Source organism: Bacillus rossius, chromosome 1, assembly GCF_032445375.1.
Source record: "Bacillus rossius redtenbacheri isolate Brsri chromosome 1, Brsri_v3, whole genome shotgun sequence".
Lineage (NCBI taxonomy): Eukaryota > Metazoa > Arthropoda > Insecta > Phasmatodea > Bacillidae > Bacillus > Bacillus rossius.
Genome location: NC_086330.1, coordinates 8831568 through 9114298, shown reverse-complemented (window position 1 = coordinate 9114298; position 282731 = coordinate 8831568). Strand labels below are relative to the sequence as shown.

Sequence of the window (282731 nt, the reverse complement as noted above, 5' to 3'; positions counted from 1 at the left end):
GCGCGATTCCTAAATTCCTACGCGAGCCCTTACTGGTACACTAATTTGAAGCACAAAATTTGAAAAATTTGAGAAAAAATTTGAAAAATTTGAAAAAAAAATTTGAAAGTTAATTTTTAGAATATGAAAGCCCCACGTTGGGCGCCAATTTGACGCCGTCCCCACTACCTCCGATTATTTAGACGTGATTTTTGTTCAGTTCGAGATCTCAGGGAAGGTTCGGCCTTGTGGCTAGAGGTAGGGGTCAACGCAGTAGGGCCCCCCGAGCTGTTATGGCCGCTCGGGACGCCTGAATAATAACACAAAGCTTCTGAAGATAATTGGTGAATTTAATACAGCACAGCCCAATACATGGTGCTGCCCGTTCTGGCCATAACTGTTTGCCCGACGCGACTAGTCACACGCGCAGCTCACTTCCTCAGTGGCGGCTCACGATTGTTATGCGCGTGAGGGGCGGACTTGTACACGTGATGCGATAGTTACAAAAAATACACTCTGATATGGCACATGATTTCTGACGCACAATACACTACACTATGACCTAACTCTAATTAAACTGGGCTAGCAACACGTAGGCCCGTGTCTCCGGTGACTCTACGTGGTGCCTAGGTGTGTCCCAGGGACTGACTCGTTATAAAGTTTGATGGCACGCGTCGCCTGCTGGCTGCCCCGTGCGGGCCAAAACTAGGTAGCCGGTAGGCTAGGTTGGGCGTGAAGCGCCGACGTAAATCCACATTATCTCCCCACAGTACTTACGTATGACGTAGAACACTCATCTCGGAGCACTGATGAATTAAGTTAAGTACCTCATGGTAAATGTAGGCCGACCGTGGAACTGTACGTAAAAGGTTTAAGAGAAACTACACTTTTGAAAAACTACATGTCGGTGAATACAAAGGTTGAAGGTTCCGCGTTGCGCGCAGGCTGCCGGCCTCTCGAGCTCCCGGAAGGACACTGACGGTGTCGCCGCGCACGACCCCCCTCCCCCGCCAGCCCTCCCGCGGAAACGTGTGAATTTCGCGGGAAACTGAACCGGCCAGGTTCGGGACAAATCGCACAGAGAAACATGATTTTGCAAAGACTTAATTAATAATTAATGGAAAATAATGTTTAATATAACCTGTGGAAAACATAATTAAAATAATTTGTTGTAGGGCGGCGGAGGGACATGCCACACCCGGCCGGATCCTTCTGCCGGCGCAGCACTCGTTGCATGGTGTTCGCCTCGTCGCACGCACTGCACTTTGCTGCGCGCACGAGCGCGTTCGATGCACACGTTTTTACGAGACGTTGATGAGGCATAGCGGTCTATGCGACAGAGGAGCATTGGCGGTCGGCGTCAATATATTAATATTTTTAACTTAAAAAGTAATAAAATATAAATAATCTTGTTTCATATACGCAACTGTGATTCACTGGCTACGGAAAGCAATGTTCAAATTCAAATACACGTACGTAATACTCTAAAGGATGAACGAGTTACGACACCTGATAAAAGAGCCAGATCCCATACACAGAAAAGAACGAATTGACCGAGATGGACGAATCGTTCTGAACGAATCATCTCACGGTACTGATCCAAAAGAACCGATTCGGTCAAAAGATCCGTTCTGCCCATCACTACGTTGTTGCGCCTTGTTGCTTCCTGGGACCGCTACTGCTGCAGCTGATACAGAAGTATCAGTTACTTGTAACCAGGATTTTACTGAATCAGTAGCGCTGGATGGAACAGATACCGGTAAATATGTAGTTGGGTGGTATTTGCGAAAAAAAAAAAAATGTTATAAATCCGAAAATACTTTTATTAAAAGCTCTTTAACTTCCTCTTTCCATTAAACCCGACGGAGATAAGAAATTCCAAACACTTTAGGAGATATCAAATTTTTTAATTTCCATCACAATACCAGTGCATTCATGCGGCATTCAATTTTGTTTCTTGTTTACGAGTATGATTTTTTTTTTCATGACGTAGGTGAACGACTACATCATTTTCTACTAATGGCAAAGGAATTGTACCCGCCTCTAACTTAGGTGAGTTTTTAACGTTTCAAATTTTAATGTTTTATTTAATATTTGAATATTGTTGCGCAAGTAATAAGTAAAAAAAATACGTGAGTTCCTACTCTTCATCCTTTGTTCTGGTTTGTTTGGTAAGGTCAGTTACATTATAAATACTTTATTTTTTTTATTTTTTTTTTATTTTCTTAGCACCCAATACTCAGTTGATGAGCAGTGGCTCTCTGAATATAGGCAGGGCTTGTCAACATGGTTACAAAATTTATGATATACATGAAGGTTATGATTACATACACTATTTCTAATATATGTACAATATATACATTACCTAGCATTAAACTTATATTACAAATTTCTAATAATGGATATTATGTTCAACAATTAAAATATGTATTAATGAGCAGAGTTTGTTAAACATTAGAATTAGGTAGATCAATCTGTCTATTTCTAGTCCTATTCACATTAATCACCGTAGTTCATATCATAGTTAACATTCACTAGAGCTGTAGCAAACCGTATGTATTCGTTACTGAGTAACGGGTGTGCCGTCTATATACGAGTAACGAAACGTTACACACGGCTGCATTTCGTTACTCGCATTTTTCGTATGTTTCACGCATGCGCGCGCATATTCGATGAATTTACGTTACAAAGAACGATGTTTGTTTATTAGGTAAAGTATAATTTGGAAATTCGTCGTCCAAGTTTTTTACTGTTGATTAAAGGTATTGTGTGTGTAGACAAAGTTTGAGATTGGAACACAAACAACGTAAGAAAGTATTTTTTACAAATTAGAAATATGTATGTTTTTGTTTTTTATTATCGCGAATTTTCACGTTTTTTTTATTATCTTAAAAGAGATAATATAATAAAGCCGCTCTAATGAGATTTAATTGTTTCTTGGTTAACAAAAACTGTTAATTATCAAATATTGTTATTTGTATATATTATATTTATTATTATTTACGGGACGTCATACTATACGCGTACGCAATACGACTCGATTCGTTGCATGTTATGCGGTATCAGAAGTAACGAGTAACGATACGATAGTAACGAGTACTGATTGTTATAGAAACGAATACATACGGGTACGCTTTTTTTCATTACTTTTACACCTCTAACATTCACTCACTTGCATTATTTTATACACTATGAATTATCTATACAGTCACAATTATTGAACTTTACATTCATGCAATTATTGTTCACATGACACTTCATATAGCAGACTAGAGTAATGGTTACGAGCTAAACACATTAATTTAAGTAGAAAATTTAATGTTGTACTTGCAAAGGCTTCAATTTCTTGTACACTATATAGATACTGGTTTTCAAAAATGTATTTAAAACTAAACAACCATTAAAATTAATTCACATTATTTTTAATGTCCGCTTAGTTTGAAATCATTTATAATGTAACTGACCTGACCTAATCGACCATTTTAATTAATTAGGCATTCACGAACACACGGCAAAATAAAAAAAAAATTTGACGGTCGAATGATACCACAGGTATTTTCTTGCAAAATAAGAACAGCGATATCTATCTCCTAAAGTATTTTGTAATTTCTTATCTCTGCCGGGTTTAATGAAAAGAGGAAGTTAAGGCTGGGGACACACTATCCATTTTCCCGGGATCCGTTTTCCTTCTAAGCGGGAAGCTCATGTACTGTTGCTTTTAATGGGGGAGGCCACACTGTCCTTGAAAACAGGTATTACCGGGAAGCGCCGGGAACATGCTGTCGGTCGTCTCGTCACCGTGATGAAGGGACGGGAGACAACAACACACGCATTCCAGTGGGTGAGGCTACACTGTCCAGTCGTGCGGGTCCCGTTTCGCTTGTAGTCCGTAGCTCCAGGAGACCATGTTTGATACTGATCGTTTTATACAGCTAATCGAAGACCATACCGGTGTCTGGGACATGGCATCCAAAAATTATATGGACCGAAATGAGCGAGAAAAAAGTTGGGAAGAGATCGGAAAAGGAATGTGTGCAACGTGGGATGAATTGGGACCACAAGAAAAGCAACAACAAGGCACGTGCGTATATTTATTATTTGTTAATGAAATATTCGTTTGAAAGAACGAGATGGCACAACTGTAAAATTTTTCTTTGCATTATGGAGGATGCTGGTTCGAATCCCATTTTGTGAATTCTCATTTTCGTTTTCAATACATTTTAGAGATCACGCCACATCATTTTGAGAATTACCTCGATGTATCGAGACGTGAAGCCCGCTAAGTATGCTATAAATTGTTTTTAGGGTAAATATGTAGTTGAGCGGTATTTGCGAAAAAAAATGTTAAAAATCCGAAAATACCTTTATTAGACGCTCTTCAAAGTTGGGCGCAGGTCATCCCGGCCAACAGGATGCAGACATGCGGGTCTCGGGAAAACGGATAGTGTGTCCCCAGCCTAAAGAGCAAAGTATAAACGTATATTCGGATTTAGAACCTTTTTTTTCTTTCAAAAATACCTCTAAACTACAGATTTACTCACCTCCAATTTCACATTTGAAAGGTTCACAAGTCTCTCCCTACGTAAGAGGTAAGACTACAGAAAAACTGAATTAAGTAGAGGTTAGAGGTGGGTCGCAAAGTATCACCCTGCTACTTTGTAACTGATACAAGCCTGTATCAGGTACTGAATACGAGTACACTATTCAAGTATCAAGTACTTTAGTATCAGTTTAGATTTCGCCTGGTACAACACCGCGGCCAATGTGCGCAGAACCCGATCGCAGATGACGGTCACTTGGGCGGAGCTTGTGAAAGGGGAGGGAGCGGCACGATATATAAGGGGTAAAGAAGGGAAAGAATGTAGGGGAGGAAGCGCAGGGAAAGGCGTTGAAGGAGAGGCACAAAGCGAAATGCCTCCATTTCAATTCGTCTTTTATAGCTTTCTGTATGTTCGCTGCATTGTCAGAAACACAGAGTAAAATTTTGTTTTCTAACCTCCATTCTTTTGCTACACAACTCAGTTCTTGGGCTAAGTGAGCACTGGTGTGGGACTCCGAAAATGAACAACAATCTAACACCAAAGAAATCAATCTGAAATTGCAGTCTATGAAATGACATGTCACTGCCATGAAACTTTCAGTATTAACAGAAGTCCAACAATCTGTTGTTAGTGTGACAGAACTAATGTTAGTGGTTGTTAATATCTCTTGAATGCTATTGTACACAGTTTCATAAGCAGCTATGGTAACAATGTGATTGTTATAGTGACGCCAACTGCCAATGCTCCTCTATGTCGCATAGACCGCTATGCCTCATCAACGTCTCGCAAAGGCATGTGCACCGAACATGCTCGTGCGCGCAACTATGTGTAGTTCGTGCAACGAGGTGAACGCCAGGCAACGAGTGCTACGTCGGCGGAATGATCCGGCCGGGTGTGGCATATCCCTCCGCCGAACTACAACAAATGCAATTATGTATATTTTTCCACAGGTTTTTTAGACATTATTTCAATCATTTAATATTTCAGTCCTCGCAAAAATTATGTTTCACTGTGCGATTTGTCTCGAACCTGGCCGGTTCCGTTTCCCGCGAAAATCACACGTTTCCGCGGGAGGGCAGGCGGGGGAGGGGGGTCGCGCGCGGCGAGAGCGCCAGTGTCCTTCAGGAGCTCGGATAGGCCGGCAGCCTTCGCGCAACGCGGAACCATCAACTCTTGCTTTCACCGATATGTAGTTTCAATAGTTATAATCTTTTCTTAATCTTTTACATACAGTTCCGCGGTCGGCCTCAATTTACCATAAGGTATTTCACTTAAATAAATCAGTGCTCCAAGATGAGTGTTCCGCATATTACGTAAGTACTGTGGGGGGTCTAAGAGATGTTACGTCGGCACTTCACGCAACAACCTAGCTGACCGGCTAAATAGTTTCAGCCCGCACGGGGCAGCCAGTAGGCGACACGTGCCACCAAACTTATTAACGAGTCGATATCTGGGACAAGGCTAAGAGCCATGTAGAGTCACCGGAGTTACGAGCCTACGTGTCATTAGCCCAGTGTAATACGTAATATGAAGTAGTGAAGTGTTTTATTCGTCAAGGTATAATTTGTAATGTTAGAGTTTATTTTGTAACCGCCACGTCGTGTGTAAGAGTACGTCCTTCACGCGTAGTAAAATCGTGAGCCGCCACTGAGTAAGTGGGCTGCGCGTGTGGCTATTCGATTTGGGACGACCGTTACGGCCAGAACGGGCAGCACTATGTATAGGGCTGTGCCGTAATAAATTCATCAGGCATCAACCAGTAACTTTGTGTTCTTCTTCAGGCATCCCGAGTGGCCATAACAGCTCGGGGGCCCTACTGCGCTAACCCCTACCTCTAGCCACAAGGCCGAACCTACCCTGAGATCACGAACCACATAAGAATCAAGTAAAAATCAATGGAAGTAGAGGGGACGGCGTCAATAGTTTTCCTACTTGGCACTGTATACGGCGGATTTAGTGCATAAACAAATCCTCGAAACCCTTCGTCCTCAACAACTGAGAATGGTTGAAAATCTACAGTAAATAAATTTAACAGTTGGTCATCAATTTTCTTCTTAGCAGAAATAGAAAGTTTTCTTACAACAAAATCACTTACTTTACAGTCATGCACATTGGTTCTTTCCAACACAGCTTGTTTGGGAACCTACGAACTGCTTGTAGAAAGAATTCCTATATCTTGTCGAACCTTTTTTGGCTAAGGTACGGTGTCGTATTTGCGATGTCTGGATCGTCGCTCCTACTTCTGGACAGTGATAGTGATGTTAAACTATCTTGATTCTGATCAGGTAACTGCACAGTTGGATGTTTACGTTTCAAATGTTTCTTCAGATTAATCGATGATGATTTATAACTCAGTTTTTGTTTACACAAATTACATTTGACATCGTACCTCCGTGCCTTGGCGTTAAAGCCCGGATCACAGCCCTGTCCACAGTGCACCGCGGCTTTGGGAATGACGTCACTTCCGCTCCGTGCGCGTGAGAGCAGTGCACCGGCGTCCGGGTCTCCAGTCCTGTGCGAGCCACCTTCGAGGCTAGACGCGGCCGCGAGACGCTCCATAAACTCGCCGCTATTATCGCTTTTGTTTTCTGTACTATAGTGTGTTATAATCTCTTATATCGTTTTCTTTACCGTGTGCGTGAGTGTTGTTTTGTATCTGGCGTGTCCGCGGGCCAAAACACGTGAACTAACACAACTAGCCTGCACCGCACATTTCTCCAGCGCGCGAGACGTCCCTCGGCAGCTACACGGGCCGGACGGTCCACCCCTGCCTCCCCGCAGCAGGCTGCTCTACGCGAGAGATCTGGCGCCAGGCAATACAAGAAAACGGCCGGGAGACGTCCGCCACGTCTCCACGTATTCTACGGAGACGGGTACGTGACACATTTAGCAAACTATATTATTTTCTGTGAAAAAATTCCACACAAATGAAGTCTTTTTCCTGCACTTATCCATTCCTTATTTCACTATAAAGATACTAACTACAAAGCATGATAGCCCGCAACAATGTACGTGGTAATTAATACACGGCCAGGACGAACTGCAGTGAATGTTGAACTGATTGATACTGGCTGTATTAAGGCCCGTCTACAATTGTCCGAACCTGTGCATGGTCCGTGTCCTTATCCAAATGTGAGTGACGTCACATTGTCTCACAGAAAACTGCCCTGTCCACAATTGCGATGTCCGATGTCCGAATGTATTGATTTCTAAAGTTGTCACCAGAGCGCAGTAAATGTGCCAAACCAAATATTTTTTGTTTATTGTTTTGATGCTTTGTAGTTTGAGATTGAACTTATGGAAGTTATGTAAGTTATAAGTGACTTACAACACCTTCCATTTCCTTCAATAACAAAAACAAACACCACGTTTTCAAACGGGAACCGGAAATTCAAATATCGTGTGTTCTGTTCTTTTTCTGTGTCCGAAGTACACAGGTTGGGACAAAAAGTTCAAATCGACGAATGTCTTCGGACCAGGTAGGTTCGGACCTTCGCCCACTTGACGCATGATGTCAGAGGGTCACGTGGACCAATCAGCGACGAGTGTCTTTCGGACACAGTTTAGGACATTGCTATTGTAGACGGGCCTTTAGGCGGGTATGAGCGTAACAGAGGTAGAGAATTACCGGGCGTGATAAATAATGTATCAGAAACACCGATACCTTTTTACACTGGTAATGACGGCACGGAGGATGTGTAACTTGTAACGAGAATTCTGATACCTTGTTGCTTCCTGGGACCCCTACTGCTCTAGCGGATACAGAAGTATCAGCTACTTGTAACTAGAATTGACGTGTCCCGGCAACAGCGTCGGGTGATGGAGTGGCATGAGGTGGGGCGACAGGTCCACTGGTAGGTTGGCAGCTGCTCCTTTACGCACAGATATTAGTCTACCCTGGCCTTATGCTGGATCAGGGGTACAGTGCGGGGAGGGGGCATTAGGTGGAACCTTAGAGCGAGCGCCCGAAGCCGCTCCAAGGATAGGGGAACAGGAGCCTAGAACGAAATTCCCGAAGGGCCACTTCAAGGGGGGAAGGGAGTCTACAGCATAATCCCGAAGGACGCTCCAGGGAATGAAGGCCGCTTTAGCAAGGGATTCCAGAATGTAATCCCGAAGGCCACTCCAGAGAAGGTGAAGAGAGAGAGGGAGAAGAAGGCATTACACTAATCCAATATTACTGCTGTATTTACTCAGATTTCTCTGGGATTACGATCTCTGGCTAGGCACATTTCGACCTAGCTTAAATACAGCTCCTTCAGACATGGTCACTGACAAAGCGACAATCTTTCCCCAATACAGAAAAACAGGCCATCCTGTGCCCTCCCCAGTAATTCACACACTAGGATATTATTTACTTATAACATATATAGCACTGACACACATTTTATATTATACAGTCATTAATAAATCGATATGCACTGCTATAACCGTTCAAAAGATGCGTGCTGCCATCTATGATATGTTCGCGGCACCACTCGTAGCCTATATCCCACGGCTGGTGTAGAGAAGCCTGTTGGGATACGACTTTCTTGGCGAAGCGGCCATGTTGGTTGCAGAGAGAGAGGCCGAGGACAAATATAGGACACAAAAGTACATTACTGTATCTTTTTTTTTATCAGCTCTTTATTAACAGACATAGTACGCCCGAACAGCCGGGGGGACAGCGTGTCCCAGCGGCACTACACTTTAACACGCTCACAGACTAAAGAATAAACATAAACACAGCACTCATAATATTACAATACATCAAATGAATTAAGATAGGAAAAGTTATTATATAAAAAACCTAGCGCACAGCAGAAGGCTTGTGGGCAGCAAACAGTAATAAGAACAACATAAACATTAAGCATACATGGGATTAAATAACATGGTAAGCAGCATTACAAATTATTACAAGAACAGATTACATACTATATACAGAAAAACTTAATACACAGAGAAACAAGAAGGGGGCTGATGTGCCAGCCGTCAAGGGCATGAGATCAGCCTGGTGAGCCGCCCCCTCATCAAGGAGGCTCATGAAGGACGTAGTCTCGTATACGCCGGTGAGGGTGGGCAGCCAATGGGTCGTAATCTGCGAGGGCGCAGGCGACAGGGTTCCTGTGCTGGCCGGCCCGACGGAAGAAGGAGTCGGCGATCCGCAGCGTGATGGAGGCGGGCGAGTCAACACCGGCCATCTCGTACAGGCGGGCAATGGCCGTGCGGTGGGGGCAGCGAACCAAGGGACGCAGGCACCAGTTGTATGTAGATCTGGCCGGATGAGAGGTGAAGTGCGGCACGTAGGCCCAGACGGCGATCGTGTACCAGAGAATAGGCAGGACCAGTGCCTGCCAGAGGTGGACCTGCATGTCACGCGGCAGCGGGCAACAGTGTGACAAGACGGGCTGCAAAGCGCGCATCGCGGTGCGGGCCCGCTGCGACATGTGCGACATGTGCGCCACGTGACCGGTCCACCGCAGGGCGGGATCCAGATGGACACCCAGGTACTTGGCCGAGGCAGCCCAGGGTAGCACGGTGCCCAGCAGAGACAGCAGAGCGGGCGGGCGGCAGCGGCACTTCATGAAGAAGATGGTGACCATCTTCCTGGGGTTGGGCAGCATACCCCATGCGTGGGGCGGGTTTTGACTCAATCAGGTCCGGGTGCTTAGGCAGGGGCCGGCAACCCTCGGCATCCACTATGTACCCCAAGTACTCCAGCTCGGCCGCACCCACGTGGCACTTCTGTGGGGCGCACGTGAGGCCGTGTCTGGCCAGCCGCTCAAGGAGCAGGCCTAGGTGCCGGGCGTGGTCCTCCCACGACCGTGACCAAATGATGACATCATCCTAGTACACGGCGGTGAACTCGCCTGCGTACCCGTCTAACATACGTATCATCATGGCCTGGGAGGTAGCGGGGGCGTCCATCAGCCCGAACGGCATGGCATAGAACTGAAAACATCGGCCGTCAGGTGCAGTAAATGCGGTCTTCGGAAAGTCCTCCGGACGTCCGGGCACCTGCCAGTACCTGGACTTGAGGTCTATGAATGTGAAAATAAAGGCGTCGCCCAGCCCTGCCAAAGTGTCTGTAATATTGATAAGCGGTGGTGGGGCAGGTATGGTTACGGAATTTACAGGTTTGAAATTAACGCAGATGCGCATGGAGCCATCTGTTTTGTTCGCCATGACAATCTGACAGTTGTAAGGTGATTCACTGGGTTCGATGACTCCATCGTGTAGCATTTCTGTAATTTGGGTCTGGATGACGTGCCTCTCAGTTGGTCCGAACCCGTACTGCTTCACAAACTGGGGTTGGTGAGGTCGGGTGGGAATGGCATGTTCTGTGGTTGTGGTACGGCGGAGCATGTATGTGGCTGCAAATACCTGAGGCTGTTGGGACAGGACACTATTTATGAGCACTACATGGGCAGCTGGTACACCATTTCTCAGGTCCGCGAGCATGATAGGGGTTCCCTGTTCGACAGGTGGCCGATAGCCCAGGCTGTAAACCTTACGCCGCTCGTGATGGCCAACGTGCAGTCTCCCTTCCCTGACCTCCACAGTGGTGTCCTCCTGTGCTAGCCAAGGCAGTCCAGGATTAGAGTCTCCCGTAGCTCCTCTACACTAATGCTGCTGTGTGGCTGTCATGATCCCTGATGGAGAGGGTGATGTTCGCACGACCGACAATACGAGCTGTTGCCCCTTTCGTCGCTAAATGTACCTCCTCCGCACCTGAGTCAATGTCCCGTAAGCTCGTGCACTGGGCTGACACGTATGGCTAGCGGCCGTGTCGACAAGGACATGCACTGGCTGTCCATTCATCCTGATGGGAATCCTGAATAACTGGCCAGCCCCAGGTCCCAACTGCCCTAATTGGTACGACTCACCGCACTGCTCCAGGGGCGCTGTCGCTGCCGTCGGGCGGTCCGCAGGTGCTGCCGGTGTCGCCGGGGCCACCTGGTGTCCGGTGCGGCTCGCCGACGACCCGGTGCGGGCCGCTGACGGGTCGGGTGAGCGGCGCCAGTCCGTCCTGACGGGGTGCGCCGGTGTGTCAGTGGGCACCGCAGGTGCTGCCGGTGTCGCCGGTGCCAACTGGTGTTCGGTGCGGCTCGCCGACGGTCCGGTGCGGGCCGCTGATGGGTCAGGTGAGCGGCGTCCGTCCGTCCTGATGGGGCATGCCGGTGTGTCAGTGGGCACCGCAGGTGCTGCCGGTGTCACCGGGGCCACCTGGCCCGGGCACTGGCGTTGAAACTTTCCTCCAGTCTATCAGCGAAGTCACCCCACTCCATCCCGTATTCACTGGCTGTGGCCCACCAGTCCAGGGCACACCCTCTCAGCTGGTCGCATGCCTTCTCCGTCCACTCATCTGTAGGAACCGAGTATCGGGCCAGCCGGTCCCGGCATGCCCATAGGAATTTTACGGGGTCTGAACTCCGGTAGCTTGAGAGTGCCGCCGGGGCGAGGTGTAATAGGGGGCACCGGTACTACTGGCGGTCTGTCTAGCGCGAGCTCGCACGCGCGGCACATAAATAGCCCATCTCGAAAGTTGAGAAATTCGCGTGCCTCTGTGCACGAGCGGTGCCTCACGGTACCGCATTGGTGACAGAAAGCCACCTCATCGGGCCGCCTATAGCACCCTACCATGCCGCATTTGAGTGCCGACGTCGGCCCGGATTTTCCGTCGTCGAAGTGTATATTGGGCTTCCTCTCCGTATCGCAGGTACAGATTGCGAATGTCCCCGCCGCGGCATGATTTACCGGCAAGCCTGGCAGTAGGCATGCATGGCATACCCCTTCCATGTCTATGCTCTCGGCTAAGTCACGGCTCATGTCGATGCGCGCGGTAGCGGCACAATTGCGCCACCCGATCCCTGTGTGAGGCGCGCGGACTTCTGCTCCCACAGCCGTTATCGCGCCTGGCGCGTAACTTAATGCGCGCCTTTATCGCGCCTTGCACATAACTTGACGCGCGCCTATCGCCTGGTGTCCGCTCCTTCGGCCGTCTGCGCGTCGTGTCTGTTCCCGCGCAATTCCGTTGTCCCTACATGAGCCCTTGATGCTACACTAATTTTGATGCATTATGAATTTTAATAAAAATTGAGTTATTAACAAATGAAAAGCCACACTATTTGAACGCCATTTTGGCGCCGTCCCCACTACCTCTATTGACCTCTACATGCTTTTTATATGATTTGTGATCTCAGTGTAGGTTCGGCCTTGTGGCTAGAGGGAGGGGTTAACGCAGTAGGGCCCCCCGAGCTGTTATGGCCACTCGGGACGCCTGAAGAAGAACACAAAGTTACTGATTGATGCCTGATGAATTTATTACGGCACAGCCCTATACATAGTGCTGCCGGTCGGCTAGGTTGTTGCGTGAAGCGCCGACGTAACTTCTCGTAGATTCCCCATAGTACTTACGTAGGATGCTGAACACTCGTCTTGGAGCACTGAATAATTTAAGTGAAATACCTCGTGGTAAATTTGAGGCCGACCACGGAACTGTACGAAAGGATTAAGAAAGATTACGGCTATTGAAACTACATGTCGGTGAGAACAAAAGTTGCTGGTTCCGTGTTGCGCGGAGGCTGCCGGCCTCGCCGAGATCCAGAAGGACACTCTCGCTATCACCGCGCGCGACCCCCCTACCCCGCCAGCCCTCCCACGGAAAAGTGTGATTTTCGTGGGAAACTGAACCGGCCAGGTTCGGGACAAGGCGCACAGTGAAACATAAATTTTGAGAGGACTGAAATATTAAATGATGAAAATAATGTCTAATAAAACCTGTGGAAAATAAACATAATTACATTTGTCGTAGTTCGGCGGAGGGATATGCCACACCCGGCCTGATCCTTTCGCCGATGTACACTTTGGTGCGCGCACGAGCACGTTCGGCGCACACGCCTTTGCGAGACATTGATGAGGCATTGCGGTCTATGCGACACAGGAGCATTGGCGGTCGGCGTCAACCTTTCATCGATTAGTAAACGAGATTTATTAATTCAATCAGCAATATTTTCACGACCACTCATGAATATAATGCTGATTGAATTAATAACTCTCGTTTACTAATCGATGAAAGGTGAACCACTCTTACGTTGTACTGTCGTCTCGGGCGCGAAGCTGAATTATCATTTTAAAACAGCCAGTCATTTCTTGGGTAGGCTTCTTACAGTTAACCCGTTTTAACTCCTGCTCCAACTCTTCTCTCCAGTAGGTACGACATTACTCCCCGAGGCGACTCACATCAACTCTCCCGACCAGCTGTCTCATACCAACAGCCTAATGCATGGCCACTACTACCAATTCCTTCTCCCCAGCGTTAAATTCCCTCGCGTGCCAACTGCACTAACACTAGCGCTCGCACATCAAACACACACCAGATCGCAGTGCCGCATGACAAAAACAGCAACTAACTAAACCGCCGCACGCGCTCGCACACAGATAGCGTGCACGACTGCGCCCGCACCTCGATTATACACAAAACCTAAGCAAACAAAACATGGCACTCAAAAGAGTGTCGCACTGTAAATTTATTAACATATTGTCTCCCTGTGAGCTGTATTAGTGGGATTTCTCCTAATCCGACTTGATCATTGTCACAGGCAATTTAATTAAGGCCAGTGACCGTGGAGACTGTTAATGAGGTTCGTTGTCTGTTCCGTGTGTGTGGTGCTCGCACGGAGTGGCTACGACACACTTGTTTAATGCCTGTGAATTAATAATCGTGTTCTAGTGTCTTGTCCCTTTACTGTTTTAATGGGGTTGAGCCCCTGGGGTTTCGTGCCCTTAAGTTTATTTGAGTCTAGTGGGGTCACGCCCGAGGTGCTCGCCTGAATTATTCCCGCTGGGCTAGGGGTGCGCTCCGAAAACGGGATCTGGTACTAACGGTGCGGAACACGGTCTTAGAGGCCCTGGTCGGGACGACGTGTGTGTGTGTGTGTGTGTGTGTATATATATATATATATATATATATATATATATATATATATATATATATATATATATATATATATATATATATATATATGCAACACTCGTTAATGATCCCTATGCTCGCACAAGCCATTATGGCCAGTGATTAAATTAATAAAATTATAATTCGTGTCAAATTATCCATGTCAAACTAAAGCACAATAAGCATATGCTTATCGTGCTTTATACTAGCAAAAATATTTAGTTACAAATCAAAAACAATAATACATTCATGAAAGAACAATATTTTTCTAGTGATTATGGCAAGTATCGCGGTGCACAACAATCATATCAAACCCCATTGTGTTGCACTCTGCCCAAATACTCAGTTAACTAGATGCTAGCAAGTCGGCATGGCGTCAGGTGCAGGAGGGTCCCTACTGCCGTGACCCACCTTTCCCTACAGTCTGTGTATAATTAAACTTGAGATGGATGTCACCACGTGGAGCCCACTCAAGACTGTTCTATTGATCACCGACCATGCCACAGGCCCTAAAGTAAGATAGAATGACATTCCACGCCCAAGAAACCACTGCGCATATGCGAGTGCACAATATAGCAAGCGTGCAAGTGTCCAAAAGTGCGCGAGTGAGCAAATGCCAATATAGAGTACAAGAGTGTAAGTGTTTAAGTATACTGCCGTCGCCCGGGTTCTCGTGTTCGAGACTCGGCGGGGTTCCTAGCGGGAAGGCTGTTTTCTTGCGGGGAAACGTGTCCGGGAGGGCGCCAGGCTAACTCGGTGGTTAGCCACGAGGTGGGTCGTGAGTTACGAAGGCCCCTGCATGGCCCACTAGGAATGGCGGCGGTGGTCGTGATGTTAGGGGTCTCTAATGCCTGCTGTACCACTGGCCCTACACAGTATAGGACACTGATCTCTAACTGGATTGGGGGGGTTCACAAATAACGTACACGGTTTTACACTGTCGTTTACACGTCGCGCACGGAGTGTGCGGAGTGGACGTTTAATTAAGTTGGTAGTTACTCTTGCAATTACAGTCACACGATTTCTCTACATAAAGTACACTGCAACGTGCACTTCGGCATTCAGACACCCGCCGGCTCCTCCCCTTCCCTCGTTCCCCTTAAATCCCCCTCCCGCCATCCCTTCTGACGCCCGCGAGACGTAGGCGCCTCCTTCCAGGCCTACTGAATGCGACATTAGCGCCATCTGGATTTTTTATATAGGGCTGTAATTATTTTGCTCGTTCTGTTCTGTTCCGGGAGCGATCGCCGTGAGGGGTGCTTCGGTGTCGCGCCATGTTAAGCATGGCTACGAGGTGTTCTCTGGTCGGTGTCTTACATTTTTTTTTCCTGATAATTATGTAGTTTGCCTTCTGCGTCATGTTTGGCATGCATCCTTATGGCTTCATAAAGTAATGTTTGCTGGACACCGAATTTGTTTCTTAATTTTCTGGTTTGCATTGCCAGTGTGTTTCACCTTGTGCATTTCTTTGCTCTTGTTTTTTTTGCTTTCGACCCATTTTCCGTTAGGGCGTTTGCCGTTTTTCTCCGCCGCACTTCTCACATCCGGACAGACAGCATTCTATTTGCAATTGCTTGATTTAAATAACGTTAGCACATAACATTTGTATATTGGCTATTTGTATTGCTCATCAGTACCTGTTTACGTAATTATTTCTTTCGTAATTCTTGTTACCTATGTGTTGCCCCTCTACATTGATATGGGGCTTGACTTAAAGAATAATAAAGTTGTGTATTTTTGTATTTCTGCTATTTACGCTTATTTCTTTAGGGGTTGCTCAACATGTCTGGCACTCTGCCTGTCCCTTTACAAGGGCCATTTTTTTTATGTTTCTAATTGTTAACGTCATTGAGGTAAAATGAGGTGGATTTCCCCTTCCCCTTCACGATACTTCAAATTCTGCGCAACTCTGCTCGCAGAGTGTTTTTGCTGTTGTGTTTACTGTTTCAGAGCCATGTCTTCGCCGGGGGTTGACTGGTTATATAAGCTGCACAAGGAGGAACTCATCCAACATTGCGAAGAAAATCAATTACAGACTTCAGCGAGGGACAACGTGGCGGTGCTTCGATCGCGCCTCGCTCTGTTCTTGCGTGACTCGAGTGCAGCCATTCCTGAGCCCCGGATACGGCAGTCCGCTCCTGTCATGAGTCCGCCACTTTCTTTAATCAGAAGCTCTTCTTTGTAGCCTTAAAGCCGTTCCCCGTGTTGGGCGGAAGCGAGCCATGTGCCGCTTTGGATTTTGTAATCGCCGCGGAGCGATTGTTTAAATTAAGTTTGGTTCCTGCTGAGGCTTTCATGAAAGCCCTACTGAGTAAGTGCACTGGCACTTACGTGCAACTTCTTACGCAGGCTATTTTACATGGCGACGATTTCGCGGCGTTTAAAAAACAGTTGGTTCACACTGTTTTCCGCTCCGTGTTCTCGACGTGTGTAAACGAGAGCTGGTTTTTCGCTTTCAAAAGCCCGATGAATCTGTCACTCAGTTTGTAAATTCTGTTAGTGATTATGCCGATGTTTTGAGTTTGGGAATTCCTAAAGGGGTATTTGTGCAGTTGATACTAGGTAATCTTGCGCCGGTGGTGCTTCAGAACTGCGCTATGTTGACACCTCCATCCACCCTGAATGCCTTACGTGAGTGGGGCGGCGAGGTAGAAAGCCGGATCGCTGCGGCATGCAAATACAGCTCTGAATTTCCAGTGTCTACGCGTGGCACTGACTCTAAGTCGTCACCTTTCAGTAGAGAATATTTTCCCCCCAGGCATGTCGGCATGACTGACTGTCGGCCTGCAACTTATGCGCGACCACCTGACGGAAGTGCATGTTACGGCGACGCCGCGCCGGTTTTCGAGGGACGCGCCCCAGTGAGTGACGTGTTACATCATTCGTTCGACGAGCTGCTCCCGCATGTCGCCACGCGCGCCGGGGTGCGCGCTCATGTGAACGAGTCTCCCAGCGGGCCGGCCCGTCCGCGTGGCAGCCCGACCGGCGGTATCCATGCTTGTGTAAGCGAGCCGCCTGTTGTGCTTGCTACCCCCCGCGGTGTGTCGAGCGGCGCAGCACTTGCTCGTGTAAGCGAGCCGCCCCTTGCCGCGACCTTGAACTTGGCCGTGAATAACGCAGCCGTGCTCCTCGCTAGGATTGATACTCGTGGAAGTGGCCGATGTGCTAATTGTTGTGTTTTCGGACACGTTACGGCCGAGTGCACTAGTTCTCGAGTTAATGCTGGCGATAGGCGGTGTTTCCGCTGCGGTCAGGCGGGCCATTACCGAGTTCAACGTCCTGGAAACCGGCATTGACGACACGCAGGAAGGGTCGTAGTCGTCGTGTTATGCGCAAATCCTTTCCTCAAGCGTTTTTGCATTTTCTTCCCTTGCTTGTACTGGGTAATTTTTACCCCGCCCTCATCGATACAGGAGCCACTTGTTCGTGCATCAGTGAGGCATGTTTTGACAGTTTGCTTAGCCAGCATCGTCATTTGAAGCATTTCGTTGTCAATGAGCCTGATGTAATCATTTCCGTGGCCAATGGCGACATCGTGCGCGCCCGTCGCTCGGTGATTTTACATTTTAAGGTTCACAGATTTTCTTGGAGTTGGAAGTTTATTGTGGTTTCTGGACTTGCGTCTAATTTTGTTTTGGGTCTCGATTTCCTTAGTAACACGCGTTGCGTGTTGGATTTGCATAGACATGAGTTGTCTTTTGGTTTTGCGCCATATATAACAATTCAGCTGCGGCACGAAAGACGCTTGCCCATTGTCATGTCCTGTAAGGAACTGACGAGTCACGAATCTGATCAGGCTATTGCTGACTTAGTAAGCGAGTTTCCGGATGTGATAACCCGCAAGATTTACAGGTGTGATGTACTGCCTTATCGCTTCTATGTGAGGGATGAGGTACCCGTCCGTAGCAGATATATAAAGGTGTCACCCCTGAAACTTCAGTTCATGAGAGAAATTATTCAAAAATTGTTGGCTGCCGATGTTATTACCCCATCTACATCCGATTTCAGTACCCCAACCTTCTTGGTACCCAAGAAGGACAGTACGGAATGGCGTTTAGTTCACAATTTCCAGGATTTGAATCAGAAGTTTATTGATGACAGATGGCCATTACCTACAGTGGAGAGTGCTCTACAGCACTTGGACAAGGCTCGTATATTTTCAGTTATCGACCTTAATCATAGTTTTCACCAATGTCTGTTGGACCCGAGTTGCCGTAAATATACTGCCTTTTCAACCCCTTTCGGTCATTACCAGTTTAACAGAATTCCTATGGGCGTCAGTTTTGGCAGCCAGGCCTTGAGCCGCGTGCTTGATCACGTGCTAAGTGATTTCAAATTTCGTTTTGTTTTCAACTACATCGACGACATTATTGTATATAGCAATTCTTTTGAGGAGCACCTTGACCACCTTAGGGAGGTCTTTCTCCGCCTTTGTGCTGCCAAACTTACGGTCAATCCTAAGAAAATTTCCCTTGGCCAAAAGTTCGTGAAGTTCCTGGGCTATGTTATTTCCGAGGGCTCCTTGCTCATGGACCCGGATAAGGTTGCCCCCATTGTCGCCTTCCCCAGACCTAAGAATATCAAGGGTGTGCAACATTTCTTGGGCATGCTTGGGTATTATTCCCGATTCATCAAGAATTTTGCTGCCCTTTGTGCCCCCTTAAATGCCCTTCATAAAAAGGACGTTCCTTTTGTTTGGGGCCCGGAACAGGAAAAGGCGTTCGCTACCCTGAAGTCTCAATTGGGCTCTCCTCCCGTTCTGGTCCTGCCTGATTTCAGCAAGCGTTTTGCCCTATTTGTTGATGCCTCGTCCATTGCTCTAGGAGCATTTCTCGGCCACCTGGAAGAGGGCAAACTCCGGCCAATAGCCTTCGCCAGCCGCTCGTTACTGGAGTCTGAACGAAAGTTGGGTACTTACGAGAAGGAGGCTCTTGCCTGCCTGTTCGGCTTGGAAAAGTTCGAATGTTATCTCGACTGTAGGGAATTCGATCTTTTTACAGATAATCAGGCTTTGAGCTGGCTCTGTAACCATCCTCAACAACTGGGCAAGCTGGGACGTTAGATACTTCGTCTTTCTCGTTTTAACTTTGTTATCCATCATGTTCGAGGAGCCGAAAATGTAGTGGCCGACACACTTTCGCGGATGTTTTTTCCCGGGGAGTTTTTGGTTGAAGAGAACGAGTCACCTAGTCCCGATGAACTCCTGTGTGTGTGTGCAAGGTTTTCCCGGAGTCCTACCTTAATGTTCGTGAGCGTCAGCTTGACGACGTCGTTTGTCAGAAAATCCAAAAGGACTTGCGAGACAAGAAAGTGGTCCCATTTGTGGAGGAACAGGGCCTGATTTATTTTACTGGCAGCTCGGGTCGAGCTCGTAAGGCAGTTGTGCCATTAATATTAAGGCCTATGGTACTTAAATACTACCATATGTCCCTGATCGGAGGCTATCTTGGTATGGATAAAACCTTCCGCCGCATTTCTGCGCATTTATACTGGCCGGATCTTCGCAACGACGTTCGTGCCTTTGTCAGATCCTGTCATGATTGCCAGATTTCGAAGCCACCCCAAAACACTAGGGTGGGCCTGTTCTGTGCAGACCCGCCAGTGGCACCCTGGCATGTTGTCCATCTAGATATCTTTGGACCATTGACGCGCTCGCGTAAGGGTAATATGTGTCTGCTTGTCTTGGTCGATATTTTCACTAAATTTCTACCTCTAAAAAACATGAAAGCAGTTTCGATTGTCAAAGCCCTTCGGGAACAAGTGTGGAATCTCTTTGGAGCCCCTGCCATGCTCGTGTCTGATAATGCCAGATACTTCCAGTCTAACATCTACAAGGATATGTGCTTTGAATGGGCAATTAAACCCAACTATAGCTCGGCATATTTCCCTCAGGGCAACCAGTCAGAGTGTGTCAACAAGGTGCTCAAGGGGGTTCTCACTTCTTTTTATCGTTCAGATCAGACACTTTGGGATTCCGATCTGGACTACATTAACATGGGTCTTAACTTTGCAGTGCACTCCACCACGGGTTTTCCTCCTTCCATTCCTTTTTTGGGCCGTGAGATCACTCACCCTCTCCTGAATCTCTGGGGACTGCCGTCTCTAAGTTCCGCCCTAACTGAGGCTGACCTCGAGAAAATTCTTGATCTTGTTCCTTGTAATCTCCAGAAGGCCCGCCACATTGTCGAGACGCAGTACAACAAAACTAGGCAGCCCCATGGTTTTAAGGTTGGCGATATTGTACTGGTGCGTTCATATGTTCACCCTTCTTTAGCGGCACAGATCAATGTTAAGTTGTTCCCCCATATGAGGGCCTGTTCACTACTGTGCGTTTTTTGGGCAGTAATACTGTACTTCTCCAGGATTGTAAGAAAAAATCCAGGTATAAAAAGTGCCATGTAAGCCAGCTGTAAGTTTATGTGTCTTAACGTGTAAGATGTCTTGTTAGTAAGTATTTAGCAGGTCTTCTCTCCCGTTGTATTTTTATTGATTTTACCCGCTTGTTATTTATGAATATTCATCTGGAGCTGTTTGCTCTGGCCTAGCCTTATTGACAAAATTTTCCATAGAAGTTTGTAATTATTTTCTAGAGATAGTTTAAGACTTGTATTTTAACAGTAATAGCCTTATTCTGATTTATTATTTATGTCCTATTAATCTTTGAATAAGTGTTTACAGTATGCAACTAGTATGGCAGCCCAGCTCTATAAAAAGGTTGTTGGCTGAGTGGGCTGCTATTTTTTTACAATATCTTTTATGTTTTATTGTATATTTATTCCCTACTAAATTATGTGAATCTTTCCAGTGCACTGGAAAGTAAGTTGTGTGATTGGGAAGGTATCTTTTTAGTATTTGTGGATGGCGCAGTTTTTGTATGTTTTTTTTTGTAATTTCCTCTCCACCACTCCATTATCCTGTTGCTGGCGAGCCGTCATCGCCGCTCTTTTTCAGTTATCACCCAGCGAAGAGAGGAGACGTCCACTCTTCACTGCCTGCGCCACGCTCTTCTGGTGGCTCCTGCTTCCTACGTGTTATGGACGTAAGCCTCGACAGAGACTGCGCCATCTCTTCTCGTCGGTGTGCCCGCCGCTCCTGCTGGTTGTCTCCTACGAGGTGGGCCCTCTCGTAGTGATAGAGACTTCCGTGTACTGTTTGCGCAGCCCCTGCCTAACCCAGAAATCGTCGAGCAGTGATACCTGCTGTGGCGCTCTTCGTCGGAGTGTTTATGATGTGGCAGCATGCTGGCGCCCCTTTTCGAGTGCCGCTGCGAGCCGCCTCTCCTCCGTGCACTGCTGCGCCCGGCGGTGATGCCCTGTGAGACTTGCAGTTTCGGGCTGGATCGGAAGCTGCGCTACCTACCTGCTCTTATTCTCCGATACCGCCCCCCCCCCCTTCTCGTTCGCCTGCCACCAGCTCTTGTGGTGTTTTGGGGGCGGGCGCTTGTGCTGTGTGTCGTGTGGCAGCTTCTTCATGGATTGTGCTTTAGCTTCTTCATGCTTATCGCCGTTCCGCGCTGCTGGGATGCTCCGGGCGCTGCAGTCCTGTTCGAAGCTTCCCCCGTCTGCGGACTGGACTTGGTGCGCGCAAGCCATCTGTAATCCAGCTGCCTACTGAAGTCGCTGAGTTTTCACTCTACTTCGAAGCAACCACATACAAGATACTCTACTCGTCGCTCCTCGTATCGTCGCATTCATCTGCTTCATCGTCCTGCGGAAGGCTTCGCCAGGGGGCGGGAATTTGCAATGTGTGGTTCGGTATTCAGACGCCCGCCGGCTCCTCCCCTTACCTCGTTCCCCTTAAATCCCCCTCCCGCCATCCCTTCTGACGTCCACGTGACATAGGCGCCTCCTTCCAGGCCTACTGAATGCGACATTAGCGCCATCTGGATTTTTTATATAGGGCTGTAATTATTTTGCTCGTTCTGTTCTGTTCCGGGAGCGATCGCCGTGAGGGGTGCTTCGGTGTCGCGCCATGTTAAGCATGGCTACGAGGTGTTCTCTGGTCGGTGTCTTACATTTTTTTTTCCTGATAATTATGTAGTTTGCCTTCTGCGTCATGTTTGGCATGCATCCTTATGGCTTCATAAAGTAATGTTTGCTGGACACCGAATTTGTTTCTTAATTTTCTGGTTTGCATTGCCAGTGTGTTTCACCTTGTGCATTTCTTTGCTCTTGTTTTTTTTTTGCTTTCGACCCATTTTCCGTTAGGGCGTTTGCCGTTTTTCTCCGCCGCACTTCTCACGTCCGGACAGACAGCATTCTATTTGCAATTGCTTGATTTAAATAACGTTAGCACATAACATTTGTATATTGGCTATTTGTATTGCTCATCAGTACCTGTTTACGTAATTCTTTCTTTCGTAATTCTTGTTACCTATGTGTTGCCCCTCTACATTGATATGGGGCTTGACTTAAAGAATAATAAAGTTGTGTATTTTTGTATTTCTGCTATTTACGCTTATTTCTTTAGGGGTTGCACAACATGTCTGGCACTCTGCCTGTCCCTTTACAAGCGCCATTTTTTTTATGTTTCTAATTGTTAACGTCATTGAGGTAAAGTGAGGTGGATTTCCCCTTCCCCTTCACGATACTTCAACACTATCATTATACACTGGGCACTCTGACACGCCGTCACTAAAGTAACGTCCTCAAGCCAGTCGAGGTTGAGGGAGAGAGTCTGATTGGAGTGGGCCAATCCCGTAATTTGTGAACGGCGACGCGCGGGCCCACCTGTGTGGACCGCGGCTCACTGTTAAATTAATTAAAGTCTTCGATTAGATGTGGCCAGTGCCTGTGCACTCGGCAGTTAATTGATAGTCAGGTATGGCGGGAGTCGGCCCGTGCCGTATATTGCACTGCCCCGCATAATGCTTTGTGCGGGGTGTGTTATTTTTACGCGGCTGGGATAGGCCCTACACCGGAAAAGGACCGAGCGCACACGGGGAGTAATTAAAAAAAAGGTTTCGAAGTTTGACTATAGTTACCAGAAGGAAGTTCAGTGAAGATAGAGGATGATGTCTCCCCGTGGGACGTGCGTCCGTCCCTGTCCACGAGTCGCTCGGTACTGGCGTCTGGCCCTGGCGCGAGGGGAGGGGTGAGCATCCTCTCGCGCCAAGGTTTCTAAAGTTCCGTTACTCGTAAGATATTATATTAATAAAATATTGTAAGTGGCTCTAAATTTACACATTAAAAATTAACAATTAAGCTAATACATATATACATTTTGGAAATTGGATTTAACAAGTTTACGTTAATTAAGTTAAAATAATCTGAGTCACACTGGAGACTGTTCGTCACTTAAATGACTGCTCCAGTGGCGAATAATACATGAAAATTTGGGGCGGTTTTAATTAAGTTACATACTACGTTACTGAAATCAGGCTGAAGGCCGCAAGGGGAGCACTCACAACTGTATTATTAAAAAACCACACGTGAGTGACCCGGGCACTCCTACGTCGCTATTTATTGCACTGGGTGGGCCATGTCTAGGGGTGCATACCGTTAGCGGGGTCGTATACTGGCGGTTGCAGGTCGGGCTTTAGGGTGGCCTTCGGTCGGACGACGTTAATACAAATTTCCAAGCATGCAAGTGTACAAGTCTGCAAGCATGCAATTGTGTAAGTGTGCACAAGCATGCAATTGTGTAAGTGTGCACAAGCATGCAATTGTGTAAGTGTGTACAAGCGTGTAAATGTATAAGTGTGAACAAGCATGCAATTGTGCAGTAATGCTGCGGCGTCATTTATACCTTTCCCTGCTCTCATCAATCGGTTTACCCACCATGTACTTAACTATTCCTATTAACACCCGGTTACCCCACTTCAGACCTAGCAATTTTTCCTCATGCGGTCAGAATTTAAGTGATGCTCGATAATTGTTACCTCCTAAGAAAAGAAGTCTCTCTTCAAAAGTCGATAAATTTAAATATATATAAAAAAAGTGAATCGGAACTTTTTTTCGTAAATATTAATGTTTTTGTAGGAGCAAAAGTATGTACTTGTTTACAAATAAATAAAGTTCACTTTTTTTATTGAAAATATTACGGGCTACTTGCAGAGTCAGGTAAGTAAAATCTAAGCAAAAATTTTACGGGTTAGTTAAATAGAGAAAAAGTTTACTTTTCAACAAGCCATGACTGTGTAAGTTGACCTAAAGGGGTGCGAGATAGATTATTTCATAGAAACCTACATGCCTACTGCCATGGAGTATTAGCTAGCGGTTTTTGTAAACTTCCATCCTGTGTTACAGTGTGACGCCACTCCCGTTGCCTAAGTTTTTTAAGTAATTATTAATTTGGAAAGTGATTTCAGGGGTTTTAACGGGGGTTCGGCCTCGTGGCTGCAGGTAGGAGCGCGTCACGGTTCGAAACCTACCCGGGCTGTTCAGGCCACCCAGGACGCCTTATAAATAAATGGTAAACTGATTGACACAACACTGCACTTTATTCAGAACCGTTACATTCACTGGTCCCAGTACTGGCTGCGTCTGTTGTCTGACCGCTGCGGCACGCGAGTCTCTATGCGTAAACGGTGCGCGCGACCAGGATAGGTTGCAAAGTGGTATGTACGGACTTATACAGAGGCCGATTATCAACGTGAAAGATACGGTGGATAGTCGCAGAGCTACTGTGCTCCAACAGCTTATGCAGGCAATTACGATAACATGGAAAACGGCACATACAAACGAATGTTATAAAGTTATTTGCAATCTAACCTGTGGCAAAATATTAAAGTCCCGAAAAGTACGTAGACCCGGTAAGATGGTAACATACACGTTACAGTCACTTATTAATCGGTTATATTGCACGGTACAAGTTACACATGTACATACGATGAAAGTTAAGAGACGTAAATTAACGAGTAAGAACTCGACACACGTTGTTAAGAGTCTTCGACGATAACGATTACTTGGCTTTGAGCCGAAAACTGCGTAACTCAATTACGCTGTCCTTTAGAGGCCACTCCAGTGTTTCAGGGGCACTACGCAACCCGCGTTAACGTCATAAGATTCAATTCTATTTTCATTTTGCTTATAACTAATTAACTAATATAGATTTCTAACTGAGGCTTGCTTGATAAGTAAGACAACGATGCTCTAATCAAAGCCCCTTTCTTCAAAAACGTGTATAAATTATGGTGTTATACTTGTCTTTACTAATATGCATAAGTGTATTGTCTATGTTTGAACCATAATTTATGCACGTTTTTGAAGAAAGGGGCTTTGATAAGAACATCGTTGTCTTACATATCAAGCAAGCATCATTTATAAATCAATATTAGTTAATTAGTTAAAGGAAAATGAAAATAACATTGAATCTTATGAGGTTAACGCGGGTTGCGTAGTGCCCCTGAAACACTGGAGTGGCCTCTTAAACTCTGGACATGAAATTATGTAATATGTGCAAAGCTCCCTGTTGGAATAAAATAATTAGTTAACGAGTCGCACTAAATATCGTGCGACTGAGTGGGGTCGGCGCAGAGCTGGTAAAAGGATTTGAAGAATTTACACTATTGCTGAGACTTGGATGTAGCGCGAAAGTTGAGGGCTCTGTGTTCGCGGAGCGACCGACCCCTGCGAGCTCCCGACGGTAACAGAGCGCGAGACCGCCCTGCGGCCTCGCGCCTCGACACGTGAAGCGCGGGAAAACAGCTACGACCAGTTTTGGACTTAAATGACATATTTCACAATATATGAATATAGAACAATTGAACATAATTTCCCTTGAATTAATTCTCTTTTAATTGTTATTAATATAATTGTTTTTGTTTTAACAGAATAATTACATATTTAATTAGGCGCATTGCCACACCCGGTCGGGTGCTGTCGTCGCTTTGGTGTTCGTCGCGGCGCACTTTTACACACTCGGCGGACATCACGCTCGGGCGTGTTCGAGGCACTTAAGAGTAAGTGTTGTGACATAACGACCTTTGCGGACCAGAGGGAGCACCGGCGGTTGGCGTCAAATGCCCCCCCCCCCACAAAGAGGCCGTTATGCTCAACAATACTACTCACACGCATGGGAGTGGTGCACTGGTTCGTCGCACTAAGGAGGTTAGAGCGAGGTGGGGCCTCTGGGTGTGGCATACCTAGTAAATATGTTTATAATTGAATTAATGGTGGTTCTGGCATGACCCATCTGAAGGGCGCAAATAGTGAGTCCTGAGGAATTCTATTTGTACTCGACTTCGAGCCTATTAGTGGATCGAAAAATGTGTGTGTTCTCCCTTGCCGGAGTTGGAGACAGCCCCGTCATCCCTCGGGACTCCGCCGTCATGATTTGGCCCAGGAAGTAGTCCCTTAAATGTGTTGGCACCTGTGGAACGCGGTGTGATACTCTAATAGGATGTAATATTGGTGCTGCCTGCTCATGTCGCCCTCCCTGGTGTGCACTGTTCACCCCCTGGACGCTCGCACTTCCCTGATTCTGTATGTTTCCGGTGACGTAATCCTGCAGATGGACCGGAGGGCGCCGTGCCCGCCTGGAAAGGATGGTGTTAGCACTAGCATTGATATCTAGAATGGTTTGGTTATCCCCCTCACCCTTGTCCCCGGTATTATCAGCTGCGCGCCCTTCCCCAGGGCCTGTCGAGCCGTCTGCTTGCGGCCGTGGCTGCGAGCAGCACGTGCGGGTCATTCGCCGCCGCCGCCTCTGCGGATACTGCCTCTGCGCTTTTCCCCCTCCCCCTCTGATGTAGGCTCCTCAATGGACATGGTGAAAGTGGACTCGCTCAAGCTGACATCCAGCGGCCACCAGGGCTCGTTGACATCGTCCTCTACATTGTTCGGATCCCCATCGTCCGGCTGCCAGACAAGGTGAGTCGTCTCCTCCTCAGCCAGAGAGGTCGGTGCTAAGTTGGTCATTGGAAAGATAGTGTCCGCTGCAAGAGGAAGGATGTTGGTTGAGGGGCAGTCGGGAACTGGGGAGTCCATGATATTTGTGGACTCGGGTGGAGTCCCTGGTACGGAACAAACAGTATCTGACATTTGTGTAAGTGATGGGGCAGTTGCGTGGCCATCGTGGTGTCTGTGCGGGCCAGCCATGCCTGGTTCGGGTGAGCCCGGAGTTGGGAGCGGAGGTGTGCCTGGTGGTCTATCACCCGGGGGTCCCACTGCTGTTGGGGTCAGGTCGTTGACTGCGAGGCGCAAGTCGTCCCGCTGGGAGTGCGAATGGTGTATGTGGATGGACCGGTTCGCCACAGAATTTGGCGTGGTTCAGACCACTTGGGGGCCAGCCCCGCGCAGAAGTTGTGTTTTCCAGAAGATAAGTGGTGCTGCCGCACATACACCCACTGGCCGGGTTCAAGTTGTGCAGGAGGACGTGTGGACTGTGGTGTTTTTTGAGCCAGGAATTGTTCTGGTTGAGCGCGTGCCTGCTCCCTCATGGCTGCAATTTCCTCCCCCCATAGGTCCTCGGTAGCTGGCGTGGCTACCCGACATTCCCCAGGGAGGGCCAGGTTCTGTCCCAGGAGCAGTTCGGCCGGAGAGTGGCCCTTGACTACATTGGTGCGTCGGCGCAGACAATACAATAATTTGGGCAGGTGTATGTCCCACTTGGAATGGACCTCCCCAAGACAAAGGCGGAGCTGAACCTTTATCTCCTGGTTCCTCTGTTCCGTGGGATTCGCCCGAGGATGGTATGTAGGTGTGGTGTGATGGGAAATTCCGGCCAAATCGTGGGTAGACCTCAGTTTCTAGGAGGGACAAGATGGTGCCTGACCTGACATTGGAGACTGGGAAGGCTTCAACCCAGCAGGTAAAAAGGTCGGTTATGACGACTAAAAACCTCTTCCTGCATGATGTGCGGGGATACGGCCCCATGATGTCTAAATCTAGTGTGTGAAAAGGTTCGTTTGGTCTGCGGGGGCTCTACCGCGTCGGCCCGCCGCGACTTGTGCTGCTGACACAGCTGGCACATCCGCACATAGTCGCGGACGTCCCTGGCAACACCGGGCCAATGGAACTCCAGACGCAGCGTCCCTTGAGTCTACTCCGCGCCCGGGTGGCCGGCCAGGACGTGGTCGTGGTAAAAGCTCTGGACAGCTGAACGGGCAGCTGCGGATACGTACGTCCTCCAAGTTTCCACGTTCCCCGGTACCCGTGTCTGCAGCTCCCCGTCAACACATCTGTGGTACAGCTGCACCTGTTTCCCGCATCTGGCCACCCACCCCCCTACCGACTCATCGTCGTGCTGCGCCTCCAGCACAACACGATGTAGGGCCGTGAGCGTGTCCGGGAGAGTCGTGTTTGGACTTGCGTTGGAAACAGTGGCGTATAGGACCGGGGGTTCGCCTGTCCCCGGCATGTACGCGGTGCGTCCCACTGGCGGTAGCAGTTCCTCCCAGCTGCCCTCGTCGTGGTATTCGGTGTTAGGATCGGGGTGTCGTGATAGTTCGTCAGCCAGCTGGTTCTCGCGCCCTGGAACGTGCTCGACGTGGAAGTCATAGCTTTGGAGTGTCAGGTCCCACCGTGTGAATTTCGACTTGCGGTCCTGTACCGAGTCGAGCCACTTGAGACACTGGCTATCGGTACGAAGTGTAAAGGGCCTACCCTCCAGGTGGAGTCTGTAGCGCCCTACCGCCCACACAACCGCGAGGCACTCCTGTTCATTGACGTGATAGCGGCGCGCTGCTGGACTGAACTTGGCGCTCGCATATTACACTACGCGCCGTTCCCCCTCTGGACCTACTTGGTACAACATCGCCCCCATCCCCTCCTGACTGGCGTCAGTTTGCAAGAACACGTGCTCCTCGGGGCGGAGGCGGGCGAGCGTGTGGCACTCCTGGAACAAGCGCTTCACATCAGCCAGCGCGCAGACCGCCTCATCTGTCCTCCTGAACCTGTTCTTGGGGGAGAGAAGGGCTGTCATCGGTGCCATGACTGTGGCGAAGTGGGGGATGAAGCCAGTTAGCCAATTGAGTAGGCCTATGAGCTGCTGTAGTTGTTTGCGGGTACGCGGTGTTGTCTTAGATTCAATCAGGTCAAGTTGCGCTGGCAGGGGTCTGCATCCGTCCGCACTCACAATGTGACCCAGGTATTCTAGCTCCGTGGCACCGACGTGGCATTTGTGGGGCGCGCAGGTCTGCCCATGTCTGGCCAGCCGCACGAGGACCATGGAAAGGTGCTGCGCATGCTCCTCCCACGTCCGCGACCAGACGATCACGTCGTCCAGGTATGCCGCGGCAAACTTGCCCACGAACCAATCCAGGACGCAGATCATCATGATCTGGAAGGTCGCAGGGGCGTCCATCAGCCCGAACGGCATGGCACAGAACTGAAACCTGCGGCCATCGGGAGCGGTGAATGCTGTCTTGTGTCTGTCCTCCAGGCATACTGGGACCTGCCAATACCCTGACTTAAGGTTTAATGATGTGAAGGTGCGGGCATCCCCTAGTCCTGCCAGAGCATCCGATATATTAATGAGAGGTGGTGTTGCTGGAATGGTGATGGAGTGTATGGGTTTGAAGTTGACGCAAAACCTGAGTGAGCCATCCTTTTTCTTCGCCATCACCACTAGGCAGTTGTAGGGCGACTCGCTCGGCTCAATGACCCCGTCACGTAACATTTCTGATATTTGTACCTGGATGGCCTCACGTTCTTTGGGTCCGAAACTAAAAGGTTTTACAAACTTAGGTTCATGAGGGCGAGTAGGAATCGTGTGTTGTGTCACCGTGGTGCGACGTAACATGTCCGCGGCCGCGAACACCTGGGAATGTCGTGCCAGAACCTCGTTGAGCCTGTCCACGTGTTCTGCAGGTACCTCATTGCACAATTACCCTACAGTGATGGCTGGTGTGGTCACGAGTGGCCTGTCCCCGCCGATGCTGTACATAGTCCTGCGACTCTCACATCCCACATGCACCTTACCGTCTTTGACATCGATGTACGCGTCCTCCTGGACAAGCCATGGCAGCCCCAGGATGAGATTGTCCCTCAACTCCCGCAGTACCAGGGTGGTGGTCTGACTGAACATGTCTCTTATGATGATTGTTACCTGGGCGCGCCCAGACGTGAACGCGCGTGTCCCACGAGTGGCCAGAAGGACGTCCTCCTCCCCCGGCTCCAGCTCCATCTCAGGTACCAGGTGTGCGGCGATGTAGGAGTGGCTCCCCGTGTTGTCACCCGCACGTCCCAGCCGGTTTGGTGCTGCCGTCTGCGCTGCCGGGGTCGCGGTGTGCGCTGCCATGTCAGTGCGGTGCATTGGCGACCCAGAGTGGGGCGGCGACACATGGTGCGTGGCACCACCGCCTGACGTGACAGGTGGCTGTGGTGCGTGGTCATGCCCCGCCGGTAGTGCCAGGGTCGCCGTGTGCGCCGATGGCTCGGCGAGGTGCGTCGGCGACCCGGGGCAGGACGTCGACACATGGTGCGTGGCACCACCGCCTGACGTGATAGGTGGCGGTGGTGCGTGGTCGTTCCCCGCTGATGGTGCCGGGGTTGCCGTTGGTGCTGATGTGTCAGCGCGGTGCATCGACACGTGGTGCGTGGCACCACCGCCTGACGTGACAGGTGGCGGTGGTGCATGGTCGTGCCCCGCAGGTGGTGCCGGGGTCGCTGTGTGCGCTGACATCTAAGCACGGTGCGTCGAAATGTGGTGCGTGGCACCACTGCCTGCCGTGACTGGTGGCGGTGGTGAGCGGTGTCCTACTACGTGCCAGTTCTGTGACACCACACGTTCAGGCAGGCGTGCTGGTGCTGTCGGTGGAGTGCATCCCCGCACCTCGTCCGCCAGTGTAGCGTTCTGAGGTGCCGGGACTCTATAAGGAACCACCATCCGCCTGTCTTCAGGTGCTATGTGCTGTTGTCGCGCCGTCCCCTGTTGCCGAGCTCTTGTGGTGAGCGGCTGCGGTAGCGGCTGCACATCCCGCTCAATTTCCTTGGCCAGTTTCACGAAGTCCTCCAGTTCACGTCCGGTGGCACCCCTCAGATGTGGGTGCAGCTTCCACCTCATCAATTCGACCACCAGTGGTAAGACGGCTATGAAGTCGAACTTTGGCTCGTATGAACGACTCAACATCCTCATCGTCTTCTTGCGGGGTACACCAGAGGGAGCGCTGGCACTGCGCCCGTGGCCGTGCATCGTCGAACCGGCTCTCCAGCCGAGAGATGAAGTCGTCCCATGCCATTTCCCCCTCCCCGAACATGGTCCACCAGTCACGGGCGGCTCCTCTGAGCTGGTCACTCACTCGCTTCGTCCACTCGTTGAGTGGAACGCCGTAACGGGCCAAAAGGTCGCGGCAGTGGCGGCCGAATGTTCGTTGGTCCTCGTGTTCCTGTCCGGCGAACTCGGGGAGCCTAATTCCGGCGCCTGCGTGGGCTGGACCGGCCATAATTACTAAGTGCGTCGGCGCGGTCGCCTTACTCTCACACGCCTGGCACATAAAGAGTCCGTCACGAAAAACCAGAAAGCACGTCTCCCATAGGTCGTCCCCATCCATGCTGACGTGCGATCTGTCACGCGGTCGTGGAAGACTGATCCGGGCGACGGACCAGGACATCAATGACAGGGCGCGAGCAGGTAGGGAGGACCGCCTCCCCTCACCCCCGAGTCAGTGTCCCGTGCTCGCACGCCTCCTGTCCTGCGGAAGCCCGGTGATGCGTGCGCGGCCGTGTGCAGCTGTATGTGCCTGCTGTGATGTCACTCTGCGCTGATCAGCTCTCCCGCGTTTGCGGCGCGCCGTTTTCGCGGTGCCGAGTCGTAACTGATTGCAGTCAGACGCCATGTAACCGATCCCGGTTGTATCTCGCGGTGCCGACGTTATCACGTCGCGGCGAAACCGATCCTTGTGTCTCCCGTCGCTATCTACGCGTCGTATCCCGTGAACTGACACGCCGGCTTCCGCTGCCGCCTTGGCGTGAGACTGTCGCGTTGGAGTTATGAAAATAAAATTAAAATTTTTTGAAATACACATGTTCCTTAGTGAATAGTCCCGAATTGTTATAAATGTCACAAAAACTTAATGCCACACGCCGGCCTTAGAATTCACTCGTGCTAAATTAGTTTGATGTACTTTGGAGTTTGAAAGACATTTTTCAAAAGCCACACTAGTTGCGCGCCACTTGACCCCACTCCCGCTGCCTGTCTAAGTTTTTTAAGTAATTATTAATTTGTAAAGTGATCTCAGGGGTTTTAACGGGGGTTCGGCCTCGTGGCTGCAGGCAGGAGCGTATCGCGGTTCGAAACCTACCCGGGCTGTTCAGGCCACCCAGGACGCCTTATAAATATGTGGTAAACTGATTGACACGACACTGCACTTTATTCAGAACCGTTACACTCACTGGTCCCAGTACTGGCCACGTCTGTTGTCTGACCGCTGCGGCACGCGAGTCTCTATGCGTAAACGGTGCGCGCGACCAGAATAGGTTGCACAGTGGTATGTACGGACTTATAAAGACGCCGATTATCAACGTGAAAGATGCGGTGGATAGTCGCGGAGCTACTGTGCTGCAACAGCTTATGCAGGCAATTACGTTAACATGGAAAATGGCACATACAAACGAATGTTCTAAAGTTATTTGCAATCTAACCTGTGGCAAAATATTAAAGTCCCGAAAAGTACGTAGACCCGGTAAGATGGAAACATACACGTTACAGTCACTTATTAATCGGTTAGATTGCACGGTACAAGTTACACATTTACATACGATGAAAGTTAAGAGACGTAAATTAACGAGTAAGAACTCGACACACGTTGTTAAGAGTCTTCGACGATAAGGATTACTTGGCTTTGAGCCGAAAACTGCGTAACTGAATTACGCTGTCCTTAAACTCTGGACATGAAATTACGTAATATGTGCAAAGCTCCCTTTTGGGATAAAATAATAAGTTAACGAGTCGCACGAAATATCTTGCGACTGAGTGGGGTCGGAGCAGAGCTGGTAAAAGGATTTGAAGAACTTACACTATTGCTTAGACTTGGATGTAGCACGAAAGTTGAGGGCTCTGCGTTCGCGGAGCGACCGACCCCTGTGAGCTCCCTACGGTAACAGAGCGCGAGACCGCCCTGCGGCCTCTCGCCTCGACACGTGAAGTGCGGGAAAACAGCTACGACCAGTTTTGGACTTAAATGACATATTTCACAATATATGATTATAGAACAATTGAACATAATTTCCCTTGAATTAATTCTCTTTTAATTGTTATTAATATGATTGTTTTTGTTTTGACAGAATAATTACATATTTAATTAGGCGCATTGCTACACCCGGCCGGGCGCTGTCGTCGCTTTGGTGTTCGTCGTGGCGCACTTTTACACACTCGGCGGACATCACGCTCGGGAGTGTTCGAGGCACTTAAGAGTAAGTGTTGTGACATAACGACCTTTGCGGACCAGAGGGAGCACCGGCGGTTGGCGTCAAGTGTTTATTCGTAATCCTGTCAGGGTTTTTAAACTACGATTTAAGATTTTTCTTACATTTGGAAACTTTGTATGAGTTTGATGTATAATGAATTGTAATTTTGCCACATTGGTCAGTTTAATTTGACTTAGAATGGCATAATCCAAACAAACACATATCTCCCATTATAAAGCTGAATTAATTATAAACTGCATAATTAAAATAGAAAATTCTTTGGTTTTGATCTTCAAGCAAGCTAGTCATTTTTTAAACTTGTTTTAAATATGACTCAAAAGGTAAAATGGTTTTTTCAAGAACAATAGTGAAAAATAGACTATTTCTATTAATACACATGCTAGTATACAAGTAAAAAAAAAGTAGTTTAAAAAAGCGAACTAATGCAGGATAATGGATTCAATCCCAAATATTTGCTTTCCTTTTGTGTGAAAGCTGAAATTAAATAAATTACAAATAACAAACAAATATTGAATGTGAAGGGAAAATATAGTTACATCTATAGCGTAACAAATTTGTATAACATAAAACAATTAAGTTGATCTACATATGTCTGTTTTGATTTGTAATTGTGGTTTACAAAAAAATTCAATAGATAGCGCGCAACATATTAATAAATACTTTGTAATTTGTGGTGTAATATTTCTTTTTATTATCTTTGTGTTAATATAAGTGTACAGAAATGATAATAACGTACGTTTATTACAAATACGAAATCAATGTTTAAATTATTTTGTTTTGAAAAGGTGTTACATTATTTTACACCCAGACTTAATCTATAAATAGAGTAATAAATTTACAACACCAAATGTTAACTTTTAAAATCGTACATGGCATTTACTTGTCTCCAGTATTTTAGCATCGATGGCCTAAACATCGATCTGATAACCAGATTATAAGAATAAATGTAACGAAAAAAAGCATACCTGCAAGTATTCGTTACTTCTGATACTGCATAACATGCAATGAATCGAGTCGTATTGCGTACGCGTTGAGTATGACGTCGCGTAAATAATAATTAGAATATAATATACAATTAACAATATTTGATAATTAACAGTTTTTGTTAACCAAGAAACAATTAAATCTCATTAGAGCGGCCTTATTATATTATCTCTTTTAAGATAATAAAAAAACGTGAAAATTCGTGATAATAAAAAAACAAAAACATACATATTTCTAATTTGTAAAAAATACTTTCTTACGTTGTTTCTGTTCCAATCTCAAACTTTGTCTACACACACAATACCTTTAATAAACAGTAAAAAAACTTGGACGACGAATTTCCAAATTATACTTTACTTAATAAACAAACATCGTTCTTTGTAACGTAAATTCATCGAATATGCGCGCGCCAACGACCTAGGTCTAGGTCGTTGGCGCGCGCATACGTGAAACATACGAAACATGCGAGTAACGAAATGCAGCCGTGTGTAACGTTTCGTTACTCGTATATAGACGGGGCACCCGTTACTCAGTAACGAATACATACGGTTCGCTACAGCTCTAAACCGGATACGTCCATATTTATCGATTGTGAAATTTTAGCACAAAATAAACAGTAACAGAAGCGTCAAAGTGGGTTTACCCGCGCACTCGCTCATCGTTTGTTTACCTTTCGGTCGCCATCTTTTCGGGGCGCGCTTAGCCAATGCTGGGATAGCAGTTTAGTCGGATTTGAATTAAGTACTGTATTAGTTAGTGATTGCGAGTGAATTCTGGCATTGTAAATGATTTAATTATGTAGGCTTCACATTTGCGTACATTGATAAACATTATGCAAGGTTTTTTTTGTTTTGTATTGATGTCTAATATCGTTGTACAAACGGGTACACACAGAAGATCTAACAAGATGGACAAAATAAACTAAACAAAATGACAATGATATGTCGTCCTCCCATTAAGAGCTAAAATTTACAGACAAGAAAGTTTCTTCAGTTAGTGTCAATAAGAAAATGGTTAAGTAAACTTAAATGTTAAATTAATTTGTGTTATGAGATTCTACTTATTTAACAAGCAAAAAAAAGTAGGTAGCTATTCAGGCCTACATTATAAGTACCTAAATATGATGTGCATTTACAAAGTTTATTATAAGTATGTAAATACATATTTTATACGTGTTAACTACATAACGTAGGGGCCAATTAAAAGCAACTACTTAAAGAAATTCACTCTCAACAATATTACATTAGACCTACAGGAAAATAAAACACACGTATGTTAAGTGTGGCATTTGTAATATAAGTGGCATATTAAATTATAGACAAAAATCACTCTACATTTGGATTACTGTAGTCTTAGGTGCTGACGTCGTACCGACCATGGCCTTTAAGCCCGTGCTCCGCACCGCCAGTACCGTATCCCGTTTTCGGAGCGCGCCCCTTGCCCAGCCGGATTGAGTCAGGCGAGCGCCTCGGGCGTGACCCCAATAGACAACAAACCAAATTAACAGTCACCGCGGCCACTGGCCTTAATTAAAATGCCCGTGAATGTCGGAATAGGAGAAGTCCCTCTAAAACAATTCACAGTGGGACAACATGGTAGTAAATTTACAGTCGCCAACTTGATGTCACATTTTAAATAATTAAATACATTAAAACTATTGTTAAGCCTTAAGCACCAATTACCAGGTGCTACATTTTAATTGGGCACCTGGAACATGTTTTAACTGGTAATATAGTAAATTAAATTAATATAAGTTTTTTGACGCCGACTCACAAAGAAGAGAAGGTTTCTCTTCTTTGCGAGGCGGCCATGTCCGGGAGTCTCGAACCACTCCGCGCCGGGAACAGACGTGTGTCCGTGGGCAGCACCCAAGTTTCTTTCATTTTATTACTTTTTATTCTGTACTAAATCTTTAAATTTAAAACCTTTTGTTAATTCACCGCTGCCCACGTCGACTCGGCGCGTATTTTGCGGAGCCGGGCCTATCCCGACCGTCTTCAGTGTGATACCGCGATACATATCGTAGCACAAAACGTACGGTACTGGCCGACTCCAGCGAAAGTGTTTTTACTTAAGGACGCCGTGCATATGCCTGCCGGCTGCACACACGTAAGTGTTTCGCCGAATTTAGGAGCCCGCTCATAGAGCACCCCCTGCACCCATTAATGTTCGGCGCTGGCCGTCTCCAGCGAGCATCGACCCGCGTCCCGCGAGACTGCCGCGGTAACCATTAATGTCGCGTAGCATTATGTTTTTTCTGTATTAATCGTGTAACGGCTAGACGTCGCCAAGTGTTGGTGAGAGTGTTTTGTAGCGGGACTAGATTAAAGGTAATTCTCACCAACTCGTGTATACTAATTTTCCGGAGTCTCCCGTCCTCCACACGGCCGAGCGGCCTTCACAGTCAAGAGAGAACCATTCAGGGTAGATTCAAGCCGTGTACCTGGCGGGGCACGCGGGGGCAGAGTACCCACGACCCAACATCAACGGCCTAGCAGTCCGCTAGCCTGGCGCCCCTCCGGACAACAAGAGCACCGCGACGCCCGTAGCGCCCGTCAGGTACCCCCTGGGCCTTTCACATAGATCGGGTGACGGCAAATGGCGCCCTTGCGTTGGGCATAACTACAGCCGAAAATCAGACAAAGGGGACAGAAGACGGCCATTTTGGACGCGCGCAGTGGAATTTGGCGCACAGAGGAGCAGCGACAAAGGGACCACCCGGAAGCGCGCGTCAACGCCCGCGCCGACCCTCACCAACTTTCACTTTCACCCCCACCCCTCCCCTTTGGGCCTTCAGCGAACATCCTCGCCCGCACACCACCCCCCCGATCCACCTTCACATCCTCGCGCTCTCCACTTTTTGCGGCTGTCCGGGCGCTCTCGGCCGCCTCTACACACGGCTATCCGCATCCCCCCTTCGCAGTGGCCAGTCTCGGCTCTCCCTTTTGTGCGGCTGTCCTGGCGCCTCTCGGCCAGCGGCCCGAATCAGCGCGCGCGCCAACCCCCCTCACCCCTCTTCATTCATCGGGAGTCTGTTTGTAAACAGAGCCACATGCGCGCACGAAGCGACTGTCAACACCGAAGCGCCGCGCGACGCAATGGCAGACAGACTCAAGATGAACACCTGTCGAGTCTGCTACTGGCCACAGGGCAGGGACCTGGTAACGGGGAAAGCGAACCCTCTACAGACATGTAAATGCGCACCGGATTACAACTTTCCGGCAATCAAGGTCGAAGCGCTCATAGAACCGTGGCACAACAGCACGGAGACGGAATTACAGGCGCGAACACCACCGGTGGACCACACACCCCTACCGAGCTGTACCACCCCGGCCATCACCGCCCCCCCAACCACCCACGCCAGCGACTGGAGCTCGCACCCTGGCCACGCGACGCGCGCGCTGGACATCACCGAGGCCAAGTGCGTGTGGCCCGGCCTGGAAGACCTGGCACGAGCCCTGCCGCCCCGCAGAGCGACTCTTCCAGAGTTCGCCGGAGCCCCGCACGAGGACCCAGGGGAATTCCTGACGCAGTGCGAGGCGCGCCTGACCGGGTGCCGGACGCACCAATCGGAGTGGGTAGAGCGGGTCAGCGAGCAGCTGCGAGGGACCGCGCGGAGCTGGTGGAGCATGTGGGGTCGGTTTGCCATGCCATGGGGCGAGTTCACGGACACGTTCCGACACCGGTTCGACACAGGATCGCCCCTCGTCGAGTGTTCCACCTCATTCTATGAGGCTCGGCAGAAGGACAGCGAGGCAGTGGAGGCGTTCATCGCCACTAAACTCCAATTGTTTCGCCGCATCTCGCCCGGCACCCACCTGTCCAGGACACTGCCCATCATCACGGGCTTAGTGAGGGACGAACTGCAGCCCTTCCTGCGTCGCTGCCACACCGGCAGTGTAGCGGAGTACGTGCAGGAAGCACGCGAGACGGAACACAACTTCCAGAGAGCCTGCAAGCGTGGCCCGACCACGAGCACCCGAGGGGGTGACAGCCCACCAGAAGCCCGGCGGAACACCGCACTACGGGACTCACCCTCACACCAACACCGAAAACCACGAGCCATCGAGGCGCCGCCAACTTGGCGAGCGGAGCGACCGCGGGACGCCGGAGCACGAGAGCAAGTCCCCCTGTGTCGCTTGGGATGCCCGCGTGGCGAACGTCACTGGCACAGTGAGTGCCCGCGGGGATTCCGGGCGGCGCGACCCGCCACACCGCCGCGCCAGGAGATGCACGTGGTACCACCTCCGCCACAGGGCACCAGCCCGGCCCAGTCGGGAAACGGCCCCCGGGGGGACCGGGATTAAAGCTCCCTCCCCCCGCACAGACCACCAACCCCGCGCCTGGCGGGGTGCGTGCCCTCCCGACCTTGGGACAGCTGGGCCGCCCGTGGGACAACCTGTTCCGCATCCCCGTGGAGGTGAACGGCCGGCCAGCTGCCGCGCTCGTCGACACCGGAGCGAGCGACGTGTTTGTAGGCCCCGTGTTCATGCCCGCAGGCGCGTTGCGTCCGGGTAGCGGCGAGCTGCGCCTGGCTACCACCACACACACCGGGCGGATGCTGGGGCATGCTGAGATCGTGGTGAGTACGCAGGAATTGAACAGTAGTGTGTCCGCAGTAGTCGTGCCAGACTTGTGTGAGGAGGTGGTGCTAGGACTCCCCTGGTTGGTCCAGCAAGATGCGCTCTTGGAGCTAGGACCCCCCCGCCTCAACCTGGGAAGAGCCGAGAGGTACGTGGTGTACGCGCTAGGACAGACGCCCCCCCGACAGGACGCGGTGCTGACCCTGGCGGACGTGTGCCACGACGTCTCCCCCTCCTACCAGGCTGAGGTAAACAAGGTCCTCGCCGCCCGACCCGAAGTGTTTGCCGTGGACGGAACCTTGAGGCGGACCACCGTCACCGAACACTGCATCCCCACCCTGACTGATGACCCAGTGTTCGACCCGCCCTGCGGCTATGGGTTTCGCGAGCAGCGAATCATCCGGGAGCAGGTGTACGAGATGCTGCACGACGGAGTCATCGAGCCATCCCACAGCCGGTACAATGCGTGCATTGTGCTGGCCAACAAGAAAGACGGGACAAGCCGATTCTGTGTGGACTTCCGGCCGTTAAATGCCGTGACCGTCAGCGCCCCGCCCCGCCAGATTAGCGTCGAGGCCGCCGTAGCCGGCTCGGGGAGGGCCCAGGTCTTCAGCACCTTGGACCTGAAGTCCGGGTACTGGCAAGTGCCCATACGACGCGGGGACAGGGAGAAGACGGCGTTCACTGTGCCAGACGGACGGAGGTTCCAGTTCAGAGCCATGCCGTTTGGCCTAAAGTGCGCCCCGTTCACCTTCCAGTGCATGATGACCCGTGTGCTGGAGGGCTACATCGGGCAGTTCTCCCTAGCATACCTGGACGACGTCATAGTGTACTCAGACACCTGGGAGAACCACTGCCGCCATCTGGCCTTGGTGATGGAGCGGTTGGCCACAAACCACCTGACGGCCAACCCAGCCAAATGCCATCTCGGAGCTGCCGAGGTCGACTTCCTGGGCCACGTGGTCAACGCGGTGGGGAATCGCCCCCAACTAGGTCACCTCCAGCAGATCGCGATGGCAGAAGTCCCACGCACCCGGAAGCAACTGCAGCGCTTCATCGGGCTGCTGAACTGGCTCCAGAACTATATTCCGAATTTTTCACAAGTCATCGCGCCTCTGACGGACCTGTTGTCGCCCCAAGTCCGCTACCAATGGGGCTCGCCCGCCCAGACGGCATTCAAGGCCGTCAAGAGCGCGTTCACCCGGTGCCACACACTGGCCCGCATCGACCCCGAGCGCCCACTCGTCCTCCAGAAGGACGCAAGCGCCCTGGGAACCGGAGCCGTGCTGTACCAGGTGAACGACCACGGAGAACGGCAAGTGGTGGACTACGCCAGCGCGAAGTTCGGCGCGGCGGAGAGGCGGTACCACAGCAACGAACAGGATTGCTTGGCGGTGGTGTGGGCCGTGAAGAAATACTGTCCACACCTGGAGGGCAGGCATTTCACACTCCGCACCGACAACCACTGCCTCACCTGGCTCCACACCATGCAGGGGAGGAAGGGGAAGCTGATTCGCTGGGCGCTGCTCCTACAGTCGTTCGACTTTACGGTCGAGCACGTGCCAGGCGCGGAAAATCAGCTCCCCGACCTGCTCTCGCGCGAGCCAGACGGCAGACGGGAGGTGCTGGACGAGGAGGAGTTGGACGAAATCCTGCCTCCATCCCACACCAGCACGTCTGCAGACGGACACCCTACCTGCTCCCGCCTCACGCTCGGCGTAGAAGGGACCGAAGACCCTCCCAGTACCGAGGCCGACCTGGAGCGGCACGTCCTCACGGCCCAGTGCCGCTCGCCGGACGCCGACCGGCGCCGCGAGACAGCGCGCGGAGGAGACCACCCCGCCTGGCAGCTTCGGGGCGACCGGTTCATGACCAGACCGCCGGGGGAAGAGGACGAGTGGAAGACCTACGTCCCACCCGAAGCGCGCGAGGCAACACTGCGATTCTACCACGATCATGACCTCGCCGGACACCCGGGCTCGGACCAGACCCGGAGAGCCGTCTGCCGGTACTACCACTGGCCGGGGGTGAACCGGGATGTCCGGGTCTACGTCCGGGAGTGTGAGACCTGCCAGAGCCGCAAGGCCCGCCGAGGAGACGGTACACAACAACAGCAGCCTCGCCAGCCGTCAACACCCTTCCAGACGCTCGCGCTGGATGTGATGGGGCCGTACCCCCGCTCGCCGCGGGGTAAGCGCTTCCTAGTGGTCGTGACCGACATGTTCACCCGCTGGACAGAAGCCTACCCCTGCGGCAACGCACGGGCGGCCACCATCATCGAAGTCCTGATGCGCGAGTTCTTCACTCGGTTCGGCTACCCGGAGTCCATCTTGACGGACAACGGCAGCCAGTTCCTGGGGGCCCGGTGGAGAGGGTGGTGCCAAGAGGCACACATCATCCACCACACCACACCCTCATACCACCCCAGGGCCAATCCGACCGAGCGCAGGAATCAGGATCTGAAAACTCAACTGCGGCTGCGCCTAGGGGAGGACCACACCCAGTGGGACTGCCACGTAGCCGATGCACTGTTCTGCGTTCGGCGGCGAGTGAACGCGGCCACTGGGATGACCCCCGCCGAGATGATCCAGGGGCGTAACCTGCCGCTGCCCGGCGAGCTGGCAACACACGGCGTACCGCACCCAGGAGAGCAACCGGAGGAGCGCGACGAGCAACGAACCCAGGAGCACGACGCGGCACGCGCAAGACAAGCCTGCTACAGTCAGGGAATCACGCCCCAGACAGCGCGACCCCCGGCACAACTGTGGGCCGGCGATCGGGTGTACGCCCGAGCGTACCCCCTGTCGGCAGCGCCGCGCAATTACTGCGCCGGACTCGCTCCCCGCTGGGAGGGGCCCTACACCGTGACGCGGCGCCTGGGGGCGACGTCCTACATGGTGGACTTGGGCGGCCGCCGCGTGCAGAAGATCCACCGGGACCACCTGCGAGTGGCGGCGACCCCCGGGGAACCACTCCCGACCGAACCCGAACATGGAGACACGGCAGACGGACCAGACATCCCCCTTGATGCACTCCCTCCTGTTCGCTTCGGCTATGTCCGCTACAGTTCGGCAGGGCAGGTGGCGAGGTGGCGTTTCAGTCGGTGGTCGTCTCTCGGGGCGCGCGCATCTCTCTCGCGGGCTGTCGGCTGGGAGTTCTTTGCGCCCTATTGGGTAACCAAAGGCTGGCAGTGCGTGGGGGATTTGTGGGCGTACGGGAGGCGGCCTAGCAGCGCCAACTGCTACCGACCGCGTCCCGCGGGTGGCGGATACGGGAGCCCAGCTTGTGAGTTGCAATCTCGCTGGAGTGACTGTGAATAACCACGTACCATTTAACAGAGTTTCTGATCACGTATGAAGATAGTTTCTTTTGTGTTAGTACAAAAAGTACCAACATTTAATTTTTACTATTCTAGTACATTTTTATGAGCTTCTTCTCTTTATTTTAAGTACTTACTTTGCCATGTGTTGTCTGTTTATATATTTTGTACCAGATATCGATGATACTACACTCCCACTTAGTATATAAATAATGTAGAGTAGGTATTTTATTATCAGAATAGTGTATGCCAAACAATATTATTTTTAAAAAATAGTTTATAATTTTAAAAAAATGTCAATTTTTCTACCTGTGGAATAGTCAATTTTCAGTTAAGAAAAATACTTAAATAGCACCTTTTTGTACCTTGAAATCAATATTTTCCCGGGGGAGGGCCCCCGGAACCCCTCTCCCCTCCGCCGTGTTTTGGGGTGAACGGAGTTGTTGCTTTCCCTCATGTAAACCTCACGCCTCACCACTGCTCGCAACACTGCCTCACCAGTGCCTGCCACATTCTACGTGGAATTCCCTCACAAAGTGGTTTGGCCACAGGTAACTCAGGATTCCCCAAACTCGCTGTGAACGATGAGATGTCTGGGCTCAGGTCCAATAGCTACCGTGGTTGGTTCCAGCCTGGCCAGCTGGACCAGGAGTTATCTGTCTCATCAGAGAACGTGATCTGAGCGCCCGACTTGGTACAAGAGACGTAATGGGATCATCCCCCATTGTATAGTTCCACTGACGCCTCCTCTGGGGCCAGCCTGTCCACCAGGCTCTTGAGCTCATGCAGCATCGCGCTGCCCAGACGAGACATGAAACGAGTGGTGGCTGGGTGATGGTCGGACTGGGATTTGGGACAAATGGTGGAGGACTGATGATCATGGGCACTGCGCTCTGCCAGGGCGACCTGGGTGTCTGTGGGTGGCATGAGACGTAGGTCGTCCAGGTGGTTTTTTGACGACCTACCATTTGGGAGCTTGATCAAGTATGACATGGGTCCTAGCCATACCTGCCGGGGAGCAGCCCAATTGGAGCTCAGGCCCTAGCATTACCTATTGTTCTTGGATGACAGATGGTGGCACCAGGCATACACCATTTGCCTAGGTTCCAGTGGTGCCGGGGATTTGGTGACTGGAGAGTACGAATGTCCAGGAATTGGGCCTGGTGTTTCTTTGCCTCCTTCCTAGGTTCAATGATATGGGGCCCGGGTGACAGGTCCTGCCCCCCTTGCTTCCCAGGCAGGACGAGGTTCTGGACATGGAGCAACTCCAAAGGGGTACGGCCCGAGACCATGTTGGTCCATCACTGCAGGCAATATAGCAGCTTGGGGGAGATGGGAGGTCCCACTTTGAGTGATCGTCTCCTAGACAGAGACGCAACTGGATCTTTATGCCCTGGTTGCTACGCTCAGTCGGGTTTGCCTGAGGGTGATAGGTTGGTGTGGTGTAGTGCTCCACGTCCTACCTACGGCATTAACATTCCACTGTCGTCCCGTGAACTGCGTCTTGTTGTCCGTTAATAGTATCCTCGGGTACAATTACTGGGGGAAGGCCTCAATGTCAAGGAGGGCGGCCACTGTGCCTGCTCGTACGTTGGAGTCGGTGAAGGCCTCTTACCACCTCATGAACATTTCGGTAATCATGGTGAGGAACCACTCACCGCGGGACACGAGGGGGTAGGGACCCATGATGACTAGGGCACTGCTGCTCGACCCTGTTCTGGTCCTCTCGCCTTGTATTTTGCAGGGCTGGCAATTGTATACATAGCCGCGGACCAGTAAAACTGTTTCCAGAAGCCCCTCTGGGTCTGATCCGCCCCTGGTTCGTGATCGTGGAAATACCACAACACTGTTGGACGCTGCAGGGAACGCGGATTTCCCATGTGTCCATATCCCCAGGTATTCTGGTCCGGAGCACCCCATCCAGGCTGTGTTGGTGTGGCAAGGCACGTACACCGCAGGCAGAGAGGTCCATCTGAATGTCGGGATCATCTCGCTGGATCAACTGCACATGGGCTACCACGGCAGCCAAATTGAGCGGGGTCTCTACCAGGGCCGCGGTACCTGTATGCTGGGTGACACAGAAGGCTGCCAGAGGTGGTCGGTTTAAGGGCGAGGGGCAGGAGGTCCTCCCAGCTATTGGTGTCCTGGAACGTGACGGCTAGGTCGGAGTGACTGGACAACTCGTCTGCCAGCTGGTTCTCCCACCCAAAGACATGCTCCATGCTGAAAGTATAGCTTAGCACCTGATATTTTGCAGAAAAACTATATAATTCTGTTAATAAAGCCCTAATTTCATAAAATTATTCCTGAAGTACTCACATCGTCCGGGCCTGTGGCCCCTTTTAAGTCCGATATGCCACCGCCAAAACACCACCCACACTCCATTTAAACCTCCTGCCTACACGTGCGTATGTGTGCGTGCGTGTGTGTTCGCCCAGCAAGAGGGCGCTGTCGAGTCAGTGCGCCGCACCCCTAAAACATAATTAAATATAATTTTGTTATTTGTTTTAATGTTTCCCAAGTGCAATGTGACAGCAGATCGGCCGGGAGGGTTTTATGTACTTTTAATTAAAATAATGTATTAAAATATAATAGCGTTTCTGGACATTCCCGAGGAAAGCCGAAACCAGACATTATTTAAATGTAATTCTTAATAATTGTAATTTGAAGTATTCCTTTTCATTATTCAGAAAATGTCACATAATTTTTAAATCATCCTTGTCATGTTACTTTAGTTTCCCGTGGCACGAATTCACAAATATCTTTAACGGCAATTGTTTCGGCGGGAGGACGCCATGTTAGTCGAGCCGAGCCATGAGCTCAGCCTAGTCTTCTGCCATCAACGACCGAGAGCAGACGCTTCAGCACTCCGGGGACCTCACCGCTTGTTTTTCACTGCCAAGTAATTCTGTTTAACTTTAATTATTTCTAAACCGTTTTCTTTTAGTCCTCGGAGCTACTCTCGGTCGGGGGACTGTTTAATTAATTATATTTCGACCAGTAACTGTCTTTTTCTATGTGTAACGTAAATTGAGATGTGACCACGTGGCGGGTCATAACACCTAAACCGATTCGTGCCGCGGGCGTTTTATACAGTTTTAATCGTGTACGTGTGAGAGTAGAGCTGGACGAATAAATCAAGTGTGTAAATCCAACGTATTATTTTATTATTTTAAAACTGTATGACCATGTGGAGTGAGACGGCGTGTGGGGCGCCTCAGAGCCCACTGCGTAAATAATAGCGTGCCCGACGCTGAGAGCGGGTAGGAATTAGTGCTAGGTGTTTTCAAGGGGGTAAAATCACGCCTCACATGGGCGACGTCACGACCCTGGGAAAGAGTCAAACATAGGTCCGTGCACGTGGCACGGTGGCGCCCAAATACCCGAGCACGCATTAAAACTTAGTTATTAAAGATCAGAGACTACGGCCCCCGTAACAGTACATTACCATGCAATGCTCTGTTTGTATAACTGTATGCTACATAAGAAATAGGAATTTTCTTAGAGTTTTTAACTTATCCTGAAAAAAAACTTCAACTTACACAAATCATCAGTCACTTCCAAACATCATTTGTTTATTTATTCTGTCAACTTCCTACAATTCTTTTTTTTTACAAGTGTAATCTGCTCGCAGCTGCCTCTTTTATGCTGGCAAGGATTGCTATTAAACCATTGTTTCGCCCACCAAGATGGCAAACTGTGTTATCAACATGGCTGCTGGTGATTAGAATCAAAGATGGCCTCCAACTAGCAGTCTATATCATTGCATCTATGTCATTGGCATTGCACTACACAAAGTCTTCACTTGTACAGTAGAATCCCGCTGATGCGACCCCTCACGGTTTCCGGAAAAACGGACTTATAAACAGAATGGTCACAATAGAGAATTCGGGCCAATTTTAACACCCCCCCCAAAAAAAAATATCCAAATACATAAAAAAAATCGCCTTTGTTCGCATAGATTTCATATTCAAATAGTCTATGGTGTAAAAAAGACAACTTTTTAAATTCATATCATACCTCGGACTCGATAACCCAAACAATGGGTTCCAATAAATAATAACGCTAAGTGAATTCACATCACGCGAGTTCGGCTATGCTAGCCGGCTGGTTGTTATTTTCGTTCAAAACGTGGCGAAGGAACATGTGTGGATTAGGTAGAAAACATTTGGCTATAAACGAAAGATATAAGAACAATGCTATCCTGAAATGCTGTGACATGTTTTTGGAGTAGATAATCACAGGGACAGACCGACAGGATGCGCTTCCGCCCTTGCCATCAGCGATGTTTATTTTGACAGCTCAAGCAATTATCTTTTCCAAGACCCTTCACAGCGTAAAAAAAAGAAAAAAAACTCGTTCGAATGCAAATGGAAAAGTAACTATGCAGTAAAATAAATATATTTACGGGCCTGCTAAATTTTTCTATTCAAAAATTCGAGGTATTAGTGATTTTTCAGCAGAAACTGCTGTGTGACTAATAAAAAAATTGTATCATAATAACTTAAACATATAAAGTATTTATTAACGGCAAAAGACAGTCGTATAAGCCCATAAAAATATTTATTTTACCGAGAATGGACTATACAACCTGGTGTGGGAGGGGAGGAGGATGCTGACAGTTTCTCACGCAGAAGGTTGAAATAAGGGAGGGAATGTGTTGAAATGTTAGTTGGAAAAGGGGGGGGGGAGGGAGTTTTTACATGGTTTGTGGCTCTGGGAGGAATGAGCCTTGAAGAATTAGCAGGGGATGGGAGAGGTAAGCGTCACGTCACGTATGATGTAAAGCCGCCGCTACCGCCTGCCTGGCCGGACGAGTTTCTTATGCTCTCGCAGAAGCTTCCACAGTGGCTTTTCGTAAATAGGCGAGTAAGATAACATGACAGCTGAGACGGCTTTTCGTGCGATAGTGGATACGCCGAGCTTGGCTAGACACTGCCGCGTGGACAGTCTAAGAGGGGTGGTATCTATTTTTAGCCGTCTTTTGTATGCCTGCCTGCTTACAGTACAGCTCCCGCCAAGATAAACGTGAACACATAGCGACCAACAAAGTGTAACAGACTTGTTTTTCAGCCGATTTTACTCAAATTTTCGACTTTCTCTGCTCAAATTTTTCACGGTTTCTCAAAAAACGGTCGTATAAACGGAATGGACGCATCAGAGGGGGGTCGCATCGGCGGGATTCTACTGTATGTATAAAATTCTACTGATACAAACACATGGAATGGCCCATATTCGAGGGCTATTTTTGCTATGAAAATATAAAATTTTTGTACCAGAATTATAGAGATAACCGATATGGGGGTAAATACCATAGGTAAAACTTAAAAACTATACCGTTGTAAATAATTAACCACAAGTAACCGAAAATAGAGAAGTTTACATAAGAAATAAGTAGAACAATATATATTTCAATATTTTGACGACAGTCGTCGTACCCTCCCAGATGCAGAGGCCGTACCTGTCCACCGACATGGACCTAAGGGAGATATGTTTCCCCCCAGTGCACCGACTGTGAAGTGCGGCGAACAGGGACGCACCCGCGTGCGCCCTGATACGTCAGGAGTGTTGTAAATAATTATGTTCTATTAATAGATTTAAATATCCACGAGCCTCCGCAAATATATAACTTACGTCTGGATTAGTGTATATGAATGTCATGTAAATACTTCGTCCTTATTCTGTAATTTATTAACTGAGCCATGTGTTTGTATTTTATTAACTGACTATTTTTATATTGTTATAATAATTCTGTAATTCATTCCAGTGTTATGTCAGCCATGTAACTGCAGCCTGGCGCATCGCGGGGCGGGCCTCTCCCACGCCGGCCGATTTCCCTCCCATCCTCAGCGGTCCGCGGGCCTCGGCTTGCCAGCGGGCGGAGGAGTGGAGTGGTGAACCCGACGCGAGAGCGAGTGGACGTGCGCTCCGTTCCGCTCCACTCGAGAGACGCGTTTTCTTAGCTCAGAGTCAGTAGTCAGTGAAACGTCACGGGACTGTCTGCAGCCGAGTTGCTCTTCTTTAGCATTCGTCATTCCGCTGGACTTTCTCAGCTTTACATGTCTATCGGGACTTTAACTGCATACGTCGCAGGCCATGTAAGTGTCTCTTCAAACCGCCCAACCTCTCAGTCAGTACGAGTAATTACTGGACCCTGTCCGCTCACGTGACGGGCCGTGTACGCGCTGTGTATATATACGGAACTTTCGTAACCGGTACGTTTAGCTACGGGGCTACCTTCTCTGTTCGTTTCGGGTCGCATCCTAAGGACGAGACTTGTTTCCGGGAGTCCGGGTCGCGGCGGGGAGGACGCTCGTTCCGCGACGTGCCGGCCAGGCTGCGGCTGGATTGCTATACGGAAATAAAACGGGGCTCGTGAAAACGGACATCATCGCATTATCCTTTGAACTACCTACAGTTCCTCCTACCCACGTAAAATTCCCTCCAGGTCCCGTATTTTCTGGTACCGGCCACGTTGGCCTGAACTCACTCCTCTTCGACGAGAGCTACATGGGCAAAACAGGACATTTTCGCAAACAGCAAATTAGGAACCTTAGGCCGAGGGACGTAAATGTATGTTTTGAATATTAGGATTACAGGATTAGAAATAAAATAATGACATTCACAAACAGTTTTTACAAAAATTTATTTAAATTATTTATTTACATATGATTGCTAGTAATTTAAAAAGTTGGAGATTAGTGGTAGTATCGGTGGTGGTATCTGCTGATTGGTGAGGGTGTTTGGGTTTCTGGTGGTGATATCGGGGTTTCTGGTGGTGATATCGGGGTTTCTGGTGGTGATATCGGGGTTTCTGGTGGTGATATCGGGGTTTCTGGTGGTGATATCGGGGTTTCTGGTGGTGATATCGGGGTTTCTAGTGGTGATATCGGCGTATCTGGAATTTGTATCGGAGATGGTGGTACCGGATCAGTGCTTGTAATTTGAGATGGTGGTATTACTGTTGTCTGAGGGCGTTCCTGCATTGGTGACCCCTGCTGTTTCGAGAATATCAGGAAGACCTGCAACACACAAAAATTTATTTGTGATTCTTCTAATATTAAGATTTCAGATCAATATAAGTACATAATAACTTCTTAAAATTAAGATTGAACTCTTATTCATCTTTCTGGGTGAACATCTATAAAACGTGAGTTTTGGCGGGCATGTAGACCTGTGGTATGATCAAACCACTATTTGATTGTGTTGTAGGTCACATAATAAAATTATGTGTGCAGAGAGTTTGCAAAGAACAATATCTAGATGGCACAGATTAACTCGGAAGACGTGAAACCAAATACATATGTAAGAGAAAAGAGAAAATACCAGACAGCTATTTGCCATCAACACAGGTGAATATGTGCGAAAAATAACCTAGTTGCAAGGTGTGACACTGCAATACTTTTTTTAAAAATAAATTACGTAAATTTAAATTATATTATTTGTAAAAAAAATTATTCATTTTTGGAAGTTTAAAGCACTAGATGTTAATTTTTTCCCCATGGATTTGTGTGATAAAAAAACTGTTTTTTTTATTATATAAAGCTGCATGCAACACTTGTCTGTTATTACAAAACAGTGAGCCCCTTCTTTCCCGAACACGCGTGCAAGTGAGGCAAACATACGGAATGACCTGCGCTGCGTAGTACCTATCAGCAGCAAAATAAAAGACACCGTGGTATCTTTAGTTTGAACAATACGCGAAACGTTCTTCTTCTGTTGTTACTGTTTGCTACACACATGCATTTGTGTTTTTATCTTATGGTGCAAAGTGGTGTTACTTTTAGCTTTTAAGTGGTATTATTTATTAACTGAAAGTGGTGTAAGTTTACACAGTTATTTTGCACATTTACTTCCATTTTGACATAAAAATGTCTTTCTTTTCTAAATACCAATAGAATTTATCATTTATACACCATCACAGCTTATCTCTAGTACTAGCAGTATAAAGTATGTAATTCACTGCTCAGAAAAAATGATATTTACATTTATAATACAAAAAAAATTACATAACTGCTTGATGGTTAAATTCTAGAGTTGCAGCTTTTCCATAAAAAAATAAAAAAAAAGTCATTAAATTACAAAAATTGTGTTTTTCCAACACTACTGTCTTTTGTTCTATTTACCCTAAAGACAGTGTTTGAAACTTCCTACTAGATTTGAGAAACTCACGTTTGTTGGCCAAGTGGTGTATTAATGTCAGTACATAACATTACAGCCATATTAAAACTATGTGTGTGTGTGTGTGTGTGTGTGCTGTGTGTGTATCAGGGGCATAGCCAGGACTTTATTTTGGGGGGGGGGGATTAAACATTTGTTTATTAACTCACCCCCTTTGTGAAGCGGGGGGGGGGGGGGGGCCGGGGGTCCTCCCCCGGAAAAATTTGGATTTTTACGTGCAAAATGGTGCTATTTTAGCAGTTTTCATAATATAACATTGAATATTGTTCTGCTGTAAAAATTATTGATTTTGAATATTAAAATAACACAAATTACAAACACAACTCAGGTAAAAAAAACCTTCCAAGCATTTCGAGGGGGGGGGGGATGGGATGGATCCCTATGATCCCCCTCCTTCCCTACGCCCCTGGTGTGTATCTGTTTTGGTACAACTTGTGTCAAGTGGGAATTAGTATTAAAAAAAGAAAAAAAATGTCATTAAGTATTGTTTTTTTTGGTATTATTTGCGTCAAATGTTTTCTAGTAGTAAAGAAAATAGTCTGTACGTAATCTAACAAGCGTTTACGTGACAGCAACTATAAAGACAAATTAGTTACGGTTGTCTGTGCAGTGGAGCGGCTGTTGTCTGAACTTAACTATAGTGGCGTAAATTTATGTTGTAATTTCATAGTGCAGCAGATACTGTTTTTAAAGAGAGATATCAATACCTCATAGAGAAATTAAAACATTTACTGAACTATCAATTGTATAGCTTTCTGCATCTGGATGCTTTGTCGTAAGCACCTAAGTAGTTATTTTAGTTATTTTGGGTTAGTATTAGAAATATAAAAATACTTTAACTATAATTCTGGTATTAAATTGTATTATAAGCATAAGGTGAATAATGAGTAATGTTTCAATAGAGTGTTTCATGTCTTGTGTATCGAACGATGAGTATGACTGTCGAAGGTTTACAAGCCTTCTACGTCAGTTTGCTAACCAAATGTTAGTTATGTGTGGTGGTTGAAACAGACTGTTTACTGCAGAGGAAACTACGCATCACAAGGTTAAACAATGACTGAATCCTTGGACTGAACATGAAACGAGTGTGTAAATGAAAACGACGAATCACGAGAAAGGGTGGGGGGAGAGTGCGCTCTGCCCCGGCAGAAGGAAGCGGACGGGAAGGAGAGTGTGTCGGGAGACTCCCGAGGAGGAGGTCCTAGGATGGGGACTGAGAGCTTTGTCAGAAGGAACAGATTTGTAGAATCTTAAGTTGCACTTGTAATTTCTATGTATCAAGAAGTGGATGTAAAAGCTTTGTAGAGTTTGATACTTGTAACGAGCCAAGAATGAAGAATAATAATAAGAGTTGTCCTGTCTGCAGTAGTAAGTTATTGCTTTTGATCGCTCCGCTGCCCCACATAGCCTCACCTATAAGGAACCAGCCGCTCGGTCACGACATTATGGTGTCAGATGTGGGGTTTTTGTGAGTGAATACTGCGTAAGGACAGCCGAATACAAATCTACGAGAGAATAAGAGAGAAGGGAAAATCGTCCGTCACTGGTATCAGAGCACCGCATCCCAGGAGCGAAGGCGAGTCAGAGTGTTTGAAGAAGATATCAACTTCCGCGAGGCAGCGACTGGACTACTGATAATCAGCGAGGAAAAGCCAACAACGTATCCAAACAACATCAACAACGAAGACGACGTAAAGCCCCACTCGTCATACTCCAAGAGTCCAAGAGGATGTTGACATAGAAGATAGGAACAGCCGACGCCGCCAGCCGAAGATAGCCCCGCAGTAGGGAAGAGGCGACAGCTGCAGACGGCAGCGCGAGGGACGACCAACCGGAGCTACGTGTGAAGAGCTGAGGGCCATGGGTACCCTCACGAAATTTATTATAATAAGGTCAGTACGGCTAATACGTTAAGCATGATACCTACAGTTTGGTATAAATAGGAGGGTTACGTTTACTCCACAATTATGGCTGACAGTAACGAGGAAAGTGAAACTGGGGAAGTTTTTATTTCCGTAACAGAGGCGTTAAAGTTGATAAATCAACCATTTGATGGTACAAAAAACAAACTCAAAGAATTTTGCGATAATGTTGACACGGCTTTTGAACTAGTGAACCCAGAACGACATAGAGTGCTGTTAAAGTTCGTAAAATCAAAAATAGTTGGGGACGCGAAAGCCAAAATTTTAGTCCGCGAAAACACTGATACTTGGGAAGAGATAAAAGAAATTTTAGAGGAGAATTATGCGGTTCGCAGAACTTTAGATTTCTACGCTTGTCGGTTATTTAATGCTCGACAGGGATCACATGAGCCTGTTGTAAACTGGGGTAGCCGAGTCGATACAATGGTAACTGAACTTAAAGAGGCGGCCTTAAAGGTATGCACCCGCCCGCAAGAAAACGGGGCAATGGCCTTAATACAACATTTGGCTAGAGCCTGCTTCGTACAAGGGTTATCTGATGAAAGAATTCAAACAGTTATTCGGAGCAAGGGCGCTCAAATTGAGACTCTAGGGTTAGCTGTAGAATCAGCACTAGAGGAGGAGTCGAATCTTTTGTCTCTTAAGGAGAGAATTAGACCCCCAATGTTAAAAGTAGGAGATACGGTAACAAGAAGGCCCAGTTGCTCGAATTGCGGAAAAGGCGGACACACACTAGAAAAATGTTTATTACGAAAACCCGATAAAAATAAAGGATGGAAAAAATATGTACACGTAGGAGAGCTATTTTGTAAAAATTGTAACACTACAGGACACACAGACGCGAATTGTCGACGTAAACAAAGAGATGAGAGAAAGACTTTTCAGCCCCACAAAGAGGAGAGAAACAGGGGAAACTCCACATGCTTTGAGTGCGGTAAACCGGGACATTATGCCCGAAACTGCTTTAACAAACACGGAAAATACAATACCAATTTTGCCAAAGGAAATGATTATCCAAATCAGTACAGGTATGACCAAAGAAATCACAAGGAATTAGGATATATTAACAAAGGAGGGCGAGAGGATAGACCTTCCTATACCGAATCGCGATTATGGAAACATGGGGAAAACGCGGGAAACTAAAAGGGGGGCATTACGAGCAGCGGTATATGCACCCTAAGGAGCCGAACACAGACAGCTGCAATAGAAAATCTAGAATAGAGTATGAACAAAGTAACGACGATGCTATCTGTACCAAGAGTAGTATAGTTTCTTTAAAGCTAGACGAAATACGTGAAGCAGTAGACTGCCTTATAGACACAGGGTCCGACATAACACTAATCAGAGAGAATGTTCTAAATATAAGAGTATCCTATCGGCCAGTGATAAAAAGGAGAAGACTAAGATTCGCGGTTTAGCCACCAATGTAATGGCTACAAAAGGGACTGTTAATTTTAACTTTTGTTTACCATCTTCCACAGTAAGATATAAATGTCACATTATAGAATCCTGTCCTCATGCATGTATTTTGGGCAAAGATTTTCTAAGTTTTACTAAATCTGTTGTTGATTTCGAATATAATATACTGATAATCAAAAAGGAGAAAATCCCCTTTTGTGAAGAAGATCATGCTGTCAAAAATATGAGAATTCATGTAATAGCTAGGTGCGAAAAAATAGTGCAATTAAATGCTAGCAACGAAGGATTAGGACTAGTAGAAAAACGAGAAATAGAAAAGGGAGTTTATCTAGGAGATGGATTGACGGAAGTGATAAATGGCAAATGTTTATGTTCTATATTAAATACTAACGAACACAAAGTATAAGTAGATATGCCCGTCGATGAATTAGAGGAAATACCCTCTACAGCGAAATTGTTGAGTATTCAAAATTCCGATAGGGAAAGGAAAGAGAAATTGGCATCGATGTTAAGGGTAGACCATCTACACGACACAGAAAAAAAGCAATTGCTAAAATTATGCAAAGAGTTTGTAGACATTTTTCACTTGCCCGGTGATACACTCACATGTACTCCGACCATTGAACATAGTATCCCTACAGGTGCTGAGACGAGGCCCATTAATGTAAAACCATATTGTATTCCGGAAATTCACAAGGAGGAAATTAAAAAACAAGAGACACAGATGTTAGAACAGGGTATTATCAAACCCAGTCTGAGCCCTTGGACGCGCCTATATTAGTGATTTCAAAAAAAACGAGACGCTTCCAATCAACAGAAATGGAGGGTCGTTGTAGATTTTAGAAAACTGAATCTTGTGTCAGTGGACTCGTTGTATCAGATGCCGAATATTACAGAAATATTAGATCAATTAGGACAAGCAAAATATTTCTCGACTCTAGATTTGGCTAGTGGTTATTTGCAGGTAAGGATGAAACAGGAAGATCAACCCAAAACCGCATTTAGTACCCCGACGGGTCACTATGAGATGTGCAGAATGATGTTTGGGTTAAAGGGAGCTCCTGCGACCTTTACGAGATTAATGAACACTGTTTTGTCAGGACTAAATGGAATTAAATGTCTTGTTTACTTAGATGATATCATAATACATGGCCAATCAGTAGAGATACATAACGACCGGTTAAGAGAGGTTTTCACTAGAATGAGAGAGCATAACCTTAAGCTACAACCTGATAAATGCGAGTTTTTACGCACGGAGGTAACGTTTTTAGGACACATGATTAGCGACGATGGCGTGAAACCAGATCCGGAGAAAGTGATCAAAGTACAGGGATACCCTAGACCAAAGAACGCTAAAGACATCAAAATCTTTTGCGGATTAGCCTCGTATTACTGAAGATTTATACCGAACTTCAGCAAATTGCAAAACCCCTCTACAACCTTGTAAAAAGTGACGTTCCCTTTATCTGGGGAGACGAACAGGAAACTGCATTTAACACCCTAAAAGAAATCCTGACCTCAGAACCAATTTTACAGTATCCGGATTTTAATAAACCGTTTATCGTGACGACAGACGCTAGCAAACTAGCTATAGGAGCCATTTTGTCCCAAGGAGATGTAGGTAAGGAAAAGCCCGTCGCCTATGCCAGCCGTACGTTGAATAAGGCGGAGGTCAATTTCTCGACGACTGAGCGCGAAATGTTAGCGATAGTGTGGGCTGTAAAATATTTCAGGTCCTATCTATTAGGTCGCCATTTCATGGTGATAACCGACCATAAACCTCTACAATATGTTTTTAACGTAAAAGACCCTAGTTCCAGGTTGTTAAGATGGCGGTTAAAATTGGAAGAATATTCATATGAGATTGAACACAGAGCCGGTAAAACTATCATGCATGCCGATGCGCTGAGTAGGCTTTGCGAAGTAAAAGAAATGGAGGAATTGATAACAGACGAATCTCACTCTGTAGAGGATAACACTGAGAAGCGAGAGGGTGAATTATCCACGGAAAAGAAACGGGAAATTATTAAGGAATTTCAAAACACACCGATAGGAGGCCATCAAGGGATCGCCCGAACATACGACCGAATAAAACAATATTATAAGTGGAACGGGATGAAAACAGACATAGAAACCTATATTAGAAGGTGCGACTCTTGCCAAAGGAATAAATTAACACGACCTTACATAAAAATGCCGCTTGAAATTACGGACACGCCTAATGTAGTATGGGAAAAATGTGCTCTCGTCATTTTGGGACCACTAGTTGAGACTGCCAATAATCATAAATATTTACTAACGTTTCAAGATCTATTATCCAAGTATACGGTAGCCATACCCCTTTTCGACCAAACAGCCGAATCGGTGGCGCGAGCTTTTGTGAACGAAATAATACTAAGATTTGGTATACCACAAGTGATAATCTCAGATCAAGGAAGCAATTTTACAAGTGATCTGTTTAAGAAGGTGTGTAAATTGTTAAAAATTGCCAAAATCAAAACAACTGCCTATCACCCTCAATCTAATGGGAGTCTAGAGAGATGGCACCGTTCCCTCACTGAATTTTTAAGACACTTCGTCGCCACCAACCAACTCGATTGGGACGAATGGATAAATTATGCCACTTTTGTCCATAACACTACGCCTCATAGGTCCACGGGATTTACATTCCATGAATTATTATTTGGTACATTACCTAATATTCCTGGCATCCTACAGAAGGACTTTATAGAAAAGAATTATAATTATGAGGATTATGTAAAAACCTTAAAAACAAAATTGCAAGAGACTTTCAAATTAGCAAAAAAACATTTAATCATCTCTAAAGAAATTAATAAAAGGAATTATGATCAACATGTGAACCAGCACATTTTTCATATTGGTGATCAAGTCCTGTATGACGAGACTGTCAGAAGAGGTAGGTCCAAGAAACTGTCCAGCCAATATGTAGGCCCCTATAATGTTGTAAAAGTAGAAGGAGTAAATATAACCATCCTTACCAAACGTAAGAAGCTTGTAAAGGTACATGCAAACAGGTTAAAGCCGTACTTTTAATTGGTATGTTACAGTCAACTCATTTTTACCCTGTTGTTGAACCCTGAACATGTGAGTGGAGTGTCATCAAGACTAGACATTCAAATCACTAAAATTGAAGAAACTTCGGGACTGTACTACGAACATAACGGCAATGGACGATTGTATAATACTGAATGGAGATTAATCTCCTATTTAAATTTAAGTCAGCCTGAAAATAATTATAATACGATAAGACGATATGTAAGTGTTGTAAATGAATTATGTAATAAGGAAATTCCGGTGTATAAGGGTAAAACTCTATGTTCTAATACTATAACAAAATTATCAAACAGGTTAGACGCCACTGCGCGCACCATAGAAATTATAGGAGGTATAACCAAAGACCATGTTAGTCCTAGAGTAAAAAGAAGTTTCTTTCCATTTAACCTAATAGGGCAATTGAGTAAAGTGATTTTTGGTACGCTAGACGAAGAAGATGCAGAATTTTATAATAATAAAATTACGAAACTTTAGAGAGAACAATTAGACTTTCTTAAGCTGAGTAAGGAACAAATTTTTATTGTAAAATCGACCTTGCAAACCATGAACCGAACTGTTAAAGACTTAAATGAGAATCAGCAAATGTTAGCTGACCAACTAGTAAAACTTACAGATGAGATAAACCGCATAAACTCGAATGTAACCGACGCTTTATCTCATCATAACCTACGAATACGAGTAAACGAGCATTTGACTCTATTAAATCAAGAAATTGAAACCCTTTCATTTCAATGTGAATCTATTTTGAATTCCATAATAAATGCATTTAAAGGGATTTTAAACCCCCATATTATAACACCACAAAAAATCGTTGAATATTTCAATGCATTTCAATCTACTCATTCTCGAGAATTTAATCTACCATTACCAGAAGGAACAATCAAAGATAGTTCCCTTCTTAACCTGATGGAGCTGGAAGTGTTTAGCAAAAGGAACATTTTATGTTATGTAATTAGACTACCAGTAACTGATCATTTAATTTTTGATATATATAGAATCATTCCATTGCCTGTAAAAATGAAAACTGCCACAAACAAATATGTTTTCATAGATCCGGAAACGGATTATATTATGATGGAACACTCAAAACAGTACTACGCAAAAATAAGCAAGTATGAATTGAGTAAGTGTAAAGTAATAACTAAAACTCTTAGAGTGTGTAGACAAACCTTTCCATTGATCAATACTTATGCACGGGAAGATTGTGCAGCCAAATTATTGTATACTACAGGTCCTATACCTAGCAATTGTGTTAAGAAAATAGTAGAGCTAAAGCAGACCCTTTGGATTCAGCTAGAGCACAATGAATGGATATATATTGCGCCAGATAAAGAAAAAATTACTATAGTTTGCGATCAAACTGGACCTTTTGACGCAACAGTGGAAGACACTGGCAAACTTAAGTTTATAAGTGCATGTAAAGGTTACGGTACCAACATCTTTATATCCTCCCAACTGGAGTTAACTACTAACACTAGCACAAAAGATGTTATTCCCAAAATAAATATTGACATAGATTGTTGTGATGAAACAAACTATAAAGTAACACTTGAGAAATTAAAAACAAAGTTACATTTGAAACCTACAATAACTCGGTTAGACGATTTGAAGATTGCCGGTCACAAAATAGAGGAAGTATAGCATATGATAAATGAAGAGGAATGGAAAATAAAACACACAAACGTGATTTCACGAGTATCTGTAATGTCCTATATCATTATCATATCATTAAGTTGTATTTTATGTATATATTGTTGTATAAAATGTGGGTGTTGTAAAACTATTGTCGGTAATTGCTACAAGAGGTGTAAGGCCGGTGATTGCTGTAATTGTAAAACCATATGTTTTAAACCAACAATTGTAAACACATACAGACCTAGGGAAAGCAATGAGCTGGTCCATTCCGTTAACGAAAGCCAGATAGAGGAAAGGATCGAATTGAGAGGAAACAGTTTACGGAGAACTCAGACTAGTCGTTGATGGCTAAGTCCCATTTCAAACTAAGAGAGGTGTAAAGAAACAATTGTATTTTCTTTAATTGTTTCTTTTTCCCCCGCAAGGGAGGTGTCGTAAGCACCTAGTTATTTTAGTTATTTTGGGTTAGAATTAGAAATATAAAAATACTATAACTATAATTCTGGTATTAAATTGTATTATAAGCATAAGGTGAATAATGAGTAATGTTTCAATAGAGTGTTTCATGTCTTGTGTATCGAACAATGAGTATGCCTGTCGAAGGTTTACAAGCCTTATACGTCAGTTTGCTAAACAAATGTTAGTTATGTGTGGTGGTTGAAACAGACTGTTTACTGCAGAGGAAACTACGCATCACAAGGTTAAACAATGACTGAATCCTTGGACTGAACATGAAACGAGTGTGTAAATGAAAACGACGAATCACGAGAAAGGGTGGGGGGAGAGTGCGCTCTGCCCCGGCAGAAGGAAGCGGACGGGAAGGAGAGTGTGTCGGGAGACTCCCGAGGAGGAGGTCCTAGGATGGGGACTGAGAGCTTTGTCAGAAGGAACAGATTTGTAGAATCTTAAGTTGCACTTGTAATTTCTATGTATCAAGAAGTGGATGTAAAAGCTTTGTAGAGTTTAATACTTGTAACGAGCCAAGAATGAAGAATAATAATAAGAGTTGTCCTGTCTGCAGTAGTAAGTTATTGCTTTTGATCGCTCCGCTGCCCCACATAGCCTCACCTATAAGGAACCAGCCGCTCGGTCACGACAGCTTGCATTTACATACGTAGTTTGGTATTGAAGCCTATTATCTTTGATGACTATGCCACATTTTCGAACAACAGATGAAACAGACTGATATAAACCATACAATTGTCAGAAAAATAATGTATTCAAATGTATTTCATGGTTTTTATACAACTTATGGACACAATTACTCATTTTAATTGATGTTTATTTTTAAACATCAAATTCGCAGTATTCGAGGTTTTTGGAAGTGAATTCTCAGTAAATACTTTAAAAAAATAAAACAATTACTGAAATTTGCCTAAATAATTGTGTTATTGCAAATGATACAAATGCATAGCCCCACTGATTGTCGATTTAGATTACAATTTTTTTTAGGTCTCACAATTCACATATTTTAATCTGCTTCCCTGTTAAGGTAGGGTACGCATTGGTTCAGTGGTGATGCCACCTGCCTTCTGCCAAGGCGAGCAGGGTTTGATGCGCTGTGGGGCCGCAACAGGTTATTTCTCAAGTGGGGATTGTGGCGAACATTGCAGTTTCCCCCACCCCCATCAATTCCATCGATGCTCCATCAGCACCTCATCCCCTTTCATCATCATCTGACGACGTTGATGTCGACGAGACTTTTCCCTCTGACCTGCTCGAGGCTGGTCTGCCCCAGCGAGTAGCCGCTGATGTGCAGCGAGGCCTTGGCCCGCTCCATGACCCCAAACATTCGCGACCACTTCAGGCCGCTGTTCGGAGGGATGTAGAACGTGAGGAGATTACCTTGCTCTTCCCTCAGTGATGCGCCTGGAAACATAGGTAATTACTTGATGTAGGCTTTTGGACATACGCCATTGCTTAGCACATGTATGTCTGCAGAAGAAAACTACAAAAAAACACAAATTAAGCAAAAATTGCTGTTGTCAAGATTTAGCGCCACACAATATTCCACAACAGGAATATGGTCAACAAACAAGGAAAAAACAAAGAAAAATGGACTAACAGAACGAAAAAAACCCCACAAATGATGACAACACAAAAATTCCGAACCCAAAAAAATTCAACACAACAGTTGAAACGAGACAAAAAACACAGCAAAACGAAAAGACGAAACAAACACAATAGTTTTCCAAAAAAACAAAAAACAAAAAGAGAAACGAAAAAAAACGTAAAAACCCCCACAAATGATGACAACACAAAAAATATTGAACCCAAAAAATTCAGCACAACAGTCAAAACGAGACAAAAACACGACCAAACGAAAAGACGAAACAAACACAACAGTTTTCAGTTTTCTTGTTTCGTCTTTTCGTTTGGTCGTGTTTTTGTCTCGTTTTGACTGTTGTGCTGAATTTTTTGGGTTCAATATTTTTTGTGCTGTCATCATTTGTGGGGGTTTTTACGTTTTTTTCGTTTCTCTTTTTTTTTTGTTTTGGAAAACTATTGTGTTTGTTTCGTCTTTTCGTTTTGCTGTGTTTTTTGTCTCGTTTCAACTGTTGTGTTGAATTTTTTTGGGTTCGGAATTTTTGTGCTGTCATCATTTGTGGGGGTTTTTTCGTTCTGTTAGTCCATTTTTCTTTGTTTTTTCCTTGTTTGTTGACCATATTCCTGTTGTGGAATATTGTGTGGCGCTAAATCTTGACAACAGCAATTTTTGCTTAATTTGTGTTTTTTGTCATTTGTGTTTTTTTGTAGTTTTCTTCTGCAGACATACATGTGCTAAGCAATGGCGTATGTCCAAAAGCCTACATCAAGTCATGCACTCCCATTCCACAAATCTTTCAAAGATAATAGGTAATGACTGTACTGTTTGACTTCCAATTGTAGTACATCATTCAAAAAACAATCTGATATTCCTGCTAAAAAAAAACCTAATTTGGACTTACAAACTGAGCTTGTATTTTTATAAGCATTATCACTGTTCAAAATTATGCATAAGGCAAATATACAAGCATATTTAATTCAACTGTCACAAATTAATAATAACAGCCAGTGGTGTAAAAAATTGTTTGAAATTATAAATAAATAAAAATATACATTTCTTACAAGAATAGTTTTATGCTTTGCAGGATAGCTTTTGTGAACCTTACATTATCAAAGTTTTGAGAGGAATTAAAACCTCAAATATAAGTTATTACAGCATGGCAGTAATTCAAATATAATTAATTTGCCATTTAGAGGCATATTATTATGAATAATCCAACAGAATAAGTACTTCAAGACACTAGAGAAAATATTTTGGTTGGAAAGCCTGCATTTACTGCTACAAAAGGGTGCTATCTTTTTAATATGTAAAACAATTTTTTTTGAAAGGATGGTATTACCATAGTTTACGTAATCAATACTTATGTTCATGCCACACACAGCTTAAGTACATGTAGACAGTTAAATATGGTAATAGGCCTCACAGAATCTATTCAGAAAGGTCCAAGATTAATTATTGTGCATTCAGATGGGGAAAAGCTTTAAAGTCAACACAGAAGTCTGAAGACCACCAAGATGATACGGATATTGTATTGAAAAAGTTAATATTGTCCATGAAATGGCAATACAGTAAAACCTTTTTGTTACTACCCCATTTATTGCGACCACCTCTCTATTACAACCCGATTTCGAGGAATCGTGAAAAAATTTCCAATAACCGACGAAAATCGCCGAAAATCCGAAGGAAATCGGACAGAAAATAAGTTTTTTGTGGTGAGCAGCGTGTTACTGCGTTTCTCTTGCCGAGTGCTGTACTGCCGTAGGCAGCGCATATCTAAAAATAGATACCACTTCCTGTCGACCGCTGTCAGCGCTTGACAACCCCCATTCCACGTCCCTTTGCGGGCAGGGTGCAGATAAAGGTTTTTGTGGCAACGTGTTTATAGTCGGCCGCTCGCTCGCCCTTGCTCGCCCACTCCCCGTACTGTGCGTTGCGGCAAATCTCGGATGCTGCTTGTACTTGTTAACAATCACGTTATCTGCTTCATTTTAACGAGAGTAAAAATATATTAAAACTGTCAGCAAATTGATAAAAGCTTATTGTGTCCGCAAAACAGGGCACAACACTGGCCCGCCAGTTGTTTTCATTCAAAACGTGGCTAAAGAACTTGCATGGATCAGGCTGAAAACATCCGGCAATATGTGTAGATTATAAGGAATCTTGTTATGAATTGAGATGTTATGTTTTTCAAGTAGATATACACAGCGACCGACTGGATGCACGCCTGCCTTGACTTGTTTTAACAGCCGCAGCGATGTTTATTTTGACAGCTCAAGCAATTATCTTTTCCCGTGGGTTGACAGAAAAAGGTCGCTTCTCCCAGCAAAAAAAAAAGCTACGCCACTTATTCCCCACGCAGGAAACACACTGGCTGCCCTCTGTCTCCCCCGCATTTATCTTTCTTCTAACATTCCACGTCTCGCCTCTCGCGCGAGCAATAACGCAGCGACCTTGCATTGGGCCGTTTTATGCTTTGTTTGGTGACAGCAGCTTAATTTTATTCGGTACCTATATTCCTTTTCATAGGACCCTTGCTATTAAAATACATTTATATTTAAGTTTGAAAGCTTGTAAATTCCTTGCCAGAGATGACTGAACTCGAACTTGGTGTAAAAAATGACATATTTTGACATACTTTTTTTTTAGGGTGTTTTGATGGCGAGGGAGGGGTCCGAAATAATTTACAACGATCTTACCCCTCCCTCATAATAGCCCAATTTTACGGGAGAAGGGAGGGTGAAATGAGCATTTTCTCACTGAAGGTTTTTCAAAGGAGAGCGAAGTTGGGGTGTTATAGGGAGAACACTACAGTAGAATCCTGCTGATGCGACCCCTCACGGTTCCCGGAAAAACGGGCTTATAAACGGAATGGTCGCAATAAAGAATTCGGACCAATTTTTACCCCCCCCCCCCCTAATAAAAAATATCCAAATACATAAAATACTCGCGCTAAATGAATTCGTGTCATGCGAGTTCTGCTATGCTAGCCGGCTGGTTATTTTCGTTCAAAACGTGGCGAAGGAACTTCTGTGGATCAGGTAGAAAACATTCGGCTATAAACGAAAGATATAAGAACAATGCTATACTGAAATGCTGTGACATGTTTTTGGAGTAGATAATCAGCGACAGACCGACAGGATGCGCTCCCGCCCTTGCCCAGCGATGATTATTTTGACAGCTCAAGCAATTATCTTTTCCACTCCCTTCACAGTGTAAAAAAAAAAAAAGAAAAGAAAAAATGTTGGAATGCAGATGTAAAAGTAACTATGCAGTAAAATAAATATATTTACGGCCCTGCTTAATTTTTCTATTCAATAAATTTCGAGGTATTAGTGATTTTTCAGCAGAAACTGTTGAGTGACTAATAAACAAATTGTATCATAATAAATTAAACAGTATTTATTAACGGCAAAGGACAGTCGTATAAGCCCATAAAAATATTTATTTTACCGAGAATGGACTATACAACCTGGCTTTTGTCGCACGCGGTGTGGGAGGGTAGGAGAATGCTGACAGTTTCTCACACAGAAGGTTTAAATAAGGGAGGGAATGTGTTGAAATGTTAGTTGATAAAGGAGGGGGGCAGGGTTGTTTTTACAATGTTTGTGGCTCTGGGAGGGATGAGCCTTGAATAATTAGCAGGGGATGGGAGAGGTAAGCGTCACGTCACGTATGACGTCAAGCCGCCGGGTGGGTAAGATAACGTGACAGCTGAGACGGCTTTTCGTGCGATAGTGGACATGCCGAGCTCGGCTAGACACTGCCGCGTGGACAGTCTAGAGGGGTGGTATATATTTTAGAACCGCCTTTTGTATGCCTGCCTGCTTACAGTACAGCTCCCGCCAAGATAAACGTGAACATATAGCGCCCAACAAAGTGTGACAAGACTTGTTTTTCAGCCGATTTTACGATTTTACTCAAATTTTCGACTTTCTCTGCTTAAATTTTCCACGGTTTCTCAAAAAACTGACGTATAAACGGAATGGACGCATCAGAGGGGGTCGCATCGGCGGGATTCTACTGTAGATGGTTTGTGTGTCTGGGAGGGATGAGCTAGCCTTGAAGAATGTTAACAAGGGGAGGGAGGGGTGAGCTTATGCGTCATGAAGCCGCTGCCACCAGCCAGCCAGGCGAGCTTCGTGTGCGCCCACTCGCGTTGCAGAACCTACCGCTGCCATTTTTTTAAAGGAAATGTCCCATTAATTTTTTGTTATTCTTAGATGAACATTATTGGAAGTATTAAAACCGACACAAAAATAAGCTGTGTGTTAAAATTAACAGATTTTAATGATCTTTCATTTCGTTTGGTTTTTTTTTAGTTTTTTTTTTCTGATCTTCACATTTGGGTCAAAATGTCCAATTTTTTGACGGTTCCCGAGAATGTATTCGTAAAATCACTGCTTCGTTAAATCCGGGGCTCGTGACATCGGGGTTCTAGTGTATTTAACTACGGCAAGCAGAAAACGTACATGTAAACTAACCAGTAAAAATAAACTGTCTTTTGACATATTTTCTTTAGAGGTGGCCTGTAGGGCGACGGACTTGTCATGAAGGTTGAAGTGGGTTTAAAGCAAAGCCGTCTAGCATTGTGAGTGACAGCATCCTGCCATTGACGGCTGGTTTCTTAGCGAGTAGCGGTTTGGGAAGGGGGAGGGGGGTTGAAATCAACTGAAACTTTCGGAAAACATCTATTACGACCCCCCTCTATTATGACCATATTCCTGGGAACCGTGAGGGGTCGTTTTAGAGAAGTTTGACTGTATGTCTTAACTCTAATAGCTTGGGTAGATATCCTGTCACTGGCGTAAGACATCACTGGGATACGGGCGGTCGTGCATTTTTTTGTTCTTCTTATAGAAACATAAATGAGAGTATTAAAGCATACACAAAATATACACTGTGCTTTAAAAAATAATTTTTTTAAAAAAACTTTCAAAGTGGTTTTTTCCAATTTTTTTATTATTAACATTTTGGTATCAAAATTTCCAATTTTTTCAACGGTTCCTGAGAATGTTTTTGTGAAATTACTGATTCGTTAAATCAGGGGTTCGTAAAATCGGGGTTATAGTGTAGATGTAAATGCCCTATTAAGGGCAATCTTGTGTAATAAGCTTTCCAGTTTTGATGTGCAAGTACTCCTTCAACGTTATTTAATATGACTAAACTTTTTTTATAAATTTAAAATTTTGCCTGATTGATACTACTTACAGTATATTTTATTTATTGATAGAAATCTTTTTATTTATTAAATTATAAACCTATTGGTTTTAATTCTAAGTGTTCAGTTTTTAAACAATGGTGTTGTTGTGTGTGGCAACAATGGCAATCGCTGACCTTCAAATGAGCTAGCGACAAACTCCTTGACGGGTCGGGTGTCGAGGCCTGAGTCGGAGGTCTTCACGGTGAGAGTGTACCCTTCAGCGAACTTGTTCTTGAGGTGCTGGGTCGGTCCGATGCAGCGGAACTGCCCGTTCACCATGATGGCTATCCTCGTGCACAGCGCCTCGCACTCCTCCATGCTGGGGCACACGGAGACACTTGCGACCAGCGGCACAACCACCTTGGTGTGAGTGCTCGCGCACAGTAGTGGCCAGTGTTGTACCAGTTTCCACAAGATTTATCTCATGTAGGTCTCAAATCACTATATTAATACAGTCAAATCTCATTAATACAAGCCTGACACAATTTATCGTACTTTTTATAATGCAGGTTGTAATAAGCAAACTTCCCGCTTTTATCGCGTAATTGTCACACTCGCATAATCGTCGCACCTATATTTTGCAGTCAAAATTTGGATTAAAAAAATTTCGCGTTAACGTCGCATGTTGTTTTTGGTCCCGCTATTAGATGCCGAGAGCTTTATGAAGGTATCTTTTCCGTATAAAACAATGTATTTTAAAGTAGAAATCTAATATTTATTCGGAAATTACCACTTACTTATTTAATTAACGAAAATACGAAATTGTCTGACGTGTAAATTTTCTTCTAAAAACGTTTTTAAACATTATTATCTTTATCTGATCTTCTATGTCGCCGTGGTGTACCATTGTAGATATTTTTTCCGTATAAAACTAAGTGTTTTAAAGTATAAATCTAATGTATATTCGGACATTACCTCTCACTTATTTAATTAACGGAAATACGAAGTTGTCAGACCTGTAAATTTTCTTTTAAAGATGTTTTTAAAAGTTATTGCCTTTTTCTGATTGTCTGCGTCGCCGCGGTGTACCACTTTGTAAACATGTAACCAGCGCTAGTTGCAGTGGCGTAGCCAGGATTTGTGTATGGGGGGTGTTAAGAAGCATGGCCCCCCCGTATTAAAGTGGGGGGTCCGGGGGTCCTTCCCCGGGAAAATTTGGATTTTAAGGTGTAAAATAGTGCTATTTTAGCAGTTTTCAGTACTTAAATTTAAATATTGTAATGGTAAAAATTTTATTAATTTTAATATGAAATTTGTTTGAGTGATGAATAAGAAATTAATTAAAGATTTGTTGCTAAGGGGGGGGGGGGGTTTGAACCCCTAAACCCCCCCCCCCTGGCTATGCCCCTGGCTAGTTGGCATAATTCGTGTTTGGTTATGTTGTTTCCCGTATAGAGCGTACGCACGTAGTCGAATATCGATATCTCGCCTCTTGCAAGCATCGCGCGCTCTCTGTCAGGTGCCGAGTTAACTACATTTGACGGCCCGCACTCTTTCGTGACAAGTTACACGTTATTTCACGTCACAGATTGAAGTGGCTTGCGTTCACATCACAGTTTTGTTTTTCTATTTAAAGTTGTGGAAAGGTTATTGTTTAATGAATTATTAATATAAATTGTTTCATGTGCTCTTGTATGCTCCACCTTTTTTTAAACAAATGTACTTTCCATGAACGGGTTTTGTTTTTATGAATAAACAATTTTTTTTTTCCGCATAATCGTCGCACCCCTACTTTTCAAACTCGATTTCAGAATAAAATGTGCGACGATTATACGAGAAAACATGGTACTGCAAAATAAGTTAGCTAAGTTACAAAATGGATACAAAATGAGTGTGCCCCTTCACCCCTGGGCATCGCCAACGACGACACGGGGACTGCTCACCTGTGGGACGTGAGCACGACGCACTTGCCGCTGTCGCGCGCCCGGCAGATCACGTCCCAGAAGTGTCGCTTGGCCACCACATCCATGCCCGTCGTGGGCTCGTCCAGGATCAGCACGGGCGGGTCTCCCAACAGGGCCACCGCCGTGCTCAGCTTCCTCTTGTTCCCGCCGCTGGGGACACACTTCGCTCTGCCCCCCGCTCTCCCTCGCGGCCCGGCTCGACACAGCACTTGTTTGGGAGATATATGACCAAACTTTACAATGTGTATGCTATACATTTAAAAGTATTAACAATCATTATCTTAAACAAATCTAACATTCAAACTTTCATAATGCAAAAAGAGAAAAATGAAGATACACATAATATTGTTACAATAAAAAGAATTTATTAAATATGTCCATTTGATGGCTGACTTTTAAAAAAATACTATTTTGAAGATTTTTTTTTAATTAATTGAAAACTGCACTGAAAAAAATCATTATTGTATGAATGACTGAGGGCTTAGTGCCAAGTCAATATTGGGGTAATTAGAAACAATGAGGGGTGATGAGAGAACAATGGAGCTTGGGCGGTACGAATTGTGGTAGAAATTTAAGTGCCCCAAAAATACACACCGACCCACTGCAACATCCTCCGTGAAATTCCACTTGCAAATAATCTGGGTGTGGTCCCACCGGGAATCAAATCCAGATCGCCTTGTTGAGATGTGAGTGGTCTGAACACACATCAGAGATGGGTTGTTACAGCAATTTTCGGTATCAGTTCCAACTAGTTACTGATACAGTAATGAACTGGTTACAAGTAGCTGATACTTCTGTATCAGCTAGAGCAGTAGCGGTCCCAGGAAGCAACAAGGTATCAGCATTCTCATTACAGGTTACATACCAGAATAAAAAGGTATCAGTTTTCTCATTTTACATTCTTCGTAGTTGTAAACAGGTATCAGTTTACTCATTCTACATTCTTTGTAGTCGAAAAAAGCTATCGGTGTTCTCTTTCCACGCCTTTCGTAATCGGAGTCTTCAATCTTTGCAAGGAGCACGCACTGCGCACTGAGCGTACTTTGATGAGAAGCCTAAGATGTACATCAAGCTCTGTACCTGCCCGAACACGCCCGAATATTCACCTTCGGCCAACCTTGGGATTTGTTTTGTTTGTGCGCAAGAAAAATGAATTCAAATATTAAAAGTGGTCGGTTAGGTTAGTTACATTAAAACACTTTAGAACACTATGGACGGTTAGTTAGGATAGTATAGCTACATTAAAATAAACAGAGAAATATAAATATATATAAATAAACCCGAGCCGAAGGTGAATATTCGGGTGTGTTCGGGCAGGGACAGAACTTGATGTACATCTTAGGCTTCCCCCTCCCCTACATTCTTTCCCTTCATCCCTTATTCGTCGTGCCGCTCCCTCCCCTTTCACAAGCTCCGCCCAAGTGACCGTCATCTGCGATCGGGTTCTGCGCACATTGGCCATGGTGGTGTTCCCGGTGAATTCTAAACTGATACTAAAGTACTTGATACTTGAATAGTGTACTCGTTTGCAGTACCTGATACAGGTGTGTATCAGTTACAAAGTAGCAGATTGATACTCTGCAGCCCACCTCTAACACACGTACACTGTAGCCTTTTCTGAAAAAGCCACTTTATATTATTTTAATAAGATAAACTGATAAATGTAGTAGACACAAACCTCAATTCAGTCTCGGTAAGGTCATGCTGTTATTAATTTAAAATTATGCATTTTTGTTATTAACATTATAAAAGCAGAACTTTTAGGTACGTACAATCAATAAAATATGACCACACTGCATACATTTCTAGGATTTTTTAGGTGTGTGAATAGTTGCTAGTATACATAAAATAAATGATGTATGACTACTTTTTTGGGAAGGTTAAACAAGAATCTAAGATATCTTTATTCTGTGCCTTGTGTTCTTGATTGACAGGGAACTTTACATAAGCAAGCCAGAGACTGTTACGCTCGCTACCACACGACTGTAACAGGAACTGACAAGTCTAAAATATCCACAGACATAACCAGGGATGTACGCTATCGTCTAGCCTCACGTTCAGGGTAACGATATGGGGTCGCAGGGTGTAAGGAAGTGAGTGTGCTTAATGTTTTATCATGGTTGCCATAAAGTGGTTAAGGGTGACACGGACAAATCTAGAATTTTTGAATCACGGCATGATATAGCCCCAAATGTGGATAAATTTGAGACATGTCCCCTTCCTGGAACGGCTTATGCAAAATATCTGGTCCACTCTCAGTGTTATGATACGAAAAATGAACCGCCTCTACTTCTCCATGCACTCCCCTCATGGTCGAAGAGAAACGCATGGTTCCGGCAAGATCCCTTTACTACACACTTCATGCTTCCGTACTACACAACAGCTAACATAAAAACAAAATAATAATGAAATGGATGAAACACCCTGCAACACAAATCAGTTTATTTGAAGTCCAGCACACCCACATGGCAGAACGATACTTCTGCATTAATGTCTAAGTCCTGTGTAGGGTTCCCATTAAATTAATAAAGAAGACGGCCTCCCGAGGTGGGGCCCGATATTTAAGACGAAGCTTTAAAAAAATGTAAAGTTGATGAGAATCAGTATTTAAGTAACATGCAACGATGATGTTCCCGGGGTGATTGCAACATCGAGTCAAGGGCGGTGAAAAGGTCCGACTGGGTTGAGCACAGGCTGCAGAGATTGCTGAATGCCAAACTCACACAAGATATAAGCTACAATTCCTGCCTCATATCTTAAAAGCATAAACTTCACATGATGCAAACCGGTTTCCACAGGAATTGCCGAGATGAGGTGCACGTCTCAGTAGTATTGTTGTTTGTTGTTGTTGTCCGGCACTAGCTATCTCAGTACGAGCAACCTCCCACAGGGACGTCACATGCGCTGGAGAAATTATGCTATGCAGCCTAGCCTGAACCCTTACTGACCCATGTGTTGAGGACGCCCTAGCTAGGCTAAACACACTCTCGTGTGGACACTCACCGGGACAGGATATCGACTGGGTGAAAAAGGTACTCACACGTATAGTAGAAGTCATTTCCAGTTTTAATGCAGTGCCTACATGTACTTAAAAGTGCAACTACACAAACACGCCGCACTCTCTGATTGAACAGTAATTTGGAAACATACGAATCCCTTGCTCTAAGTTAGAAATGTTGCAGCCGGCAAGTGTTTGTATCAGAAACACCGGAGTTGACCGGTCTCGTAAGCGTGGTGCCTGACCATGTGTCCTACGGTATGAGGCAGAGAACTAGTGGGGGGTTATGCCTCCTGCTCTAAAAGCTTACGGTAAGATGCACACGGAGCTCCAGAAATAAGAAGCAAGCTATAGTGTTAACTGACCAGTTAAAGCAAGCAAATGTCGGGAGCTCCGTGAGACTACATCTGACTATGCCAATGAATCTCACTGGATTGGGGTTTCAAGGACATGTCTTTCGCTCCGCGAAAGTGGATGTCACGTTTAACAATGTCACTAATTTAAATCTGAAATGCTACCAGTTGGTATCTGGGTGGCTGTGAAAGAACACATAAAATACACTTGAGTTATTAATACCATCTGTCTTGCTGATTATTGTCTTAAAAAAATATTTTTTAAACACGACATTGGTGGCTGGCCGTGACATCACAGGGTTGCAGGTCATTTTTATAGGTAGCAGGTTGTGTATATTTGCTTATTTTCTATAGTTTATGTCATAAGCCGCTTTTGTTATTTATATGTGGTAGTTTTTTGCTGCCTTATTTTTTTTCTTTGCAGTTGGCCATCATGTTTAAATAACGTAATTTCCTTCTGTTTAATGATTGAATTAATTGTTTGTAACCCTTTTAAAATTTCTCTGAAAAATTCATTTTTTATATTATAGCCTCTTACACCGCGAGACAGTGGGTTTGTTTTCCGTGCTTGCCACGGGACGGCACGGCTAATGGCGCACAGCAATTGGGCTGGAAGCGAGCAGCGTGTCGCGGTAGTGTGTGTGTGTGACGCCCGAGCAAGGTCATCACCTGTGTTGCGAGTTGCGGAAGTCTGGGCCGCAGCCAAGAAGTAACACTTGTTTGACACCGACACGAGCAAACTTCGCTGCCCATGCCTCGCATTCGCAGTGAATCAAGATTACCGTAGACAACTGCCAGACCACGCCTCACAAGAAATAGTAGGCCGTATTTTCCTGTATGTTTTGGCCCTTTATTTAATCAGAAAAATATTTTTGTGCAGGTCATCCTTGAATTCCATTTTTGACTCGTTTTGACTTTGTTCAAGAACTGCATGTTATTTTTTTTATCAGTGACCTGGTAAATGGTGGGTCCAAAGTAGACTTGGCTTGGTGTTGGTGTATAGGATTTTACCCACTTGAAGAGACTCGTAGCTCATATGTTACTTTTTAACGAATGTTATGATGTGTGATCAAGTATGTGCACAGCCTTAATAGGCTTAGTCGGAAATGCAGGGCGATTTAACGCAACATTTCCAAGGACACTACCGAAGGGCATGAAATATATTTATGGGTGCCATTACACTTAGTTTGGACACTTCTCAAAGCAAACGATTTGGTAGATTTGGTATTTCTGCTACTGTGAGGTGAATTTTTCATGAGCCTTCGCCTTTGGCCTAGTATAAGTTGTCCTCTCGCTTATATGTTGCGGTAGAGTTCACGTTTAATTTGAGCCAGGGTTTCACTGAACTGTGTTACTGCTTTTGGTTTTTATCTAGTAAAGTCCTTCAACGAAATGTTTAAGCAATATATTTTTTCACAACGAAGGGATAACAGGCGTAAGCAATGTTTGCGGTATAAAAGAAGAGTTTAGGTGAACGAGACTTTAACACTTTATGTTTAAAAGACCACGTACAGCACATGATTTAAGTAGGGGGAGCAAGTAGTTTCTATATTATTTTATAGTTATCAAGATTTTTGTCTAGCCTATCCTATTTATTTTTTACATTTATGTATGTACTGAGTTGGTATATGATTGTTAAGGGAATTTTTTAGATGTGATCTGAGAGGGCTGACAACAGGAAAGTATTGATATTTTGTTCTGTGATTTAATATTTTATAATGTTTGGGATTTTGGTTTTTGTAACAATTTGTCATGTGTTTTTGTCCAGCATCGACATAATAATATTTTTTCTTGGTGTCCTTACTACACTTTTAAGGTTTTTTTTTTCAGTTCTGTAGAGAATTTATTCCATTTAGGTAGTACTCAGAAGAGATGCTATTCATGCTCTATGTCACCCCTTTCAGAACAAGATTTTATATTTACAGTAATTACAGATAAACTTGTAGACTTTTTCAATTGTTTAACTTTCACGAAATGAAAAATATATACAGCGCATACTTTTTGCATAATTAGCTGCCAAAGTTATATTTTTAACGTTTTTGGGTTGTACAAATAAGGAGAGATTAATTTATTGCAGAAATGAAACTATTTAGGTTTAATTGCAATGCCACTGGCTACTTAAAGAAATGGTTTGAATTTATTTAAGAAAATATCAATTAATTTTACCTGGCATTTCAAAATTCTCAAATTTGTTACGATTTTGACAGCCTAGAAAGATGAAATGAGTTTTTGTGATATAAATGCAAACCATATCATGAAGTAGCCAGTGGCATTGCAGTTAAACCTAAATAGTTTAAATTCTGCAATAAATTAAATTCTCCTTATTTGTACAACCCAAAAACATTAAAAATGTAACTTTGGTAGCTAATTATGCAGAAAGTATACGCTGTATATATTTTTTCATTTCGTGAAAGTTAAACAATGGAAAAAGTCTAAAGGTTGATCAGTGATTAATATAAATATAAAATCATGACCTGAAATAGGAGACACCCCCTTAAGTTAGATATTTCAAAATGTACATCATCGGAAAATCCTGGAAAGCAGGGTACGTAATCAACGGTGTCGACAGCGGTCAGACGGTGGACTGAAGTATGCCCACCTGTACTCCTTCACCTTCTTGTCGAGGTGCTCGCGGAGGAGCAACCGTCCCGCCAGCCGGTCCACCACTGCGGGCACGTCCCGCCCGGGGACCCCCCGCAGCATGCAGAACAGCCACAGGGTCTCCCGGCCCGTCAGGCTCTCCATCAGCGCGTTGGACTGGGGGCAGTAGCCGATGCGCCGGTGCACCTGAACACAGTCGCACCTTCCAGTCCGATCCACCGCCTCCTGCAGCACGTGTGCTCACATGGTAGCAGAGCGTGGTTTCGATCCACAGACCTCGGGGGGGTTATGCGCCCAGCTCGCAATATTATGGGCAGAGTATGTTACAAGGCATGGTATTTCTGATCAGATATACGTAAATAAATATAAAACTATTTTATAGCACACATCACTTTTATTACCGGCATTTCATAGCCGAAAAAGCCAACACACAACATGGTTCTGCAAGGATACAACCGACTTCACGTCAAGATAAAGAACACTTCCTGTACCAACATGACAAACATGAACACAATTAAAATAAATGTTGGAACCATATATAATAACAATAATAATGCAAAGTAAGTCATATATAATAAATTGTATTGTTTTAAACAGAGTACACATATTGACTTAAAATTGTTACCATTTTTTAAATTACGTACATTTCTTGCGATTTATTTTTCTTACTTTTATCATTGAAATTATATTATTTAAAGACTTTCGAGTCTTTAAGACCTGTATTTTTTTTTGGAGAGTCCAGTGATTTACAAGGCACAAATTTTGTCTGCAGTTCCATTCCATTTGCGCTACTTTATCTGCTGCCGGCCAGCTGTAGGGTGAGCGTGACTGGAGGTTCAGCAAGTCAGTGCATCTGGAAAGAAGCGAGAATGAGTGGATTGAAGGGACTCGTGCAGACCAGGTGACAAAGATGGTCGCTTCATCTCACTGGATGAAATTTGGACCAGGGGTGGAACTGGAACCCCACTGCAATAGGCAGTGGTGATGAAAACTCGAAAGTCTCAAACAAACATGATAATTAAAGGCCCTAAACTCAGCTGCCAAAGAAGCCGGAAGATGGCTCTCCAGAGCTCTGAATTAGGCACGAATCTTGAGCAAGTAGTTAAAAATTTGGCAGATAGATGGCGCACTGTGGCCAGGTGGAAAACGTGGGCTGTAGAAGGCATCTCCGGGGAAAAGGGGGGGTTGTCGCTCCAAGAAGAAGGGCCTAAAGGAGGAAATAAAAGGGGAGGCATGGTGAGAACACAAGGAGGAAAAAAGGGGATCAGGAACACTATGTAGCACAGGAGCAAGGCTGCCACAGCAATTTTTTGGTGTATCGGTATTATCGCAATTCATCAAATAATCTTGTCCCTATCAAAAAACTAAGAATGTTTTTTAAGCATTAGAGGCCGTCTTACCTGCTTCAATTGGTTCTTCAGACTGAAGCCACCAATGTAAGCCTCTCCACTGGATATCCTCTCATCCCCTGTCATCATCTTGAATGTCGAGGTTTTGCCGGCCCCGTTGACCCCCAGGAGACCGAAGCACTCTCCCTTCCGCACCCTCATGCACAGCTCGTTCACGGCTCGCAAACTACCGTAGAACTTGGTCAGGTCTCTGTGCCCAAGGAGCAAACATGGTGGGGTGGAGAAAATAAGTGCACTGAAAACACAAAACTGAAAAGATGGATGAGGAAAATGTTAAAGGTGCTTTCAACCTCGAAATTGTTATCATTATGTGAGCTTGAGCACAACAATCTTTTCAATTAAACAACTAGATCTAACCAAAAAAAAACATTACATTTTTGAGTGAGTCTGTGTGAATGATAACTATTTTTTGAGGTTGCCAGCTATGCAAGGGTGAGCGAGTGGAAAACAAAACTAAACAGGTATTCATGCAATTAGGAACCCTTTTAAAACATTAATCACTTTAAAAAAAAAGAAAAAACCACTGATCATTACCACAAATAACTGAACGTATTCATTACCTTGTATGAAGCATGTTAAGTTAGTAGAGAGTTTAAGAGTATTAGCTTTGGTAAAGTCTCACTGTTACCTATGCAAAATTAAATGGGCATTTTCCATTGCCTAACATAAGTCAACCAGTCAACAAAGAACCACTAACAAGAGTTAAAAAAAATAAAAACTGAATCAAATACAAAATCATACAGGATAAAATGATATAATTGGAATTCAACAAAATTAGTAGTCAAACAATACAACAAATGACATAGACGAACACACAACCATAAAGAAAAATTTACCGTAAATTTAATTTAGGCAATAAATCCTTGTTAACAAAATAACAATGGAAGAAAGTAACTAGCAACTAAAAAAAAATGATGATTGTGGTCTAAAAATTATTGGCAGCACAGGAAATTAAACACTAAAAAGCAAACTTTATTTTAATCCCAGAGAACACCCCAAAACTAAAGAATGAAGAACAGAAAAGACTGCTCAAGACTGTTGCAGGAGAGTATACGAAAAGAAAGCAATCCTTACATGAGCACTACGTCAAAGGTATTCTTGAGCTCATATGGGTTGGCAGAGCGCACATTGAAGTTTTCTACAACCACGTCCGAGTCCGGTTCGTAATCTTGAACCATGACTGCAATGAGAGGAAATGTGCATGCTTTGGTCTCTTCCTGGGATATGCATCTGTTGAATTGCTTTAAATAAAAATAAAATTCCTGTTTTTTCTAGCATACATGTTGAAAGTTTATTCTATTAAACTCCTTTATAAACATAAAGTAGATACATATATTTATTCAGAAGTAAATTTGTGAAAACAATTTAGAAATTATTTAAATTCATAAAGAAATTCATTAACAGACAACTGAAAACTGTTTCGGTCAGATCAGAAACACACATATATTCTTTATAAGGCTAATGACATAAAGGTATGAAGACTAGCATCTGTAGTCTTATGTGAAAATTGACATTTGTTCAGGAGAGTTGGTTATCATCTTTAAAGTTTCATAATGTACCATAATATCACAAAATATGGATCATTCTTTCCCAAATGAATCAAATAAAATGTAATTTAAAACATTTTAACGGACACACGCAGTCAATAACAGGCGAGAACATACCTGATTGGTTGTGCATCAAAACTTCCCCACTGCAAGTATTATTCAAAGAATGAATTAAAAGTGTTATGAATAATTAATTAACAAATTACAGGTTTTACAATCCTTCTTCAAGGATGTCGATCTTTAAAATAGATCCAGGCCAATTTATTTCCATCCACATTTCAATACTTTTGATTTTTACAAAAATCCCAGAACTAACCCCACCCTTGTATGCTTAGCACCAGCACCCTCCCCTTCTTCATGCTCGTACGACTGCCATAGATCTGCGACAGTCTCGTAGGATCATGGCACATGCTCGCCACACTATAACGTATGATGCTGTAAATATGAACATGGTACCTGAAGGTGAAGAGCTTCAAGTTACGAGCATCCACAAAACTAACTGAATTATGTAATACTGTTTGTATCTACAAATATAGTAGCTTATATTTATAAATAATGCTGAATGTAACTGCATGTGTGTGTGTTTATATATATATATATATATATATATATATATATATATATATATATATATATATATATATATATATATATATATATATAAATTTATAAACTAGAAATGCTGGTGAGTAAGTCAGTCACATACTTGTGATAAGATAATTAGCACTATGCTGATATAAAATACTCATTTTGAATGGTAAAAAATGTACAGAGTACATAATTAGCAGCAGGCATCTGCATTTGAGATAAAAATCCTGCTGTATGGGATTCTACTATCCTAGGGAAGAAACATAGATATCTATTACCCTCTTTTATCGCATAATCGTCGCACACGCATAATCGTCGCGCCTATAAAATAGGGCATCAAAATTTGGATAAAAAACCTCTCGCGTAAACGTTGCATGATGTTCTTATCGATCCCGCTATTAGATTCTGAGTGCTTTGTGTAGGTATTTTTTCCGTATAAAAATATGTATTTTAAAGTATAAATCTAATATTTATTCGGTAATTACCACTTACCTATTTATTTAATTAACGGAAATACGAAGTTTTTTGATGTATTAATTTTCTTTTAAAGACGTTTTTAAACGTTACAACCTTTATCTGTTCGTCTGCGTCGCCATGGTGTACCACTTATAAAAATGCAGCCATCGCTCGTTGGCATAATTCGTGTTTGGTTATGTTGCTTCCCATATAGAGCGCGCGCACATAGTCGAATATCGATACTGATGTATCGCCGATTTCATGCAAAGCGCACTCTCTGTCGAGTGCCGAGTTAACTACATTTGATGGCCCGTACTCTTTAGTGGTATGTGTCTGCTACGACTCAGGGGGGGGACACTTCATAGGGTATAGCAAACGCATTTTTCTAGTTGCTATACAGTAGTGATGGGCAGAACGGTTCTTTTGACCGAACCGGTACTTTCGGATCAGTTCCGTGAAAGATTCGTTCAGAACGATTCGTTCATCTCGGTCATTTCGTTCTTTTCTGTGAATAGGATCTGGCTCTTATATCAGGTGACGTAACTCGTTCATCCTTTAGAGTATTGGCTACGTGTTTGCTTCCAGCCTCCCCTCGTTATCGCGTGACCCGATAACGAGAGGAGGCTGGATCGCGTGGGTGGTTATCTTTATCTACTCTGCATGGGTAAATGAAATTTCAAACGTCTAGTTGTATACTGACTGTTATAAAATTATTGACTGTTGATCGCTGCAAATGCTTCATGCAGTGATTCTATATAATACGGGAGCATTAAATCTAAGAATGTTAGGTACGAAAGTGATCTTTCTTAACTTTAATTTGTAATCGCACTATTATAGCTAGTACTTGAACATTGCTTTTCGTAGCCAGTGAATCACAGTTGCGTATATGAAACAAGATTATTTATATTGTATTACTTTTTAAGTTACAAATATTAATATACAGGCTATTTACACTCTAGAGAGAGTAAAGTGTTTACATGTAGACCAACACATTTAGAGAAAAAAAGACAAAAATTGAATACTACTACTGCGATTCAGTATGAAGAGAGAAAAATGAAGTAGGTACATTAATTAACACCTAAATGGTAAGTGTGAACATTTGTAGTTACTTTCCCTGTTATTTTTAATTCATGTTTTTTTTTTTCCCCAAATTTGTGTATGTGAATGTGAAAACGCAATTTTAAACCACTACTTAACAGTTGACATTTTCAGGTATAGATACTTTTCATGTTACCCTATTTTATTTGATCAGTTATCGTTTGCTCTTATGAACATGCTCACGCTGTGATTACTAATTCTTCAGACTCCTGACGTCATGAATCATTTCACGAACGAATCAGACCGGGCGCGTGGCCGGTTCTCTCATCTCGTTCTCTCGTTCTCTCCGCGTTTTCGTTCTTCCGAATCTTTCAAGGTACCGGCTCTCAAAGAGCCGGTTGGTTCTCTCGTTCTCTCCGCATTTTCGTTCTACCGAATCTTTCAAGGTACCGGCTCTCAAAGAGCCGGTTCTTTACATCGCGAACGAATCGCAAGATTTCGTTCTCTCAAAGATTCGTTCTTTTTGAACGAATCGTTAACGAACGACCCATCACTACTATACTTCGATCATATATACTTATAGATAGCTCATTGGCTATAGCTGCTGTGTTGTTTGTTGATCCCGGGATCTCAATCAGCTGATTGTAGGCTACGCGACGGGTTTTTGCCATAGGAAACAATGAAGTAGTCGACTAACATGTGTGATATTTTGTGTTTGCTGCATTCACGGACGATTGTAGGCTTCGTTTATATCAATAAATGTGTTAAGTAAAGAATGTAGAAGTAAATAAGTAATTAAATATGTCTGAATTGATCGGAATTCACGTTATTATTGTGCCCGAAGGGAGTGTTTTTGTTGTGTATCGTACCTCTAACCTCAACACTTGTGTATTTGTCAATACGTTTTGATGGATTCAGTCTTAAGCTCGTATTTTATTACGAACTTTATTAAAATCTACACAATGCTAGGCAATATTGGAAATATAAATATACTAAATGTAATGATACAAGATATATAACATTATTTTCGAGACAGCTACATTTCTATCATTATTGGCTTTGGTCGTTTGAGTGAGCTTGTTTAATATTTACCGGAGCTAATAAATAGTAATTTTTATTCAGATAATTTATGCTGAGTGGAAATAAAATAATAATGTTACTCTACAGTTTCCTCAAACTATAAAAAAAGGTAACCATAATGATTGGCCGTATGATTTTTAAATGAAATGAATAATGCCCCACCATGTCCTATGAAAATAATGAGATGTGTATTAAGGGGCACAGGTAGCCTACCTTGGGGTATGTACATGCAAGACAGAGTTGTAATTGTATTAGGCCTACATGAAAGCTTGAATTGCATATTCAGAGGGTAATATTCTTACATGATGACTTTTGCTCGACTAAAATAATAGAATTTAGAAAATACAGTTTTTGAACAGTAATGACATTCTTCTATTTACCCTAAACATTGTGTTTTTAAATTCCTGTAGGTTTCTGAGAAATCACAATTTATAACTTAAATAACAATATCTGTGCATTCATGTAGCAACAGCCTTTTGTTGCTTCAGATCCAGGTAAACATTTGTATGTATGGAGAATCACGGGATCTGCAAACCTAGCGTGCTAACGTTTACAACAGTCTGTTCTGAGGCTTCGTTTGTGCATGTTCAGTGTAAATAATCATGAATTTGTGATGTAATAATGGACAATTTGAATATGTTAGCTACATTAAAAATATGTAGTTTAGTATGGGTACATTAAAAAATAAAGTAAAATATTTTTAATGGTTGCTTAGAAATTACCACAGTGTGCAAACAGTTCACACCAGAAAATTCCGAGACCCAAATAGTTTCAAAGTTCATCGAAGTTTGTCATTCACACAAGAAAATTTAATACCACAACATTAAAGGATAAAAATGTGCATGAGAAATCTCCATATCATCTTTTATAGAGTTGTGTGACAGGAATTAGATAATATTCAAACTAAATTAAAAATACTTACAAATATTGTGGATAATTGTTTTGATCAGGATAGTTACCTACTACTTAAATTATAAATACCTAAGAAACTATAAAAAAAATACTGTACAGTATTTTTAATTTAGCTATACTAACCAAACCAACCATCCACAATAATTTTATGTTCTCCAGAACATGTACACACATAGTCTCGCAAGGAAAAGCAAAAATGGTGGTAGCCGCAAAAATGCTCAGGTATTGCAATGTAAGCTATAAATGATAATTTCTAAGAAACTAGTAGGATTTTAGAAACATCGTTTTCAGGATAAGTAGAGGAATGTAGTTAGTGACTGGAAAAAAGTAATTTTGGAATGTTTTATTACGGAAAAGCCGCGACATAAGAATATTACAATGCAGAGAAACATGTTAAGTCCTTAAGATTGAAAGTATTGATCATAACTTTGAATTAACAATAAAATAACTATTTTTTATAAAGAGGTTAAAATTTTTATGCTCTTAATAAATGTAAAATTGTGTTTATAATGCCTATAACTTACATAAGTTATTTAAGATACATGCATACAATGGTGACAGATGTTACCAATATGAAAATAGTGTGCTGAAACAAACATTGGTTTTCGAGAAAAATGTGTAACTAGAAGCTCTGCATATGAATTTTGGCCGTTATATGGAACCCCTAAAAGATGTTGCCATTAAAAAACTTAGGATAATGGAAAACTTATAAAAATACACTTCGTAAATATTAAGTAGTGTGTTAGGTTTTCAATTCTCAAATCACATTTTTAAAAAAATAGTAGCAATGCTTGTTTGACCTAGACTTTTAATGCCCTCAAATTAAATGTAACTACATTTTCACAACTAAGTATTCATCTGCTATTGAAAAACCAGCAACAACCCTTATTTTCTCTAGATTTTGGCCAGATAAAGAATTATTAAGCAAAGAGCCATACATTTTTAAACATTATTTATTTTAAATTATACACACTAAATTTAAAAGTTATAAAATCTGTCCACTATACTGAACCTATGAAGCTTAGTTTTCGGTTTTGTGATCTGGTTTCATCTTCTTCCTGCCAGTCATTATTCTGCTACTTTTCTATCCCTCCCTTCTTTGATTTCAGACTGTTGGGCAAAAAAGGAGACAGGTTCATTTGTCTTTATTAGGGATGTTAGCTTGAAATGAAATAATAATGAGGAAGGAATGACAAATTTATTCTTATTAAAGCACACATTTAAATATAGACATTATATTCTGACTTGCTGAGCGACAAGCTGAACTGCCGCCTTGGCCACCGAGTTAGGAACTGAAAAACAATATGGTAGGTATCTACAGTAGGTATCTAATTACCTACAATTAAAAGTAAACAAAAAATAACAAGTTATGTTTAAATTACAGCAGTTAAATATATGAGGTTTCAGGTTCTAAAATAAATAATAAATCAAAATTGAAAACCATTTTAGTTAAAAAAAAAAGTAAGAAAATCTATTTTATTAAATACAATAGTTCATGTACAATTGTATGTCACATTCACACACACATACAGATACTTTTCCAAAATCATTTTACATTTAGCTTCAATGAAACTTAAAACTATATAATTATGGTAAACAGGCTTATACAGTATGTTACATTTCTTGAGTTTACATTCTAATAAGTAGTAAATAAATTTAGTCCAAAGACATAAATTACAAGAATTTGGTCACATCATTGGCATCCATATCATTGCACAATCTTTGTTTACAAATGCATCAACCCTGTTTAGTTTTATGAATGTCTGCTCTTTACTCAAAACAAAAGATCATATATAAATCAACCCTTTTAAGAGCCAAAGTCCAAATACTTCTTCTTTTCTCATCAACTGGGAAACTGTAAAACAGTAAATTTTAAAAACTCTCACAATGTTAACAATAAGTTTGACACAAAACCTACAAAAAAACATTAAAAATCAAACTAGGGGTCATCCTATAAAAAGAAATTAGAAATAAGATTAAACATTTTTCTTAGCTACTGACATCTATTGTAATGATTATGTAAAATAGCATTGCAATAATTCAAATAGTTCATAAGTAATTTAATGGTCCAATGGTTGATCATGTTTAAGGTCGCTTAGGTTAGGTTTATCACATTCCAAATATCTTTTGCAAAACAATAAGAGAATATCAGTTTATAATTGTCTTTTAAAATAATTGTTTCATAGAATTCTCGACACTGACATTAACTAAAGTATATTATAAATACGGATTTGCCTAATTCACAAAATGTTAAGTCGGCTATCGTCACATCGCAACAGCTTTGTTTCAAATCCTTTCTTAAACTAAATCTATTTATTCATAACCTTACCTGTGAAACGAAACACTGCTTCTGTTTTCGAATCTCTCATTACATCCGTACGCAACACAAGAAGTAACCATATTAAATTAAATACATTTGAAGTAGGGTAAACAAGGGTTGGGTCTTCAAGTTAAAAAACCATATTTTACAAACTTTCTGATAAGCTTCAGCACTAATATATTTCTACGTTGGTTAATTAATACGTTTATTAATATAAACCAAACCTATTATCTTTCTCAAACGCAGCAAACTATAGAAATCCCGCACGATAGCCCGCCACTACATTGGTTCTTATGGAAGTTTTCCAGCAGGTAGCCAACAATCAGCTGTTCGAGATCTCGGTTTCCAAACAAACGACGAATAAGCTCTCTATGATATATATGCTCGAAGCTACTATACAGCTTTATCCAACATCTGAGCACAAAAATTATAATCAAAATACCACGTTGATTAAATAATTATTACATTTGTTTTAACATTTTATCAAATTTATGGCATAAATTAATATTGTTGAAATGAAAATAATATATTTACGTAAAAGAAAATAAACGAGTTTTCGTTGGCACGTTGAACCACTTGTTTATCCATCAACACCATAATTAATGGCGTCGGCGTTGAATTAAGTGATATTAGGTTAATAAAAAATTTCTAAGGAAATTTTGTTTCTATCATGTTGAAATAGTAATCTCGCTAAATAATATCAATGATTTCATGAACTGCTTTATAAATCACTGTTATGAAACATGCCTGATTCAGCTACGTGTTGTGTTAACTACTGCTACAACACGAGAAGAGATAATAATAATTAACTTTACTTTAAGTTTCCGCTTGACGAAACTAGGTATGTGTAAATTATTAAAACGAAACAAAATAAAAGTTTTGTGTAGTTTAAATAGTGATGAGCATTTTGTTTTCATGCCCTACAGAATTTCCTCTTTTTAGGTAGTGTGTAGTCGCACATTGAGGACAAGCACACAATACATAAATACTTACGTACTGTTCTAAATGTCAATGAGTCTCAAATTCTGCTCAAACTTGCTGCTTATGTACTTTAATTAGTCTAAATGTTTTGTATGAATTTTATTTTTAGGTCGAGAGGGAGGTGTGGGTAAAAATTTCGTATTGCGTATCCAAGTCTATCCCTTGATACTAATAAATGGCATGATCCTGAATACATTGATCCTGTGGTAATGATGCTTGCTGTTTTAACATTAATTAAAACAGCAAGCATCATGTGCCACCGGATAAATCATACATGATCATGCCAACAGGATCAAGGGATAAACTTGGATACGTGATACGAAACAATTACCGAGGTGAGGGTTGCGAAAAAATGAAGTGTCTTAAATTTTTATGTTGAAATTAAGGTTTTTTTTTCCTTCTTAATTTATTGCTACACACGTGTCTTCAAGAAGTGAAGATATGATAAAGATTTGTACTTTCACCTAATCCATAAAGAATTAGATGCCATTGGTAACAGCTTCATTTCAATTTTTGTGGAAAAATTGTACATCATAGGCAGTTAAATTTGCCAGAAATACACATTGCCTGTGTTAATGATTATATACTTCTGCACGTTTTTTTATGCATTTTGTTTGCGATTTGTAATGCAATTCGGTAGGTACCTACGAAAATCCTAACCTTAACTTCAATCAACGTGATTATACTAGAACAGAAATTATTTCTTGGACATAAAAAAAGGCAGCAATTTATTATAATCCGAAAATATGTTACATGTTATGCATTTTAACAAATGTTATGCTACGTAAAGAAAACATTTTTAACCGAAATGAGGTTAAGTCAAACACTGTCCCGAAGGTAAGAAATTTACTTATTGTTTTAAAAATATTGCTCTCCTAAATCATTATATGTTACGTTTACCGATATTTAGTTAAATGATTTGCTTATAAGGGAAAAAAAATAAAATCAATATTTTTATAAATATAAATGCATGCACGAAACAAGTCACAAGCTTGCCAACATTCAGTTGAAGCTGCAAATTTCCCTACTATTCAAATTAGTGTTTTAAGCATATTAACTGCAAATTGTACTTTCTAGGATCAATGTTCTATTTAAATTAAAATTTACTTATAATTTGAAACGTAAGTCTTACTCCAGAAGGTTCTTTATCTCGGTTTTAAGCCATTGCAACTTCGTTTTAATGTTTGTCAAGTTTGCGTTTTTGTATAGCAACTAGCGCATTTCTGAATAAAAAAAACGTAGAACTGCAATAGCATTGAGTGTCCACTCTGTACTAGTACTTTATTTACTCTATGCTACGACTATAGTTACACGTTAGTTCAGGCTCGCATTCGGGTCACAGATTTTGTTTTTCTATTTAAAGTTGAAGGAAGGTTTTGGTTGCATGACTTATTAATTTAAATTGTTTCGCGTATACTCTACTTTTTAAGTAAACGTACTTTCCATGAATGTTTTTTTTTTAATGAATAACTACCGAACAAAAAATTTTTTTTCCACATAAATGTCATACCCCTACTTTTCAAACTTGATTTTAGTATATAATGTGCGACAATTATGCGATAAAACACGGTATTTGGAAACTTAAAACTTTTCTGCCTCACCCATGCATTCATGCAGTATAATGTAAGTTATCTACTACGGAGTGCATGCTACTGTTTGGATGTGTTTTTACACTGTGACATTACCTTTTGGCTTATTAGACGTGCGTTCCCTCAAGCTGTACCAAACAGAGCCAACAATATTGAGCTCTATGAGCAGCAGGATTGTACTGAAGACAATCGCACTCATGATGAAGAACACAACATTTCGCCCAACGCCAGGAGTCTCCCACTCAAAGTAGTTTTCCGTCATCTTTATGCATGTTCTATTAGGGCAAAATCTGGGATCTGGAAATAAAACATATGACTTCATAAGTGCAATACATGTATTTGCATGTACTTACAAAACACGCTCTAAAACTGCACAGTGTGTGTAATGAATATGTACTGAATATGAAAGTATATGGAAATTACATTATTCATTCTGGTGTTTAGAGAACTTATTTTGACAATAAAAGTAATTGTATTTTCCAGGAGCTGACGTTATAAGATTCCTGTAACTCATCACACACCATGGAAACCTTATGTTAAATCCTAGCTGTCTTGATAAACACTTTTCTTTTAGAAGCTGTTTTTCTCAGGGGGCTCTGAATCCTTCCATCAAAAGAGATTCCATTGCTACTACAGATCCACCCAAAACTCAGTGTGTTCCTAAGATTAGAGAACATTTTTATAGTTCTAGATCCATTCTCACTGTCGACCCCTCAATGACTGCGTAAAAAGACAGAGCATTACTGATTCTTTACTACACACTACACACCAGACACACCAGAGAGTGCACACAATTCTAACTAGAGAAGAGTAATTTTTAGACATTACTTGAACTAAACTTTGACGTCGTACCGACCATGGCCGTTAAGCCCGTGCTCCGCACCGCCAGTACCGTATCCCGTTTTCGGAGCGCGCCCCTCACCCAGCCGGATTGAGTCAAGCTAGCGCCCTGGGCGTGATCTCAATTAACTGAATTAAAACAACAGGACACGAAACCCCAAAGGCTCGAATACGGAAAACAATGCCCAAACGAGGCATTAGGACGAAATTAAGTAATCACATGCAGTGAGCAAGTGCGTCGTAGAGACTCCGTGCGTGCGCGGCTCGCACGGAACAGAAAACAATCCTCGTTACTAGCCACAGCGGCTACGGGCCTTGATTAATTGGCCTATGATAGTGGTCTAGCCAAACTAAGGGAATTCAAACCCAAACAGTGCACATTGAGACAATTTGTAGTTAAATTTACAGTCGACAGTAGTATAGTTTGGGGGCTCCGGAAACTGGGTCCGGGGCGTGGAGCCGGAGCCGGTGTCCACCATCTTGGATTGTGACGTCACGGCGGCCATCTTGGATGGTTGTGACCTTGACCTTTGACCATGACCTTGACATTTGACCCTCAAAATTCGCCAAAATTGGGCAAAAATTGCCCAAAATTCCTCAAAATACGCCAAAATTTCCATTTCTTTGGAAAAAAATTCCGCCAAAAAATCTCAAAAAATTCCACAAACCAAAAATTAGGATTTCGAAAATCCTCAAAAGTCGTTTTGCCCTAGAAAGAACCCAAATTCCTAAAAACGGCTTAAGCATCCATGTCTAAAGCCTCCGGTAAGCCATTTCTAGGAATAAGGATACCATGACCGCCATATTGGATTATGTCGTCCCCGTTGCAATTTCTATTACGGCCGCCATCTTTAAAATCTTTATTTATTATCCGATTTTAATGAAAAAAAATTAAAATTTATAAAAAATTTAATTAATAAAATTTTTATGAAAAATATTTAAAAAACAAACATTAACGACACGGAGCTCGGAGTCTGTGGTTCGAACCCGGTGAGGACAAACAAAATAAAAATGGCGACCGATCCTTCCCCCGTGGTGGCTGCTGGCAGACTGACTCCCACCACTTTTTTTCAAAGCATATATATCGCCAGTGAGCATGACGTCATGTCCGCCATCTTGAAAATCCGTAATTTTAATGCTAGAGATTCGGGAAAAATTTAAAAATCATTAAAAAATTAATCAACCTAATTAAATAATAAAAAATCCTTAAAACCACCGTTGCACTTTTCGTGACGGCCGCCATCTTGAAATTACCCGCTTGAGATCACCATCCTGTTTTCGTCTGCTAGAGTGTGCCGATACCATGTTAGTATAATTATCTGGTCACCACACCTTTGACCTTGACCTTGAACTTTGACCTTGACCTTGAAATTTGACCTTGACCTTGAAATTTGACCTTGACCTTGAAATTTGACCTTGACCTTGAAATTTAACCTTGACCTTGAAATTTGACTTTGTCCTTGTCGACCATCATGGACCCAACATTTTATGTTCAGTACATGCTACCAGGAGCTACCACCTGCTGGAGTACACCATCTTGTATGTGACTCGTATTATAGAGTACATTTCCATCTGGATAATTTTATTCTAACCCGCTACAGTGCAGTAATCATTTATTACCGAGGTGCCCCTGCCATCTTGAAATTCGGCCGCCATCTTGAAATCGTGTAATAATGTAGCTAGAAAAGCGGGAAAAAAATCCAAAATTCATGAAAAAAAAAATATTATGGTGGTTTTCTCCGTGTGCTCCCGTTTATTCTTGACAATATTATGGTGGATTTCTCCGTGTGCTCCTGATTATTCTTGTCAATATTATGGTAGTTTTCTCCAGGTGCTCCTGATCATTCTTGTCAATATTATGATGGTTTTCTTCGTGTGCTCCTGATTATTATTGTTAATATTTTGATGGTTTTCTCTGGCTGCTTCTGATTATTCCTGACTAGACATCTGATGGTTTTCTCCGAGTGCTTCTGGTTACTGATGAGGAATTGATCTCTGCATGAAAGATTTTTTTACTTAATGAGGCATGTCATTTTTATTCAAGGTTACTTTTAATTAGTGAATTTCTGCTACTTAATCATCACTTGTAATATTTTTATCAGGTGGAAATTAAAAAAAAATCATTACTCAGTCGAATAATAATAATCTCTGAGAAATCTCAGAAGCACTAACAGGAAGGACGAACTTCTTTCTCCTTGGAGTCTAGCGAAGCCAACCTTCCTTTGCGATCGATAGTGAGCATTCCGCATCCCGCATTAATGAAATAGATATTATTTACCTGCAAGCAACACGTGGCGACATCTGTTGATCACAGCCAGAACTACTTGCATCTATTTGCTTTGCATTAGATAACTTAACTCTCGCTGATGAAATATTAAAAAAATTCTATTTAAGAAATGGTTCCAATTGGAGAAAACTGACAGTTTGTATCTAACATTAGTCATAGAAGCTACCATGGATCATGGTTTGTTATCTGCAGCTGAATCGGAAGGAAGCCGCTGTAGATACTGTGGCAAGGATTTTGTCATGAGAAGAATGATTGTGCTAGAAACCCATTATGCAACATGTTAAGCTGTAATCGTTGTAGCAGGTTGTTAACACGAATTGACAGCTTAAAAAGACATCGTAGAACATGTTAAGTCAAGACTACTTACGGCATAGAGGACACCGATGGATCCACTAGACTAAAGAAGAGTGATCTGCATTACGACAATAATTTTCCTTGTCCTGAGCGTGATGGTATTAGCTCACCCGATCGTGAGGAAGAACATAAATTGAAGGATGCTAATGGCTTCGGGAAGACTGAAACTAATGGAAGTATCAACACCGTGAAAAGTGAGAATACATTCAAGCCTATATTCAGTAGATCCTCCATTCTTTGTAAAAATGATGGACTCCTAAAAAGGAAGCATGAAGACGATGAAGACACTACGACATCATCAATGGCGAATTCATACGGTAATCTGGGTGAAGAGGATGTCTTCTACAGTGATTGTTACAGTGACTCTGAGGCTGTTGACAAAGGCATAGACTGTGATGAAGCACCTAGAGCTGACAAGATCGAAGAATGTGGCGATGTCCTGAGACTGAAACGATGGAAACGTCGTGTTATAATAAATAAATCTGATAATGCTTATTATGATCACTTGGACGATTGTGATATTAAAAGTATTTATAATAAACAAGGAAATAAGACGGTGGTAGAAGAGATTGATTACACATCATGGAAAGATCCAAACATATTCATTGACCGGATAAGACTTCTACATGGCTCGCTTTGTGCAGGAAACTATTCGTGCATCAAAGAAATATCCTTCATACTCAAAGAACTGAGGAAAGCTGGCTACATACAATAATGGCTTCTTTTACTTGTATTTGTGTAATGTTGAGAAGTAATTAAATATTGAAAGAAAAAATTTAATGTTTTTATTTCTTGTATTCTGATTTCCAACTAAGCCTGTGTGTTTCCGCTACTGTATGTGTGTACGTTCTGTTTCCTGTGTGTACTGTGTGTACGTTCCGTTTCCTGTGTGTACTGTGTGTACGTTCCGTTCCCTGTGTGTACTGTGTGTACGTTCAGTTTCCTGCGTGTACTGTGTGTACGTTCAGTTTCCTGTGTGTACGTTCAGTTTCCTGTGTGTACTGTGTGTACATTCAGTTTTTTTTCCTGTGTGTGTATTATTTCTTCATTTCGTTTCCTGTGTGTACTGTGTAATCATTACATTCATTGCGTGTAAATTGCGTACATTGCGTGTTGGAGCCGAGTAGACTTGTATCCTTGTAGCTTCATAGACATGTAGTTTCGTAGCCATGCGGTCTTTTAGTCATTCAGTCTCGCAGCCATGTATAACTCGGAACCAGCTAGGTCCTTTTAGACTCGTAGCCTTGTAGCCTCGTAGTCTCTTAGACTCGTAGCATTGTAGCCCAATATCATTGGAGCTGTTGAAAGAAAAGGCAGTTGGAGCATTTGGAGCTGTTGGAGCTGTTGGAGCATTTGGAGCTGTTGGACCATTTTGAGCTGTTGGAGCTAAGAATTAGTCATTGCACGTCTATGCAGGGCTAAATATTTATAAGATTGCTGCCTTTCGCAAGTGATCCTGTAGTAGGATAGAAATTGTGTAATAAATATTATGTTTGTAAAAGACTTTGTGGTGTTTTATTTCTCGAACCTTACACTTTTCTGGTATTTAAATTAAATTTATTTTAGCTTCGTCCAGGATCGTGCCAAGGACCTTAGTCGACCTAATAATCAGTATATTGTTTGCAAAATTATTTAATGAATTTTTAACTTTTTCCTGAATATATATGTTAATTATTGCGAATATTCCAAGATGTTGGTCTTGATGTCTGATAGGATGATGGTAGTAGAGGATTTAAAGTCTCTTTAAGAATGTTGAACGTGGTTTATTGAAATTATTATTTTTTTCATAAAATTAAACATTATTGCATCGATCGAGTATCTAACCAAGGACTGGAGCGGATCGAATCAATATGTAAGTTAATGAGTGATTTTTTTGATGAATTTTGGATTTATTCCCGCTTTTCTAGCTACATTATTACACGATTTCAAGATGGCGGCCGAATTTCAAGATGGCGGGGGCACCTCGGTAATAAATGATTACTGCACTGTAGCGGGTTAGAATAAAATTATCCAGATGGAAATGTACTCTATAATACGAGTACACACACAAGATGGTGTACTCCAGCAGGTGGTATAACCCGACAAGATAGAGCTGAACCTTTTACTGCGCATGCGCGAGTTCCCGAGGACCGTCGAGGGGAAGTAGGGGAAGGGAGTGACTCGGCCCTTGTCCTTGTCCGTCGCGTCGGCCCGACTTACACGAACACGGTATCGTACCCACGCAGTTGGCCAGTAGCAAAGTAAACTATGTACGAAGAAATAACTCTTCGCCGCAGCTTTGCGCGGGCAACACTCAAGTATTTAATACCTTTTTTTTGTATGTATCTGAGCTCATCTCGCTCAGTCTAAGTTGTACGCCTATTGTTAAGAATGTAAAGAGTAAGGCTAAGTATATAAACAAAAAACCATAACGACAAAAGGATGGCAAGAAAAAAACTAAGTTATTTTTAATGTAATAACTATATTGAATGAGATTATTGGGAACTAGGATTTCGTCAGCTTTTTCCAATACGCCAATCGTCTACAAAGGAAACGTAAGTTATTTAACAAGTTATTTTACAAACACGAATAACAAACTTTACTGTCAATTAATACAAACAAAGCAGACGCCCACACACAAATAAAATTAACGCAGCGAAAAAGTAAACCCAGGGCCTGAGATACACATTTTGAGCATTTTACATTATCGGAAAGGATTTGTTATGAATTAAGAAGGCGGACACTCCAGACAAAAACGCTAGAAAGTTGAGAGTTTAAAAATCGCTATGTTGCGGTCTTGCGTCGTTCTTTGTTTAGGAACCATCACATCGTTCAACTGTTGTTTAATTTCTGGAAAACATGGTTACCATCAAGAACGCCAGAGTCGGGATTCGAACCCGTTGGCAATTAGTTTTACAAAGGAATTTTTGTAAAAGTACAAAAACAGTTATAACTATGTATAACAGGGAAGTACGGTTAAAATTTATTTGAACGCGACTCACCTATTCCGAGCTCGAGTCTGAGTTCAGACATTCGGCCGTTTCTGTAGTGCTAGATCCTGTGCCACCCGAAGAACTTTAGCCACATGATGAGTCAAGATTCACTATTATCTTGTCGATTTCGATGTCCACTATTGCATCGTTCTTGAAATATTCGGCTTCAATGTTTTTAACGTGATCACAGCACTTTTTCCACTGTTCCACCGTATAGGAACAAAATAATTTCTCACACAGTTTTCGTTTATCGTCCAAAGATGTAGATATTTCCTCGCAAACTTTTGCTTTGAAATCTGCCCACACTAGTTCAATCGGATTCAAATCCGGGTGGTAAGGAGGCAAACGAATAGTGTCATGGCCACACTCCTCTATTATTTGATCCACTTTGAATCTTTTTGTGCTTTGGTGGGATTTTACCAAAAGTAGCAAATCGGCTTTGGTCATGTGTGTGGAGAATTGAATGTTGTTGGCTTTTAACCAGTCTTGGATGCCAGATATCAGAGTAGTGGTCGTAGGCTTTTTATTTATTTGGACATTGTGGTAGCTGGCATTGTCTAGAACTATGACACTATTTTCAGGTAAATTTGGAAGTAGCTTCTGTCTCACCCAGGTAGAAAAATTTTGGTAGTTCATGTCATCATGATAATCACCAGACTTTTGTTTTGATTTGAAAATTAATAAAGCATTAGAAACGAAGCCTTCTTCTCCACCAGCATGCACGATTATCAAACGTGGCCCCTTGCCAATTGATTCTGTTACACCTACTTCAGTGCTCGACTGCCAGCAGGAATTAACGCAATGTGTTGCATGTAGGTATGTTTCGTCAACATACACGATATTTCTACCTGCATTTCGATATTTACGAATTGTTTGTAGATACCTCCCCCTCCAAGCAGAAATTTCCGGTTTTTCTACCAAAATCTTTCTTTTTGATTGGCATTTCTTCCACCTAAATCCTATACGTTTTAACAAATGCCGCAAGTACTCTCTACTGCAATTTAAAACTCCGTCCTCTCGTAATGCCCTGGTCAGTTTATTTAATGTTGGAATTGTTTTTCTAACGGTGTAAAACTCGTGAATTTTCCGCCGTATAGCGCCGCACGTAAAGTCATCTACTTCGATTCTTTTTTTTCGCTCCTTATTCTTTCCCGTGGGAGTAGAAAAACTTAAACTATTTTTGCTTTTTACTTTACCTTCTGCCAAAATTCTTTTTACAGTTGAGTGAGAAACCCTTGTTGCAGCACTTGTTGCTTCGACAATGTTGTACTTCAAATTATGTAATCGCTTTTGCTCTTTCAAATGTGTTGCCACATTGTACACAATCTCCCGTGCCTGTCCCCGCAACGGCGTGCCGCTTAAAATCCGTGACTTATGACCCGACGTTGATGCCATGGATAGTGTTGGATCGTGTAACTAGGACCGCGAGCTGACGACACCGGACCACTGTTTCCCGGAAGCGAGCGACAGCTCAACTGGCCCCCACCCCCGCCAGAAGCTTCGGTCACGTGACTGCCACCTCCCTCCCCAGCTCATCCAAGGTTCTTTTGTAACTTGTCTGATTATAGCTCCTGGTAGCATGTACTGAACATAAAATGTCGGGTCCATGATGGTCGACAAGGACAAAGTCAAATTTCAAGGTCAAGGTTAAATTTCAAGGTCAAGGTCAAATTTCAAGGTCAAGGTCAAATTTCAAGGTCAAGGTCAAAGTTCAAGGTCAAGGTCAAAGGTGTGGTGACCAGATAATTATACTAACATGGTATCGGCACACTCTAGCAGACGAAAACAGGATGGTGATCTCTAGCGGGTAATTTCAAGATGGCGGCCGTCACGAAAAGTGCAACGGTGGTTTTAAGGATTTTTTTATTATTTAATTAGGTTGATTAATTTTTTTAATGATTTTTAAATTTTTTCCCGAATCTCTAGCATTAAAATTACGGATTTTCAAGATGGCGGAAATGACGTCATGCTCACTGGTGATATATATGCTTTGAAAAAAAGTGGTGGGAGTCAGTCTGCCAGCAGCCACCACGGGGGAAGGATCGGTCACCATTTTTATTTTGTTTGTCCTCACCGGGTTCGAACCACAGACTCCGAGCTCCGTGTCGTTAATGTTTGTTTTTTAAATATTTTTCATAAAAATTTTATTAATTAAATTTTTTTATAAATTTTAATTTTTTTTCATTAAAATCGGATAATAAATAAAGATTTTAAAGATGGCGGCCGTAACGGAAATTGCAACGGGGACGACATAATCCAATATGACGGTCATGGTATCCGTATTCCTAGAAATGGCTTACCGGAGGCTTTAGACATGGATGCTTAAGCCGTTTTTAGGAATTTGGGTTCTTTCTAGGGCAAAACGACTTTTGAGGATTTTCGAAATCCTAATTTTTGGTTTGTGGAATTTTTTGAGATTTTTTGGCGGAATTTTTTTCCAAATAAATGGAAATTTTGGCGTATTTTGAGGAATTTTGGGCAATGTTTGCCCAATTTTGGCAAATTTTGACGAATTTTGAGGGTCAAATGTCAAGGTCAAGGTCACAACCATCCAAGATGGCTGCCATGACGTCACAATCCAAGATGGCGGACACCGGCTCCGGCTCCACACCCCGGTCCCAGTTTCCGGAGCCCCCAAACTATACTACTGTCGCCAATTTGTTGTCGCTTTTTAAATTAATTATTTAAGTAAAACAATTGTTATGCCTTAAGCAAATATTTACTAGGTGCAAAGTTTTAATCAAGCACCTGGAGCATGTTTTTTACTCATCATATAACCAATTAAATTATTATAAGTTTTTGGTGCCTACTCACAAAGAAGAGAAAGTTTCTCTTCCTTGCGAGGCGGCCATGTTCGGCAGTCTCCAACCACTCCGCGCCGTGAACAGACGTGTGTCCGTGGGCAGCATTCAAGTTTGTTTCATTGATTATTTTTATTCTGTACTACATCTTCAAATTTAAATCCTTTTATTAATTCACCGCTGCCCACGTTGACTCGGCGCGTGTTTTGCGGAACCGGGCCTATCCCGACCGTCTTCATCGTGATACCGTGCTGCGTATCGTATCACTCACGTAAGTGTTTCGCCGAACTTAGGAGCCCGCTCATCGTGCCCCCCCCCCCCCCCTCCGCCCCCTCTGCTCACGTTAAATTTCGGCGCTGGTCGGCTCCAGCGAGCATCGACCCACGTCCCACGAGACTGCCGCGGTAACCATTTCAGTGTCACGTAGTGTTGTGTTTTTTTCTTGTTAATTGTGTAACCGCTAGACGTCGCCAAGTATTGGTGAGAATTTTTGTAGCGGGACTGAACCGCGGAGCGGTCTTGTAGAGCGTACTGTGTACCCACGTGGACCCCCGGTGAAACTCCCAAATTAAATGTATTCTCACCAACTCGTATACAATCATTTTCCGTAATATACCGTCCTCCACACGGCCGAGCGGCCTTCACAGTCAAGGTAGAACCATTCAGGTTACATTCAAGCCGTGTACCTGGCGGGGCACGCGGGGGCAGAGTACCCACGACCCAACATCAACGGTCTAGCAGCCCTCTAGCCTAGCGCCCCTCCGGACAACAGCATCATCACGACGCCCGTAGCGCCCGTCAGGTACCCCCCGGGCCTTTCACAGAGGTCGGATGACGGCAACTTTTTGTTTAAAAAAAAAAAAAACCTCTCTGTATAGTATAAGCAAATTAAGATAGGAGACTGCAATAATTAGGTATTATAAAGCTGATACCTTCTGAAATACATTTTTTTTTAGCCCCCCTGTAAGCCCCCAAAAAATTCTGCATGTGGACCTTAAATTTTGAATAAACATCTGCCGTATTAGATTTTATAAAACCAAACTATAATTCAGCAATGGAAAATCACAAGGATGTGTTGTTGGTACCGAACGTTTCCGTTATAGAAGTAGAACTCATAAGTGCTATAAAAAGATTAAAGTAGAAAGTTGATGTAATTTTATTAATTTAAAACGGTTTAGAAAACATAGAAAAAGAGCATTTTTTACTAAAGAATTGTAGTATTTGTTTGGTAACTTATAATTTAATGGAATTTATTTTAAAATTAAAAATGGTGAACACGTTTAAATAAATAGGTAGTATACATATGGTTTTGTCAAGTCACTCTGAACGTTTACCTCCATACAAATTGATGATGAAATGCTCACTTATAGCTGAAAAAACAATCCTAGGAAGGTTAAGTTGTTGAATATATCAGACGACTTTATAAGTTACAGTCATTTTGGTCCTCTTCTGTACAAAGCAAAGGTTGTGTTCATCACATGAAAGTGCGTATGAAAAGTAGGTGTTTGGTCATGATACAAAGACCTTCATTTAGTTCTCTGATTCAGTAAACTTTTCTAGCGGGTGTAGAATTTCCCATAACTATCACGTAAACGACACTATGGGGTCACATCAAAGCAGCAGTAATGTAAAAGTAGATCTGAGTCCGCGCCAAATACAACAGCTGACTGTCCCAACTCAGCTTCTTTTTTCTCCGTCCCAACAACCGAAACATCTGCATCACTAGAGACCTGGAAAGTGGGAAAATTTGCTGTCTTGAATTCTGTTCTACAGAATTTCAAAACAATTTTTTTATCCTCAAAGAAATTCATAAGTTCAATTAGGAACTGCTCTATGGTCTGACCACATTTTCAGATGCCTCAGCTGGAACCAGCGCCCGAAAAACAACGCAACATGGTTTTTATAATAACTCACTATCAATGCAATTTAGAACTATTTTTTACCATCCGACCTGTCATGGCATCGGCAAGTGACACATCTGCTGCACTGAGAGGAAGAGAAGAGGAGAGGAAAATCTTAAAATAAACCAGCCTGAGGGAGAGAGCAGTGACAGTGAGAGAGAGTGTGATAGTGAGTGTGAGAATCAGTGAGTCTGTGAGTGAGTGTGAGAGAGAATGTGAAAGTGAGTGAGAATGAGTGTGAAAGTGAGTGAGAGAGTGTTAAAGTTAGTGAGAGTGAGAGAGAGTGTGAAAGTGAGTGAGAGAGTGTGTGAAAGTAAGTGAGAGAGTGTGAAAGTGAGTAAGAGTAAGTTTGAGAGTGAGTGTGAGAGTTTTCTTTGTAAATGTCCTGTGAACTGGCACCCACACAATTGACGTGTCTATCCTGGCAGATGCTCATGATCCAACTGTGCCCAAACATCATTGTTTTTGAATGAGATTTCCCACTCTTTCAACTGAACATACCGTGACAAAACTGCAGCCATAGCTGGTGCTTATAAGAGCACCTTTTATATTCCTCCAGCCTCTGGTAAACTGTGTGCTAGTTTTTATAGATGGAACTGACAAAGAGAAGCTGGCCGCCTCTTCTTTTTCCGTGTCAAAGGGATGGGTAAAAAAATAAAATACAATGGAGGAAATGGTAACGAGGGTATATAAAACAACAGTATTCTCCTTTGTCTTGTTAGGAAGTGTGGCAATTGGATGGGTCATAAATATAAGGAAGGGCGAATTTACCTGCCTAACACGAGGGTCAATCTTACGCACTTATAAGCTGAGAAAAGGAACATTTCACTTGTATCCACAGAACTCTAGTGAAGACATATACATATATGGTGCTACGACCCCATATGCAGGGGCAACTATTACGATGAAAATGTTAAGATTTTTTTTTGCCCAAAATTAAAGGTGCGACTCATACAAAGGGGCAAACCTTCTGCAGGTGAATACCGTAGATTGGAAATTTGTTTTTGCTTTTTTTATATTTCAACTGTATTAGTAACTAATTTTTTACATAACGACATTGGTACATTTTTCAAATGCACATATATTTGCTCATTCATTTGTATTATTCCCAATAGTTTGACATGCTTATTACAAATTATTATATTGTAAAAGTGCATAAATTATCGGTCAAAATTACACTTTTTTAGTAAACTATCATTGAACAAGTAAGTGTCATATTAGTTGAAAATTGTGATATCTTTATGAATAAACAGTGTTCACAAAAAATAAAAATTGGTATCTCCTGTTTCAAAAATGAAACTGACCTACAATAAAATCTTTTCTCCAATAATTCTAGTTTTGTTTGTAATGGGCTAGGTAGTGTTACGTTTGAGTGGAGCGACAGAGGCACAGAACACACCTATGCAGCACGAGTTGGGGTGCTGCTCCGAGCAGAAGGGCCTGAACGGAGCGCAGGTCTCGAGGAGCATGGCGTTGTTGTGCATGTGGTTGACGCTGCTGCCCAGCGAGTAGAGCGGGAACAGGACGACGAACACCCAGTCCAGCCCCAGGTTTGGAAACGCTGTCACCAGCAACAAGCCAGTCATACCTGCGCGCACACACACACACAAACATAAACTCTATCTAAATAACTGAGATACTCTATCCGGACCTACATTCGAACGGGAAACAATAGTAATACAGATCCACCAATACAGACACCAAGATACAGTCTGTATACTAACATAAAAATTGTACGTCGCTGTGGTTCCACCTCTCGTTTTCAAGTTAATAGATTTTCATGGTGAGTACACAGGAATTAAACAGTAGGGTGTCCGCAGTAGTCGTGCAAGACTTGTGTGAGGAGGTGGTGCTAGGACTCCCCTGGCTGGTCCAGCAAGATGCGGTCTTGGAGCTAGGACCCCCCTGCCTCAACCTGGGAAGAGCCGAGAGGTACGTGGTGTACGCACTAGGGCAGACGCCCCCCCGACAGGACGCGGTGCTGACCCTGGCGGACGTGCGCCAGAACGTCTCCCCCTCCTACCAGGCTGAGGTATTTGCCGTGGACGGAACCTTGAGGCGGACCACCGTCACCGAACATTGCATCCCCACCCTGACTGATGACCCAGTGTTCGACCCGCCTCGCGGCTACGGGTTTCGCGAGCAGCGAATCATCCGGGAGCAGGTGGACGAGATGCTGCACAACGGAGTCATCGAGCCATCCCACAGCCGGTACAATGCGTGCATTGTGCTGGCCAACAAGAAAGACGGGACAAGCTGATTCTGTGTGGACTTCCGGCCGTTAAATGCCGTGACTGTCAGCGCTCCGCCCCCCAAGATTAGCGTCAAAGCCGCCGTAGCCGGCTTGGGAAGGGCCCAGGTCTTCAGCACCTTGAACCTGAAGTCCGGGTACTGGCAAGTGCCCATACGACGCGGGGACCGGGAGAAGATGGTGTTCACGGTGTCAGACGGACGGAGGTTCCAGTTCAGAGCTATGCTGTTCGGCCTAAAGTGCGCCCCGTACACCTTCCAGTGCATGATGACCCATGTGCTGGAGGGCTACATCGGGCAGTTCGCCCTAGCATACCTGGACGACGTCATAGTGTACTCAGACACCTGGGAGGACCACTGCCGCCATCTGGCCTTGGTGATGGAGCGGTTGGCCACAAACCACCTGACGGCCAACCCAGCCAAATGCCATCTCGGAGCTGCCGAGGTCGACTTCCTGGGCCACGTGGTCAACGCGGAGGGGAACCGCCCCCAACTAGGTCACCTCCAGCAGATCGCGATGGCAGAAGTCCCACGTACCCGGAAGCAACTGCAGCGCTTCATCGGGCTGCTGAACTGGCTCCGGAACTATATTCCGAATTTTTCACAAGTCATCGCGCCTCTGACGGACCTGTTGTCACCCCAAGTCCGCTACCACTGGGGCTCGCCCGCCCAGACGGCATTCGAGGCCATCAAGAGCGCGTTCACCCGGTGCCACACACTGGTCCGCATCGACCCCGAGCGCCCACTCGTCCTCCAGACGGACGCAAGCGCCCTGGGAACCGGAGTCATGCTGTACTAGGTGAACGACCACGGAGAACGGCAGGTGGTGGACTACGCCAGCGCGAAGTTCGACGCGGTGGAGAGGCGGTACCACAGCAACGAACAGGATTGCTTGGCGGTGGTGTGGGCCGTGAAGAAATACCATCCACACCTGGAGGGCAGGCATTTCACCCTCCGCACCGACAACCTGTCCTCCACACGGCCGAGCGGCCTTCACAGTCAAGGTAGAACCATTCAGGTTACATTCAAGCCATGTACCTGGCGGGGCACGCGGGGGCAGAGTACCCACGACCCCACACCAACGGCCTAGCAGCCCGCTAGCCTGGCGCCCCTCCGGACAACCAGAGCATCGCGACGCCCGTAGCGCCCGTCAGGTACCCCCCGGGCCTTTCACAGAGGTCGGGTGACGGCAAATCTGTCTAATAGACAACTGTCAAACAAGTGCTATACATATGTGTATGTTATAGAACCATCATGACATTTTTATACAGACAGATAATCTGCGAGTCATTCTTGCTATCAGTGATAATTTTTTCTTAGAACATAGAAATAAGAATTATTTAAAATATATATACCTACACCCAAAAAAATATTATCTAAGCATAATTCCTCACAGAAAATTTATTTGCATTCTGATTATGCACAAAAATCTGAAGCTGCCCACTGCCTCGTACGTCGCTACGTCACAGCCTTCCCACCCCTCTCTCCTCTCTTGACATTCCCCAGTGAGTTTGTTTCCCCCTCCTGCTCTTTTCAGCTTCCCCGCCGAAGCTCTCCAACCGCAGCGCGCTCTATGTGAGGGTATTTAAGCAGCCGTAAGCTGTTGCCCGGGCTCTCTTCTTTTTAGATTAGCATACTTTAAGCATGTAATCAGTTAGCTTGTTAGGCTAGGACGGTGCCGTGGGAGACTTCGCTTCATGAAGGGCTTTAATGATTTTCTCTTTGTGTGGGCACGAGATGGCCGTGTGTAAAGTAAGTTATACAGTCGTGGGATCCCAGTGAGTAACGTAAAGTTCATCTTTCGCCATCATGCAGGGTTTTGCTAGGTTAGTCTGTGACCCCGACTTTTTCGCCCTAATTAGGTATTGTCTGTAGCATGTTTTCTTACGCGGTTTGTATCGCCGCTTTTCACGCTCGTTGCTTGGGTTTGTCTGACAGTTTCTCGTTTTCGTTTGTGGTATGTGCTTTAATTCTTGCTTTAGGCACCTTAAGTGCTCTCATCATGGGTTTCCTGCCAGTGTGACGTTTTTGCTGTTTTCCGCCCTTTTGGCTTTGCGCACTGCCACGTGTAAGGTAAGCGCTCCCACGGGCCGATGTCTGGATAGGGACATATTACACTGTTCACTATGAACTGTTTTTGGCCACTTTGGCTATAAGCATCAGTCTGTCCCTTGACATAAGTTTTTTTTCTTATATTTTCATATATTTTCGTTGTACTTCATACTAGTCAGCATTGTCGAACGTGAATTGTAACTACTTTTATAGCGCAGTATATCGCGCTGAGTTATTGTACTTGCTTATAATCTTTGTGGGACCTGAACTCCCCGCACTCTTGTCTTACATGCAAAGCTCTAATGTCTACTTGTTCATCACTATGTAATTTTGAAATTTTGTCAAACTTGTTATCAAACAAAAGAATAAAAATAAATTATTAAATGGATGCAGATCCGAATGTGATATCCGACTTATATGTTTTATTTATTTTCATTTGTTTACGTATTACGTATATCAATCATTCATACTATACTGTAATATTTACCGCAATACTTAACAAACACAACTAGTTCTGTCTAGCTGTTCCTAGCAGAAGGGACTACAGTTCTGTACACTTGTACAATAGTTAAGAGTGTACAGGGACTCTATGAGCACCATTTGTAACTTGGTGTGAATAAGCTGGTTCACGCCACGGTGCAAATAAAAAGAAAAATTATTGTATTCAGCCCACCAGAACTGAGAATAGAGGTCGATAATGAACAGACTGCACAAGAATTAAGTCACCGATGCGGGCGCACCTGTGATCCAGTAGAACATGCTGATCCAGGTGTAGCCCGTGGCCGGGACGCTGAACAGGAAGGACATGAGGTACACTGTGGGCAGCATCGCGCAGCAGAACAGCATCAGCATCAGCAGTATCCGACCTGTGGGCATGGCGCATGCACGTGGTACCTGTCGTGCTTGGCCTACTTTCATAATGTTCAACATTCACACAGAGAGAATGCCATTAACAATCATCTCTATTTCGAATTAGTATTTCCACCTATGAATATTTTATGAAATGCAACGTTTTTATTTAGATATTTTAATTTGACTTCCACTGTCATATGAACCCATCCTTCTGGAAGCACACCAGCATAACTGACAACAAACATTGATTTTCATGTTTTCTACTTTTTCTACTTAAAAAATCAGCTAGTGTATTTATTGTTAACTCCAGCTTGCAAGATGTCAAACTTGAATGTGTCTAGTGTTTTGAAGATAACTTTTGTAAACACTGAAGTAATGTCTGTGCAAATTATCATGACGAAAAGATGAATTCAGAAGATTGATGTAAAAAAATTACCACCTAGTTTACACATGGTCCTACGTCTTTGGTCTCTCATTCGAACCCAAGTCCACGCTAACTGTAAAGACTTTTCCAGCATAAAACTTAACTCTGACAATACCTACAACAACGGTAAAAAATGAGATGTGATGTGTTCTTGGGGTTTCGTCACTACTCCCCTGGGTTTAATAGCCTACTTCCCGTTCCATTCTTCAAATCAATCAGAGATTACACGCCTGCTACTCACGGTTGAAAACTGAATACCTATAGCCTCTTTATCATCTGTTATCTCAGGCAATAAAAATCTAATTTTAAAGGATATAAAGCAATGGTGGTATGCAAGACTTAATGCAAGAGAGAACTGATAAATGTTACGAAACATTTGAAACACGATTGTGAACGTCACCTAGCTGATCCACCTCGCTGAACCCGTCCTTTTGGAAGCACGCCAGCGTCACGACGATGGCCAGGGCGATGACGAAGAACTTGAGGAGGTCCCAGAGGAATGCCGTGCCCCAGAAGGTGAGCACGTCCACCCCGGACACGAACTGCAGCAGCTTGGCCCTGCTCACCCTCTCCTTGACGTAGAACAGCACGAAGAACGCCGACACCGAGGCCATGCCTAACACCAAGTTGTACGCCACTTGGAAGCCCAGCATGTTGCCTGACATCTGCATGCGAACCTGGCGAGACAACACGAGCGGAGATTACTTCACATCCACCACTCTTTGCTGGCGCAACGGAGACTGAAGAGAAAGGAGACATACAGAAAAAACTTTAAAATACGTAAGGAACAGATGAACAGTACTGTGAAGTCTAAAGAACCTAAATGGTGAATTTCATAACCCATTTATGAAAAAAATTGAACAATTCATATGCGTGTAAAAACATTTATATAAATATTATATATATTTTTGAAATTATTTCTGCTTTATGTGACAAACAATAAGAAAATAATTGTCTTATTTTCCAACAAAATGATCAGAGTTCAATTTCCCTGCTGGGTTAAACCTGGAGTTGTTCTGCAATTTGGTAATGTTGCCATGAGCGAGTTGTTTTCATCAAGGTGCTTTCAAAGAGAGCCAGTCGCATTGACACATGCCCAGTAATGTTTAGTAGCTCCAACTCGGCAGGCTGACCATGCAAGAAGTGAACTAATACATGCCCGGTGAAGACGAATGTAAGCTAGCTAGGCTTATGAAGGAATTATACGTAGTTCTTTAAAAAAGTTCAAAACATACTATGACCACACATGTATCTATAAATATGGGTTATTCTTGACAATGGAGAATTAGGTACATGAAATATTGTTTTTGGTTGAAAATTTGTTCCCATTCCATCTGGCTGCTGCTGGCATATCAACATGTCAGTAGTACATATATGCACAAATTATTACAACATTAATACTAACTAATAAAAATGCTAATCAAGATCAGTTTTTCCATATCATACCCTCCTTCGTCCAATTAAATCATAAATAAGTAGCTTGTGGCATGTTCACAAGTCAGTAATAATTTTTGGGAATTCGTGGTACCACATGTATCATCTCAAGTTTCCAACCCCTACTTTTACCATGCCAAAACAAACTTCTCAAAAACTGCACTATACGAATGTAGATAAATAAACTCAAAGCATAGCATGAACAACACAGGGGAATGTTGAAGCACTCTACAGAACGGGTTTCTGACGTTAAGAGCAAACAGAATATTTGAGAAGGTAGGAGTACCCTGTTTTATCGCATAATCGTCGCACCCATATTTTAGGGTGGCAAAATTTGGATAATAAATATACCGTCACGTAAACGTCGCACCCGTACTTTTCAAACTTGATTTTAGTATAAAATGTGCGACGATTATGCGATAAAACACGGTATGTTGTCCCTTGTTTTGAAACCCTTGAGGAAACACAGTTGTGCCAGTGGCGAGCCCACCTCGGTAACTGCGGAGTACGGCACAGGGTGGTTGACGACGCTGATGGAGCGTCCCGAGCCCGCAGGCGTGCTCCGGAGAATGGAGTTGTGAATCAGGTTGAGCGCGACCGGGGCGGCATGGAACGGCTGGTTGCTGAACCAGCCGGTGGCTTCAGGCGCAGAGCTTGCACTGTCGGTGCTGAAAGTTGCCCCGACAATGAAGTTCTGGGTGTAGGAAGTAATGTCGTTTACAGCCTGCAATTGGGGGGAAAAAAAACTCATTAATTGCACTGGAATATGTGTACAATGCCATCCATCTTGCTGGTTAAGGTTTTAAAGCAACATCTGATGCCGTCCCCGCTACCTCTGACTTTTTAGACGTGATTTTTGCTCGGGTTCGTGATCTCAGGGAAGGTTCGGCCTTATAGCTAGAGGTAGGGGTTAACGCAGTAGGGCCCCCCGAGCTGTTATGGCCACTCGGGACGCCTGAAGAATAACACAAAGTTTAGTTGGAGAATTTAATACAGCACATTCCCAATACATGGTGCTGCCCGTTCTGGCCCTAACGGTTTGCCCGACGCGACTAGTCACACGCGCAGCTCACTTCCTCAGTGGCGGCTCACGATTTTAATGCGCGTGAGGGGCGGACTTGAACACGTGATGCGAAAGTTACAAAATACACTCTGACATGGCACACGACATCTTGACTAACACTACACTTCACTATTACCTAGCTCTTAATAAACTGGGCTAGCAACCCGTAGGTCCGTATCTCCGGCGACTCTACGTGATGTCTAGATGTGTCCCAGGGACTGAATCGTTATTATGTCCGATGGCACGCGTCGCCTGCTGGCTGCCCCGTGCGGGCCAAAACTATGTAGCTGGTAGGCTAGGTTGGGGGCGTGAAGCGCCGACGTAAATTCACAAAACTCCCCACAGTACTTACGTAAGACGTAGAACACTCATCTCAGAGCACTGATTTAATTAAGTTAAGTACCTCATGGTAAATTTAGGCCGACCGCGGAACTGTACGTGAAAGGTTGAAAAGAAATTACACTATTGAAAACTACATGTCGGTGAAAGCAAAGGTTGAAGGTTCCGCGTTGCGCGCAGGCTGCCGGCCTGGTTGAGCTCTCGAAGGACACTGCCGGTGTCGCCGCGCGCGACCCCCCCTCCCCCGCCAGCCCTCCCGCGGAAACATGTGAATTTCGCGGGAAACTGAACCGGCCAGGTTCGGGACAAATCGTACAGTGAAACATGATTTTGCAAGGACTGAATTATTAATTAATGAAAAATAATGTTTAATAAAAACCTGTGGAAAACATAATTATAATAATCTGTTGTAGTGCGGCGGAAGGATATGCCACACCCGGCCGGATCCTTCCGCCGGCGCAGAACTCGTTGCATGGCGTTCGCCTCGTCGCAAGAACTACACTTTGCTGCGCGCACGAGCGCGTTCGCTGCACACGCCTTTGCGAGACGTTGATGAGGCATAGCGGTCTATGCGACATAGAGGAGTATTGGCGGTCGGCGTCACATCTTTACAAACAACACTGGTGGTGGCTGGCTGCGACATCACTGGGTGCTCTCCAACAGCGGCAGACAGTACAGCCATGGCTGGGACCTGGGCTTAAAATAAGGACCAAGGTGGTACAACGTCAAGATAAATTCATTGTAATGTAAAATACATTTGTACAGCCAGACAGTGGATTGAATTATTTAATATAGCAATGAAGTTAATTTTCTGAGATTTTGTTTACTTATCCTGACGGCCCGATGTTTGTGTGTAATTTTTAGCCTCTGATTTTTTTTTAAACTCTTGTTACGGTTTTATACTTTTGTCGCGTGCTAAAGTATAAATTAACAGTTTTCAAACATTGCAATATTTCGCAATCAATAAAACATCTGCCCTAGGGCAAGTGCACATATTGTGGTGTGCACCCAGTAGAGGTACTGTAAAAATGCCTAAAAAAAAAAAATAGTATACATAACAAAGGCACTCTTTGGTTTTATGAAAATGACGAGGACTTATGGCACACATTACAGCTTATCTTAATTATATTTACGCAAATATAAAATAACTTTTTATGTATCACAAACTCACCAAAATTAAAGTTAGAGAATAAACTAGTATTCTTTTACATATTCAAACGTACCACGAAAGTAAACAGAAAAATAGATTACTCGGATATGACACAAATTTGCACTGTATTGAGCCATTTTTCTTTTTTTTTTTTTACTGAAACAGAATCCAGTTTACGATTGCAGCACCATGTGACATCAGACCGGCAGATTGGGGAGTGTGTGTTCAGACTGCTGTGCCATCACGAGGAGCACTGGCACGGGGCAAGTTGATACAATACTGGACAGTTTTAAGGAAACACTGCTGAGGACCAAATGGTAATAAATGATTTATAGGAGCAATGGTGCTCAGCATGCCTAGCAATGGTTACCACCTGGCTGGGCTAGCAAGATGTGAAACTACTGCTTACTGTCTCTCACGGCGCGCCAAGAGTATAAGGGGGCAAGCAGCAGTAAGTGAGCGTGTGTGTGCGCGTGCGTGCGTGTATCTGAGTAAATGTCCATTGTTTTTAACATTAGTTCGAGCAATTAGTATATTGCTGTCAGTCTCCCGGTTAGCACAGTCCCCCCCACTCTTCTTCTTTCTCTTAGAGCGCGCTCATCATTGGTTAACTATTTTCAGAGTGACGTTCGAGTCGGCCTTAAATGTGAGTCCTTGGCGTGAGCCTACTGGCCGTAAATTGCCTTTGAATTGATGAAAGTGTCGACACGTGTCCAAATGTCTTTTGCTATGAACATTTGTTTGAGCTTGGGAGATTTAACGATTCATGAGTTAAGTTAATGTGGGGATGCATAAGTTCTTTACGTGTTTTGTGCCAGGCTCGCGTCTATAGAGACTTTAGTAACTGTTTCAGGTTTTGGTCTCGTGTAAGCCAGCCCCTCTTAACATTTGTGCATGTTACTTAGCAGAATTAATTCGGGGCTTGGTTTATTGTGACATGTCATGCCATGTTGAGGCATGCTGATTAACCTCGCTAAAATTTTCTGAGCTATTTTTCACAGCCTGTTGACGTAACATTACGTAGTTTTGGCCTTACGTGCTTTTATTGAAGGAATAGTCTTTTTATTGCACGAGCGGGCACGTTAAGGTAGTTTGCTTGCTTTCCTTTTCTTAAAGAATTGTGTATTATTTGGCAGTATGTATATATATATTCACGTGTTCAAGGTAATCTCTCATGTTATTTGCTATAAATGACCTGTAAGCATGCCCGAGTGGCTGTAGCAATGTATTACGTTGGAGGGGTTATGAATGTAAATTATTTGTCCTGTTGACCCTTACTCTGTTTAAATGTAAAGGTAATTGTTTCACATGCTAGTGTTTGACTCTTTGTTTGATAACTTGTATTTAATTGTATTGATCTTGTAATGCCTATACACATTGGAACGAGGTGAAACGCCATAGCATGGCAAGGATTGAGGACGGGTATTTGTAACACAGCAACAAATATTTAACAGTAATAAAGTTTTAATAAAGCCAAACAAAAATAAATAACACGGTGATAATTTACGTAACAAAAAAACCAATATGGTTTTTTAAAGTGCTTAACACACACAGCAAAAGTGAACGAGCCATTATCAAGGCCACAAAAAAGGTGAGAGTTTACGCCGGCGCAACGTGGTACAAAACATGCGCGGTCCCATTAAGGGGCCTCAAAAGGGGGTGTCACAGGGGGTAGACGCATTGAAACTGCTAAATTACAAGATTGTCGATGTGCAGGGAAAACTCACTGCCTTATGCGCATTACGTGCGTTACAAAAGTAAGTTACATTTTCTTAAAATGAATTATTTACGTTACGTTTTACGTACGTCGACGACTCAGGGGAGAACAGATACCAACAAAGTGAAGTTAAATTAAGTCAAGTTACATGAAATCCAAACGTAATTTTCCAGGTGGGAATTTAGACAAAACACACAAAATTCAACAAACGTTTACATTATGGCAAGGGCGACCGCCTCACTCCAACTTACATTTTCTTTCCCCCGAGGTCGCGCACGTCGTACAAAGTTATAGCCTAACTGACTGACTACATTCTGGCTAACAACCACTCGAGCTCTCACAAGAGACTAAACTAGGTCAGGCAAGTTAGTTGATACTAGGAGAACAAGACCAAATAAATTGAAAACATCTGTTTATATAACATATGTGCCGCGCAGCGCGCATGCGCAGAACGGAGGAGGAGAGAGGAGGCGAGAAGCGAACAGGCATACACTAGGAGGGGGAAGGAAGGAGGGGACGACGTGCCGCCGCCCGGGCAGACGCGCGGTTTTTGAACGAAGCGGCGATCCTAACGCTTCAATCTGGCTGACTGCCTACGTAACAAATTTTCTGAATATGTTAAGAATCTCATTTATTATTTATTATAATTGTGTGCTCAGCGATTAAGGTCTTTCTGTATTGACGTTAAATTATTGCCTTTGAGCCTTATAAACAATGTAACTTGTTGTGTAAGAAAATAGGGAAAAGAAATTAAGAAATTAAATCTGGCTTGCCAATCACCTTGAGACTTGAGCCTTTGTTATGTTTTTTAAGCATAGACACAACTTCTACTCCAATACTCCGTAGTGAAACGGAGCCACGTCTCTAGTCTATCTTAGTGTTATCTATTTGTTCTCTTATGAGCGCACATGGTTTGTAGTCCCTTAGTCTCCTCGGGGTCAGACGCGGCTGCAAGGGAACAACGAGGACAGATCCCAAAGAGAAACGACTGGAACAGCGTTATTTCAGCTCCAGTGGTGGTTCAAGAGGGTCGAACCAGGAGCAGTTACGTTGTCAGAGCCAATAATTACATGCCGCAACAGGACACGGAAAGTCCAGTCAAACCTAAACAATACACACCTGAAGTGACCGTAACTTTGTCACTTGGAAATAACGAGGTTTGTATTAAACAAACTACATATTACAAACTTTAACCACAATTTCTACATTATTTCTAAAACAAATAAAACAAAATTAAATCTTGCACACAATTTTGTACTGCAACAAACATACTTTTTGTAGGGAAAATTAAATATAATTTTATAATGGCTACACAAGTGGCTAAAAAAAATATTTTATAACACTTAAAAGGATTTAAGACAGAATAATAAAGTAAAGGTCCAAAAATAACCTAAAAAAAAACATACTATCAAGAATTTGAAAGAATAAAATTTATACATAAATACGTAAGTGTGATACGTAAGTGGGAAATGAACTAATTCAGTTGAAAAGCATTAACTACTGCTTAGCATACTACATGACAGAATATTAACCTAATGTTCCTTTCTGGGTTAAAAAATAGGGTAAAATTAAAATTATCTGCAAGTGTAAACCATAATGAACTGTAGGGCACATGCATGGGGGGGGGGGATGTATCTCCCCTCCCCCTGCCCTGCATGACTGTACGAGTGATGAGTCTTGCCTGCTCCAAGACGTAAGTGCTCATGGTGGACTCGGAGTGGCTGCCCAGGTCCACCAGCCCCGGAGGACGCAAGGCCTTGAACTGCTCGTAGAGACGCTTGGCCGAGTCTTCGCCGGAGGCCACTTCGACCGGTGTGATGGGAGTGCTGTACGACTGCAGGACACACACGGAATGCACGACACTTTCATTTCTTTGTGTTTGGCTTTAGTTGGCATGTAACAGTACATAATCACAATCATGTAAAACAATTTTTAAAAACTAGGATACTTAGGCTTCAAATTACTGAGATAAAAAAAAACACAATTTAAAATTTTTTCTAAATGTGCTTTAGGAATATGGTCTAAAAAATTTAAGTACAACATGCACATAAAATGTATTTGAAGTCAACTAGTAATCAACATAGGTTTTGATACTGCAAGATGATTTTATTTTTGATAGTTTCTTGTAGTTCAGGTCCTCTTATTCTTGAGGTGGTCTTGTGTTTGAGGTCCTCTTGCATTCTAGGTGATCTTATATTTGAAGTGATATTACATGTAAAGTGGTGTTACCTATATTCGAGGTCGATTTATTCTCAAGGTGATCTTAAATTTGATGCCCTCTTATATCCGATGCAGTATTATATTTGGCATCCTCTTACTTTGGAAATTGTCTTAAATTCAAAGTAACTTACACTTGAAGCAGACTTACACTTAAGGTGATCTTATAATTGAGGTTGATGTACATTTGATTACCGTGTTTTCTCACATAATCGTGATTCTAAAATCAAATTTTAAAAGTAGGGGTGCGAAGATTATGCGGGAAATTTTTTTTTGTTAGGTACCCCTAAGTTATTCATAAAAACAAAACCGTTCATGGAAAGTACGTTTATTTAAAAAAAAAATTAAGTATACAAGAGCACGCAAAAAAATTTATATTTATAATGCATGCAACAGAAACCATTCTTCAACTTTAAATAGAAAAACAAAATCTGTGACCCGAACGCAAGCCACTTGAATCTGTGACATGAACTAACGCGTAACTACCGTCGTATTATACACTTACCACGAAATAGTGCGGGCTATCAATTGTAGTTAACTCGGCACTCGACAGAGAGCGCGTGTTGCATGCAATCCGCGAGATATCGATATTCCACTACGTGCGCGCGCTCTATAGAGGAAGCAACATAACCAAACATGAATAATGCCAACTAGCGCTGGCTACGTTATTATAAGCGGTACATCGCGGTGACACAGACGTACAGATTAAGGTTATAACGTTTAAAAACGTTTTAAAAATAAAATTTACACGTCAGACAACTTCGTATTTCCGTTAATTTAATAAGTGGCAATGTCCTAATAAATATTAGATTTCTACTTTAAAATACATCGTTTCATACGGAAAATATACCTACACAAAGCGCTCTGCATCTGATAGCGGGACCAAAAACAACATGCGACGTTTACGGGAGAAGTTTTTTATCCCAATTTTGACGTAGGGTACTAAAATATAGGTGCGACGATTATGCAATAAAAGAGGGCATTTCTCAGTTTCGAGGTGGCCTCATTCATTTTTAAGTTTACGAACAGCAACAGTGTCAAACTCTGATCGAGATCAATGCGAGCACACAGTGGTGTGGGCTCACCCCCAGGCTGAGCACCAGGGCGGGCAGTTCGGAGGTGCTGGAGATTTCGCTGCTGAGGAGGAAGCCGGTCATCAGGAAGAGTACAGGCATGAGCAAGTGTGCGACGTACATGACCCAGGAGCGCACTGTGTGCAGCACGTGCTTTACCGACATGGCGTGGATTTGGTTCAGCACCAGCCGGCGGCCGGTCAGATACGCCCCCACCCTCACGTCGTCTGTGGGCACACCAGACACACACACACCCTTCTCGCGGCCCGGCTCCACACGCTGTACGATCCTGTCAAGAAGTTTATGAAGGCATCTAAAAAATCTAGACTTATCAATAGGGACACCTGAATTTCGCGAATACATTTCGTGTCAAGGTATTTCACAAAATACTGTAGCTTTCTAAGAGTCATGGCATGGCAAATTGTGAGGGTGCAGCAGTACGGTGACCACATTCTCATTGGCCCCGTCAAGAGCGGGACGACACCTCTCACCGACCACAGGAGAAAAGCTACAGTATTTTGTGAAATACCTTGACACGAAATGTATTCGTGAAATACAGGTGTTCCTACTTATCAACAGTGAAAACTTAAACACAAAGAAGCATCAACAGTGAAAACTTCAACACATAAAGAAGCATCTTATGTGAAACTGAGTAAGGTAACACAGAGGTATGACAATGGACACCGTCACTCTTGAAAATGGCTACAGCCAACCATGCAGAAATACCAACAGACTTGTCCTCAAACCAGGCTGGTTCACCGTTTTTTTTTTTTTTTTCGTGTTTATAGACAGTAGAAAAAATGTGAGCGAGCCTTTCAGTACTTGCCCGCAATGTATAAACATGTGTTCTCATGTAGCAAATAAAATTATACAGTCAACCCTCATGGTTCCCAGGATAGGGTCGTAATAGAGGGAGGGGGGTCGTAATAGATGTTTCCCGAAATTTTCAGTTCATTTCAACCCCCCCCCCCCTTCCCAAACCGCTACTCGCTAACCAGCCATACAATGGCAGGATGCTGTCACTCACAATGCTAGACGGCTTTGCTTTAAACCCACTTCAACCTTCATAACAAGTCCGTCCCCCTACAGACCACCTCTAAAGAAAATAAGTGTTAGTTTACATGTACGTTTTCTGCTTTCCGTAGTTAAATACACTAGAACCCCGATGTCACGAACCCCGGATTTAACGAAGCAGTGATTTTACGAATACATTCTCGGGAACCGTCAAAAAATTGGACATTTTGACCAAAATGTGAAAATCAGAAAAAAATTAAAAAAAAAAAACCAAATGAAAGATCATTAAAATCTGTCGATTTTAACACACAGCGTATTTTTGTGTCGGCTTTAATACTTCCAATAATGTTCATGTAAGAATAACAAAAAAATAATGGGACATTTCCTTTAAAAATATGGCAGCTGTAGGTTATGCAACGCGAGTGGGCGCACACGAAGCTCGCCCGGCTGGCTGGCGGCAGCGGCTTTATGACGCATAAGCTGACCCCTCCCTTCCCTCTCATTAACATTCTTCAAGGCTAGCTCATCCCTCCCAGACACACAAACCATCTAGTGTCCTCCCTTATAACACCCCAACTTCGCTCCCCTTTGAAAAACCTTCAGTGAGAAAATGCTCATTTCACCCTCCCTTCTCCCGTAAAATTGGGCTATTATGAATGGGGTACTAAAGCGGCGAGGGAGGAGTCAAAATATGTCACTTTTCACACCAAGTTCGAGTTCAGTCATCTCTGGCAAGGAATTTACAAGCTTTCAAACTAAAATATAAATGTATTTTAATAGCAAGGGTCCTATGAAAATGAATATACCGAATAAAATCAAGCTGCTGTCACCAAACAAAGCATAAAATGGCCCAATGCGTGGTCGCTTCGTTATTGCTCGCGCGAGAGGTGAGATGTGGAATGTTAGAAGAAAGATAAATGCGAGGGAAACAGACGGCAGCCAGTGTGTTTCCTGCGTGGGCAATAAGTGGCGTAGCCTTTTTTTTTAATGCTGGGTTAAGCGACCTTTTTCTGTCAACCCACGGGAAAAGATAATTGCTTGAGCTGTGAAAATAAACATCACTGCGGCAGTTAAACAAGTCGAGGCGGGCGTGCATCCAGTCTGTCGCTGTGTATTGTCAAACCGATAGTTATCAAAATCAAAAGAAATCCAGCAGGTAGCTTTCTTTGCCTTAACTGCGTACCACACTAGACACTCGCAAAAAGCTAAACGTAAACACATTGCCACAAAAACCTTTATCTGCACCCTGCCGGCAAAGGGACGTGGAATGGGGGTTGTTAAGCGCTGACAGCGGTCGTAAACACGTTGCCACAAAAACCTTTATCTGCACCCTGCCGGCAAAGGGACATGGAATGGGGGTTGTTAAGCGCTGACAGCGATCGACAGGAAGTGGTATCTATTTTTATGCGCTGCTTACGGCAGTACAGCACTTGGCAAGATAAACGCAGTAACACACTACTCACCACAAGAAACTTATTTTCTGTCCGATTTTATTCGGATTTTCGGCAATTTTTTACGGTTCCTCTTAATCGGATTGTAATAGAGAGGTGGTCGCAATAAATGGGGTCGCAACAAAAAGGTTTTACTGTAATAGGAAACTTGGACACAAAAAAAAAATGCACAAAGTGATAAATAAGATTAAAATAAGATTAAAATTGGGAAGTTTGAGATGGCTCAGACTAAATTTTAAATTGTACAGCGTAACCTAATTTAAAACATATAGAGGTTATCTGTCAATATTTATTGGATGGAGAAAATTGGATGCTATTTTCCACCAAATATTACTCTTCCAATTCTATTTTCAAATATAGTTAAAGAAAAAAAAGTGACATTGTAACAGGGCCTTAAATGATCTTTCAAAAAAGTTCTACACGAAACAGAGAAATATTTATAAAAATCGAACATTACTATTATTGTTGTGTAAATATTCTCACTATAAAAAAAAAAAGAAAGATATACTACTATTTGTCATCTGTCTCTTAATTTTGCTAAGTTAAAAATGCCTAAGATTCACAATTTTATTTCCTTAAGCTAAGTAAAAACTAAAAGTATTATTAAGAGCTTCCAGGTTGTGGAATGACCTAGGTGTGTTTCAGGCCGAAGCCTATACGCCTAGTCATACTGGGAATTCTTTACTTACTTCGCAGTTCTTCTTAATTACTGAACTTGTTATTTCAAACTTTTGATTTTTGGACAGTAGCAGCAGCAGCATTGTAATATATGGACTTTAAAGTTTCCTCTGCATTATATCAAGTATCGTTATTTTTTTTGGGCACATAAACAATCTCACACGCACACTCGGGTGCTTACGAAAATTCATATTTAAGTGATATGATTTGTCACTCTAGCTATGATATTGGACACTCACCAATGGCCAAGGTCGAGTCCCTGTAGCTGCTTGTGCCATTGTTGTCGCCACGGAGGAAGTTCTGCTCCGCAGGCAAGCCGACAGACTCGGATGGTCGTTTCCGGAGGGACAGCTCCTCGTCTCGTCCAACCCTTCACACAGGCGGGCAACAAACTGTGATCTCCTCCTCACATACATTATCTAATATCTACGCATCACACAATACCGGGCAACAACAGTATCACTGCATTACCGTTCCTCTGCCGTGGTTGTTTCGTGATGTGAGAGTGTTCATAGCTCACTCGTTCTCGAGCACTGCAATTCTACACGAAGCTGCCGAGGTGGAGACCGCGACACAATCGGAGTTCATCTCGGCTTCCATTTCACTTCACATTTGAAGTGTGAAGCCCTCCTGGCTGAAAATCTCTCACATTTCATCGATGTAATCCCGGTTCGATTCCCAGTGAGGTCAAACAAGGATTTTTCATAAGTGGGAAACCTATCAGACGTTTTAACATTGCAGAATTTCCGCCCCCTACTATTTTTCATGTTTAAATAAAACTATTTTATGTTTAATGTTTTTGTGAATATTTTTATAATTATTTTTACTTTCAATATTTTTTTGGTGATTATTAAATTTCAGTTATGTTTTATAGTGTTTTATTATCTGTTTACTTTATAATTTAAAATTAACATATGTATTATTTACGTTTATACATATCTTTTAAAGCCTGGTATGAATAGTTAAACGGTCAATTTCGAGAACAGTCTAGAAAGATTAAAAAGAAAGGAGGACATGGGCGTGACACACTGTCGCCAGCAGGTCATTTGTCGCACCTCATGATAGTGCGTCATTGGGAAATCACAGCATGTGGACGTGTAACTGCGTACCAAGAAACTGGAACTTTCGCTGGGCACAGTCTCGCCAGCCAATCAGGGCGAACCTTGAGGTGGCGTGATGTCTCTCCCCATGTCAGTATTTTTCAGAAAATAATGTGATTGGTCGGTCGGCCCACTGGGTTGCCTCCCTTGTTTTGTTTTTGTAAAGGGACGGTAACTACATGGCAGTAGTAATGCAGTAGTCAGTAGTAGTTGGTTGCCGTCTACGGCCGGCAGTCGACAGTCGTTGTTCGTGTTTTGTCAGTAGTCGTGTCGTCTTCGGACTGGTATGACGCCCGGCTGCTGCAACTCACAATGAAAAAATGTAACTTATAACAAGAAATTATTTTTTTAAAAAATATAAACGAAACTTTAAAAGTGCTCATGTGTATTTGTTATTATTCCGGGTTGCCTTGCCAATCTGGAATGTAACAACATTACTGTGGGCTAATGGGTTTTTCAGAGTACACCTATTACCTCCATCAATTTATTCCATCAATTAACCATTCTCATAGCATCACCCCTCATTGTTTCACATGATTTTGATGTTGAGATGTTAAGCTCATTCTTTCTTTTACTGTCTTCCTTTTTTACTTTTTCTTCTTCTTACTTTTTCCTTTCATTCTTTTTATCCTTCTTTTTCCTATCTTCTTCCCCCCCCCCCCCCAAGAATAGTAAATGTGCAAATGCATCAGACGTGCATCAGAAGTGTATTTAATTATTTAGTTGTTTTTTTAATTGTGAGGTACCAATGAATTATACTTCGTGAACGATCGTATATAATCAGCTCATACGCAATTTAACAGAGAATGAACTCTACAAGGGGACGGAATATGTTTTTAAATTAAATGCATTAAATTAATTAAAGCTGATTTAGTCCAGACCAAGTGCAGCTGAGAACCAGACTTGTAAGTGATAGGGAAGCTGAGATAGTTCTGCCAGTTTGCCTTGCTAGTAAGACACAAGAAGTGTTTACTGCCAATTCAACAGTCAGAAGCACCACTGAATTGAGGGGTTTGCAATGGCGAGCACCGAAGGTGAGATCTAGCTCTTCGCTCCCCCCGGCCGTGGGATGCCGCAGGCGGACGGCACGTCAAGTAGTTGCTAATCCAGGAATGCCAACGTGCTGCAGCTGCCTAGGGATCGACAGACATCGGCGGCTAGCCCACCGACCCGCTGCCGAAAACGTAAACAGTGAAATCAAGGATTTTTTTGTGTTTCACATTAGGTTCGAGTCGAGTCCTTTAAATGTTGTCAGCTGTGACAGGTGTAGTACTGGCTATGTTTTGGTCGAACTAATGCTGAAACATACGGCTGAGCCGGAATGAGCGGGAACGCACCTGATGAAGACCTCCTCCATGCTGGTGAGCGCCATGCCGAAGCTGTCGATGCCCAGTCGGTCCCTGGCGTCCTCCAGCTCCCGGAGCATCGGCTCGAAGAGAGCAGAACTGCCCTCCTCCAGTTGGTACGACAGCTCCGCGCCCACGTCCTGGCTCACCTCCAGCGACGAGATGTGTCCGCGCAGCAGCCGTGTCACCTCCTCCACACGGCACTCGGGCCTCTTCACCATCACCAGCTTGTAGCCCACGCCTGCACGGCACACAACCACACATCACCAGCTGGTAGCCCACACCTGCACGGCACGACCACACATCACCAGCTGGTAGCCGACACCTGCACGGCACAACCTCACATCACCAGCTGGTAGCCCACGCCTGTACGGCACGACCACACATCACCAGCTGGTAGCCTACACCTGCATGGCACAACCTCACATCACCAGCTGGTAGCCCATGCCTGCACGGCACAACCACACATCACCAGCTGGTAGCCCACACCTGCATGGCACAACCTCACATCACCAGCTTGTAGCCCACACCTGCACGGCACAACCTCACATCACCAGCTGGTAGCCCACGCCTGCACGGCACGACCACACATCACCAGCTGGTAGCCCACGCCTGCACGGCATAACCACACATCACCAGCTGGTAGCCCACACCTGCACGGCACAACCTCACATCACCACCTGGTAGCCCACGCCTGCACGGCACAACCTCACATCACCAGCTGGTAGCCCACACCTGCACGGCACGACCACACATCACCAGCTGGTAGCCCACGCCTGCACGGCATAACCACACATCACCAGCTGGTAGCCCACACCTGCACGGCACAACCTCACATCACCAGCTGGTAGCCCACGCCTGCACGGCACAACCACACATCACCAGCTGGTAGCCCACGCCTGCACGGCACAACCACACATCACCAGCTGGTAGCCCACGCCTGCACGGCACACAACCACACATCACCAGCTGGTAGCCCACGCCTGCACGGCACGACCACACATCACCAGCTGGTAGCCCACGCCTGCATGGCACGACCACACATCACCAGCTGGTAGCCCACGCCTGCAGGGCACAACCACACATCACCAGCTGGTAGCCCACGCCTGCACGGCACACAACCACACATCACCAGCTGGTAGCACACGCCTGCACGGCACGACCACACATCACCAGCTGGTAGCCCACGCCTGCACGGCACGACCACACATCACCAGCTGGTAGCCCACGCCTGCACGGCACAACCACACATCACCAGCTGGTAGCCCACGCCTGCACGGCACGACCACACATCACCAGCTGGTAGCACACGCCTGCACGGCACGACCACACATCACCAGCTGGTAGCCCACGCCTGCACGGCACAACCTCACATCACCAGCTGCACGGTACCACCACACACCGGCCATGTGACACAGAGCGACTCTCTTCGTCTGTTCATAGCGGGAACGTTGGCTTGCCATTTGCTAAAAGAACTGTCAAATTTAGATGCCACAAATATTTACATTAGCATTTGTTTACAAATGGTACTAAAACAAATTAAACATGTTAAATTAATAAAACTTAGTAGTAATTTGAAGCACAGGATTTTTTAAACTTACCAACCTCAACTTATCAAATACTTATTGCATTGATACTACCTAAATATTGTACCCTTAACGACATGTACCTAAGGTATGTTTGCCATTACACACAATTTTGACATTTCTATTGGCGAATTAGCCACTTAGTGTTGGGTTCAAACCTTTTCCACTGTGCAACTTGGGTACTGAGTCTATCTCTAAATGTAGTCATGGAGAGACACTAGCATTCTAATATGATTTCTGGTAAGACAATGCAGCTTGTACCTACCTATCAGGAAAGAGGATTGGGATTTGAACCCGAGCCGGCTCCAGGAATACTGAGGGGCTTTCATACAAAAATGGATGCAGTTAAAATTGTGTCATTAAATAAGTCAGAATATTTATTTCCAAATTTACCTGGAATAATTATTTACAAATTCATGGTCTCAAAAATTTAATCTTTAATAGTTTCTTACAACTTTAGATGAAAGAAAAATATTAACACATGAATTCAAGTACCTATTCAAGTAAACATAAATAGATTAAAAATTAAAATTAATTTATTGGTCTTGGAGGAGAGGCGGAAAAGGCTATCACCCACACCCCTGCCTCTGGAGCCGTGCCTGATTAAAACCTGTAGGTCGAATACGGGTCTTATTTTGTGTGTACACTTTAGGGTTTACAGGGTTTATGAATATAACGAGGCTCAAGTAGACGTTTCTAACAGTGGTAGTCGCACACACTCGATAACCGCTACAGGGGTAGGAGTCGATAGAGCCAGAGAGAAGCCTCACCGTATTTCTTACATTCAGTTACATTGATTTCATATGTTGTAGACTAGACGAGGGCATACAAAGCCTTTTAGAAGACCACAAACACATGTAAGTGAGGTTAAAAACCACTGAATTACAGTTTTTTTTAACTTGTGATTAACATCTCACTGACAGCAAAGTCATTTCATACGTAACACACAATGACATATACCAAAGATATTGGAGGAGGAATCGACGAAGGCTTAAAGTTGGGAATCCTCTCAGCATTAGCCAGAAGTGATATCAGGGAACAGGACCGGCATTCGAACCCAGATCTTCCGGAATGCAACGATCACTCTGGTAACTGCGGGGAGAGGCATCGCTGCAGCGCCTCACCGTACTTCTTCTTGAGGAAGAAGGGGGAGCCGCAGCACTTGAGCCGGCCGGAGGCCATGATGGCGATGCGGTCGCCCAGGAAGTCTGCCTCGTCCATGAAGTGCGTGGTGAGGAGGATGGTGCGTCCGTGGCGCTCCTGCCGCAGCAGGTCCCAGAGCTTGCGGCGCGCGGCGGGGTCCATGCCCGAGGTCGGCTCGTCTATCACCACCACCTGCACGCCTCTCCGGTCACCACCAGACACTTGACCACACACACTGCCGTGCTCCGCGCACCAGAGCTGCTGACACGTGTCGGTTCCCTCCTCTCCCCTCTTCCTCTCGACCAGGACTCCCACCGTCCATCTCTATTAGCGCCCGAGTACACGGTAAACCGAACCTCCGCATAAACCTATGCATAAAATATACTTGTTCACACTTACTTTGAAACAAAAAAAAATAATTTAAACTTGGTAATTAAATTATCTGCTCAAACTGGCTAATTGGAGATGTGAGATCTATGAATAGAATTTCCACATGTTCCATAAAACTTTTACTGTTATCAGTCAAAATTCTGATAATCTAGTCACGGCCCTGAGAACAGAGTAGCCGAGTCCATATGCCCATTGTACATGTGGTGGCGCCCTAGGCTTCAACGAACCCTTCAACCCCCATTGCGGTAGCATGCGTGGCGTTACATTTTAAGAAAACCAAAATAAAATTAAACTTTTTAAATTATGATGTTTTTTTAAAGCCTGAAAATTGTTGAAAGTTTTTTTTTAAGATTATTTTTCAAGTAAACTATGACTTTGGATGATGTTCGCTTGCTGTAATAATGTCATAATGGACGATGTTGTGTAATTTCATGTATTCCGACTGAATCGTCATTTTTGATTTCTCCACACCGAAGATTGCTTGCCACACTGCCGTCACTACGTAGCCACCCCCCTAAGAAACAAACTCATAAAGAAGATGTAAGGCCCGCACCTCAAACCACATTTAATAATTTTGCAACCAGATTAAGGATTCCCTAATAAGTACAGATTTTTTTTCACTTGAAATTAAATATTGTTCTCTTTACCCTAAAAACCTTAAATCCACGCTCAGCCACTCACCATATTTAAATAACTACACATAAACGGGAGAAACAGATAAATTTCGGAATTAAAGTAAAACAGAGAGAGGGGTATAGGTGATGGTGTGCTGAGAACTGAGATGATAGAAAACGTCAATATTTCACCAGCAGACTGGATGATGGTGGATGATTTTCGTGGATAATCATGGCAATAGTTTTAGTCATCACATGAGCCAAAGGAATAAGTTTAATTATGCGAGCAGTTGTGGTGTTCCCGCCTACGCCCCTTGGCTAAAAGTGGGTTAAAGGAAAAAGGGAGAGTGGAGTGGAGTAAAGGGAATAAGGTGTTGGAATGATGGATGGCAATGTAAAGATAACACCAGCATGCTGGTAGATGATGTTGAAGACGATGGCTTGCACGCATAATCTCAGCAATAGTTGTAGTTATCACACATGACTAGTTACTACCCTCCCAGAAGCCAAGGAAGAGTTTAATCTGCCTACGCCCCTCGTGCTGACCTTGGAGCGGCCGCACAGGGCGATGGCGGCACACAGCTTCCTCTTCATCCCCCCGGACAGGCTGCGGGCCTGCGCGTTCTGCTTCGGCAGCAGCTCCAACACGCTCAAGTACCGCTGGGTCTCCGCTTGGATCTCCCGAGTCTCCATCCCCTTCAGCTGGAACCAGCAGCCCCTACTGCGCTCCAGTGGTCAGGCGCTCACGCCCCCACCGAGCTCAAACACTGATCTTTCCCCCTTTTTTTTCATTAATGCCTCATCCTTGATGGTCACGATGATACATCAAGCCATGATCAGTTATTTATTCATGATGTTCATGTGTTCATTCGTATGCTAGTCTGAATGCTTCATGAAATATTCTAATTGTAAATTATTGAACACAAAAATAACCTTGTCATGTAATCAATTGGGATGACACAGATTTAGAAAGAATAGGTCGACTTGTAAAAGGACAGAATTGGAACACGTTTTTTCATCTTTTAGGGGTCGTGGTGGTTGAGCAGTTGGATTATTCAACACCCATCACTATGATGTAGATTCGATTCCTGGTTGGGTACGACTTGGACATGGCGGATTTGGCCAAGAAACTGTAGTTTTCTTCAGAGTAATTTCACTTCCCTCAACCAATTATTCCATCAATACTCCATTTACATCTCAACATCTCTCATTATCTTTAACCCCCTGATGCCAACGAGATGTTACACAACTTATTTGTTTATTGGTTTTGTACTGAGGTGGAAGAATGACGGAGTGGTTGCCCACCTTGCCGAAGAAGTACAAGTGCTCGGCGACGGTGAGGTCGTTGAAGAGCACGTTGTGCTGCGGGCACACCCCCAGGCTGGCGCGCACCCCGTCCATCTGCGTCCTCACGTCGCGGCCGCCCACGGTCGCCGTGCCGCCCGAGGGGGGCAGCATGCCGGTCAGCATGGCTATGGTGGTGGTCTTGCCCGCCCCGTTGTGGCCCAGCAGCACCGTGATGTGGCCCTCGTACATGTTCAGGCTGAGGCCGTCCACCACCACCTTCTTGCCGAAAACCTGCACCGCATGGCATGCTCACTCTCCGAGCAGCAGTAGAACAACATCCCTTCACATAATTACAAAAGTGATGGATTTTTTCCATCGTTATACCAGTTCAGATTCTTATTCTGTCTCTACCAAGTATTCACTGATCCTCAAATTGATTATAAAATTTTTAACTGTGTTTACAGTAGCTGAGAATTATTTATTGAGTACTATAATGATTACAGGTATCACAATTTTGTTACAATGAAAAGTTACAAATAAATTACATCTAAAATTCAGTAAGTTCAATAATAACAGTTAATGTATATAAAGAGATCCTACAGATAATTAAAAAAAGAGAATAATCAGCAATTTAAGGTGCATGCAAAATATATAGTCCAATAAAGCCTTTGAACTCTCACTGAAGTAGAGGTCAGTTGTTACAGCAATTTTCGGTATCGGTACCAACCTGTTACTGATACAGTAATGTACTAGTGACAAGTAGCTGATACTTCTGTATCAGCTGGAGTAGTAAGCATTTTCGTTACAGGTTATACATCCTCCGTGCCGTCATCAGGGCCGGATTAAGGGGGGGGGGGGCCAAGGGGCCCCGGCCCTGGGCCACCCACCAGGAGTGGGCCTCCCACCAATATAGGGGTGAATATCACAAAACAGGAAAAATAAATGTATTGTTGCTGTGAACTGTGTACAATTATAGGGAACATTAAACAAGACATCTCTAGCTTGATAAGAAATGTAATAACCAAACTTTATATTCTAAATTAGTTAAAATTATTAAAAATCATGAAACGTTATTGCACTGGCTAGTTCTTCCAAAAATGTAGTGATGCACATTGCATTTATTTAAAATGGCTGATAATTTACTAATTTACACAGGTTATAATTATTCACAATAATATGTTTCGTATGTTTATTTTACTTGAAAAATTAAAAATTGCAAAATGTAAAAATAATAAAAATGATTTATTATTACCAGTGACCAGGAATATGATCATTATCTTAGCAAGTAGGTTTCATTTTCTAACTTGTTCATAGGTGGCAGCACAAACACAATGTCAGTACAAAACTAGTCTTTGTCTTCTAGAGAGTAGTGTTGTTATGAGTCCCTATGACAAGTGCGATCTCAGTTATGTGTAGTTTACTTGTTTAAAAGTTAATTATTATTTTTCCATGTAATGTTTATCAATATTCATATTCCTCGACTTTGACTTATGATACATCTTGGTAAGTGAAAAACTGTTTTATTATTCTAATTAAAATGAACAATGAATGCATGCTAACAGTGCTTTCAGTGTAAACCTAACCTCAAAAGACTTGGAGGGAAATCTCAATCTTAATATGATGCACTTTCCACCATTGCCCTGCCTATTTAGTCAGGACCACGGACATATAGATAGGTCTGGCAACTTACCTTCATTCTAAATAGGCTTAGTGAAGCTTGCAGTGGCCTGCGAACTAACGGCACTACTAGTAGTTGAACCCATCATTAACATTGTGTTATATGGGAGTTTCATGTAAATGTGGATATATTTTTCAAAACTCTGTTTCGTTTTAAACATTGGGTAAAGTTTTGAGGTTTTTATTTATTTGGAAGATTTTTAGGGTGACGTGTCCCAGCCGGAGACCGTAGGCGATGGATGGTTTTAAGGTGGGGGTGAAAACCCCCGAGGTGTAGCGGATTCAGGCGCTACCGAAGAGTTCCTGCAGGCGGGCAGTGAGTCTGGCCGAGATGGGCTGCGGCCGAGGGTCCTGGGGCTGGCTGCCCTCCTCGTAGGGCTTGGGTGGCCGCCGGTCCGGAAGGGGGGGAATGTCGATGGGGAGGAGGGGGGGGCTGGACTTGATGGGGGATAGCAGCTGGGGAGGATGAGGGAAGAGGGGCGCTGCAGAGGGTGGGTGTTTTGGGGAATAGGGGACTGATGGAAAGTCGAAGGAATGGGGGGGACTGTAGATCGGACTAGGCACCACTGGGCCTGAAGAGAAGTAGCCCAGATGATATTCCTGCGCTGGCTTCACCTTCTCAGCTGGCTGGTGGTTGCCCTGCCTGGAATGTCGTCTGCCTGCCCTCTTGCTTGGTACGAGCGAAGATAGGGGAAAAGGGGGTAGTATCAGGAGCCTAGAGCGAAATCCCCGAAAGGCCACTCCGAGGGGGAAAAGGAGTCTACAGCATAATCCCGAAGGCCGCTCCAGGGGAAGAAGGATGCTAGAGCGTAATCCCGAAGGCCGCTCCAGCAAAGGATTCCAGAGCGTAATCCCAAAGGCCGCTACGGAGGAAGAGGAAAGGAGTGCAGTAAATTTTTTTTTTTTTTTTTTTTTTTAAATGGGGGACCCCCCCAGGGGGTCCGCCCCGCCAAAAAATGCCTCTTTATTTTAAAAAGAGTGGTTACAAGGTATTTACATGGAAGGAAACATTTGACATCAATAAACAGTAATACGATACAAACATATTTACAAAAATAATTACGCGGCACTGGGCCCCTTCCAACAAAGAGTCCTTGGGGGCTGGTGGTGTTGCTTGGCGTTCTATCTTTGGTTGGTGGTGCTGAGGATGAAGGGCTGTAGGTGAGGCCGGGCCCGTTTGGCTCGGGTCTGGCCTGAAGATTGGCGGCCGGGTCATATGGTCAGCGGTACAAGTGGGGGTGGGCAGTGGTGTTGATGGTTTGTCCCGCAGTGCATTACCGTAAGAGGTGCGGGCCACCGATGTTAGCCGTCGGCCCCTCTGGCATCGGCGGCTGCATCTTCGTCGACGGCATCACCCAGGAGGAGGTGGGCAGTGGTGAAGAGGGGGCGTCTGGGATGTGGGGTGATAGGGGGTGGTTCGGCGAGAAGTCGGATGAGAGGGTTGAGGTTGGTTGAGCATTTGTGTAGGAATTTCTGTGTGATGTGGGAGATGCTGTGGTGAAGGTGAGGAAGGCCGGTTTGATCGAGGAGGTGTTGGCGGAGGGTGGCGCGTGGGAGGCCAAGGATGAGGCGTGTGCCGAGGAAGAATGAGCGGGCGATCGGGCGGAGGTTGAAGAGAGAGGAGTGTGCCCAGGTCGGGCATGCGTAGGTGAGGTGAGAAATGACGTGGGAGCGGTAGACTGTGATGCGGTTGGAGAGTGATGTACCGGATGTGGGACGGAGGACATGTGCTAGTTGCCCCATGACAGCGCGGGTTTTCGTTCTGATGGAGTCGAGGTGCGGTAGGAAGGTGAAGTTGGAGTCGAGGGTTACCCCGAGGTATCGGGTGGTGGGGGTCCAGGGGATGATGTGATTGCGGAGTTTGGGTGGGTGGTCTCGTTTGGGGTCGTATCGGGAGAAGAGAATGGAGAAGGTTTTGGTTGGGATTATGGCGATGCCGTGTGCGATGAATTGGGTTTGGAGGGAGTTTAGACCGCGGCTTAGACGGTCGCCGAGCATCTGCTCCGAGACTGAGGATGCCAGTTATAAACATCATCTTAATATACTGCTGTATTTCCCCAGATTTCTCTGGGGTAAGGATCTCTGGCTAGGCACATTTCGACCTAGCTTAAATACAGCTCCTTCAGACATTGGTCACTGACAAAGCGACAATCTTTCCCCAATACAGGAAAACAGGCCATCCTGTACCCTCCCCAGTAATTCACAAACTAGAATATTATTTACTTATAACATATATAGCACTGACACACATTTTATATTATACAGTCATTAATAAATCCATATGCACTGCTATAACCGTTCAAAAGATGCGTGCTGCCATCTATGATATGTAAACGGCACCACTCGTAGCCTATATCCCACGGCTGGTGTAGAGAAGCCTGTTGGGATAGGGCTTTCTTGGCGAAGCGGCCATGTTGGTTGCAGAGAGAGGCCGAGGACAAATATAGGACACAACAAGGGTTTAATGCATAGCAATAACTTGTAACTTTGCTGCAATTGTCAGTTAAAGTTTTAATTTACTAAAGAAACTATATATCACATTTTTTTTTTTTAATAAATAAGTCTCTGGTGTAGTGTAATGGATAAAATCATGAGCTGGCAACTTGTGAGCTCGGGTTCGAAACCTGCTAGATCCCTTCCTGGTTAGATTTTCATTTTTTATTTCTCGCAAAAATAAACTCTTATTTACATACGTTACATATGTTTAAACAGTTAAAAATGTATTATTTGATTGGAAGATGGACAAATGTTATGTTTTGTCTGATAATAAATAAAAATCAGAGTAGTTACGTAATTACTTGCTAGAATTTTTGTTAATGTTTATTTTATTCAAAATCTCATCTAATTATGTAATTTAACAGTTTAAACATATTTAAATTATGCAAGTATTAGTGTACTTTGCATTTTTTATTTCTTTTCTTATTTTCAGATTACCAGCATGGACAATCGTGAAGTAGATAGACACAGACATCGCACAATAATTTGGGAGTCTGGTGCTTCTAAAAGACGTAAGGCAAAAGAAGCAACAATGAAATCAGCAGAAGAGGTGGCAAAGATAAGAAAATTGGACCAGTTCTTCACTGTTCAATCAAGAAATGTGTCGGAAAGGAGTGATGATTTTACAGAACGTGATCAACCTGACAATGCTTCAGTGGAAATGGTTGTAGATATCGGCGAAGAAAAGGCAGAAGTAGTAACAGGTCCAACTGAAGAACACATAGAAAAGGAGGCTGATAGTGGCACATCTTATGTAGAATCTGAGGGCCCACCAGGGGGAAATGACATTGGACTTTGGCCATCCATGATTTCGGAACAGATGCAGGATTACTGGATGAAAAGGGGTGTGTCAACAATCCAGCACTGTGATGAAAGTTTGTTCATTGCACACTCGGTTCAGCAACCTAGAAAGGACCGCAATATTCCAAGAATATGCACACTTGGGCTTTTTCGTCGTCAAAATCATAATGGAGAAGTCATAACGAGGAATTGGTTATGCTTCGCTCCTTCTAATGGATGTGTTTACTGCTTCACGTGCAGATTGATGTGCTTAACTACACTTACAGCACCTGAGTCTTCTCAGCTTTCGTCTAATGGATTCTGTGATTGGAAACATTCACAAGAACGTATACAAAGTCATGAGCGGTCAACAGAACATGCGAAGGCTACTATTGCTTTCAATTTGAGGTTAAAAGCAATTGGGCGAATTGATACGGAGCTAACCCAACAGGTCGAATGTCTAGAGCATTATTGGAGATCAGTGTTGAAACGAGTAGTAAATGTTATTCAGTTTATTGCCGAGCGTGGCTTAGCATTTAGAGGAGATAACGAGTTGGTGGGATCACCTAGAAATGGAAACTTTCTGGGTATTCTTGAACTCATCGCCCAGTACGACGACTTTCTAGCACAGCATATAGAAACTCAAGCCAATCGCGGCAAGGGTCACACAAACTGCCTGTCATCTACAATAATGGAAGAACTTATCAGCGTAATGGGTGAACAAGTCCTCCGAGAAATTATTTCCAGAGTTAAGAAATCAAAATATTACTCCATCTCTTTGGACTCCACACCCGATGCAGCCCACATTGACCAACTAACCCTTGTATTGAGGTATATGGAGAAAGATGGCCCCGTGGAACGCTTTGTAACATTCATGGCAAACATAGGCCATGGTGCTCAAGACATGTTCAATGGCTTAGTGCAATTTTTGAAGAGACATGACCTAGACCTGGGAAACTGCCGCGGTCAAAGTTATGACAATGCCTCTGCAATGAGTGGAAAATACAATGGTTTACAGGCCAAAGTGAGAGAAAAGAACAATCTTGCATCCTGGATTCCTTGTATGGCACATTCTCTAAATCTGGTTGCTAAAAATGGTGTATAAAGCTGCTCGAGTGCTATAAAATTTTTCTACTTCCTTGAAAAGCTGTTCGTCTTCTTCACAGTTTCAACGCATCGGCATCAGCTTCTGACTGAGGCTTTGAAAAATAATGACTCAGCATTGACGCTCAAACATGTCACGACAATACGTTGGTCCTGCAGAGCTGACGCAACTAAGGCACTTAAGCTTGACTATCAGCAGATTAAGAATGTACTTAAACAGATTGTGGATGACTTAGAAGAAAAAGGCTGTGTACAGTATGAAGCAGAAGGACTGTTAACACAGATGAATCAGCTTGAAATTGGTATTTACACCACCTTCTGGAATGATATCCTGCAAAGAACAGATGCTACTAGTTGACGCCGCCGTCAGTGCTCCCTCTGAGAGCACAGGCCGTTATGTGTCCTCAACACCTGATAAGTGCCGCGCCCCGAACGTGCCCGCGCGCGCAACGTAGTGCAGTGCCCCGAACGGCGTGACGTCAGTCACGGCCTCCTACGTGTGCAAAGCGCCCGGCCGGGTGTGGCACTGCGCAAGGGTATTGTTTCTCAGGCATTTTATAATATAAACAAAAACTAAGAAATCTAAACCATTCAATAATTAATGTTAATTAAATGATCATATGTTAAAAGGGTATAATTCACAAAACTGGCCGAAGTCACCTTCCCGCGCTCCGCAGTTTTCCCGCGGAATTTCCCCCCTCCCTGGCCCCGGCGGCCAGGGAGGTTAGTCAGTCGCCATCCAGCACTCGCCCGGGCCGGCAGCCCACGCACGGGGAGCCTTCAATTTTCGCGCCAACACCATATAACTGCAATAGGTAAATATAGTCCAAACGTTTTATATCAGCTCCCCGGTCGGCCCAAATCGGCCGTTAGCAACCACGCGCGGTCTTTTAATAATATGTGTATCCCATCAGGGATTTTTATAGTTTACGTAACCAATTAGGTGACCTGTCGTGGCACCTGCGCCTCACGCTTTAACGTCCCACCACGGGACATAGTTCTTTGCCCACGCAGGGCGGCACTGCGCCGAACGCGACCAGAACTTTCGGACGAGTATTCACCTGGGACGTGCCACGGCCACGTGTGTGATATCGCTCCAGATTCCACCGTGTCCGTGCCCAGCTTAACGTGGCCCAGCCACCCCGCGGACTATCCGCGCATGCATATCCTCCTGTGCGGGACTAATCGCAGTAATTCAGTGTAACGTGTTTTAATAAGTGAATATTCTCCTGTGCGGGACTAATCGCAGTAATTCAGTGTAACGTGTTTTAATAAGTAAATCATTCTCCTGTGCGGACTAACCACAGTAATCTAGTGTCATGTATTGCCTTAATTAATTTGCGGGACCGATCGTCCACACACGTCACGCCACGTCCGTGTACTCTCGCAGAGACCCTAGCAGGTTCAGGTGCGCGGAGCTTAGGTCGACGGTGAAGCGGCCAGTCACGTGAACGTGTGACCTGTAGAGTGTGCTACGTAATAAATCACCAAAAGAACTCGTGTGTTTCATTAGTAAGGCGTCCTGGGAGGCCATAACAGCCCGGGGAGTCCTTTGTCGCCGCATCCCTGCCTACTGCCACGAGGCCAGGAACCCCCCCTTGAGATTCAAAATTAACCTACCAGCTTAAATTTACGTAAATTCAGTTTAGGCAACGGGGACAGCGTCAAAATGGCGCCCAACTAGTGTGGCTAGAACATCACCAAACTCTTTCGACAAGCAAGCCAAGAAAACGAAACGGAGAATTTAGTGGACAAAGGGCTCGAGTAGGGACAGTGCAACAGCGCGCAGCGTGGCAACACCGCGCGACGGAGTGGCGCCGCGCCAGCCGGACAACCTCCGCCCCCGCATTCCTGCCGCGCAATACCCCTCCCCTCCTCCGCCCGAAACCACCCCTCAGCCCGCACGTCACTCCGCTCATCACCCCTCCCTTCCTCCGCCCGATACCACCCCTCAGCCCGCACATCGCTCCACTCACCACCCCTCCCCACCACGCTCCACCTCCGACCAGCTGTGAGGGGTGACGTCACGCGGCCGCACCACCATGGAGTCGGGACAGCGACGTCACGACCCGCCGCCCGGGTCGTCCAGCCGCGGCGCGATACGGAACGACATCACGATTGACATGGGGGAGTGGTGGAACATGGACTTCTTGACGGGCGGGGCGGAAAGAACGACACGGGAAGGCGGCGCGCGGGAAGCGAGCGGGAAGCGATGGCCCAGATCAAGAGGGAAGTCAGGGTCGCGTCGGCGCGACGCTGCCACGCCGTAGAGTGCCACGGCCAGCTCGAAGAAGTAGCATACTGCCACCAGTGCGGCACCACGAGGCACCGCACGTGCACGGAAGCGAGAGAATTCCTGAACTTTCGCGACGGCCTATTCATGTGCGCGGCGTGCGAGAACAAAGTCAACTCGCCCACACCCGTGACCATAGTAAGTGAAACCCGACGGGACAACATCCGGGTCAAGCTGCCCGAATTCTCCGGGCACCCCTATGAAGACCCGGAGAAATTCACACGGGCGTGCCAGGACCGCCTGGCCAGGTACGGCGTACCCAAAGAGGAGTGGACGGAACGCGTCACGGAACAGCTTAGGGGGCCAGCGACGGACTGGTGGTCCATGACGGGCGAATACGGCGTGGAGTGGGAGGACTTCGCGCCACGTCTGGAGGCCCGATTCAATGCCGCCCGCGCACGCGCCCAGTGCCAACGCGCCCTGTTCTGCGAACCGCAAAGGGCGGACGAGGACGTGGAAACCTTCATCCGGTCCAAGATGAGGCTACACCGACGTCTGGACACCGGCGGACCAGTTAACGCGGCGCTTGATGTGACGGTAGAGCTGATGAAGAGGGAGCTACGCCCGCACCTGCGGGGGGCCGTGGACCGGTAGCTCGAGGACTTCGTCCAGCTGGCGAAGGAAATAGAGCGGGACCTACGCCTGTCGCCGCGCCCGCGAGACACAGCAGCTCGCCGCCGAGGGGCGTCCCCGCTACCCACGACGGCCCCGGAGGACGAGTGGGCGGTAGTACCGTACGTGAACCCCCCTCCCCCTTCCGGCGCCACCCGTCGGGGGGGCGAGATGAGGGAGAGAGGGCCCTCGACGCAACCCGCCGCGCCCGCGACCAACACCACCACGCCGCGGGCCGCGCGCGCTAACCCGCGGGCTGAGGGGCAGCGAGACCGGCCCCCACGATGCCGCTACTGCAGGGAGGAGGCCTACCACTGGCACGAGGTGTGCCACTCACGGGCCGCGCTATGGCAGGATCGCCGGCCCGGCGCAACGCAGTCGGGAAACGCCCGCTAGGGAACAGGATACCGGCGGGCTACTGTTCCTGGATCACGGCCAACGCACCAGCTACGAGGCCAGTCCACATAACATCGCCGCCCGTCAGACCAGGCGGTGGTGTGCCCCAGCACCCGTCAACGTCCCGCACCGGGTCGTCGGCGAGCGGCGCCGTGTCACGGGCGCCCCTGACGCACCCGATGCCACCTGCGGGACCTGACCAGGCACCATCGCCGCCCGTCAGACCAGGCGGTGGTGTGCCCCAGCACCCGTCGACGTCCCGCCCCGGGTCGTCGGCGAGTGGCGCCGTGTCACTGGCGCCCCCGACGCACCCGACGCCACCTGCGGGACCTGACCAGGCACCATCGCCGCCCGTCAGACCAGGCGATGGTGTGCCCCAGCACCCGTCGACGTCCCGCCCCGGGTCGTCGGCGAGCGGCGCCGTGTCACGGGCGCCCCCGACGCACCCGACGCCACCTGCGGGACCTGACCAGGCACCATCGCCGCCCGTCAGACCAGGCGGTGGTGTGCCCCAGCACCCGTCGACGTCCCGCCCCGGGTCGTCGGCGAGCGGCGCCGTGTCACGGGCGCCCCCGACGCACCCGACGCCACCTGCGGGACCTGACCAGGCACCATCGCCGCCCGTCAGACCAGGCGGTGGTGTGCCCCAGCACCCGTCAACGTCCCGCCCCGGGTCGTCGGCGAGCGGTGCCGTGTCACGGGCGCCCCCGACGCACCCGACGCCACCTGCGGGACCTGACCAGGCACCATCGCCGCCCGTCAGACCAGGCGGTGGTGTGCCCCAGCACCCGTCGACGTCCCGCCCCGGGTCGTCGGCGAGCGGCGCCGTGTCACGGGCGCCCCCGACGCACCCGACGCCACCTGCGGGACCCGACCAGGCACCATCGCCGCCCGTCAGACCAGGCGGTGGTGTGCCCCAGCACCCGTCAACGTCCCGCACCGGGTCGTCGGCGAGCGGCACCGTGTCACGGGCGCCCCCGACGCACCCGACGCCACCTGCGGGACCCGACCAGGCACCATCGCCGCCCGTCAGACCAGGCGGTGGTGTGCCCCAGCACCCGTCAACGTCCCGCCCCGGGTCGTCGGCGAGCGGCGCCGTGTCCCTGGCGCCCCCGACGCACCCAGCGCCGCCTGCGGGACCTGACCGGGCACCATCGCCGCGGCTGGGGCGAGCGGGAAACAACACGGACAAACTGATGCGGGTGCCCGTCCTGCTGAATGGCCAGCCCGTCCACGCCCTGGTGGACACCGCGGCGAGCCACACCTACGTCGCGGCCCACCTGGTGTCCGAGGCGGACCTGGAGCAGCAGGAGGGAGGCGTCCAGCTGGCCACCTGGGGAGCTAGCGCGCTCACGACGAGGCGCGCCCAGGTAAGAATCGACATCAGGGACATGTGCAGTCGGACAACAGCCCTGGTGGTGCCGGAGCTGAGAGACGACCTGATCCTGGGACTACCGTGGCTCGTGCAGGAGGACGCCGCCATCGACAAAGGTGAGGGTAGGATTCATGTCGGACGTCGGGGAAGGCGGACGCTGTACAGTGTCAACCAGAGGGGGACAGCCCTGCCCGCCCCCGTCGTCACCCTAGCGGACCTGCAGAACGAGGTGCCCCCGGAGTACAGGGACACGTTCAATGGGGTACTGGCACAACAAGCGCAGGTGTTCGCCGCTGCGGACATGCTGCGGCGGACCACGGTCACTCAACACGCCATCCCGACACGACCACACGAGCCCCGCTTTGTCAAGCCCTTCGGGTTCGGACCCAGAGAACGAGAGGCGATCCAGACCCAGATCGCGGAGATGTTGCGGGACGGGGTAATCGAACCGAGTGAGTCGCCGTACAATTGCTTGGTGGTAATGGCCAAGAAGAAGGACGGCTCACTCCGGTTCTGCGTAAACTTCAAGCCCATTAACGCAGTCACCATCTCCGCCCCTCCACCGATCATCAACATCACTGACGCACTAGCGGGACTGGGGGAGGCAGGCATATTCACCTCACTGGACCTCAAGTCAGGGTACTGGCAGGTACCCGTTCGCCCCAAGGACCGACCGAAGACCGCCTTTACCGCGCCCGACGGCCGCAGGTTCCAGTTCTGCGCCATGCCGTTCGGGCTGATGGACGCCCCCGCGACTTTTCAGACCATGATGGTGCGCGTCCTGGATGGGTTCGTGGGCAAGTTTGCCGCGGCCTACCTGGATGACATCATCATCTGGTCGCGGACGTGGGAGGTTCATGCGCACCACCTCGCCATGGTCCTCGAACGGCTGGCCCGCCACGGCCTGACCTGCGCGCCCCGCAAGTGCCATGTCGGCGCGGTGGAGCTTGCCTACCTGGGGCACCTGGTGAGCGCGGACGGGTGCCGGCCTCTGCCAGCCCAGCTCGATCTGATCGAGTCCAAGCCTCCTCCACGTACCCGGAAGCAGTTGCAACAGCTGGTGGGGCTGCTCAACTGGCTCAGGAGCTTCATACCCGACTTTGCCATCGTCACCGCCCCCCTGACCGACCTTCTGTCACCCAAGTACCGGTTCCGGTGGACCCCGGAGGCCGACCACGCCCTGAACGCCGTCAAGCGTCTGTTCCGGGAATGTCACACCCTTGCTCGCCTACAACCCGCAGAGCACATCTACCTGCAGACCGACGCCAGCCAGGAAGGCATGGGCGCGGTCCTGTACCAGCTGGGTCCCGACGGGGAGCGGCGCGTTGTGGAATACGCCAGTTCCAAATTTGGGCCGGCGGCGCGCCGCTACCACGTAAACGAGCAAGAGTGTCTGGCGGTCGTGTGGGCCGTGGGACGCTACCGGCACCACCTCGAGAGTCGACCCTTCACATTGCGGACCGACAGCCAGTGCCTAAAGTGGCTGGATTCGGTGCAGGGGCGGAAGTCCAAGTTCACCCGGTGGGCTCTTACCTTACAAACCTTTGACTTCCATGTAGAACACGTGCCAGGTCGGGAGAATCAACTGGCCGACGAGTTGTCCCGCCATCCCGACCCGTGCACGGAGTTCGAGGACGAGGGGACGTGGGAGGAGTTGTTGCCGCCACCTGGAACTTCCCATGAACAGCCCGAGGGGGGGGAGACAGCCGCCCTGTACGCCACCCAACACCCCGCTACACCGGAATTCCCCCAGCCCGACAACCTGGCCCGCCTCGTCCAGGTCGTGCGTCGCGCACAGCTGACGGACGCGACGGCACTCGCCGACGTGGCCGCGTGCGCGGCCGGGCACCGCTCCTTCCAGCGGTGTCTGGACGGCGAACTGCAGACACGCGCCCCCGGTGACATGGAGAGTTGGCGCACATACGTGCCCGCCGCCGCCCGTCCGGCGGTATTGCACTTCTACCACGATCACGATCTGGCGGGCCATCCCGGGGCGGAACAGACCCAGGAGGCGCTGCGACACACTTTCCACTGGCCCGGGGTAGCGCGAGACGTCCGGGAGTACGTCCGGGGCTGTCAGCCGTGCCAACAACGCAAGGCCCGGAGGGCCGACGGGGTAGAACAACAACAGCCCCGCAGGCCCCAGGCACCCTTCCACACGCTGGCGTTGGACGTCATGGGCCCGTACCCGAGGACACCCAGGGGGAAGCGCTTCCTGGTGGTAGTCACCGACCTATTCACGCGATGGGTGGAGGCGTTTCCGGCGTCGAACGTCCGGGCGCGGACGATTACCAACCTGTTGGAGGGGGAGGTCTACTCCCGGTACGGCTTCCCGAAGGTCCTCCTGACGGACAACGGCAGCCAATTCATGGGCAAGCAATGGCGGGCGGACTGTCGCCGTTGGGGCATCACCCACCATACTACCCCCACGTACCATCCTCGCGCCAACCCTACGGAGAGGAGAAATCAGGACATCAAGGCCCAGCTCCGGCTACGCCTGGGGGATGACCACACTAAGTGGGACGTGCACTTGCCTAAAATCTTGTATTGCCTGAGGCGGCGCGTCAACGCCGTTACCGGCCACTCTCCCGCGGAGCTCGTACAGGGGCAAAACCTGGCACTCCCGGGAGAGTGCCGAGTAGCCAACACAGCCACCGAGGACTGGTGGGGAGAGGAGCTGCGGCCCCAGATCGAGGCCATGCGAGAGCAGGCGCGGGAGAGACAGGCCCAGTTCCTCGCCCGCAAGACACCCGCCACCACGCACGCCCCTGTCCCCCTCACACCCGGCCAGTTGGTATAAGTTCGCCAACTCCACCTTTCGGCGGGGGCAAAGAACTTCTGCGCTGGGCTGGCCCCGAAGTGGTCCCCGCCGCGGCAGGTGCTGTGGAAGACGGGGCCGTCCACCTACGCCGTGCGTACCCCGAGCGGACGTCCGGCCAAGGTACATCGGGACGATTTAAGGCTGGTAACCACCCTCCCCGACACACCGACCGACGGGACGAGGGGGCGTCACACGGGGGGCCCCGAGTCCACCCCACCCACGGACGTCAACATCCCGACGAGTCCAGTCGCCGCACCCACTGACGTCAACATCCCGACGAGTCCAGTCGCCGTACCCACTGACGTCAACATCCCGACGAGTCCAGTCGCCGTACCCACTGACGTCAACATCCCGACGACTCCAGTCGCCGTACCCACTGACGTCAACACCCCGACGAGTCCAGTCGCCGTACCCACTGACGTCAACCTCCCGACGTGTCCTGACTCCCGTAACCACCCCACTACTGACCCCGCCGACATGGGCGAGACCGCACCCATCGTGAGTCACCCGGACGACGAGGCCTACGTACCGGAAGCGGACGAGGAGGATGAGCCGTGGTGGCCACTGGACCTAAACCTGAGCACGTCGACATTCCGTGTAGTGATTGAGGAGCCGGAGGCCGAGACGGGGGACCAGGAAGTAGTGGAGAGGAGGTATCCGCGCCGAAGGCGGCGTCTGGTGCGGCCCACGTGCTGTACAGGAGAGCCGTCGGCAGGGGGAGAAAGAGGCGGGACAGCTGGCCCGCAAGCTAGGGCAGACAGGGACACGAGGGACATAGGCGAACAGGCCGATACAGGGACGGCCCGGCCCCAGAGAGACCGACGGGCCCCTCCGCACCTAGGTGACTACGTCACCAGCGACCAGGTCAGCAGGGGGGCAAATCGCAACCGGGAGGCCGGGGCCCCCACTCGCACCCACCGGCCCGAGACTGGGCCCCCAGACCCCCGTGGCCGCCTAGGCCGCACTCGCCAGGCCCCTACACACCTCCGGGACTACTTCCTGGGGACCATGTCAGCACTCACCGGGGGCACACAGCCAGGGACACCCAACCTCCACCCGGGGGGGCACATATTCATCTGGAGGGACCACACCTTGCCCCAGTGCCATACTCATAGCTTAGCCAGACCCGTGTGCGAACCAGTGCAACGTCAGAGTGCTACGACCCACCGTGTGTAAGGTGTTGAGGCACATAGCGGCCTCGTCGAGGGGGGGGCATTTGACGCCGCCGTCAGTGCTCCCTCTGAGAGCACAGGCCGTTATGTGTCCTCAACACCTGATAAGTGCCGCGCCCCGAACGTGCCCGCGCGCGCAACGTAGTGCAGTGCCCCGAACGGCGTGACGTCAGTCACGGCCTCCTACGTGTGCAAAGCGCCCGGCCGGGTGTGGCACTGCGCAAGGGTATTGTTTCTCAGGCATTTTATAATATAAACAAAAACTAAGAAATCTAAACCATTCAATAATTAATGTTAATTAAATGATCATATGTTAAAAGGGTATAATTCACAAAACTGGCCGAAGTCACCTTCCCGCGCTCCGCAGTTTTCCCGCGGAATTTCCCCCCTCCCTGGCCCCGGCGGCCAGGGAGGTTAGTCAGTCGCCATCCAGCACTCGCCCGGGCCGGCAGCCCACGCACGGGGAGCCTTCAATTTTCGCGCCAACACCATATAACTGCAATAGGTAAATATAGTCCAAACGTTTTATATCAGCTCCCCGGTCGGCCCAAATCGGCCGTTAGCAACCACGCGCGGTCTTTTAATAATATGTGTATCCCATCAGGGATTTTTATAGTTTACGTAACCAATTAGGTGACCTGTCGTGGCACCTGCGCCTCACGCTTTAACGTCCCACCACGGGACATAGTTCTTTGCCCACGCAGGGCGGCACTGCGCCGAACGCGACCAGAACTTTCGGACGAGTATTCACCTGGGACGTGCCACGGCCACGTGTGTGATATCGCTCCAGATTCCACCGTGTCCGTGCCCAGCTTAACGTGGCCCAGCCACCCCGCGGACTATCCGCGCATGCATATCCTCCTGTGCGGGACTAATCGCAGTAATTCAGTGTAACGTGTTTTAATAAGTGAATATTCTCCTGTGCGGGACTAATCGCAGTAATTCAGTGTAACGTGTTTTAATAAGTAAATCATTCTCCTGTGCGAACTAACCACAGTAATCTAGTGTCATGTATTGCCTTAATTAATTTGCGGGACCGATCGTCCACACACGTCACGCCACGTCCGTGTACTCTCGCAGAGACCCTAGCAGGTTCAGGTGCGCGGAGCTTAGGTCGACGGTGAAGCGGCCAGTCACGTGAACGTGTGACCTGTAGAGTGTGCTACGTAATAAATCACCAAAAGAACTCGTGTGTTTCATTAGTAAGGCGTCCTGGGAGGCCATAACAGCCCGGGGAGTCCTTTGTCGCCGCATCCCTACCTACTGCCACGAGGCCAGGAACCCCCCCTTGAGATTCAAAATTAACCTACCAGCTTAAATTTACGTAAATTCAGTTTAGGCAACGGGGACGGCGTCATAGTAAAAATCTACAACAAGCGAAACTCGATCTAAATACAGCTGTGGCATCACTGACCAGCTTGAAAAACTATGTCACATCAAAGCGTGACTCCTTCGAAATTTATGAGAAGCAAGGCGTAGAGCTATCTGGTTCAACAGAGTATGTTCAGATGAAAACTCGACATAAGCGCCAAAATGTGCGTCTTAACCCATTGGATTATGGCCATATGGAAGAAGTACAACTCAGCCCTTCTGAAAAATACAGAACAGAAAATTTCTTGCCTGTTATTGATCAGTTTATCACTTCTCTTGACCAATGTCTTCAGGCATATAAATATATAGCAAGCCAATTTAGCTTTTTTAGCCAAATGATAGAACTGTCTTCAGATGAGCTTAAGGCCGCAGCAGAGCAGCTCGTCAGGTCTTATTCAGATGACTTGGACATTACATTTATTGATGAACTGTGTCAGTTTGTAACATTTGCCAATATATTCACTGACGAAGAGCCAAACGATATCAGCACTGAACTTTTCATGTACAAGCTTATCATGAAAAAGGGTGTACAGGAAACTTTCCCAAACATTGAGATAGCTTTAAGGATATATCTAATTTTGATGGTAACAAACTGCAGTGGCGAGCGCTCCTTCTCAAAACTAAAATTAATTTAAAACCGATTAAGGACATCAATGAAGCAAGAACGACTTGTTAATTTGGCTATCATGAGCATCGAGTCAGATATACTGCGTGAATTGGACTTTGGTGACATCATAAGCGATTTTGCAGCACGAAAATCAAGGAAAGTGCCTGGATTGTAATGGTTTTATAATGCTATTCATTTGCTGATTTGTAATATATATATATATATATATATATATATATATATATATGTATATGTGTGTGTGTGTATGTTATTTATAAGTTATGTTATACTATACTTTTTAATGAAAAAAATCAAATAATTCTAACTGAATTATTTGCGTGAATAAATTTGGTGAATAAACTTGTGTTCGTTTCATTTTGTGATTTTGCATTACATATTGCAACACCTTGAATCAATGAGCCTCCCACCCAAGTGGGCCCTGGGCCATCTACATCTTAAATCCGGCCCTGGCCGTCATCACCAGCGTAAAAAGGTATCGGTGTTCTCTTCCCACGCCTTTCGTAATCTGCAGCCCCCCCCCCCTCTTTGTAATACTTAATTCCCCCCTTTCCGACGTTCATACTTCTCTCCAACAGTAAAAAAAAAAAAAGAAAGCTTCGCGTACACAGACCGTGCGACAGTAAGGAGAATATGATACATTATTTGTCACGCCCGGTAATTCTCTACCTCTATTACGCTCATGCCCGCTTAATACAGCCATTATCAATCAGTTCAACATTCACTGTAGTTCGTCCTGGCTGTGTATTACCACGTACATTGTTGCGGGCTGTCATGCTTTGTAGTTAGTATCTTTATAGTGAAATAAGGAATGGATAAGTGAAGGGAAAATACTTCATTTGTGTGGCATTTTTTCACGGAAAATAATGAGTTTGCTAAGTGTAATTTGTGTAAACAAAAACTGAGTTATAATGCAATACTATTTGATAAATAGTGACTGAACTTGCAAAGTGTTTTTTTTTTTCATCGATATTGGCACTGCTATCTGCCTGATGTAACTCAAATGTCTATTGTTATAGTTTGCTCACTAATGTACCTATCTGTTTTTTTTTATTTTTAATTTTTGATAAAATGTAATCTTTTAATGTATGAAAACTAGTTACTAATTGTTTTCGAAAAAAGAAAGTCCATATGTTGATTACATCTGTTATTAGGGTCAACTGAGAATTTATTTGCATTTTCATAGTTGTTAGGTGCACAAATATAAATATTATATCTTTTATTAATGTACTTTTTTATATTAAAATTTCATTAGTTTTATTATTGAACGAGACTGTGTTTTAGCTTTGCTCCCTAGATAGTAGATCCACATATCTATCACCTAAGGATGATGGATCTAGAACCAGTGTCCTTGGTCTTGTATCGCTATTAGCGTACTAACTAGAGTCTTCAGTCTTCGCAAGAAGCACGCACTGCGCACTGAGCGTACTTTGATGTGGGACAATAAACAAAACGACTCGTAACAATTTCGCTCTGCGCCTCTCCTTCAACGCCTTCCCCTGCGCTTCCTCCCCTACATTCTTTCCCTTCTTTATCCCTTATTCGTCGTGCCGCTCCCTCCCCTTTCAATAGCTCCGCCCAAGTGACCGTCATCTGCGATCGGGTTCCGCGCACATTGGCCGTGGTGTTGTTTAAGACGAATTCTAAACTGATACTAAAGTACTTGATACTTGAATAGTGTACTCGTTTGCAGTACCTGATACAGACATGTATCAGTTACAAAGTAGCATGTTGTTACTCTGCGACCCACCTCTACACTGAAGTAATATTTATTTTTGTCATTAATGGCATCTAACAACAATATTTAACAATTTGTTAATTATTTATTTAAATACAGGAAATAATTCCAACAAATCTAAACCTACTCAAGAAGCATCTATAATACCTCTCTCATTTGCATCTCTTTTTTTTCTTACAGTAAAGATGAAAAATATTTTATCAAGCAATCAAGACTTAAATTTGTTTCATTAAACAGAGGTCACAAAAATAAAATGATAATTTAAAAGAGAAAATAAGACCTCTTCACAGTTGTAGAGAAAAGCATAAATGAGTTGTTCCCGACTAACTTAGTCTATATGCGGCAGTGCATTTTAGCGTGTCTTACGCGGTTATCTGCAACTCGGATATCTCACATGTGGGAAAGGAGAGATGAAATAAGCTTGCAAGAGACTATCGATAGCCACGTCATCTGTGTACTAGCAAGCAGATGAGACGGGCCAGCATAAAACAAATAAGTGCATTGTGCTGCGGTGTCATGCGTAAACCTGCCTAACCCTGTATTTCATTGTTGTTAGTCAGAAAAATAACTTGTTCAATTATTTTTAATAGCTATTCCATCAATTTGCTAGGATTTCTCAGGAGTAAAGTAATCTTATTCTACAGTTCTATCTAGAGGTGAGCTGTGAATAATCTTAAGTAAAACTGTGGGTACTTAAATGAGAGTAAATATGTTTTGGTCTTGAAATTTTCTCCTAATAACTGTAGCCTACTGCCAATGAAAGGGTTGTAGATGAGGCGTTGATTGGTTGCTGAGGTGCCAACTAGCAAATCAGAGCAAATTCTGTGTGCTAGTCAACATAGTGGTCGAGAATCTGGTTCCTCAAGACGTGATGTCACCATGTGGCTGGTGAACAGTAGATTGACCTCTGGCAGAGGTACCCCAGGGTGTTTTAAATCCCTCCAAGATGCTACGCTACAATGGATAACACAGATATTTTGGCAAGAGCAGGTTTATTGGTTACATGATCAAAATATATGGCCTTTCCTATTATTCATGTCATGTTCTGTTTAAAGCTGTCTAATCATGTCTATGGTGCAATTATTTATGCTCACTACAAGACCCTAAAAATACATTAGCCATGGCTTGCGTAAAGACCGATGTGAAAAACATAATACTCATGCAATTAGTGACCCATCATCATTGCCTGCACAATGCATACACAAATGAAACTCTAATAATACTTGTCCTGTGTGCAAGGATGGGTCCAGTATGTTGGTCAGGGGTGGACTACATCAAATTTTTTAACACATTTGAAGTACAATTAGAGTTTCAATATTTAGGACATTTTATTTGTGATTCAAAAACATCCTGTTATCTATAGCATTGCAGTAAAAAAAAAAATACTACAGTAAGTTTGGTAAATCATGAAGAGGAATTGAAAGAAAATTTCGGAATTGTTCAGGGCAGGGGATGCCAAAAACCCCCTCCCCCCCTCCCCCGGACAAAACTCCTTTCTGGATCCACCAGTGCATGTGGACTTATGAATACCCAGTAAAATATTTATCAGGATGCCCCGCTGTCTTAGTATAGAAAAAAAGTTGACCGACGGGGTGCGAACAATCTTCACATGCATTTACATAAAATAAATGTCACGATTGGTAGTACTGTTGATCGTGTACTGTTTGACCGCGGGGTCAGTGATGAGTGATGGTCGATGGTTGAAGGTGTCGATATGCCCCATGGACACGAACGGATCCAACTCCGGTGCTGACTGAGAGCCAATTGCACGAGCTGCACGTGCCCCTGATGACCGCACGCGCCCCTGATGACCGCACACAACCACAGGTGATCGTTTTAGGGGCGAAACTCGGGGTAGCTATTCGCCCACACAGAGCCATGCCAAAAAGAGAGTCGCGTCGCATTATAACCTTAGTCACAAGAAACTTCGAGGATTATAACAAATTTAGATAATTAAGACAATATACTTCAATATACTTTTTTTAATCAGCAAACCCTAGTCGATTGTCGCATGTTCGACAATCGATAAACCAGGGGTGGCATCAGTTCATTGCGCTGCACCGAAGATTATAAAAGTTACATACAGTCTGGAACACCATAACGTACGATGCATAATTCCTAGATGCAGTGTCAGGTGAGAATAGGAATTTCGACATTGCAATGTCAACCTGATGCATTAAGATGCATTTGGCTCAGAATGCAGTTAAATTTTTTCACCACAAACGACGGTCGCCAGCCTCCTGGATAAGGTCTAGGCATGAATCTCTGCAAAATAAGACCCTCAGGTGTTGCAGAACGATAGGAAGATAAACACTGCAGAGCTAATGAACACCTTGGCGCAAAACTTTGACTTCTAGTAACGTAACGTCGATTCTAAGGCTAGTGTCAACGTCAACACTCTACCATACCTGAGCCAGGCTCACCTGCTCTCAGACCTCTGCTACACACCTTACTTTATCTTAAAACGTTTCTGACATTTACTGAAATCATAACACGTTTTCCTTGTATGCGTGTGCGTGTGTGTTTTCATGTGTCGTACACGTACACAAGCTTGACGCAGGTCATAACTGAACATGACGTGATCAGTGTCTTTGTTACGATCCGTCGTCATGCCGGCACTCAGCAATGATAGTAACGTTAGACATGCCCTTTGCTTGAAGCAGCAAGTATGAACGTCTGATGTGTCCTCTGTATGCTGTAATGTGAAGCGATGCTTGAGACACAATGTTATGTGATGTTGCACAAACATTATGAAACCTCTGTCATCTTGGTGAAAACCGTAGTCACTTCTCTTATTCTGTGACCATAGCAACCAAACTATTCCAAATACCTCATCTCGGGATATTACAATAACTATATGGGGTAGCTGCTTTGTGATTTTGTAAATACCGGTGGAATTAACCTTCTAGCCGGACGATAAGGAAAATGTAAAAATATAGTTCCGTTGCGAAATGAGGAGTCCGTGATCGGTTCAAAGTCGCTGTGACGTCATACTTCCGGCATATTCGCGTATATATGTATGAGTGTGGTAGGCCTCGCGCTACGCTTTTCTTTTAATACTTGGCGTCGAGCCGCTAAAGCGTCTCTTGATAACGGTAATCGTATCGCTCGGTATCAATCTTAGTGGTTTCCCTCAATAATATAATTGAGAATTTCACGGACGTTCAGCGCGTGTGCGTCATGTGTGGTTAAATAATTAAAAAGAATGTCTACACGCGCGTTGCTATCTGCAACGGGCCTGTTGTAGCACTCCAAGGAACTGACCGATAACATCATTCAACGATACCCTCAATGTACAATAATTCTTATCAGTATACGTGCCACAGCTACAAACTCAAGTGGTTCATTTCACTAAGAAACTCGTCTGCGGTCGGTTGAACCTCTCCGGAAAAATGTACTGCTCTGAAATCGCTAAGATTTTAGCTAGGAATCCCATAATGGGAGAAACGATCTTTCACGAGCTGGCGGATGCTGGATCGGTGCCACTGCTAAACCGGATCCGGGAAATTATTAACGGACCATATAATTCTGTCATCAACATATTCAACTTTCGTGGTCACACTTGTATTCACGTAGCTGTGAGCTGTGAAGGTTCACCGAGGATTTCATGCGATACACGTGATGAAGCTACTGGTCGAAATGGGGGTGGTCCTCAATGCTCCGGACATGTTCTCAGGCACCACCGTGCTCCATTATGCAGTTTGGTACGACGACCGCGAACTTGCAGCGTGGCTATGTCAGCAGCCACATATCAATATAAACGCAAAATGCTAGGATGGAGTGACGCCATATCAAATGGCGTTTATGGCGCGGAACGAACGGATGATGAGAATTCTTCGATACAACGGTGCTAACTGTGAAGAGCCGCCAAAGCCTAGAACTACTTCAAGTAGAACGTTACATGGAACGTGTTAATCGCCTCGGTAAGTATAGTTCAAAGTTAGAATCCATATGTGATACAGGTTTATACCTACAAATGGACTTTAACCTTTGCTTCCAAGCTTCTGCTAAGATACCATGTGTTAACTTTAACTATGCAAAGTCAATCAAATATCCAAGCATTGATTATCTTGTTATATTGATGATGTGGTGTATACCAAAAATGGTTGCAGTGTTAGAAGTCCTGAAAGAAAGACCTTCAGCCTGTGGCAGCACTCCAAGCAACTGACCATCGGTATGCCTTCTGTCCGTGTCATCTCGTCAATGACGGTGGCCATCGCAGTGGAGCATCAGAATCACACCAGCGCAAAGTGGCTGTGCAAACAATCGCAAATCGACGTGAATGCCGAGGACACGGATGGCTATACAGCGTATCAACTAGCTCGAGAAAAGAACGACCAACAGATGATGGACATCTTACGAATGCATGGAGCGCAGTGCAATTGTAAAGAAGAAAATTGAAGTGCTGGAAGTTGAAAAATAAATATCCTTCAGTTTCGAAACAGATTATGTGTCTTTCATTTATTTACGAATTGTTACCATCGTTCCCTTAGAGTAAGATCTTATGCACATCGTTTCATCACTCATCATTCATGGATGCATTCATCAACAGGCAGGAGCTGTACTGCATATTATGGATTGCAGCGAGATAACGCTGAAAGATTGGGACAGCACCGAGTTGTGAGTTGTTACAGCTACACTGTAATACTTCGTACTAGGTATGGCATGTCATACTTTGCCGTATACCCCAGACTGATAGACAGATTGTAGGGCAGAACAAATGTCAGAGTGTTACTAAGGCCAAGGCAGAGCCGCTGTTAGAAACCGTAAGATGCTACAGTGTCACATATCGGTGATAATCCCCACATGACGACTCGATGATAGCGCGTGGAGCGATTATTTACCGTTTTAGAGCTTTTTATATTATTGACAAAGCGTATATATGCAGATATAGGCGTTACGCTGCAACTCGTGCAGCAGCTACTGCACTCTGATGGGTCGAGCGTGACGGCTTAGGAGCTAACATCGATGCATGATAGAGTTGTGTCTCCTGATTTCAAAAATACCACCTCCCGTTGCCCCCGAGCCTTAATTTTGAAGTTATAGCACGTACATTCTTGTGTAACTGACTGTAAATCAGTTATCACTGGCTACATCAAGCTGTATTCGCTATGATCGCTATGTAAGCGATCTTGGCGAAATCGTCGGGTGTTTGATTCTCGGCTATTTTTCTAAACGTCACTGACTTCACACATGCGCAGGCAACACAAAACATTTTTTTTTTTTTTCGCGCGGAATTGTTTTGTTCTTCTGTGTTTGCTTGTTATGAAATTAAATTTCTCTCAGTTGATGCCAACCGTCGGTGCTCCTCTGTCGCACAGGACATTATGCCACATTGATGCCTGCCCTGTAGCATGTGAGTGCCACGAATGCCACAGCAGTGTAAGAAAGTGGAGCGAGTGGAACTACCCCGAATTCGATGGGTCGATGGCCATCCGCGCAACTATTGGATGTAATGTGTGTTCCTCCGGAGGAGCTTTTTCGTATCAATCCACCGAATGCAGCTCTGAAATTTTATTATGTATGTCATTAATTGTTAATTATTAATTAAAATCTTATCATCACTTCACTTTCTTAGTTAATTAAAGATTATTCACTGTGAGATCATGCCACAAAACTCAGCCCGAGTCGTTTCTGCGCTCTGTGTACTTCGCAAGGGAAATTCATCCTTTGGCGGTGCAGAGCAACCTGAGGCGCGCTAGTCGTCGCTTCACCGGCTCAGAGGCCAGATGCATTCGCGCTCCACTGAGTCCTCAACACATTGCATTAACTGTCTGTAACTGCCATAATGTAAGTCTTACTTAAACCTTCCTCATCGGCCCCGTGGTTGGCATCACCTCGGTGCGGCTTTAAAGAGCTCACCGCGTAACTTAAATATTTCTTTCGCAACTACGCGTTCGCGAGTTTTAGCCTTACAACCTTTGTAGTCGACGGGCCGCATGCAAGCCTATCCTCGGGCAGGAGGCCGTGCTTGTGAACTGTTTGGCTTTCTCCCGCAATTGGCCATCCATGGGCGAAACGTGCAGATGCTTAACCTAAATTAATGTGCATTTAATTCATTTCCATGGAACTCTTGCTGTAGGCCATGTCCTCAACGTGAGGAACGTGAACATAAGAGCCTTCACCCATGCTTAACCACAGATACCAGCCATATTCTATGCAGCATCGTCTTAGTGCTAGTTCACAATGTAAACGAACTGAACTCTACTCTTTGCGAGATGTCAGAAGTCTAGTTTCCGCACCTGTGTTTTGAACTAGGTGAAATTGTAATTTAGTGTTTATAATAATAATTATTCGTGTTTGCTATCCTAAAGTGTTCTGCTATGTAAACGTTTTCATTGTGTATTACATCACGGACTTAAAGGATTAGGCCATATGTAACTACATTCTGCCACCTGTGGGTCTTCACTCCATATCACCTTTGGACTGCTAACTTCGTATACCGAGTCATAACTGACACACAAAGGTGCAAAGCCGTGCTCTGGCTCTTTAACGTAATGGCTGGGTGCTGTGGCAGCGCCATGTACGAGTGACTGTTAAGTAATAAACGCATACCATTTTACTGCCTAGCCTGTTTTCATTTAATTGTTATCTTCAGCCTCGTAGCCAAGTAATTCCCTGAGAGCTGGCCGGGCATAAAAATCATGTATTCTTATCTAGAGACAGCCCAGACAGCGACACAGTACTGTCATGTCGACGGAAAATTTCATAGAAGAATTACAAAAATATCCATGTTTATGGATTTAATCGATGGAATAATATAGGAGGCAGGATATACAGGACAATGTCTGAGATTTGATTTCAATGGAATACTATAAAACTGAGTTGTATTTATCCTGAAATAATACACAAATTTGATTTCGTCCTCACAAGAAACTGCTTCATCAACTGATGCAATTTTTCAAACACTTTTGTTTTTAGATTAACTTCATGAATCCATGCCAACAGAATATTGTAATTGTCGGAATCATCACTTGAATCTCACATCATGTGTCTCTCCGACATTGCGAACTAGTCCATACCGTCTGGCCACCTGGCATAGCGGACATAGCAGACATAGCGAACATCGCTAACATAGCATAGATATCTGTATGATCTCGGTTTAATACACCGGTTGCATTACCACCCCGAGTACTGCTCTACGCGAACACACATGCCATGATGGGCAGAGATGAGACATAACTGCCTGTGAAAGCATATGGAGCACTGTCAGGTGTCATCAAAACGAAACTCGACAGAATTTGTTGCCATCTACATACTGTGTCATGAAAAATGTATGGAAAATGTAGAATAAAGATGAACTAATAATCAGCATTAAGAGTAGTATTGATAATATACAATTAATATAGTAGTAAGCTGCATCGTTGCACTATCGCAGTAAATCAAACTTATTTAAGTCTCTCAAAAAACTAGCAATTTTAAAGCTACTGCTATGTTAATTTCTCCAGACATAATTTCCAGTGAAATGAGAATGATCCAGACATGAGGATGGGAACCCAAAGTTGTTATATATAACATTATCACAATTTTGACATTCAAGTTGGAAAATGTGCTGGGCCTGGAGTGTCAGCTCTACCGACGACGCAGCAGTAATCGATGTGGCTGGGGTGTTTCTTAAACTTCACTTCTCAGACTAGAACCTCACACAGCTAATGAAAGGTTTCAGTTGCATAGGCTGATGGATAGCGAACGTGCGGTCTTGTAGCTTAACACTACACTTAAGCATGCGACCAGAACGCGCCTTCAGCACCAGTGCATTTTGATTTTATTTTTAGTGATATATCATGTTGGCCAGCGTATAATAATTTTTAATATCCCGCATGAAAAGACACTGGCGATTTAACATTCCTGCCCGAACTCACCTTACGCAACTCCTTTGTCTGTATGCCGATGGGCAGGGCAGGCTCCGTCTCCACGAAGTCAGAGCTGCTGCTGATCCACAGGTTGTCCCCAGTCGGCTCCACTGTGGCTGCCTCGCCTCCGAACCAGAACGACTTCTGTCCAAGTAAAGAAGTTACACTTTGAAAGTACAGCAGTAGAAGCAGAGCAATTGTGGGGAAAATCTGGAGGAATGGAGTAGGGAGTGCCAGGCACCTTCTGAAGATGTAAAAGAAGATGCGTGATATATTATGTTTTGGGTAGTTGCATCGTTGCCCCAGATTAGTGTTAGTGTTTGACGCGCGTGTCAGAACGCTCGCCTCAAGGTTGGCAGCTGGCCAAAGGTCTTGATCTGGCCACGAAAAAGGGCAGACACACATCGTTAGGGAGCTCCCGAGTTAGTTGAGAGCTTTCGATTCGTGTTGAACTATTCGTTTTTCATTTGTCTGTTGCCTGTTTCGCTAGTAGGTTTAAAACGTTTCGGTAGTTCACCATATTAGTATCTAGACTTTGTAAGTGTGAAGTGCTGCCCACTCAGCCTACGAAAATGTACTGTTTAAGTGTTTCTATATTTAGTTTGTGCTAGGTTTAATCAGTTATTAAACTATTTCGGGCAATGATAAGATGCCTTCATTTAGTCTTTGACGTCGTCCCGACCATGGCCTCTAAGCCCGTGCTCCGCACCGCTAGTACCAGATCCCGTTTTCAGAGCGCACCCCTAGCCCTGCGGGAATGAGTCAGGCGAGCGCCTCGGGCATGACCCCACTAGACTCAAATAAACTACAGGGCACGAAACCCCCAGGGGCTCAACCCCATAAAACAATTAAGGAACAAGACATTATGATACAATTATTAATTCACATGCATTAAACAAATGCATCGTAGCTATTCTGTGCGAGCACCGCATGAACAGAGTAGACAACGAACCTCTTACCAGGCACCGCGGCCACTGGTCTTAATTAAAGTGCCCGTGACAATGATCGAGTCAGATTAGGAGAAATCCAACTAAAACAGTTCACAGTGAGACAATATGTTAATAAATTTACAGTCGCCAACTTGATGCCACAATTCAAATAATTAAATACAATAAAACAGTTTTTAAGTCTTTCGCACCCAATCACCAGGTGCTACCCTTTAATTGAGCACCTGGAAAGTGTTTTTAGCTTATAACAGAGCAAATTAAGTTGATATAAGTTTTTGGTGACGACTCACAAAGGAGGTGAAGGTTTCCCTCCCTTGCAAGGCGGCCATGTTCAGCAGTCTCCAACCACTCCGCGCCGGGTCAAGATGGGTGTCCGTGAGCAGCCTTCAATTTTGTTCCACCGATCGTTCACTCCGCACTTGATTTGATAACCAAACCTTTTTAATTCATTGCTGCTCACGTAGACTCGGTGTGTATTTCGCGGATCAGGCAATTTTCGGCGCTGGCCGTCTCCAGCGAACTAGTAATCACGTCCCCGCGAGACTGCCGCTGCAAATTCACAGTGTTATGTTAGTGTCGTGTTTTGTTTTGTAATCAGCGTGTGTTAGTGTAATTGTACAACGGCTCAGATGCCGCATAGCGCATTATCATAGCTTTTGTAGCAGTTCTGCCACCGCGTAGTGTATGTGTAGGGAGTACAGCATACCCATGCGTACCACCGGAGAAGTCCATGGGTTAAAAGCCAATTTAATATAAACTGTGTCGTCTACGATTATTCTGCACCATTCCGTCCTCCACACGGCCGAGTGGCTTCACAGCCAAGTAGAGAGTTTCAGGGTAGATTTTCAGCCGCATACCTGGCGGGGCACGCGAGGGCAGAGTACCCGCGACCCATTACCAACAGCCTAGTGTCCCACTAACTAGCCTGGTGCCCCCCCCCCATCCCAGACAACAGCAGCACCGCGACACCCATAGCGCCAGTCAGGTACTTCCTAGGCCTTCTACAGAGGCCGGGTCATAGCATCTTTTGTTGCTTTTTTAAATAACGTTTCTGCCATTAGCATTTGTGTTGTAATTTTTGGTGTGCCTAGCGACACAACTATACTTCATTCAGTCATCCTCAGTGGCCTACAATTGAGATTTGTGTCAGTTTAACGCAGGTCCATCACACAAAAGCCCTTCACCATTTCTACTCCCTAAACTATCTCTCTATTCGTGCTCTACAGTGAACTTGTAAACAGTTTACCATTTCCCTCTTATCAGCTGGCACCCAACTACATCATTACCCAGTTTTTCATATTCCTACATCGATTTACACCATCATGAACTCGACCTTACCGACCAAAGGGCGGTGATGCGACAATAGTGCACAGTTATTCAAAGTCACAGATGTCTCCGATGCAACCCCTTGTGAGTGACACTGAGCAGATTAATTATCAACAAATGAAAATGCATTATACTATGATATAATTAGTCATGGCTACTAACATGCAAATTCAGATCTAAAGAAAATCTGACTATTTAAGTACATGTCTCATGCTGTGCAGTGTTGCAATGCATTCAGTTCCTGGTTCCTGTTTTTGTATGTTTTCTGTGTTAGTGTATTTGTATTGTTTCTACCAACTAAAGAGTACGCAAGCAGGTCAAAATTATATTAAATAAGTTAATAAATATGATAATAAAGTAAATTGGTACGACCTGAAAAGGTGACGAACTTATGCTCCTATACGCATATTAGAAGCAGTAAAGGTTTACTGTTTTGAATCGCATTGTAGTTTATTACAAATAACAGATACCGCTTTTAAAGAATGAGTTCACGTTGCTTACAATGTAATTTAAAATTTGCTGTGCAAATTTCTGACGAAACAATGCACAATGCAAGGTTAATGATGGCAGACATTTTATATTCACCTTAAGAAAGAAGTTCCATGGCTTGGGAACCCCGTAGACCCCGGGATACACGGCCTCCACGTAGAGTGCTATCAGCAGGTACAGGATAGCGTCGACGACGAGGAATATCAAGACGTGGCCGAAGACCACGCTGTCGCCTTGTGTCGCCGGCTGCCACAAGGAGTCCCACTGCAGGCCGCGACCTGGAGGACCACCGACCTGCCTGACCTCACATAGTTGACATTGTAATGCTTCAGAGGCCATGTCCACATACTCTGGAGGTAATAATACCGGCTACTGCTTTCTGTATTGGGCTTGTAGTATATCCATTGCTGGTTGTTGCACGAAGATTTTTTAATGACTGCGCTGCGAGTTTAGGTATGAGCTGTCTCGCCGCTCGTGTGGCAAGCTTGGAGCTGTCACTATTGGTGGCGAGGAAAAGAGAAGAGATGGTGGAAGGGGCAGGTCATTTGATAACCAGAGGAAGACATATTAGTCAAATATTTTGTTTTATATTTTGTTCACTAGGGTTCAATATCAGGCTGTTTGTTATAAGTTGTATACAGGAGAATCCCGTTATAGCAAGCACGATAATAGCGAGAACACGGCTATAACGAGGTCTTTTTGAGGAATTTACGGCGTGATCGTGTGAAGCGCGCCTTTGTTATTTGTCTACTATATCATCACCCCTCTCGCTCCCCACTAGACATCTTGCCGTTGACACCTGTCACATTCTTTAGCCTTGCAGTCGCCACGTAAGTGCATGGTTTTAAAAATAGAATCCCGTCCTTTCTTTCTTTTATAAAACTTCCGCTTGGCTTCAAGGCCAAGGTATGCTCGAGTCGAATAAACAAAGCCTTTGAATATACATATACTTGTACGCATTTCCCATTATTTAGAAAATAGACAAAATCTATTTTTTTCCGCCATTAAACATAACAATGCTCACTTTTTTTTAAAAATATAAATGCTCTTAAATAATTTGTTGGGACATTTTCATTAACGAATAATAACATTGTTTATAACTATGTTAGGGCAAGAAAGTTAGGGCCGTCTGTATACTTGTTGCTAATTGATCGCCTTAATAATACACAAATATTTATAAACTTGTTTGGAATTATTTGTCGTGACACGTTTACAAACACGTCACGTTATTTATTTTACTATCTGACAAATATTAGGCACTACTGTCTTTATTTCCGAATCGCTAGGACAGTTTTCTTGTTTTGTTTCGGTCAGTTGTTGGGGTATCTGATGGTTTGAGTTTAATCCCAAATTTATTTTCTAAAAAAGTTTACAGGTTTCTTTAAATGAAAAAAGTATAGTTTTCCAGCGACTATTTCGTTTGAGGCGTACGTGTGTTGCCGCACTCCTGCTTTTTATGTAAGGAATTAAATCGTCGCGCTACACTAGCACCACCTGTTAGCAACATCCCGAACCAACATGGCCGCCAGCAGACAGCCCGCGTCGACAATAGATAGCAGGACAATGCTGCGTCGGCCGCGGGCCGAGATGGTATACTTACGTGGAGTAGTAGGGTATTCTGGTTATTTTGACGCAATCGGTGATCGCATCCGTACTTGTGGGGTATCGTTTTAAAGAGAATTCACACATCTGCTCACAGAAATTAAGATTTCGTTAATAAAACCTGTTATTTTCCAATTATACAGGTTCAAACACAATTTTTATGCTATTTTCGGTTAATTTTTATTTTTTGGGGGCCAAAATCTGTCCAATTCGGTTATAGCGAGGATCAAACCCGGAACCGTGACACCTCGCTATAACGGGACTCTAGCGTATATATTTTCTTGAAGGAAGCTGTGTATGTTCATATAGTTGTCGCGGCCTCGTCTCTGGTGAAGATGTGGAGATGGGGTGGACGTCGCTCGGTCGTTCAGTTGTTGTGTTGTTTGCCCGGCGCCAGCTCTTGGGTAGAGCAGCCTCACACTCTGAGGCAGGAGTGGACCGTTCGGCCCAGTGCAGCTGACCGAGGACGTGCTGACAAGGAGTAGCTAGCAGGAAGATTGGGTGTAGAAGAGAGGGATGCCCGCGGTCTCACGAAGAGTCGCTAGCGGAAAGGAAGGAAGTTGGAGAGAGGGATGCCCGCGGTCTCACGAAGAGTTGCTGGCGGATGCCCGCGGTCTCACGAAGAGTCGTTAGCGGATGGGTGGGTAGAGAGAGGTAGGAGAGGCCCGCGGTCTCACGAGGAGTCGCTAGCAGAGGAGAATGGGAGAGAAATAGAATGAGAGAGAGAGAAAGAGAAGGGAAGCCCGCAGTCTCACGAAGAGTCGCTAGCTGTGGAAAGGAGAATGAGCGAGGCAAGCCAATAAAACCACTTTTGCCTGTGTCACTATTTATTCTCCCAGATTGGCTGAGAGATAAGAGCTCACAATGGTAAATATTCTCCTAGATTGGCTGGGAGATGAGAGCTGACTAGGCTTGTTAGCCCGCACAATTTATACACGTTTCGTCTACAATCATTTGTGTTAAAGTTTTACATATTTCTATCTCTTTTGATCTTTTGCATTTTACAATATTATTTACACGTCTACAAAACATAATTACAATATACACTTAATAATCTACATAAATATTTACAATAATAACATATATAACATAACTATAATACATTGTCTTTTTATATTTACAACTGCCATCTGGTGGCGAGTGGTGGCACTACCAGGGCCATGGCTGGAGTGTTGCGCCGCGGACAGGACTGTGACCCGGGTTTTTGTTTAACAAAGAGGAGGTACGACGTCATAGTTGTCTTTCAATATACGTACTTTCTCAACTGTATTGGTTCTACCATTAACTATTTAACTGTATTTGTAACATATGTGCATGGGACAATATGTTATTCACTTTTATTTAACTTTCAAATAATGTTCCAATTTTCACAATAAACATGGTTACCTAGCTAGTGAATTGAAACGTGCTGATATTTACAGATGCACTGGGTAAGAGAGGTTTCTATTTCTTTTTTATTTCAGTAAGGCATGGAGCATTTTACATGACAGAAAAACTGCTCCTTCTTAAAGTTGAGGCAGCTAAAAATTAAATGTCGATTAGAACAACTTGCGCACAAAACCTAATGGTCAGTGCTGTGGGGTTACAGTACTACTTGGAAGAACTAAAATGCACCAGTATTAACATTCACCTTTAACTAATGTGTTACATAACTAAACCGAAGTGAATCTCAAATTTATTAAGTAAACATAATATGCTCCCAGCCTTCTTGCCTGATGGTCCAATGCACTGCTCTTCCTGGCTTACCTCAGCTCAAATAGGTGCAGTTTGGACAGAAAGTTTCTCCATGGGGTGCTGAAGGTATGCTTGATCAGTGGGTGGCAGTTCATGCTGCTGGGTACCTCTAAGGCAGTGTCACAGAAATGGAGACATATATGCACCGGGACCTGAGAGAATCTCCCCCAGGGGGAAACGGGAACCTCTCGTGGGCTATTATTCGGCTAGGCTGCTCAAACAGGCGACAGAATGGTGGCTTTGACACGAGGTTTACGCAAACTTCACGTTTGCGGCATAGTATTTTGTCCAATATTTGTGAGCAAGGCTCCTCTCTACAGCACGGACGAGGAGATCGGTTAAAAAGCCTTCCATTTTTTCGCACCTCTGCCCCTGCTGTTGCATTAGGGCATGATCAGGAGGTAAGAAGAAAGTAGAGACAGATAATGGTGTCCACCGATTCCTAGAAATCAATCTTACGGTGTAATGTGTATCATTGTCCACAGCCACTAAATGAGACTGTATTCCCAGCAGCTTTAGGTGCAGAGTACTGACAGTCACCACAGGCAACTAAGACCAGCATATTAGTGATTTCCTCCCTTCCAGCAGCATGAATTTCAGAGTACTACTTTTACTACTGAATCAACATCACCACTATGAAGTTGGCTTTGGAGAAACACCATGGCAGGGTGCGAGGACTGAACCCTAGCCACCAAGCTGGTGCCTATAGCTCCCTGTTCCTCAATTTGGGGTCGGTAGGGTGCAGAATAAAGAGCCTAGGTGGGCGAGAAATAAAGGAGTTAGCCAGAGAGAGATCCCACTAAGCATAAACAAGGATGAATTCTGTCTATGGTTTATTCTGCACACATAATCCACACCTATCTATCTCTATGTGCCTGAGAGACATTCTCTAAAGTGCCAACCGTAGCTCGTGATGGCAGTTGGGCGTCCGGAGGTAGTGGCTCGGTTGGAGCTGGAGGCAGCGTCTGGGCAGGAGAGGGGAGCAGCACTGAGGATATCTAAATCAATTTAAAGCTATACTGTAGTGTTACATGTTAAGTATAGGATTCGGTTATAGACAGGATTAAGTTTTACTCAGGGCTAAGCCTATATGCTTACTCACACTGGGTTTCAATAATGCAGGAAGTGTCGTGTGCAATTGTTTGATTTGTTGGAAGATTGAATGGCCATGACAGCAATTTTTGCCGCGATCAACTACTCTATTTTAATGCTAGACCCATGCTAACTAAGGTAGGCTCAGGGAAAATCCTGCATAGAAAAAACGTAAAACCCTGGACTCGATCATGTTGCAATATAGTATGTATTAAAGCAAGCATGATAAATGCAGAACAAAAGGATGATCCAGCAGAAGAGTTGTATGAAGGAAAAGATCTACCATATAATATGGTGTGGAGCTTGGACCATATGTATGGCCTGTATTAAAGCAGGTGCAAGTGTAAGCGTGTATGTAGGAGGAGATTAAATGAATTGCCATCCCTTCCTTCAGCAACTGTCGAAGCACTTATGGGATTCTAGTGTTGTCAGAATGCTTTGAGGGTTCTAGTCTCTTTTCACTCATCTGCTACGAGAGGGTTGGCGGCCGCTTCAAAGCATGTGGTGGATTGCCGGCCTCCACAAGCCAGCAGGGACATGTGCGCACTTTGGACGTCTGGGTGAAGGTTACTGACATTGGTTCCCTTTGATTGGCACACGACATGCGACATTCAATGTTTGTGATAATTATTTTTTATAGTATAAGGCAGTGTCTGTTTATGTTGACTCTATATGTATCTGGATAGGCACAAATTCTTTCTTTTGTACTTCGCTAACATTTAAGGCACATCTGGTCTCTTAAAATAATAAATGTAATTTTGGTGCAAAACATTTTGAAAACTAAGTCAATATTAAGAATAGTCATATAAGTATGCGAAACAAAAACTCTCTCTGATGTTTATTTTAAACGTGCTGTACTCGTGAAAATTTTGAGGAAAGTGGAGAGGCTATCCTTTTCTCAACGAGGATAAGGACGTTCAGAGATGGATGCATATGGCAACTAGATGTTGGGAAAGTGGACGAGGAATCAGATATAAGTTAAATAACCATCCCAGCATTTCACTGTAGTGATTAAAAAAAAACTAAAAAACCATATATGGCAGTATCAGGATTACAATTCGAGTCTAATGTTTCATGTTAGGCTCGGGAGGAAGGGAGAAGACGTCAGCTCATACTCACCCGAGCCCTCGAACATGAGCACGAACAGGAAGCCGAGCGCCATGGCGGTGTTGCAGCACAGCAAAAAGGCGAGCTTGGTGGCCAGCCCCAGCAAGCCATAGTTGGGCTCCAGGAATATGTATGGTGCGTACAGCAGGAACCAGCCGAGGGCGGCCATCAACACAGCCAAGTTCGCTGCGCACATGGCCATGCGTCCCAGCACTCTCACAGGTCATTGCATGGTGCAAGAGGCAAGACAAGGCTCAAGCTAGGCTACCCATGTGCAAGTTATGCAAAATACAAGGATGCAATTGAGGCAATATGCAGGTAGTTAAAGGTATATGATTAAAGAAGGTACATTGTTTTCCAAACAGAGGAGCCCTGTCCTGCAAGGAAATATGAGACAAAGGATGCTAAAATGATCGATACTATCAATCAATGTATCAGTTTATCGTTCGCAACAGGCAAGAACAGACATACAATAAAATCCAAGAATTAAAAACCACACGATTTTAAATACTTTACTTAATTGTAAACGATGCAAGATGCAAGAATGCATTGTAATAGTTAGGAACTCTTCGAATTCTTATTGGCTCATCTTATCCCCGCTTTGCTACACGCCCATCAACTGTAATTCTCACTGTAGCCGTGACAAGAACTGCTATGCCCTGCAAGCTATCAGAGCAGCCTGTTTCTAAGAGCCAGCCTTATGCGAGTGATTTCAGCCATGCACCAGGACTCAGTTTCCAAAACGTCCCTGCATGTCCCCAGGCTCAGTAGAGCTAGTTTCCCACCGTAATTGCAGTTTCCCCCTCCCCCCTTCTCCATTCTTTCCTGGGAACACTGCCCAGAGCAATGACCGGCCACTAACCCCGGCCTAAGGCAAGGCTAGCCATAGGCATTCAGAAGTATCGCCACTGACCTTTAGTGGTGGTTTTGCGAGTTATTTCCCCAGGGTGTTGAACACCCGCTAAATGCCTGCCCCCTAGCGACTCACGCCACAAGCAGTGCCCTGTAATTCTTTTCCAAGCCACGAGAGCACTGCTCAAGTTTTTTCCATAAGCCCCATGCTTTCGAAGTAGCCTCGTGCGAGATATGCCCAAGTCGATTTCTTCTCAGTTCGGCCACGCCTCAGTAGATAGCGCTGCGATCGGCACCTAACGACAACGTTGAGATATCGAGGCAGGTGTTTCTTTGCCACCCACTCGGAAATATTCGGAACCTTTCGGCCCGGAAGTAGAAGTCCCCGCCCCCCCTTTTCTTTCGAATACAGCGAGGTTTTAATCAAGAGTCGCCCCCACCATGCAGAGACTTCGCGCCGCGCTATCAGACTGGCCACTTTGCATCCTCGGCCAGCCCACAGCAAGACTTCAATTCTGCCGTCATACGAGAATGTAGTAATCTCGTAAAGGGATATTCTCCATAAGTTTTTTTAGATATTAGTTAGTTAGTCTGTGTTGCATGTAGAAATAGTCATTTTTTAATAATTCTTATTTATATAAATGATGAGTGAGTCCGCATCAACCGCGCTTGTTTGGGACGGTCTTCATTCACTTCCCAGCGGGCACACTTACTGAGTTTCGACATCATTTCTCTTACCCGACCCTCACCTTTTTTATGGGCATTTTTTCCCATTTAATGACTGTCTGTGAACCAGGTCTAACCCTGTTACATTTGGGCTTGTTTTATAGACAGGGTTCAAGAGCCGGAGCAGGCATGGCGACCGTATGCTCTTTCCCGTTCTCGGACCCAGGACTGCTATGGTGCCCTGGTAGTCCAACCCAGCATGAAACATCATCTTCGGCCACCTACTTCCAAACATAATATTTCCATATTCTCCGTGCGACCTACAATATGCTAAAAGACGATAATTGGAGAACTTTAATTAACGATGTGCCAATCATTATAATTCTGGGATTGTTTATTCTTATTGTTAATTTGTTTATTCTTATTGTTAATTATTATTGTTAACTATGGTGGAAGTCATCTCATAATTTATATTTTTACAAAGGGTTGACCCTACGAAACCATGCCAACCCAATTTGTGTATTAGCCACCATTGTAATGGCTAACGAATAATTTATTAGTGAAATCAAGTTTGTATGTTCATTCACTTCTTTATCATGTTTATTGTTATAATGTTTTGTTGGCTCAGTTTCCAGTAACTATAAAAGTAAAATAAATATGTGCACAGACATAGACAAAAGTGCATTTATTATTTATTGCAAACTCAAAGATCTACCAATCTCCCAAAGTTCTTCCAAGGAGACATTTAGTTTACACCAGTGTAGAGAGCAGTGTGTAACAAGTGCTATCAGAGCGTGGTTAGAGTGTAACAATATACAAGCAGAAGACAAAATACCTTGTTGTACAATCACCCTACGACCTATGAAAGAGGGATAAATTGGAAACTAATAATGTAAATGGATGCAAGTGGTGGATTAAAGGGTAATCTGCACCACCTCATGGCAGAGCACAAGGAAGAGGGGATCTCAGAGGATGATACTTACGATGTGGTGACGAAGGGCTTTGAGTGGCGGATGCACTGTGGAAACTGCTACAAGTCCAGACTGCTAGCTTTCGGGAATACTACACATAACATAGGACATGGTTACCATGCTATAGACCACCAGGCACGCCACAATTATAACACGATGGCAGGTTCCAACAGTTCTTAAATTGTCACACAAATATTCCCTGCACCTGACGCATTGCCCGATAGTCGTAAAGCTAAATTTACGCACAAATCTACATCTATACAACACTATTTACACGTTCAGCACTGGCATTGCCATTAACATGAATGAGTTCTCACTGAATGATGAAATAAAGTACAAATCTCTGTAACTCAAATTAAAATGTAGCTGATAAGTGAAGGAGCTCACTCAACACCACATGTTAAGTTGCCGAGGTTACTGAGGCGTCTAAGACAGCATGCGAGTCGTGCAGCTCCAAGTGACGAGTCGTTATCGTCTTGTTGCCACCACTAAACTGGCTCTTAGCTACCAATCTCTCCCAGTTCCTGTCTAGCACTCGGGCTAGCAGGTCGGTTTTTACACGAGCTCCACGCCCGAAGGATCAGCCAGGTACCCGAGGAAGGGTAGAGGTGGCCAGCCATCTCCCCTTCCCCCGCCGCAGTAAGCACAGCGCGGACATCAGTGGTGAGCCAGTCGTGCACAGCGGGCCCGCAGGGTGCAACCCCGTGGCGCGACACACCCCTGCCAGCAGGACTCCTGTGTAACAGGATCTCGGCGGGATGCGCGAAAAGGGCAAGCAATCCCGAGCTCGGGATGCAGCGAGCCCGCCCCGAGACTAGAGTGGATCCAGTGATGAGGCCACAGACGAGGAGTCCCTGAGTGGCACGGAGTCCGAGAAATCGCATCTGCTTGATGTCACCACCTGGTTCCAGAGTGAGGACGAACAGTTAATAATCCTAAGTGCGGCTCTCGCCGCACCTCCACCAAGCACCAGCCTCGAGTCTGCCACCACCGCCCCTCCCACGGACTAGGCGGTCTCAGCAAATGCAGAAAGAGGCTCCCCCCTCTTAAACCAACTCACCCCATCCGTAATCCTTGCGGGAGGTGCAGTTAAGCTCCCCTCAGAGCCAGAGCCTTCAACCCTCGGCCCATCGAATGGACCTGAGAGATTAGTTAAATTCCAACCTGCCAATGCAGCACAAACATTCCCCCTAGGCTCGCTGGGGGAAAGATTATCAGTGACCGGCACCACCAGCTCTCCTGGGGGGTCAGGTGGGGAGCAAGTCACCCCAGTCGGCCCAGATCTGCCGGGAAATGCCTCTGATGACGATGAAGAGTATATCCTTGTCAAAAAAGGCAAAAAAAGAGGGAAAATGGCTGTGGGAGAGACAACTAACACACCTCCAGCCCCGAACAAGGTAACCCAGAATACCACCCAGACAAAGCCCAACATGCGACGTCGCCGGTGGTACGAGATGGTGGTACGAGATGGTAGTACAGGACGCCTCACTGTACCTGAAGCTTGCACAAGTATGCAAGGAGAAGTGTAGAGCAAACTACACTATCGGATACACCCAGGGCCGAATGCTGCGGCTAAAATTTACGACTGTCCAGGACTTCGAAGAAATAAGAGACTTGGTGTGCAGATCGGACTATGCGGCACACTAGTACAGCACCGACAGAGAGAATTCGGTGCACGTCTGCATCCACGAGGTCCCACCCTGTGTGAAAGCAAATGAACTCCTTCAGGCCTTTGTAGACGAAACAATACCAGCCATCAGGTGCGAGCAGATCGCACAGGCGCGCACAGATGGTGCCTCTAACCTACATTCTGCCTACTCTAGTCTACATACTGCACCTGGCTCCAGGCACCGATGTGCAGCCTCTGTTCGCCATTCACCGGGTTGGCCATCTGCGGTGTAAAATCGTTCCCTACAGTCCGAGGACCCCGCAGATATCCCAGTGCCATAGATGCCAGCGCTATGAGCACACCAAAAACAATTGCAACTGGCCTGCACGCTGTGTAAAGTGTGCGGGGGCACATGCCACGGTGGCCTGCACCAAAGACCCAATGACGCCGCCGAAATTCTGCCTGTGTGATGGTACTCACACAGCAAATTACAAACAGTGCCCTCGACACCTCGAGCTCCAGAGAGGCGCCTCGAGCAGGGTTCAGGCCCGGACCTCGCCGACTCGCGGACAGGGAGCAAGCCAGCAAACTGCAGAGCCCACGGAGCCTGAAGGGGCTGGGGTGGAGGGGCACGGGGAGTGGCAGCAGCTTGCCCCCAACACTCATGCCCCCCCTCAAGGCTACTCAGTGACGGCCAGGCCGAAGCAACATGCCAAGAGGTCCGTTCCTGCACAGACAGGGACACAAACAAAGGTGCTGGCAGGGACCGGGGGAAGCATGGGACGCGCGATACAGAGTGACCACTGCCAAGTTGACAAGCAACCGCCTGCCCACCAGCAGAAAGCACCCCCTCCCCCTCCACCACCCTCGACCATAACGGGACCGGCGGAGAATGCCTGGCCCGGGCTTTTTAAACCGCGGCACGCAGCGCAGCGGGACACAGCGCAGAGCTAAGAGCAGGTAGCCCAGAGCTGCCAACATCACCCGCCCCCGCCCCTGAAGCACCCAGCAAGTACTGCCAGGCCCACTCCATCTGCTGCTCCGGCGCACCAAGACAGTTCCCAAAAGCACGCTGAACACCCATAGCCACCTGAAAACCCGGCCACAGCAGCCCTGGGAGAGCTGTTTTCGTTTCTGCGAGAGATGGACCTACCGAGGATGTTGCATATCTTTCAACCATATCTGATTCACATGCGCTTGGTTACAGACCCGACGCAGCGCAAGATGGCATTCCTGCAGGCCATGTCTGAGTACTTTATCTAAATCCATGACAGACGACACGACTGACGGGACTGACGAGACATTCAACATACTATACTGGAACTGAAATGGACTGCGACCACAAATGCATGAGTTCAAACAAGTGCTAATAACATATGGAATTTCAATTGCACTTATTAACGAAACTGTTCTATCATCCACGCAGCGCCTGAGTGTTCCTGACTACATATTTTACAAAGATGACTCCGGGACCGATCCCGCACTCACGCCTGAAAGAGAGGGAAGGGGAGATGAAACACCACCGACCCACAGCTCGCTCCACAGCCACTCCACTCTGGGGTTCTTCGCGCTGCCCGGGGTTCCCCGCGCTGCGGGTCAACAGTGTGAGGCCACAGGCTGTCGACAAAGGCAAACCTAAGAGGACGCAGTCGTTAAAGGCACCTCCAAATATGTGAGGGGCAGGAAGGCGCGGCGCTCAACATGCCGCGGCTGTACTGGCGCCCGCGCGCGCCTGCAGTGCGACAGCCGCGAGTTCTCTCGGGGGCTCCAAGCCGGAAGTTCAAGGAGAGACAGGAACAGCTGGGGTCACCGGTGCGCGAACCCACGACTCTGGCATTGACCGCGAGTGCAGGGTGAGGCGGGACAGTGGTGCCGGCTCTCTCTCGTATCGGGAAACCCGACCGCGTGACTGTGCGCGAAAGCAGCGAGCCAGAGCACTGGCTGTGCTAACACATGGCTAGCAGTCTCCTGAAGCGAGCGGAGAGCTCGAGTGTCGTCCTCTTGCGGGGAGAGCTCCCAGGGGCCGTATTGAGCGGGGCTGTCGCCCTGCGCAGTGTGTCATCTCACTCATGTCCACAATAAATCGCCCACATCGGTTGCAGATAGCTCAGGGAAAAGATGTGACTTCTATCTTTATTCATCACAATGCCCACAGCAGCATATGGGTTCGAGTCCCTACCACGATCCCGCTAGAGAAACCAATTTTAACGCCGCCTTATAAGTAACTCAGTATCATCCTTTTCACAGACATCCACACATAAACTCTATTTCACAACAAGAGGTAGTGGGCGGCACTCCGCAGCCTGGAACTCTTCGCGGGCCCTTGGTTAGACGCTGGGTTCTGGCATCCGGACCACGAGGCCCGCAATTGCTATGTTGACAATACAGTTTGCGGCACACTGTGTTGCAGTGTTGTCTGATTAAGCAAACAGTCTGAGCAGTACCAATCTCTCCCACGAACGACCCAAGGCCGCACACTGACACTCACTACTACTAACCCTGGGCATCGTGTCAAACGAATACAAAAGTAAGATACACTAGTTAAAAGAATAATACTTAGATAACAAAATTAATAAAAATATTATAACTTACTTGCTAATTCCTAATAACGAAATGGACTGAGTTCACGCGTAACTTGGTTTGGTGGTGAATGTCCATAATGGTCTCTAAGGACAATGAGGGCAATACAATTGCACGTCAACCTCAAGCGAAAGCAAGAGATAAATTAATGATGGGTATGTATATAAATAAGTAAAAAAAGAGTGACAGAGAGGAAGAGAATAAACAATAGAGCAGGAAAAAAAGAACGAATACATGATATGAACCTGAAGGGACATATGTTGTAAAAGCATAACCATTAAGATCTGGAAACACTTTTACACAATAAATAGTTTATTTATCTTCAGTGTGACTGATTATAGAACATTTAGTTACAATTGAAACAATATAGTATTATTTTTATTACCATAAACAACAATAATGCAACATAGTAGTTTGTTAATTTTCGGTTTATATATACTATCTTATTTAGGTACTATCAGGTTTATAGTTTTCTCTCTTTTTCTTTAACCCAGCACTCACTTAACTCATGTACTACAGAATAACTAAATGTTTAATTGAACAAAACTCATCTAAGAACCAAAGACTCACCTTTTGAAAAGAATAAAGATATCATGAAAGAGAAGCAGATGATGGTTACAGTATACAGCAAAAGGAAGAAAAATAGAATGATGCTATTGGACTTTGTGAACAACGATACGCCCGATTTGGAAAACCACGTAGCATTAGTCAGTATCGTCACTAAAATCACCGCAGTTAACAGGACCAGGAAGCAGTTGACGAACCACGCTGTCCAGTGCAGCCAGCTCGGAAGTCCCATGATCTTCATGAACTCCTGTCAGTCACCGACAAAAAGTACAATTATCATCCAAGCTTCCTTACAGACAACAAAGTTAAAATATCATTATGATGCACTGATTAAGAAATCAATTACTTTTTTTGTGGTCACTGGCTTTTTTAATTTATCTTGGTTATTATTTAAACAATTACTTTTACCCATTACCATTACCAACAATTTTTATTCCGTTTTCCGCACAGTGAAGCTCGTCATTGTCCGTGAAGAAGATGATTAATCTAAGAAAAAGATCTAAATGATAAACATATAATCTCTAAAAAAATATGACAGCAGTAAAGTATAATTTAAAGTTATCATCATTCTTATCTCAGCCCAAGGCAAGAAACAATTGGATTAATGTTGAAGTTGGTAGGCCTAGTTAGTATATAATTAAATAGACAAGTTTATTTTTCTTGTCGATGAGATAGATCACTAGAGATTTACACAATGAATGCTACTCATATAAATAGGGCAAAAATCAGACATATCCTTTTGAAATGAACCATCTCAGAATTCATTAGAATTGATGAAGTTAAACATTGTTTAGTTTTAATCAATATTAATTCACCAGTTTTAGAACCCTGGTAAGTAGTATGTAAATGGGGCTCCGTAAACAAGCGCCAGGCGGTGGTGTGTGTGTTGGTGTCCACCATCTTGGATTGTGACGTCACGGTGGCAATTTTTGACTCAAAATTCCTCAAAATTCTTCAAAAATGACTCAAAATGACTCAAAAATTCCCGTTTTAAGAAAAAAAATTCCCGTTTTCAAGGGAAAAATTCCCGTTTCGAGGGAAAAATTCCCGTTTTAGTCCTTAAAAATCCCAGCCGCTAGAAATGTCCACATGTAGGCTTAAGCATCCATGTCTACAGCCTCCGATAAGCCTCTGACGTCATCATGGATGACGTCACCGTTGCAGTTTCCGTTACGCCCGCCATCTTTAAATTTATTATCTGATTTTAATTTAAAAAAATTTAAATTTATAAAAAAATTCAATTAATAAAAATTTAATAAAAATATTTCAAAAACAAACTTTTACGGCACCGAGCTCGGAGTCCTCGGTTCCAACCCGGTGAGGGCAAAAAAAATGGCGAACGATCCTTCCTCCACAGAAGCCACCTACAGACTGACCTACCACCAATAACAAGGTATATATCATAAACTTGTATGACGTCATGTCCGCCATCTTGTAATTTAGTCGCCATCTCGGAAATCTTTATTTATTATCCGATTTTAATGAAAAAAATTCCAAAATTCATCAAAAAATTAACTTATTAGAACTCTGATTGATTATATCGATTCGCATCCTTGGTTCGAAACCGGTGAGGGCCAAAAATAAAATAAAAAGCATCAGATCCTTCCTCCACAGAAGCCACCTACAGACTGACCTACAACCAATATCAAGGTATATATATCGTCAGCTGGTATGACGTCATGTCCGCCATATTGTCTTCGTTCGCTGGAGACCGTCATCTTGTTTTCGTCTGCTAGAGTGTGCTGGCGACATGTTAGTATAATTTTCTGTTCACCATACCTTTAACCTCGTTAATTGGCACTGAACTTTGTCATTGACCTTGAACTTTGAACTTGACCTCGAACCTTGACCTTGAACCTTGACCTTAATCTGGAACTTTGACCTTGACCTTGAACTTTGTCCTTGTCCTTGAACTTTGACCTTGACCTTGAAATTTGACCTTGACCTTAACGTCCACCATGGATCCGACATTTTATGTTCAGTACATACTACCAGGAGCTACCACCTGCTAGTGGTCATTACCATCATATTGTTTTCGTCTGCTGGAGGACACCATCTTGTGTGTACTCGTCTTACCATCATGATAGTTTTATTCTAACCTGCTACAGTGCAGTAATCATTTATTATTACTGAGGTGCCCACCATCTTGAAATTTGGGAGCCATCTTGAAATCATGTAATTATTTAGCTAGAAATGCGGGAAAAATTCCAAATGTCTCCGATAAAATCAATTATTAATTTACAAATTAAATCGATGGATTCCTGTCCACGGTTCGATGGTGAACATTAAGGTCAAGGTCAAGGAGAGCAGGCGCTGGACAACATCAATATCTACCAGTGATGCTGCCGAGAGACGTCCCCCAAGTCTCCACCACTCTGTCGGAGACCGTTCCGCAACAATGGTAGGGAATAAAACGATTGTGAAAAGTGAACTAGAGGGGTTACAGAGGAGGGGAGCTAAGTGTTTAGGCATGTTTATTTGATTTTAATTAGTGTAATAGCTACACAGATAAGAACTGCTTTTATATAAATTGCACAAATCAAATCAAGAGCAGACCTGTTTCATAGGTGGGGATCTGGTTTTATACCATTACAAGAGTCGAGAAATTAAAAAATTCACCCTTCTCACAGGCCTGGATGTAAAAAGTACATAGTTATAAAAGTGTTAATAGGTAACATATTTAAGCATTCTTCATTTTGATCATCAGTTCATAACAGATAAGTTATTAAGATATGGAACTGAAGTGTACAAATGGTCAGTTAACTCAATTTCTGCTCAGGCAAACCGCAGAAATAGAGCTTTTTTTAAATGAAAGTTGGGAAAATGGTAGGTGTTACAGTGTGCATGTGTTTCTAGAATTACTTTTGTTTCCCTTACACTACTACATTCTCATATTGTTCCACATTGTCTCATCCAAAATTTATAAAATAGTAAGCAGTGATTCGTTCAAGATACAGAACATTGCACAAGGCAACTGTGCATAGTTGTATGTTCAAAAATATTGATACTGAGCTAGATGCATCTACAGACCTTGAGCTGCATCTCCTTCTCGCTGGTGATAGCATTGACGATGAAAGTGCAGGAATACATGAAGCTAAACAACACCATTATGGACACATATTTCTTCATGACCTCGAACAGGGGGTCGTTCAGGTATGGGGGCCATGGGAACATGCGCAGCAGCACCAATGGTACCAATGCATTGCCCGACACCTGCTCGATGATGCTTGCAGACACAAAGTGCTGCAGGGTGAGGAAGCCCTCCGCATGGTAGTCTGCAAGAAACGAGCATGAGTTCGATCAGCTAGGAGGGGCAAGGGAACATGCGCAGCAACACAAATTACACCTAGGTATCATTTGATGCATGCTTATGGTGCCCGCAGAGACATTGTGCTGCAGGGTGAGGAATCCTTCATAGTAAAAGTTTGCCTCGGAATGTTGGTGGTAGGGTGGGGGGATATAGCCATCAGCACCAAAGGCACAAAAGTTTTGTCTTACAACTTCTAGATGCAGACACAGAGTGCTGTAGGGCGAGGAATTCCCTCATGTGTTACCCTGTGAGACTTGAGTACACCTTGTTCGCACAATGTTTTACACATTAGTATTTAGTTTTAGTTAGTCTTAACACTTGAATTTTTGCTTAAAAGTATCCGTAGACAATAAGCTGTTAAATTTGTTAATACTCTGCATGATGTAATGTCAGATGGAAAAGGTGCAGGTCAATTAAATGTTTAGGGTTGATTATATGCAGTAATTGACAATAATGACTGGCAGAAATCGATTACAAGAATTTTATTCTAGCTGAAATGTGCTAATATTCTTCTTTATAACATTAATATGAACTTTTCTACAAAACAATGAAAACCACTTTTCAAATAAATTGCTTTACAAATCACTCTAAAAAATTTTATTTACCTGGGATATTCCCATGGTTGGTATCTTTTCTTATTCTCTGTATGCCCTCTTGGTACATCGGGAGCAATCTGTCGGTCTTCCAGTTGTACATGCTAGAAGAACTTGAAAATCGAGCGGATCTGGACTCTCCAGGAAATCTTATTCTGTACTGAAATGGGGGGAAAAAATATTTCGTTTCGTGCAGATCGTGTGATTTTACAAACTTAAAAATATATAGTCTGAGTTTGGAGGCTCCCAGATCCAATTATTGAAGTACGTACAAATTTTATATTTATTTATGGAAAAACCAAAGAAATAATATTACTTCCTTGCATTTTATTTGCAGTGTTATTTGGTATTTTTTGTATGTGTAAATTTCATGCTAACATTAGTGCAACTGGATGTAGGGTATCTTTGGGTGGTTTTAGGGGAATGATGAACCAAATTCTTCCTGCTAAACAAAAAGCAGACTCTAATCACAGTCGCGGCAATGGCGTGCTTGCCCCTGGGTTTGAGTAAGGCATAGCTTGACCAAGATCCAAAAAATTTCATCAAAATGATTGACTGAGTAAATTACAGGTTGTTCTGATTTTGCCCATCCAAATATTGTACGATGTTCGAGTTAGAATTGACAGAGCTTGTCATTGTTAGATATCCAAGTGTGTATAATGGGTTACCGAGAATGATTTCCGGCATTCTAAACCGTTATTTTAAAGGAATTATTTAATGGCACATGTACCTAATGTCATAAAATGTTCTTTTTCAATAACAGTTTAGAATCCCAGCAATAATCTTGATGACCCTGAGTATTTATTTTTATTATTATTTATAACTGCTGCGAATGGACAAAACTTCAGTGGCAAGAATTTCCACTACTTTCCTCTCACTCTTCTCCTGAACTGAGTTACACTCCTATCCAACACACACTCCTCTTCCAAAATATTCCAATCTACTATCGTTCTCACAGCCATAGAATGTTTCCCCCTTTCTGTCTTTCTCCGTTTTTTAATGACTTTCCTAGTGTTTTCCCTCCTAATTCTAGGCTTCCCCATCGCAACTCGTCTCCCCAGCTCTCCCCCTCCCGCCACACTCCGCACTTGGTACATCCTAACTAGCCTCTGCTTCTGCCTTCTAACCTTTAGGTTCTACCTCCCCATTTCCTTCATCAGCTCTGTTGGGCTGTTTGGATACTCTACCTTTCGCTTCCAACGATTCTCCTCCACTTTCCCTTCGCCCACTTAGCTCCCCTCTTCTGTAACCCCTCTAGTTCCATCGATTATTTCTAATCTAAGTTTAAAACTAAAAATGTTTGGGAGGGGTCTGAGTAGGGAATACTCTAAGTGCGTCTCAGGCCTAAGCCTATATGCTCTAATCATGCAGAGTTTAAGCCTCGCAGGGAGGGTAACATGCATTTTGTGATAGGTCGGGATTGGCCATCGATGGCAGCGAATGGTGCCATGACTAAATCCCTTACTTCTTAACTATAGATTAAAATTAGATAAAATAGTAATCCTGCATAGACACAGGGAAAACCCTGGGCTCTTTCAAGCAAGGTGCAAAATAATACATTAAGAAAGCATGTTGGTTACAGGAACCAGAGGGGTGATTCAGAAAGAAGAGTTGGACTCAAGCACTGCTCTATATGGGTACTATGCTGCTGCTGTATAGTCCAGCATGGGGCGAACCATTGTTGTATGCTTCCACCCATAAATGCTCGTCTTAGCATATCCAGAGCCTGTCTGCTCTTCTTAACAATCTTCTCCACTTGCTTCCCCCCCCCCCCCTTTCCAGATTTCCTTGCAGCACTGCTCCTAGGTATTTATAATGTTCAACAATGAATAACTTCACTGTCTCCTGAAAACACATTAGGGACAGTGGATCGTTAGCTTCAAATTAATAAATAAAAAAATGAAGGTTCGTCCATAGCTGTGCTTCTATTTATTTTCCTTTCATTGTTAATTATAAAAGAAGAAAACGATCATCATTTTTTATAATCACCAGTTGGTTTGATAAAGAAGTCAATTGCTTAAAATTTATAATAAGGTTAATACATTGATTAATTACAATTTATAATATGGGTTCATCTTAATGAGAGAAAATTTTATAATAGGGGCTGGCCAGTAAACATTTAGAACAAGAATAAAAATACAAATTGATTCTAAATATTAAACAAATAGCCAATTTACATACTCATGCTATCCTGTATTGCTTACAGTTAGTACGTCTAGTTATTTATAATAACAGAATTATAATCATTAACAACTTTAGCTATCACATATTTTATCAACTGTTGGCATCCTGTGGTGAACTGGCCCGCTGTGGGTATCGAGGAGAATTTGGAGGTAGTATTGCTGGGAGTGATAATTTATGATGGAGCCGGGCTACCAGGTGGCGTCTTAGTAGCCTTCAGGTACCGAGAACCAGAGAAAACTGCACTCTCCACTCCGTGTCTGGGATGGCAATTCTTGGACCCTGTCAAAACAGGGTGTTGCAGTGTGGCTTGCCGTCGTCCGGGGTCTCGGGCTCGAGTCCCGGTGTGGCTCCTAGTGGGAAAAGGCGGTTCTTGATCTGTGTTGTCCGGGTGGGCGCCAGACTAGCTCGTTTCTAGTCGTGAATTTGGGGTCGTGGATGTATGTGCCCCTGCGTGGCCCACTAGGACCGGCGGCGGTGTTGCGTGAGATGATTTTAAATAAGAGACGTGGAGTTGAGGTGGCGGTGTCGTACCTTTTATTCAGAGGAGCGAGTCGTACACAATACAACACTCTACAGAGGTCCCCGGGGGGTTTTACTTGTTACTCCGTGGCGCCGTATTGTTTGTGTTCCGCGTTACGTGGCCTCGGATGCTGTTATGTCTCAGACGTCTCACTGGGTACGCAGGTAACGTAATTTCGTAACACAAAGGCGGGACACAAAATACACTGAATTAAGGGGGTGCGCACAAGTTACGTGGCACTCGTTACTCGGGTAACGTAAGTTAGCAATACAAAATACGGGATACAAAAATACACTGAATTAAGGGGGTGCGCACAAGTTACGTGGCACTCGTTACTCGGGTAACGTAAGTTAGCAATACAAAACACAGGATACAAAAATACATTGGATTAAGGGGGGGCGCACACGTTACGTGGCACTCGTTACTCGGGTAACGTAAGTTAGCAGTACAGAATACGGGATACAAAATACACTGAATTAAGGGGGCGGGCGATTGGGGACGGCCAATCCCGTATGCAAATGTCTCGGCGCGGGTGTTGTGCCCACTGTGGTGAAACACGCACCGCAATTAAGTTTGGCCAAGTTCCCTTGCGGGTTTGTGGTCAGCGCCGTGCGCGTGACCTTAAATAAAGTTCTGTACGTTGCGGGAGACGGCCCGTGCCGTATGCTGAAGAGCAGCCCCGTTGACCAAGTGTGGTGCGGGGTGTCCTTAAGTTGATGCGGTCGGATTAGGTCCTGGACCGAAAAAGGGGACCGGGTACTCACGGAGAGGTTAAGTAATAAAAGGGGTTTTGTTAATTAGTGACTATATTTACCGGACGTTACTTTCAATGTAGACAAAGGATGTTGCCTCTCCGTGGGACGTAGGTCCGCCCCGGTCCATGAGCTGCGCTGAACTGCCGAACTGGCATGGCGTCCGAGGGAGGCTCGGCCTCTCTCGCGCCAGGCGTGACCTCATTACGCTAGACTCCAAACGGGTGTGTCTGGAAGAGATTTTATTGTCGCTAAAATCCTAATTTAATGTTTCAGGAGGAATGGGTACGGTTCTTCTCTTGTCTACTCAGGTTTCCGCGGCTTTGTCTTTAATTGCTGTTCGGGTCGCCTGACTCGGGTGGGCCATGGCCAGGGGTGTGTTCCGTTAGCGGGAGCGTATACTGGCGGGTGCAGGTCGGGCTCTGGGGTGGTCGTCGGCCAGACGACGTCAGGCTTCAGGAGAAGTCTCGCCAAGGAGCGAAACTGGCGCGGTGGATGCGGAAGCACTCATAATTTTAATTTAACAAAAGATTTAGCAAATGATAAATATTTTTATACTACAGCACATTTCGACTGATAGCTTTCTAAATGCTTATGGAAGGCATCCCTAGACGAGGCGACTACATCCTTGTAGTAGTAACGAAGTTAAATAGTGCTGAGGGCTGATCGAGAAACGATGCTGTCAGTGAGAAGTCGCGCCGATAAGTCCCTTGTATGGCACCTGTGACACTTAATTAAATCAGCGTTTCGCCTTGGAAGAAGAAGGGGATAGTTCGTCTACGGGGCCGAAAAGTTCCGAAGATGTCCGAAGGAGGGATCGAGAAATACTGACTTCGATCTCGACGTTGGTGTTAGTGCCAGATCGCAATGCGATCTACTGGGGAGTGGCCGAAACAGAGAAAAAGTCGACTCGCACATATCGCAAGAGACTACTTCAAAAGCATGGAGCTAATGGAGGAGACTGGTGGAGCGCTCTGGTGGTTCGTAAGAGAAAGACAGTAGAATGTTGGTTGTGTGAGATGCTATGGGGCAGGATGTGTTTGGCCAAGACTAGGAGTAGTCCGCCGCTAGAGGTCAGAGGTGGTACATTCTAACACTCGTGTCCAGACTTTGAGATAGGCCGTCACTGGCCGGGGTTAAGCACCGGTCAATGCTCTGGGGGGTGATTCTTGGAAAAGATTGAAGGGGGAGGTGGAAATTTGCAGGAGCAGTGGGAAATATGCTCTACTGAGCCTGGAGACGTGACTGGGCGTTAGCGAAACAGACTCCAGGGCCTGACTGGAAATGCTCGCCTCAGGCGAGCTCTGAAAAAAGGTGCCCTGTGAAGCTGCAGCCACAAGCAGTCCTAGTCACGACAGGCAGAGTGAATTTCACTCGCCGGTCGTGCACTGGGGCGGAAAAAATATGAGACCAAAAAGCTAGCCTTGCAAAGATCAGCATAGTCTCAGATGTGGCGCTGGGAACGACTCAAGGAACTAGCCAAACAAAAAATAAGTGGGAGTGTACAGCGGGCTGAACAAGTTTAAATTTTATTAAAAAAAGTCCTGCTAAAATGATGGTTCAAAATTCAAATTTAAAATGGTGCCGAAAATCACTTTCACAGCTCCCCTCCCTCCAACCTCATATTACTACTCATAGCTACATCTCTAGTGATTTACAAATTAAATACTTTGTCATGTCATTTACTATGAATCGTATATTTTCAACAATTACCGAGTTTTTTCAGTTAATAGTCAGTGCAAATAAGAACCAACCTGAATGTGTTGAGGCAGTTCCGTCGTGCCCGCTAGCGAGTCGTCAAATACGACTCCAGCTATGATGATGTACATGGCGCCCAGTTCAGTCAGTTGGGTATGGAGAGCAGCCTCACTCGAGAATGGAACTGCTGTGCCTTAAAATAAACAATTAATGTGCATGAGAATTTTACTTGCTGCATTTACCACAACACTTAAACTTTACACTTCTCTATATACTGATGATAACCATCGGTGCTCCTCCGATCGCACAGGTCACTATGGCACACCGCCGTCTTGTCCTGGCGTGTGCAACCAGAATGCACCCCAGTGCAGTGTAGGGCGAGTGAGTGTAGCATGACGAACACCAGCCGCCTTGTCCTATCGATTGCCACTCTAATGACAATCGACCACGACATTTGTTGCTCTTTATATATATGTTATATATATTGACGTCGACCCAAGTGTCTCCCCGGCTCCTTCAGGCCGTTATGCCTCGTCAGCGTCCTCTCTTGCATTAAGTGAAGTGCAGTGTGGTGGTTACGATCAGGGACGCACCCGCGTGCGCCCTGGAACGTCCTTAAACGAATACGGGTTTTGTAAATAATTCCTTCTATCTTTTAATTATCGTGTCAGTGTATTTCCTGTTGTCAAAAACGTTTTTTATAATACTTTGTAATGTTCTTAACTTGTGTTTACGTCTTTTAAAAGTAATTAATACTGTTTCGTAATTTCTTAAATAATTTGCACTAAAATATTGTTGTATATATTTTTGAGTGCCTATGTTATCATGTAGAACCGCAAGACTGGCCCGCCGCGCGAGTCGCTCTCTCCCACGCCGGCCTGCTTCCCCTTCCTCCCCTCCGCAGCCCGCGCGGGTAGGGATGCAACATCGCTCTTAAAAACATCGATATCACGAACATCGATGTTCAAACGAAAAAGCATCGATGTCAAAAAAACATCGTTCTGACAACCGATACATCGATGTTTTAACCGATGTTTTTATATATCAGGAAAAACATGCCAAAGTGATTTAAACTATAGTATGTAGCCAAAAACCATACCTACTACAGATTCCTGACCACAATATCTACAACCTAATTACAGTCGTGTCTCGTGCAGAACAAAAACATTTATTAAAAGCAAATTCTGCTACCAAAAACTTAAAAAAAAACCATGAACTTCTTGACCATCTCTCAGTAAACTTCAAAGACTTGTGGACAAATTTAAATGACTACAACTTCACAACATTAGCAGAAGTAAAGGTAAACATTAAAGGGCATGTCCCTAATTTAAATGTATGTAAAGCTGGCCGTCTGTTCGGGGTGTATGTGTGTCAGTGAGGCGGGACGATAAGCGCGACGCTCGCTGGTGCTTCTAGCGCGGTGTCTCCTCTGGACTAGCGTGTAGTCTTCTCGTCGTCACAGGATAACTGTGAGAACTGAGCGGTGACCGTGACATTATATGGCCGAGAAATGAAGATAAAGGTGTACTGCACTGCCCTTAAGTGGTTTCAAGATGCTGTATCGGTTGTTTTATCCCTAAAAATTACTCCGAAAACACGCCTTTTAGCCATTTTCACTCTACTAAAAACACATTTTAAAAACTTAATCCGAATTCAAAAGTACCTTTCGACATTCAGCGAACACTTTAATGCTTTTTGTAAACAGACCCCACTCGGATATCTTGAGTAGTTTTCAAATCACGTTGGTTTTTCCTGAAGCTCTGCGCACCGTGTGTGTGCCCGGGCAGATTGCAGGCTTACTTAAAATAAAATTACCCTTGTTATTTATGTTTTTAGTTATCATTTCATGAATATAGTACAAATCATGAGGGATATATTTATCCAAAAACCATTGCGATACGACATTTAGTTTTCAAGAAACCTTTTTTTTTAATTTTCGATACTTATAAAACTTACATTTTTAAGTATAAAAAAGTAGGTAAATGCTAAACCATTTTGGTTGGTACCCTTATCATTTTTTCCCCAGTATTTTAAGAAGTCCAAAATCATTTAAAAAATAACTATTTTTTTACACAATTTATTTTTAATTAAAAAAAAAAATAGGGAAAAAGCATGAAGTGTATGTGCAGGTTTAAAATGTAACATTAATTTTCTCGACAGAGCTAGCGAGACCGTATCAGTACCAATCAATAGCTTGTATGTACAACAAGCTATGAAATTGTCCATAAAGTCTCACTGATTTTTCCCTATATTTTTTAAAATTTTAAAGAAAATTCTTATGTAAACAAATTTTTTTAACGGTATTCATTTTTTCCAAATGATTTTACACTTCTTAAAGTACTGGGAAAAATTTATACTGAAATCAACCAAATAGTTCAGTATTTACAAAATTTATGATACCTACCTACTTAAAAATGTAGGTTTTTATAGTAAGTATAGACTGTTAAAAAAATTGTATCTTAAAAACTAAATGTCGTATCGTAATGTTTTTTTTTATATATTCAATAAATATTCATGAAATGATAGCCAAAATATTATAAAAAAACTATGGCAATTTTAATGATGAACGATGTCGATGTTTTTGGACTTTTTCATCGATGCATCGGCGATGTATCGCTCTTCAAAACATCGATGCTGACATCGATGTTTCATGAACGATACATCGATGTTTTCAAAACATCGATGTATCGTTTGCATCCCTACGCGCGGGCGGGCGGCGGAGTGTCAGTTGCTATCTGGCTGCCGCACAGAGCAGACCTGCTTCGCTCCGCTCCGCGAGAAGTAGCACGCTACGCAGTCCGGGTCGCAGCGTGGACGAAACGTCCGTCAGCCGACGTGGTCGTCCAGGCTGTGACAGGATTTCCAGTGATAAATCTCGTCAACAAGATCGCGTCTACTTCACTTCGCAATTCGCTCCGCTCGAGACGCACGCTGTGCACGTCTGAACTTTCTTACTTTCTTAACCGGTACGTTTAGTGACGGGTCACGTTTAGTCATTGCCTCCGCAGTCACATCGAGTTGCGCCCCAGTTATTACCAGCAGGGGCGCAACAACAAGGGTGTGCCGTAAATTAGGCATTTCGTCACCCTTTTTAATTTTTTCTATTATTTTAAAATTTTTGGGATTTCTAATTTTTTAATTTATCTGGTTGTTAATGGGGGTGATTTACTTTTTGTTAGGCCGGTGTACGCCACGGATTTAAACTTTGTGCCAGTGGACCGAAGCCCCTTCCCAGGGGGCCAATCTGATATTTTGCTGTCTAATGTGGACATGGTCAGCCCGGTTGAAATTTCTCTCGCCTGCAGTCACGTCCCGAGTTTGTAATTTTAATTCCCTGCATGACCAAAACTGCTTTGAGCAGCTCCTGGGCTGCAAGCTGCTACCTTGTAGAGGCCTGCTGAGAAAAGCATGTCTCGTCACGAAGCAGTCTCCAGTGGAGCTGCGTTCCCACCTTAGTGGCTATTTCTGCCCCCCCTTCCTCTCTCTCCTCCTCACTTTAGTTCTGAGAAAGTAAGCTAGGAGCAGTGACCGGACGGGACGATGACCTGATGCAAAAACCTTCTCCCGGGTCCGACAGACACATCCCTGACATCTAGCGGAGGAAAAAGTAACCGCGGGCCTGGTCGCCAGCGTGCAGAGCTTACCCTCATGACACCTGGTGGCAAGTCTGCTCACCACCTCAAGTAGTTCCCCCTTACGCCGCTAGAAAGCAGCGTCGCGGTGCCATAAGGCACTATGCTTTCCTCTCGCGGCCCGGAGAAGTCGATTGTTCGTTGCTTTCGTTTCGGTCCGGTAGAGAGCGCGCATGTCGTGTTGTTGTCACGCCCGCCTCGGACTCCTTCGGAAATTGTCGGCCTAGAACCGAACCTATCCCCTCCTTTGACCCGGGGCCTTACCGCCCGATTTAATTAGGTGCTTTGTCCGATTGCGGGGCACTTAGCCCTCTGACCTCGGCTACTGACCACGTCTCCTCTACGTCCTCTGCGCTAAGAGGCTTTTGCGGGAACGGTGATTTTCGTGTGCACGAGAATGTAGTCAGCTTGCTTAAGGGATGTGATCCCGTTTGTACAGTAGCCAGGCAGAGGTAGTTTTTAGAAAAGTCATGCGTAGTTAAATTTTTATTTATTCTTATTTAATTCTAAAAAATCTGGTTTCGTCCGCGCATCCTGACTTCTCGGTCCGCGGCATCCGGATGTCGGCGCGAGACACCTAGTGAGCTCCGAACTCTACACCCTGGTTGGTGAGTAATCCGGCCTTTTCCCCCCCATTCCCGTTTGTTGGCCTTTTGCGCCGACGGTGTAGGACTGTCTGGAAGCAAGTCTAATTCGTTTTGAATTTGATTTGGGTTTCAGACAGGGTCGAAGTGCTGGAGAGACAAATTGCTCCCAGCTCGTGGTCCTGCACCTCCACTGCGGGTCACGTTAGAAGAGAGGTTTCCGCGACCCGACGTTATTTTTTGAAGACCCGGGTGGTAATGTGAAATCAACATCCCCCCCCCCCCACTTTCTAGCTACGAACTACATTAATCGAATGAATAGCCTACCAGCGAACAGTGCCTTCCTCAAGAATCTGTAAAATCGAGGAAACTCATATATATATGTAATTGTTGGGACATTCAAATTTGGTGCAATTTTTAAATTTTTGATTATGTAATAATTTTTGGTTAAGGTGTAATATGTATTATTTTAAATAATCCTGGGGCGCCCCCCTTTAACTTTGTTAATTACTAAGATTTTTATTGTCAGGTTTGAATAATACGAACACAAAATTCCTTAATAATAAACCAGGGAACCTATAGACCAAGCTACTTGTGTAGTGTTAATTTATTTATGATATACCTTCTTCCCTTAAAAGATCCACCAGCTCCCAAGTTGCTTATGTCAGGGAGATCCAAATTATCTTGTTCTCCACCTCGTGCCACCTCTGGTATTTTTCTTATTTTTCTTACCCAGCAGTTTCCAAGGCTCTTTTTAATTAATTTAAAATAATTTAATTTTGTGGCACGAAGGGCGTTACAAGGGGGGGGGAAATCATGGGTATTTTGCCCCCCCCCCCTCTGAAACCTTGAAGTGGGGGCAAAGTAAGTGCTGTGTAATCAATTTTTAGATAGTAAAACTGCTTAAATAGCACCATTTTCCACCTTGAAATAAAGATTTTCCTGCGGGAAGACCCCCGGACCCCCCGCTTCAATAGGGGGGATCGATGTTTTTTTTATAAAAAGGTATATTGCCCCCCCCCTTTGGAAATTTAGTTGTTGCGCCCCTGATTACCAGTGTGTTTCCGGGAGTCCGGGTCGCGGCGAGGGAGGTCGCTCGCCCCGCAAGGCGTCGGCCAAGCTGCGATAGGGCTTCGACGGAATAAAGGAGCTCGTGAAAACGGACAGCAGCATCTTCTCCTTGCTACCTTCTACATTTCCTCTTACCTATACACATTTCCCTCCCGGTGCCATGTTTCACGGTCCCGGCCACGTGGGCCTGAACTCCACTCCCTCACCGACTGGAGCTACGCGGGCAAATCAGGGCGAGTCTCAGGACAATTTTCAACAGGGACTTAGGGACTGCAGGCCGAGGGACATCAATATATATCATTGAGCAATTGTTAGACACTATATTTCTCCAGGGAAGGACACTGATTAGTGGAGTAACCCAATTATGGCTAACAAGATGCTGAATGCTACATTAGTTGACGATGTGGTGGTTGATAGTAATACACTATAATGCATAAAAGTAAATCAATGTTAAGGTATTACATGCTAGCAGACAAAAACAATATAGCGAAACCAATATTGCTGTTATGACATAATAAGGGTGGAAATAATGTATACTATTGTAGGGGAGGGGGTTTTAGTTACCTGGTAAATTTTGTGGTGGAAAGATGTTGATGTTTTTACTGGTGCATTCACCAGGATCGAATACCGTACTTTAGGAATCTATTACATAAATGGAATACCTACTTTTAATAAAATTTTAAAGAATTATTGTTATAAAAACCTTTCTTGTGTGTTTTTAGGTAAAAATGTAATCGAGATGTGACATTCACAGGTGGTGTCATATTTTAGTCATCATGAGTTTAAAAGTTCACGATCCAACTTAGCAGCTGGAATTAAAAAGTTTAAATATCTTAAGCCACTTGTAGAACTTTTCAAGTCTGTGACATTTCTATGGATTAAAACTGGAAATTTCCTCTTCAAACGAGATTTTATCTCGAATTAGCGACTTTCTTTTTTTTTGTCATTTTGAGGATTGTTGAGGTTTTTTGAGGAAATTAGTGGAAATTTTCCCAAAAAATTCAAGATGGTGACCGGTTATTGACTTGCACCACAAACGCTCACCCTGGACCCTGCGCTCGAATCGCCATTTACCTACTACTGTTCACATACAGAGCTATATTATATATATATATATATATATATATATATATAGGGAGATAGAGAGATTATATATATTTGTGTGTGTGTGTACCCACTTCATACAAATTACAAAAAAAAAAAAAAAAAAGAGACATTGCAACACATGTCGGGCAATAGCACAAATTAAAATCAGACCAAAGGGTATTTCCTTAAATTAACTGCAGTAGAGTATTAACTCTTGCACATTACCTAAAATTAGGTGTTACATCTCACAGGGGTAGTCGCGATACGTGTGGATGAATGATTCAGCACACACCCGCATCATTGATGCGCACTCGATGTGTAGCGAACATAAGCGTGTAGCGGTCGGGTCCGCTACCACCAACCTCGCGCGTCTGCGCGGGCGTCGGCGCACCTCCCCCTCCTCCTTCCCCCTCCTAGTGCGTGTTTGATTTCTCCTCGCCTCCCCTCCTGGGGTTGGCGCATGCGCGCTGTGCCGCGCCGATTTAATAAAAGCCGCTGTTAGGTGGTATTTCATTCTTGTAAGCATGATTTACTCGTCCCGTATGGACTACTCCAGTAGCTTGAGTGGCTACATTGTCTGTTGTGGCATGTAGTCTGTTAATCTTTATATTGTAACGACGTGCGAGAGCGACCTCGGGGGAAATAATGTAAGTGTTATTCTTGTTTGCGAGTGAGGCGGTGGCCCTTGCCCTAATGTAACGTAAAATAATAGCTTGTCTTGTTTAAATTCCCATTCGGCCGCCACCTAGAAAATTATGTTTGGCTTAACTGAATTTACTTAATGAATTAACTTGTTGTAATTGTTCTCCCCTGAGGCGTCGACGTATGTAAAACGTACGTAAAGTACGTAACGTAATTTAAATAATTTTGTAATAGCTTGTAACTTCCTAGCGCGCATTATGTTGTTGTTCGCGTATTTTTTTGTCTTTGAAGTCTCATTCGATGTAACTTTTCTGTATTTGAGGCGTTTGTCTTGTGTGGACATAACGTCCCTTTTGATGGTCCGATAGGGACCACGCACTGTTAAGCAGGTGTCGCTTGCATTTTTCTTGGCATTGAGAGATGGCTCGTTCACCTCAATATTCATCGTGTATTTTCTTTGTCAATTATTAATGTCACTATTAAAATTGTCTAACTATTTATGTCATTAATGAAGTAAAACTTCTAAACGTGATTGCAATCATAGTCTGTCATGCTTTTTCTCTTTAACACGTCAGTAATATTTTGGTATTAAAAACAATTGTTAATCTTAATGTATTTCCAGTAATTAAACCTGCTCCCAAACACCTTACCGCAGTCCCAGCTATGCTATGGCCCTTCCTCCTCGCCTTTAAGCCTTTAAGCTTTCAGGCGAGCAATGCAATGCATGCAGTTTGCATGTGTGCTGGGGAATGAATTTATGTTTGAACATCTGCTGTAAAAATTGGTAACCATTATATTATTAACGTTAATTTTCAGATCTTCATTTTATTACACTTCTTCACGAATCATGTTGTATTGCCGGCGCCCGGGTTTTCGTTTTCGAGATTCTGCATAGTTCCTAGCGGGAAGGCTGGTTTATTACGTGAAACGTGTCTGGGAGGGCGCCAGGCTAACTCGGTGGTTAACCACGAGGTGGGTCGGGGGGTACGAAAAGCCCCTGTGTGGCCCACTAGGAACGGCGGTGGTGGTCGTGGTGTTAGGGATCCCTAAAAACTGATGCACTACTGGCCCTACACAGCATAGCACGCTGATCCCTAACTGGATTGGGGAGGTTTCACAAATAACGTACACGAGTCTGGTTTGCACTGTCGTATACACGTCGCGCACGGAGTGTGCGGAGTGGACGTTTAATTAACGTTGGCAATTACACTTGCAGTTACAGTTACACTATTTTCCCTACACAATTACACTATGTTTACACTGGACACTCTGACGCGCCGTCACTAAGATTAAGTCCTCACGCCAGTCGAGTTTGAGGGGGAGGGTTCGGTTGGAGTCGGCCAATCCCGTAATTTGCGAACGGCGACGCTCGGGCCCACCTGTGTGGACCGCGGCTCGCTATTAAATTAGTTAACAGTCTTTAACTAGATGTGGCCGGTGCCTGTGCACTTCGGCAATAGTGAAATGTCTGTGGTGGCGGGAGTCGGCCCGCTCCATATGCTGCACTGCCCCGCGTAAAGCGTGGTGCGGGGAGTTTACGTTTAATCGGCTGGGATAGGCCCTACACTGTAAAAGGACCAGGCGCACACGAGGAGTTAATTAAAAAAGGTTTTGGAACGTGACTATATTTACCAGAATGAATTCAGTGTCGGCTATGGTTGATGTCTCCCCGTGGGACGCACGTCCGTCCCGGTCCGTGAGTCGCTCGGTACTGGCGTCTGGCCCCTGCGCGAGGGGAGGGGTGAGCATCCTCTCGCGCCAAGGTTTCTAAAGTTCCGTTATTCGTAAAATATTATATTAACAAAAGATTGTAAGTGGATCTAAATTCACACATTAAAAATTAACAATTAACCTAATACATATATATGTTTTGGAAATTGGATTTAACAAGTTTACATTAATTGAGTTTGAATAATCTGAGTCAAATTGGAGACTGTTCGTCTCTTGATGACTGCTCCAGTGGCGAATGATACATGAAAATTTGGGGCGGTTTAAATTAAGTCACACACTACTTTAATTAAATTAGGCTGAAGACCGCAAGGGGAGCACTCACAAATGTATTAATAAAAAACCACATGTGAGTGACCCGGGCACTCCTACATCGCACTTCCTTTGCACGGGGTTGTTAATTAAAAGTGATGTGATCATTAATGTGTGTTGAATTTACAATTTACTGGAATCGTGTTGTCTAGTCGATTAGGGCATGGGCTTTGATTCTACCTTTGCTCCGCGGCGCTCGCCTGACTCGGGTGGGCCATGGCTAGGGGTGCGTTCCGTTAGCGGAGTCGGTTGCAGGTCGGGCTTTAGGGTGGCCTTCGGTCGGACGACGTCAGTATATATTACCTTAGTTAATTTCCATACAAAATATATTTTTGAATCTTTTAATTGTTTTTTTTAGTTAAATAATAGTTTAAATATGAAATGTCTTGTACAAACATGTTGTTTTCTGGAGTGTGTGTATGCCACAATGTTATTTTGTGTGGTTGTAAAGGTGACTTTCAGAAATTGAATATGTAAATTATTTATCTAGATTAGCCTGAATGCACTATACCTGTTTCCCATAAAGGTAACCTCTATTTTAACTACCTATATAATAATGGAGATACATACCTTTTTTACGGAAGCGTTGAACTGCCTTTGTCATGATTCTGTCTAAAACTGGACTGGCAGGGGAATATGCTACCCTGAAAAGAAGAAAGCTCTTTGTTGCTTCTGAAGTCTTATTTCAATCAGAGTCAAGCCCGCAGTGCAGGAGGCAGTAAGAATAGTAGGGATAATCTCTCCCATATCGCTGAATATCTCTTTTATTTTATAGTGAGAATTTTTTTTATTCATAACCTGTTGTTTGTTTTATATATTCTGTAGAAAAAATACACTATTATGGTGCCAAGTTTCAGAAAATTGGCTTAAAAACCTATTCAGTGCTACTTTTTTCCCCCCATCCTCTTCTGATTTTTTTTTATTTTATGTAAATAATTGTTACTTAAAAGAAATTCACATTTTTTAATATCATTCTTCACTGCCTATGCTTACGAAACATAATACATAGTAAAAAATCTAACATAAAATTACACTGAATATATTTATTTTTTAAGTTTTCATTATATTTTTTTCCTTTAATTTTGTCTACTGGCTTACTCAGATCTAAACAGACTAATTAATTTTATTTATGTTGACCAGTGTCGCTGCTCTTCATATCTACCGCCGCGGACTCACTGCGTAAACCACCCCCCGTGCACCAATTTTTTTTCTTTTCCTAACCTAACTAAAACTAAGTGTATTTAGTTTGGGAGGGGTCTGGGTTAGGGAAGATTCTAGGTGCACCTGTTCTTTGCTTGCTTGTTATATGTGTTCCCCCTACTTTCGACCAAAATCCTGCATTCCCCTCCCTTCCACCAACATGGTTGACGGACCCCAGTGACCCTGGTGGCGCTTGGCATTGGCTCTTGGAGGAGGACGACCTTGAGCTGAAGTACTTTAAACAAGAGGTAGTTTTGATTATATCATATGTCTCAAGAAACTTCAGTAACAGACAATAAAGATAAATATGCAAACACGCAGAAAACAATCCTAAAATAAGGCGATGTAAAAAAAATACAGCACATATAATTCTGTGGAAGAGATTAGCAAAAAAAAAATAGTAACAGTACAGACGTACACAGTGCGCTAACGACGCTAAGAACATGTAACGTGCCGCTGCGCTCAATATGAAATTTCGTCTAAAGAACAAATATAGATTGGCCGTGGAAGCGCCAGGCACAAACAGTACTAAACACATTACCCATAGGGGCACAGCGCACGCACAAAAAAATTTATGATTAACCTCCTTAAAACTTGGTAAGGTTATGTGGATCGTGATCAAGGATAAGAAAATAATAAGATCTGGTTTGGTTTACATTGGCATTTACTTAATGATTTTGTTGCTGTTATTTCTACTTTACAAACCTTATTCCACTGAAGATAACCCATGGCATTACAGCCGAAACAAAATACCAAGAAAATTGTTGACCTTATTTGCTATACTTAATACATTAAATCTTGTTAAACAATAAACCAAATGGGAGGCCCCGGGGCGAGATATTATAATAAGTAACAATGGTTATACTTGACTGAATTTAAGGTCATTTGGTTTCTTAACTTTACAGGCCATTGAATATTGAGCGCGCAGGCTCTTCATAAGACAAATTATAAAAAAAAATTACATTTACTCGTTAAATGAATAAAAGTGTCCTGAAACTGGTTGTTCAGAATTATAAATTATTTTAGGGTTTATTCCACTCAGGGAAAAATATGTTGAAAACTGTAACTCTTGAGAAATTCTCCGATTGCAGGAGGCGATGAATTTCGGTGAACTAATTCATGAACTGCATGGGAGTTCAATTTGGAGCGGAATCTCTCATCCTAGTTCTTGATCCCCGCCTAAGCTGCGGGGTGGAGTAGATCAGGTCGGTCCCTGGAGATGGCCAGGTGATGCGCGACGCGGAAGATTGCTGTCGCCATGAAGAATAATAAGTAAAGACAAAAAAAACTATTTCAAAAAATAAACTATTTCGGGCAGCAAGAAAAATTATAAATTGAGTGCTAAGGCACATGGCCTTGTCGATAACCAACTACATGCTTTAGAGAAAGCCGTTCACGACTTTTCAGAAGCGCGTTGTCTCGGGCTGCGAAGAGAGATCCGCCCTTACCGCGTGCTGCCTGCCGAATCGTCAAAAATGGCGCCGGCTCGCCTAATTAAAGCTGTCTTTGGTCGCCTGTCCAGGGGAGGGGCTTCGGAAAACCCGAAGGGAACCCGAATGGTTCCGAAAGAAAAAAAGGGGCTCCGGCGACCTATCGACTGAGTGTGAGGTCGACTGTTTCTCCTGGTGGGGATAGGGTGGTCAGTAGAGCGCTCTCGCTCTCAGCTGGTTCGTCCTTTCGCCGCTAGATGGCGTGGGCATGCAGATCGGAGTCTCGCAGAGACCATCGCGGCACTTGGTGGCCGCCATTTTGCAAGTGGGGGGGATTTTGGCCTTGAGGTTGGTCATTGCCGCGGCTGGCCGATGACCGCTGTGGACCAGGACGGGGTGGGGGGTATGTCCGGTGAATGACCTGCCCTGGGAGACTTCGCCGGCCAGGCGTCGGGACGTGCGGCGGAGCTTGAAAAAAGGACACCAAAACGTGTTAGAGACCGCAAACTTCAGCACACCTCCGAGAAGGGGTGGAGGCGACCATGGGAAGCTTAGGGCGGCTACTTTCGTCACGCGTAGCGCTAAACTCGTGACGAGACGCGACGGCCAGTGGATACCGTTGCTGATGATAGCCCTGTAGTCGGCTAGACCCAGCAAATTTGGTGGGAAACGGCGGTGAGAGCACTATACTGCTCAACAAGCTAACCTGCCGGTACACTCGACCGAACAAGTTTGGATGGGGGCGAAAGCAGCGGGCGAAGGAGGAAAATTGAAGTTATAAAAAAAATTTAAAATTTTGTAAAACTAAGAAAATAAAAAAAATCTTGCCTAAAGTAGCACTGATTCGGCACAAACAGACAAAAAAAAAAGACATTGAACCACACAACGATGAACAGAATAACCCAATTATGAGATCAACAAATAAGATATTCTAAATACTACAAAGAAAACACATACGAACACAGTTGTAGGTTCCTAAGACAACAGTTGCGATGTTTTGGAAACACACTTCACACTTAACATGTGTTTGTTTTCAGACCATTTGCTTAATTAAACAACACTGCGACACAGTGTGCTGCAATATGTGTAGTCGTCGAGCTATTGCGGGACTGGTGGTCCGTATGCCAGAAATGGGCATCGACCCAAGGGCCCGTGAATAGTTTCAGGCTATGGAGTGCCATCTATTATCTCTAAAAAAAAAAAAAAAAAAAGTATATGTGTGGTTATCTGTGAAAAAAGATTATACTGAGTTACTTCTAAAGTGAGTTGAATTAGTTTCCTTGGTGGTGTTGGGGTAAAATGCTAGCTGCAACACTGCCCTGTTCGCCTAGGTACTCATGGAGCCAGCCGTTGGTCCAGGGGACTCGTCCCCTCCACAAGCCTTGTCCCCGTTTTCGGTAAAGGGAGCGGAGAAGTGGCTCACGGTCTAGGAATCCCCCGAACACAAACATCACAATGTTTGCAATAAATCTCTAACAACTTCAATTAATTTAAAAAAAAAAAAAAAAAACTTTTCACTGCGCAGCTACCTCCGTGCGAAAATAATGTTACGAATGTGAGCAAGGCCGCGACACGTGCAGGTGCACAGCTGGCTGACATCATGCGGCCGCGCAACATGAGAAGTTCCGCGCGCACCTGGGTCGCCGCTTCCCCTCCCTCCAGCCCTCAGCTCCCCGCGCGGCGCTGTTAGTTTGGCATCCGAGACCTGACAGCTGCGGAGTTACGCGAGCCGCCGACACGTGTTTCGAGAGATTTCTGCGGTCGGGTCGGCGCGGAATTATGCGACTGGCCTCAGCCGCGCTCGTGATTTCTTGAAAGCGCCTGGGCTGATATATAAGACGAGGACGCCGGCCTGTGAGGGAGTCGGAATTCAGTCGGGAGTTCTCCCGCGGCGGAGTTTCCGGGGCGATAGTGCCGCGGGTGCGGCAGAGTTGCTAAGTCCTTGGACGAAGGTTCCAGGGCAGGGAGTGAGTGAGTGAGTGGAGTCGGGAGTTTTCCCGCGGCGGAGTTTCCGGGAAATAAAGCGGCGAAGTCCCTGGACGAAGGTTCCAGGAGTTCAGTTCCGGGCGATAGTGTCGCGGACGCGGCGGAGTCCCGAGCGAAGTTCCGAGCGAGGCGTCGGGCGGATCCTCGGCGAAGGCAAGTGCGTCGACGGCGGCGGAGTGAGGCGACGGAGTCCCGCGGCAGTGGCCCACGAGGGGTGCTGCTGCGAGAGTTGCGCCAGAGGTGCGGCCCAGCGAGGTGTGTGGATTGTAAAAACGAGTGACTGGGGAATAGACATTTCTTTAAGTGTAGTTAATTATTTACCATTTTAAAAGATTATTTGTAATTGACATAAGTAGTGGCCATCAATAAAACTGTGTAGTGATAAAATCTTTAATTGGGCTATCATTTACGAACCCAGTAAATCGTAACAATAACTAAAATATCCAGAACACTAAATTAATTATACTTAATATTTATTAATTAATTAAAACCTACCAGAAAACTACTACAATCTCACGAATACATAAACACACAGTGAATTCTCTGACCTCCCATTTTTCACTTAGAAACTGTGCCACAGCCGAGACCTTAATAATAACAAAAACAGCCAAAATGGTTCAGTACTCTTCTTTACACATAAACCATTCAAATCGTAGCTCTAATATTTCACCATTGGAGGTTATGCGTGGCATTGCCCCACCTGGTGCACCCGGCGGGCTCCATGGTTTGATGCCCTCATCTGGAATTCGGCTCTCAGGTCTCGGCTATTGCGGTGGTGATAGCCCAGGTATGCCAGCAACGACGGGCTGGGACTGTTTCATTAAGCAGCTATTCTGAGTGAGCAGTCGAGCCCTAGCTGTGTACATGTTGGACTAGCTGCGGACTGAGAACTGAGGCAGACGTGTATTCCTTCGCTCTCGCATCATTACGACCAGCAATCAAACCTCGCTTAAGTCGAAGCTGGCTTTCGAGACGTCGGCGCCTAATTACAGCTTCGTCACGAATCCAGCCTTTCCCTTCGGCGAGCCCTCCGTCGTGGAGCAGGAAACTGAGCCGCGGAATGGCAGGTCACCTGGAACTGGGTTCGTGGGCGAGAATGAATCCTTCGCACTGGTCATCATGAGAGCACCTTTGTTCGTCTTGGAGGTGGTGTGGAGGTGCACCTATGGAGATAATCTGCGCTACCTGCTAGAGCGTAGCAGCTGCCAAAAGGCCCCAGTACTGGAGCTCCTCCGTAATAACCCTTGCAGCAGTTTGCAGGTCTACATGCGGAGCCAACGCTAGCCAACTAACTATGAGAATCCACAGTCAATTGTGGTTGCCGACCCCATCCTTTAAATCTCTTGGGACACCTAAGAGGCTTGAGAGACAGTAACCTCGCCTGCCACAGAGGCCCAGTCTGCTCTAGAGCTGAGGGAGAATAGCACCCAGATAGCCTGGCCAGCAGAACATTGGCATGCCCAGACACAAGCAGACCTCCCGGCGGAGGGCCGCAGTGGATGTGCCCAAAATGCATTTATAACTGCAGAGAAAGTTATCACATTTGCCCTGTCTGCCGCCTCCATTATTTCCCTGCAGGGTGACACAGACTACCCCTTCCAAGTAGAGGTGGTCCCAGCTGCGCGGATAATCGGATGGCATGGAGGCGTGCAGCAGCAGCAGTCGCTGAGGAAGAAGGATCCCTGGCACTTTGTCATCCTTCCGGGTGGCAGAGGGGCTAGGCTACCTGTCAATGATGTAGTTGCTGCCCTGAAAGATCCGGGAAACCCCCGATGAAATGCTTTTACATCATCAGTTGGGCCACAATGTACCCTACCGAGTGGCCTACAAGTATTTACGTGAAGCCACTCTCATGTGCTCAAGGCTAGTATTACAAACAAGAACGCTTACTAGGCGATGGAGGCATCGCACACCAAGTCACAGCAATCAAAAAGCCCATGCTGCACCATATGTCGAGTGAGGCAGTGCTGGAGCTGACAGCAATGCTAGATTCAACACTGCCCCACCTGCCGAGGTACACACGGAGTAAGCCCTTGGGTCTAGGGGACTCTGTCCCTCCGCAGGCCTTGGCCCTGCTCGGTAAATGGAAAAATGAAGGTCGCTCAGAGTAGATGTATTTGGTTCGTATGGGGGCACCGGTGGGTGGTGGGGGATCGGGGATCCGATCCAGCCACCTTAACGCTTCGCTTCATCAGCCATGTTGGATTATGTCACTTCCTTCGACCATACACACACGAAAAAGTGTCCCGTTATGTTCATCAGCCATGTACGCACGAAAAAGTGGCCCGTTACGTTCATCAGCCATGCACGCACGAAAAAGTATCCCGTTACGTTCATCACCCATGTTGGATTACGTCACTTCCGCCGGCCATACACGCACGAAAAAGTGTCCCGTTATGTTCATCAGCCATGTACGCACGAAAAAATGTCCCGTTACGTAACGAACGAACGGAGGAGGACGGACAGACCAGCTCGCCAGGACGTCTCGCTCTGAAAAGTATTAGGCGGTAATAAACAGCCAGGAGGTAACGAATATAAGCCTACTTCTACACGTGTTATGAACGCCGGATACATACGGCCAGGCAACCATGTGTTTTGGCGCGATCTACTTCCACGACGCGCAACGGCACCGGCAAGTTTTTATTACTACCTCCTCTCAAGTTCTGATCTCCTAATACTTCACAGCAGAGAAGCGCTGTTGGTCGGAGCCTGTAGGTACTTCCTTCGCACACCTAACCTAACCTAACCTAACCTAAACTAACCTCACCTAACCTAATCCATATGCTAATCTATGCTAACCTAACCTAACCTAACCTAACCTAAACTAAACTAAACTAACCTCACCTAACCTAATCCATATGCTAATCTATGCTAACCTAGCCTAACCTAACCTAACCTAACCTAACCTAACCTAAACTAACCTAACCTAACCTAATCCATATGCTAATCTATGCTATGCTAACCTAACCTAACCTAACCTAAACTAAACTAAACTAAACTAAACCTAACTAAACCTAACCTAACCTAACCTAACCTAACCTAACCTAACCTAATCCATATGCTAATCTATGCTAACCTAACCTAACCTAACCTAACCTAATCCATATGCTAATCTATGCTAACCTAACCTAAACTAAACTAAACTAAACTAACCTAACCTAATCCATATGCTAATCTATGCTAACCTAACCTAACCTAAACTAAACTAAACTAAACTAAACTAAACTAAACTAAACCTAACCTAACCTAACCTAACCTAACCTACCCAAACCTAACCTAACCTAACCTAACCTAACCTAATCCATATGCTAATCTATGCTAACCTAACCTAACCTAACCTAACCTAATCCATATGCTAATCTATGCTAACCTAACCTAACCTAACCTAACCTAATCCATATGCTAATCTATGCTAACCTAACCTAATCCATGCCAATCTATGCTAATCCATGTCAATCTATGCCAATCCGTATGCCAATCTATGCTAATTCGTATACCAATCTATGCTAACCTGTATGCCAATCTATGCTAATCCGTATGCCAATCTATGCTAATTTATATGTTAATCCATGCTAATCCATTTGCCATTTTGTATTTCTAGTAATTTCCACCAACTTCGAATCGTGACGTCACCGTTGCACTTTTCGTCACGGCCGCCATCTTGGATTCGAATTTTTTTTCGAACTTCAACTTTTCGAAATTTGATGTAAACATCAGCCGCCATCTTTTGCCTTCCTTAATACATACCTAAGACGTCACATTTGAAATTAAAATTATTATACAGCCACCATCTTTAATTCCAGCACAGACTACCAGATGGCGCTAAATTCAAAAATTAGTTGCCATAGGCGAAGCCATCTTGGTCCTCAAGTTGGTTGGTAGATGTCGCTAGTATCGCGCGCCAAATTCAAAAATTAGTTGCCAGAGGCGCCGCCATCTTTAATTCTTAAAGTTACTGCCGGAGCACGCCACCGTCGCCATCTTTAATTCTTAAATTTACTGCCGGATGTCGCCAAGTCGGTAGCCTGTATTCACCAAGTTCTCTGTTGCCGCCATCTTTAATTCATAAAGTCGCTACCAGATGGCGCCACTGTCGGCCATCTTTAGTTCAAGGCATTGTCGCCGGATGATGACAAGTTTGAATTTAAAAAACCTACAAGTGTTATGCAATGTGTAACCAGTCGAGACAAGTCGAGATAAGTTTGGAACATGAAGCCATATTCTAAACTACGTTTAATATATATATGTATGCATTTATATGTTTAGGTTTGATGATAGAGTAATGCAAGGGAATGGCTTTTCATTTATATTTGCGACAAACAAACCATCCATCCGATTACATTATTCCAAGTAACCATATTGGATGATGACATCACCGTTGCAATTTCCGTTACGGCCGACATCTTTAAATATATTATCCGAGTTTAAAGAAAAAATTTTTTTAAATTTATAAAAAAAAAACTTTTACGACACTGAGCTCGGAGTCCTCGGTTCGAATCTGGTGAGGGCAAAAAAAATGGCGACCGATCCTTCCCTCGTGGTGGCTGCAGGCAGACTGACTCCCACCACTTTTTTTTCAAAGTATATATAATTTCATCTAGTATGATGCCATGTCCGCCATCTTGTCTTCGATGCTGGAAGCCATCATCATTGTATCGTCAGCGAGAGTACGCTGGCGCCATGTTAGTTTAGTTCTTATCCACTAGAGTGCAGTAATCATTTATTACTGTGACACCAGACATCTTGAAATTTGGCCGCCATCTAGAAAAACCGTAATTATTTAGTTAGGAATTCAGGAAAAAATCCAAAATTCATCAAAATAATCACTCATTAACTTACATATTGATTCGATCCGCTCCAGTCCTTGGTTCGATACTATATCGATGCAATAAAGTTTAATTTTATGGAAAAAAAAAATAATAATTTCAAGAAACCATGTTCAACATTCTTAAAGAGAAATAAATCCTCTACTACCATCATCCTATCAGACATCAAGACCAACATCTTTGGAATATTCGTAATAATTAACCTAGAAATTCAGGAAAAATTTAAAAATTCATTAAATAAATTTGCAAACAATATACTGATTAATTAGGTCGACTAAGGTCCTTGGCACGATCCTGGACGAAGCTAAAATATAATTTAATTTAAATACCAGAAAAGTGTAAGGTTCGAGAAATAAAACACCACAAAGTCTTTTACAAACATAATATTTATTACACAATTTCTATCCTACTACAGGATTACTTGCGAAAGCCAGCAATCTTATAAACATTTAGCCCTGCATAGACGTGCAACGACTACTTCTTAGCTCCAACAGCTCCAAATGCTCCAACAGCTCCAACAGCTCCAAATGATCCAACTGCCTTTTCTTTCAACAGCTCCAATGATATTGGGCTACAATGGTACGAGTCTAAGAGACTACGATGCTACAAGGCTACGAGTTTAAAAGGATCTAGCTGGTTCCGAGTTAAACATGACTGTGAGACTGCATGACTAAAAGACCGCATTGCTACGAAACTACATGTCTATGAAGCTACATGGATACAAGTCTACTCGGCTCCAACACGCAATCTACACACAGTACACACAGGAAACTGAACGTACACACAGTACACACAGGAAACGGAACGTACACACAGTACACACAGGAAACGGAACGTACACAAAGTACACACAGGAAACAAAACGTACACACAGTACACTCAGGAAACGGAACGTACACAAAGTACACACAGGAAACAGAACGTACACACAGTACACACAGGAAACTGAACGTACACACAGTACAAACAGGAAACGGAACGTACACACAGTACACACAGGAAATGGAACGTATACACAGTACACACAGGAAACGGAACGTACACACAGTACACACAGGAAACGGAACGTACACACAGTACACACAGGAATCGGAACGTACACACAGTACACATAGGAAACGGAACGTACACACAGTACACACAGGAAACGGAACGTACACAAAGTACACACAGGAAACAAAACGTACACACAGTACACACAGGAAACGGAACGTACACAAAGTACACACAGGAAACAGAACGTACACACAGTACACACAGGAAACTGAACGTACACACAGTACAAACAGGAAACGGAACGTACACACAGTACACACAGGAAATGGAACGTATACACAGTACACACAGGAAACGGAACGTACACACAGTACACACAGGAAACAGAACGTACACACAGTACACACAGGAATCGGAACGTACACACAGTACACTTAGGAAACGGAACGTACACACAGTACACACAGGAAACGGAACGTACATACATTATACACAGGAAACGGAACGTACACACAGTACACACAGGAAACGGAACGTACACACAGTACACACAGGAAACGGAATGATCATACATACAGTAGCGGAAACACACAGGCTTAGTTGGAAATCGGAATACAAGAAATAAAAATATTATATTTTTACTTTCAATATTTAATTACTTCTCAACATTACCCAAATACAAGTAAAAGAAGCCATTATTGTATGTAGCCAGCTCTCCTCAGTTCTTTGATTATGAAGGATATTTCTTTGATGCACGAATAGTTTCCTGCACAAAGCGAGCCATGTAGAAGTCTTAGCCGGTCAACCAATATGTTTGGATCTATCCATGACGTGTAATCAATCTCTTCTACCACCATCTTACTTGCTTGTTTATTATAAATTCTTTTATAATCACAATCGTCCCAGTGATCATAATAAGCATTATCAGATTTATTTATTATAACACGACGTTTCCATCGTTTCGGTCTCAGGACATCGCCACATTCTTCGATCTTGTCAGCTCTAGGTGCTTCATCACAGTCTATGCCTTTGTCAACAGCATCAGAGTCACTGTAACAATCACTGTAGAAGACATCCTCTTCACCCAGATTACCGTATGAATTCGCTATCGATGATGTCGAAGTGTCTTCATCGTCTTCATGCTTCCTTTCTAGGAGTCCATCATTTTTACAAAGAATGGAGGATCTACTGAATATAGGCTTGAATGTATTCTCACTTTTCACGGTGTTGATACTTACATTAGTTTCAGTCTTCCCGAAGCCATTAGCATCCTTCAATTTATGTTCTTCCTCACGATCGGGTGAGCTAATACCATCACGCTCAGGACAAGGAAAATTATTGTCGTAATGCAGATCACTCTTCTTTAGTCTAGTGGATTCATCGGTGTCCTCTATGCCGTAAGTAGTCTTGACTTTACATGTTCTACCATGTCTTTTTAAGCTGTCAATTCGTGTTAACAACCTGCTACAACGATTACAGCTTAACATGTTGCGTAGTGGGTTTCTAGCACAATCATTCTTCTCATGACGTCTAGCATTCCTTCTCATGACTAAATCCTTGCCACAGTATCTACAGTGGCTTCCTTCCGATTCAGCTGCAGATAACAAACCATGATCCATGGTAGCTTCTGTGACTAATGTTAGATACAAACTGTCAGTTTTCTCCAATTGGAACCATTTCTTAAATAGAATTTTTTAAATATTTCATCAGCGAGAGTTAAGTTATCTAATGCAAAGCAAATTGATGCAAGTAGTTCTGGCTGTCATCAAAAGATGTCGCCACGTGTTGCTTGCAGGTAAATAATATCTATTTCATTAATGCGGGATGCGGAATGCTCACTATCGATCGCAAAGGAAGGTTAGTTTCGCTAGACTCCAAGGAGAAGGAAGTTCGACCTTCCTGTTAGTGCTTCTTAGATTTCTCATAGATTATTATTATTCGACTGAGAAATGATTTTTTTAAATATCCACCTGATAAAAATATTACAAGTGATGATTCAGTGGCAGAAGTTCACTAATTAAATGCAACCTTGAATAAAAATTACATGCCTCATTAAGTAAAAAAATCCTTCATGCAGAGATCAATTCCTCATCAGTAACCAGAAGCACTCGGAGAAAACCATCAGATGTCTAGTCAGGAATAATCAAAAGCACCCCGAGAAAACCATCAAAATATTGTCAAGTATAATCAGGAGCACACGGAGAAAACCACAATAATATTGTCAAGAATAATCGGAAGCACACGGAGAAAACTATCAAAATATTGACAATAATAATCAGGAGCACACTAAGAAAACCACCATAATATTGACAAGAACGAACAGGAGCACCCGGAGAAAACTACCATAATATTGACAAGAATAATAAGGAGCACACGGAGAAATCCACCATAATATTGTCAAGAATAAACGGGAGCACACTGAGAAAACCACCATAATATTGACAAGGATAATCGGAAGCACACGGAGAAAACCGCCACAAGTTTTGTTTGATATCATAAAATTACAACAAAAAAAATATTAAAAAATTAAAAATATAAACGAATAAAATTCAAAATCTGATTCTGGCTTGTACTAGAACTCTAACTTTGCACATCAAAGAGAAGTTCACAAGCTAGCAGAATCAGATTTTGAAATTTATTCGTTTATATTTTTAATTTTTTAATATTTTTTTTGTTGTAATTTTATGATATCAAACAAAACTTGTGGCGGTTTTCTCCGTGTGCTTCCGATTATCCTTGTTAATATTATGGTGGTTTTCTCAGTGTGCTCCCGTTTATTCTTGACAATATTATGGTGGATTTCTCCGTGTGCTCCTTATTATTCTTGTCAATATTATGGTAGTTTTCTCCGGGTGCTCCTGTTCGTTCTTGTCAATATTATGGTGGTTTTCTTAGTGTGCTCCTGATTATTATTGTCAATATTTTGATAGTTTTCTCCGTGTGCTTCCGATTATTCTTGACAATATTATTGTGGTTTTCTCCGTGTGCTCCTGATTATACTTGACAATATTTTGATGGTTTTCTCGGGGTGCTTTTGATTATTCCTGACTAGACATCTGATGGTTTTCTCCGAGTGCTTCTGGTTACTGATGAGGAATTGATCTCTGCATGAAGGATTTTTTTACTTAATGAGGCATGTAATTTTTATTCAAGGTTGCATTTAATTAGTGAACTTCTGCCACTGAATCATCACTTGTAATATTTTTATCAGGTGGATATTTAAAAAAATCATTTCTCAGTCGAATAATAATAATCTATGAGAAATCTAAGAAGCACTAACAGGAAGGTCGAACTTCCTTCTCCTTGGAGTCTAGCGAAACTAACCTTCCTTTGCGATCGATAGTGAGCATTCCGCATCCCGCATTAATGAAATAGATATTATTTACCTGCAAGCAACACGTGGCGACATCTTTTGATGACAGCCAGAACTACTTGCATCAATTTGCTTTGCATTAGATAACTTAACTCTCGCTGATGAAATATTTAAAAAATTCTATTTAAGAAATGGTTCCAATTGGAGAAAACTGACAGTTTGTATCTAACATTAGTCACAGAAGCTACCATGGATCATGGTTTGTTATCTGCAGCTGAATCGGAAGGAAGCCACTGTAGATACTGTGGCAAGGATTTTGTCATGAGAAGGAATGCTAGACGTCATGAGAAGAATGATTGTGCTAGAAACCCACTACGCAACATGTTAAGCTGTAATCGTTGTAGCAGGTTGTTAACACGAATTGACAGCTTAAAAAGACATGGTAGAACATGTAAAGTCAAGACTACTTACGGCATAGAGGACACCGATGAATCCACTAGACTAAAGAAGAGTGATCTGCATTACGACAATAATTTTCCTTGTCCTGAGCGTGATGGTATTAGCTCACCCGATCGTGAGGAAGAACATAAATTGAAGGATGCTAATGGCTTCGGGAAGACTGAAACTAATGTAAGTATCAACACCGTGAAAAGTGAGAATACATTCAAGCCTATATTCAGTAGATCCTCCATTCTTTGTAAAAATGATGGACTCCTAGAAAGGAAGCATGAAGACGATGAAGACACTTCGACATCATCGATAGCGAATTCATACGGTAATCTGGGTGAAGAGGATGTCTTCTACAGTGATTGTTACAGTGACTCTGATGCTGTTGACAAAGGCATAGACTGTGATGAAGCACCTAGAGCTGACAAGATCGAAGAATGTGGCGATGTCCTGAGACCGAAACGATGGAAACGTCGTGTTATAATAAATAAATCTGATAATGCTTATTATGATCACTGGGACGATTGTGATTATAAAAGAATTTATAATAAACAAGCAAGTAAGATGGTGGTAGAAGAGATTGATTACACGTCATGGATAGATCCAAACATATTGGTTGACCGGCTAAGACTTCTACATGGCTCGCTTTGTGCAGGAAACTATTCGTGCATCAAAGAAATATCCTTCATAATCAAAGAACCGAGGAGAGCTGGCTACATACAATAATGGCTTCTTTTACTTGTATTTGGGTAATGTTGAGAAGTAATTAAATATTGAAAGTAAAAATTTAATATTTTTATTTCTTGTATTCCGATTTCCAACTAAACCTGTGTGTTTCCGCTACTGTATGTATGATCATTCCGTTTCCTGTGTGTACGTTCCGTTTCCTGTGTGTACTGTGTGTACGTTCCGTTTCCTGTGTGTACTGTGTGTACGTTCCGTTTCCTGTGTATAATGTATGTACGTTCCGTTTCCTGTGTGTACTGTGTGTACGTTCCGTTTCCTATGTGTACTGTGTGTACGTTCCGATTCCTGTGTGTACTGTGTGTACGTTCCGTTTCCTGTGTGTACTGTGTGTACGTTCCGTTTCCTGTGTGTACTGTGTATACGTTCCATTTCCTGTGTGTACTGTGTGTACGTTCCGTTTCCTGTTTGTACTGTGTGTACGTTCAGTTTCCTGTGTGTACTGTGTGTACGTTCTGTTTCCTGTGTGTACTTTGTGTACGTTCCGTTTCCTGTGTGTACTGTGTGTACGTTTTGTTTCCTGTGTGTACTTTGTGTACGTTTCGTTTCCTGTGTGTACTGTGTGTACGTTCCGTTTCCTATGTGTACTGTGTGTACGTTCCGATTCCTGTGTGTACTGTGTGTACGTTCCGTTTCCTGTGTGTACTGTGTGTACGTTCCGTTTCCTGTGTGTACTGTGTATACGTTCCATTTCCTGTGTGTACTGTGTGTACGTTCCGTTTCCTGTTTGTACTGTGTGTACGTTCAGTTTCCTGTGTGTACTGTGTGTACGTTCTGTTTCCTGTGTGTACTTTGTGTACGTTCCGTTTCCTGAGTGTACTGTGTGTACGTTTTGTTTCCTGTGTGTACTTTGTGTACGTTCCGTTTCCTGTGTGTACTGTGTGTACGTTCCGTTTCCTGTGTGTACTGTGTGTACGTTCCGTTTCCTGTGTGTACTGTGTATACGTTCCATTTCCTGTGTGTACTGTGTGTACGTTCCGTTTCCTGTTTGTACTGTGTGTAGATTGCGTGTTGGAGCCGAGTAGACTTGTATCCATGTAGCTTAATAGACATGTAGTTTCGTAGCAATGCGGTCTTTTAGTCATGCAGTCTCACAGTCATGTTTAACTCGGAACCAGCTAGATCCTTTTAAACTCGTAGCCTTGTAGCATCGTAGTCTCTTAGACTCGTACCATTGTAGCCCAATATCATTGGAGCTGTTGAAAGAAAAGGCAGTTGGATCATTTGGAGCTGTTGGAGCTGTTGGAGCATTTGGAGCTGTTGGAGCTAAGAAGTAGTCGTTGCACGTCTATGCAGGGCTAAATGTTTATAAGATTGCTGGCTTTCGCAAGTAATCCTGTAGTAGGATAGAAATTGTGTAATAAATATTATGTTTGTAAAAGACTTTGTGGTGTTTTATTTCTCGAACCTTACACTTTTCTGGTATTTAAATTAAATTATATTTTAGCTTCGTCCAGGATCGTGCCAAGGACCTTAGTCGACCTAATTAATCAGTATATTGTTTGCAAATTTATTTAATGAATTTTTAACTTTTTCCTGAATTTCTAGGTTAATTATTACGAATATTCCAAAGATGTTGGTCTTGATGTCTGATAGGATGATGGTAGTAGAGGATTTATTTCTCTTTAAGAATGTTGAACATGGTTTCTTGAAATTATTATTTTTTTTTTCCATAAAATTAAACTTTATTGCATCGATATAGTATCGAACCAAGGACTGGAGCGGATCGAATCAATATGTAAGTTAATGAGTGATTATTTTGATGAATTTTGGATTTTTTCCTGAATTCCTAACTAAATAATTACGGTTTTTCTAGATGGCGGCCAAATTTCAAGATGTCTGGTGTCACAGTAATAAATGATTACTGCACTCTAGTGGATAAGAACTAAACTAACATGGCGCCAGCGTACTCTCGCTGACGATACAATGATGATGGCTTCCAGCATCGAAGACAAGATGGCGGACATGGCATCATACTAGATGACATTATATATACTTTGAAAAAAAAGTGGTGGGAGTCAGTCTGCCTGCAGCCACCACGAGGGAAGGATCGGTCGCCATTTTTTTTGCCCTCACCAGATTCGAACCGAGGACTCCGAGCTCAGTGTCGTAAAAGTTTTTTTTTTATAAATTTAAAAAATTTTTTTCATTAAACTCGGATAATATATTTAAAGATGTCGGCCGTAACGGAAATTGCAACGGTGATGTCATCATCCAATATGGTTACTTGGAATAATGTAATCGGATGGATGGTTTGTTTGTCGCAAATATAAATGAAAAGCCATTCCCTTGCATTACTCTATCATCAAACCTAAACATATAAATGCATACATATATATATTAAACGTAGTTTAGAATATGGCTTCATGTTCCAAACTTATCTCGACTTGTCTCGACTGGTTACACATTGCATAACACTTGTAGGTTTTTTAAATTCAAACTTGTCATCATCCGGCGACAATGCCTTGAACTAAAGATGGCCGACAGTGGCGCCATCTGGTAGCGACTTTATGAATTAAAGATGGCGGCAACAGAGAACTTGGTGAATACAGGCTACCGACTTGGCGACATCCGGCAGTAAATCTAAGAATTAAAGATGGCGACGGTGGCGCGCTCCGGCAGTAACTTTAAGAATTAAAGATGGCGGCGCCTCTGGCAACTAATTTTTGAATTTGGCGCGCGATACTAGCGACATCTACCAACCAACTTGAGGACCAAGATGGCTTCGCCTATGGCAACTAATTTTTGAATTTAGCGCCATCTGGTAGTCTGTGCTGGAATTAAAGATGGTGGCTGTATAATAATTTTAATTTCAAATGTGACGTTTTAGGTATGTATTAAGGAAGGCAAAAGATGGCGGCTGATGTTTACATCAAATTTCGAAAAGTTGAAGTTCGAAAAAAAATTCGAATCCAAGATGGCGGCCGTGACGAAAAGTGCAACGGTGACGTCACGATTCGAAGTTGGTGGAAATTACTAGAAATACAAAATGGCAAATGGATTAGCATGGATTAACATATAAATTAGCATAGATTGGCATACGGATTAGCATAGATTGGCATACAGGTTAGCATAGATTGGTATACGAATTAGCATAGATTGGCATACGGATTGGCATAGATTGACATGGATTAGGTTAGGTTAGCATAGATTAGCATATGGATTAGGTTAGGTTAGGTTAGGTTAGGTTAGCATAGATTAGCATATGGATTAGGTTAGGTTAGGTTAGGTTAGGTTAGCATAGATTACCATATGGATTAGGTTAGGTTAGGTTAGGTTAGGTTAGGTTTGGGTAGGTTAGGTTAGGTTAGGTTAGGTTAGGTTTAGTTTAGTTTAGTTTAGTTTAGTTTAGTTTAGGTTAGGTTAGGTTAGCATAGATTAGCATATGGATTAGGTTAGGTTAGTTTAGTTTAGTTTAGTTTAGGTTAGGTTAGGTTAGCATAGATTAGCATATGGATTAGGTTAGGTTAGGTTAGGTTAGGTTAGCATAGATTAGCATATGGATTAGGTTAGGTTAGGTTAGGTTAGGTTAGGTTAGGTTAGGTTAGGTTAGGTTAGGTTTAGTTAGGTTTAGTTTAGTTTAGTTTAGTTTAGTTTAGGTTAGGTTAGGTTAGGTTAGCATAGCATAGATTAGCATATGGATTAGGTTAGGTTAGGTTAGTTTAGGTTAGGTTAGGTTAGGTTAGGTTAGGTTAGGTTAGGCTAGGTTAGCATAGATTAGCATATGGATTAGGTTAGGTGAGGTTAGTTTAGTTTAGGTTAGGTTAGGTTAGGTTAGGTTAGGTTAGCATAGATTAGCATATGGATTAGGTTAGGTGAGGTTAGTTTAGGTTAGGTTAGGTTAGGTTAGGTGTGCGAAGGAAGTACCTACAGGCTCCGACCAACAGCGCTTCTCTGCTGTGAAGTATTAGGAGATCAGAACTTGAGAGGAGGTAGTAATAAAAACTTGCCGGTGCCGTTGCGCGTCGTGGAAGTAGAGCGCGCCAAAACACATGGTTGCCTGGCCGTATGTATCCGTTGTTCATAACACGTGTAGAAGTAGGCTTATATTCGTTACCTCCTGGCTGTTTATTACCGCCTAATACTTTTCAGAGCGAGACGTCCTGGCGAGCTGGTCTGTCCGTCCTCCTCCGTTCGTTCGTTACGTAACGGGACATTTTTTCGTGCGTACATGGCTGATGAACATAACGGGACACTTTTTCGTGCGTGTATGGCCGGCGGAAGTGACGTAATCCAACATGGGTGATGAACGTAACGGGATACTTTTTCGTGCGTGCATGGCTGATGAACGTAACGGGACACTTTTTCGTGCGTACATGGCTGATGAACATAACGGGACACTTTTTCGTGTGTGTATGGTCGAAGGAAGTGACATAATCCAACATGGCTGATGAAGCGAAGCGTTAAGGTGGCTGGATCGGATCCCCGATCCCCCACCACCCACCGGTGCCCCCATACGAACCAAATACATCTACTGCTCAGAGTCTTAGAACTCCCCCAGCTTAAACAACATACCTAGCACACAGAAATACCTCATACCACATGCAAAATAGCACAAAAAAGCTAGTAAAGTAAACTCTACATAAACAAGAGAATAAAACATGATAAAACTCTTGACATAAAATAAGGCAACCTGCCTCAACTCCACACGCCAGTGCATTTCACCAGCAAAACAGGCCCACTGTTGTGTGGAGACAAGGCTTCAAGTAAATGCAAGAGATACGACATCAACAAAAATGTATCTTAAATGTTTTTGCTACATGGGTCATACTCACACGACACCTTGAGAGGATACCTTCTCCATGTAGTCGATAATGGTACCAGAATAGTTGGCAGGTGAGAATGGCTCGTAGATTGTCGGCTCGGTGAACAGCTTCGGGGCCACACGGCTGCGGATAAATATCAGCACGATGCAGTAAAAGACGGGAATCAGTACTTCGGTGGTGGTCTGGAAGGGATGCCGCCATCGCAGCATCCAGTTCTTCCACATGAGCAGGCGGAACTTTTTCCATGCGGGGATTATCTGCAAAGTGGACAAGCACATACGTGCTGTCACTCACATATTTTCAGGGTTAGTGCATTTCAGCTAATCTGAGCACTTAGGCCGTGTCTCAATACAAAGAGCTCTCTCTCTCGCAAGAGTGCTATTTGACATTATTTCTTAAGAGAACTATCTTGTGCTCTCTCTCGCACCCTCTCTTCTGATCTCGCTTTTTCCATTTGGGACAATGCATTCGCCAGTTGGTAGACAAACAGGACACACAATGATGATGGAAGTAATTCGTATTAAATATTATAAGCTTTGTCTACTCGTGTGTGGACAGCTAAATAACTACAGTTGCTACAATTTCTAATATAAAATTCTTAAAAATTCTGTGGAAGTTGAAATCTCTATATGCCAATTCTCTTCTGCACATGTATTTAATACTCCCATTAATTAAAAATATTGTTTTCAATTAATAAAAAATAAATATTAAGTTGCATTAGATATTGTTTAGTTGCTAAATGTCCTCAATTCACACATCTGTTATTCTGCAATATCCTAAACCTGAAGTAGTAATGAGACAAAGCTGGCAAAACAGGACGAGAAAGAGTGCCGAATTTTCGTGTTCTCTTGTGCTCTCACTCTCCTGCATTAGCTCAGACATATTGAGATGATGTTGGGGTGCTCTCTTTGACATAGCTAAGAGTTCTGAAGTCAACACGAGAGTGATATTGAGACACGGCCTAGGTTTATGATCTGTCAAGCAGGGTTAAAATATGAAAGTACTGTTTTCATTTGAAAAAATATGTAATAAGTCAATATTAAATTTGAGCATTGTGCTGCTGTTGACAGGAGAGTCTGCCAGAATTTAATTAGGAAAAGTGCAAGATTAATCCGAATGCACTTTAATCAGCACCAGCAGAGTGACAATCTGAGATCGACTTCTGGCATAGGCACATAACTGTCTACAGCGGTTTGAAGTAAACTTAAGCATAATTTAACTTTAGAATGTTACAACTGACAAAATGTAATAAGTAATTCAATATTTTTGCCCTTTCCGACTGAAAGAAAACTATTGGAAAGCATTCAGTGTGATCAGATTAGCCATAATAATATTGTTTTGGGATGAAATCCAATGTATTGGCTAAATTCATAATTCCAGAGCATCAATATATTTTACATACAATTTATGTCAAGATATAATAGTTACATACATTAACTAGAGCTTTATTAAATTTAAAAAGTAAATTTTGGATTGTACCTACTTATTTCCATAATCTGTAGCATTTCAAATGGTATAATTGTCATAACTTCTAACATATATCATGAACAAGGGTAACAAACGAAAATAATAAATGTATCAATGCAAGACTTTTGAAATACTCTTGTGTTTTAATCAACATAGTCGGAATAGCATAAGCTGCCCAAATTAAAAAATTATATTTAGAGCGATTTAATAAAAATCTAACATGTCAAAAAATACCATTGTAAATTTTATGAAGCAATAAATTTTTCATTGCGCTCCCTATGTTCCCTATTCTTTAGGAAAGGAATCATACCCAGGTTATTATTTCTGCAGGTGAGGGAATTTATAACCACTTGTTTGCTTTAAAATTATTTTCATTTCTTTGGTGGTAATGCATCTTCCTCATGCCTATGCTTCTGATTGTAGACTTTGGATCTTTCTTTTATTCCTTTGACAGATTCGAAACACACTAGTTCCTGCAGTAGCATTGTAGCGATAATCTCTTTTGTTACTACCTTACGGAAAACACCCTTTTCAACCCATGGTCCCAAATCATTTAAGGTTTAATTGGATTGCATATGGTCCCTCAGAAGTCACTCGAATCCTTTGGTATCACTATATTTTTTGTATGTACGAAATGGTTGGCACCCTGCTTAATGTCGAAGAAATTGTCAATCGTAGTAGAAGAATGTTAATTACGAACAATCATGGCACTTCCATGGCACATATTCTTTTGGAAGCTGTTGTGTCACAGGAATGTGCCAAATAAAATGTTATGATAGCGAAACTTTCCTGAACGTACGATTTCGTGGTCAGTCACAAAATACTTATTGGCTCCTGTATTGGGACCATGTACTTGTAACATCGGGCACATAATCATTAGCAAGGACGTGACTTCAACCCAGAAGTCATGGTTATAACAATAAATAATAGTAACTTAATACATACCTACTTGAGAAAATAAGCATTGCAGCCTGGAAAATCAGTTTCGGCAATATAAACGTCGTGTCAGTAGCAGAATGGTTATATTTTACAAAGACTATTCAGATTTATAATCATCTGCTCAAAACGAACTCTGTAATGATGTGCTATTTACATGTAATGAATATTCTAAGATCCCAGCTCTTCCTCAATTCAGCAGGATGATAAGAATAAGAAAAATCAATAGTAATTATGTGTAGGTTAAAAAAAATTGTGGCATGGAGCAATACTTCTACCAGACTCCTTCTATCCTTGTCGCTGATGGACTTTGTGAATAACACAAATTTTAAATTATTACGCACAGAAAGGGTGGCTATGAAGATCGATTCACATTGAAGTTAACATGGCGATCAGTAAGTTAATTTTGCGATATCGATATGTTTAGGTATATGTCGCAAATAAGTGTCATCAAATCAAGTTTTGTGACACAAAGATAAAGTTAATGTTTGATTTAACTTCAAGATTGTACAAAAGTAAGTAAGTGAGAGCCAATTAAAAAAAAAGATACAATTATGTTTATTTTTTATTTGTATTTATATTGACGCCAACCGCCGGTGCTCCATCTGGATCGCACAGGCCCTTACGTCCCAACAACACTTACTCGTAAGTGCAACGAACACGCCCGAGCATGATGTCCGCCGTGTGAGTGAAAGTGCGCCGCGACGAACACCAAATCGACTACAACGCCCGGCCGGGTGTGGCAATGTGCTAATGTATAATTAAATAAGTTGACGTCGTCCCAAGTGCTCCTCCGGCTCGCTGAGGCCATTATTGCCCGTTGCTGCTTCAGGCTTGCGTGTGCGCCGGCGCCCGTGCGCAAAAGTGCAACAAAGGTTTTGTTTATGTAATTATGTGAGTGTGTAAATATCTATTTGTATTGTTGTGTACCTGTAGATGTGTTTCCCGGGTGACTGAGTCGCGTCTCTCCGCCTGTGACCATGTGGGCTCCACGCACTCGCACACGAAGGGAAGAGGGGGGATTCATGTGCGCGCGGCAAGGGGGGAACCCGCTGAGACGTCGCGGAGCATGGGTGGAGTTAGTCACCTGAGTGGGATGAGAGAGTGCGGTCGCGAAGTTTGAGTGAGAGTCGAACGGACACTGTCAGTCGTGTCACCGTTGTCACGTTACAGTCATTCGCGTCTTCATCAGTCACGTCACCGTCAGTCACGTCACCGTCGTTCGCGTCGGCAGTTACATCACAGTCTTTCGTGTCATCGTCATTCGCGTCACTGCCAGTCACATCACCGTCATTCACGTCACCGTCGTTCGCGTCGGCAGTTACGTCACAGTCTTTCGTGTCATCGTCATTCGCGTCACTGCCCGTCACATCACCGTCATTCACGCCACGGTCAGTCGCGTCACTGTCGTGTCACTGCCAGTCGCGTCACTGTCGTGTCACCGCCAGTCAGGTCACTGCTAGTGTCGTGTCGCGCTCAAAGTGCGTGGAGCCGGGCCTTGCCCTGATGGACTGTCACAGATGGGAGCCGTGACAGCCCATGTACAGTGTGTGATGTGTGCAGTAAACACAACTTAACGTCATAAACTCTTTTATTTCACCCGAGTTAGGGTAGTTCCCTTGCCATGTGGCACGTACCCTCTCTACCGGAGCAGCTGGGCAGCGACTCCAAACCACGGGAACGGCTCTAACGTCGACAAAGTAATTATTCTTTTTAAAACAGCCAAATTAATAACAATTAAAAAATACTGAAATAATATGAAAATTATGTGCAATTGTTAAATAATCATGTAATATCAAATATATCATTTAAGTCCAAAACTGGTCGGAGCTGTTTTCCCGCGCTACACGCATCTGGCGCGAGGTCGCGCGGTGCTCTCGTGCCAGTTGCTGTCGGGAGCTCACAGGGGTCGGTGGCTCCGCGAACGCAGAGCCTACAGTTTTCGCGCCACGTCCAGTTCATCGCAATAGTTGTAAGTTTACCAAATATTTTCATTTAGCTCTGCGCCCGACCCCACTCAGCCGTACGTCCTTACGTGCGGCTCTTCGCTTAATTAATTTTAATCCCAACAGGGATATTTCAACATTCTACGTAATTTTTCACGTCTTAAACATTAGGACAGCGGACTTGAGTCATACGCAGTTTCCAGGCTTCGACGCCAGTGAATCGTTATTGGTTAAGAGCTTCTAGCCAGCCTCGTGTGTCATGTACTAACTCTTTAATAAATGTGTCTTCAATTTAGCTGATTTTAACTGTGTCATATACGTATTCGCAATCTAACCAAGTTATAACTTTGTTAACCTGTATGAAAAGACTGTGACTCTCGTATGTTTTCATCTAGCCGGGCTTACGCACATTTCGAAGCATTCGCATTTGTAGTGGGTTAGATTGCAATCACCTGTAGGAACATTGATTATATATTGCTGTTATTATATGTTTAACATAATTCACCACATAAACATTTGCAATATATCAGCTCCGCGATAGTTTGCCGCAGCCTTCATGTTAGCCACGGTCACAGGATAATCATTGGACACGAGTTTGCAATCTATCCTGTTCGCGCGCAACGTCCAATGTATTGAGACTATCGTGAAGCGACGGTCTGACAACAGACTCGGCCAGGCATTGGACAAGCAAGTGTAACAGTCTTAATAAAGTGCAGTATCTTTCCAGTCGGTTTTTCTTTTCTTTTCAAGGCGTCCTGGGTGGCCTGAACAGCCCGGGTAGTTTTAAATCGCGACGCACTCCTCCTGCAGCCACGAGGTCGAACCCCCATTTTTGCCCCCTGAGATCATTTTCAACTTAAAATTCACTCGAAACTTAATCAGGCAGCGGGAGTGGCGTCAAAATTATAGCCAGTTCCGAATTACTTGGCAGCAGTCGGCTTTGGTGGTTTAGGCTTCAAGTTTTCTGACTGATATCTCTTATAACCCCTTCACCCAGGGCAACTAAAAAAGAAAGCTTCCCGCTGTAAGGGGAAGATTTTAAAATTTCCTAAAGAAAAAAAATTGGCCACACTTCTCTTGTGCTTACATGGACCGCGAAAAATTAATTGTTTAGCGCGAAACTGACACGAATCTTGGCTGCAGGCCAATAGAATGCATGGGTGCCCTTGCTTCTGAAATCTCATTTTCCACTCATATAAGTATAATATTGAGTCTGATGGTATATCAAATGTAAATATAGGCTGTATTAGTTTAACATTGTTTAAATCACCTTATCTTTACTGGCTGTAATGGGAAGTTGTAAGTAAATTTTTAATAATATATGGGTGATTATAATATGAATAATTGTTTCTCTATTACAACAGTACCATTCCTGGGCATCCACAAAAGAACATTAATGATTAATTTATATAAATGTGGTATGTTATTGGAATGTAGTCGATAATAATGGTCGAATAAAAAGAGGAATGGAGTACGAGTGACGATAAAGAGACGAATAACACATCGAGCCATGAGGTTTAGAGATAAAACTCTGCCGTCACCCGGCCTCTGTGGAAGGCCCGGGAAGTACCTGACGGGCGCTACGCGGTGCTGCTGTTGTCTGGGGGGGAGGGGGGCGCCAGTCTAGGGAGACACTAGGCCGTTGGTGGTGGGTCGTGTGTAGGTACTCTGCCCCCGCGTGCCCCGCCAGGTACGCGGCCTTGAAGTCTACCCTGAAATCCCCTGAGGCCGCTCGGCCGTATGGAGGACGGGGTGGCACGAAATAATTGTACGCAACACCGGTTACGTTGATTTACGTTTATGCTAATGCGCTATGCGGCGTCTGAGCCGTTGTACAGTACATGAACATACGTTACTTACACAACACACACGACACTAATCTCACACAAATAACTCGCCACTGCAGTCTCGCGGGATGCAGTTAGGAGTGTTCTGGAGATGGCCAGTACCGAAGTCTTACGGTGGCTCAGTGAGCGTGACCTTAAATTGCACTTACTTGTAGTTGCAGCCGGCAGGCGTATGCGCGGCGAATTATGAAAAACGTGTTGGCTGGAGTCGGCCAGTGCCGTACGTAGCGTGGTCCGCGATGCGATGCGGAATCCACTAACGAAGGCGGTCGGGATAAGCCCGGGCCTGCAAAATGCACGCTGAGTCTACGTGAGCAGCGATGAAATAAAAGAAAAGGTTTAGGTTTTAAAAATGACTGCAGAATGACCGGTCGGTGAAGCAAAGTGAAGGGCTGCTCACGGACACACGTCTTGACCCGGCGTGGAGTGGTTGGAGACTGCCGAACATGGCCGCCTCGCAAGGAAGAGAAACTTTCTCTTCTTTGTGAGTCGGTGCCAAAAAACTTATATTAATTTAATTTACTCTATTATCAGTTAAAATACACGTTCCAGGTGCCCAATTAAAATGTAGCACCTGGTAATTGGGTGATTAAGGCTTAACAATGGTTTTAATGTATTTAATTATTTAAATTGTGACATCAAGTTGGCGACTGTAAATTTACTAACATATTGTCCCACTGTGAATTGTTTTAGAGGGATTTCTCCTAGTCTGACTTGATCATAGTCATGGGCACTTTAATTAAGGCCAGTGGCCGCGGTGAATGTTAATAAGGTTTGTTGTCTGCTCCGTGCGTGCGGTACTCGCCTGGAGTGGCTACGACACACTTATTACATGTCGGGTAATTAGTAATTTCGTACTAATGACTTTTCCCTTAATCGAATAATAGGTTAGAGCCCCCGGGGTTCTGTGCCCTTAAGTTTCATTACGTCTATTGGGGTCATGCCCGAGGCGCTCGCCTGACTCATTCCCGCTGGCCTGGGGGTGCGCTCCGAAAATGGAATTGAGGACTAACGTGCAGAGCACGGGCTTAGAGGCCATGGTCGGTACGACGTCAACTCTCGGACTGCATCCTGTCGTTCTAGGTCACCGAATATCTGGTAGTCACCACTATGATAGCCATAGGCGTGCCTACAGGGGAGGCCAGGTGGGCCATGGCCCCCCTTAATGTAATCACTCAGATCGGCATTTTCTTTCATGTGTTCGTTAATATTCGTATATTCCTGGCACTGTGACACTCAAACTGTGTTTCAGTGTTGCTGCATGCTAATTAACAATATTTTTAAACATTTTATCGTTCTGTAAATACAGCCGCCTTGGTTTATTTAAAACATGAGATCCCTTAAAATGGCCAAGCAAAAAAATATATTTTAAGAGGTTTGTTAAAGTTCTGTTATCTGAATTGCTATGTTTGCATTCACTAAAAAGAAGTTCATTTCAAGGTAGATCGGGACCAAGCTATTGGAAATTCGAGGGGGGGAAATGTGTAAGTACACTTTAAACATTGTCTATGGAAAAAAAAACATATGTTCAAGATTGTTAAAATTAAACAGATATAAATATAAACTAGTAAACATATCTCGTTGATAATGCACAAAAATATCAACAAGCCAATGAGTGAATATATTTAGGCTATTTAACATTCTAAATTCAGCTTCTGATTTAAAAAATTTAGCAGAGCCCCTTCTTATGGAAATGTCTGGGCACACCTATGATGATAGCTGAGATGATTTATTAATTAGAACACATTTCCCTTTTTATCACAGTTTTTTTTATTTTTGAGCAATAGAATAGGCTAAAAGAAATAACCCAACAAATGTTTCGAAATAGGAGAACATATTTATTTATGCTTCTTGGAGGGCAAGAAACATTAAAATATGTCTAGAATCTTCTGCACTAAAAACAATAACAATTAATAAATTAGGTAGGTACATGCAAAAATGCTTTTTAGTGAATGATGTCCAAATATAGGAAACAATGAAAATTGAAAGTGTTCTCTGAAATGCATTTCACACACTTGCCGAAAACATTTAAGGATGGTAGATCTAGCTTTAGATATTGTCTGGTGATACTGGTGTTGTGAAGTTCTGAAAATTCACGCAGGGTGCCAGGCTAAATCCAACAAAGTTTGACTGCCCAATGTGGTATACAAGGCCAGGTGGTGTGCATCATACTGATTTAATGGTTATATGGCTCCCATACAGTTAAAATGGGTTGTTAATAGAAGGAACATCACAATAAAACACTAACGACGTTTTTCGGCATCTTTCTACATACGTAGTCTATAGAATGTTTGTGGGATACAGCCAGTGCCACAATTTAGTTACTTGTGTTTAGGGCTCGTGGCCAAGCTGAATCAATACGACAAGGATATGCCCAGTAGAGAAAAATATTCAGGGATGCACAGAAGCGGAAAATAAAAACTTTGGATTGAAATTATATTTTTCATATTGACTTGATTTGGCTAACCAAAATGCTGGACCTTCATGGAATACTATACTCCTGGGGTTGTGATATGCTGGAGAATTTTGTTAGAATGTGACAAGTGTGGTGAACCTCACTCACCATTGCACACCAAACACAAAGAGAGAAAAATAAATCGTACAGTTATAAACAAAGGTTAAACAAAAAAAGGACAATTTTCTGCACAATTTCGTCAACTATTCAAAAAAAATTGTTAGTCTTCTACTTTAACTGCATCACTCTAAAAAATGAAATAAATATTTTAAAGAGAAATTGAGATTTTGAAGGTCTTACTGAAATCTTAAATAGGTACTTGAAGCCAATTGATTTTTTTTTTTTTGCTGTGCTTTAGTTGACATCGTACCGACCATGGCCTTTAAGCCCGTGCTCCGCAACGCCAGTACCGTATCCCGTTTTCGGAGCGCGCCCCTTGCCCAGCCGGATTGAGTCAGGTGAGCGCCTCGGGCGTGACCCCAATAGACATAATGAAAGTTAAAGGTACGGAACCCCGGAGACTCGAACCCATAATTCAATTAAAAGAAAATCAATTAGTACGAAATTACTAATTAGCCGACATGTAATAAGTGCGTCGTAGACACTCCGGGCGAGTACACCACGCACGGAGCAGACAACTAACCTCATTAACAGTCACTGCGGCCACTGGCCTTAATTAAAATGCCCGTGACTATGATCAAGTCAGAATAGGAGAAATCCCTCTAAAACAATTCGCAGTGGGACAACATGTTAGTAAATTTACAGTCGCCAACTTGATGTCACAATTTAAATAATTAAATACATTAAAACCATTGTTAAGCCTTAAGCACCCAATTACCCGGTGCTACATTTTAATTGGGCACCTGGAACATGTTTTAACTGGTAATAGAGTAAATTCAATTAATATAAGTTTTTTGACGCCGACACACAAAGAAGAGAAAGTTTCTCTTCCTTGCGAGGCGGCCATGTTCGGCAGTCTCCAACCACTCCGCGCCGGGAACAGACGTGTGTCCATGGGCAGTATTCAAGTTTTTTTCTTTGATTATTTTATTCTATACTAAATCTTTAAATTTAAAACCTCTTATTAATTCATCGCTGCCCACGTCGACTCGGCGCGTATTTTACGGAACCGGGCCTATCCCGACCGTCTTCATCGTGATACCGTGACGTATTGTATCACAGAACGTACGGTACTGGCCGACTCCAGCGAAAGTGTTTATATTTAAGGACGTCGTGCATATGCCTGCTGGCTGCACACACGTAAGTGTTTCGCCGAATTTAGGAGCCCGCTCATAGAGCCCCCCCAGCACCCGTTAACTTTCGGCGCTGGCCGTTTCCAGCGAGCATCGACCCACGTCCCGCGAGACTGCCGCGGTAACCATTGTCACGTAGTGTTGTGTTTAGTGTTGGTGAGAATTTTTGTAGCGGGACTGAACCGCGGAGCGGACTTGTAGAGTGTACCATGTACCTACATGGACCCCCGGTGAAACTCACAAATTAAATGTATTCTCGCCAACTCGTATATCATTTTCCGTAGTTCCCCATCCTCCACACGGCCGAGCGGCCTTCACAGTCAAGCGTAGAACCATTCAGGTTACATTCAAGCCGTGTACCTGGCGGGGCACGCGGGGGCAGAGTACCCACGACCCCACACCAACGGCCTAGTAGCCCGCTAGCCTGGCGCCCCTCCGGACAACAAGAGCATCGCGACGCCCGTAGCGCCCGTCTGGTACCCCCCGGGCCTTTCACAGAGGTCGGGTGATGGCATAGTTTAGTGTATTTAATGTACAAGAAAATAATATTTGGGATTTTCTTAGGACACGTTTAAATGTCATGCATAGACTAATACAATTAAAAAGGAAGACTGAAAATTAAGTGCTTGATGCCACGGTGCCTATGCAACATTCAGCAACATCGTGTGCAATTAAAGAGCTGGAATTTAAGAAAAAAACTATTGGAAGAAAATTTATCGTATGACAGGACCTTAAGCAGTTTTAACTCCAGCATTCATTATTTCCTCAACCTTTCCGCAACATTGTTCACTTTATAGCAACACCCATACTAAATGCAAACTGATGTCCAAAGGCTTATGTTTGAGGTATAAGTTTATGTTTAGATTATCATTTCAAGTTATAAATACAGTAAAAAATTACTTTATTACTCACATATTTTATATAAGACATTCTCGTAGATATATAACCTCAACTGTTTATTTTCAATCTACGCTACAGTGTACGTCATTCTGAAGTTAAAACATACACCAAAGGCCATCTAACTCAGAAGTAAATATTTTTTCATAGAGCAAGGCGTATACAGGAGATGGTCTATCGTGTAGAATCGCAGAACTATCCTGTTTTGTTGGAATGAGCTCAAAACGATTTAGGGCCGGTTTTATGACCTCCGGCTAAAGTTCTGGCTAAAATTTAACCGCAGGCTAGCTCTTATTTCGGTTTTATGACTCCCTGTTAACGTCTACCTTCCAGTTAAAGTCCCGGCTAACCTAGCGGGTGGATGAACCGGCCGCTAGCTGCTTAACCGGAGGCTAAGCAACAGAAAATAAAATGGCGATGTATCAGGCGAGGTTAGTTGTTGTTAGTGATGATGACTATTTGAGGAATTCTATTGAATATTTGCAGGATGCGATGGAATAATTTATTACTAAATGTAAAATGCTTCGCTTTCGTCAAAGTTTTATTAAAAATTACATGGCATGAAAGTGTAGTCACGCTTTTCTATTCTCGTCGAGTCGTGTATTATTATTTGACTTTAATTGATCACGAAGTACATAAACGTATGCTATGTATATAAACTTAAATGTTCCTGCTTAAGAATATGTGTAAATAAGTGAATTTTAAAATTGCAAAACGAGGGTTATTATTACCGGTAGGTACCTATAAAATGCGTGTTTTCGTGGAAGTTGTATCTGTGAATTTTTATTCGTAATACAGTGGACATATGCCGGGAATGAAATGCACTTCATACGACTTCAGACGTGGTTATAATTCAATAAATACAATTGAATGTGAAAATAAATGTTACCCAATTATCCCTTCCCTATTTTACAAACCATTAGGTACTTATTATCTACCTGCCACGCAAGTGAAAAACGAAAACAGCACTGGAATTATTCTGTTTACCGTATCCAAGTTTATCCCTTGATCCTATCGGCATGACCCTTTATATGTTGGTCTTGTTTTACATTATACTTGCTGTTTTAATTTAGAATGTTGAAAAATCCTGTACACAACACAAAATACCTAACATATCACGATGCAAACAAATTATGTCAGGTCTTGTAAAAATATATTTCTTTCGTATACATTTTACAATCATAATTATTTCCCCAGTGAATATATCTAGGATCTCTCGACCTACTAAATTAAAACAGCAAACATCCTATACCACAAACTAATTCCATCAGGATCGGATTCATTTGGATACGTGATACGAAACTATTAGTACAAAAATGAAACCTACACCAGTGAAATGAAAATTGACAAGTATTTTCCCGAAACGGGGTCTATATTATTTGATTATGAAATAAATTTATGAAAGAAATAAGTGTTCTCTAGCAAAAATGTCATCCCTATTTATTTGTTGGTATAGAATTACTTCGTTAGTTTTGGCTTAATATATAACCTAACAAAATCATGAGTTCCAATACAAGAGTAAAGTTGAAAACACACGGTTTTGAATCGTAAATTGTAATTTTATGGTTTAATACAAAGCAGGTTTGACGTCAAAGTAGTTTTTGGTTAATTTAATTATATCTGTTGCAAGATAAAGTTCGCGGCATATTTCTTTACTGCAGCTGTAAATATTCCGAATCAGAATACAAACAAACAGCTGACTAACATTCTACCAGAAAAAATAACTGTCTTGCAACAAAAGTTACCAAATTCTGTTTTATTTCATTACCAACACACCCATTATTACACCACACGCTTCGTCAGGTTACGGTTAGCTAACCGCAGGCTAAGTATGGGTCATAATACACCCCTCGTTCGTTAACCTGGGGCTAGCCTTACCTGGAGGCTAGCTAACCTGAGGATTTAGCCGGAGGTCATAATATCGGCCCTTAATGTTAATATATATAATCATACATGCTATCGGTCAAATTTGAAAGCAAAATTGGAAGTTTGAAAATAACTGGATGTTATCTTTCCATAGTTGAGCTCGGTTGTTTTAAAATACAATAATACTATTAATACTATTACTGTTATACAAAAATATGATTTTGTCTTAATTTTCGTTGCCAACTTTTACCATTTTAATACATCTCAACGTATAAAATAATTACTTTAAAACTAAATTAATAACTTCAATCACCTTTATTAAACGAATAAAAAATCAGTACTTCCCAAATCATTCTATACCATGGGAAACAGGAACAGAATAAATGCATAAAAAAACTTCTATAGTTTTGAGTTCATAACAAAAATATTGCTTTCCCTACGGAGCGACAACTACGTAACATATATATTTTTTTGTGGCCGTAGAGAGCGGTCACCTCAAATCTTTTGTTAAGATATGTTGGCGACATTGATTAGATGTTTTGAAAATCGATCGTGTGCAGCAGACGTCATAGTAAGAAGTGCAATATTTTGACAGATGTGTAAGAAAATATAAGTATTATGATTTTTGAGTCAATGCTTGTAAATGGCATGTATGGAGAACATTACCTAAAATAAAATGAAAAGAACTGTATTGGTAATGTGAAAACCACGAATATCGGAATGAAAGAATTCATCTTAGAAGAAGTTGAAAAGTCCATAAAATTGGTGAGTGTAGAATTAGCAGTGTTGTCAGGTTAATGAACTGCTTAAAGGTACGGGTAATACTCGGACAGAACGGCTTTTTAGAACGTAAGAAAAAAAATTGGAAAACACGGTGTTCACACATATCACACATTCCTAAATTTACTCCGAAGGGATGGTTTCGTAATTCCTATTAGTTTGTGAAAATAATTAAATTTGTATTTACATTAACGTACCAATGCTTTTACGCTGCCGCCGCCATTCATTGTTTACCCGTGAAAAATAGGAATAAATGTTTTCCATATACGTTCCTGAATTACCCCTGAAAGGAAGGGCACTTAATTCCTTGTGGTTTGTGAAAAAATAACAGTTTACAGCTTACATTAAAATACTTATGTATTCACGCAATCGCCGACATTCATTGTTTACTCTTGTGGTTTTTTTTTTATTATTTTTTGTTTAGAGAACTTTTGTCAATGTAGGTAGGTGTTGTAATAATGAAATTCTTTTGAATGACTGTATTGCAATTGTAAGGAAATTTTATTGCTCATATTGTCGTGGGCTGGTCGACTAGTCCCCGAAAATGCTGCTATCCTGCCGGCTACTCAGGGTTCGGTAGAGGGGGGTCCGGGCCGCGTGGCCGAGGGACTTAGTCTCCAGAATTGAAATGAGAACAACTTGAATAAAGTTTGCTGGCCCTTTATACTCAAGACGATGAACACTTTACATGGGGCTGCCGCGTTTCCGCCTGTGACTATTTCTATATGGGACGAAGCCTGGTTCCGCGCACTAATATGGTAATGAAAATACAGGACGTCCCGCCCGTGACGAGTATTACCCACACTGTAAGGAATAGAATTCTCTATGACTCGCGCGCAATAGGATGTCTGTCCGACTATACACCACAATGACCGGGGAGAAATTTGAAAAGCACAGAACATTCGTCGGCGAATGTCCAGTTTGCAAAATAAACCGCGACTCTCAAAAACTAGGAGAAGAACACGCGTGCGACAAAATGACAAGATAAGAGCACGCAACTGAATGACAAAGTAACAAACTCGACTGCAAGGCTGAAAAACACTTCCGCACGGCCAAGCAAGTCTAGCGCTACTGCAAATACCGCTCCCGCTCAATCTCACCGTCCCGGAGCGACGTCACGAACACGTCCGTCGCCTCTCGTGCCGGGTCCACGACTCCTTGCCACTAGCGTGGAGCGATCACACTCACGTGACCGCTGTCCCCCGAGTCCTGGCGACGACTGACTCCCACTCCCCTGCCGCGCCTGAGCGTCCGCGTCTCCCCCCTTCTCCGCGAGCCTGCGGAACACGCTGATTGGTCACAGGCGGAAGCCACGGCCTTGGCGCCCGGTGAACAATTAAAACTTATACAAATACATAACCCTTCAATACAAAATTAATTATAATAAAATATAAGTAAAATATATACAAAAAACGTAAAACAAAAATATATTTACAATAAAATAATATGTCAAATCCTGTACGTCGCACATCACCTACACTTGCGTCGCACTACCATGCAAGAGATGGCGCTGGCGAGGCATAACGGCCTGAAGGAGCCGGGGAGACACTTGGGTCGACGTCAATATTTCATGTTTGTTGTTTTATTAGAATATTTTATTGTATTACAAAAGGTTTTATTTTGTTACATTGCATTTAAAGTTCGTACTGTTTTAAGTCATGTAATGGACGAATCTAATGGGCTAATGGGATGCAAAAATTTAAATATAATATCTAACTTCATTTTCTTTTAGGAATATGTGCTGTGCACTGAATTGACTGACACATTGAATTTTGCAGTCTTACCAAGGAATTCTTTGATTATAGCTGTTGTATGTTCTGTGTTTGATATGGCTGGTGTTTCATGTATCCCAGTTTATCCCTGGATCCTGAAGGCTTGATCCTGATGGCATGATCCTGTTGGCTTGATCCTGTGGTACATGATGCTTGCAGTTTTAATTCAGTATGTCGGAAGAATCTGCACATGAAAGAGATTGCGAAATAATTAAGAATTATGTTTGTAGGTTGAAAAAGTTCCTTTTTATTAGACTTACGATGATAATTCATTATGAATATATATTTTTTTATGTAGGTACAGGATCTTTCAACAGACTGGATTAAAACAGCAAGCATCATGTACCACAGGATCATGCCAATAGGATCTTTTGACGTACTGAACTAAAACAGCAAGCATCATGTACCACCTGAACAAGCCAACAGGATCATGCCATTAGGATCTTGCTATGTACTGAACTAAAATAGCAAGCATCATGTATCACAGAATCAAGCTAACAGGATCATGTCATCAGGATCTTTTGATATAGGTACTAAGTATTATGTACCACAAGATCAAGCCAACAGGATCATGCCATCTGGATCAAGCCTTTGGGATCCAAGGATAAACTTCAATATATGAAACGAAAGAATTTAGCATATTTTAATTTCTCCATAGTTGGCTACAACTTGTGTTAAACAAAGAGATACACGATTGCAGGTAAACAGTGACTTGCGCCGGTAGTGTGAATACACAGGTATTGTTACGTAAGCTTTAAATGGTTATTTTTCATGAACCAGTAAAAATTTAAAAAAAAAAAAGTTTTCAGGGTAAATTTGGGGACGTCTCTAGTACTTGAAAAACACATTTTCCGTTTTTATGTACTTTTCGTACTCTGAAGCCGCTTGCCCCTGCGTGGCCCGCTAGGACCGTCGGCGGAGTTCGTGGTTGGAGGGGCCCCTAGCTGAGATCACATCACATGCCCTGTGCAGCATAGTATGCTGATTCCTAGCTGGGATGGAGAGGCTCAATACAATAACCAACACAAACTCGAGATTTATGTTGTTGCTGGCACGTCGCGCACGGGGGGTTCGGAGTGGCCTTTTACTTAGTTGAATGAATTACAGTCGCAAATTACACTTGCATTACACTCGTACGTCGCACAAATAATTACCCTACAAAATTACAGTTAGTTCAATATGAGTGCTCTGACGCACTGTCACTAATTAAACCCTTACGCCAGCTGAGGTTAAGGGGGAGTTTGATTGGAGGCGGCCAATCCCCAAGATTGCTCACTTGGCAGCGCCCGGATTCACCTGTGTGAATCGCGGACCGCAGTTAAATTAGTGATAACGTTTATACGTGGCTGTCGTCGGTGTCTGTGCACTCGACCTTAGTGAAAGTTCCTGGGTAGCGGGAGTCGGCCCGTGCCGTAAGTTGAACTGTCCCGCGTAATGCCTTGTGCGGGGAGTTTATAGTTAAGCGGCTGGGTTAGGCCCTACACCGTAAAAGGACCGGGGACGCATGGGGAGTTAATATAACATAGAAAAAGGTTTGGGTTGAATGACTATATTTACCAGAGGTATGTACTGTTCGGTGTGGACAAAGGATGATGGCTCCCCGTGGAATGCACGTCCGCCCCGGTCTGCGAGTCGCTTGGTACTGGCATCTGGCCTTGGCGCGAGGGAAGATCTCACCGTTCTCTCGTGCCAAAGTTTCTAAAGTTCCGTTATTCGGAAATTATTTTAATAACAAGAAACTGAGAGTGGCTCTAAATTTGTACATTAATTATTAATGATTAATCTAATTGGCAGATACTCTTTAAGAATTATGGTTAGCAAATTTACGTAAATTAAGTTTAAATAATAAGAGTCACACCAGAGACTGTTCGTCACTTGCTGACTGCTCCAGTGGCTAGGTACGCATAAAAACGGGGAGGTAATATTTACGTTAACACAACACTATAATTAATTAAGGCTGAAGGCCGCAAAGGGGGCATTCACAAACTGGTTAATGTAAGTTCACACGTGGGTGACTTTCCTTAGGCGGGGGTTTTAATTACTATTGTGGTTATTATTAAATTATGTTTGATTATTCGTGAACAGGGGTTGAGGTGTTTAACTAATTAGACACGGCCCTTGATTCTACCTTGGCATCGAATGCTCACCTGACTCGGGTGGGCCATGTGGCTAGGGGTGCGTTCCGTTAGCGGGGTCGGATACTGGCGGTTGCAGGTCGGGCTTTGGGGTAGCCTTCGGCTGGACGACGTCAACTGTAGCAAGAAGTGAACTAACCCAAAAATTTTTTATTGGTATGAAGTAAGTACTTTAATTATTATTAAGGTACCAAAAATATGTGTTTCTTCCAGGTAGCCCATGATGTTAATGAGATTTCACTATCTAGCCCCTTTAACATTTTGAGTCTGGCTGAACGACATACTGTTGGCCTAAGGTGGATATCCCATGTATCAGAAATATCAGTAAGCCTGGCAAATAAGTTTTGTTATTTTGGCACATTCTGGGCTGCCAAGATTTTGGTATGCAACTTACATGCTTCCAGGTATCCAGTGATTCTAACTTGCCAACGATGTTCCAAGGGGTATCATTGGGCCGTATCTGGTTTTCCGTATGGTGGTTGTTTACATTTTCCCGTGCTGCCTTTTTGTATCTGCGATTACGTGTGCAAAACTTTTCAAAACATCAAAAGTGATCTGCAATGTTTTAATCATTAATTTTTTTTCCTTCAGTTTTTACCACAGAAGTCAAACTGCAGAAAATCATTAAATTTGTAGTTATACTTTGCACCAGCTGTGTGGACAGCCAACCTCAGTTAGGAGAATGCACCTTAATAGGAAGAATGTTTTTTTTTTTTTAATTATTTTATCAAATTTTTCATTTGAACCATTTGGATGTGTTTATTAAGGAATATAATTTTTATCACGTTAAAAAATCTAAATTAACAAAATTCAATGTACTTGATGTCCCTGCCATTTTGCTGTTCTGTTGTGAAGTATCTTTGATGCAGTATTTGATCACAGACTGTGTTTGTAGCCATGACAGTATAAATGTAGTTTTTTTGTAGTATAAAATGTATAAACATTGTTACTGTCAGGAGTGTTAAGTTGGTATGTCTGTGATTAACTCTGAAGCAGCAGAGAAATGTCTGTCATTAGAGGTCAAGGGCTTTTGTTTTACAAACACAAATTGACACTGGCAAATATCAGTAAAATAAAAAAAAATAAAAATATTAGCTGATTTAATATTAGGGTTTCATCGAACCTTACATAATGGGTAACTATACACTTTTTTTTTTAAATATGATAAACAATGTTGTTTAAAACCACATCTCTTATTAAGTGTAGATATTTAATAGGTAGGGTAAAGTCAGACTAATCAGTAGAATAAATTTGAATCCTGCGATTACCTGTGTACACCTAGGTCCACCCAACGCTGGCTGGGTCATGTTAGGTGTTGCATCGTTTTTGAGCACGTTAGGTTAGGTTATTTTAGTTAAGTTATCAGTGAAACTAAAATTATCAGTCATTTTATTTCTCTGTAACATTACCCAGTCAGCATTTCTAACACTGCCCAGGTAAACACAGAATTAAAATTTATTTCAGTTTAGATTGATAACTTTACCCAACAAACTTGGATAATGCAAAGTTAACCCGGGTAAACCTAAGTTTACTTATTCTTCTAGCATTGCCCATAACAGATATACTGCTGTGGACTGCGGGTTGATTATTCCTTCTGAAAGTCCGACCCTTAGAGCAGATGATTGAGGCCTCGGCCCTCTGACCTACTGGTTCCGGCCCCCCAGAGCACATTCCACTGCTGTGGAAGACTGCGGCAGCATTTCTGTCTTTCTGGGAGCCCGGGACATAGCATCTTCTCCAAGGGCCCGCGAGCCGCCACTGCATGTTTTTAATCGTTTTCATTGTTTACATAAATCTATGACACACATTGTGAATCATGAAGCAGTGCATTTACTGACATGGCTGTTCTTTTTCAATCTACAAATGTGATTTCTTTTCATCATCAGTAGAGATGCACATTATTTATATCATTTAAAATTTCACTCTTTAATATTAATTTTTTTTTTTTTTACCTTTTTGGACTATTTTGACATTACAGATATCATTTAGCATTTATTTACTATAAAATTCAAATGTACAATACAAGCAATTCATTGGCAAACTTTCTTACGACCCACCTGCCCCCAGGGCTGTGGTGGAGACCTCACCCTGTTAGAACTCTTGGCCTTTCAAGCACCGGGGCAAGTTTCGCTTACCAGTCGTAGAGCAGGGGCTAATCCTGTGCTTGGGGAATGAAGGAAAGACTGCAACTTCCTCCATAGATTCCGGGTCTCCAGACCATGCATCAGTGCCCACTGTAAGTTACCTGGCAACAGTTCGCCAAACCCCATCGCCAGCTTCTCAGAGTTGCCGCTTGCTTCTGTTTGCATTGGTTTCCCCGTGTGGAACTGGCATGTGACTGTTTACTCTGATATACTCAGTAATTTAAAATTCAAATAAGTTCCTTATTAAGCTAAAAATTTTGGGATTTTAAGAATATTTTGAGTAAAAGAGCTAAGCAGAAACATTTAATAAAATTAAATGTTTCGAGCTTGGCAACACAAAACAGTGAAAATGGCTATACATAGTAAGTTATATTGCATGAGCTTAATTATATTATTTGCTGCCTCATCTTCCAACAGAATTTTTTTTTTCTTAAGTTTTAGATTTGGTCACATGAACATATTGTGGATACTCTATTTGCTTGTGGGGAAAAGCAGTTTAGTAAAAACCATTGTCATGACCCTTGATCCTTAAAGCAAAAACCTCTGTAAGAAAATGTGTGTGCAGTCTACCAAATCTTGTGTAAGTGCAAGACCATTTCACCTCTGTATAACATTAGTGTTCCATTTTCAGTTTAAAAAAAAAGACCTTGATATGAAATTTTCTGTTAATTTTCGTACTTTATATTACAACTTGTACAAATTTATTTACGTGGGTACTGTGTCAAAAATATCTCGGAAGCAAAAATAAGATTTAAAAATATTCCCAGAGCAATGCCATTGGTGTACGAAGCACTATCTGGTGGACAAGTTAAATAATGTACTATGCACGCTACTATCATACATACATTATTTTCCAGTGTAAATTACAAGATTTTGACGCCAGTTTAAAGAATTTAACGCTACTTCTTGTCTTTTATGTAACAGGACTTGTGCCATTGTTGCACGAGTCTGCACACCTGCCAAGGACTCAAGTTGTTTTACCTCTCAGAGTCTGAATCCTGAGGGGCGGTGTAGGGGGGGGGGGGGGAAGGGAAATAGAAAATGCCATTCTTAGAATAACAACATAGCTTGTGCCTGGATTTTCCCACCGCCAGTGGTAGTCTATGCTTTATCTGTTGAGTTTTACTTTGGGGTTTGGTCTCTTTTTCTAGCAGTAGAATTTAAAAAAAAAATATATATATATTTTCTCACTTGCTAGTTGACAAGATGCAGACCTGACACTTCAGGTCTCTGTGCTGTCAGGCCAGTTCTCACTTTGTTAAATGATGACATCTTCCTCCACAACCCCCCCCCAACACACACCCCCCTCCCCTTCCTCTCCCCACCCCTCCCCTCACCCCCCCCCCCCCCCCCCCCCACCCATCGCAAACTTCAAGACCAAGTGGCTTCATGTCTTTTATGATGGTGCAAATTCATTACCAAATTTCCGTCACTGAAAAGATTGCTTTGTCTTACCGCTCCAAGTTTAAGTGAGGTTCATCTGAGGTGAACTAAATTAAGTATTTTTTACATTTAAATATGAAGGGGAAAAAATTGCTCTTATACTTCTTGCAGAAAACATGTAGTAATAAAAGATATTGTGCAGTTTGGTGGTAATAAAGTCTCAACTTCGGATTATTTGGTTAAGAAAAAAACATTTAGCTACATGTTTAATTGCTTAATTTCTCTATAGCAGATTGGCTAATGATTCACAAATAGGTTCTGAAACAGTCAGAAGTGTAGTAAACATAATAAAAATACAAAAAAAAATTAAATTGCTTTTAATCTGACACCATCAAACAAATCTTATTCTTTAAAATATAAACTCCTCATTTAATTTAAGAGTACCTGGATGACCGAGCTTTGCTCAGTATTTTTTTTGGTAAATTGTTGTGTTTTTTAGAAATTATATTTAAATACAAATTACATACTGATGAAATATGAATAATATTTTGTTCCGCGGCCACAAGTTGTGACACGCTCTCTCGTAAAACATCTAAATCATAAGACCTTTCTGCTCGTATAATGTTAGTCAAGTAATGCAAGCATCTTACTTTAGCAGCACGTGTGGGACAAGCAGAAACCTGATTATTATCATGAAGGTTTTCTTGAAATGAGTCTTCACTTTCTAAAAATGAAATCTAGCTAGATCAATTTATCACCCACGGAACCCCCTGCATACTAAATTTCATGAAAATGGTTGGAGCCATTTCCGAGATTCAGATTTTTTTAATATATTGTACCGCAAGGACATGGAGGTCTGGAGAGAGAAAGAATTACTTTAATGAGTTAAAACTTAATTCTAAAGAAAATACGTTAATTACACGAGACCTTAAACTCATACAAAATGTTTCTAGTCGATGAGAGACAATCATTTAGTATTAACTTTTACATTTAAACTTAATAAATGAAATGTAGGGCAATCTGAAAATCAGTCTTCTTGGTTACTTTACAATTAAGTACTTTAACTTGAATGAACTAAAAGGGGATCTTTATTTTCAAATGCTTTGATTAACGAGCAGCTAGAGAGTATCAAAATCTTCTACGACGTTAAAACTCATTCTAAGTCCTTAAAGTCAACTTAAACATTATTTTAAATTATCTAAGATCAAAACGTAAAACTATACATCCAGCATAAGGTCAACAACATCTGCTCAGGTCCGGCCTCTTAAAAAATAACTTAAACTTTACTTACGCGATCCCAACTAACTTAACATGAATGTATTGCTTGTTCCGAGAGGCATAGCCTCATCCTGAGTGAGCCTAACATCCTAACCGACTCGTTGCCACTGGCGAGAGGCATAGCCTCTCCCAGAGTGAATCCCGAGCAACCTCCAGCGGCCGCTTATAAACCCTCTCGGCCCCACTGACGTTTCCAGAGAACCTCGGCCCACTGACGTTTCCAGAGAGTCCAACCCGCCGATGTTTCCAGAGAATCCCGGCCGCCGCCCCCAAATTTCGCAATCAGGGCCCGAGCCCGCCGACGAGCACCGTGTTGCGACACAGTTACGCCAGCAGACCGCCGCCTCGCGAGGTCGGTGGCCCGCGTGACTCATGAGGAATGTGCAACGAGGGCACATGGCACGCCGCCGGCCGGTCGCTGACGAAACGAGGCCGCTTGTCGCACGGACGCAGCGACACAGATTGCGCCATGAAAGACAGAAATCTGAACCCGGCCACACCGAGAAATTTCTGGAACGCGACTCTCTCTCTCTCTCTCTCTCTCTCTCTATATATATATATATATATATATATATATATATATATATATATATATATATATATATATATATATATATATATATATATATAAATAAATAATTGAAAACACAGATAAAATGACATTTTCTAAAAATGAACTAAAAATGAATCCTAGCTAGTTCGATTTATTGCCCCCGAAACCCCCTGCATACTAATGTTCATGAAAATCATTTCAGCCGTTTCTGAGATTCAGATTTTATATACACACACACAAGAATTGCTCGTTTATTTTAAAGATATAAGATAATATACCGTTTATTTCTTCTTTTTTCTTCTTTTCACAATATTGCTATGTTTTGTACATTCTGAAGTTGTAGAATGGCTTGCAAAAAAGGTTTTAAGCATTTGACCAGATTTCAAAAGGCTACATTAAAAAAAATATTAAATTTATTCCTTCAGTCGGTTAGACGTTCTGCATGAAGGACATCCCTACAAATGAGAATATTTTTTTCTGTTTGGTTATGCAGAGGTTTTCGCTGTAGTATAGTTATCCAGTTGGACTTGAAACGTGCCGCGGGCTTGTCCGCTGCAGATCCAGCGCTGCGCCGTGTGCGCGGCCCTGGACGGTAACGCCTGGCCGGCCCGGCGCCCGTGTCTGCGCCTAGACACGGCGCTGTGTCACGGCCTCAGGGACCCGTCGCGGGGCCTGTGGCCGGTGGCCACCCGCTTGAGCCACCCCGCTGTCCTCCGCCTGGCCCGCTCCCTCGCGACAGTGGAGACGGCCCTGGGGAAAGGTAGTCGCTGGCTGCTGTTGGTGTGACCCCGGCCCTGCCTCCCGAAGCATGAGCTGTGGCGTTGTAGCACTAGCGTAGCCGGCACCATGTCAAATAGAACGATGCACATACATGTTTGCACCTAGTGCACTGAAACACCCTTGCAGTTGCACTTTGTCAATTCCTAAACTATTTTTTTTTTATTTTTCACGTGATGATAATCTCACACTATAATTATAATATTCATGTATAACTATTTCATATTAATAAATAAAAAACAATTTTTAAATTTTTTATTTCATAGCTATAAAGTACGCTGTCCACTGGAATATAGGTACATCTTAACCCACACATTCAAGGTTGGACAAACTCAATGACAATGTATCATTTTGTTACGTTCCAGGTTGCCCCTGGCAAAATAACCCAGAAAAATAACATGCCCTTTTAAAACTTGTTGTATTTAGAGGCTTGAAGATTGTTTTTAAGTTACGTCTTTTAACTAAAGTGAGTTATTTGATAAAGATTTTATTTTGAATAAGTAAGATTTTTTTAAAACTTCCTTTGTTTATTGTTTTAAAAAAAAATCACAACCTACACATTACCAATCACAGTTCCGTTCTCTGTGGAAAATATTGTTAATTGGAAAAGTTTCTTGTTTCCAAAAAAGTTTTTGTACTTATCTAATTACTTTCTAATAAAATAATTTTACACACTTACCAACACAATTCCAGCTAAACTTTATAGCTTCACGTCAATCAATATAAAAAAAATTAAGTCCCCCTGGTTAAGTTTACTTAACCAAGTACTTCATTTGGGTACATTTCTTTTCAATTAATTTTTATGGTTTTTTATTCATTTAGTTTTGTTACATTAGGTTTCAATTCATTTTGTCTCATTTGGTTCCATTTCAATTCCATTTGTTTCGTTTGAGATTATTTCGTTTGTTTCATTTTGTTATGCAGAGTGATGACGGTCACCTTGTGTCAATGCGGATGCCAACGCCTGGGGTCGAATTTCTAATTAATATTGTCCAAAAAACACAACAAAAAAAAAAGTTTGCAACTTGGCCTGTCCCTGACCAGAAGGCATTACATTTTAACTTGAAAAATTTATCGTCAGTACTTCACGAGTTGCCGATGATGCAACCGCACGCTGCGACAATCGAGCGACAACTGCTTGCTCCACGCATTTACCTTCCTTTACAAAGTTAGAAACAAAGCGAGGCAACCCCGTGGACCTACTGACCAATAACAGGACAGTATTCAGTACCTGACCATTTAGGGACATTGATTGCTGAAATTTATTCTCTGAAAGTCTGGAAATTCACGTCACACCACATCATGGTTCCTCCTGATTGGCTGTCTGAAAAAGCACCCAGCGAACCTTCTGGGCTATTGCCGCGCAGTCATGTGCTCACGTGATGGGTTTTACAGGGACACATTTCTTAGACACAAAAGAAAAATTGGTTGTCTGTAAAGTCGGTTTACGGACAATAGTTTAACGTGACAACGTCATAACAAAACATTGATGAAATGATTGCATACTTTTATGAATAAAATTGAATAATTTTTATTGAATTATCACTATTTTGTATGGATACAAAGAAGGAGTGAAATGAAATCTACAATTTAATTGATAAATTTACTTTTATTTGCACTCATTAATTCAAATATGTTTATTACTTTAACGAAGAGATTATTTTAACTATAACATTTATACATGTTTGCTATTTAACTTCTTCCAATCTGTGTTATTCTGTTAAGGATATGACGATGATAGGAAAAGTAGGAAACAAATGGGAGTGTTGCAAGGATGATGTGAAGGAAAATGGCTTACCCAACACCAAAATGCAGTCAAAAATAATATATTTGCGCCACGGACTCTGCAGCAATGCTAGGAGGTTCAGGTTAGCAATGTAAAATATAAAATGAGTGTAACAGGACACAACGAAATGGGACAATGTGCGTAACGAGACACTTTTTTGTGCGTGCAGCCAGCATTTATCGATTTATTAGACGTTGTCACGTCAAAATTACTTTAGGGCACTAGTGTGTCCCATTACTGTCTTCCTTTCTTTCAAACCTTCTAGAATGTTTTAGAATGTTAGTCTTACTGCCCTGAGTAAGCTTTATAATTGTAAAAAAAACTTCAATAATAGACATATTGATTTTACTGACTAAACAAATTAGAATAAAAGAATTTAAAAAAAATATTACTTTCAGATTTATGTTAAACCTAACTCAAATAATATTGAAGCACAAACAAAATGCGTTAAATGTCTATGTATAATAACAGAAACATGAGTATTAATTATGAATAAAAAAATATTATGGAAATGAGTTAAAATATTATCTTAGGGCAGGAGTTATGCTATGTCTCACATTGAGATATAAATTGTCCCCTTCAGTAGACAATTATACTGAAATGTTTAAGTTTGCTGCGAGAGCTTTTGAAGTATTTGTGTGCACATAGGGTGCGCTGTGGAACAGGTAGTGTGTCTTTTGTGCGTGAGAGAGTACCTACGGGTCTACTCTCAAGTTTTACATGTTCAAGTGTAATTGCATTGTACTTTAAACTTGTATTAAAAAAATATATATATATATTGGCAAATAATAGTTTTTGCAGTTGGTACTGTATCAAAAAAATTCTTCATTTACATTTCTTCATTGAATACCAGTAAAAAGGTTCAGTTCGTAGAACTGGTAGAACTGTTAGGGCTTTATTCACTAAACTGTACAATCTGTGGAAAAGATTTAATTTTTTTGAAGTTTAGTATGTGTTTGTGAAACTTGTTTATTTTGACTTCCCAAAATTTCTCTCAGGCTGGTCTGCACAGAACCTAACTACCCTATTCCCTTGAGGCCATTGGGCATCGGGACAATGCACCCCGCCATCATTGTGATTGGTGTAGGTCTTGGAATTGTTCCACTTTGGAGTGAATATAAACAGAGAGATTGTAGGTGCGGAGACGCGCTGGTAAACTCTACATACTCAATGCCCGACTGCTCGTGGACTCCAGCACCAACTGCTTCATTGTGGGGCTGATTCATCCTTAGTCGTTGTTAGGAATTAGCATCCTCCTGAGTCACGTTCTCAACCAACATTTTAGGAAGTCCTAAAAAATATTAAGGAATTCAAATGCTTACTTTAATCCCTCCAAAAGTTTCATTTTACTAAAATATGAAATCTAGCAAAATTTCAGCTCATTTGCACAATATTTAAGGTTCCTTCAACCATGTTATTTCCATGCAAGAACTGTTGATGTTAATGATCCATAAAACTAGTTAAGATAGGTATTAAAATTCAAATAAGGCTCTAGTTACTTTTTTTTAACGGAAGAATTATATTTTTGAGATTCCTCTACTCGTCAGCATGTTTACTTGTACAATAAAACAAATTGAAACTGGTTAGGGGCAGTCCCGTTGTCAATGAGAAAAGAGGAATTTCCATTTTAATGAGAGAAGGAGATTTTCCAAAACCTGCTTTCACTATTTTAGTCATCAGTATGAAGCAGAGTTGTCAACTCGCTATGCACTCGCTCCTGCATTTAAAAGTGTTTTAAAGCACGGTTATGGCCACAAGTAGTACGTAAAAACAAAATTTGGTTAATAGGCCAGTCTACCAACACAATAACTGGTGCATGTCTTCCATTCGGGAAGGGTGGTTATCATCACTTGTACACAAAAGCTCACAATTGAAGAAAGTGTACAAGTGTTCAGTCAAAAGGTGCCATTTTGAGAGAAATTAAGACTACTTAGATGACCAAAACATATCATCGAGCAGAATTATGGCTTGTACTAGAACTATATCCTTGCTGAACAAAGGAGAAGTTCACAAGCTGACAGAAGTTGTTTTTGTAATTTTTAATTTTTTTATATAATTTTTCATGATTCGCTGAGCTTGATTTAGCAAGACAAACATTGGTTTTCTCCATGTGCTCCTGATTATTCCTGTAAATATTTTATAGTTGTTCTTAGAGTTTTTTTGGTTATTCTTGGCGAGACTTCTGCTAATATTCTCTGGGTGCTTCTGGTCATTTCTGAGAAAACAATCTCTGCATGAATTTTATTTTTTTCGTAATGAGTTGAAGTAATTTTATCTGGCTTTGGGCCATTAAGTAGACCGGTTATTCAAATGTTAAAAATATTTTGAGACAGCTGATCAAAACTCAGACAAAATGAGGTAAAACTTCCACGAGTGCTACTTGTCCTATCAACAGATGCTGTGAAGTATTTTATTTCTGAGCAGTTGCAGGTAAACCACCCGTAGGAAGACTGTTGCATGTTCTTGGTATTGCATCCTGAATGGTTGATGGAAACTTGGACAAAAAAATCTACGATTTCGTAAGCTAAGGCACTCTGTTCATTGAAAATTGAGTTTTTATTTAATGGTAACGGGACAGAATCACACCTGAAAGCACACAAACTCCAATGAATTCAATGATTCAACAGTTTTTTTTTTATCATTGTCTACTTGCAATCGGGGTTTACATGCAGATCTGCAGCTCAACACCCCAGAACTTGCATCCCTGTGTCTTTCCTCACAGTTTCTGTCACGTATAAAAATACCTTTTTTGGAGCATGAAAAAACAACAGAGTTCACACTTGATCAAGTCCCTTCCACAAAATGTTGCTGACATGGGAGTCTCACGCACTTACTTTCAAACAGCTGCCGTTGATGATTCTTTTCTACAAGCAACAATTAAAAAAGCTTGGCAGAGATTGAATCATTCAAAGTTGCTGCAAGATTTGTGAATAATATAAACTGTCGCACTGACTGTGCAGTGTGGTGTTGCACTAATTCAGCAATCCAGAGTAACAGCACAGGATAAACTGCAGATTGTTGAAAAAAATCAAAAAGAGTTTAAAAATGTGAACCTTCTAAAAATGTAAAATAGAAAAAAAAAGTGACATGCAATATGTACTGTACCTACTGCAGTTTGCATACTGTACTTACCTGTGATGACAGTTATCTGATGAAACTTTTATTCCCTTACATTTTTATTTTAAATCTTGCTGCCACTAGTTAGCCAAGTACATAATCTTAAGACCGTTTATCAAGGTATGTATGCCACATTTATGTACAATATTAGCATTAGCACACTAGGCACATACACACCTTTCAATACAGTTTGAGTGACCTTTAAATATTGTGGCATTGAGCTAATATTTTGCAGGTGATAATATTTTAGTATAAAGAAAACAAAGAGTGGGGGGGGGGGAAGGGAATTGAAATATTTAACTTTTTCTTTGGGACATCGTACTAACAGGTAGAAAAAAAAATTCAATTCACCCACCAGCATAGGTTGAAGGTTTAACACATTTGCTGACAAATGTTTTAAAATTTTTATTTAAAATGTTTTTTGCTGTCAAGAATGAGAATTAGTCATGACCCTAAATTACATTTTTATTTTAATCCTTCATTCACCAATACTTGTTATTCCCATACATTCTGTAGTCATGATCCACATCTTCTCACCTGTCCTGTTCAATGCTTTATTGGTTGTGTGTAATGCAATTTGCTTGCAGTCTTGATGGAGAGCTTGTATGCTTGTATGATGCACGGGGGTAGCAGGTAGCAGTGATGGGGTGAAGTGTTTGCAGGGAGCAGAGTGAGATGTGGATTTGGTGTGCACGGGAGGGGGGGGGGGGTAGAGCAAGCAACAGGGTGTGGCTGAGTGATGGATTTGGAATGCACGGTGCCGGGGGGGGGGGGGGGGGGTGTAGCAACAAGGTATGGCAGAGTGATGGTTGTGGTGTGTACAGGGGTGGTAGCAACTCGGTGTGTTGTGCGCTGCGCAGGCCAGGCGTGGCTGTGCCACACACTGAGCGAGGGCTCGCTCCCGAGCTACGTGCGGTGCCTGAGCGGGGACCGTGGCCTGCTGCACGAGTGCTACCATGAAGGCGCCCTGCTCAGGGACGCAGCGTGCGTGCAGCGCCTGCTCGCACTCCTGGCCGTGCTGGACCGCGCGCAGTGCGACCTTCACCTGGTGAGCCCGTGCCCCCTCGGCCTACCATATCCCTAGCCAACCAGAATAATGGTTATGAATCTGTGACTATAGACTATAGCAGGAATATTGACTAGTGTCTATGATTGCTATTCACATTTGTTTTAATATTTTAAAAAACCGATAATTGGAACATTTTCCTGACAGATGAATTACCAACCGGAGCATGTATTTAGGGTGTTATTTACTAATTAATAGTAAATAAGATTAAAAAAAAGTAGCTACATTATTCCACATATTTCATACATTGCTTTAAATTTTTCTCTGTGTTCCTGTGGATTTTCTCACCAAAATGGTCAACTCCTGTAAAGACCTAAAATTTGAAACAATTGTTACAAGATTTTGTAGTTCATATTTTTAACTGTATTTTTATTTATATATGTATCATGTAGTCAAATTAGTGTCTACAATGCAAAAACAATAAAATATTTTTGTTAAAATCAAAATGTTATGGAATATTGTTTTTAAATTTTAATCGGACCAAAGATTATAAATTTGTACATCTGATAATACTATCTCTGCTAGTAATATATTATTACAGATTTCATTGTGGTGTAGCAGAAATATGAAAATTTATAAGTGTCTGAAACTTATCAATAATTAAGTAATTATGATTGTTTATGAATATGGAAATAAAATTGTATTTTACAATCATAGTGTGTATTTACAATCTTTTCCTGTAGATGGGATTCAAGTATGCTTGGCCCACAGTAACACAAGAATACCATAGTACCTAATGATCATACAACTGATAGACCAGAAACTCAACATTATTTTTCTGTACCCACATACAATCGCAGACTACATTCTCATTTATGAATCAACGAGTGTTCTATTGCGATTGAAAGTGTGTGATGATAGAATGTATCGAGAAAAAAAAAATGATTTTTCTACGTGTTTCAAGCTTTAACGGAAGCACTAGATAGCCATCATGATTAAACAGTATAGAAGTTTAAACAATAATAATTTGCCAGAGAACTTGTTCATTGCCAAATTGTGTTTACTCGCAGGATGCTCGATACAATCCCAGTAAGGTGAAAGTTTTTCTCCTCTGAAAATGATTAATAAAATAATCTATTTACAGCTGTTAAATTGAAAGAAGGATGCTCGAAGCCTAGCTGGACTTCCGTGGGGCCCGAGTCCTTCCATATGCCCCTCATTGGCCCGACTACTTCGGAGATGCGCTGGAAGCGGCGGTGGCAGCTGATGCGAGCCAACTGGTGTTGCAGAGCGCCGGCTTGTGGAGCATGTCTCACAAGCCCCGGGGCGAACAGAGCGGGGGGGTCGCGGAGCTGAGGATGACCTCCTCCATCACCTCGTCGCTGGCGTCGCCCGTGGACTCCGGGGTCGCGCTGCTGGACAGCGACGGGGACTGCACGTCCGTGAGCGAGGTCGCCGTCATCGAGGCAGACTCCCTCAGCCTGCAGGACGACGGAGAGGCGAGTGGCTCGGTAGTTGCTCAACACGGTCCCCCCATTTGGTGCGGTCATCTTCGGCAAGGGACGTCCTGAGATTTGCTTTCTGGCAGCGTGAAACATCTACTAGTTCAGTGGTTAACTTAACATTTGTCATTGGCACCGTCATCTGTGATGCTTGTTCAACACAGCGTGTTCCGAGATTGCGTCTTAGTAATTGGGAACTTTCACTAGCTCATTAGTTTTCGTTTTTTACATTTTTTTGGTGGTTTTATTTTTGGCACAGGATGTTCTGAGATGTTATTCTGGTGACGTGAACATAATTTGTCATTTTGTCTCAAGTGCCTGAAACTGACAATGACGCAAGTCTTTTAGTTCTGCTAAGTCTTGGGATCTGCCGTTAGCAAGATACACAAATAAATGTCCTCCATGGATGAGGGAAAGGGTTCTAATGCTACGACTGCTAACGCCCACTGACCTGCAGGAACTGACCTACTCTGATGTTACTGTACGAGAGCCAAGAATGAGCCAGTGATGGAACGAACCAATTGGGAAGTAGGGTGCAGGGAGAGCGCCGTGGAGTGCTGCTGGCGAACCCACCGAGGTCAAACTCGTGATCTAGTGTAAGTGTGCGGGCCTTCTTCGTCTTGGACAGGGTTGTCGCGATCGGCTGAGAGGGAAAGTGTTTTGACGGTCATACCCAGCTTAGGAATAGTCCTAGTCCCTTCAGTGTTGAAATAAATAACCATTGTGTAACTGAATCCTGTAGAATTTTTTTATTTAAATCTTATATATCCTTTATATACTAGACAACTGCTTGATGCCAATTACTGATCAGCACTTTTGAAGGTTAGTGGTTGGGGAAGATGTATGTTAAGAAACTTCACCATTAGCTCTTAAGGGTTATTTTACAAGTGAGCACATGAGCATTGGCAAATGTTAAGAGAATTAGTGCATTCCTCGTTTCTCAGTTTGAGAGGACTCCTTGTTGATAATCTACCAACTCAAAGCATGAGTTTATTTATGCCCTCTAAAATTTCCAAATTAAGGATAATAAGAAACACTTTTTTTTTATCTTTTTATCTTAAGTATTTTGTGTTTGTTTCTTCTGGAGGACATTTATTTGTGTGTCTTGCTGACTTAGCAGAACTAAAGACCTGCATCATTGCCAGCTGCAGATACTTGAGACAAAATGCCAAATAATGTTCATGTCATCAGAATGCAATCTCAGAACATCCTGTGCCAAAATAAAATCAACAAAAATTTATAAACATATACATTTATTAAAAAAGAATTCTTCTCGTTACGAATACATAGTGGCCGGAAAAATTATCATCTTTCTATAGATGCTATGTTTTTGTTAATTTACACTTTAGATACTATTTTCTGCTAATTTCTAGCATGAATGCCATTTTAGCTAATTTTTAAAATAAACCATTTGTTTAGCTAAATTAGTTAAAAATGACATTTGCTTCTTAAAATATCCTTTATAAAATGTGACATTACTGATACATATATTTTAATAGTTTTGAAAATCTTTATATGCAAAATGTATAGTCTTATGCTTAGACACAACCCTTCATGTAGACTCAGTTACCTGACTCACCTGATATTCATACTTTTGTTTGTCTAGGACATATGTGCGTGTATAATTATAAATTAATTTAATTACTTAAATTTATGCTTGCCACTTAAGACATATCAGCAATTGAGTTCATACAAAAAAAACCTCGTCCACTATCTTTGCTATGGATTTTCTCATCTCGCAGACGAAAGGTGCATGATAATAAGCTGAAACTAAATAGGCTGCACTTTCTTGCATTTTGCTTTAGCGGGAGTGTGAAATAAACCACAGCAACACTACATATACGTGGCATTCCCCCAAATTTTACACTTGACCCATGTGATGAGTGTCTGGTTAGCCTTCTCTACACTGGTTTTTGTGACCATACTTCGTGATATTGCAGCATCTCCGAGATGCAGTCAAGTTACATGCTGAGATAAATTCAAAACATAAGCCAACAGAATTAAACCAGTTGATTTGTGAATTATTCTATAAATTAAAAACCTGCAATATCTAATATGCAAAAATTTTGCAACACCAATTTCTTTTGAGTAAAAAAATTATTTACATTAGTTTTTTAGTTTTGTGTTATTAATGTAGTAATGCATGAAAAAATTATTTGTAGGCATTTGTGTATGTGAATATTTAGTTTTTAAACATTTAGAATGGAAATATTTAGTTTTAAATAAGTTGCATTTAAAATGCTAATTACACAAAAATAGATGCTAATTTTGGAAAAAAGTAGATGCTAGTTTTTCCAGCCCCTACTACTTTGATTGTATGATTTTTTTTCCAGTGCATAATCTTGCTAGGTTGATTATGTGAATTTTAACCGTTATGTATAATACTGTGATGTGCTTGTGAAATGCTTATATTGATTGTGACCTGGGGCTAATTGTTTTTTAACCGAGTGCTTATTGTTTCAGGTTGACTTATCATACAGTGAGATAGAAGACAACAGAATAAATCATCAACTTGTAACACTTGGTACATGTGAACTGGATCACTCAAAAATGTCAAGTGTCAAACAATCTGCAGACAATTCATGCTGTGATGAAGATTTCCAGTGCAACCATGAATTACTAGGTCCTAGTGCTAACTCTGAAGTTGTGAATAATGCAGAAAATTTTTCTGTCACACAGTTATCATCTGAAGACACATTCCCATCAATTATGACTCAGAGTGACATACTCAGTGAGAAAGTTGACGAAGTTCTCGACAGAATGACTCAGAGTTGCATGTCATGCATCGACTCGAAAAACGACAACGATAACAAGAACTACGCCCTCGCGACCGGGAGTTGCGATAACATCGTCTTTCGGAAGCAGCGTCGGAAAAAGCGTTCGGACGCGAAGGTAAAACGAGTCTCATTCCACGAGGACATAATCAGGCGGCATGACAACAACTCAGCTTCAGAAATTGTGGCTTCGAAATCGGTGGAAAGGCGTGGCCATCGTAAAGATCGCTACAGTTGGTGTGGGGAAAGTGTGGCGACACAAAACACGCTTTGTGGGAACGCCAAGTCGAACGTTTACGTGTCGTCTTCTCCAGATCTGCGGTCTTGCTTCGAGAAAAAATGCAACGAGCAGAACTTGGACAGGAGTAACAGAGTTTCGAGCAGCACGATCATTGCCTCGGAAAAGTGCTCGAAAACCTTGCCCGGGGATCAGAAAGAGGCGCTCTGCGACGAACGAGGGACACCGGAGGGCCAAGAGGACCCTCCCGACGCGTCCTCCAAACACATCGACCCCAGCGCGGTCGACAACCGGTACGCCTCGCAGACCTCGTCCTTGAAGACCTCGTGCCCGTCGCTCGCGTCGTCCATGGATGAATCCGACCTGGAGAGCATGCTGTCGGAGCCCGACCACAAGCGTCTCTCCTCCAAGTACCTGGAGTCGCCGCTCGGGAGCGGGGGTTTGTCGAGCTCGCAGCCCGAGCTGCACGGCTTCAGGCCCCGACTGGTCGACTCGGCCCTCGCCTACAAAACGGCCATCCTGAACAGGTTCATGAAGTCCGTGGCAGAGAAGAGAACTTGCAAGCAGAAGAATACCCCCTCGAAAGCTTTCGGGTTGCTGTACGTGAAAGGGCTGAGGAGAAATCTTGAGATAGCAAAGCAGAATCAGGAAGAAATTGAAGAAGTTCTTCAACAGAGTAAAGTCCTGTCGAAACTTAACAGACAGACTTATCCTTTGCATCTGGAGAAAATTTTTAAAAATCACATCTTTATGAATACCGAGGAATGTTTATATAAGGTGAGCTAATCAGATTTTTTTCCTGTTAAGCCTCCATGAATTAAGTTTTTCATGTTTCCTCAAAATCACGAGAGGTCAGTGCTGTGATGGCCCCGTACAATAGGCAGTGGAGGATTCAGATCATTTGGCTTGTTTAGGACCTTCGTCCAACAAATAGAACTGTCACACTACCTGCCGACTTGACATGGATGTTGTGAGTTTTCTGTCCTTCCTCAGGCATGGGTGATAATTTGGTGCCCATAGCCTAGGTAAGTTGATTTCACAAGCCATTCACGGATTATCTATTTAGCATCAAAATTTAAATGACTATAAATTTAATCAGCTAACACTTAAGAAGGGGCTGGTGCATCTGACTTTAATTTTAAGCAAATATTTTATTTTTATACTGAAAAATACCCTGTATTTTTTTTTAGTTAAAAAAAAATTGTATTTGAGTAACAATCTTTAATCAGCCTTTTCCAATGACTTTAAGTATTTTGTTGTATGTGTTGTGCCCTGTTGGCCATGCTCTCATAAAAACGTAAAGCCAAAGTGAGAGTGTTTTTGTACACTAAACTTTCATTTGTGTGATGCAGTGATAGTTGTCTCGGTGTTTCGTTCTCCCACTTGTGTCTGTGGGTTGTGGCAAGTTAAACACACTTTGTGCTCATGCATTCAATAACAGGACACTTTATTTAGTCAATCTTTCATATAATGAACACATGTGTTACAACAGTAAGATTATATGGTAAATTGCAATAAAACTGAAATAACACCAAAAAGCATTTCAAACACCATATAACACCAAAGTGCAAGTTAATACACCAAAGAGCCCCAAAGTAAAACAAAAATAATTAAATAATTTTCATATTTAATCAAAACTCAACTCATATTACAAGAATAATTATATTCAGTGTAAATGATTTAGCATGGAGTTAGTACCAAAATGTATGTACTAAATAGAATGGAAAAATTTGTGTTTTTTTAAAATTGCTACAGTTATTAGTAACTAACTTTTACATAACTACATTGGTACATTTTTCGAATCCACGTATACTTGCTGATTTATTTGTTTCATTCCCATGAGTTTGCTATGCTAATTGCAAATTAATATATTGTAAAAAGTACATCATGTACCAGTCAAAATGACACTGTTTTGGTAAAGTACTATCACTGAAAAATTGACATATTTGTTGAATATGGTACTAGCTCTATGAAAAAAAGGGTGTTGATAAAATATAAAAATAATAACTGTTTTAAAAATGAAATTGGCCAAAAAATAACACCATAAACTTTTGCATCTAACCATCACAAATTTTAGCTTTTACACTCAGTACTTTTTTAATGGCTGTATGTAGTTATAAAATTGGATTTTAAGCAACTGGAGTAAATATTTATGGTTTCTAAATTGAAGTGGTTTTGTGTATTTTAGGTGTTTAAAGTGCGTGGTTCCTACTTCCTGGACGAGAGCAATGAGCCGTTGTTGGCGGTCTTGTCTGACACGTGTCTCTATTTAACTGGAATGAAGAACCACAACCGCTTTTACGTCCATCGAGTGATGCCATACCAGTATCTGGACGTCGTCATTGTAAGTTGATTCCAGCTTTAATCTGCATGCTTCCTCAAAGACACTCTTAAAACATGTATTCAGTTCAGTTAATTAAAGAGACCTTTCACATGGCTTTTAAATAAAAGTTTTTTTTACTTGAATATTAAATATCAAAGTGAATCATTGCTTATAAATGACCTATTTTATCAATAAAAAAAAATTTAATTATTTCCAGTCCCAAGGGAAGAGGTTTTTTTAAGCCTGATGTGAATTGTAATATTGGAAGTGCAGTTGATGCACCAGGTACGTACTATAAGAAATGGCAATATATGCCAAACGTTCCTCACGTGTGACAATCCAGGTTTGGATTTGTAGTAAATCTAAACTTATTTGTCGTGTTAAAGAGGCAAGTGGTCTTACCTTTGACCCAGCCCGAGCAACTTTAGGCATCGCCGCAGTGCGGTACACACTACGCAGCTTGGGACGCTTGAAGGGGTGGAACAATTGTACCAGGCTGTCGAAACACAAACCAATTTAAAGGTTAAGAAATATTCAACAACGTTTGTTTGAGAGATTTTCACGTCAGGTGCATTTCGTACACATAATAATATTCTTCATCAAATAGAATAAAACCCTTGTTCGTGCTGCTGGGGGACGCTGGGCGCGGCACACAGGTGGAGACACTGGGGTGGTTGCCCGGGGACAGGTGGGGCCCAACATGCAGACCTTGCTGCTGGGGGCGGCGGGGCGCGGGGCCCAGGCGCTGGTGGCGACGGCCAGCGCGGAGGTGACCGGCCAGCTGGTGGGCCACCTGGAGGTGGCGGCCAGGCGGCGAGGGGCCCTGCCCTCGGTGCGAGAGCTGCAGCTGGGCGACATGCGCTCCCTGCTGCACTGGCTGGGGCAGGACGTGCCGCTCGCCGACGTGAGTACCCCGGTCCGCTGGCGCCAGTGGCGTAGCCAGGATTTGTGTATGGGGGGTGTTAAGAAGCATGGCCCCCCCTGTATTAAAGCGGGGGGTCCGGGGGTCCTCCCCCAGGAAAATTTGGATTTTAAGTTGTAAAATAGTGCTATTTTAGCAGTTTTCGGTTCTTAAATTAAAATTTTGTAATGGTAAAAATTTTATTAATTTTAATATGAAATTTGTTTGAGTGATGAATAAGAAATTAATTAAAGATTTGGTGCTAAGGGGGGGGGGGGGTTGATCCCATAAACCCCCCCCCCCCCCCCCCCCCCCTCCTGGCTACGCCACTGGCTGGCACCCTCTCCCTGCTGCTGGGCTGGATGGGGAGATGATAGCAACTTTACAACAAGAGAGTTGGTATAATTTTTTTATGCATACAATATAATACAGTTATTAATAAAAGAATAACATTTCATTAAATGAGAATAATTTGCAAAACTATACATGTCATTTTATTTTTTTAAGGTGTTAGTTTATAAAAGTTTACATTTTATAAATGGAATGATAGTTAATATTACATTATTCGCTGGATTAAAATGTGTTATTAAGGTTTTTTTTTTACTGTCCTTATTTAAAAAAAAAAGGTTGTGTGTACTAATGGACGCGCTTTAGAAGTTATGCTTGCTCAATGTATTAAAAAAACTAACTTATTTTTTCATGCAAGTAATTAATAGTATTAAATTAATAAAGGACTAGTGTGATTGTATAAATATGGTTGGGAAAGTATACATTCAATAAAATAAAAAATATAATTAAATACTCAGTATTCATTCTTAATATAAACAAATGAATAAATATTCACCTTAAATAAATATGTTTAATGATATGGACCAGTATTCAATTTCAATCACTAAAGTATAAGATTTAAAAGAACGTATGTAATTTTTATTTGTATGTAGCCTTTTTTTTATTATGTGCAAATGTTGTATGATGAACACAAATCATAAAAATTCACTTTCATTGTTTTGAAAAATGTGAATAAGAAGTATAACTTCAAAAATTCAATTTTCTTGTGGATATCACATGTTACAGTTGGCATTTTCATATAACTACATCAAATCAAAAAGTCAATATAGCTGTGTGTTATAAATCATGGTAAAGCTTAGGAAAGATTTTTTTTTTCAGGTATGGTCCTAAAATTGAACTGACATGAAAAATAAATATACTTTAACAATAACTGTTACTATTTAAAAGTTTTACAAAATATTTTTTTTTTTTCCAAATATATTGAATATCCTGGCAAGATTCCTAATGTAAAAACTTATAAAATATTTACCGGGCTAGAATCCCATTTCAAGTGCCAGGGTGGAGGGTTTCAGACAGGTTCGGATGATAGCTTCCACTTGAACTGCTTTCGAGCCAGTATGCAAGCAACAGTGGATGTTTCTGATGTAACAACCTGTCGCACAGCACTTCTCACACTTTCTGCAAATTTTGATTATTCAGTTGGTTTGTATTTATAATTAAGTGTTGACATGAATACAATAATAATCTTTTTCCTTAAAGAAGACACGTGTAAAAAAATCACATGTATTTATTTATTAAACACACTGATTATGCTAACATTTTTTTGTCAATAAAACCATCACTTTTTTAAAATTTCCAGCTTGAGTCAAAAAGTGCCAGCAGGCTCATATTACACGATCTGCGTGTGCGTATGTACGTGTGAGTGGGCGCGTGCTATAACCCTTACATGTCAAGTGTGGAATAAAACTGCAAAGACGTATAAAACTTGTTCGTTTCTTCATCTCGCACTTTCATGATATTTTCTGAGACTTAGCTGTCACTGAAGATTAAACTAATTCTTACTGTTTGGCTCTCAATTTGTAGTTTTAAATAGTGATGTGTGTACATAATTTTCATTGGTAGAGACCAAAAAATTCGCAAATTCATTTCGCGATAGGCTAAAATACAAATAGTTATACCTCAGTGCTGCCTCTGCTATTGGCTGACAGCTTACCTGGATGAATCTGAACCAATGAGAAACACCCGACCAAAGCTGTATCGAATCACAGGCTGCTACGTTGGGACGTCTCACAAGACAGCAGCCAATGAGTGGGTGACATTTGACCGAGTGTACGTAGAACTATGGAGTTCATCCTACAGGTCATTGAACGCGCGAATTTTTCCGGTCCCTATTAATTGGCAATTCAAGAGGAACTCTGCGGGATGGACGTGGGTAGTCTGTGCAGGACGGATGGACGTGGGTGGTCTGTGCAGGACGGATGGACGTGGGTGGTCTGTGCAGGACGGAAGGACGTGGGTGGTCTGTGCAGGACGGAAGGACGTGGGTGGTCTGTGCAGGACGGAAGGACGTGGGTGGTCTGTGCAGGACGAAGAGCTGTGCCACTACAGCCTGGTGCACCTGCAGGACAGACAGCTGAGCCCGCCGTCAACCCCGCTGGGCCCCGCGCGGGAGGGACACCTCATGTTCCGCCCCGCCACCGCCACCCCGCTGCAGGCCTGGGAGCCGGGCTACTTCATCCTCAAGTAACTGCCGTCCCTGCCTGGCTCTCGCTCCCCTTCCAACTGGTTCACTTTGTTCTTTCAAGTTTCCTGCAACCAAGCGCGGCTCCAGAGGAAGGGCGCAGGAACCGATAGCCCCTTCCGAGCCCAAATTTTACTTCTTATCTCTTTGTGGGGAATATTAATGTTAACTTAAATACTTTAAACTCTTTTTTCAATCATAATTTGTACGAAATTACCAAATTTCAGTATTTGAGACCATATATTTTGTGAATATCCCAAGGGCAATGTCATGATTATTAACTGCATCCTCCTGTGTGTGAGAGCCCTGCCCGAGAGATCTTCCTGGAGCCGCCATTGCCTGCAACATGTCATTCTTAACAGCCCATTCTCATTAAATTATGTTGTTTTTGTTTTTTGTGTGTGTTTCACAAATTCATCCATTGTGTGTCTTTTTTGCCCACTAACCACTATTTCTGAAGTTAATTTTTTTTTTTTTTTTTACTGGTATCTATGATTAATATTAATACCTATTTTTTTTTACATTAGATGTTACGGCATTTTAAAATAAATGGTCATTGTAATAATTGTCTGATATTGCAACAATTATTACATTTTCCACTGGATGTGTACGCACAAAAAAAAACCTTTAAACAATATTATTGTGCGCACTTGTCTTTGAACTTTATAATTTTCTTCTTAAAAGCAAGTGTTTTGAGTACAGAGGTTTGCATTGTTGAGGTTTCATTGCGTGCATCAAGTGACGTGTTGGTTGCCCGCCCCGCAGAGGCGGTGTGGTGTACATGTTCAGCGACAAAGTGGTGGGCCTCCCCAAGCGAGTGATCCAGCTGTCGGGGGGCCACTGCCTGGGGTGTCGCCGTATCCCCGGCGACCCGAGGCCGCACACCTTCGAGATCATCGTCGGGCACTGCAAGTCCTTCCAGTTCGCCGCGGCCGACGAGTACGAAGCCTCTGACTGGCTGCAAGCATTCGTGCAGTCTGCGTCGGGAGTGAGTAGCGGTTCAATTAAGAAATTGTAGTTTCATGGTAGATAATACTTTGTTATATATTTTCAGCCATTTTTTTTTTTGGGGGGGGGGGGGGACGATTAAACTGATTATTTTATTCCTCAGATCTGAATTGGTTTTGACTCTAAAATCCCTTGCATTCCATGTTTGAACAATGTTTTGGTCACCAAAGTTATAAACTTATGTAGAATGTATGATATACTCGCTGCTATATTATCTCGGTAGCAAAAGCTTAGGACATCACATTTTGTCTCTTGTTCAGATCCAAACTTTTTTTTTTTTTTAGTTTTGCAGTAACTTGCGCCTTTTTTTAAATTTATCATTGTCGTAACTTTAAGATGATACAATTATTCTTAACCATAAACAAATTGTTGTGGTACCACACAACAGTATATCCATCAATAATTTTTAGACTTTCAGAGTTAATATCTACGTGTTCAACTTGTCACGTACTCATCCATTGGAAGTCATTGGATTTTTTTAGTTGGTTTCTTGCAACATTAAAAAAATATTTGATTACGTCCAGAAATGATCTTTAGTTGTGATTCCTACAGTCCTCTTAAAACACGTCTGATGATCAGTTGCAACCGGGCTGAAATGCTGTAGATCTCCGGAGGTCATGGGGAGATCGGTAGAGAGACCGAGGTGTGCGCTCCCCGTGGTCCTCTCGTGGCTGACCATCACGCAAGACGGCACGACCGTAGTACGGGGTGGTCCCTTTTATTGGTAAAGGTTGAGGTTTTCTCTACGGCCCTGGACCACGATTGGTGTCGGCTTCGTACTTGGCAGTGGTGGCCTTATCGCTTAGGGCAAGCTTGGAGTTGGGGTTACCTAGCCCTGTGAAAAGCTGACGCAGTTAGCGGTGAAACAGCTCCGGTACTAGACTGGAAAGCTGGGAGAGGTTGTGACGTCGCCCGGGGCTTCGCCCTGAGCCTGTACAGGCTCCGCTCCCTTCCTCACTTTTCCCTCCCGGCATTTCACCGCGAACGTGTGTTTGTTTTGAATTGCGCGCCAGGACCTCCCTCATGAGGGCGCTGTAGAAGCAGTGCGACGGCCCCTAATCATGTACCTAATTATTTATTGTAACCTTTTATTTTTAGCCCCAGTGTTTTTATGTTCAAGCCAACATGCTCTTTTACTTAATTTAATAATACATTCTAGTTTTACAGACGTTGCGCGGACGAATCCGCACGGACCGGAACTTGACCTCAGTTGTGATTCTTTTAAGTCTCACGTCAAATAATTACAGAAATGTTAATGGTTTTTAATTAAGAGTATTGTGTTTTGTAATTACATGATGTGTTTTGTAATTATCTTCACTTTCGCCAGGGCACGGGATCATTAATTAACGTAACAGTTTTTGTACGGCGGAAGTGCGCCATTGCGAGGGTAGCGTCGCCAGTTCCTCTTCAACAGCCATCGAGAGTAGACGCGTCAGCACCCCGGGGGCCGCAATCTTTGTGCATCTGATCAAGTATTTCTGTTTTATAATTTGTTCCTAAATAATTTCAATCTCTAGCCCTCGGGGCCGCTCTCGGTCGGTGGGACGTTTAATTAAATATTTATATAACTCGTTACGAGCTTCTTTGTCGCAGTCCACAGGAGACTCATAGCGCATGGCCACATGGTGGGCCCATGCTTTACCTAAGCTGATCCGTGCCCAGGCCTTTTACTGTTTTAATGGAGAACGTGTAGGGAGGCGTGAGTTATGTTATTAAACCTAAATTTTAACTGAGTCGTGAGTTATATTTTACGTAATGAGAATCCAACCTTTGTACGAGTGTGGCGTGCCCGACGCCTAGAGTGGGCCAGGTTTGGTGTAGATCGACATAAGCGAATCAATAGGGCTGGTAACTCGTCCCACATGGGTCACGTCACGCCCTGAGAGAGAGGATCAGCCGGGGTCCACGTGCCCATTTCACGTGGTGCGCCCATATAAACATCTTTCCCCGTGAAGCAGTCGAGAAGATAGCCCTCAGTTGGATAGGCCTCAACCGGACCACGGGTATTCTGGGTGTTTTGAGGGGTCCCAGAATGAGGTGGGAGATCGGAATGCGGCGCCAGTAGTACTGTGTCAAGGGCTAAGGATGCAGCCAACTATCTGGTCAGCCAATTTCTGATTGCGTGTACGGCGTGATCCGTTACCCGCACCCATGGGGGCCCTGGGGCTTGATAGAGCGCCGGGTTAGCAAAGGAAAAATACCCTTTTTGATTGGTAGACAATACCACAAACAAAGTAACTCAATATATAAAGGGACACAGAAAACCCTGGAGGGCAAAAGCTACGAGGGGTCTTAGTGATTATTTCTTTCTTTCAGTCCTCTTCAAAGAGTGGATAGTATTAGTGTTGAACGTGAGCTGGAGCTGACGAGAGTGCTCGGTCCCGAGGTGTACGAGAGCGAGCGGCCGGAGACCGTGCCGTGCAGCCTGCTGCTGACGTCGCAGTACGTGCTGGCGTGCCGCGAGCCGTTCCCTTGCGGCCCGGTGCACGTCCTGGCGTGTGCCGCCGTGAAGGACATCGTGGCCTTCGGGCTGGCGTCGGACGACCAGAGCTGGTGCATTCTGGTGAGAGACCCTCCGCTATCTGCCTCGTTGCTTCCCTCGCACCGGTGCTCGCACTCCGGAGGGATTGTCTGCAGCACTGTTGCCGTACATTGCCGTCAACTATCATGGATTTTCCCGCGACTATTACCGACTTGGACGTCAATCCACTGAATTACGGTTTGTTATTTATTTATCACGGAAACACACAGAAAACTCAATGGCACGTTAGAAATATCATGTCGCTAATCAGTATCTCGTATGATAAAACTCGCGCATATATATTTTTTTTTTTTTGTTGGCTGTCGACTGCATATCTGGCACAATAATATTATTGTTATGATCCAGCATGGTTAAATTCAGTTCACCATATTAAGAGTGCTGTAAAGATAAAAATATCTCAATGAGATTCAAGAATCCAAGCATGCAATGCTTGCATTATCAAATGTAAATCATGTTAAGACGTAAAATATCTTAACTTGAATATTAACCCTAATACTTATTTAGTTTTTTTATAAAGTTGTTGTTGGACCTTTTGTAATTATTAAAGTATTTACTGGGTGAATAGCTCATTACTGTATAAATGTCTTAATTATTTTCTAGAGTCTAGTATTTTACGTAAACTTTATCACGTTTTATTGTTCGGAGAAATGTGATTACTGATGGGTCTGCTTGGAGGTTGGCAGCACTGGCTATAGAGTATTTTGTGATTAAAAATAGGGCTGTTCTGATACCGATACTGGTATCGGATATCTGCATACATTCAGCTCTCGGTCAGTCACAAGGTAGCTGCAGAGGTATCAGTAGTATTGGAAAAAAATACCTGCATAAATTTCTTTTGCAAATATTTGCTTTGTTTGTGACAGACTGCACATCCTCTTTGCTGCCAGATCATGTCAATCAACTTAGTTTTTCTTAATAATTTTTAGTGTCTTCAGGTTAGCTATTAGTAGAAAAGATAAATTTTTCTTAACAAATATAAATATTTAATGTACAGTGTTTCAGTAAACTGTTTTATTTTGGATTTAATAATAATATTACGGTGTTCACCAACACATTTGTAAATAAAAATTATCTTTAAACTATTTATTTATAAAGTGTGGACAGTAGTACAGTAAAACCTTTATGTTGCGACCCCATTTATTGCGACCACCTCTCTATTACAACCTGATTTCGAGGAACCGTGAAAAAATTGCCGAAAATCCGAAGAAAATCGGACAGAAAATAATTTTCTTGTGGTGAGTAGCGTGTTACTGCGTTTCTCTTGCCGAGTGCTGTACTGCCGTAGGCAGCGCATATCTAAAAATAGATACCACTTCCTGTCGACTGCTGTCAGCGCTTGACAACCCCCATTCCACGTCCCTTTGGCGGCAGGGTGCAGATAAAGGTTTTTGTGGCAACGTGTTTACGTTTAGCTTTTTGCGAGTGTCTAGTGTGGTACGCAGTTAAAGCAAAGCTACCTGCTGGATTTCTCTTGATTTTGATTACTATCGGTTCACAATGTATACTTAGTTTTTGAAGTCCGATTTGGTATATTTTCTGGCTTGAATTTGTGAACTATTGTTGATGACATATGCAGGTTTTTTTCTTTTTTTTCCTTCTGATTTTGTGTATTATGACTTAATAAATAAAATATCATTAAATATTTATTACTCTTAATACAATGCAGGAAAAACACTCCGGCCGCGGCATGTGAACATGGTAGTCGGCCGCTCGCCCGCCCTTGCTCACAATCTTCCCCTACCGATCGCTGCTTGTACTTGTTAACAATCACGTTATCTGCTTAATTTTAACGAGAGTAAAAATATATAAAAACTGTCAGCAAATTGATAAAAGCTTTGTGTCCGCAAAACAGGGCACAACACTGGCCCGCCAGTTGTTTTCATTCAAAACGTGGCTAAAGAACTTGCATGGATCAGGCTGAAAACATCTGGCAATACGTGTAGGTTTTAAGGAATCTTGTTATGAATTGAGATGTTATGTTTTTCGAATAGATATACACAGCGACCGACTGGATGACTAGATGCACGCCCGCCTCGACTTGTTTTAATTTCCGCAGCGATGTTTATTTTGACAGCTCAAGCAATTATCTTTTCAGGTGGGTTGATAGGAAAAGGTCGCTTCACCCAGCATAAAAAAAAGGCTACGCCACTTATTCCCCACGCAGGAAACACACTGGCTGCCGTCTGTCTCCCCCGCATTTATCTTTCTTCTAACATTCCACGTCTCGCCTCACGCGCGAGCAATAACGAAGCGACCACACATTAGGCCGTTTTATGCTTTGTTTGGTGACAGCAGCTTGATTTTATTCGGTATATTCCTTTTCATAGGACCCTTGCTATTAAAATACATTTATATTTAAGTTTGAAAGCTTTTAAATTCCTTGCCGGAGATGACTGAACTCGAACTTGGTGTGAAAAATGACATATTTTGACATACTTTTTTTTTTGGGCGTGTTTGGGGGGGAGGGAGGGGTCTGAAAATATTTACAACGATTTTATCCCTCCCTCTCCGTTTTAGTACCCCATTCATAATAGCCCAATTTTACGGGAGAAGGGAGGGTGAAATGAGCATTTTCTTACTGAAGGTTTTTCAAAGGAGAGCGAATTTGGGGTGTTATAAGGGAACACTAGATGGGTTGTGTGTCTGGGAGGGATGAGCTAGCCTTGAAGAATTTTACCTTGGGGAGGGAGGGGTGAGCTTATGCGTCATGAAGCCGCCGCCGCCAGCCAGCCGGGTGAGCTTAGTGTGCGCACACTCGTGTTGCAGAACATACCGCTGCCATATTTTCAAAGGAAATGTCCCATTATTTTTTTGTTATTCTTACATGAACATTATAGTGTATTTAACTACGGCAAGCAGAAAACGTACTGTACATGTAAATTAACCAGTAAAAATAAACTGTCTTTTGACATATTTTCTTTAGAGGTGGCCTGTAGGGCGACGAACTTGTAGTGGGTTTAAAGCAAAGCCGTCTAGCATTATGAGTGACAGCATCCTGCCAATATACGGCTGGTTTCTTAGCAAGTAGCGGTTTGGGAAGGGGGGGGGGGGGGTTATCTCAACTGAAAATTTCGGAAAACATCTATTACGACCCTATTCCTGGGAACCATGAGGGGTCGTTTCAGAGAGGTAATGTTGGTTGTAGTATTAGGTATCTATCGGTAGTGGTATCGGATTCAGAAAAGGCAGAGCACCCCTAATTATAATTAAAAACTTTTTACAAGGAAAAAAAACTGATTTCAGAAGATAGACGTGAACTTTCATTCAAAACCTAATGTTTGAAACCCTTTACCTTAATATTTAAATGAGTTCAATTACACAAAATTTTTATGTTTCATGACTGGTACAATTAGTAAATACATTATCAATTATCTTAATAGCTTGCTTGGTACATGCTAAATGCAGTACAGAAATTATGTGAATTAAACCTAAATTTTAAATTTCATTTTACTTTATTTTATTTACTGACTTTGTCTAATAAATTTCACTCACTTTGGCTTCATTTTCATGCATTTTTTTTTCACATTTTATATTTATTTATTTATTTATTTATAAGTATTTGTCGCATGCCCACCACTTTGAGGGCGACACAGATAGAGACATGGACACATTGGTCACTGCAGATACAAGCACTACCTACTACCTGAGGAGAATCATATTCACGTGGTAATTGTCAATACAATTATTTATTGGTACAGATTAAAGCTGATAAAATGTGCTGAATTAAGATGTGGTTCACCACCAGGGGCGCAACAACAGGGAGGGGGGGGGGGGGCAAGGGTATTTTGCCCCCCTCTGAAACCTTGAAGTGGGGGAAAATGGGGGCAAAGAAAGTGTTGTGTAATCAATTTTTAGATAATAAAACTGCTTAAATAGCACCATTTTCCACCTTGAAATACAAATTTTCCCGGGGGAGGACCCCCGAACCCCCCGCTTCAATAGGGGAAATCAATGATTCTTTATAAAAAGATATATTGCCCCCCCCCCCCCCCCCCTTTTGGAAATTTAGTTGTTGCGCCCCTGTTCACCACATTAGTAAAGGTGTGGACTAAGAAGTGAGGTATTATTTTAATATTACGTTAGCCAGGGAAGTTGAGCATACAAATAACATTAAACCAGTGCAGAATTGCAGAAATAAACATAAGCAAACAATTAGTTAAATAAAGTAACAAGATTACGTGATTATATTTGCATGAAACTTCAAGTTCCGATTTTTTTGTCTTGCAGTCTTGTTAAGCCATATGAAACCTGCAATTGGTACATATTTACATATCATTTAACATGACATAGTTAAAAACATGTATTTATAATTGAGGTACGTATGATTTTTGTAGTGGTATCTATTGACTTGTTGGGTTTTGTAGTGCGAGTGCATGCAGACATTGGATCTGCAGACGTTAAGATCTGTCCCTCCTCCGAAGATAGTTGACAGTTCCTAAGGCTGTGTTCCATTTCTCTCCCACTCCGACTATCCCTCTAGCTCACACTGGTTTACTCTAGAATGAACCGAGGCGTTCGTCTTATCCTTAGCTTTGCCCTAGACAGTTTACACCTGTTAACACAGTCTATCTGCTGTAGTTTATAATGTCTGACCAGTGCTAAAATATAAAACATCTTTCAGCACTCTAAAATATATTTACTAGAGATGGGCCAGTCAAATCCTCAAATGCCATCAAATCCTTAGTATTCTGAGGATTTGATATTCGAGGAAAAAGATTCTATTAAAAATATTTCCAGGAATGAAGTAAATTAAAAATTTCAACACTGATAACGTGATAAACTCTGAAGATATTAGGTTTTTTTTTTTTCACACCCATTCTGTTACTATTCCCCAAGATATTGTACTTTTAACATGTAATTATATAAATCAAATTGAAATAAGTATTGATTCTGGAAAAATCGTTCATGGAATAAACCTTTTAAAAGATTAAATGTTTCAACAGCATTAGTTGATATTTTTCATTTCTTGTACATCATTATATGTGGACCTTTGAGTCCTAGATTCCGATTCGAGAAAATTGGGATTTGACCTATCACTAATATTTACTTCAATTGTTCTTGTAATTATGCCTAAGTGTTAATATAATTTTTTTTTGAAGAGAAGTAAATCATTTAAATTTATAACAAAAAGCAGTTTTAAACTGCCAAGGTACGTGTTTGACATTAAAAAAAAATGACTGGTAAATATTCTTAGTGGTATCGAATTCAATACTAATAATGTAGACTATGTAGTAATCCAAACGTTGGTTGCCGAAAAAAAAAATGGAGCAGAGTGTGCAGCGAACGTGCGTTGTCGCGTTCTCTTGTCGGAGCGGTTGGGACGGCGAAGACCTCCCCGCTGTGTGGCTTGAGGAGTGAGCTAGGGAGGTGGGAGCTGGGACAGTGTCTCGGTACTGGCTCTGGGGGGGAAGCCATGCCGGGGCGTGGGGCCGTCCGGACCAGGGACCGCCCGTGTTGCAGGAGTTTGCGTGCCGAGAGGTGCACGAGAGCAGTGGCGACTGGGTGCTGTACTTCGCGTCGAGCGCCGAGATGCACGGCTTCAGGGACGCCCTGCGACGCGCCTGGCTGCTGGAAGACCAGGTGGGCCTCTCCCTCTCCGCAAATGTTAGCTTTCCAAAAAATTTTCCTTTAAGTAATTTAACGAAAAAAATTTCAGAATTTGTCCGAAGTGCCACATTGCAAAAGGTTGTATTAATTAAATTTAAATTTATATTTCAATTGGAATACATTTATGTTATAAATCATATGTTAGCAGTAAGAGTAGTCAGTAGTGAGGGAGTATAATGTAAAAGAGGGGGTAAGGGGTAAAAAATAAAACTGTGAGTGAGTCTCTCAGTACTCGTCAGTGATATGTAAACATGTAACCTCCGTAACGAGCTAATTCATGTGTTCCAGTGTTGCACAAAACTTATAATACAAAACTCTTGACACAAAATTTCACATGGAAATCTTTAAAATACGTAATGCTGAGCGTGATAAATACGTACAAGCAAATTGTTTTTTCAAATAAATTTCTCAACCTGAATCACATGTAGTTTCGTACCCGCCTCTATAAATATTTTGCCCGAGCAGCAGCATTGAGTATCGAATCATTCGATTTGCATAGAGAAAGGAACTGCCCATCTTGTTAAAATTCATTAAACAGTTAATACTATAAAGTTTCGGCACACTTTATATGATTATAAAATATAACATTAGTGTTAAAGGATAGTTTAAGTATTAAAGGAAAGTTTTATTTTTTAACACCTATGTGAATTATTGGGCATTAATTTTCTAATAAACATAATTAGTTTTATTTTAATTAAAAATAAAGGTGGTAGGTATATCTAGTATTAGATAATCATAATCAATCCAATTGACTGAGCTGTGCATTTAATAATATAATGGCAATAAAGTAAATTATATCTATTCATATATATTTGCTTAAAATACATTTTGTATAATCTCATAAGTTATAAAGTTTTTCCAGTGACGAGGTTGGAACCACATAAAAATTTAGCCCATGAGCTTATCAATCGCGCGTTCTACCACTCCGCTATCAAGGCTATGTATTATCAACAGTGTAATGCCAGTTTTCTTACATATTTTAAAACTGAGGATTAGTTTGTACTTTAACTGTTTTAGTTACTTTTGTAATGTGTACCCTAATGTTTACGAAAGTGACTATATACGGATTTGTGTGTCTACGCATGGGTCCGCACCATCTTTGCGTCACTTTTCCGTTCATCAACTCCCATTTCATTTTCACGAAATTACATCCGCCAAATGCTGCATACTGAGAGCTAAGATGTTTGCACATCAATAAAATAATAAAAAGATGTACGAACAATCAATTTGTGAAAAGTTTATTAGCAGGTTAGAAAGGAACTAATTACAAAGCAGACACACACTGTCTCATCTGTGACGTTATTCCTTTTTTTATTTTATTGTGTGACACCGTGGTTCTAGTTCCGTAAAATGCAGTGCCCCCCCCCCTTCCCCCCTCCTTTCCCGTTTTTGAGCTGGATATTGCACATTGAGTTTGTGTCATCACAAATATGTACCGACCCCCCCTCCCGGTTGAGAACGTGTGTCGTCGCGCTGGCGCCAGGGCGAGCTGCCAGTGGACTGCGACGTGGACCCGCGCTTCGCGGAGAAGTGCCGCGCCGCCGGCGAGACACTGGCCGGAGCCTGGGACCCCATGCTGCAGCCCGCCTAGTGCTGCCGTCGCCCGTGGGCCTTGCGTGTCAAACCAACCTGCTTTCAAGCCAACAAAGACTGATGCTTTATACGTGCAGATAACACAGCGAGATTTTTTTTTGTAAACTTTTTTTCATTTTCAACTTGCCGGGAATTTCATTTGTAAAAATCATGAAAGTGAGAAAAGAGTCCATTAGAATTTTATGACATGATGATGGGTGTGGATTGGATAGAAATATATAATCAAGGTTATCCAATTGTATATTTAAGTACATGCGCATATGCATGAAACATGCTCTCGTCTTCTTCTTTAGGAAGGTCGTTGTGTTCTGGTTAGCTGCTACGTTGCCCCGTGGATTGCTGGATAAGGTGGTAAACTCGTCATTTATACTGCTGGGTGTGGCAGCATTGCAGACCAACTGGCGTACTGGACAAGTTTTTGCCTCTTTTGTTTTGCTGTCATCGTAGTGTTCTTTAATCCAAATTGGAGGCTGATAATTTGCAACATTTCAAATTTTCTAACATGTTGTTTTTAGTAATTCCGCAAAATATGTTGTGTTTGGGCTGATTTCCTTGTGTAGTTATTTTAAAAATGGTAAAAAAAATTATGCTAATATTTTGGAAGGAATAAGTGATGTCACTTAATATTCATTGAATTTTATACGTATTAATGTTTGAGTATGCTCATTGTGGTAGAACATTTACTTAAGGATGAAGTTCAAGTGTTTTAAAACTTAAAATATGAACCAGTTAGTTGCAAAGGCTTGTGCTCTGGTTAGGTTTTGATCGTCGTGATTGGAGACATTTTAGAGAAATGAAAAGGTTTTTGTAATGTGTCTAACGTTTGGTAATGCAGAAAAATATGTAGTTCCTGTATGTATTTGGCAGCTGAGTACATTGTCTCAGATAAGGTAGAGTCTGATACTCATTTCACAAAGTGTTGAGTGATGATGGCAGGTTTATTATATTGTGGGCTGTTCTCAATTGTTTTATCTCCGCGATTACAATTTGCTATGCGAGTCTCGATTTTCAGAGTTACTGAAACCATAAACAACAATAATTGTAAAGTGACCTTTCGAAATAATTCTCTAATCCATATTACAGTGATATAATTTGCAATAAAAATAATCCAAAGTGCTACCAATCATGTCGTCTGGTTGTAATATGTACAAGTGATATTTCAGGCACATGTTTATTATTTAAGAAGAAATTCCTCAACAGAAATTTATCTGACCACATTTTTTGCAACTTAATTTGTGTCTCATCAAGTTTGCACAATTTACCATGTAATACAGTTGGTAGCAGTGTGCCAGTCATACCTAGTGATCTGGATAACTTGGCTTTTATTTAATAACATGAATCTATATGTTCTATATTTATACGCACAAGGTGCAACATTTATGATACTATATTGTGAGTGCAATGATTGGGTGAGTATAGAAAATTAAATACAAATTAGGTTAGCTCGAGATATATAATAATGAGAATCTGTAAATACATAATAAATTTATGACTAGCATTTGACATATATAAATATATGTATAAACTGTATACTGTACAAAATTATTAATATAAATGCATAATTGAATTAAGTGTTGATAACATTGTTGTTAATGATAAATGAAATGACAAATGAAGGCTGAGAATGCAGCTGTAGTTGTGACAAAAACATTGTCGCTCTTAATATCAATTTATTTGCTAGTGTGAATGCTTTTAATATACATAGCCAGGTATGTTAGTGCTGTAGTATGTCCTTTAAACTACTTTAAGCTGCACCAGGGTTGTACTGTAATGCTTTTAATTGCCAAGCATTTTCAACTTATTTTTAACATTGTAGCGCATGTATGTAGCATGAATAGTGGAATCACTCTCATTGTAAAATCTGAGTTTGTTGTTTGCAAAAACACATAACTATTTGCCATGCTAGAGTGTATGGACACTAGACCTATGCGAATATTTGAATTTTTGAATAGAATAATAAACTATTCGTATTCGATTTGACCTCGAATACCAACACTTCGACATAACGAATATTCGTTTGCGTATGAATACTTGACATAGCATACCTCGTGAGTGTGTCATATACCAACGTTCATTGCTATTTAGTCATTTGTGTGATATGAATACCCTTTTTTTATGTTGAATAGAACTTCATAATCAAAAACATGAAAAGTAATCAATGTTTTAAACATGCAATAAGTATTCATTCTTGCTACTGTCTTGCTAAACAGTACTAAAAAAAATCATGTAAACAATTCAAAACACTGCATATTTGTCATTTAAAACGTAAAAACCAAATATTATTTGTATTCTTTTTGTCACATGCACCAGAAGTGGAAAAATTTTTTTAAAAAATCAACAATGGACGATAATACCACAAAACACGGACACACTATTGAGATGGGCATAAAAAAAGTAAACACAGTTTAGCAGCATATAAATCGATAATCACAGTCGAACTAACACCATGTGATACAGTAGCAGCTTACTTGATGTAAATATCTGTGACGAAACAAACATTGCTACTCACAAATATATAAAAATACGTAAATAATGGTTTGAGATTCCAGATGAAATTATCAAAAATTGTTTTTATAATATTTCTGAAATAAAAAAAAACTATTTATTTGGCTGCTGGTGACAGCAAAACTCTCAAATAACAAAGTTTTAAATATTTAAATATGAGCTCGTTCAATCAACTAGTTTGGGAATACAGCACTTGAAAAATAAAAAATAAAATTTTTTGTAAAATAGATTACAACGGATTTCACTATATTTTGCAGTTCGCGAAAATTTTATGGATCAATATATAGAGTAGCAGGTTCTGGAAAATATGGCGAATAGGAACTAAAATGAAAAGTTGTTTGGTTGGGTTAAGTTAGGTTAAGTTATGTTAGCTGCATGATTTAAAAGGAACAGTTTCATATTTTAAATATTCTAACATTTTCTTTATAATTATTGCAGCAGACTTAACTCTAACCAAACTTTCACTTTAGTATTATTTGTCCAATGTTCAGGAAGTTGTTACATGACATGAAAAAAATTTTTTTATTGGGATTCAAATTTTCAATCTTGCTATTCAAGTTCAATGTTCGTATTCGTGAATAATTCAATATTCGTATTCAGTTCAAACTAAAAAAACTGGTATTCACTCAGGCCTAGTCAACACACAGCCAGCATCCTGTTCCGACCACTCTTTCTGTGTTGCGAGTCATGCTTAGTCACAGCACACCACTCTCTGACACCTCGATCACATGGCACACATTGATTTGTGTGTTGAGTAAATAATCTCGACCTGCTAGCTGCAAGGAACATCTTTGCTTCTGGCGACTGTATTCTTTGTGATGTGGAACCTCACTTAGAAGTATTTTTTTTTCCCAATACTCTACAAGAAATTTAATATTTGATAACAGTTCAATATGTTCATTAACAAGTACCAAAAAAATGTAGGTTTTTCAAGTGTGTTCCAGTAAAATTACTCTGTATGCCATATAATTGTTTGGGCATTATGTTTACCCCCACCTCTTTTTTGTTCCAAAATAACGTGATATGTGCAATGTCCTTGAGTATATCCAAGGTCGGAGTGAATCCAATCCCATCTCTGTCTCTGGCCAACTCACAATACAGTAGAACCCTGTTATAATGTTTTCCTGCTTATAACTTCATATTTTTTAAGTCCAGTCCCATAAGTACAATGTATTCACATCCTATGTATAACATTTTTCAAAATTATGTATTTGCTGCTTATAAGGTTTACTTTCTGCTCATAAAATTCAATAAATGCAAAAAAAAAAAACTTAATTATTCCAAAACCCATCACAACTGTGAAGTTATATTTTACACTTTACATACTTTTTGTTTACAGTCACTGTTATACCATAATTAGGATTGTATTTAATGGTAGCACATGCTAATGCAATATATTTGCTATGTCAAAGGTACATGTGTTCACAGTTACGTATCTGTTACCGCCTTCCTCTTAAAACAAAACAAATTGTTTTGTTCCTTGCAGTTCTGGTGTGTTTTCAGATGTACGTCTGTAGTTCTACAATAGTATTTTAGTTTGCCAACCATTTGGAGTTGGCACAGAAAAATTAATTACCTATGTTCTAGTGCAGAGAGAATTTAATTTATTTCAATCATAGATAGGAATCTACAAGAAGTACATGTTCAAGTGACGAAGGAATTGGACATAGACATTTCCACTCGAAGTGCCATTGTCGCGATACGCGAGACAATTTTACAGAAATGTGGCAGTGTTGAAGAAAAATTGTTGGCTTGGTTTAAGCAAATTTGAGTATTAGTGGTTTTAACATGCAATTTGTTCACATAGCTAGATGAGTCCATTGTTGAAAATTTTAAACACTGACAGTGGTAGTTTGATATTTCATGCATAAACTGTTTTCTTGCTTATGTTTTTTTTTTCTTTTGCCCCCGTGAGAAACATTATAACAGGGTTGTACTGTATGTGCAAGTAAAAGCATGCAGACCAGCCATCACTCGACAGTAGGTTGCATGCATGATCACTCACCATTGTATTGTGTCAGCAAGGAAACTGAAGGACTGGTCACAAAGCCATGGAAAGTCTCTAAATAAACAGCAATGGTACTGGAAGTCAAACCTAAATTGCTTGAAGTCTTTTGCTAATTTGCAGGGTTTTTTTTCCTTCTTTTTTTTTTTTTTTTTTTTTTTTTTGTCACCTCAAATCAATTTTAGTATACACATATATATTGGCAGATTGTTGAAAACGCCCGTTCCCAGTATCTTATCAGCTGTGGCATCAGTTTATGGTGGGTCAGAAATCACTCCTTTATAGACTCGTGCATGCCATTTGCTGCGAATGTTTCATTAAGGCTGATTGATATTCATCCTCTTGTTATTCAATATCAGTTTGAGGGGAAAATAAAGTGTTACACGATAAAAATATTTCTGATTGGTTCACTCTGAGCTTTACCAATATACTGAAATAGTTTATAGGTATTAAACATTGTGCGCCTACTCAAGGTACGCACAGTATGTTAGCAAACTTGGATTGCTACGGTGCAATAATATACAAAGATTTTTGTGTGTACTATGCTTGCATGAAATTAATTTGTGATAAGAGATATTAACAGTTGTTAATTATTATTGTATAAATTTTAGTAGTTTATTTCTTGTGCAATGTTCCAATGTAGTTTGGCTGTGAGAAGCATTTTAGTAACTAAAAAATACTGCTGTTTTATAAATTTCTACTGTAACTTATGTTGTATATTTTTTAACAGTGTAATATTTTTATGTGATTGTTGTTTTAATGCCATGATTTTTTGTGTGCACTTCATTTTATTATTGAACATTTATTTTGTAGTTAAAAATGATATTACATATTTTCTATTGTTAATGTACTATGTATTTTTCATTAATCATTTAAGATTTGAAACTTGAAGTACTATGTATCTTGAAAATTAATTTTCTGCTTGAATTGTGTTTACAGTGCAAAAAAAAAATTCTAGCTATGTATTTACAATTGATTAATTTTCTTAGAGATAATTTCCCATTCTGTTACTTTGGATGATTGTTGATTCTAGCTGATAATATGGGAGAGATTTCTGTGTAGCCATCTGCAAATCAAATATTTACAGTGTGTATGGATTGTTAATGCACTTAGAAGATTTTCTCCTATATTTCCTAAATTAAAAAAAAAAAAAATGGTAGGTTCATCTCTGACAGTATTTTCACAGACTTCCAACACGTTTGTTTTTTCATTTATATCCACAAGTGTTATCTTTCTTATAGTGTTTATATCTTGTTTACCTTGTGTCTTGCTAATGCTTTTTACATGTATCAAGGAAAGGATTTGATCTGTTTGGGATGAACATTAAAAGTGGCAGTTTTGATACTGGACAAATAAAATTTAATTTGAACTTTTAAATTTTAGTCATAATAATTGAAGTAGGTAATATCAAAGAAAAAATAAAGGTATAGAATTTAAAAAAAAAAAATTACCTACCATCTGCATTGTTAAATCCATTCTGTTTTATAGTAAAACCTTAAATTATTATCTACGACTTTCGTCTGAAATAATTTTTTTTATATACCAACCATTACTGCAAAGGGGAGAATAAACAAGGGTTGTAGGACAAAAAAAAAACCATAACTCCCTTCGTAGGCACATCGAATTCGTACACATTATGTATTATTCTTATAATTTTTAGATAAAGCTTTTTCCTTAAACAATTTTTGATTCGGCAAACAATTGCTGCAAGGGGTTGAGAAAAATTAGAGGTAGAATCTTAACAAAAATTCATAACTCCCTTAGTAGGTTCACTATCAAATCCGTTCAAATTGTTTGTAAATCTTATAATTTTTTACCTAGAACTTTTATCTGAAACAATTTTTGATAAAACAAACAATTACTGCAAGGAGTGGAAATAACAAGAGTAAAATGAAAAAAAATGTACTGTGCTGAAGTTAGCTCTATCTGGCCACCCGGGTGTGACATAACCCTGAGCACTTAGGATAACAACATTCTAAGTAGGGTAATTATACAACCAAAGCAAGGTCCATTCTGGTTTTTAGTTTATTTTAAAAAACTTTATTTTAATTTAGTTATAGTGGTAAAAAAATTGTTCCATGATCATGGCCCGGGGAACGCGACAAGCATTGGAGACATCACTGTGACGACGACGCTAGAGTGGCCGAGTGGCGGACGGAGGCGTCTACCGCTTGATACGGCCGTGTGTGCATACGTGGCCTAGCGGTGGTGCATGTGAACATTCAATGACGCAAGAGGAAGTAAAAGGGAAAAAGCTACGTTAATTAGAAACTGGCTCACGTCATTACTTAACTATCAACTTTTGTGTTAAATATGCTTTTTTTAAATCTGTTTATACATCAATAAGCACAAATTGTCATTTCTGTGAATCTCTTCTAATTATTCCGTACGAGTCATTAAACAATTGCAAACCGACTTCATAATCTACACTAGACAACCAATATCTAACCTGTCTTCTTTATTCTAAAGATTTTGTGGCATGCTTGCCATTAACCTCCTCCATCAACTTTGACTTGTTTCTCTCAATCACTTTCTAAACTGAAAACAATATGGTGGTAAATCAACGTACGAATAACAAATATATACTCAAGATTGGTGTCATGGTGTGGTGGGTTACAATCCAGGATAAGCCAGCACACACCAGACACCCACCTGGGAACGGCCTCCAAAATAATTTAAAAATTACAATTTTTTATTTTATTCTACCCAATTTTGGAGTGTGAATTTTCATGCTGTTCCTTAAATCAGGTACCCCGTAAAGAAGAGGAAACAAACAAAAATACACTAAATTCAAGGTAAGACCCAAATGCAATCACCTTATTAGAATAAATTACACAACTAGAAAAGATGTTCAAAACTTTATTCAAAATTAACTGAGTATGAAGATGGTTCCTATAGACCATGTTCCTGTGCATCAGCCCGAATTCAATAAGAGCTACAAAATATTTGCTAATACTGTACTTTTTTTTTTTATATATGTACCACACAATTACCACAAATATCTTTATACAATTCAGCCTGGTTATCATACATAAGCAATTTAAATAGCTGCAAATGGAAAATACTAAAAAAGAACTACACAAATATTAAATTGACCCATACAATAATTTTTAAATGATTCGCTCCGAGTTGAGCTGGCAGCCCGACGTAATGATTGGCTTATTTTTAAGATCGCTGGTTTCAGAGTCTATTAATAGTTCATGTGCTGTAGTACCACATATTATTCTTTTTGGGGGTATGTTTTCTTCTTTAACTTAAAGTAGTTCTACTGGCCATAACCTTTACTTTCGATATTGTTTAAGTCAAAGTTTTCTGGCGGTCCCTTCGCTCGACCAATTAATATGAAGTCGCAACACTCGTACAGTCAAACTGGGATGCCAGGTAACGTAGCAGCTGATTCCGTAAGGGCTTAGTGGACGGCGCTGATGACTTCGCTGCAAACCACCACGTCCACCGAGCAGCTCCACGGGGTCCACCGGGATCCAAACTTTACTAACCCGGACCCCTCCAAAATACACTTAGTTTTAGTCATGGAGGTAAGAAGTTAGGGTAATCTTCGCTGTGTTAACAGTTCAAGTCAAAACAAAAAACGACCACGCCCCCTTATGCGAGCAAAACATCACTGGTTGCAATGCATTTAAATGCAGAATACTGTATTTTGTTAATCCGATATTAGCTACCAACGACGTATATGTGCAAGTTTATCTTGTTAAGTGTATGAAATGAAATATAATGTTGTCTTACAAGACTGTAACATGTGATTTTAGGCAATGTAACATGTGATAAGGCAATAAATACCGATATATGTAATGACTAAATGGGTTATAAAATTAATTTATTGCAACAGCATTCAGGTAGGGTGCATTGGTGTTATTTAGGCAATATGTTGTGTCAATAACATTATACCCCTCTTCTTTACATTAGGCCTATTTGTGTTTTAAGAAGGTTTTCTTTCGTCATTTCATTTATCGGACTATTACAATGTTAAAGATATCAGCTTATTACCTACATGTTACTGTAAACGAAATGAACATATTAACTGACATTTAAATTCTCGTCATAATTATTAGGCCTATGTGTATGGATGGATTAGCTGTCACAAACCCACTCGCCTATATTAACATGTAAATGCTACAACTTTTGCATTATATTGACGCTACTCCCGCTGCCTGTTTATGTTTTAAAATTAAATATGAATGCTTGAAAAGATCTCAGGGATTTTAATGGGGGTTCGGCCTCGTGGCTATAGGCAGGGGTGCGCCGTGGATCCGTATTCACCTGGGCTGTTCAGGCCACCCAGGACGCCTTGAAAATGATTAATAAACGGATTACAAAACACTGCACTTTATTCAACGTTGATACACTGATTGGTCCCGTTACTGGCCGCGTCCGTTGTCGAACCGCTGTGACACACGTATAAACACGGGCGAACAATACGCGCGACCAGGGTAGATTGCAAAGTGAAATCAACGGGTTGAAGCGGTGGCTACGTGTCCCTGAGTAAGATTCAGTACACAGTCACGGAATTGTGGTTGCAACAAATTATGTAGAAAAGTAAACGAATAGCGGAAACCCTGTGATCAGGGTGGTTTGCAGTCTAGCCTGCGACGAAAAACTAAAGTCTCGAAAAGTTACGCAATCACGTCAGTGTGCGACGTACACGTAGTCTCAATGAATGGCAAGATAGTCACTTAAAACACACGTTACAAATTGCACTAAAATATTGACGTCCCTCGGCTTCAGGTCCCCGTTTTCCCGTTGAAATAAATGTCCTGTTATGCCCGTACTGCCCTCGTCGGAGAGGTGTGGGTCCAGGCCAACGTGGCCGGGACCGGGAAAGGCGGGACCTGGAGGGAGAGTGAAGTGATTGCGAGGAATGTTGGTAGGTTGTCGCAAGCAGAACACGGCATTAACGAATTTCACGAGCCGTCTTTTATTAACGCTTATAAAGTCCTGCCGCAGCCTGGCGGAACCGTCGCGGAACAAGTGCCCTACCACGGCGACACGGACTCCCTGATGACGGGGCGGTTCTCAAATACGTTTCGGCGCGAATCGTAAAGTTTATTAATGCTAGGCTGACCCAGTGAGAAAGGGCCCGAAGACGGAACGCTGTACATACGCGGCCCGTTACGTAATGTTCCGTGGACGGCGAAAAGTTCAGAGACTCGTAGCACCACGTTCGCGTTGTAGAAACTGCCCGCTAGACACGTCTCCCGATGACTCGTAAGTTAACAATGCTAAGCTGATTCGCGGTGGCAGCTCAGCTGCCGTGACCGACTGCGGACTGAGCGAACGTTCAATCCCGAGCGCAACGTGCGCGGCTCGCGGAGCAACGAACACGTCTGTCTCCGCTCGAGACCAGGACGCGACTGCCTCTCCCCGCTCGTCCGCGGGCCGGCGCCCGCGGGTGGCGGGGAGGGAGGGGAAAATCGGCCGGCGTGGGAGAGAGCTCCGTCCCGCGGCGCGCCAGGCTGCGATTACATACTACGGCGAAACCCTTCAGAAAGTTATTGAATTATTTACAAAGACATACACGAGACATTAATGAATAAATAAGTTATTTACATTTAAGACCCTTGATCGTTTGCAAATATATATACACAGACATAACCCTCACTGGCATGCTAGGGCGCACGCGGGTGCGTCCCTGGCCGTCGCACTCCACTGGGGACACACAGGGAGGACGTTGACGAGGCATAACGGCCTGAGGGAGCCGAGGAGACACTTGGGTCGACGTCAAATGCCCCCCCTCCGACGAGGCCGTTATGTCCGTCAACGCCTCTCATTTATTAAATGGACATGAAGCACCAGGCCGTGGCACTGGAGAACTGACCTGCTGAGTCCGGGACCCTCGTGACAGATGGAAGGGGCGTGGCACCTTTCGCGTCGCGCGCGGCAGTGGGCGGCGGCGTCGCGTCAAAGGTGCCCACGTGATAGTCCGAAGGGGCGTGGCACCTTTGCGTCGCGCGCGGCAGTGGGCGGCGGCGTCGCGTCAAAGGTGGCACACTTGACACTCCGAGGGGGCGTGGCACCTTTCGCGTCGCCCGCAGCATCAGGCGGCGGCGTCGCGTCAAAGGTGGCACACTTGACAGTCCGAGGGGGCGTGGCACCTTTCGCGTCGCCCGCAGCAGCTGGCGGCGGCGTCGCGTCAAAGGTGGCCCACGTGACAGTCCGAGGGGGCGTGGCACCTTTCGCGTCGCCCGCAGCAACAGGCGGCGGCGTCGCGTCAACGGTGGCCCACGTGACAGTCCGAAGGGGCGTGGCACCTTTCGCGTCGCGCGCGGCAGTGGGCGGCGGCGTCGCGTCAAAGGTGGCACACTTGACACTTCGAGGGGGCGTGGCACCTTTCGCGTCGCCCGCAGCATCAGGCGGCGGCGTCGCGTCAAAGGTGGCACACTTGACAGTCCGAGGGGGCGTGGCACCTTTCGCGTCGCCCGCAGCATCAGGCGGCGGCGTCGCGTCAAAGGTGGCACACTTGACAGTCCGAGGGGGCGTGGCACCTTTCGCGTCGCCCGCAGCAGCTGGCGGCGGCGTCGCGTCAAAGGTGGCCCACGTGACAGTCCGAGGGGGCGTGGCACCTTTCGCGTCGCCCGCAGCAACAGGCGGCGGCGTCGCGTCAAAGGTGGCACACTTGACACTCCGAGGGGGCGTGGCACCTTTCGCGTCGCCCGCAGCATCAGGCGGCGGCGTCGCGTCAAAGGTGGCACACTTGACAGTCCGAGGGGGCGTGGCACCTTTCGCGTCGTCCGCAGCAACAGGCGGCGGCGTCGCGTCAAAGGTGGCACACTTGACAGTCCGAGGGGGCGTGGCACCTTTCGCGTCGCCCGCAGCATCAGGCGGCAGCGTCGCGTCAAAGGTGGCACACTTGACAGTCCGAGGGGGCGTGGCACCTTTCGCGTCGCCCGCAGTAACAGGCGGCGGCGTCGCGTCAAAGGTGGCACACTTGACAGTCCGAGGATGCGTGGCACCTTCCGCGTCGCACGCGGCAGTTGGCGGCGTCGTCGCGTCAAAGGCGGCCCACGTGATAGTCCGAAAGGGGCGTGGCACCTTTCGCGTCGCCCGCAGCAACAGGCGGCGGCGTCGCGTCAAAGGTGGCACACTTGTAACTTCGAGGGGGCGTGGCACCTTTCGCGTCGCCCGCAGCATCAGGCGGCGGCGTCGCGTCAAAGGTGGCACACTTGTAACTTCGAGGGGGCGTGGCACCTTTCGCGTCGCCCGCAGCATCAGGCGGCGGCGTCGCGTCAAAGGTGGCACACTTGACAGTCCGAGGGGGCGTGGCACCTTTCGCGTCGTCCGCAGCAACAGGCGGCGGCGTCGCGTCAAAGGTGGCACACTTGACAGTCCGAGGATGCGTGGCACCTTCCGCGTCGCACGCGGCAGTTGGCGGCGGCGTCGCGTCAAAGGCGGCCCACGTGACAGTCCAGAGGGGCGTGGTACCATTCGCGTCGCGCGCAGCAGCTGGCGGCGGCGTCGCGTCAAAGGCGGCCCACGTGACAGGTGGTGGGGGCGTGGCACCTTTCGCGGCGCGCGCGGCAACAGGCGGCGGCGTCGCGTCAAAGGCGGCCCGCTTGACAGTCCGAGGGGGCGTGGCACCTTTCGCGTCGCGCGCGGCAACTGGCGGCGGCGTCGCGTCAAAGGTGGCCCACGTGCCAGTCCGAAGGGGCGTGGCACCTTTCGCGTCGCCCGCAGCAACAGGCGGCGGCGTCGCGTCAAAGGTGGCCCACTTGATAGTCCGAAGGGGCGTGGCACCTTTCGCGTCGCGCGCGGCAGCAGGCGGCGGCGTCGCGTCAAAGGCGGCCCACGTGATAGTCCGAAGGGGCGTGGCACCTTCCGCGTCGCACGCGGCAGATGGCGGCGGCGTCGCGTCAAAGGTGGCCCACATGACGGTCCGAAGGGGCTTGGCACCTTTCGCGTCGCGCGCGGCAGATGGCGGCGGCGTCGCGTCAAAGGTGGCCCACGTGACAGTGGTCGCGGCACGCCCTTGTGTGTGCAGAGCGGTTGTGTCAGCACAGCCGGTTCGCACCGCGTAGGCTCCTCGTGAGCCCCTACGGCAGTTGGGGGCGGCGGCGTCAGGGGCGGCGTGTCTGAGTCGGCCTGCCGTATCCACCCGGACGTCGCGTGCCAGTCGTACCACAGGGGCTGGACGGGCGCGGCTTCCTCCGTCTTCAGCGATGTCCTGCTCGGCGTCTCCACCCCATAGGGCGGGGGCTGTGTTGGAGGCGGTGTCGGAGGCAGCGTCGGCGGCGGTGTCGTGGGCAGCGTCGGCGGCGGCGTCGGTTGCAGTGGCGTTGGGAGTATCGCCGACTCCTGCAGCGTGATGGCGCCCGCCCAGTGTGACCACTCGACCTTCGCGGTCGAGACACTTGCGGCACCACCCACGCCCAGTTTCGCTTGGCACTGGTCACACGTAAAGCAGGACGTCCATTCCTCTTCTCGCGCGACCAGTTGTGAACACTCCCTGTGCCACAGATTCCCGCACGTCCCGCAGATCCGCCCATCCGATGTCCCGCCGGGGCACGAGTCCGCACCGCACATTGTCCTACCATACGCCCGGTACTCAAAGCAGAAACCGCACTCGTAATCTGCGAAGTGCTCGCAGCACTCGCCGGGCTCCGGAAAGTCTGTTTCCGCCCATGTCTCGTACGCTTCCTGGAAGTCGTCCATGTTTATCGGGAGTGTCTCTGTTCGGTAATTCAGTCCGTGTCTTCCTCTCGCGGCGTTATCTTGAACCGAAGATCCCTGCTGCGTCGCGATCTCAGGTTCGTGGCGCTCCCACGACACGTTATCTGTCGCGCCACCGATCCCTGTCGCGTCGCCCGCCGTCTCCGGTTCACACCGCTCCCACGTCGCGTTATCTTACGCCGAACGTCTCGAGTTCGCGTCGCTCTCACGCCACGGTATCTCTCGCCGAAACGTCTCGTGTTCGCGCCGTTCCCGCGCTGCGTTATCTCCCGCCGGCGCGCCGGCGCGCCGTCTCGAGTTCGCGCCGCTCCCACGCCGCGCGGTCGCACCTGCTTCCGTCCTGTCCTGCATCTGCGCGCTTGCGTGCGCTTGCGTGCGCTTGCGTATGCTTACGGCCCCACGTTGGGCGCCAAATGACGTCCCTCGGCTTCAGGTCCCCGTTTTCCCGTTGAAATAAATGTCCTGTTATGCCCGTACTGCCCTCGTCGGAGAGGTGTGGGTCCAGGCCAACGTGGCCGGGACCGGGAAAGGCGGGACCTGGAGGGAGAGTGAAGTGATTGCGAGGAATGTTGGTAGGTTGTCGCAAGCAGAACACGGCATTAACGAATTTCACGAGCCGTCTTTTATTAACGCTTATAAAGTCCTGCCGCAGCCTGGCGGAACCGTCGCGGAACAAGTGCCCTACCACGGCGACACGGACTCCCTGATGACGGGGCGGTTCTCAAATACGTTTCGGCGCGAATCGTAAAGTTTATTAATGCTAGGCTGACCCAGTGAGAAAGGGCCCGAAGACGGAACGCTGTACATACGCGGCCCGTTACGTAATGTTCCGTGGACGGCGAAAAGTTCAGAGACTCGTAGCACCACGTTCGCGTTGTAGAAACTGCCCGCTAGACACGTCTCCCGATGACTCGTAAGTTAACAATGCTAAGCTGATTCGCGGTGGCAGCTCAGCTGCCGTGACCGACTGCGGACTGAGCGAACGTTCAATCCCGAGCGCAACGTGCGCGGCTCGCGGAGCAACGAACACGTCTGTCTCCGCTCGAGACCAGGACGCGACTGCCTCTCCCCGCTCGTCCGCGGGCCGGCGCCCGCGGGTGGCGGGGAGGGAGGGGAAAATCGGCCGGCGTGGGAGAGAGCTCCGTCCCGCGGCGCGCCAGGCTGCGATTACATACTACGGCGAAACCCTTCAGAAAGTTATTGAATTATTTACAAAGACATACACGAGACATTAATGAATAAATAAGTTATTTACATTTAAGACCCTTGATCGTTTGCAAATATATATACACAGACATAACCCTCACTGGCATGCTAGGGCGCACGCGGGTGCGTCCCTGGCCGTCGCACTCCACTGGGGACACACAGGGAGGACGTTGACGAGGCATAACGGCCTGAGGGAGCCGAGGAGACACTTGGGTCGACGTCAATATGAAGAAAGTTACAATACGAAAGTTAGTCAGTATTTCACAAGATTCTCGACGATAACAATTAATTGGCTACTGAAGCCGAAAACTGCGTGCCAATATTACGCTGTCCTTAAACTGGACATGGCCTTACGTATTAAGTTAAAGATCCCTGTAGGGAATAAATTATTAAGCTAAGAGTCGCACGAAGTATCGTGCGACTGAAGTGGGGTCGGCGCCGAGCTGATTGAAAGATTTGTAGAAACTTACACTATTGCTGAAATGTTGAAGAGATGCTAGAGTTGATGACCCGACGTTCGCAGAGCGTCCGACCCCTTCGAGCCCCGAACGGTAACTGAACGCGAGACCGCCCGGCGGCCTCGCGCCTAAACGTTTGGAACGCGGGAAAACCGACCCGACCAGTTTTGGACTTAGAAACAAATTACACAACATATGCTTATGAGACAATTAGACATAATTTCCCTTACATGAACCCTTCTTTTAAATTGTTATTAATTTGGTTGTTCTAATTAACAAAATAATCAAGTGTTTAGTTAGGCGCATTGCTACACCCGGCCGGGCACTGTCGTCGTCGCGGCGTTCGTTGCGGTGCACTTTCTTACACTTTGTGAAGATCACGCTCGGGCGTGTTCGACGCACTTCGGAGCCCGTGTTGTGGCATAACGACCTTTGCGGACCAGAGGGAGCACCGGCGGTTGGCGTCAATATATATATATATTTATTGCAATGGCCTGGTGATAGTAAACATACCAGTAGTTTCTTCAGAGCTTAATTACTTCTTTGCACAAATATTTCACTTTAGGAGCCAGTACTGTAAAGTAACAGTGATAACAGAGGGACACCTGCCTAGGTACCTGCAGCAATGTTGGCTGATTACTACATTTGCAACTTTTTTTTTACTATAGCGATTCCAATGTTAAAATTTATACTGTCTACGTTTTAATTATTTTCATCCCACAATTTTAGCCTTGAATGTGTGCCTTAAGCTTCTTTGAGATCAGTGAAGATTAGAAAATGCTACCATACAGGATAGTGAAGATATATTTAACTCAAAAAATATATTTTTGTATTTTTTGTTCTCATAGGGGCCAATATTTACCCACAATTTCCCTAATATTCATATCCATTCAACTATAGATTTGCAAAAAAAGTTCATAGAAATTTTTTCTAGGAAACCTAATTATTTTTGTCAAGTTTTTTTCTTGGTTTCCCGTACTTGATGATACACATAAATACTATGTAGCAATAACGAATCAATACTTACTAAGACTGCATATAAATACAAAAAAATACTTATGTTTCTGATTTGTAATATGTAAAACAGTTGATGTCCCTCGGCTTCTGGTCCCTATTTCCCCGTTTACTAGAAATTCCTGTTGTGCCCGTACTGCTCTCGTCGGAGAGGTGTGGGTCCAGGCCGACGTGGCCGGGACCGGGAAATACGGGACCTGGAGGGAGAGCGAGGTGAGGAGGAAGAATGATAGGTAGATTTAAAGGACCACTCGGTGTTAATCGTTCCACGAGCTCTTTTATTGTATCCTGAGAGCTTGCCGCGGCCTGGCGGATCCGTCGCGGGGTGTGCGCCCTTCCCACGAAGACCCAGACTCCCGAAGACCGTCTCGTACGGCCCACTCGTCCCGACGCGAACTAGCAGTCCTCCCACGTAACGAAGTCCCTGATCGCCAACTGCTTCACAAAGGCACGTGATGCGTGCGCGGTTCTTTATGTAACGACTCGTAATGACGGCGATAGTTCGGCGATGCGTAACTATGCTTACGCGTCCTATAATGACCGACTCGTGACGTAACTCGTAACTCGTAACTCGGACACCCAATCGCGTGGGCGGCACAACGAAGGCAGCTCGGCTGCTGCAAATACTCGTACAGTGGCGGTGTCTCCGGACCGCGAGCTCGATAGACACGTCTCGCGATCAGCGCGGAGCGGCGCGCACGTCCACCGCTGAACGAGTCCTGAGTCCAACTGCCCTTCCCCGCCCGCCCGCGGGCCGCCGCGCGCGGGCTGCGGGGGAGGGGAGGAGAAATCGGCCGGCGTGGGAGAGCGCCACCCCTCGCGACGCGGACGAGCGCCAGGCCGCGATTACATATTAACACTGCGACACATTTGCGAAAATTACAAGATTATATACACAATAATTAATACATTACAGTTACATTATTTACACACTTAAAAAGTCACGGTCATTTGGAAAGAATATATACAACACAGAAACATTTACACACTAGCACTGGCTCACTGGCATGCTAGGGCGCACGCGGGTGCGTCCCTGGCCGATGCACAACACTGAGGGTTCATTGGGGAAAAACAGACCCCCTCAGGCCCGCGTCGGTGGCCAGGTACGGCCTTTGTATCTGGGAGGGTACGACGACTGTCGTCACAGTTATTCTTGAATGGAATAACAATATCACTTAAAGCTCAAAAGGAAGAATACATACATAGCTACTAGAAGTTTGACTGCAAAAATTCTCATTGACCTTTAAACATAATATTATCTTCGTAAACATGTTTCGAACAGAATCACTAGTTTCAATTATATTCTTAGCAAGATCCTTATACTAACTTATCAGAAACTGCTTTTGTCAAATTAAAAATATGATTATTCAATGGGGACATGTCATGCATATGCTGATTCAAAGATGAAAAAATGTATTTTCCAACAAAATACTATAAAACACTGTTGCTGATACTTGATATGTGATAACCAATCACGGTTTCATTTGAACCAGAATTAACTTCAGCCCAGAAAAACTGTTCACTTCTCTTACAAATACTTTGCATGTACTTAGACGGGTAGGTATGTAAGTCCACCTCTATCTTTCTGTGCAATTAATGAATATTCAGAATTTCCCTCTGGCAAGCATATGAGGTTAATATTAGCTACATTAAAAATACTGTGAAATAATTGAATGGTTGGTTAAGTCATGATAGCTACATCTTTAATATGTAATTCCTGAAAAAAAAAAAAACTAAAAATATTTTACACCATTTTTAATGTAGTTATACTAACCTAACCAACAATACAGTGTTTTAAAGTACTTTTAATGTAACTAACCTAGCCTAATCAAACACCATCAATATTAGACTATACTTCAAAAGAAAAATTTTCGAAATTGATTTTTATTACTTTAATTACGAAAAAGTTACGCCGAGGGAATTTTAGAACAAAATGATACTAAACCACACTGCATAAAACTAAAAATGAAATGTTTTACAGATTAAATAACTTCTCCTAATCCATTTCCTCACCAAATTTTTTAAGTTAAGTCTTATAATCGTTGACGATAAAATTGGTACATTATTGGGCTTTGGTACAAGCAAGCTGGTAGCACATGTATTAAGAAATGTGTTGCAAATTTAAAATCAGGTGAAATAATGCGAAATCAACTACAAAACAAGATCTACAGAAGTAAAACTATAATTTATTTACAAATAACAAGACATTACGTAAATTTATATAATTTGGACAACAAAAATCAATGGAAAATATGTTATGGTTTCATGCAGATAACAAGATCTCATTATAAACTTACTTGTGAAAACAAATGTAATTCCAGTCTGATTTTTTTTCCTAGCCTAAGTTAATTCTAAGTGTGTAGGGGAGGGTCCAGGTTAGGGGAGGACCTAAGTGTGTCTCAGGCCGAAGCCTATACACTCTACCATGCGGGTTTTCAACCATGCAGGACAAGGGCGCGTGCATCGTGTGCTATTGGGGTTTACTGGCCAGCCATGGCTGCGATTGGCGCCATGACTGACGCCCCATTGGTCGCCTAGCTTAAAAGCTAGCTAATGTGACCCAGGTAAAACCTGCATAGACACAGGGAAAACCCTGGGCCGGTTCATGCGGGGATCAAATAACATGCATTAAGCAAGCAGGTAACTACTGGACATGTTTTCGGAGGCCCGAAGGCCAACGCACCCGCCTTCCGCCCCTCCCAAATGTGCGCCCTTTAAGGGTAGATTGGGAGTCTGCTTACAGATCTGTATAGTCCAGGGCCCCTTCCTACTGAAGCTACCAGATCCAGAAGACATGTCCCCTCCACCACTATGGTACCCATAGTGGCTTCTTAGGAACCTGTAGACTGAAATCCCCACATGGGGCTGTATGCAGGTAAGGGTTCAAGTCAGGTGCATTCACAGTCCAGAAAAACCAACACCATAATATATATATACTTCCATTACATGTCCTTTATATGCCATTATATATTGGTTATATGTCCATTACATGTATTTTATAAATTGATTATATTCCTTTATATTGATTATATATCCATTATATACCCATATACAAATTGCCGGACATGCTTCAGCACCTGCTACCCATCAGTCATCCAGGTATGGGAAAGAGGGACAAGAGGAAGAAGGGTCCAGGTAAGAAGAGTTGGAGGGGCTGAAAAATCAACCATGCTGGAGTTGGGTGCTTGGGCCTTGCGGCCCGCATTTAAAGGTTGGGAACTCCTGGGTTATTATTAACCAGGGGCGCATGCGCCCCCAGGGGCGGGCGACTTCACTCGTCGGCCCAGCCACAGCTGCCCAGGCAGCCACAGTTAAAACAGAAGTGGGCAGACGAGCCAGTAAACCGGCTCGAACTGCTGGCTCTCGGAGCGAAAGGCAGCCTGACATTGCACCATCTTCATCTTCCTTCTTCCAGTCAACAGCCAACGACCTTTCAAGCCAGGGTGGGGGTAAGTCGTTCAGGCGAATGAAGTATCTTGCGAGTCGGACCCTCTTGCCCCCCAAATTCCCGGGTCGGTTGAAGGTCGCGCCGCCCAGGCTACCACTGGCTCCAACAGGGCCCCAACTTGAAGGCGCCGCCATCTCTTCCTTCAGAATTCCGATGCTGTTCAGTTCCGTTGCGCGCGCGGCAGTCCACAGCTCCGCAAGTTCCAGCCCGCAGTTCGTCTACACTTCGCATCCAGGGCACATCGAGCTCCCCTGCGGTGCCTTCGCCGACGAAGCTGCTTTCTGCCGCGCGCCGAGCTACATTCAGGCTACCTTTCTCCCCGACAACCGTGATAACGACTCCACAGGCCGGCCATTGGTCCGCGGACTGCTATTGGTTATTCACAGCCACCCCAGCGAGATTGCAACTCTCGAGCTGGGATCCCGTATCCGCCACCCGCGGGACGCGGTCGGTAGCAGTTGGCGCTGCTAGGCCGCCCCCAGCACGCACACAAAACCCACACGCACTGCCAGCCTTCGGTTACCCAATAGGGCGCAGGGAACTCCCAGCCAACAGCCCGCGAGAGAGATGCGCACGCCCCGAGAGACGACCACCGACATTCCAGTCTGCTTTTTCGCTAGCCTATTTGTACAACCATAAGCACAACACGACATTGTTTTATTTTGAAGAGGCCCGGAGAACCTCTTCGGTTATTAGACCTAAACATCACGCCTCGCGCCTACCCCCTCCACTCTTTCGAATCCTGGGTCTGTGACGTAGCGCTTCTTTTCCTCTTCACCCCGCGCTCCGATGGTGGCGCCAGCAGTGACAAGTCGAGGTGTGACCGAGACTCATCGCCTCTGGGCCTTTTTCACCTCTAGCTCTCGTTGGGGTCGGTTGTGCGTTCGATGGCGGTCGTCCACTCTCTCGTCTGGTCGGTAATGTATTTGGGTGCTTTGATTGTCCGCGAGGTGACTGTGGAACTTGCGTAAAGTTAAGCGTGTGTTTCCATAATTTACCTGTAACTTTTTTTTTTTTTTTGCTGTCACCTTTTGAAATTGACCTTCGCTCCTTGCATGGAAACACACGTCGCTTGCCGACCCGGGTGTTACAGGATGGTTTTGCATTGCCATTCTTTCAGGTTTTTTTTGTTCTGTGCCGTTGTAAAGTGTGGTTTTCATTAGCCTCCTGGCTGGCCACCCCTTCCCCCCATTTGATTACCCGGTATGGGGTCGCGGGCTCTACTGTTTCTTGCCCTTGTGCAGGGGGCCTAATACGTTACGTTACGTTGGGCCATGCCATGCCGATCCCAATATTCTAGAGGAGGAATTGGTCCGAGCGTAGGTGCTCACTTTAATTTAACGTTTAACTTTAATTTAACTTTTAACTCGCTCAGTAATACCGCTTGTGGCGCACTTTTGTAACAAAGAATAGTAGTAGGAAAATACCGGTTCTGGGACAGGCGCAGGATCCAGGATCCGGCGGCCATCTTGGATGACGTCATCTAATCCGTATGCTAATCCATGCTAATCCGTATGCTAATCTATGCTAATCTATGCTAATCCTTGCCAATCTATGCTAATCTATGCCAATCTATGCCAATCCGTATGCCAATCTATGCTAATCCGTATGCCAATCTATGCCAATTCGTATGCCAATCTATGCTAATCCGTATGCCCATCTATGCTAATCCATATGCCAATCTATGCTAATCCATATGTTAATCCATGCTAATCCATGCTAATCCATCCGCCATTTTGTATTTCTAGAAATTTCCACCAACTTCGAATCGTGACGTCACCGTTGCACTTTTTGTCACGGCCGCCATCTTGGATTCGATTTTTTTTTTTTTCGAACTTCAACTTTTCGAAATTCGATGTAATCATCAGCGACCATCTTGTTTCGTCTGCTGGTGGCCGCCATCTTGTTTTCGTCTGCTGGTGGCCGCCATCTTGTTTTCGTCTGCTGGAGGCAGCCATCTTGTGACGTCATATAGTTCTGTTGGTCGCCACCAGATAGCAGCAGGGATTATTTTATTTTTTTCTTTAACTAAAATATTTTCAGTGCCGAGGCTGGGATTCGATCCATGGGACGTGAAAACGTCCAGGATGTCGTGGTTACGAGGCGGACGCCTTGACCACTAGACCACGAGACCAATTGGGATATGGTGGAATAAATAATCTATATATGCTATGTACTGACGGCAAGTTTATGATAAATGGGGGGGGAGGGTGTTTTTGCCTTCCTTAATGCATACCTAAGGCGCCACATTTGAAATTAAAATTATTATACAGCCGCCATCTTTAATTCCAGCACAGACTACCAGATGGCGCTAAATTCAAAAAATTAGTTGCCAGAGGCGCCGCCATCTTGGTTCTCAAGTTGGCTGGTAGATGTCGCTAGTATCGCGCGCCAAATTCAAAAATTAGTTGCCAGAGACGCCGCCATCTTGGTTCTCAAGTTGGCTGGTAGATGTCGCTAGTATCGCGCGCCAAATTCAAAAATTAGTTGCCAGAGATGCCGCCATCTTGGTTCTCAAGTTGACTGGTAGATGGCGCCACCGTCGCCATATTTTAGTTCATACAATCGATACCAGATGACGCCACCATCGCCATCTTTAGTTCCTAGTGTTGCTACCAGAGTGTGCCACCATCGCCATCTTTAATTCTTAAAGTTACCGCCGGAGCGCGCCACCGTCGCCATCTTTAATTCTTAAAGTTACTGCCGGATGGCGCCAAGTGTTATGTAGTCAGTCTAGACAAGTCGGGATAAGTTTGGAACCTGTAGCCATATTATTATTATTAATTAATAATGTATGTTTATTAAATATGATAGAGTATTTATAAAATATTGGTGTTGTGTAGAGACTCTCTCTTCTTCTCGTAGTGGCGGAAGACATCTCGAAGGTAGTGTTAGAATTTATGTATTAAAGCAATCACTCTAGCTGAGGAGACTAATAACTTATAGTTACAATTCAATAATAGCGGCAATTAAATGTTTTGAAATTAAAGCAAACAACGTAAATGTTAAACACATATTTATTTAAATCTTATTACAAACAGCAAGGGGTAAGAACAATTGATGATTTAAAAGAAGTAAATAACGAGTAATAAAATCACATAATATTCACACACTACACATCATAGTGACAAAGGCAACATTAACTCGAGACCCAATACCTAAATATTAAGCATAACTACAAGTTACATAGAGTATAATAAACTCTGAAATACATATTAAAGAGAAAATTGATATAAATAACATTATACTTTGCTCAATAGTTCCAGAAGTAATGAACGTACAGCTACACGGGCAATCTCAACAGTTCTTTCATCACTAGTGTTTTCTGTGGAACATACTTGAGTGGTGTCTTCACTGATCGGACCTAGATGACTGAGATCTCGGGTTCGACTCTTGCGAGATGTAGGAAGGCGAAGCTGACGCCGGCGTTTAGGCTGGACTGCTACTGATGTAGTAGGTGCTGGCGATGTAGCACCCATCTGGGTACAGGCAGTTGATGTCTGTACTGGCGAAGTCTGGCCACATGCAGATGCTGGTGGTGACCGAATAGCTGGTAGGTTGAATGCATGTGCGAAAACCTCTTCAGGTGTTGCAGGGAGAACTGTATCGTCTCTCATCATATTCACACTACAATGTCCATAGCCCAGGCAGTTGATAACTTCTAGAGGTGTATCTTGAGGTCCTGGGTTTAAAACCTGTTTCACGTGAAACACAGCGTCACATCTCTCCGAAAAATGTTTTAAAACCCCGTCGATAGACTCACTGTAATCAACAGTACCTAGACCGGGCGTTACACTGGAGTATATCATGTTCGGTTGAAAGTTAGACATCTTGGTTAACTACTTCTGCTGTAGGTCCTTACACCACCACAGTTTCAGCTCGACTGCCATCGCACGAGGCGAGGGTCGTATTTAAAAATATATGTATCACTTGGATAAATATGTCTGTTATGCAATTCCATAGAGTAGAGCATTTATTAGAACAGTCCATTGTTAAAATTATTTTCATTTGTATACTATACTCTATGAGATGTTAATTGCTGATTCACTTACGTTGCTCCTAGCATGAGATGCGATGTCCGTGCTGGTCTCCCCACAATTGATGGAGGTGACGGTCTCTCTTTGATTGATGTAGGAGGTGATTGACGAGATGCAATTGGCAGTGGTTCGACAGCATCGTTACTAACGATGATTGGTGGTAACATTGGTTCACGAGCAGGTTGAATTGTAGGTACATCTCTAAAAACTTGACGTGATGACTCTATTGGCGAACGATCACGCTCAGGGGATCGTCCCCACGGCTCTTCACGTGACCACCGTCGCCCACGTTGTCTGCAGTACTCGATTTCAAACCAATTGTGTAGAAATGTTTCCTCATCCTCTGCTTCACTTGGTATGTCCTCTAAGGGTATGGTCCTAATACATTCACACGTATTCCACCACAAGCTGTTGAAATCAATGTCATGGCGCGAAGACATAATAACAACCGCACGAACCTTCAAATTGCTTCTTAGCTTACAAATTTAACTGTGGGGAAAGAAGCGGTAGAGTCTACACAGTAGAAAGCTGCAGGATGTGTACCAATGATGGTTAACGTAGGTGGTGTTGTGAATAAACCCGTCACACTGTTCCTTCCAACTAATAACTGCCTCCGGATCGGTGTTGCGCCGCAACTCGCACCTTACTGAGGAATAGTCTGGTTCCGAGCTTATAGTTTCAGTCGCTGATGCAGCCTTAAGCGCTTCTAATGTTGTAGGGAATGTACTGTCAGGTCTTAGATAATGGACGACACAATCTACCTTGTTGCAGGATGTCTCGATGCTGTCCGGAGCCTCCTCGTCACAATCACTGGTCCAGTGATGACCGAAGTTGCAGACCTCTAGTTGAAAGTATCCATCCTCGGTGATGTAGTTCACACGGCGAAATCCCGGCGTTACTTCCGCATACTTTGCAGACGGATCGAACGGCATTTGCTTGAATTTGTAGCAGCAGCACTATACCCACTCGACTATGAGTTGACTGCTGTGTCTAGGGTGTTGACGTCAATTTATACCGTTAGGACCCCCCTCCAGTCCATTCACATGTACCGTTGCTTCCGTTGTTGTTCCCACCGCCTTGCTGACGGCCTCCAACATTCCAACGCGGTGATCAACCATCCAAGCCCTAAGCATGCTCGCATTGTGTCTTGAGATCGGACCTGGACATCTATTATTATTACACGTGTACAATTTATTTAATTCTTTCAATGATGGACAGTCATATTCTGCTTGTACATCTAATATTAGCACATGATGCTTACAATAGCTAGCCAGCCACCGTTTCTGCTCTATTCCTACAACCAATACAGGTCCGGTCAGATGACTTGTCAATATGTTGGGTATTGAAGCATAAGGAAAGAGTCCGTGTTCCCAATGTAAACCATGAAAATTTCTAGTGAGCCAAGCATTTGTTTTTTGATGCTTCCTGGTGAGATATCGCCATTCAAATGGAGGTTGAAAGTTACGTGTTATTACATTTCCTTCTTCATCTGCAATGCTAAGTTCCTTGATAATAAACCCATACTGACTAGAGAAGCCTTGGAGGTTTACACATTTCGTCATGGCGGTCGAGACGAGACTAAGCCAATATCCTTTCTAGGTCAGTATTTTAACAGTTTTGTCTCTTGGGTTATACGATACAAGTCTATCATGTAGTATAATCGCAAAGGCTTGAGTTAAAGCAGGGATGTTCCTTGAAGTTGTAACTTCAATTTTGCAATCTATTACATTTGAAGCAATCCGTTCATCCTGGCGAGATACATCAAACATAAACAGAGTTGCTCTGTCTTTGAAACTTTGAGGAGTCAAAAGCGGTGCACATTGCCGTCCATAGAAACTCGACTGGAAGTTTGCATACATGTTATATGCAAGTAAGTAATATCCATTAGTGAAATTGTTTTCTAAATCAATGTAGGGGTAACTTTCTGAGTTGAGGTATACTTTGATATTCTTTACGTCGCAGTGATCAAATCTCGATTTATCAGCATTAATGGTGTTATGTCTAGCAGTTTGAAATGCTACGATTATATACCGTGGCTTCTCTGTGGAAAAACTCGATTTCACATTCCAAGGAATTGTTTGAGCATGTGGTAAACTAGGATATGATTCTATGCTCCACGATCTAAAAGCTATGTCGATATTTTTTCCCTTCTCCACCAGTCGAAGAAGCCGTGTTCTTTGGGATGGTGAAACAGTGATCTGTGGAACAAGCCATTCGAAGCTATTTAGAGTTAGTGACACTTGTTGTGGTTGGACACTTACATCTACAATGGCATTAGTAAATGTATTTGCCAATACTATCACTAGCTCTTGCTTTGCATTTATGATAATATGCTTATAGTCTTCTGCGAATCCGAGCAGATGGTTTAGTGGCACACAAATCTCAAACTGTCCAGCTGCAGTAACAGGAAGGCTGTAGTTCTCTTCGAGACTCCATCCGGACATTTCACTAAGTCCATTTTCATCACTTGTGCGTGACAAGTAGTTTTTCACGGTAGATACAGTCCCCACATCTCGACACTCATCAATCTGAACACCATTCAGCTCATATGCTATCCGACTCATCATATGCATTATTCCATTGTTTATAATTTTTGCATTATCCGGTGCTGTACCATCTGCCTTGGTGAAAGTGCCACGTATGCGTAGAATGCTCTTGGAGATTAGAGTGTAGATATCAGCATTTTGTATTGAAATTCTTACCTCAGAGCTTGCTTCATAGGGACCATGTAGGAATGGCCTATAAGAATGGTATTCACTTTTGGTAATGTCATCATCGTATTGTATCGGCTGTTCAATTTCTAAAATACTATCGGCCATTTTGATTAACTTTATACCCCAAATTCTTAAGTAAGCGTACGTTTACACGTGTTAGTCGCTTGAGGTCTCGTGATCCACTGACTCTAGGTTTCGTCACTCCCCTACCTTTATACAGATTAAAGTATTTCACGCCCATATTTCCTCAGATGTAGACGTAAAGTGATTTGTTCGTTTCGAAAGTTAATTAGGTAACCGTCCTGGTCAACAACCCGCACAATCAGTTCCTGTATTCTCTTGACGGTGACTGGAGTATAAATGAGGCTTTTTGGTAGTTCCGTTATTTTATATCCGGGTGGTACAAGTGGAGCAAACTCATGTAGCGTGCTGTTTACCTTTCCGTTGAGAAAACTGTTACCGACGATATTGGTTGTAATACGTATGACGTTCACTGGAAGGATATTCACAGCCAGTGTTGATTCATGTACTATTCCTTCCTTGTAGATTCCAGCTTCAAAGCCAAGCATGCTTCGTAGAGTATCGTTAGCACGGAAATCTATTGCTGCATCACTATACATTGCACACTGTAGTGTGTTGGGGTTGCCTCTTAGTGTGAAGATGATGTTAGCTGGTAGCTTTTGTTTCACATACATCTCAATGTCCGCAATTTCATAACTGCCTGTTGGTAGAATCAGCTCGTGGGACTGCTCTTCACCCTTTAAGATATAACGAAAATTATGGTTTGTTTCATGTACATTAGGAATGCTATTATAGCTGTGAAAGTCAACAAGAGCCATTTCCCACTCTCCACCACTAAGTTCCAATGGAGGAAAGTGTGTGGAACATAGTTCCGAACTGTTTCCCGTTAGTATTAACGTGATCGACATTTCAAGGTTATACGATTACGTCTCTCTATGTGGTGCCACTTTCCCTCGTTTTTGAACTGTGAGCCTAAACTCTCACTTGTGTTTCTTATATACAGAGAGCAGAAACTGTATGCATAAATGACCACAGTTCCATGAGTTTATTCTCTGCTGCCTAGTATAGTTGTAGGTTATATTTGATGGATTCAAATATTGTCTTAGTTCCAGGGGTGGAGGTAAATCTCCAAAACTATCGTAATATGTAACATTCAGACCCTTCTTGCTAAAGGAAACCCAATGACTTCCAGGGCCTTCAGAGGAATCTAAATTAATAATAGCACATTCGTTATGCCATGGTTTTCTTGGTAGGTTGTTCCTCATAAACACATCTCTAAAGTAGGGAATTTTTAATTTTTTTATTGCTATCTTTAAGTCTAAATTGGTAAGAGGTCGTTTCGGTAAGTTATTTATTATTGTTTCTTGTTTCCCTTCTTCTTGCTTCTTGGTTTCTGCCTTCCTCCTCCTCCCATCACTGGGTAAGGTTGCAAGAAGAGGCCGGACCCGTTTTTTGAAATGTGTGCTAGTGCCTGCATTTTAGCATTATGCTGAGCATTTTGACTTAGCAATTTCACCTGGTTCTTAGCAGTGTTAACAGATTTGGCTATGCCTGCAGCTCCACCAATCAAACTACCTAGCGCAGCCAATGCTGGGAAAATAAAGGGCAACAGTCCACCCTTCTTTATGGGTGCTTTCCTATTCTGTTTTTTCTTCATAGGTTTGTGTCTTATGCCCGATCCAAGTTTACGTTTAACACGCATGATTTTATTTACACCCCAAGCCGCAACTTTCTCCCCGAATTTCGTCCCTGAATTCTTTGCAATTTGCGCAGCTGTGTCTGCTAATATACCATCTGCTATGTGCCTGTCAGATTATTGCTTTGCGAATAGCTAATATCATGCTGCTTGCATGCTTTGTCTAGAGAATTTATGCCTGAGTCACCACGTGCTAGTCGTTTCGATAATTTCGTCCCTGGACCACAGTATTGATATCCTGGCAGGTGTAGTTCAATTGGTAGCTTGTTAATAACAGAATTTATTAACCCTCCACCTTTCTGTACCTTCCTTCTTGCTCGAGTCATAACAACGAACTGATAGTATTCTTTATAAGTATGCCTGTTTTATAGGTTTACACTCAGTGTCATGGAGCTCGTAGCACAGAGCGAGTCGTTACCAGTATGCATCACTAATGATGATGAAGTAGATGCTTGTGATTCGCGACATGGGTCTTTATTACCCTCAACTGTTCGATGCATAATCGCAGGCCCATCCAACTGCGGAAAAACATGTGTACTACTGAGTTTACTAGAGGAACCAAACGGTCTTCGGTTCGAAAACGTGTACCTATACTCGAAATCACTACAACAGCCAAAGTACTTGCGCTTAGCCAATGTTCTACGCTCGGTGGAAGGAGTGGAGTATTTTCCATTTAACGATAATACCAATGTGGTGCTCCCTGACGAAGCGAAGCCTAATTCGGTGATTATTTTCGACGATGTTGCATGCGAGAAGCAAGGCATAATTAAAGAGTACTTTTCCATGGGCAGACATGTCAAGGTAGACTGCATATACCTGTGTCAGACATATAGCTGTATACCCAAACATTTGCTCCGCGATAACGCGAATTTTATAGTACTTTTCCGCATGGCCGAACTTAATTTACGTCACGCTTATGATGATCATGTAAACACAGACATGACATTTAATATTTTTAAAGATATGTGCTCATTATGCTGGAAACATGAGCATGGGTTTCTGGTGATTGTAAAGGATAGTCCCCTACTTAAAGGACGATATCGTTGCGGTTTCGACCACTTCATAGTTGTGCATCATTGAAGAATGAACAATAGCGTCTCCAAGTTTGGTGGTGGGAGTCTTAAACGTCAGTATGAGTCGTGTTTGATTCCTACATATGATGGACAATGCAGTGCGGATGGTAAACGTTTGAAACGCGTGGCTACACCTAAAGATCCTGATGATGCTGTTAATAAAAACTATGTTGACGGTATTTCCGGATTGATTACTCATGCCTTAAGAACCATTTCGGATGAGCTGAAGCAACGGTTTACTGGACTCACTAGCTCACTCACTGACATGAGAAGTATACAATTAGAGCTTACCAACTACTTGCATACTATGGAAATGAATAAGCAGCACTCGGTGGATCAACTGAATAAAAATCTTTCTGAAATGTTAATAAAATTAAGTGACATGTTTACTTCGTTGTTGGAAAATAAGCTCTTTTCATTTGAAGGAAAGTTGCGTGAATCGATTTTGACTGGGGTTAAAGATATTCTAACATCAAACTTAACAGATTCTTTGCAGTCAATAAGTGTAAGTAGCACAGGCAACACTCAGAGGTTTACACAAATGGTTCGCACTATCGATAGTATGAAGAATGATATCCATAAATTACTTTCTCTCATCAATACAGGTTCGAAGCCTGCTGCTCCTAAACCAATAGCTCTACCAAAACCTGCGACTCCTAAACCAATAGTTCCCCGTACTAGGCCTTAGACATCGTAGGATGTAAATCTGGGTACACAAGTGCGATCGATCTAACATTTATCGGTTCAGGTTTAGAGCTATATAAGACTTCAGTTATCTTGTTTGTCTTCAGTTATGTCGCTCGAGGCAGATAAGCTAGACCACGTCATTAAGAATGTACGTGCTAAATATTTATTAGCAAAACGGGCTCGCTTAGAGCGTAATGAAATCAATGAAGCTATTTTTCAACCAATTACTTCCCGACTTGAAAAGGTAGCACCTGCGCCCATTGTGAAACAAGAACCCTTACAATCTACTTTTAAAAACCCTCAACCTAAGGCTACATCTAGTAGCAGCGATGATGATTTACCACTGAATCTATGGTATAGGAAACATCAGAATTCAGAACCTACTACATCAGATGAATCCAATACCGATGAAGCACAAACATATCTAAGTAATTTTAACCCTAGAGTAAATGATGTCATATATGGAGTATATCGCCGCAAAAACAGATGGTTTATAGGTAATTCAGAAATATTCTTTCTCCCCAAAAGTGAGGTACGTGTGAATGATGAAGTTTTTCGGGCTGCACCTGGCTTATACGAACTACTATTCACACGAGATCCATCTGTATACTCCGACATGGCCTTAAAACAGTATAGACATTTACTTGAAATCACGAATGGATATTTTAAAAATAATAATGCTTTGACTGGACAGTATAAGACATTGGAACATCCAAAATTCGGCATTATATACCACATGTTTGGAGGTATCGGGTCGCAGCGGAAAGGTAGTGGACTAATGCAAAAAACATTTGATTTGAAGCGCAAAAGAGACTATATTTACTGGGATGATCCAAACGAGTTAGTTTCTCGAC

The 282731-nt window shown here is 43.6% G+C and overlaps 2 protein-coding genes and 1 long non-coding RNA gene across 3 annotated transcripts; 1 reads left to right on the top strand and 2 right to left on the bottom strand.

The window, feature by feature from the left end:
- Positions 1-49277: 49277 nt before the first annotated feature.
- LOC134531922 (phospholipid-transporting ATPase ABCA3-like) lies at positions 49278-212828 on the bottom strand. The gene is made up of 30 exons (XM_063367968.1): positions 212732-212828; positions 201925-202172; positions 182778-182851; positions 173209-173345; positions 168011-168158; positions 167126-167370; positions 164259-164342; positions 159352-159430; positions 156863-157036; positions 151412-151593; positions 148563-148697; positions 122259-122531; positions 121500-121655; positions 119931-120141; positions 117212-117461; positions 115014-115144; positions 111644-111858; positions 110023-110175; positions 104563-104796; positions 103039-103315; positions 102103-102228; positions 98460-98648; positions 86002-86202; positions 76469-76574; positions 75386-75584; positions 73984-74171; positions 68013-68183; positions 66264-66448; positions 60597-60751; positions 49278-49672 (listed from the first exon to the last, which is right to left on the bottom strand). The coding sequence occupies exons 1-30, from the start codon at positions 212747-212749 to the stop codon at positions 49349-49351; spliced, it is 5268 nt and encodes a 1755-aa protein (XP_063224038.1). The 5' UTR covers positions 212750-212828; the 3' UTR covers positions 49278-49348.
- On the bottom strand, positions 82195-83720 carry LOC134531928 (uncharacterized). Its single transcript, XR_010075097.1, has 2 exons — positions 83345-83720; positions 82195-82870 (listed from the first exon to the last, which is right to left on the bottom strand). It is a non-coding gene; the product is annotated as an uncharacterized LOC134531928 (long non-coding RNA).
- A 2248-nt stretch (positions 212829-215076) lies between the features above and the next one.
- LOC134531894 (pleckstrin homology domain-containing family M member 2) lies at positions 215077-261461 on the top strand. The gene is made up of 12 exons (XM_063367919.1): positions 215077-215347; positions 225186-225387; positions 231168-231355; positions 232603-232812; positions 235279-236604; positions 238016-238171; positions 238839-239054; positions 241426-241583; positions 242347-242569; positions 244976-245152; positions 250592-250711; positions 252222-261461. The coding sequence occupies exons 1-12, from the start codon at positions 215303-215305 to the stop codon at positions 252327-252329; spliced, it is 3129 nt and encodes a 1042-aa protein (XP_063223989.1). The 5' UTR covers positions 215077-215302; the 3' UTR covers positions 252330-261461.
- Positions 261462-282731: the final 21270 nt, after the last annotated feature.

Coding starts and splice junctions, on each gene's coding strand:
- LOC134531922 (XM_063367968.1), bottom strand. Junction 122,532..148,562: donor AGACAAAGGAGTTGCGTAAG/GTGAGTTCGGGC, acceptor CATGCGGTGCAG/GTTTTCGGCAAGAAGGTGGT. Junction 120,142..121,499: donor CCCTGTGCGGCCGCTCCAAG/GTCAGCACGAGG, acceptor AGAGGCGTGCAG/GTGGTGGTGATAGACGAGCC.
- LOC134531894 (XM_063367919.1), top strand. CDS start 215,303: ATGAAAGAATTCATCTTAGAAGAAGTTGAAAAGTCCATAAAATTG. Junction 232,813..235,278: donor GCCTGCAGGACGACGGAGAG/GCGAGTGGCTCG, acceptor TTATTGTTTCAG/GTTGACTTATCATACAGTGA. Junction 239,055..241,425: donor AGGACGTGCCGCTCGCCGAC/GTGAGTACCCCG, acceptor TGGTCTGTGCAG/GACGAAGAGCTGTGCCACTA.